The sequence below is a fragment of the Natator depressus genome, chromosome 3 (assembly GCF_965152275.1).
Source record: "Natator depressus isolate rNatDep1 chromosome 3, rNatDep2.hap1, whole genome shotgun sequence".
Lineage (NCBI taxonomy): Eukaryota > Metazoa > Chordata > Testudines > Cheloniidae > Natator > Natator depressus.
The window spans coordinates 117,590,076-117,878,433 of NC_134236.1; the positions used below are offsets into that span (position 1 = coordinate 117,590,076).

Consider the following 288,358-nt stretch of genomic DNA (forward strand, 5'->3'; position numbering starts at 1 on the left):
GCCAGCCTCGATTTAGGCAATCTCACCCCAGGCCCCCTTTCCCCATGTTCTCTCCCCCTGACTGCCTTTCCGGGTGAGCACCCCACGGAAAGTGGTTTACCGCCTGATGCCATGGCTGCCACGACCACCCCGGAGCCAGCATCTAGCATTACTCGGAGCCCCCTCCCTTGCCCCTTAACCCCCGACCCTGCTCAGGAGGCACCTTCTTTTTGCTGCTCGCCTCCTGAAGCCCAGGGCCTTACCTCTGCCCCTGCCCCCACCCCTGTCCCGGTTCAATTTCCCTCCTCCTGCAAGGCTACTGCCGCCCCTGGGGTTATTTCTTTTCCGCCTTTTGCAGATTCCCCCCAGGGAGCAGTCTTTACGTTTTCTAGTTGCGACTCATCAGGAGTTGCGCTTTTCCCCCTGCCATCCCCGTCCACCCCAAGGCACGAGATGGATTTAATAACCCCAGCCTGTCAGACGCCCCGTCGGCGGTCCGCACCCTGCCTACCCGCCTTAGCGGACCTCGAGGCTGTATTAAGAATCCCATCGGGGAGTACCCCGGAAACCGTAACCCCATCCCCCCATGAGCTGCGGCATGCACTACGGAAGTTCTTAGAGCACACCCGTGGTGCCCGCAATAGGGCACAGCTGGCTCTCCAGCGATGGGGGGACTTCGATCAACTCGTTCAGGCCGCAAGGGCCCTTATGAAGGAGGGCAGAGGGCAAGGGAGGCGCGGTGCCGCGGCCTACGAGCGGGCCCGCGGCTTCCGGAAAGATCTACTTACTTACGGGATGGGACACGGGTTGCTATGCGACCCGCCGGGGGCCATGAGCACCCCCACCAATGAGAACTCCCCACCCCCCCGGCCCTCCGCATGACACCTCTCATTATTGTAACCCTGAATACCAGGGGCTGTAGGATGGCTCTCCGCAGGTCCCAGGTGCTCTCCTACCTTCGGGAGGGGGGGTACTCTGTGGTTTTCCTGCAGGAGACCCACATGGACCCAACCGCCGAGGATAGGTGGCGGCTGGAGTGGGGGGACGGGGTATACTTCAGCCACTGCACGACTTGGCAAGCTGGAGTGGCGACCCTGTTCCCCCCCGCCCTGCGGCCCGAGGTGCTAGGGGTCACTGAGGTCGTACTGGGCCACTTGTTGCACCTCCGAGTTCGTCTGGAGGGGCTCGTGGTCAATCTTGTTAATATCTATGCCCCGCAAGTGAGTTCACAGCGGCCACAATTCTACCAGCAGGTGTCCGATTTTCTCGGCACCCTAGACTCGCACGAGTGCCTGATCCTGGGAGGGGACTTTAACACCACCCTCGAGGAGCGGGACCGCTCGGGGGCCGAGCCGAGCCCGGCCGCCGCGACCATTCTCCGAGACATAGTCGACTATCACTCCCTAGTGGACGTCTGGCGTGACCATCACCCAGATGACACTTCCACGTTTACTTTTGTCCGGGTGGAGGCCCATCGGTCACACCGCTCTCGGTTAGACCGTATTTACTTATCCCGTTTCCATCTTTCACAGGCCCACTCCTCCACCGTTCGGCCGGCCCCTTTTTCCGACCATCATTTAGTTACCGTCACGGTCTCCCTCCGTGCAGAGGGACCGGGGCCGGCTTACTGGCACTTTAATAACAGCCTGCTGGAGGACGAGAGCTTTGTGATGTCCTTCCGGGAGTTTTGGCTGGCCTGGCGGGAGCAGTGGCGTGCCTTTCCCTCGGTGCGGCGCTGGTGGGATCTAGGGAAGGTGCGCGCCAAGCTCTTCTGCCGCAACTACACTCGGGGCGCCAGCCGACGGAGAAATGCAGCGATAGAGCAGTTGGAACGGGAGGTCTTAGAGCTGGAGAGGCGCCTGGCCGCCAGCCCCGGGGACCCGTCCCTCTGCGGAGCGTGCCAGGAGAAGCGGGAGGAACTTCGAGCCCTCGAGGACCACCGGGCCCGAGGTGCCTTTGTCCGGTCCCGCATCCGCCTCCTTCGGGAGATGGATCGCGGCTCCCGCTTCTTCTATGCCCTGGAGAAAACGAGGGGGGCCAAAAAACACGTCACCTGCCTTCTAGCGGAAGACGGCACCCCCCTCACGGATCCGGAGGAGATGTGTGGGAGGGCCCGTGACTTCTACGCAAGCCTTTTCTCCCCGGATCCGACCGATCCTGGCGCTCGCGGGGTGCTCTGGGAGGAACTCCCCACGGTCAGCGTGGGCGACCGAGACCGGCTAGAGCTGCCTCTCACCCTGGCCGAGTTCTCGGAAGCCCTCCGCCGCATGCCCACCAATAAATCTCCGGGCATGGACGGGCTGACCGTGGAGTTTTACCGCGCGTTCTGGGACATCCTCGGCCCAGACCTAGTCACTGTCTGGGCTGAGTCTTTGCAGGGCGGGGTCCTCCCTCTGTCGTGCAGGCGAGCGGTGCTTGCCTTGCTGCCGAAGAAGGGGGACCTCCGCGACTTACGAAACTGGCGTCCCCTCTCACTCCTTAGCACGGATTACAAAATCGTAGCGAAAGCAATTTCGCTGCGGCTAGGGTCCGTGATGGCGGACGTGATCCACCCAGACCAGACCTATACTGTCCCGGGTCACAGCATTTTTGACAACCTCTTTCTAGTCCGAGACCTTTTGGAACTCGGGCGGAGAGACGGTCTGTCGTTCGCCCTCCTGTCTCTCGATCAGGAGAAGGCGTTCGATAGAGTGGATCATGGGTACCTCCTGAGCACCCTGCGGGCGTTTGGATTCGGACCTCAGTTTGTGAGTTTTCTCCGGGTGCTGTACGCCTCCGCGGAGTGTTTGGTTAGGCTCAACTGGACCCTGACCGAACCGGTCAGCTTTGGGCGAGGGGTGCGGCAGGGGTGCCCCCTCTCAGGCCAGCTGTACGCTCTGGCGATCGAGCCTTTCCTCTGTCTCCTCCGCAGGAGGTTGACGGGGTTGGTGCTGCGGGAGCCGGAGCTGCGGCTGGTCCTGTCGGCGTACGCCGATGACGTCCTCCTCGTGGTCCAGGACCCGGGCGACTTGGCGCGAGTGGAGGCATGCCAAGCCATCTATTCAGCAGCCTCCTCCGCCCGAGTCAACTGGGTCAAGAGCTCTGGCTTGGCGGTGGGGGGCTGGCGGCAGGTAAGCTCCCTCCCACCCGCGCTCCAGACCATCCGGTGGAGTGCCGGCCCTCTGCTCTATCTCGGCGTTTACCTTTCTGCCACGCACCCTTCTCCGCCGGAGAACTGGCAAAATTTGGAAGGCGGCGTGATTGAGCGGATCAGGAAATGGACGAGGCTACTCCGATGTCTCTCCCTTCGGGGGAGAGCACTGGTGCTTAACCAACTAGTCCTGTCCACGCTCTGGTACCGGCTCAACACCCTAGCCCCAGCCCCGGGTTTCCTGTCCCACCTCCGGAGATTGATTCTGGAGTTCTTTTGGTCAGGATTGCACTGGGCCCCTGTTGGAGTTCTTCATTTGCCCCTGAAGGAAGGAGGGCAGGGCCTGAAGTGTCTGTACACTCAGGTCCGCGTTTTCCGCCTCCAGGCCCTGCAGAGGCTCCTTTATAGTGCAGGTAGTTCGACGTGGAGCATATTGGCGCATGCCTTCCTACGCCGCTTCCATGGGCTCCGATATGACCGGCAGCTCTTTTATCTTTGTCCGAGAGGTTTTCCGCGAGACCTCTCCGGGCTGCCGGATTTCTACCAGGACCTCCTCCGGACCTGGAAACTGTTTTCAACCACCAGGTCCGTGGCGGCCATCGTGGGGGCAGATCTCCTCACGGAGCCCCTGCTACACAACCCCCAACTTCGTGTGCAGGCGGCGGAGTCCCGCACGGTGCGCCAGAGGTTGGTCCTGGCGGGAGTTATGAGGGTCGGGGACCTCCTGGACTACGACCGGGGAGACTGGCTGGATCCCCTGACGCTCGCTCGACGCATGGGGCTCTCCAGCCTTCGCACCCCCCGGCGCGTGCTTCAGGAGGTGGAGGCCGCTTTGACCCCCGCTGCTCGGGCTTATGTCAGCCGAGCCTTGCGCGAGGGCGCACCCCGCCCATCCTTTACCCCAGGCCCGCCGGACCTCTCCATCGGGCCCCTACCCTGCCGATCCCAACACACCCCTCATCCTTTCACTGCAAGCCGGCTGCATGAATTGCAACCGGTCGGTTTTCAAGTTGCACCACGGCAATATTTATATACACTCACGCTCCATACCCTTCACGCCCGCACCCTGGTGTCCCGCCCCGACACAAAGTGGCGAGATCTCCTACCACCCTTGGAGGGGGAGCAACCTCGGTGGGCCAGCCTGTACTCCACCTTGGTCCCGAGGCCCGTCGGGGACATCAGTTGGCGGCTCCTTCACGGGGCCGTGAGCACGGGCGTGTTTTTGACACGTTTCACCTCCGTTCCGGAGACTTGCCCCTTTTGTAATGTGAGGGAAACCCTGGCGCACGTCTATTTAGAGTGTGCCAGATTGCAGCCTCTTTTTCGGCTCCTCACAAATATTCTTTTGCGCTTTTGGCTTCATTTCTCCCCTCACCTCTTTATCTATACACTCCCCATCCGTGGCCCCACCAAGTCGCGGGATCTCCTGGTTAGCCTCCTCCTAGCCTTGGCTAAGACAGCCATTTATAAGACCAGAGAGCGGAGGTTGGCTCATGAGGCGTCCTGCGATTGTAGGGCCGTTTTCCGATCCTCAGTACATTCACGCATCCGGGCGGAGTTCCTCTGGGCGGCGTCCACCGACTCCCTTGACACCTTCGAGGAACGGTGGGCGCTGTCCGGGGTTCTCTGCTCGGTGACCCCGTCCGGTTCCCTCCGTCTGACCCTCTGATTGAGGGACAGAGCGAGAGACGCCAGCCACAGCCGTTAGCTGCTGTGAATACCATCATTATTGTCATTTAGGAGGGGTCTTATAATACATGGGTGTGCCCCCCTCCCTCCCAACCACCCACCCCGCAGCCGTGCCCATCTTGTCGGGCACTCTCAGGAGAGGGAGGGTCGGTGACCCTGGGCGCGGCACTAGGTAACTCGAGGGGGTGGAAGACCACGAGTGTCGAGGAAGCCCCCCCGCTCTAGGCCACCAGGTAACTCAGGAGGGTGGAAGACCGCGAGTGTCGAGGAAGCCCCCCCGCTCTGGGCCTGGGCTAGCCTGAACACCTCTCCCTCCTGAAAGCTGTTGTGTTATACCTTCTGATTGCGTTGTTTTGTTGCTAAGTTTTTCTTTATCTTTTTGTAATCTCTGTAACTGTTACAAATAAATTTCTTTTCTGTTTCAAAAAAAAAAAAAAAAAAAAAAAAACCTTCCCTGTTACCTTACCCAGGGAAAAGGGACCTACTTAGCCTGCTCTCCTGCTGCTACCCTCTGGCGTGGGCTTTCCTTGCTTTTTGCCCCTGCTTTCAGCTCCCCCTCCGCCCCCCGACCGGGCCAGACGCTTTCCCCCCTTTCTTTTCTTTTTGTTTTTTTTTTTCTTTCTCTGCTGTTGCTAGAGTGCTGGCTGGCCACCGGCCGGCTGTTAGCCCCCCCGCCCACCACTGCTACGCCAGCTGAAACCGCCCCCAAGAGAGGGAGGCCTGCCGGCCCACTTCCCCGGACGGGGGGGTGGAAGGACCCAGCCCCCAGACCCAGCCGCTTGCTGTTTGTCTGCGGACCCATCTCCAGTCAAGAGGGGGACTCTTATCACTTGCTCTGGCATTTCTGGAATGTTGCAGCTGCGGAGAAAGCCCGGAACAGAGAGAAAGAGAAACAGCCATCTACCGGAGGAACACCGCCCGGGGAATTTACAAATTGCCGTGGAGGGGGCCTAAGACTGAGTAACTTTCAAACTGTGCTCTCGTGTGGGGGGAGGCCTTGACTGTGTCTTGACTGTGTTTGTAGGGAGACAGGGGGTGTGGCACGGAGCTGCCCCCCGATCCATCTGTGTCCTCCTAACCCCCACACTACCATCTTCACCCCCTCCACTCCATCGTCATTGCTGGCTATTTAACATCTGCCTCTGGACTTAGCTGTTCGCCCTGATTCCACTGCGTGGGCCAGAAGCACCAGCCAACCAAACAGGACTCTCTGGACAAGCGTACGGTGGTTCATGTGCCCCCCCCCGGGAATTGTCCACCCCACAGCTTGTCCCTTTCTACCTGAACCCAACTCCAGTTAATCACCTGCCACCGCTCCCACTGGGGCATCGGCAATGGAGGGCACTGGGGTGACCTCCGCTGCTGCCATGCCCGTCGCCTCCCCAGACTCTAGGGAAGCCCCCCCAGCCGGCGGGAAAGGCCTGGGCAAGAAGAAGGGGAAGGGCCCCCCTAAAATCACGGGGCCCTCCATGGCAGGGGCCACCCCACTGCTGCAGCCCCACCACCGACCACGGCGTCCTCCCCTGCTGTCCCCTCCACCAGCTCTGCGGATGTCCCTCCCTCAGCCCCCAGGACGTATGCCTGGGTGGCGGCAGCCTCCCTGCCTGCCGCCTCATCATCTCTCCCGCCCACCACCTCCGCCACCATGAATAGCGGCCAGGGCCCCTTTCCCACCATGACAAGGAAGCACAGTGTCCGATGTCTCCTGGTGCCTGCCTCTCCCCACGTGGAGACCTATGTGCGGGCGTTGGCGAGGATGGTGGTGCCCTCGGCCATTGTGGCGGCCTCCAAAATGTATGGGAAGGTCGTTTTCTTCTTAGCATCAGAGGCTGCCGCCCAGGAAGCGGTGGAGAGGGGCCTGGCGGTGGGGGGGGGGTGTTTGTCCCCCTAGAGCCGCTAGAGGACCTGGGCGTTCACCTGGTCCTGACCTCTGTCCCTCCTTTTCTCCCCAGTGCTGTCCTGCTACCCACCCTTTCCACCCTGGGGAAACCTGTTTCTGTTATCAGCCCTCTCCCGTTGGGCTGCAAGGACCCCACCCTCCATCACATTTTTTCCTTCTGCCGGCAAGTGCAACTTTTACTGCCATCGGCAGCGCGTGACGGAGTGGTGCTCGAAGGGTCCTTCCTAGTCCCCCACCAGGGGGCCCGTTACCGGGTGTACTTTTCCACGGGGGAAGCCCGGTGCTACCTCTGCTGGGCATCGGGGCATGTCCAGTGGGACTGCCCCTTAGCCCGGCAAGGAGGGGCACCTGGGATCCCCAAGACCCAGCAGGACATTGGCCCCGTCATTGCCGACACCCCTTGCCACCCGGTACCCGAACCCGCCCCCCCTCTTTGGACCACCGCTACTCCCGCTCAGGCCCATGGGGCACCTCCCCTACAATGCCCAGATGAGCAGGAGAGCCCCACCCTTGCTGCTGACAATCTAGCGGGGCCTATGGAGGAGGGTGGCAGAGATACCACCAGGCATGGGAGAGCGCCTGCCCCAGGGAGAATCCTCCCTCCCTTATGCTGCCCCACTGTTCCCCCCCCCCAAGTCCCTGAGCCATTGCCTTTACCCCCTAACATGACCCCTGCTAACCAGCCCCCAGATGATGCCATGGAGGGCTCGGCCCTAGTCCAGGGGAAGCGAGGCAAGTGGAAGGCTCGAGCTCCGCCTCATCTACCCGAGGCGGAGGCCCCCCGGAAGACCAGGAAGGGGGGCACTGATGCCGAACCTTCTGCTTTGCCCACGAGTGCGTCCCATCCACCGGTGTCAGCCAGGAAAGACGTGGTAGCACCGGAAGGTAATGTCTCCCCTCCACGGGAGACCCTCCCCTCCGAGACCCTCGAGGAAGCCCCTTCTGTCCTGACGCTACCCGAAGCCCCCGTGCACCCTGAGGCAACCGTTGTGGCGGGTGCCAGCGGGGAGAACCCCGGGGTGGCTGAAAGTGTCTTCTCCTCCATGTTCAAGGAGATCGAGGCCTTAGATCTGACCCCGGTCGCCCAGGGGGAGGACGATCTTTTGCCAGCAAATCTCGATCTGGACGACCTCACTCCATCCCTCTTTTTCCCATGCTCCCTCCCCTTAATTGCTGCTTCCGTTCCCACCTCCGAGGAGCCCCTGGACTCCTCCACCGACCCAGCCGCTGATGGCACCCCACTGACGACCACCGAGCCTGCTCAGGTGACAGCCGACGCCACGCGGCTGGGGCACGAGTCGCCAGGGGGACCCCCCGTTGGTGCGGAGCAATCGACTTCCTTCCCGGGCGGAGGCCCTACAGAAGATAATCCACCTCCTGATGCTGTGGCCGCTAAATCCACCACAGAGCGCGCGCCCAGTGTCACTGAGAGCTCCCTCCCCACCCCCTTAACCCTTGAGCCTGATCGGGAGGTGCCACCATCCAGCTGCTTGCCTCCCGAAACCCAGAACCTCGCCTCTGCCCCTGCCCCTGCCCCTACCCCTATCCAATTTACCTCCTGCAATGTCATTGCCGCCCCCGGGGCTGTCTCCTTCCCTTTCCCAACTGATGACCCCCAGGGAGTGGCCTTTGTGTTCTCCTGCCCCGACCCATTAGGAGCTGCTATTTTCCCTCCACCGCCCCCTATCATCCCAGAGCTTGAGGCGGGCCTAGAAGCTCCAGCCCGTCAGGCACCCCATCGGGAGTCCGCACCCTGCTTGTCCGTTTTAGTGGACCACAGGGCTGCACCAAGGGCCCTGCCGGGGAACAACCAGGAAACCGTAACCCCACCCCACCCCCATGAGCTGCGAGGAGAGCTGCGGAAGTTTTTAGAGGATGTCCGTGGCTCCCGCAACAAGGTACAACTTGCTCTCCAGTGATGGGGGGACTTTTCTCAAATCCTCCGGGCCACAAGGGCCCTCATGGGGGAAGGTAAAGGGACGGGGAAGCAGCATGCTGCGGCCTACTGGCAGGTCCGCGTCTTCTGTGAACAATTACTCACCTACGGGATGGGTCACGGACTGCTGCGCGGCCCACTGGGAGATGCGAGCGTCCCTGCCAGTGAGGACCTCCCCGACCCTTCCCATGACACCTCTCACCATCGCAACGTTGAACACCCGGGGTTGTAGGATGGCTCTCTGCAGGTCCCAGGTGCTCTCCTTCCTTCGGGAGGGAGGGTACTATGTGGTTTTCCTGCAGGAGACCCATACGGACCCAACCGCCGAAGACAGTTGACGGCTGGAGTGGGGGGACAGGGTCTACTTTAGCCATGCCACAGTTTGACAGGCTGGAGTGGCAACCCTGTTCTCCCCTGACCTGCGGCCCGAGGTGCTAGGGGTCGCCGAGGCCGTGCCGGGTCACCTGCTGCATCTCCGGGTCCGTATGGAGGGGCTTGTGGTTAACCTCGTTAACGTCTATGCCCCGACATCGGGCCCGGAGCAGCTACAATTCTACCAGCAGGCATCCGCCTTCCTCAGCACCTTAGATTCTCACAAGTGCCTGGTCCTGGGAGGGGACTTTAATACCACCCTCGAGGAACAGGACTGCTCAGGGACCGAGCAGAGCCTGGCCGCTGCAGACACCCTCCGGGAGATAGTCGAACATCACTCCCTATTGGACATCTGGCGCAATCACCACCCGGATGACACTTCCACGTTCACCTTTGTCCGGGTGGAAGCCCATCGGTCGAGCCACTCCCGGTTGGACCGCATTTATCTATCACGCTTCCATCTCTAACAAGCCCACTCCTCCAGCATTCAGCTGGCCCCATTTTCTGACCATCATCTAGCCACCATGACAGCCTCCCTCTGTGCGGAGAGGACGGGGCTGGCCTACTAGCATTTTAACAATAGCCTGTTGGAGGATGAGGGCTTCGTGATGTCCTTCCGTGAATTCTGGCTGGCAAGGCGAGGGCAGTGGTGTGCCTTTCCCTTGGCGCGGCGATCGTGGGGCCTGGGGAAGGTGTGCGCCAGGCTTTTCTGCCGCGACTACATCCGGGGCACCAGCCTATGGAGAAATGCGGTGATAGAGCAGTTGGAACGGGGGGTCTTAGAGCTGGAGAGGTGTCTGGCCACCAGCCCCAAGGACCCACTCCTCTGCGGAGCGTGCCGGGAGAAGCGGGAGGAGCTCCGGGCCCTGGAGGACCATCAGGCCCGGGGCGCCTTTGTTCAATCCCGCATCCGCCTCCTTCGGGAGATGGATCGCGGCTCCCGCTTCTTCTATGCCCTGGAGAAAACGAGGGGGGCCAAGAAACACGTCACCTGCCTCCTGGCAGAAGACGGCACCCCCTCACGGAACCGATGGAGATGTGTGGGAGGGCCCAAGCCTTCTACGCAAGTCTTTTCTCCCCGGATCCAACCGACCCTGGCGCTTGCAGAGTGCTCTGGGAGGAGTTCCCTACGGTCAGCGCGAGCGACCGAGACCTCTGCCTCTCACTCTGGCCGAGTTCTCGGAAGCCTTCTGTCGTATGCCCACTATAAGTCTCCAGGCATGGACGGGCCGACGGTGGAGTTCTACCGTGTGTTTTGGGACGTCCTCGGCCCAGACCTAGTCACTATCTGGGCCAAGTCTCTGCAGAGCGGGGTCCTCCCTCTTTGTGCAGGTGAGCTGTGCTCGCCTTACTGCCGAAGAAGGGGGACCTCCGTGATTTACGAAATTGGCGTCCCGTCTCGCTCCTCAGCACGGACTACAAAATCGTAGTGAAAGCAATCTCGCTGTGACTAGGGTCTGTGCTGGCGGACGTGATCCACCCAGACCAGACCTACACCGTCCCAGACTGCAGTATCTTTGATAACCTATTTCTGGTTCGGGACCTTTTAGAATTCGGTCACAGAGACAGTCTGTCATTCGCCCTCCTGTCCCTAGATCAGGAGAAGGCGTCGATAGGGTGGACCATGGGTACGTCCTGAACACTATGAGAGCGTTTGGCTACAGACCCCAGTTTGTGGGTTTTCTCCGGGTGCTGTACACCTCTGCAGAGTGTCTGGTTAAGCTCAACTGGACCCTGACCGAACCGGTCAGCTTCGGGTGAGGAGTACAGCAGGGGTGCTCCCTCTCGGGCCAGCTGTACGCTCTGGCAAGCGAGCCCTTCCTCTGCCTCCTCCGCAGGAGGTTGACAGGGTTGGTGCTGCGGGAGCCGGAGCTGCGGCTGGTCCTGTCGGCGTACGCTGATGACGTGCTCCTCGTGGTCCAGGACTCGGGCGATTTGGCGCGGGTGGAGGCTTGCCAGGCCATCTATTCGGCAGCGAATACAGACTAACACAGCTGCTACTCTGAAACCTGAAATTAATCCTGAATGAAACTATGGCTTTCTCCAGCGATTTGAAATAAAAAAAATTAAGATTTTATTTGGCAAAGGGGAAAGTATCTGCAACACTTTTCAATGGCATAAAAAAGCCAGCTAATGAAATTCTATGCAAGTTTTTATCCAAGTTTAAAGGGTCCTGTTGACATCAGAAACCACAAAAGCACACTTAGGAGCCAAGGATCAGAGGAAGCTGAAGATTGAATTACACAAAGTTAGATTCACTTTTTTCTGGGCTATATTGTTTCTAGTGCAGAGTTGAGGAATCAAAGGATTGGGTGTGTGTGTGTGGAAGAGTCGTTTTTATAAATGGAGGCAGTGATATCTGAGAGTCTGAATTTCAAGTCAGCCCAATGGGAGAACAGAGAGAGACAAAAAGGAAAACAATTATCAAGAACAGTACCAAGGAAGGGAATGAGATAGATGTGAAAGATTAACATATGGATGAAGTGCAGAGGTGGGATGCAGAGCCTATCCCATGATCTCACAATGGGTTAGACATGGCATGTAGTTTCTTTTAATGACTCTAATGGAGGAACATTTGGAGCAAAGGGATACATAAAGCTAGGAGCGTGGCCCAGTTGATTTGCAGAAGCTTGTATTATTTGTATCGCAGATAATGGTGCAGATAATGGCACCAATCTTAATTGTTAAAACTACAGACTAGATTGTTACAGCAGTTACTGTGCGGCACAGGGGACCACAAAGAGCCCTGCTTAGCCACTCACATTGTTACGTTGGCCCTAGTAAAGACAGCAGGAGCCATTCACCCAATAAACTCCACACAGGGAGGAGGCAGAGACAGAGTCACTGCTCCTCCCACTCTCTGCCCCCCTTTCACATCAGACAGAATAGCTGGTCAGATGCACAGGGGAAGCAAGCAGCTCCACAAAGAGGGGTGAAGTAACTTGATTGCCATGCAAGCAAGGGGTGGGAGCAGGGAAGCAATTTGACTGAGTCACAATTTGCTCTCTGGCCTGCTCCTGGATGTTGCTGCCATGCCCTGCCTATTTCTCAGGGCAGACTGGAAAGTTACCATCTCACCCCATAGAACTGTTGCTACAGAAGGGTGGTTTAGGGCAGCATCCTACCCTTAGCTGTGTTCCTTTTCCATCTCCATAAAGGTGTAGTAGTTAGCACTAAAACATCACAGTTAGCACCCATTTGTGTATGTCTACACTTAAAATGCAACAGCAGCACAGCTGCAGCTGTGCCACTGTAGCACTTCTTTGTAAACTCTACAGCGACAGGAGGGGTTTTCCTGTCACTGTAATTAATCCACCTGCCTAAGAGGCGGTAGCTATCTCAACAGAAGAATTCCTGGTGGTTCTGTCAGCATAGCTATGTCTCTCTCAGGGGTATGAAAAATCCACACCCCGAGACACAGCTCTGCTGATGCAAGTTCCCAGCATAGACCAGCCCAAGTTACTGTACCTGTGTAACATATCTTGGAGGACTATTGGGTGTTTTACCAATACTAAAAGAAAGTGTGTCCATTTGAGCTAACTCCCCCCACCTCTTTAGCCCCACTGAGGCAGCAATCTCATACCCCAATATAGTCTTTTAATAGTAAAGGGGAGAAAAAGTAGATTTTTAAAAAAGTAGATTTTAAAATAATTCCAAAAGTGTTTCCCTTATTTTATCCTTCCTAATAGTGCATGCTAGTGGTCCTTATTTTAGAACCCATTAAACGGACATAGCATGTGTAACACTGACAGACCCTGGTCGTTGGCGGGTGGGATCGAACCTGGAACCTCTGGAGCTAAATGCATGAGCCAAAAGCCACATGGCCTTTAGCTAAGGCCATAGTAGAATCATTAATCTAAGGGTACATCTACACTACCCGCTGGATCGGTGGGTAGTGATCGATCTATCGGGGATCGATTTAGCGCGTCTAGTGTAGACGCGCTAAATCGATCCCTGATCACTCTGCCGTCGACTCCGGAACTCCCCGACAGTGAGAGGCAGAAGCGGAGTCGATGTGGGAACAGTGGCCGTTGATCCCGCGCCACGAGGACACAAAGTAAGTGATTCTAAGTCGATCTAAGATTCGTCGACTTAAGCTACGCTATTCTCGTAGCTGAAGTTGCGTATCTTAGATCGATCCCGCCCTCTAGTGTAGACCAGGCCTTAGTGGTCTCAGGGCCACTAAATGGGACAGAGCACCAGACCTAGGAGGTGTGTGCGTTACACATGCAATTAGGCTAATAAACTTACATCCTGTACTTTTAGGCTCTCAGCAGCACAAAAAGCAACCTATCCCATCACTCAACCGGCTCAAGTTTTGGGGGTTTTTGTTGTTGTTTTTAGAAAAAAACTAAACTTTAAAATTCTTAATTAGAGCACATTGTTTCTTCCCTTGGGAAAATAAATATGCAGAAAAAGCAAAGTAACATATTGTAATGTGTGAATGATCCATATGGTAAGAAATCAACAGACTATTTGGAGCCCAATCCTATTCCCACTGAAATAAATAGAGTTTTGCCACTGACTCTTATAAGAGTTGGGTTAAATGTGATAGAAGAAAAACACTCCTCTAAACAAAACTGGGAATCTACACCTGAACACAGAAGAGAACACATATCCCCTAAAGAAAGATTCTACAGCCAACATTTACAAATGTAGCTACTGATTTTGAGTTCCTCTGCTTCTGGGTACTCAATATGAAACACCTTTGTCTGGATTTTCAGAGATGCCCCACAGTTCCCATTAACCTCAGTTGGAGTTATAGGTGCTCAGCACCCCTAAAAAATCATGTTTTAGGTATCTCAGGTTGGGCACCCAAAAATTGATGTACCCCAAATTAATGGCCACTTTTGAGAAACTGGCTGTATGGGACTTATCCTGTTCCCACTGACAGCAATGGGGTAGGATCAGGCCCTAAAAAGAAGAGGCAAATAAATGAGGTCTGATAAACACAGAGAGGCTTGGTTTAGATCAGACAAGAACCTCCAGCCTAAAAATCAGAACTTAAGTAAGAGCAGGAACCTCTTTAGGTGTGTGCTTCTGTAACCCTTACTCCCATGAATAGTCCTTAGATAAGTAATCCTGTTTAAGTCAGGTGAATAAGGGCTACAGAACTGGGCCACTCCAGGAGCCCCAGAATTTTTATTTTTTTAAATTATTTTAGAGTTTGGGAGTATAAAATGTCAGATTTTATTATTACTTTATTTCATTCAGAAGTTCTGAAAACAATGTTTTTCTTTTAAAGTTCATAACATTTTAAGGGAAAACTAGAAGAATTTGGAAATGTTCTAAAATCATTTTATAATTTGGAAATTTGCTAGCTTTTCACACTGCTTACCTTTTTCCTCCTCCACCTGTTTAATCCACATGCTTTTTAAAAAAGTCACATTTTATGTTTCTTTGACATTTTTAAAGAGTATGGACATTGGTAATAGAACAGGCTGGCTGTGTTTACCAGAACCACACCACTCTGTTAGCAGATGTTTATTCTGCTGGGAAAGGTTTAAGTGGATTCTGCTGATTCACTGAGGCAGGTGCTTCATCACGTAAGCAGAGTGCAGGAGAGAGGATGTAGACTGATTAGTGTTGAGGTCAGAACCCTAGTAGCAGCCATACCTGAGGAGAAGTCGCAGGTGCTGAATTTTATGGCCTGATTCTAATTCACACTAAGGACAATTTACACAGTTTTAAAGGGACCTTAGTGTATCAATTTAAAGGGGCCTTAAAGGGAGCAAAAATTACATTTAAACTCAGTATACATTTACATGCCAGAGTGGTGTAAAGTGACTTTAATGTACATTAGAATCAGACCCTATGTTTTTCTATTGTTAATTTCTTTACTGCTTAAGTCAAGCACCAGGAAGGGAAGAGTTTTTGACTACATACAGCATGTAAGCTCTGTTTTAAAAGCAGAAGGGTAAAACCGTCCAATCACAGGTAATTAAAGAGTACTTCAACCTTATAAACAAAGCGCTCAACAGAAAACTACGAATGTTTGCAGCACTGTCAAAACAAAGAGAAATGTAAAAAACAACAACTAACTGGGAACAGATCTCGCTTTGTACAGAGATGATCAAAACATTAGTGCTTTCCTCACTGTCAAAGCCAATGACGATGATTCACCATTTTCATGTGTACATTGGGTCAGATGTGGTTAGTAGAGGCTGAAATGCAGAAGCTAAAGTTACCACTGTACATTTTATGACCTTTGATGTATTTACATAATACAGAAACCATCGTCTGGAAGACACACTTAGCTCTTTATGTTTGGGTTTTTTTATGAAGGGATATTATGGTGAAGATTCTGCTATTATTTCAAAACTGGACATGTGAGTCAATGATGGTTGTCGTATGATATAGTACGAGTACAAAGTTGGCATTTAACAAAGAAACAAATATAATAACAGACAAGAATGGCAAAGTACATACCTGTAGGTGACACTGAATAGGAAATTAATGTAAAAAAAGGCAAGAAAACAATGCTGCAGAAAATTGAACCAGCTTGAACCATTACAAAGTTATTTTGGAGCTCACATAATAATATGTTGTCATATTCTAGAATACTATTTCTTTAATATAATAGACTAATAACGTCATTTTAAAAATTTAATCTATTCACTGGAAGCCCATTTCATACTACCATCCCCTTTTCCGATGCAGAGGTCCCTCTGAGAAATTGCCTTCAGTAACACTAAGTTTTAATTTAATCATGGGAATGACACCATTGTAGGCATTGTGCCCACAAAACTCCTCGGATGCTGGCTGTAATTCAGGCTGCTGTGATGCAGGGGTATTTTCAAAAGTCATGAGGGGTCCCCTTACCATGAAAGTGTCAACATCTGGAATCTTGAGTCATAGCCATTAAATTCACAGTCTAGAATCCTGAGCATACTGAAGCAAGGTCAGAGAAAGGTTCCTGTATATTTTCATGTTGTTCCTCCCAACTTGTCATAGAGTTGGCATGATACCAGGAGGAAGGACATTACAACAATTCCTCTTCTACTCCACCTAATAAAACACTAGTGTATTTTAGTGCTATACCCAGTTAAAACTAGGGAAGGAGAAACTAATTTGGCAAAAGGAAAAAGCCCATCGCCCTCTCAAACCTTCTTTAATGAGGCTCAAAAAAGTTCTGCTGACTATTCCATCCACGCCACCCAATTACTTTTAATTTTATGTCCCTCTGCCTTACAAGAGCCTGATCCTGCCCCACTGAAGACAGTAAGAGCTCTGCTATTGACTTTAGTGGAGCACGATCAGGACTTTAGCCCTGGAAACAGAAGTGTTGTAATATCATCAGATAAGTTGCTCTCCTAGTATAGTCAGACTGAGGAAGCCCCAGAAATCTTAGGAGAAGGCCTGTTTTTCAAAAACATAAAGGCCAAAATTGAGATACAAGAGGTTCAGATGGGAGAAACCATGGATAAGCATTAAACCTTTGGGATGCTTTGCTGCCTAAACTTTTTGAGATTTGGCCATTACTAATAAATTACATCCTTGGTATAAAAATACCTCTTTATGAAGACCTCAAATACTTGCCTTCCCTCAAACTCAAATATTGTGCTTGTCAAAACTGCTCATAGACAAAAATATCCCAGAGACACTTTATTAAACTCCATAATCCATGTATCTGCACTGATTTAACAAGTAACTATTGAGAAAATACTCAAGAAAGCTACTTCAAGACTGTAAAGTCCCCAGCTTGGGGGAGGATGAGCAAAGGAGCTCACAGAACTACTGTAAATTAGCTTCCCCAGTTAGCAACTATTCCAAGCCTAGCTGAAAAACAAATAAACAAAGACTCAAGTGTTTGGTTTGCAGAAACTGCTAAAATAAGGCTTCACTGTGTTGTTGCAGGTATGTGGAAGGGGAAGGCTTTGGACCTGAGACCTCCTCCCATTAATAAAATATTAATAGGAGCCTACAGCTTTTTTATATTAATAAGATAAAAATATCCCCTAGTCAAAATATATATATTTTCAATATATGCAAAAATATTCACCATTGTATAAACTTTAATCAAATAGCTCAGTGGCCTCTATGCAATTGGAAACATCAGCCCCCCTTTTCCAAGCTGTTTGCGACAGCTCAGGAGGAACGTGGTTGTGTGCCTCCTTTGCAGTCCCCAGGATTTGGATGCTGGTGAGGGAATCCCTGATATAAACTGCAATGGTACCCATGGGGCTGTTGTGACAGCCAAGAATAGCTGAAGAATACAGTTGCTGTGGCCATGCCCCCTCTTTCCCAGTCATGCCTCCAACAACCCCAATTCCAAAAGCTGCCAGGATGGTGACATAGGCCTAGCTACGCCAGCTCGACACTACCCGGGGAATACCCCCCTGCAGGGGAATTCCCAGGTGACTGGTTCAGCCAGCTTTATGGCTCCTTTGCACTGGAAGAACCAGTATAAAGGGCCCACAGTGCCAGCGGAACCAAATCAGGGCCCAGCAATTTTAGTTTTCCACGTCTACTCTATTTCTACATATTATATGTTGTGATCTCATTCTGAATGCTGTAGAGATCATTTACTAGACTAATTCCACCAAATTTTATGTGGTAAGCATGTTTCATCATCACCTTTCACCTTCATAAATAAAGCAAGTCCAGTCTCTCAAAACTGTTGGCCTTCATTAGAATAAGGCACATATCAATATATTCCTTTATAATGCTTTATTTATCTAGAAGTCCTTTGGGAAACTGCCTTTGTGAGATCAGGTGCCTACTTATATATACTTCTAAGGGCCTGAATAAGGCCCCAGATAGATTTCCTGGCTTGGTTACTGACCTCCTGTGTGACCTTGAGCAAGTCACTTCAACTCTGTGCCTCTTTTTCCCCATCTCACCCATTGTCTGTCTCATCTTCTTAGACTGTAAACTGTTCAGGGCAGAGACTGTCTCTATTGTATGTTTACAATACCTAGCACAACGGGGCTCCAATTTCAGAAAAGGCCACTCACTAGCTAGTAATTTTAATTACTTATTATGATTATTGTTATTATTTCACTGGGGCTGCATTTTTGGTCAGGTATTTCAGAGTTCTGGTAAGGAATATGAAGGGTTTTTTTTCAGGACATCAATCTCCTGACCATCCACTCCAAAACATTTCTCCACCACTCCTTCACCAATACAGGACATCAAAAATGACTGGATTAAAGATTGCAAAACCAGAAGCTAGTTAATACAGAGGATTAATGCATTCCTCTTTCGTGTGTGGAGACTCCTGTTCAAATCCAGATAAGTCATAATAATAGGATAAATATGGTGATCTCAGGGCCACTTGGAACAAGGGCCATTTACAGGGGCAATTCTGCTGTTGACTTGTCTCCCAGGAAAATGTCCCTGTTTTCTTAGGTTCCTTTAAGTTTAAAACAGTTACTGCTTGCTTGTACCATGTGCCCAAACATGTAACCACAGAGAGGTACAGTTTCAGACTTTCTGAGATTGTGCAATGGTGACATTAATTATGCCACAGCCTTTTACAGAGACAAGAAGCTGTGTTTCAATTAGCTTATTTTCTTTGGTGCCTACAGCTTTCACTGTTCATGAAAATCCCTGTCAGAAATAAAAAACAATAAAATAAAAAAAACCTTTTCAATCTTTGATTTTCTGGTACTGTGTGGTACCATGTAAATTAGTCTTGTTATATAAGGCACTAGAAACCCATCCACCTACTCAGCATGGTGGACCACTTATCCACAGAAAAGGGCTGGGAACAGGAGGGATGTTGCAGGCCATGACTGAAGTTCATTGACAAAGCTGTGGGAAAGAAGCTGGCACACTTCCTGGCTTCTCTGTTGAGAGGCCATTCCATGCTCTGCTGGAGGAGTCACTGCACTCCGAGCTGCTTCCCTTTTGATTTCAGCTCACTATATTACATTCTAAGTGACCCCTGCTGCAATGGAAACAAGCAGAGAAAAGCTGTTTAGTCAGCACTAGGGCAACTTCTCGGAACCCCCTGATTATTACCCACAATGATCTAAGCTCTTAATAGAATCCACCTCGATTGTCTATGAAAATCAGAGAATTCTGTTAAACTTTCCGTTCACACAGAGAGCTCCCCTTAGAACTGTTTCAGATTGCTTTAAATTGGAGGGAAGTTGGACTGGGGAGGGGAAAATGGGGGTTGGAAAAGTATGGCAGATTTAGAGAGACAAGGATTTTAAACTGTTTTCTGCCTAGGCCCAGAATCCTTCTTGCAGCCATGTCTGTAATGTCTGCACCATCTCTGTCTTTTGAACAGGTTTCCAATTTAGTTATGGGATTTGAACCTTCTGAGCAGTCCCATCAATTCCACTCGGACACGGTTATAGGACACTTGAGATTCCCTCAAAGAGGAAACACTTCTCTATATCACATCATTCACACTGTAAATCTTTTTCATGCTTTCCTTCCTGGTAATTGTTTGCCACCTTCACTCCCAGAAGCATATGCATATCCCCCTGATAATCCAGGTTGTTCCTCTCACTAGCTACAATCAAGCATAATGAGGCTGTGTGTACAGTGAGGGGCTTCTGAAATTCCCCCACCAATGCTTTCGTATATGCACTCTCAACTTTAGGGTCACAAACAGGTGTCAAGGAGTCAGAGGGAATCCAGACAAGATCCTGGCTAGATGGAAGGAGGGTCCTAATCTGGAAAAAGTGGTTGAGATACAGAAAAGACTGAAGACCTGCTCTAGTACAAGTATGGCTATAGGACAACTGACAATGACTGGAGTTGTTGTGCAGACCCGCTGCCAGCACTTCTTTTATCATGCTGTCTAATTCTGCTTCTATCTCTTTTTACTACAGTGCTATGAAAATCTGCCAAATCTGCTCAGATGCGGGGCAGTCCCGTCATTTCTGGAAAACAGGTACAAAAAGTTTCCTAGTGTAGATGCACCCATTGTGGCAGATGTGCTTTGTTAACGTGGATATAAGGGATGTAGAATGGCATCCACCCTTCAGATGTAGTGAGGCTTATTGCAATGAGTAGCTTTTGGGGGGTAACATGGGAAAGAATGGGGGATGGGCTGGAAGTCTCAGAGCAACTCTCTATAGCTACATCCTGAAAAAAGGAGATATAGATTTGAGTAGTAATCAGTTACCCTATCAAAACAAACCCCTGCCATTCCCTAGTAGGACAAGTTTAGATCAGAAGACCTTTAAAGAAAAGAAAAGAAAAGAAAAGAAAAGAAAAGAAAAGAAAAGAAAAGAAAAGAAGTCTCTTCCAGGAAGACTGTGATCAAGGGTATGAAGTGGGCATTCTGTGTTTCTGTAAAAGAGAGCCTTGCAGGAGTCTAAAAAGCAAGGCATTCTCTCTCTGACCTGTATGTTCAAAGGAAAATATGATAGCCTAGGATCAAAAGCTTTATTCAACAGCAGCAGATAAGTGTGGGCTTTATGGCACCTACAGTTCTGTACATAAGGTCCCGAAGTCTTAAGAACACACCCTAGCTGTGGGACCATCCACCTCGGAGATAGCTGGACCAGAAAGACTCAGAGATTTGTGTCTCCTGTGCTAGTGAAACAGCAGAGATGAGACACTGTGAGATGCATAGGCAGCTGCGTGTGCAATGTATCCTAGTCACAGTGTCAGGAATCAGGGCTTGCAATAGAGCCACTCTGCAGACAACCCAATGAGCACAGCTGGCCTGCAGCAGGCTGCCTGACTGATTGGAACGCCTGACTTTTAAACCCAACAGCAACAGCAGCACTTCAGTGGCTACTCAAAGCACTTACCCATGACTGTGATCGCACCTACCTTGCCCCCAGACCTCTTCTACCTTCCCTCACTCCAGGTATCTTGGCTCTGACCCTCAGTTCTGATTTCTGACTCTGGCTCTAACCCTTGGCTCTGATCTCTGACCTCCAGTTCTGACCTGTGCTCCAACTCCTGGCTCTGGCTGTGACTTGGTTCTGGTATCTGGCCTCTGACTCCAGCTCTGACCCTGGGCCCTGGTTGTTGTTCTAACCCCTCGGCATGACCCCTGCTTCAACCACTAGTTTATTTAAGAAGCTGTGTTGGATTTATTGTATATTGAATAGATCAAATATGTTCTAAACATTCTAAACAATTCCATCTTGTTTCACTCACAAAGAATGATGCTGAATGCAGGTTAAGTTGAACAAGTGGAACTTCATTAAATCCTGCACAGTGCTCTGTCCATGTGGCTGAGTTGCTTCCAACCTTATTTGCCACCATGTCCATGTTCCACTGGTTTTCCTTCAGTGAACACAGGCCTTTTGGCTCCAGTTCCACTGATCAGGATACAAATATTTTAATATAAACATTAAGAACAAATAGTTGATGCCCACCTTGTGCCCCTTCAGCTAGATGTTGCTAGCCTATATCCAAGTTGGAATCTTATCTTGACCATGGGCTCAGCTGGCTATGTACGTTTTGAGATAGTTTGGTATCTTCAACAGTCTACCACACTGGGCGTGACTTATCTCTGTCTCCCTGTTACCTCTCTGAGTCTAACAAACTATCTCTCTGTGGAGTCTCCACCCTCCCTGCCAGGTTGGCCTCTGGATGGTTCTCCCTCTCTCCATTCTGTGATGATCTCTGTAGGCTTTCTCTGGGTGTTTTGGCTGCTGGCTCATAAATGTCTCTGGTTCCTTCAGATCACTTGTCTCTCCCGTGAGGTCATTTCATATGCACTGGGTGCCACTACACCCCTCATGACTCCTTTAGTCCTTCTGGTGTCTCTCTAATGGTGGGATCCTCACAGGAGTGCCTGTCTCCAGGGCCAGTAGGTGCTTGGCTGACCTATCACACTCTGCTGGCTGCTTTCTCTGATTGTTGGACAACTCCTCTTGGAGGCATCTCCATCTTGCTGGCTGCAACATATCTCTTCTCATTGCTAGTTTTGGTCCTTTGGTCCCACCAGTCCCTGCTTTGGACTGTTTTGGCACCCCTGTGATGGGGTATTCCTGTGAGCCAAAAATGCTAACAAGGAGTCTGAACTACAAGAAACAAGACTTCTGTAACAGTCTCTCATGACTTGTCTACACTTGGAACGCTGCAGTTGCACTGCTGTAGCACTTCAGTATAGACACTACCTATGCTAACAGGAGAGGTTCTCCCATCCGAGTAGGTAATCCATGTCCTGGAGAGGTGGTAGCTACGTCAATGGAAAAAATTTTCGGTCAACCTAGTGCTAACTCCATGGGGACTTAGGTCGGCTTAACTACGCCTCTCCAGGGTGTGAATTTTTAATTCTTGTTCAGTGAAAAAAATGAATTCACTAAAGACTGATTGACTTTAACAAATGCAAAGACTGACCCCCTAACTAAAGTCTAAACATAGAAGATATGTTCAAGACGATGTCAAAAGCAGATAAAGTGTCCAGCAAGAGAAAAATGGAAAGAACTTCCCAAAAGAAGTGTAAATGTACAAAAAAGCAGCCTCAGAGCCACAAGGTGACTAGATCAGACAATTAAATTTATTTTAAAAAATTGTAATTTTTGTAACTTTGTAATTGTTCAAAGACAGTGCTGAAGCTGGACCATTATTGCCCCTCTTCACCAGAGCAAGGAATGTTCAGAGTAGGGGTGAATATTAATTAAACTTTTTGGTTATAATAAATACACTTTTAATTATCAAGCATTTTCTTTAAACAGGATATGGTAGATGATCTTCAGCAAACAGATAGATTCACATCATTGGCAGTATCTGAGCCTCAGTAGCTCTCCAGTAAGTTACAAAACCACACACAATGAGAGGGTTCAGAGAGGAAGCTGTATGACACAACTGAATAACCATCTTACCCTCGTTGATATTGATTGAAGAATAAGCAAAAAGATAAATTGTGCATGGCAATGGAACAAAATAGAATCTAAGAAGGGTAATTTGCCATATAAAAAGAGCAACCATGTAGTTCAGTCCAAATGGATTAATGGAAAAGCATCAAAATAAGAGAACATGAGAAAGCATAATGTGTACCTCTCCACTAATGGACTGCATCTGAAATGGAATGCAAAATGGCAGCTGCCTCCAGCAGACAGCAGGCTGCTAGAAATTTGAAGTTGAAGTACACAGAAAAGACACTAATACTAGTTTCCACACATAACTACATGCATCAGACCTGGGGCATGGCCATGATATGGAAGTCAAGGGCCATGGCAGTCGCTTTGTGGTAACAGCCTTCATGGTCATGTGAGAGTCCTGGTATTGATTCACAGACTCTTTTCTTCTCTGTCCCAGCCAATGCTTAAAGTGTGCCAAGTAATAATGGGTTACAGATCCAGGAAATACAATTTCTAAATAGCAAGCCAGGTCACTGAGGAGGAGCATGGCTTGGGGGAAATCCGTTCTCATTGGCTGCTTTCCCCACCTGCCTGCCTCCTGGGGAAGAACGGACAATTAGAGCTACTGCAGGAACCAGGCAGAGCCCCCTCCCCTCTCACCATTTTCCCAGAAGGGGATGCGAGAGGAAGGGGCAGAAAGAGCGTAGCAGCCCAGGGCAACTCCACCTCCTCCTCCCTCCTGCGAGTAATGGGGACAGTTCGTGTGCTCTCCCCCTCTCCTCCCTACAACACCTAGTCTGGGAAGGAGGAGAAGGGCTCTCACTGCAGTCCCCCCACCAGGCCTGAAAGGGGGGTAAAGAACCCCAGAAGCTGCAGGAGGATCAGAGTGAGGCTAGGATGGGGGGAGGAGGGAGGAGAGAACTGATGGGGACTGGAGGGGGCAGAATTGATGGGAGCTGGGGGGACAGGATTGATCTGGAGGTTGGGGACATGATGATAGACCCCCGCTTACACTTTTTTCAGAGCACTTTAGGCATTGGTCCCTGCATAGGCAGCACACTCAAACCCACACTAGTCAATGTTTCAATATTTCAATATTTCAAGGAATCCTGTTGAGGTTACAGGGACAAACCATCCCGATGAGTCAAAAGAATAGTAAATATGGCAGGCGACCAGCTTGGCTTAACGGTGAAATCCTAGCGGATCTTAAACATAAAAAAGAAGCTTACAAGAAGTGGAAGGTTGGACATATGACCAGGGAAGAGTATAAAAATATTGCTCGGGCATGTAGGAATGAAATCAGCAGGGCCAAATCGCACCTGGAGCTGCAGCTAGCAAGAGATGTCAAGAGTAACAAGAAGGGTTTCTTCAGGTATGTTGGCAACAAGAAGAAAGCCAAGGAAAGTGTGGGCCCCTTACTGAATGAGGGAGGCAACCTAGTGACAGAGGATGTGGAAAAAGCTAATGTGCTCAATGCTTTTTTTGCCTCTGTCTTCACTAACAAGGACAGCTCCCAGACTGCTGCGCTGGGCATCACAACATGGGGAGTAGATGGCCAGCCCTCTGTGGAGAAAGAGGTGGTTAGGGACTATTTAGAAAAGCTGGACGTGCACAAGTCCATGGGGCCGGACGAGTTGCATCCGAGAGTGCTAAAGGAATTGGCGAATGTGATTGCAGAGCCATTGGCCATTATCTTTGAAAACTCGTGGCGAACGGGGGAAGTCCCAGATGACTGGAAAAAGGCTAATGTAGTGCCAATCTTTAAAAAAGGGAAGAAGGAGGATCCTGGGAACTACAGGCCAGTCAGCCTCACCTCAGTCCCCGGAAAAATCATGGAGCAGGTCCTCAAGGAATCAATCCTGAAGCACTTACACGAGAGGAAAGTGATCAGGAACAGTCAGCATGGATTCACCAAGGGTAGGTCATGCCTGACTAATCTAATCGCCTTCTATGATGAGATTACTGGTTCTGTGGATGAAGGGAAAGCAGTGGATGTATTGTTTCTTGACTTTAGCAAAGCTTTTGACACGGTCTCCCACAGTATTCTTGTCAGCAAGTTAAAGAAGTATGGGCTGGATGAATGTACTATAAGGTGGGTAGAAAGTTGGCTAGATTGTCGGGCTCAACGGGTAGTGATCAATGGCTCCATGTCTAGTTGGCAGCCGGTGTCAAGTGGAGTGCCCCAGGGGTCGGTCTTGGGGCCGGTTTTGTTCAATATCTTCATAAATGATCTGGAGGATGGTGTGGATTGCACTCTCAGCAAATTTGCGGATGATACTAAACTGGGAGGAGTGGTAGATACGCTGGAGGGCAGGGATAGGATACAGAGGGACCTAGACAAATTGGAGGATTGGGCCAAAAGAAACCTGATGAGGTTCAATAAGGATAAGTGCAGGGTCCTGCACTTAGGACGGAAGAACCCAATGCACAGTTACAGACTAGGGACCGAATGGCTAGGCAGCAGTTCAGCGGAAAAGGACCTAGGGGTTACAGTGGACGAGAAGCTGGATATGAGTCAGCAGTGTGCCCTTGTTGCCAAGAAGGCCAATGGCATTTTGGGATGTATAAGTAGGGGCATAGCGAGCAGATCGAGGGACGTGATCGTTCCCCTCTATTCGACATTGGTGAGGCCTCATCTGGAGTACTGTGTCCAGTTTTGGGCCCCACACTACAAGAAGGACGTGGATAAATTGGAGAGAGTCCAGCGAAGGGCAACAAAAATGATTAGGGGTGTGGAACACATGCCTTATGAGGAGAGGCTGAGGGAACTGGGATTGTTTAGTCTGCAGAAGAGAAGAATGAGGGGGGATTTGATAGCTGCTTTCAACTACCTGAGAGGTGGTTCCAGAGAGGATGGTTCTAAACTATTCTCAGTGGTAGAAGAAGACAGGACAAGGAGTAATGGTCTCAAGTTGCAGTGGGGGAGGTTTAGGTTGGATATTAGGAAAAACTTTTTCACTAGGAGGGTGGTGAAACACTGGAATGCGTTACCTAGGGAGGTGGTAGAATCTCCTTCCTTGGAAGTTTTTAAGGTCAGGCTTGACAAAGCTCTGGCTGGGATGATTTGATTGGGGATTGGTCTTGCTTTGAGCAGGGGGTTGGACTAGATGACCTCCTCAGGTCCCTTCCAACCCTGATATTCTATGATTCTATGAATGTGAGGAATGCAACTGACAGGCTTCAACAAATCCAAAATCAGCTTCTAGGGGAGGTTAGACCCTGCAAACATGAGATTATGAAAGGATGGTACAGTACTCTAACCATTCAGAACCATATTTCAACACTAAGCCAAGTGTTACTACATCATTAGGGCCATTAAAACACTGCTGTACTTCCGCTCCATACCCCGCCGTGTAATTAGAGCGTGTGAGGAGCAGAAACAAAAAGAAAAATAGGGTTTCCCATTAAAAAATGTATAAAGTATGTAAATGACTCACCGGGGCTGCATTTGTGTGCCCCTTAGTTGCAAGGAGCCAATTATCGTAAGCCCTCTCAAATTGTAAGGGCTGTTTCAGCAACAGAGCTTTTTTTTTCCCGTCAGAGGGAGTTAAGCTGGGTTGGTGTTTGGTGGTGTTGTGTGACGGTGCTGGTACTGCCACCCAGTGTCCAGGGCCGAGGGTGCTGAATGAGAACGAATAAACTGGTTGTAAACTCTTTCCTTGTGCAAACAGATTTGGCAACCCCACCCCTAATTTCACCTGGGAGCAGTTTTGAAATTATACCAGGGTCTATCAGGGATGAGCTTTGCCAGATTAAAACTGAGATGGAGGGTCTGATTGTTCACTGCCTCGCACCTTGAGTAATCATTTACACCAGTCCAGAGTGAGTGCAAAATCATTTCTATTCTAATCTGCTAGCATTTACATCCATTTTGCATTAGGTGTAAATGACTATCGAAAGCACAGGGCAGGGGAGAAGCAGGTCTATGATGGGATGTGAGACTATATGAATGACCCCAAGCACAGTCCCTGTGGAGATCATGTCAGAAAGCCCAAACTAAATGATGCTTTCTGAAGCCGGTCATATCTTTCCTGGAGATCATACTGTTGGAAATTCAGACTTATTTGGATAGATGAGTCAAATTCTTTCCTGTGGCTGAGCTCTGCTCAGCACAGGGGGCAAGGAAGGGGTAATAGCATTCTGATTCAGCCACAGCCCAACATGAGTTAGAGCAGCCCACGGGTTGCTGTAACTTTTATCAGTGAAGAGGTGGATGGTGGAGCAGAGCTTTGCACTGCCACACCGCATATCAAAATGCTCTCTCCCTACCTTGGCTTACTCCCTACACTGGGGTAGCTGGCCTAAGAGCCACCTCTACCGGCTTTACACAGCGAAGAGTAGCCTTCCACCAGGGAACTCTCTGTTGCTATTTGTGGTCAGAATCTGGTCCCAGAACTGGTGATTTGCTTTCATTGTTATTATAAATAACAAAATATAATCATCCTATGCTTTCTCCCCAAGTATGGCTGTTCCTAGATTTTCCCCTGCATGAGCTCCTCGGTCTCTGCCAGACTCTAGTTCCTTGTACCTCAGAGACTTCAATCTGTCACATCCCCTTGCTCGTATAAGCCAGTGGAAATTATTCTGCATCTTTATGTAGGGTTCTAGCACCTCTGCAGTATCCTCAATCCTACCTCCCCTTTTATAAAAAGATAAGGAAGTTAGTCAAAGGACCCTAAATTAAAAAGTGAATAAGTTAACATCATTTGATTCAGCGTGGAGTCTATTTAAGTATAACATAACAGAGTCACAGAAAGCATATATGCCCCTGAACAGCAAAGGAAGTTAGAAGTCAAGAAAAAAGACAGTATGGTTAAATTACCAGATACAAGAGATTATTCAAGCTCTTCAAAAAATGGGAATGCAGCCCCAAAAAAGTTAATAGAAAGATGGAGCTTCTTCATCAAGAGGGCAATCCTTTCTGTGAACAGACATGGAAAGGAGCTATTCATTGATTTAATTAGCAAAAATAGGCTACTTTGAACCCAATTTTAGGAACTTTTCAATGTGTGGGGGTTTTTAAAAACTGAATACATTAGTGAATGTAGTTTTATGTGTGATAGGTGCAGGGAGATACTGGCCACTGGCAAACACTAGACAGACAACTGGTCTGATCCAGTATGGCAATTCATATGTTCCTTGGTCATAAACTATTTATTTTATAACACACTTAGGCCAAGTCTGGGTTTTGCAGCAATCACACTTTTCTAGCAATAGTTATTTTTAAACCAGTTGCTAGTTTACAGGGCTTATATTCTAAAATGGACAGGTGCACAGACTGCCATATACTATCATTTAGCAGCTAATTGTATAGCATACACTTTAATTTTGAATGGGTTCTCAAGTCAGGAGCAGAGCATTCCGTTTCTTTCTACTTAATTCAGAGAAGGGTAAAAAAAAAAACCCGTGCTAATTGTGTATTGCCCAAATATAGCAAAAATATTTGCATAGCCATGTTAAGCATTTTACAGTATGCTGCACTCATTCAGAAACCATTTGTTAGCAAATGGAATGGAATCTCGTTGACAAAATTATATTCCTGTGTTCTGCTGGCTTTTTAACTTTGTTTCCATAATTTACAGCAGGACCACATAGAGCCTTGGATAGGTGTCCCTTTTGACAAATCTAAAGAAAGCTTCTTTTTAAAAAAACTTATCTAAATAAAATAAATTAAGGATTTTGTTTTGTGCTTATGTAGAACTGTGTTTAGATCATCCTAGAGGCTGTGACAGTTCTGCAGCAGGCCAAAATGACAGTAACTGAAGCCCACAAACTTTCTAAGACTAATTTTATAAATTATCTTGACATTCCAAATACAGCACTTTGTGTATTTAGTGGCTATCACAGCTGAGAGGCAGTTAATTCTTTTAGACTTCCCATTGTGCAGTTGGATTGGGTTATTTTAAATACTGACTGCGTGGAAAATGTATGACATTTGAAAAAAGGGAAAGATTTAAATACAAAACAAAGCTGGACCCCACCCTAATGTGAAGGCAGTTCGGGCTGTATAGAAATGGATGGATTGGCACCTGTGGATCCCTTTCCTGTGACTCCTGAATCATTCATTCCTATGTTATGGCAACAGGACTTCCTATCAGCAAGTCAATAGAACATTCAGGGTAGGGCGTAAAGGCCAGGTCCTATTCACCAGGAAGCCATGATTAGCCATGTGATGTCAGAGGACCTTTTTATATCTTTGATATAACACAGCAACACTGTGGCAGAATAAAGCATATCCAGTTTTGAAGGTAGGGGCTGGGATGGGGGATGGGGAGATGAAAGAAACTAGTGCACACCCACATACCAATCTCTACATCTGTTATAGATTTTCCAGCATATCAAGATTCAATCCTGTTCTTCCCCTTTTCTATCAGATAAGTGAGTGTTATTCAACAGACTTTTTATATAGGCATAGAGGGTGAGATTCATCCCTTCCCTCAGAAGGCCTGAGTAGTTGGAGTCCATCTAGGAAACTCCTTAGGGAGGAAATTTGGGATGAATTCACTTTTCAGTTTATGGGCAGGTCAAAGCTGTCCCCTCTGTGGAGCAATTGGGTGACTGGATCCATGTAGTTAAGGTCCAACAGACTCTTTCATACTGGCCTGTTCTGTGCTGGTGGTGTGGATCCCTCCATGGGGGGAAAGCATCCTTTCTGTGTGGCTGTTTTGCCTGTAGGTCTATAGAGATTCGTAAGTGATGTGGAGGGCATTAGGTTGGCCCTCTGCATTAAGGTGGATTTCACCCAGAGTTAGGAGTGGTAGAAGGGCTCAGTCACCAGTGTTGACTGCAGTGGTGTAGAAACCCTGGAGGTCCAACGTAAGAGTTAATTAGATAGAATGTGACCAGTCAATGGAAGCAGAGGATTATATATAGTGCTGGTCAGAAAAACAAGGAAAAAAATTCTACACACATCTTCGTTTGCTTTCAAAAATTTAGTCTGTCAAAATTTTCCAAACGAACTCAAATAATTAGTATCAAATATAATTGTTATTAAGTAACCCCCTGTAAATATCTTAACATTTCTATGTCCACGGATGGTGCTTAGCTTCTCCATCAAGATAGCAGTCTACCTTAGGCATAGTTAGATGGTAAGGAAGTTTTCCATTGATTTCACAAAGCAGTTCCCCATGTCCTCAAATAAGGGGGAGTAGCCCTCTAGGAACTGGGATGTCTGAGGCAACAGCAGCTTTAATCCTGGACGAGCCCTCTCTTATGTGACTGCTGCCATCTTGTCTGACACACTGTGTTTGAAATGGGGAACTCCAGTGCTAAAACCCCAATGAGATGTTATCGTTTGACCTAAAGCTTTGTAACTGGGTCTGTAAGAGATTCATATCCTGTGTGGATCAGGCACCGAGTGGGACCTGTAACATTCTGACCAGTACATTAAAAACACAGTACAGAGCTGCAGTCTGGGCACTGAAGCTCTTTGAGGAAGAGGCATTTCTCTCTCCTGATGCCTAGGATAGATAGGGAGGAGGATACTGAAGGAGTTAAAGAGGCCAGAACCTAAGAGGTGAAGACAGCATGGACCCACCAACAAAGGGAGAAAACTCCTGTTAGCAACCACCCTATTTCTCTTGAACACACAAGCATGTTTCAGCCTTTTCCTGACACCAGCATTCAGCACCTGCAATTCTGGTCCACCTTCTGCCTCCCTGACTTGGATGCACACAGGAGGGTTTTTTTTTTTAAATTTTCTTATCCTGTTGAGGTGTATGCCTTTCTGATGTTTTATTGTATTGGGGCTGAATGCCAAGACAATACTGAGAGAGACAAGGTAGGTGAAGTAATATCTTTTATTGGATCAACTTCTGTTCGTGAGAGAGAGAAGCTTTCAAGCCGCACAGAGCTCTTCTTCAGGTCTGGAAAACTTACTCAGGGCAAGTCTACATTACAAAATTAAGTCGACTTAAGTTACATCAATGTACAGCCACTGACATAATTAAACTGTTTTTTTATGTCCACACTAGTTCCTTCTGTTGGTGGTGCACATCCTCATCATGAGTGTTTGCACCAATTTAACTGTCCCTCTGGGGTATTGTGTGGCACTGACAGCTGGAGCCCCGCCGCCAGAGCCCTGCTGCCCGACTCCAGCTGTCAGCCCTGGGCAGTGGGGCTCTGAGTATCAGCCTGGTGGGGTTCCGGCTGTGAGTCCTGGATGGTGTGGTTCCAGCTGTCATACCTGGGCAGCAGGGCTCCAGCTGTCAGCCACCGGGGTGACACTTTGAGATGGTATGTCCTGGTCTGTGGGCAGCTTGCTTCTGACTGTGAACTTGGAGAGGCTGGAGGATTGGTTTAAAGCCAGAAAAGGGGGTTCAAGAAAGATTTCTTTCAGGACGGGGTCCCCATCAAGTATGCGTTCCAGTGTGGGGTGTTAGATGACAATTAGGGGTGTGCAGTTGGAGGAAGTTTTATTTCTGTATTCTCTCAGGGTATTTGGGTGAGCATTTTAGGAAATTCAGATTTACAATCCAAATAGATAAAGGAATAGAGAAGTGTTATTTACCCCTTCCCACAATACAAAAGCCAGGGTCACTCGATGAAACTTATAGGCAGCTGGTTTAGTACAAACAAGAGGAAATACTTTTTTCACACAATTCACAATTTAACCTGTAGAACTCATTGCCATGGGATATTTGGTGGCCAAAAATGTAACTGGATTAAAAAAAGAATAGATAATTTCATAAAGGATACGTCTCTCAATGACCATTAGCCAAGATGGTCAGGGATATAATCCCATGCTCAGAGAGACCCTAAACCTCTGACTGCCAGAAACTGGGAGGGGAAGAAAGGAGTGGTTCTGTCCAAAACTCCCCTTGAAGCTCTGCTACTGGCCATTGTTGGAGACAAGGTACTGGATTAGATTGGTCTGACTCAGTATGGCAGTTCTTATGTATTTATCTTATTAAGTGGGAAATCAAATTATGAACAGTGAAGTTTAACGCTCTCCTGCTGACCACAATAATTATGCTAAAGATTGAAATCAGCAGGAGTTATGCCTATCTTTTAAAACAGTTACTTCATGAAAGATAGAGATCTACACCCACGTTTACATGGTACAGGGAGGTATTTGGAAGTAAAAGATGTATTTTCTAATGAGGAAAAATTGAGACGGAAATAAGGACATAACAGGATTTCCTCTGGGGAACCTTTCAGGCTCAATGTATAAACTCATAAAAGACAAGGTGGGTCAGTGAAAAATATCAGTTTTGCCTTCATATCAGTGACTGACATGATGACCTATTGTAACATTTATTTGGTATGTTTACAGAGATACTGCAGAAGTGTCCAAAAGCATTGTTCAAAGCACTTTAATGTCTCACTAGGAGTTCAGTGCTGCAATTATTTAAATCCAGGGGAACGTTGCTACTGACTTCAGTGGTGCAGGATCAAGGTCTGTGCTCCATATTTCTCTCTGAACAACTAAGATACAGAGTTTTTAAATATATCATTCTTAATCTCTCTTCATGGCTGGAAGCTGAAGCTAGACAAATTCAGACAGGAAGTAAGGTAATTAACCATTGAAACATTTTACCAAAGGCCCTGGTTGATTCTCCATCACTGGCAATTTTAAAATCAAGATTGGTTGTTTTTCTAAAAGATATGCTCTAGTTCAAACAGGAATTAATTCAGGGAAGTCCTATGGCCTCACAGTAGTCCCTTCTGGCCTTGAAAATACATGAATCTAAGCACAGTTCAAAAATATAGATGTGAATTTGTAATACAAGCAAATAGATGTGTGTGTGTACATGTTTGTATGTGCTAGGTGGCTAACGTGCTTAGGTGCTTTTCAAAATCCCACTAGGCATCTTTAAGTGCCTAAATAATTTTGAAAATCTGGCCACTAGCTATTATTACAAATGGTGGCAATTGTTCATCATGTCACATGGTGCTGAATGCCAAAATGCTGCCTAACCATCCAGATTTCTAATGTTTGTATATAGCCATTGGTGGTACACATTATTGTGAGAGACCTACTGCAAGAGCCTTGAACCCTCTAAACAGTTTTGAAATATATTATATGCATAGATTTTTAAGGCCAAAAGGGACTATTATAATCATGAAGTCTGACTTCCTGCATAACACAGGCCATCAAACATCACCCAATGACTTCTACTTATAGCCACACTTGTAGTTGAACAAGAGCCTATCTTTCAGAAAGATATATAGTGTTAAAGCCTCCATGTGATGTTGAATTTGTTGCATCCCTCAGTAAGCTGCTCCAATGCTTAACTATCCTCACTGTTAAAAATGTACATATTATTTCCAGTTTTGTGTCCTAGAACAAAAGTTGTGCTTTCAGTTGGAGAGTCCCATGGAAAAAAAAAGTTTTTACTCTAGCTCAGGGGTGGTGAAGCCTTCCCAAAAGTGGAGGAGCCAGGGCTTCCCACCCCCAAGGCCCCACTCCTTCCCCCTGAGGCCCTTTCCCCAGCCACGCCAGAAGCCAGGGCAGGGCCAGGGAGCCTGCCCCTCACCCCCGATGTTCCGGTGCCCCTGCTCTAGCTTTGTTTTCTCCTGCTAGGCTTTCATCAGCTGGTGTATGAAGGCTGAATTTCCCTGTACAGAAAAGCTAAGTAATTGTAAAGGGTAAGACACTGATAACATTTCATGGTTAAAGGGGATATTGTTTATAAAATCTTCAATGAAAAGGAAGTAGGTTTTTGGAAATGTGTGCCATAAAATTCACATTTAATGAGGGTTTTGTACACAGGCAGACTAAGATTATAACTGTGGTCATATTTAATAAGAATTTCATTAAGACCAAAAATAAATGGTGCTTTTTCCTCTGTAGTCATCAAGTTGTCATTAAGGTTGTGGCTTGGTTTTTTTTTTAAACTCAGTTTTGACCGAGTCATTTGGTTTTGTTTAAACAAAATTAATCTAACAGAAATTTTTCATGTGTGTTCCTATGCTAAAGAATTTTTGGAGAAATATTAATAAATACTCTCCTTAATATTATTAGAGAACTAAATACTATTTGTGTCATAGTGAGAGACTTTAATACCCCAGACATAGACTAGAGAATAAACGGTACTAATACTGGTAGATCCCAATTGTTCCTGGTGTGATAGACAGTTTTTTTCATCAAAGTGCCCCTGAACCAACAAGACGTGATGCAATTTTAGGGTTGGTTTTGTTAAGTACTGAGGACGTTGTAGAAGAGCTGATCATAGGAAATAACCTTGGATCAAGTGATTGTGAATTGCTTCAGTTTAAATTAAATGGAAGGATAATCAAAACCAGATCATCAGTTATGGTTTTTTATTTCAAAAGGGCAGACTTTGGGAAATTAAGGGACTTAGTTAAAAAAAGTCAGCTGGACTGAAGAGCTCAAGGACCTAAATATGGAGAATGCTTGGAATTTCTTCAAATCAGCTATACACAAACTATCCGAAATTTGCATCCCAAGCAAGAGAAACAATTTGTAGGCAAAGGCTCCAGACCCAGCTGGATGAATAACCACCACAAAAAGGTTGTTAGAAGTAAGTAAAGATCCTATAGGTTGTGGAAAAAAGGGGTTGATCAGCAAAGAAATCATGGAGTTTAGAAAATGTAGTAATAAAGTGAAAATTGCTAAAAGTCAAGCTGAATTAGCTCTTCTGAAAGCAATTAAAATAATAAGAGGTTTTTTATTAAATAAAAAGTGAATAAGGAAAGATGAGGTTGGGGCCCCTATGCAGTATGGATGGGAAGGAGACTAAAGATAATCTGGGCATGGCACAAAAACTCAATGAATACTTTGCCTCAGATTTTAGTACAGATGATAATATGGAACATGGGCATGAAGGTAAGATGGCTGTTGGAAATGAGGGACTAGAAATGGAAATTACCATATCTGAGGTGGAAGAAAAATTTAAAGAGCTTAATGTGCTCAAATCAGGGGGCCTGGATAATTTCTATCCCAGACTACTGAAAGAACTGGCACATGAGATTGCTAGTCCAGTAGCAAGGATTCTTAATAATTCTATCCAGAAGTAGTACTGTATGACTGGAGAATAGCTAACACTGTACCTATATTTAAGAAAGGAAAAAAAAGTGATCCGGACAATTATAGACCTGTTAGTCTGACCTCAGTAGTATGAAAGGCTTTAGAACAAACTGTGAAGAAAAGAATAATTAAATTCATGGAGATAAATGGTAATGGGAATGTAATGCAACATGGGTTTACCAAAGGTAGATCATGCCAGACTAACTAACCTGGTTTCCTTCTTTAAGAAAATAACTGATTTTTTAGATAAGGGAAGTGCAGTATATCTAATATACAGGGGAAGATTTTGTGGGGTCCCTGGGCCAAAGTGTGGGCCCCTCCCCACCCCTTCTACCTGCAGTCCCTGCTGCCCCCCCCCCGCCAACTCGCCACCTCTCCTGCTGGAGCAACAAAGGAGGAGAGAGACCTGCGAGTGTGGGGTAGAAATTAGAAGACGTTTTCCAGTCTTCGGAGGAGTGAGGTTCTGGAACAGCCTCCCAGTAGGAGTAGTGGGAGCAAACAATGCAAGCAGTTTTAAGAGAGCTGGATAAATCTATGAATATGATTGTATGATGGGGTTGCTTGTGATGGTAGGGACCAGGGCTCAGCAGTGATGGAGCTCACTTCCAGTTTATGTCTTATGTTCCTAAAAGCTCATGCTTCAGGGCTTCAGCCAGTCACCTGCACAGGTCAGGAAGGGTTTTCCACCAACCCTATGTATTCTGTTGTTTGGTTGGTAGGTTGTTGGTTTTTTTCCGTGTTGTTGTTTTGGTGTCCTTCCTCTAAACCATCAGAGATGGCTGTAGCTGAAGATGGGATACTGGGTGGGGCGGGCCGGTGCTCTGAGGTGTCACCAAGCATTCTCTCTCAGGTACCTGGCAGGCTGATTCTTGCTCACATGATCAGGGTCTAACTGATCACAGTATGTGAGATCGGAAAGGAATTTTCCCACAGGTCAGATTGGAAGTTACCTGGGGGAAGAGAATTGCCTTCCTCTGCAGCATGTGGGTGCAGGGTCACTTGCTAGGATTATCTGGGTATATCTCACTTAGTTCCCTGCCATTGCAGGGGCCTTGGGCATTGATGCACCTCAGTCCCTCCTTCTCTCCCTATGGCATGTAATAGTCTAGTCTCCTGTGGTCTGTAATACTTTGGTCTAATTTCGGTTGTTGTGATTAGTGTGCGGGTGCTGGGTGGTGTTGGTGGCCTGTGAAATACCGGAGGTCAGACTACATGATCTGGTGGTCTCTTCTGGCCTTATACTTTATGACTCTGAATTCAAACTAATAGTACCTTCCATGATTTTCAAAGAGCTTTAGGAATGTTAATTAATTAAGCCCCACAACATGAAGTAGAGAAGTATTATCGCCATTTCACAGGTGGTCATACGGAAGCCCAGAGGGGTTAAGAGACTTGCCCAAGATCAAATAAAGTCTGTGGCTATGCTATGCTGCCCTGAGGTTCTGGGTTCATGCTATCAGGTCAAAGACAGTTTTGCATAGAAATGTAGACTTCAATAGTGGTTTTCTTCAATGAGAAACACAGTGTTTGATGATTTTTGTAAGATTTGGCATTAATTTTGAAGTCAATACATTCTTCCCCTCAAAGCTTCATGAACTCCAGGTTTCCATAACCCACAGGTGACAAAACTTAACATATCTAAAGGCACAGCTAAATACTTTCGATTTTCTACCCTAATAGGTAGGGTTTTGCCACAAGCCGGCTGGCCCTTTAAGGGAAGTCAGGCTTAGCCTTGCCTGTGAGGATCAGCTACCCTCTTGGCTGGATCCTAATTGGCTGGGGATCACGGGGCCTTGGATAATGATTGGACCTAACTTAGAGAGAGTTTGCACAAAAGGCTGAGAACTCAGGATGGGGAAAGAAGCTTGAAGAGGGAGTTAATACTTTGGGAGTGACCCTGATAGGAAAAGGTAGCATGGGTGAAGGAGACATTGCAAGTGGGCTTCAGAGATGTCTGCTCCACAGGCAGGTAGCCTTGGGAATAGACTGGAGTTGAGGATTCAGACTAAGCGAAGAGACCTAGGAGGATGGATACCCAGGAGAGATAGGGTGGAGGGTTCCCTCTTGCTGGAAAAGGAGCTAGCCCTATGGTGGGACCTGAAAAGGGACAAGGTTCCAAGAAGATAGTCTTGTGTGTCAGTGTTCAAGAAGAGGAGCAGAGAATTGGGGAGAACCCAGATGGACTAAAATCACAAGCCCAGGGTGGGCAGTAGTAGCTTTGGTTTTGTTTAGGGATGGGGGTTGAGTCCTGCTGGGGAGAAACCCAGGAACTTGCCCCTCTGAAAGAAGAGGGGGATTAAGGAATAGCTCAAAAGGGGTGGAAGACTGTATGAATGACTAGTATTGTGTTGGATATTAGTACCCTGCAAAGGGTGAAGCTGTGTGTGACCTGGCTGGAGGGTTGAATCACAGAGAGAAGTGGACCAGCAGCAGGGCCAGAGTGGCTATTATCAGGGAGTGCCCCTGGAAGAAAGCCTGCATGCTATGACCAGCCACAAGTGGACATGCTGGCTGATGAGTGACTCCTTTACAGGTACATAAAATATGCCCAAGAACAGACTAAAAGTATAGGGCTTCAAATGGTAGAATTTGGGGGTAGGCTGTAGATGAAAATGTAATTGGATTTTAGACCAAAAATGTATATTGTGTTACTAAACATAAAAACATGCTAATGAAATTTCAAGGCAATTTTTTCATGCTGAAATAAGATTGTGCCTTTGCATCTATAACACCAGAAAAAAATCCTAATAAGAACAAAGAAGTCACTAAAAACTTGAGAGAAGGAAACTGTAGGTTAAAGTTATACTTTAACAAACCCAACCATTTCAAATTACCACAGGGAAATACAGAATTAAGTTACCTGAAACAAACTTAGCTCTGTCTTTGTTTCCTTGCCCAAATTACCAACATAGCCTTACATCTACACACTGCAGAACTTCTGCATTGAGACCATGAACCATATATCCCCCTCATACCGTCTCCTATGCCAGTGGTCCTGACGGTTTTTATGTCTGTGCTCTACCAAAGCCAACAGATTTGGATCAGTGAAAAATCAAATGGGTGTCTGGTGTGAGCTGCTGCACGAGGGACTGACTATAGGTGCTGGTGCTTCTTTTCTCCACACTGGGCAGTACTGCTGCAAAAGTATCTAACAGCATTACTTCCCCTGGCTCCAGAGCTGGGTTTGGGACTGGAAAGGAGACAATCAGGCACAGGACAACAGGAGAGGTGGGGAGAGAGAGCCCTGTTGGGAGTAAGAGAGGGCAGCTATACTTCTTTCTGGAGAAACTGGGCCCAGTAATGAAAGTAGACTTGAAAAGAGAAGGAACTATCACAAAACAAGATAGGAGGAGTGGGAGTTCCCCCTCTGCTTTAGCAGAGGAAGGAGAGCTATGATTCACCCCACCATTTCCCCTACCTTCACCATCTGGTTGGACCTTATTATATTCATGAGGGGATATAAAAGATTTCTCACCTGTGGGATAGAAAATGGTGAAAAAGTGGGCATACATCGGCAAAGGTGCAAGTAAAGAATTGCTCTAGGAAGCTGTAAGCTTATTTTTTAAAGTTATTTGCTAAATCTCATTCTTTTATAGAGAGCTGTATAAGGGAGAATTATGGTTCAGTAATAATGTCTGAGTAACTTTAAAAAAAAACCCAAACCCAAAACTAAATAACTAGAATGATCAAAGAGGGATCTCACATCACAGAATGAGAGAATAGAATGGGAGAAAGCGACAAGAAAGGGAATCCAGTGCAGGTATCAAAAATAGGATACTTTAATTTAAATCCCAATAAAGTAACTACAATTCTGGTCAAAGCTTTACCTTCTCATATCGCCTTAAGGCCCAGTTTTACAGTTTAATAGCCCATTTGAGATTAAGTTGTTCTTCTTTGGACTATGCTCCACAGATGCTGGGAACTAACTTTATAGTCACATGGTTGCTCTGCTATTTTGATTCAGCCAATGAGTCCTCTCCACTTTTCCACCAGCTAATGGTGTTGCATTCCCACCACCTAGGGTGACCAGATGTCCCGATTTTATAGGGATAGTCCCGATTTTTGGGTCTTTTTCTTAAATAGGCTCCTATTAGCCCCCACCCCCAGTCCCGATTTTTCACACTTGCTGTTTGGTCAGCCTACCACCACCAGAAAGGGCTGTGTGAGGGTAGAACAGTAGCACTCATATGACCTAAAATGGAATCCAGCATTACTATCAAATGCAGCTAGTTTCACCTGGTTCCAAGAGGAAAATATTGTTCCCTAAGATAAGAGTACCCAGACCTCCACTTTTTATAGTGTAAGGCTGAAAGGAACAGGAGCAAGCAACCAGTTGTGTAATGAGCACCCTACAGTTGCATTCTCTTTTCTGCTTAGGATTTTATAGTATGAGGAGTATCTAACATGTGATGTTTACACACACACACACACACACACACACAGGCGATTAAGATGCCAGTCTCATCTCTTTTGGTGGATAAACTTTGCAGCACAAGGGCTGCATTGGCAACTTGCCAGGCGTTTGAGCACTGCATTTAATTTGCAATAAAGTACACAACAGTCTCTATTTGACTTGTATCTTCCTTGCTGGATGAACAGAATTCATTTGTTTTATGTTCAGCAACAATAAAAATATGTAGTTTAGCTTTGTCCTTAAGTGGCAATAATAGACTGTTTTTCTTGTGTACCTGGTCCATGTTCAATAGGCCTTCTGTATAACCAAGTTTGAGGCTAAGTGGTGGGGAATAATGAAATATCAGTATCACTGCAGCCACCTAGGGCCTGATCCTGCAGTTGGATCTACAAAGGTAGATGGCTGTTTGTGCTTACATGAAGCCTCATTGACATTACTGACTGGAGTAAAGCCAAGCAAATGTGTTAGTATTTGTAGAATCAGGCCCCCAGATATGATGGCGATGAATGTGGTATAAACCTTCAATACATTCAGTAATTTTTCTTCAGATGCTTCTCTATACCAAAAGTTTAGCAAAAATCCTAATACAGTAATTTGACACTAGACCTGGAAAAACTACCATAATGATTGTAAAATAACTTAAATACATAAGGAAAAGCCTTAATCCTGCTGAGCTACTTGCCTTTTGAAAAACAAATGTAAACAGCAAGCTTCACTCTGAAAATCATAGTATGACTGATTTTTTTCAAAGAAAAAGGTTTATTTCAGTTTCCTGAATGATGTGACTCTGAAACAAAAGAAAGTAAGAGTTTTGAGGTGAGTTTTGAGGTGAGTTACACTTGCCCTAAGAGCTTAGATCAACTTCACAAGTTTCTGAAACTGGCCTCTTACTAATTAACTCATGTATAGGTCTCATGCTACACATGTCAGATTTGGCTACCTTTATTGTCTTTTTTACTACTAGGGAAACTTGCTACTGTGAAACATCTGTGTGTTACACCATTTTTATTACAGTATTTGCTCATTGTTTTTTCATATTATTGTTTACTATCCTGTTTCTTACATTAATATACGTAGTCTTCTAGCTTTTTAACTCAGGCTTGATTTTTTTATTTTATTTTTTTTCAATATTCAGTATGTGTTGTGTGAGTTCCATTCTCTTTGGCTGTATTCAGTATATCATTTACTTTGAGATAGCATCAGTAGTAATGATTAGTGTCTGGGGTCCTTTAATTAAAGCTGGTGCCAGCAAACTGTCAGATGAAAGATCCCCCCCGCCCAAGCAGGCCTTACCAGCAAATGCTGTAGCTAGAACTGACAGATCTTATGCTTGGTTATTGTGTACTCTATCCATGTAGAAACTCAGTCATGTGGCATTAGGTTGAGCACAAAGTAGAGATGAGCACACCTCAAAAGGTTCAGTGATGTAAAGTGAAGCCTCAAGATTCACCACTAAGTCAGTTTCATTATTATGACTGTAGTAGCCTCCAGAGGCCTCAGTTGAGATCGGAGCCCTATTGTAAGTTTTCTGGGGTAGGGGATGTTTCTTATTAGACAACTCAGGCCTCCCCTTCTGGGGGGGCACAATCTAAAGGGGAGGACATGTGACTGCCCCATGTGTCTCCTCTGCCCAGTGACACCCCCCACACCCTGTGCCGCCATGCTCTCCCTGCCCCACATTACCTGTGGCCGGGGGGGGCGGAGGGGGGAGAGAGGAGAAGGGAGCTCTGTCCTTCTCCTCCTGAGCCTCCCATCTGGCATGTACGCTGCTTTCCCTGGCAGCCAGGTGGGAGCGGGATGGATCCGCTTCTGCCTGAGAGAGCTTGGCTGGGAGGCAGTGGCGGCCCACTCCCTGCCTGGGTTCAGCTTCTGGGGACAGAGGCCTTGCAAGCCGGAGCCTCCTCTGCTGCCTGCCATGTTTCCAGTTCGCTTGGCTCCTGTCCCCAGCAGCTGCAGTGGCAGCAGGCCACCCCCTGCCCGGGCCCTGCTCCTGGGGACAGGGACCAAGAGAGCTGGAGCCCCTCCTCAGCATGCTCGGCCCCTGTCCCTGGCAGCTGAGGCCCAGAAGGGAGCAGGCCATCGCTGCCTCCCAGCCAGGCTCTCTCGGGCAGAAGCGGCTTCGTCCGGCTCCCTGCCCTGCTGCCGGGGGGAGGGAAGACCTGTGGAAAGGCCCAAAGCCCATGTAGAGGCACAGTACCTTTTTGCAGGTGGTCCTGGCAGATCTCTGCAGCCCCTAAGGTCTGTCTGGATCTTACAGGGTCTGTAGGCTGCACCTCTGGCTTTCCCTGTGTACATGAATCTGATGAAGTGAGCTGTAGCTCACGAAAGCTCATGCTCAAATAAATTGGTTAGTCTCTAAGGTGCAAGTACTCCTTTTCTTCCTGTGTACAAAGATAGCAGTGCAACCCTCCCCTCCAGTGGAAAAAATGTGAAGAACCTCCAGGAGGGGACCTACATAGAATTTTCATGGCCCCTTTGTGGCTGCCTCTGAATAGGAACAAGATCTGATCCCATGTGTCCATTTTACATGAATACTGTTTCAATACTTTCTAAGAATATCCATTATTTTTCTTGTGGGTCTTGTAGCTTGCCCATGTACTGTCATTAAACATTGACTATTTCTGGTGTTAACAATGTCTGCAATTTAAATGAAAGTAAAAGGAGAAATTAAGCTTACATTACTTCTCTATTTTTATGTTTTGTATAAAGAAAACTTCCATAATTGAAACACTAGTAGGCTTATGATGAAATTCTGTCTAGGCATCTGCAACTCCCAGTAAAATAAGTGAGAGTCTCACGCAGCTACCAGAAGGCAACATTTGGTCTGCAATATGTCTAAAGTCTACATCAGTACATAGCTAATTGTAAGTTGGGGGTTAGAATCTTGAATTCTATCATTACTGGATTCTGTCTCTCAAGAAAGGAGACCTAAAATCTGGTAACAACTAAACAGCCTTTCCTTCTGTTCTGTCCTAGTCAGTAAACTGACATAAGTGGTATTCAAAGGTTTTATAAAAAGAAAAGGAGTACTTGTGGCACCTTAGAGACTAACCAATTTATTTGAGCATAAGTTTTCGTGAGCTACAGTTCACTTCGTCGGATGCATACTGTGGAAAGCATAGAAGATCTTTTTATACACACAAAGCATGAAAAAATGGGTGTTTACCACTACAAAAGGTTTTCTCTCCCCCCACCCCACTCTCCTGCTGGTAATACCTTATCTAAAGTGATCACCCTCCTTACAATGTGTATGATAATCAAGTTGGGCCATTTCCAGCACAAATCCAGGTCTCCCCCCCCCCCCCAGCCCCCAACTAAAACCCCTCCAACGCATTATTAAGGATCTACAATCTATCCTGAAGGATGACCCAACACTCTCACAAATCTTGGGAGACAGGCCAGTCCTTGCCTACAGAGAGCCCCCCAACCTGAAGCAAATACTCACCAGCAACCACATACCACACAACAGAACCACTAACCCAGGAACCTATCCTTGCAACAAAGCCCGTTGCCAACTGTGCCCACATATCTATTCAGGGGACACCATCACAGGGCCTAATAACATCAGCCACACTATCAGAGGCTCATTCACCTGCACATCCACCAATGTGATATATGCCATCATGTGCCAGCAATGCCCCTCTGCCATGTACATTGGTCAAACTGGACAGTCTCTACGTAAAAGAATAAATGGACACAAATCAGATGTCAAGAATTATAACATTCATAAACCAGTCGGAGAACACTTCAATCTCTCTGGTCACGCAATCACAGACATGAAGGTCGCTATCTTACAACAAAAAAACTTCAAATCCAGACTCCAGCGAGAAACTGTTGAATTGGAATTCATTTGCAAATTGGATACAATTAACTTAGGCTTGAATAGAGACTGGGAGTGGCTAAGTCATTATGCAAGGTAACCTATTTCCCTTTGTTTTTTCCTACTCCCCCACCCCCCCGACGTTCTTGTTAAACACTGGATTTGTGCTGGAAATGGCCCACCTTGATTATCATACACATTGTAAGGAGAGTGATCACTTTAGATAAGCTATTACCAACAGGAGAGTGGGTTTGTGGGGGGGGAGAAAGGGGGGAGAAAACCTGGATTTGTGCTGGAAATGGCCCAATTTGATTATCATACACATTGTAAGGAGAGTGATCACTTTAGATAAGGTATTACCAGCAGGAGAGTGGGGTGGGGGGAGAGAAAACCTTTTGTAGTGGTAAACACCCATTTTTTCATGCTTTGTGTGTATAAAAAGATCTTCTATACTTTCCACAGTATGCATCCGATGAAATGAGCTGTAGCTCACGAAAGCTTATGCTCAAATAAATTGGTTAGTCTCTAAGGTGCCACAAGTACTCCTTTTCTTTTTGCGAATACAGTCTAACACGGCTGTTACTCTGAAAGGTTTTATAAATTCAAATGACACAAGAACTCTCTTCTGTTCAGTATAGAATTATTCACTAGATGTCACTGTTGTCCTTCCCATGATAAACAGCCTAACCATTCATATATATCCTTAGCTACTGTTTTTCTCCTTATATGCAGTCTTGTTGTAGCTGTGTTGGTCCCAGGATATTGGCAAGACAAGGTGGGTGAGGTAATATCTTTATTGGACCAAATTTTGTTGGTGAGAGAGACAAGCTTTTGAGCTTACACAGAGCTGAAGAAGAGCTCTCTCACCAACAGAAGTTGGTCCAATAAAAGATATACCTTACATTATATGGGGGAAGGGGGAGTAACTTAATATTTACTCATAGGCTGCTCTAAATCATTCATTGTGCTGATGAAGGCATGCATAATGCTAGGAAGGAAGACCTGGGACTCAACCATTCCAGTGGTTGTCAGGACTATATTCCTTAGAGTAATTCCTTCAAGATACTGATCTCTAGCATTTTATATCTGTGTCACAGGAGCCATTGCTGTGTCCCTCTACTTGTTCCTCGTGTGTTATTCTGGAGGTTGGGTGGCTAGTCAAACCTCATTGAAGCTTTGGGGCATGTTAACCACCTTTCATTCAGAATAAATGAGGGAACAGTTAAATATTCCTTTGTTTAGTATTAGCTGAAACAACAAAAGCTATTTCTCAAATCACAGACCAGCCTGCAGTGCTGGTGTAGGAGCTGAATCATGGCATTTTCTTTGGGGAATGCATGCAAACGCAGGAGCTGGGTATTGTTAAGTGAAGCTTTGGATCTGTGAGCTAGAGAAGGCAGCAGGAATACCAAAGACACTGCAAGGGAATCACTGGTAAGTGTCCCTGAGAAAGCCAAGAGCCAAGGCTGGAAAGAGGCTTGGAACTGTGAGGAGATAAATTGCTTCCTGTTTGATTCCTACTGTGTTCAGTGACACAGGACTTAGTACATTCTTTGTCAATAAACAGGATTGCCTCAAAGGCAACAGGATTATCTGTTTGAATCCATCATCAATCTCTCCTTCAGAAAGTTAATATTCATGGCTTGCAGGTTGTTTCTAATCACTCAGGCTAACACGTTTACCTGGAGTTCCTAAGACTACTTAGAGCAGTTCTGGCTGTGGATTTGTGGGTAAGAGATGTTTCAATTTCTTAGTGGTATAGGAGCATATTATGTTGTCTAGGGTTTTGTAGTCTATTTCTCCTAGTATATGATATTGTGCTCATTTGTGTGGGGATGATACAGTGCTTTGGGAGCAATGCACTAATCCACATTTCTGCATAGAGGAGGAGGAGGATGGGATGGGAGTCATTTTAGCCAAAAAAGCAGCCTTCCATTTGCTAAAAGGATCCACTGACCTGTAGAACATACTACTAAAGTGATTTTAAATATGTAGCAACTCTAACTTATTTATCAACTTCAGTTTCTCATGTGGGTGAGAAGAAATTAAGGTGTTAATAAAACAGTTGCTCCAGAAAACTTGTATAATAGATAACTGTACCTCAGTATCTCTTAATACTCAGGGAAACAGCGGCAATAAAGTTCTCAGCACTTGCATTTAATCTTTTGTATAACAGATTATAAAATGTGTAAAGAACAAAACCAAGTTAAAATAAATAACGTGTGTTTTAGGAGTAACTTGGACTATTTTAGCTGGAAAATTTGTATAAATCTAGTTTGCTTATTTACCATTTATATTACATGTTTACTTTTTGCCCTTCATTTATCTTCTATTATATCAACATAGTACTTGTGTGCCTTACACAGTAAATATATGTATTGGATTGATAATACATACGGGACCAACAGTATAAAGCTGCAATATCTAGTATCCAAAAAGAAGTCTTCAGTGAATGTAAAACTGTTTCTGGTTTGTAAAAACCTTTTCACGTTTAAAAAATGAAACTTACATTTAAGGGCCTCAACAGCATTTTGGAAATGGAGGTGCTGTACATAATGGTACAGCAAACATAAACAGGCATACTGCATTAGCAGAATTGATTTACTTAGCAGGGTTAGGTATATCATAAATTCCTATATCAAAGGTAAACAAATAGAGGGTTTAGGATTATGCAATAAAGTGGATGCCAGCATTTAATAATAGAGACATTATGTTGTCTTATTCCAAGCAATATATTTAGTTATTACTATTTCCTCTATAGGCAGCCAATATGTTATTGCAACTATTTTCTAACATAGTCTGAATTAAAACTCAAAGGAGCATAGAGGCCAGTTCTGCCCAGATTTACACTCTGTATGCAATCCAAGGAGCTTGTCCAAACACCGCTCTTATACCATTTTAATTATATCAGTTTAAAATTAGTGTGGTCAAAGGGGTACAACCAGTGATGAGCTGCCAAAATCTTAACAACCAGTTCCCTATAAAAAGTTCTGATTTAAGGGATGTGCCCCAGTATGTATTTTTTGTACCAGCAGGGTTACCATACGTCTGTATTTTCCCAGACGGCGATTTAAGAACCAAAAAGCCTGACCTGTCCGGGAAAATACGAATGTATGTTAACCCTGCCTAAAGTTCTTTTTTAAAAAGATGGGCCTGAACTAGAAATGAGCTCCGTTTCACATGTGTGAGTCCCCGCCACTCCCTGGGGGTGTGCTAGGGTGACCAGTCCGAATTTTATAGGTTTCAGAGTAGCAGCCGTGTTAGTCTGTATTCGCAAAAAGAAAAGGAGTACTTGTGGCACCTTAGAGACTAACCAATTTATTTGAGCATGAGCTTTCGTGAGCTACAGCTCACTTCATTGGTTACATAAAGTGGAAAGTAGAGGACAGTCCCCATTTTGGGTTCTTTTTCTTATATAGGCTTCTATTACCCCCCAACCCCTGTCCTGATTTTTCACACTTGCTGTCTGGTCACCCTAGGGTGTGCACATGTGTGGGTCCCAGCTGCTCCGTGCCCCCCCCCTCATTGAAGCAGGTGTGCAGGGTTACTGCCCTGGGAACTGCAGGGCACCAGTGGACGTGGGGCCAGCTGCAGACAGGGGCGTGGGGCAGGGCTAGCTGGAGGCAGGGGGTGCAGGGCTGGCTGCAGGCAGGGCAGGGGGTGCAGAGCTGGCTGGAGACAGGAGGGTGCGGGGTTGTCTGGAGGCAAGGGGGTGCGGGGCTGGCTGGAGACAGGGGCAGGCTGCGGGCAGGGCAGGGGGTGCATGCGGCAGGGGTTGGCTGGATACAGGGCAGGGGGTGCGGCAGGGGCTGGCTGCAGGCAGGCGGTACAGGGTGGGCTGGAGACAGGGCAAGGAATCGTGCGGCAGGGGCTGGCTGCAGGCAGGGCAGGGGGTGCATGTGGTAGGGGCTGCTGCGGGCAGGGCAAGGGGTGTAGGGGGGGCTGGAGACAGGGGCTGGCTGCAGGCAGGGGATACAGCAGGGGCTAACTGGAGGTAGGGGCTGGCTATAGGCAGGGCAGAGGGGGTGCAGGGCTGGCTGGAGATGGGCTGGCTGCGGGCAGGGCAGGGGGTGCGTGCGGCAGGGGTTGGCTTGATACAGGGCAGGAGGTGAGGCAGGGGCTGGCTGCAGACAGGGGGTGCAGGGCTGGCTGGAGACAGGGTAGGGGGTGCATGCGGCAGGGGCTGGCTGTGGGCAGGGGCTGGCTGTGGGCAGGGCAGGGGGTGTGTGCGGCAGGGGCTGGCTGCGGGCAGGGAGTGCAGGGGTGGCTGGAGACGGGGGCTGGCTGCAGGCAGGGGGTGCGGGGGTGGCTGGAGGCAGGGCGGGGGGGCTGGAGGCAGCGGCTGGCTGCAGGCAGGGGGTGCGGGGGTGGCTGGAGGCAGGGGGTGGCTAGAGACGGGGGCTGGCTGCGGGCAGAGGGCACGGGGGAGGCTGGCTGTGGGCAGGGGGCGCTGGGGGGGCTGGAGGCAGGGGGTGGCTGCGGGCAGGGGGGTGCGGGGGTGGCTGGAGACGGGGGCTGGCTGCGGGCAGGGTGGTGGGTGCTCACGGGGAGAGCAGCATAACGCAGCCCAGGCCCAGCAGAGCAGCCGGGGACCCACCAGGCAGCAGCGGGAGCCCCAGGGCCGGGGAGCAGCAGCAGCAACAGGGCTCCTGCCCAGGGCCAGGCGGCAGCCCACATGGCTCCCGCAGCGCAGCGCCCCCGGCGGCTGGAGGAGGAATTACATCACTTCCCGGCCGGAGCCCATCAAAGCCTCAGCGCCCCCTGCAGGGAAGCGGGTTAACAACTGGTTCTAAAACTGCTTCAAAATTTAACAACCGGTTCCAGCTCACCACTGGGTACAACCCCATAATGTGCCTGCAGTTACACTGGTATAAAGCTACTTATATTGACATAGCTTACTCCCCAAAATGTAGAGGAATAAGCTATCCCAGTATAATGTATCTGGATAGCAGTATAACTGTGCCAACAGTATGAGAGGCTCTCTATTTTGGGTTTAAAAACAAACAAACCCCTAACTGAAAGTTAAATTGGTACAAAAACTGTGTGTCGGGAGGACCAGGCTGGAGCTAAACTAGCTTTTCAGTTGTGACTGAGTAGTGCTATTCATGGAATCACTCAGTAAATGGAAACTAGGCTCTGTGTGTTTGGTTCTCCATGCTTGCCACCTGCCAGACCTTTTGTAACCTAGGAAGTTGTTTTTAGGTTGACAGGCGGGGGAGAACTTTTTGATAAAGTGACATTAGTGTAGGCAAGACCCCTGCTTCCTGCAGGCGAGACTTCCTGCTACTATCCATGACTGTGACTCAAGAGTACTTGGGTTGTAAACTAGGGGAAATTCACCAGGAACTCAATGGTCAGTGCATGTTTCAAAACGTCACTCTGTAATTTTTTTGATTTGGTTACAGATCTTAAAAGAAATGTTAGTACTCTGAAACAACCCCGGCTATGGTAGACTGTTCCTTATTCTAGTATTCCTTTAAAAAAAAATTGAGGTACCACTAGCAAACAAAGTTAAAGTAGACATTATAAAGTGTGTGCTAAGACTGCAGCAGGAAGATGCTGCTGTTCTTTTTCAAAATCAGATCTCATTCATTTTATCGACTATCTACTTTCGTCTACAAATAAAAATAACTTGTAATATTTTTATGGTCATTGATCTTCAGTAAGTGCTTTAACCCTTCACCCTCATTAGTCACTTTGGTGTTTCATGAGGGGACACTCATACAAGGATTATGACAATTTCAGATTGTCAAAACATTGTAAACTCTATTGGGATGATGGGTAAAGCTGAGGGGATATTGTTATGCATGAAGATGTTAATGGCTGTCATCAACAGATTCTTTGATCTATAGATAACTTGACCTGGTTGAAGCTGATGAGCTGCTGATCAGATCCCAGGGGCTCTGTCTTCCCCATTTCCCCCTTCTGGTTTTCTGACGTTCCCCAAAATCCAGGAGGGTTCTGCCTTTTGATGCCTCACCAGCAACTACACACCACACAACAGAACCACTAACCCAGGAACCTATCCTTGCAACAAAGCCCGTTGCCAACTGTGTCCACATATCTATTCAGGGGTCACCATCATAGGGCCTAATCACATCAGCCACATTATCAGAGGCTCGTTCACCTGCACATCTACCAATGTGATATATGCCATCATGTGCCAGCAATGCTCCTCTGCCATGTACATTGGCCAAACTGGACAGTCTCTACATAAAAGAATAAATGGACACAAATCAGACGTCAAGAATTAGAACATTCAAAAACCAGTTGGAGAACACGTCAATCTCTCTGTTCACTCAATTACAGACCTAAAAGTGGCAATACTTCAACAAAAAAACTTCAAAAACAGACTCCAGCGAGAAACTGCTGAATTGGAATTAATTTGCAAACTGGACACCATTAAATTAGGCTTGAATAAAGACTGGGAGTGGATGGGTCATTACACAAAGTAAACTATTTCCCCATGCTAATTTTTCCCCCTACAGTTACTCACACCTTCTTGTCAACTGTTGGAAATGGGCCATCCTGATTATCACTACAAAAGGTTTTTTTTTCCTGCTGATAATAGCTCACCTTAATAGATTAGTCTCATTATAGTGGGTATGGCAACACCCATTTTTTCATGTTCTCTGTGTGCATGTGTGTGTGTGTGTGTGTGTGTATATATATATATATAATCTTCCAATGAAGTAGGTTTTAGCTTATGCTCAAATAAATTTGTTAGTCTCTAAGGTGCCACAAGTCCTCCTCGTTCGTTTTGCTGATACAGACTAACACGGCTACCACTCTGAAAGAAATTATATATTGTTTCCCATAGAATTAAGCAGATAAAGTTTCTGTACTTATAAATCCCAAACCATATCTAACTGCTGAATGTTACACAGTAACAGAGTCACTTCTTAACATTTTCTATAGTAACAGTCTAATCTTTCATATATATATATATCTTTCTTATATACATTATCTAATCTTTCTTATATATTGTACCTTCTCTCTGTCATTATCTTAAATGCCCTGATGTCCAGCTGCCTCTGAGCCATGGTGTTGTTGCTTTATCAAGTACTGCTACCACTAGGCCCTTCTGTCTGTTCCCAGTTGCTGTGGAGGCCTGAGCATGCCTGTGCAAATGTTTATTCCCCCTGCTATTTCAGAGAATTTCTCTCTCTACCATAAAGTATATAATGGGGCACCCCAACCATACCTTGTAATCTAGTGTTGGACATGACCCACTTCATTGAGGAAGTGAATGGTAGGAAGACATCAGATTGCATTGTATGTGGACCTGGGATCAGCAAGGGGCAAGGATAGGGTAACCAGATGACTTTTGGGAGATAGGAAATGGGAAAAGCTACCTGGCTAGTTCTAATGAAATTTGGACAGAATCCTGGCTTAGCTAGAATTGGCTTGGGGGCCGACAAAATCCTGGAGTGATTTTAGCTCTTGGCAGCAACTGGTGTGCAGCATATATTCTAACAAAATAAAGGGGATGGCAGGTGTAACAGGTGCATTCTGTTTGCATTTACCAAAATACAGAGCATCGATAAACAGTTAATTTGTAAATACAAACATTGTGAAGGGAATGTTCTGCAGTTAATGAGCACTCTGACTTTTGTATCATGCCAACTGTGATAGGTGAGTTTTAAACTGTATTTGTTGAACAAAACAAACCTCAGCCATTCCCTTATTCTTTGTCTTCTGCACTTTTGTAAAGATAGCTCTCATGGTGGAGCTACATTAAACCTGGTTGTGGACCAATGATGCTGCAAGAGATTTTGTTCATTTTTATATTCACCGGAGGTAAGACTAATCCATGGGATACATATACTTAATTCATTTTACTCAGTTTAGTGTGGGATGTTGTGCTCTGAGCTTTGATACAAAGGGTTATCTAGAGCCCCATCTGGCATTGATTTCATCGTTGTATATTTGTTTAAAAAACCTACAATGGATGTATGTTCTCCTAGGGCTCATTTGTTTACTTTAAAGGAATCAAAAATACTTGAATAAAACAATGGGAAAGGATTTCATCAACTACCCTTCTTAATTATCTGAGACAATGAAGAGAACAATGGATCAAATGAGGCTTTCATCTTTTCCGTTCACCTTTTGAGGCTTGAATGACTCTGTTGAGGTCAGTAGTGTCATATCTGTTTGTCTGATAGGATTGGCAAATGGACTCCTGTTTTTGCAGCCTCCGATATCAAATTTGTTATTCCACGCTAAACGTCTGAGATATACAAGAGAGTTGGAGCATATACTTTGTCCTGGCAAGCAAGAGAGAAGAGGTGGAGGTAAGCGGAAGACCAGGAGAGCCAAATCATCAAGTGTAAAGAACTGGCATGCCTGGCTGCCAACCAGTCTGTTTAAAAAACCAACAACAAAAAAAACAAAGTAATAAGCTGCATTTTCAGTCCAAGGTATCTCCAGCATTCTTATTTAAGGCTTTACTACTGTTTGTTTGCCTGCTGTTTTATAATCAACACAGTCCTGAATAGGTGTTTCTTTAAAATATGGGAGTTATAGCAGAAAGTACCACTGAATTCTCCACCAATTCTCCATAAAAATCCCCCCTAACTGAAATGTTTTTAACACTTGAACCCACTTAAAAAAGGTTTATTTTAATAAATGGAATTGAGTGATTAATCCCTCTTTTACTTTCATAAGTGTTTCTTCACTATACATATATTAATATAGTTACATTTAGTTCTTATTGCAGTTTGAGCACTTCTATAGAAAAAATGTTTCCACACGCTACCACCCAGAATCCTATGAATATTGACAAATATATCTAGAATTACTTAGAATCTGTCTGGATGCAGGTTCTCCTATCTTTATTTTATTTGCATGCTGAGATCATGAGGGTACTCTCAGTTACAGCTTTCATAATGCCTATATCTTGTTGCAATTAAACAGATGATTGCTATAGCAAACCTGCCTTCTGACCTGCAGTTCAGAGAGCTTTCTTGATAGAGAAGAGTAGAAGCAAATGTGGCATATGAAACAGTAACAAACAGTGTTTACTTACCTGGCTACTAAAGCTTAAAAGCAGTGCAGAGTTAAAAAACTTTGAGACTGGGGCTCTGTCTAAACTAAGACAGTTTTAGAAACACTGAACTAATGGAAGCAACGTTGGGAACTTTAGTGTGGGTATGGTTAGACTGCCAGAACAGTTGCCAGCATCATGTTTTCTAAACCTTCTGGGAGCAAGTTGAAATGACGTGGTGCTGAAAACACTTTCTAATTCCCTGTGACATAAACATGCAATTCCCTTTGAATTCATGGGAATCCCATGTGTACACATCTGAGGGCAGAATTTGGCCTCTAAGTTAAGGATGTTTCAAGTTTTGAATGTATTTTGGGGGGATCAAAGCCATCACAGTGTGACTTCAGCAATGTCATGACAGGAAGCCGGTGGGATGACAGCATCACACATTGCTGCAACATCAAGATGTTAAGATTGGATGAGGTTTGAGAGGGTGGGACGTGAAGACTAACTTTGCTAGCGGCTCTCAAAATACTAATGCCCATTAGACTAGCGTGGATGACTGTGGTCACAAGTACAAAAGAAAGATAGTCTTATTTATCCCTTCCCTCTCTAGAAGGGCAAACACCACATTTCTGTGCCTCCTGGTACGTTAAGGGAAGCTTTCTTACAGAAAGGCATATGTAAATATTACCCAATTTCCTCCAGAGAAGAATTGGGATGTCTGCAAAAAGCCAAGAAAAAGCTGCCCTTAGCCACTGGACTACAGTCCTATTTCTCTCCCTCTCTCTTGCCCGATGAGTGTTCCAATGTGGATAAATCATTAAATAGTCATTAGGCTAGAGAGAGAGAGTGGGAATGAGTCTGTAGCCAAGTGGTCAGGGCACCCACCTGGGAGATCCTGGATCCAGTTCCTCTGCTCCAAGCACTCTTTATCCACAGTAGAACAGCTTCAACAGGAGAGAGACAGAGAGCCCCGCATCAGAATATCCCATAGCCCAGCGGTTAGAGAACTCACCTAAGAGGTGGGACATCCCCAGTTGAATCCTTTCTTATCCTCTGGCAGAGATGGGGGAATTGAACCTGGGTCTATGCCAGGCAAGTGCTCTAACCACTGGGCTAAAAGTTATAAGGTAGCATCACCAACATCTCCTTCTCTGCTGGCCAGATTTTGAATGGGACCACCTGATCCAGTAGGCATGTTTAGAGGCCACCTATTGGATTGGCCCCTGCATGTGAAAGAGGTGGTCAAATGCCTATCTTTGCCCTGTTCATGATTCGCTCAGGGGGGAGAGAGAGAGGCAGCAGAGCATATACTCAGAGGTAGAAACTTAGGCACCGAGGGAACTTCTACTGTGAAGTTTAGGTGCTGAGTGAGTTTAGGCACCTACAGGGTTTGGCTGCAGTTTTGTGGATCGTAGTGGAGCCAAAACTGGGACTTAGGTGCCTAAGTCTGGGCTTTAGGCACCTAAGTATCTTTGTAGATCGCAAATTAAAATTGTCTGTCTAAATGTATTAGAGAGAACGTCATCCAGTAGGGTCGGGGGCATGGTCCATGTGTCTTGAAGTGGGTTTTTGCCTGTTCCTGTGCTCCCCTTTTATCCAATGTGCACTCACCTGTGCTGGAACTGCTCATAAGGATTCTGCAAAGGCAGCTATGTGGGAGTTTTGTGGTTACTTCAAGGCCAGATTCAATGCAATTGCAAAACTATGCTGCTTTTGTAGTGTGGTATTCTACCAATTTTGTGGGCAAAAGTTCAGAATTCCAGCCTAACTTTGTTTAAAAAACAAACTAGTATCCTATAACAGTAATATGTTTAGAATTACTTCAATATTAGTTTTAGAATGTTTTCCAAATTGGTATACTTATTAATGAAATAAGCTAATGATTTTATTAGCTATGACTGATATAACTAATCCAATTTAAAGTCTCAATAGCAATTCAAATTGATCTCTTGTTAAAACTATCGGATTTTCATAGGAAAAGAGAGAACAAAACTGAAGCAATGGTACTGTCTTGAACAGCATAGTAAGTTGCCTTCATATGTGAGAACAATGTTTGGAGAAGAGATCAAATTCTGTCATCGGATGCCAGCACATGACCAGAAGAGAAGAATTGGTACTTAGTCCACTGTTGGACACTATAGAAAATCCTTATATATATTTTACTTCAAGTGAACCTGCCTTTAGAAATACTTCAGTATGTTTCTATAATGAGGCTCTTAGAAGTGTGGTTTCACTCTGGATCTTTAAAAATGGCATTGCAAGATTTCATGTTTGTCTTAAGAATGTATATAATAATATTCTACGATTGTCACTCTGAAGCCTAAAATGTCTGAGTCAGTATGAAGTGATGGAAACAGCTACAAGCATGGTTGAGGGTTCTTTTTGTTCAGAATATCACCAGATTTAATCATCACTGGGATTTGGGGGTTGTTACTGTCCAAGTTTTAATTTGTCAGCTATTTTGACTTTACAGATTACAACTGTGCAGGGTACAGCTACAGTAAAGCATGTTTAATGTATTTATGCCACGCCAAGAGTCCTAGACTATTGTGGTATCACAGATAAGTCAATAAATCACTACCCTTATTCAACAGCGAATTTGCATGCAACAATTTAATGGTTGTATCAGGGAGATTGCACAGATGGTGGATTACTTGGCCCAGCTGCCACACCCAGCCCTGGTTTAGAAGCTACTAGTTTTATCTAACACTTACTTGGTTTACAATTAAAATCACTTTTTTTTTTCTGTCAGCCCTGCAGCCTTAAATTGGAATATGAAAGTCAAACAGAGTTCCGTCTGGCTCATATAATCCGTAATAAAGATTCTCTATGCTGAACTGTTGTACAGGTCTGAGGGCAATCCAAAGATGCGAGCAAAGTTTAAGTGGGTGTACCTGAGAACAGAGTCTGGACAATGGGCAGTGGGTATTAAAGGCCAGAGCAGGCTAAGCCTCCCCTGACCTAGGCTATGGCCCACTCATGTTCCCGCGGGAGCCCTGCCATCCCTCTCCCTTTACCCAGAAACCAGTGGGGGCTCAGCTTCAGCCAGCAACCTAGAGCTCAGGCCTGTTGGCAGCCAACAGTGGTGCTCAAGCTGGCAAGGGTGAGGGTCGGGCCAGTGGCCTGGCCCAGAGATGGCAGGGGGCCAGTCGACATGGCTGGGGCTGGTAGGCCAGGGCTCCTCTGGTCGCAAGGGGTGGGTTGGTCTCGGGGATCCTCTGGTAGCAGGGGGTAGGGCTTGGGGTGGAACAGGCAGGGCTGAAGGGTTAGCCTCCCCGAAGTGAGGAAGAGGGGGGTTTCACCTGTTGCCCATTGTCTGGACCTGCAGTTAAATCTTACTGAAAAATTCTAATACTGCACAGTTTATAACAGAATCTCGCTCACTCCCTAGTAAAAACTTCTGAGTTGTTAGCTATGAATCTGGAAGCAAATATGGAAGCTGTCTAAAATCCTACCTGCCACATGGGGCCACAACAGTGGTACCCCTAACTCACCCAGCAATATCGTTAATCTATCCAGCAACACACTCAGCCCAGCAGAAGAGTCTGTCCTATCTCGGGGACTCTCTTTTTGCCCCACCACCCCCACAAACATGATACAGTTCTGCGGTGATCTGGAAGCCTACTTTCGCCGTCTCCGACTCAAAGAATACTTTCAAGATAACATTGAACAGTGCACTGATACACAGATACCCTCCCACCAACAGCACAAGAAGAAGAACTCCACATGGACTCCTCCTGAGGGACGAAATGACAGTCTGGACCTATACATAGAATGCTTCCGCCGACATGCACAGGCAGAAATTGTGGAAAAACAACATTGCTTGCCTCATAACCTAAGTCGTGCAGAACACAATGCCATCCACAGCCTCAGAAACAACCCTGACATTATAATCAAAGAGGCTGATAAAGGAGGTGCTGTTGTCATCATGAACAGATCTGACTACCAAAAGGAGGCTGTCAGACAACTTTCCAATACCAAATTCTACAGGCCACTTTCCTCAGATCCCACTGAGGAATACACTAAGAAACTGCACCATCTACTCAGGACACTCCCTACACTAACACAGGAACAAATCAACATACCCTTAGAGTCCCGACCAGGGCTATTCTATCTACTACCCAAGATCCACAAACCCGGAAATCCTGGACGCCCCATCATCTCGGGCATTGGCACTCTCACTAAAGGACTGTCCGGATATGTGGACTCTCTACTCAGACCCTACGCTACCAGCACTCCCAGCTATCTCTGTGACACCACTGATTTCCTGAGAAAACTACAATGCATTGGTGATCTTCCAGAAAACACCATCCTAGCCACCATGGACGTAGAGGCTCTCTACACAAACATCCCACACACAGATGGAATACAAGCTGTCAGGAACAGTATCCCTGATGATGCCACAGCACAACTGGTTGCTGAGTTCTGTAACTTTATCCTCACACACAATTATTTCAAATTTGGTGACAATATATACCTCCAGACCAGTGGCACCGCTATGGGCACCCGCATGGCCGCACAATATGCCAACATTTTTATGGCTGACCTGGAACAATGCTTCCTCAGCTCTCGTCCACTCACGCCCCTTCTCTACCTACGCTACATTGATGACATCTTCATCATCTGGACCCATGGGAAGGAAACCCTGGAAGAATTCCGCCATGATTTCAACAGCTTCCACCCCACCATCAACCTCAGCCTGGACCAATCTACACGGGAGGTCCACTTCCTAGACACCATGGTGCAAATAAGTGACGGTCACGTTAACACCACCCTATACCAAAAATCCACTGACTGCTATGCCTACCTTCATGCCTCCAGCTTCCATCCCGGGCACACCACACGATCCATTGTCTACAGCCAAGCGCTGAGGTACAACCGCATTTGCTCCAACCCCTCAGACAGAGACCAACACCTACTAGATCTTCACCAAGCATTCTCAAAACTAGGATACCTGCATGAGGAAATAAGGAAACAGAGCCGACGTTTACCAAGAAGCCTACTGCTGCGAGACAAGCGCAAGAAAGAAACCAACAGAACTCCACTGGCCATCACATACAGTCCTCAGCTAAAACCTCTCCAACGCATCATCAGTGATCTACAACCCATCCTGGACAATGATCCCTCGCTTTCATAGGCCTTGGGAGGCAGGCCAGTCCTCGCCCACAGACAACTCACCAACCTGAAGCATAATCTCACCAGCAATGACATACCGCACCATAGTAACTCTAACTCAGGAGCCAATCCATGCAACAAACCTCGATGCCAACTCTGCCCACATATCTACACCAGCGACACCATCACAGGACCTAACCAGATCAGTCACACCATCACCGGTTCATTCACCTGCATGTCCACCAATGTAATATACGCAATTATGTGCCAGCAATGCCCCTCTGCTATGTACCTCAGCCAAACTGGACAGTCCCTACGTAAAAGGATAAATGGACACAAATCAGATATTCGGAATGGCAATATACAAAAACCGGTAGGAGAACACTTCAATCTCCCTGGACACACAATAGCAGATTTAAAGGTAGCCATCCTGCAGCAAAAAAATTTCAGGACCAGACTTCAAAGAGAAACTGCTGAGCTTCAGTTCATTTGCAAAGTTGACACCATCAGCTCAGGATTAAACAAAGACTGTGACTGGCTAGCCAACTACAAAAGTAGTTTCTCCTCCCTTGGCGTTCACACCTCAACTGCTAGAAGAGGGCCTCATCCTCCCTGATTGAACTAACCTTGTTATCCCTAGCCTGATTCTTGCTTGCATATTTATACCTGCCTCTGGAAATTTCCACTACATGCATCTGACGAAGTGGGTATTCACCCACGAAAGCTCATGCTCCAATACATCTGTTAGTCTATAAGGTACCACAGGACTCTTTGCTGCTTTTACAGATCCAGACTAACATGGCTACCCCTCTGATACTTGAAGCAAATATGCTGTGGAAAGGGCTACCATTTTTGCAGTCACTTTTCTGGAGTATAATGGCACTCTGAATTACAGCAATTGACAAATCTAAGGACTTTTTCCTTAATGGTGTTGAGCTCTCAGAAATCCCTCTGATTTAAATAGGCCACACCTTACCCCATGTGGTTCAGGGAATAAGCCTCTGGGCTTCAGTGGATACTGAAGCTGGGGCTCCTATATGATAAAGCAGAAACCCATGGGCTTGGCATGCTTATTTTCAGTGGCCATGAAAATTTCTTGAGTTATGCTTTGGCTAGCAAAAGCAGAACCAGAAAGAAGTATAGTATTTTGTGAAGCTGGAGTTAACTGGTATGACTAAGCTAGTATCAACTGAACTCTTTTCGGTACAGGAACTTAGTATTATGTAGTAATGTGAGTGCAGGGAATAATGTCCATGTGAGGATTATTGTAAATGTAGTATGTTATCAGTCTTGTGTATGTATTTAAAAACAAACTGTACATCCAAAGTTATTGTTTATTTGACATTTGAAAACATTTTTTCATATATGTAAAACTTGCTACTGTAGGTATTTTACTTAATGTCAGATTTTACTTACTTTACAAACATTATACAATTATATCTCCACTTTGGCTCTTAACATTTTTTTTAGCTGCCTGTCTCCTTCCATCTCCTCTGTTAACCCTACACAAACTATTCACTCCCGAATACCCTTTGGGAGTCTATTTCCCCCATCCCTCATCTCTCTGCATGCTCACTGGCTGCCTTCTCTGCACTTTCATGTCTCCTTTTTATATTTTAATTTAGCTTTTAGAGTATTTTGAACACAAAAAGTGATGTCTGTTGGTAAGTGCTAAATATTTTCTCTGTTCTTACTAGTTTTTCTTTTCTTTTTGTTTCGCCTTAGTGAGTGTTGCCCTCTTTATAATAGGTTTCCGTAGGGTTATCAAGTAGTAGTGCTTTACACATGGAAGGAAGGGAGAGGAAATTGACTAGAATTCTAGTCAGTATTCTTCTTCTGCAGTCCTTTCCACATATGCAAAGCTTTATCTACTTGATGCAAGGAAGAAACTTGAAGTTAAAGTACTAGGATTAGTCATCTTCCTTCTGCTGCTAGCTTTCTACTCAAGAAGCTGACCTCAAATTAAAATACTAATTAGTTTTAAAAAGCAGCTCAATAAGACCTACAAGTGACCTCAGCCTCCTCAGTTACCAAGTTGTATATTAAATAAAAAATTGACATTTTAATATCATTCATTAACAGTGTAAAACTTTTAGGGTTATAATTATAACCCTAATTTTTATCCACTAGCATACATTCTTAAAGGACTTGTAACAGAAACTGCTTTCAAGGAGCACAAATTTAAAAACCTGAACAATTTCTAACTGTTACCTGTAATCCTAGCTCTTGCTATAACTGACAAACGAAAGAGAAAATGCTGCTTTTTTCATTTGACATCACTTTAGGACTGATCTTGCCAGCACTTAGACTATATGAGTAGTCCCATTGACTCAAGGGGCCTTAGGCATGTGTATAGTAGTTTGTAGGGTCAGGGTCTCTGTGTATAGTCAGTTTCAATGTTGCCCCACTTTGTATGTGACTCTTTCATTGGGTATGTCTATACATGGAGGGATATGAAGAACTTTCTTAAACATTTAACAAAAATGGCAAGACTCAGACCAATGTTCCCTCTAATTTTTGACAGGCCGTGTGTGCCAAAAATTTCTTCTGTGCAAATTGTTGTGCTTCTGTGCAAAGTTTTGAGTGCACAGTGTTTCACCGTGTGCATGGGGTTTAGGATCTGTGTGCATGCACATGTGCACAGCTTAGAGGGAACAGTGACTCAGACCTAGCCAGGGCTTTTTTTTTTTTTAAAGGTTTACTTTATTATTTTGTATTGGAAAAGGGTCCTGTTCTACTAAAATGCTGTACCCAGACACTCTACACTGCAACTTTGTTCATCCGTTAATGATTTTTTCATGTTCTTTTTAGCTACTACTAGCATTGTTTCAAGGAAGGGCTGTCTGAAAAGGACACTATCTCTTTTTAAATGCATTCATGACATCATTGCTGCACTAGCAACTCAATTTCACTTTACAATCATTTTAGCTCAGCTTCTGCCTCAAAGTTCATCTTGATCTTTAACAATTCTCCTCTGCAGTTTTATAAAACATTTTTCTCCCTCCTTCCCCACTGACCACATTTCAGTCCTTAAGTACAGAATGAAATGCCCTGTTGTATCATTTACTAATACACATAAATCTAATTTGATGTGGTATAACAGAGGCTCTAAATGACTAGCAGTAATAGCCTCTAATCGCGAAAGCCAAAAAGTGGTGGTGGTGAAAACATTGTGGAAAAGCACTGGACTTTTTCCGCTTGGTCTCAGCAACTGGTGGGTGTGGTCCATTTGAGGGGAGGGATAGCTCAGTGGTTTGAGCATTGGCCTGCTAAACCCATGGTTGTGAGTTCAATCCTTGAGGGGGTTATAGGGGGCTATTTAGGGATCTGGGGCAAAAATTGCGGGATTGGTCGGGCTTTCAGCAGGGGGTTGGACTAGATGACTTCCTGAGGTCCCTTCCAACCCTGATAGTCTATGAAAGCACAGTGTGCCTGGTGCAGCCATCTACAATCCCAGGGCGTCAGCAGGCAGTTCTTGCTCGGTTGTTCTTGGCCAAAATTCCCCCTTCTCTCGGGGTTAGGTAGTTTGTTCCCCCCGGTGTTCCCCTCCCCGAGGAGCGTGCAGGGGCGTGGTGCGGAGAATGCAGCCGACGGATGGGGCGCCGCCATAGGAAATGTTAAAGGGTCGAGGGAGAAGTTAAGTTTCTCCTCACACGAAATAATCCGGGCTCTGTCTCCTTCCCTTTACCCCCAGCCCCCCGCTTTCCCATCACACCCGGGGGCTACAGAACGAATTGCCTGGGCAGCAACATGAGATGATGGACCCTCTTCTTTCTGGCCGCTGCCTGCAGTACTCAGCCTCCCCCTGCAGGAGGCGCACACCCCCAAGAGAGCAAGCGCTCTTGCCAGAGCGGACCCAGAGCGACGTTCTGGACGCCACCTCTATGGTCGCTGCTCTGCGAGGGCCGGGCTGGTGCGCGCGCGACCGCCAGGGGCCGCTCTGGCCGCCGCCTCCGCTGCTCTCAGCTCCCCCGAGCTGCGCTGCCTGGAGCCCGTGTGTCCGCCATATTGGTGCCCGCGCTGCTTGCCTCTGCAGCTGCTGCGCCGTGTCCCTCCATCTCGTCCCGGCCAGGTCGAGCCCGGGAAGCCGGCGGCGCAGGGGGGGAAGCGGCGCGAGGCGGCCGAGCGGAGCAGGGAGGAGACGGCAACGAGCGGGCCCCGGGTCCCGCGGCCCCTGCGCCACCCGCCATGGCGAGGAGGCCCGGCGGACCCTGAGAGACACCAGCCCCCTCCCCGGCCCAGCCCAGCCGCCATCAGCGGAGACGAGCCGCCCGGCCCCAGCCTCTGCCTCAACATGGAGGCCGTGAAAGCCTTTAACAGCGAGGTCAGTAGCCGCTGCCGGGGATGGGCGGGAGCGGGAGCGGGCGAGCGAGAGGCGCCCCTGGGCCTGGTCCCCTTCCCTGCGTGCGCGACTCGCCCGGCCGCCACCCCTGTGGGGCTGTGCCTGGGGGAGCGCGGGGAGGAATCGTCCTTTCCCGGTTTCGGGTGGGCTAAGGGCTTCCCGCTCGGTGGCGGCGGCGGGGGGGAATCTCTCTGCCTCGGGGGAGGAAGAACGGGGCTTCTCCCCCTGTTTGACGGCAGGGGCGTGCCACTGCCAGGGAGAGGGCGCAGCGCGGAAATCCCGTCCTTGCCTACGGGGCTTGGGGAGAGGGACGGGGAGGGTCTGTGTGCAGGTGGGATGGGGAGAATGGAAGGGAGATTTTTCCTGGGGATTTCTTTTCTATAGCTGGGGGGATGGTTGGCGGCGTCTAACAGCACACCACCACACGAAGTTAAGCGGGTTGTACTAAGAGGGAAGGGAATCCACTGGTTTTTCCAGGCCATGCAGGTCTCTCTTCTCCATTGAAGCTCTCATGTTTTCTGTCGCTCTTTCTTTCCGTTGTTACACACACATCCGCACACCTCAACACCTCTTAGATCAGGGGTAGTCAATTATTTTTTTTCCAGATCTAAATTTCAGGGTCAAGGTCCAGACTCCAGAGAAAATAATAAAAAAAACCTAACAGTAACGATAATAAGTAAATAAAAAGATTTCGTAGTCCATTCAAAAGCATCTGGTGGTCTGGATTTGGCCCACAGGCTACCTATCGACTACCCCTGCCTTAGACACTTTAATGGATTTAATTTTTAATCAGGGAATAATCTGAAGATTCAGAGGGTTTTCTTGGTAGCTGAAAGTGGTATTTCTACTGCAGTTAAACCAAGAACATATTTCCCCATCTTTGTTTCATAGCTCTTATGTGGGATATCAAGACATCATCTACATTGGAAATGGTAGAAAAGGTCTCTAAATTTGCACCTGCCAGTCAAGATGTTGAAGCAGTATCCCAGTTTTTCTTTGAGGCCAGTAACCAAATGTGCTGTTAAAGTGCAGGATCAGAGTCTGGGTCACCTTATTTTGCTCTTGGCCATTGCAGGAGTAGATAGTCAAGTTAAAAAGTTACATTTGTAATGAGGAGGGAAATTTGATTTCCTGTTGTGAGGCCAACAGGAGATTTGATTATTCATATTTGAAAGCTGATATGTGGTAAGTGAAAACTAGTAAAGGTAGTTAAACAGCTGTAATTTCCCATACCTGTTTATGTACATGTAAGAAAAAAATGTGTGTATGTAATGGTCTTTTAAATCAGTGGCTCTCAACCTTTCCAGACTATTGTACCTCTTTCAGGAGTCTGATCGATCTTGCCCCCCAAGTTTCACCTCACTTAAAAACTATTTACAAAATCAGATATAAAAATAAAGTCTCACCGCACACCATTATTGAAAAATTGCTTACTTTCTAATTTTTACCATATAATTATAAAATAGATTGGAATATAAATATTGTACTTACATTTCTGTGTATAGTATATAGAGCAGTATAAACAAGTCATTGTCTGTATGAAATTTTAGTTTGTACTGACTTCGTTAGTGCTTTTTATGTAGCCTGTTGTAAAATTAGGCAAATATTTAGGTGAGCTGATGTACTCTGTGGAAGACCTCTGTGTACCCCCAGAGGTACTCCTATCCGTGTTCAAGAACCACTATTTTAAATTGTTCAGAGTGGTGTGGTTTGCAATGAAAACTACATATTAGAGCAGGAATAGTCAACTTTTTTTGTGAAGGTCCAGACTGCAGAGAAAAATAAATAAATTAATTAATGATAATAAGTAAATAAAAAGATTTTGGGGTCCATTCAAATCACAGAATATCAGGGTTGGAAGGGACCTCAGGAGATCATCTAGTCCAACCCCCTGCTCAAAGCAGGACCAATCCCCATTTTTTGCCCCAGATCAACTAAACAGCACCCTCAAGGATTGAACTCACAACCCTGGGTTTAGCAGGCCAATGCTCAAACCACTGCTCTGGTGGTACAGATTTGGCCAGGATCTGCCTGTTGATTACCCTTGTATTAGAGCCTGGAGGCTGTCGTCGTCTTCTGGTGTATGGATAAGGTATGGGTTTATTTAGTGAAGTAATTTGATACTTTTTAAATACAAGTAACAATTAAGTTTGGTTTATAGTAGAGTGGAGTGCCCAGCAGATTATTGCTACCAACCAAAATTAGAATATAGATTTTTTGCAAAGTAGTTAGATCAGTGGTTTTCAACCAAGGGTATGTGTACCCCTGGGGGTGTGCAGAGGTCTTCCAGTGGGTACATCAGCTCATCTAGATATTTGCCTAGTTTTGTAACAGGCTACATAAAAAGCACAAGTGAAGTCACTACAAACTAAAATTTCGTACAGACAATGACTTGTTTATACTGCTCTATATACTGTACACTGAAATGTAAATGCAGTATTTATATTCCAGTTGATTTATTTTATAATTATATGGTAAAAATGTTAAAGTAAGCAATTTTTCAATAATAGTGTGCTGTGACACTTTTGTATTTTTATATCTGGTTTTTAAGCAAGGTGAAACTTGGGGGTACGCAAGACAAGTTAGATTCCTGAAAGGGGTACAGTAGTCTGGAAATGTTGAGACAACTGAGTTAGAGAATATGGGAAAAATAGTTAGAAACAGTCAAACAAAATACATCTGATCTATGAGTATATTACCCATTACATAATTTAATGAACCTTAAGTGGAGGAAATAGTAGTTTGACAATTAGGGTTGGGGAGAAATTTAAATCAGACACTAAAATTGATTTCTAACTCAATTTTTAGTCAGACTATGTGTGTGTTTTGTAGGATGGGGAAAAGAGCATTGTTGCCATAAGAACAGCATCATGTAAGAACACATTGATTTGGAATCTCTGCTCAAACACCCTTGGGACATATGAGCAAAAGTTTTCAGTTTCATATTGAAAAACACAGAAGCTCTACACAGCCAGCCAAATGAATACTCAAATATGGAGACTTTGCTTCACAAAGCTTCTGTCTATACTCATAAAGATTTAAATTGAGAACTCTTTTAGAAAAGAAAGGCATGGGACTCATGTGAGTTTTAAATTTAAAACCTTTGATGTAAAACGTAATTTTGGGTGGCCAAGAAATGAAGGATCAAGTCACAACATTTTAAATCAATTGCCCCCCTCTCTTGTGAGCAGATACTGGTGTTGGGGGGTTGCTCAGTGGTTTTTTCCTGTTACATTTTAAACTATGTTTTATAATTGAGTGTTGGGCAACACTGATGAGGGCATTTAAAAATGTATTAACCAAAGCTCTGAACCTTGGAATGAACTATAGATGGGTGCAGAGCACTTTGCATGATTGAGGCCTTGAACATAACCAATGCCAAAATCTCTGGCAATATCTGTGACTTCGGCCCCCCTCCCCTCTGCAGAATTTATCACTGACTTCCTATGCCTAAAGATCATACACTTTATAACTGGTTTTGAAGACACCTTTGGGAGGACTAATAAGGAATATCTAAAATACTTGAACTTTGAATCTGTAAGCAGTGCTGCATTTCTTTCAACACCTAACTCCTTAATATTTGTGTTAATATACTAGTTAAATTTATTATACTTCACATTTAAAAAGTGCATTTTACTTATGTTTATATTTTAAGGTCACATTTATTTATTTTCCAGTCATTCTGGTATGTATTTCTATTTTGGTCATATTGACTTAAAGTAGAGGCAAATTGGCAGCTGATAGTGTGGGCTAAATTTGTAGAAGGATCTCAGAAATGCTTTCAATCTGCAGTTTGGATTCAGTTAATAACTTTACATATGTTTATGTAACTTACTGGTTAAATTCAGGTGACAGCTCAGAAATAGCATTTAAACAAATGTAAAATATTAGGTCCACTGATCTAACACTTTTTAGTTGTGTGGTGGTTGTTTTTTTTTTTTCTCTCACAGAGGAGGGAGTTGTATTTGGGTCTCAAATCAAAACCAAAATGAAAAGTGTCTGTGCAAGCTTATAGTTTAACTTGACTTCACGTGAATGGAAGGTCAATACATACAGTGGGCAAGGTCTTATATTGCATGTATCTGTTTTTTCATTCAGCATTGAAGTGGTTAACAATGACATTTGATTTGATTCAAGAGAAATTTTTCTTTGGGTTTCTTTTGTTGTCCCTTTTGTTTGTTTTTAAGGGTGAAGGCCTTTTTCTGCAAACATTTCCTAGTGGGAGTAATTCCTACTACTGTGAGTAGTTGGATTATCATTAGAGGGGCTACTCATGATAGTAAGTGCACCATCTAGTAGTAAGTGTTCGCAGACTCTAAAATCCCAAATCTCCATTAGAATACATGTGTAGATTTAAATGAAGAGTACACTTTTGTATCACAGTTATTTAAAACAACTTTGCAAAATCCTAGAAGTTTACAGATTTACATAAAAAACATGCTCATCTACCCTTGATATTATGAAATAGCTAATGAGATTTTTACTTTCCAAAGTTAATTTTCATAGCTTATGTCAATGGAAAAATAACATTTTGCAAGGTTTTAGTTTAAAATCAGTTTGCCTCTCTTGCTGAGTTTCATATTTTCAATAATCTGTGTCCTCTACCTCATTTGACATCACTGCTGCTTAAAGGATTGTTCTCCTTTGGGTGTCAGTTGTGGCACTGATGTTTCTTCTGGGACACACAAGTCTCAGAGCCAGAACTTTTGGAAGAAAAAAAAGCTTTTAGTTTATTTTTAAAATATTGTCATTTATAATTTAAAGTTTAGGGAAGTATTTTGTTAGTCAAGATTTGAGATGTACTCGAGGCAAGCACACATACAAGGTTCCTGCACCAAAAGGGATAATAATCAGAAACTGATTTATACATTTATTTAAAAATATAATGTCAGTTCAACTTTAAAGGGACTCCATCAACTGAAATCCTAGTCACTCTCCAACTATTAGAGGAAAGTAGTTTCAGGTACTATACTTGATCCTGAGTTCCTTTGCAATTTTTGTGCTTTTACAATAACATACTCCTACTTTTAAAATGTCTTTCTCCTCTATTGTTCAGTAAAAAAATCTATAGGAATGTGGGGGAACAGACGGGGAACTGACTAAGCAAGCATGTGGTTAATTTTTCCCAAGTTAATAGTCCTAATAAGTCAGTAGGACTAACATTAATAAACTTCTGCATGTGTGTCTATATTTGCAGGATTGGGGTCTAACTTACATAGAAAAATAAAAATAGATATTCGTAAATTACTGTTAAATGTGAATATAAATAAACTGGAACAGTTTAATTTTTCCTTTTTTTTCGATAATACCTTAAGTATTATTTGTAAAAATAATTTCAGACAGAAGTATGATTTTTTTAAGTTGTGTTCCATTAAATATCAATTAACTTTAAAGCCTATATCCGCAAAACTCTAAAGAGGGTTCTGCCCCACTCTGCTTTGTTCTACAACCAAGCCTTGAATCTTTGTACTTAACATTTGTAAACATCTCTAACTTAGTATGCACACACAGAAACATGGCTATGACTTTATCTCTTTCTATTCCCCTTTCTAAAATCGCATGGTGTGTTTTGTTGGCTTGTTTGTTTTTCTTTATATTAAAAATAATCCCCAAAGCTTGTCTGTTTAAGGTGGGGAAATCATTAAAAGTTGCTTACCCTTTCTCAGCACTTTTTTTTTTAAAGGGTAAGTAATTTGAATTTACAAGCCCTCACCCTGCTCCTTTAGGATGGCTGTAGTATTGAAATTGTGTAAAAGGGTAGCTATAGCAAAACCGAAAACTATTGGTGTTGAATGTTTGATGCTTTGGAAGATTAATTCTAAAAACGTCTTGTCCTTCATGATAATTGGCCTTCCACTTGTTGCACTGGCAATTTGTGGAATGGTTAACTTCTAATCGTAAAGTGTGGTTGATTGTAACACTTGGTCTACTATCGTATTGTACTGATTATTGAAGGAGCTAATGTGAAAAGTACACTGTTAACTTAAAAACTACACTCGTTTGAATTGTTTTAAGTACTGGTACTACAAGTACACATAAGATTACGAAAACTGAAAAATATTAGATGTTTTTTCAGAACTGTTTTTTTCATTTGTCAATGCTTTATGTAGATAGTATCACTGTTTTCCCTGTTGTTTTGTGTTGTTTTTTTCCCCATACAGCTAACGGGGAGAAAAATGTACAACAGGAAACCATAAATATTGTCAAAGACTCAGTGGTAGGAATGAGACCTGAAGATAGTTCTGATTCATTTATCTTAAACGGTTTCAGGTTAATGGTGCATTTAAAGCAAAGTATAATGAGATTAAGGAATCCTAACATATAGTTTGGTTGCATCATGGCGTGGACTCTGTCCTGTCTTTTTGATTATCTTTACCTAAAAATATATTTTCAATAACAATTGATCCTACAGTCCCAAGTTTAGAAGTGTGTTTGACCCACACATGCTTTGGATAATTTAGATTCTGTGCATCTAAGTCCCTTCATATGTACCTCCAGGTCTCTGATAGAGCTTTTGGAAAAGAATCATGATTATGATCATGTAAAAGACCTCAATTTTGAGGGTCCAGTACTTATTAACAATAAAAATGATAGTCCTTATGTAGTTCATCATCTTAAGATGAAGTCTTGACCAGCCTTTGGTTTGGCCAAAGGGAGCACTAAGTAAGAATCTGGGGGATGGTGAAGGAAATGCAGTTATCACACCATAATGATTATTTTTCAAATTCATCAACAAAATTCACACAGTAAATTAATTGTTAATTACTTGCTAGTTAATCAGTTGCCTGTATATAGCATTTTTGGTTCAGTAACTGTTGATAAATCTCTGGGTATGTTTTTTTAAACATGTATTTTATTAGCTTTTTTGGTTTTTAGTGATGCAGTGCTTTCTCCATGCTTTAGTTGGAGATGTTAAGAACCCCTGCTTTTGCCATAAATTTTCTCACATAATGCAGTCTTTCTTCTGTCATCACCTCCACTGCCCCCTTGACTAGTCACATGTTTTCTGCAGTGCTAGTGTAATTAAAAAAAAAAAATCAGGCCCTCTCTCCTCCCCCTGCCAGAATTTTAGAAAGATAAAAATCACGTCCCAGCTTGACCTATGGAAGTAAGCAGCCGTCATATTATTTTTGGATGGTCTTTTAACTATAGTACACTAGAAAACTGAATGAATGCACATAAAACTATGGAAACTTAAATCATGAATTGAACTTTTCTGTACATTTAATGCTGAAGTCTAGAAAGCGCTGAAGTAGCTTGTTTACAAATGGAAGCCAAGTGATGGTGAAGAAACTTAAAAGTTAGAGCTTGAAAAATGCACTAAATAGGGAATGATACAGTGTATCGGGGAAGGGGAGCCAGTGGTGCCCATGTGCAGAGAGAAACCCAGAGCCTTTTGAGAACTGGTTTTATGTGTGGGGAGGGAACAGACTTGCTTCCCACCAAGACATTATCCTTAGACCCTCCTGGAGAGTTTCATCTTTTGACTTGCTGTATCAGGCACATCTGGAGAATGCTTCCTTGGCTGCTGAGAAAGTAAGGAGTTGCACATTTCTCCCCTCAGTCTGCCTACTGTGAAAAGATGAATTTACCACTCTTCTACATCCTCTGCTTTCTAGAAAGAGGAACTCCACTTTTTTCTCCGAACTTTAGTGTGTTTTGAGCTCTTTTTTATCTTTTCTTCCTTGCCTCCCTCCTTTTGCTTTCCTCTGATGCAGCTGCTCAGTTTTTTTGTAGCAAAATGAGATTAAAGCTTTTGATCATTTTAGCTACTGCTCCATAATCAGTAGGAAGAGTGAAACCAATTAAGTTCTTGTATATTTCATTGTTGAAAGATTGTGTGTATGTTGTCTAGAGTTTCATCGGTCTCAGTCCTCTGCTGGTTGTAGTGGGTGTGGAAAAGGAACATCTTTTATCTCTTTCACCCCATTGCAGAGTGCCCCTTCAGTAGGCCAGGACAGTCTATCTCTCTGCTGTCCATAACTTTCATCTGAGGTGAACTGAAATGTAAAGAGTCTGATCAGTTTCACTCTTGCTGCTCAGAATACTAGGGGTAGCAGTAGCTACACAGATCAGATTCTTGGAAATGTCATTATTCTGCTGCCTCCACAGCAGCAGCAGAGGTGCATTAGCACTTGACCACTTTCCAGATAAACTTCCCAGGTTGTCACGGGGGGATGGGAGAGGAAAGCTGTTTTTTCTTTAAGGTATAGTAAATGTTCAATTCTTCCACTCTCGGACCTGGTCTTGGTCTACCATCTCTTGGTACTACCCATGATTACCTCAGGAGGTCTGATTTGTGTTCAGGACCTGCTGTTTTTCTCTCTGAGAACAATGACAGTGGTATCACATCCAGTAATCAAAAAGCCTGTATAAAGCAAAGTATTGTGTATTTAGAACAAATGCATTTCAGAGAAAACAGATCCAAAAACACAGTGCATGAGTGTCACAGTCCTGAACTTCGATAGTAATTGTAGGTGTGTTCTCCTTTTGGTCTGTGTATTTCTTCCCCATTTCTTTCCCATACTCCTGAATTGCTTCTGTGCTGTTTTCTTCTGCATGCAATGCTTCCCCAGTAGCACATGCAGGACAGCAGAGTTAATCTGATATAATTCTACAGTTTTATTTAACAGCTTCTACTGCACCAGACAAAGTGTCCTGTGCATGAACAGTATGGGCCTCAGCTGCTGCTGAATTAGTTCTGATGTTCAGGAGAAGATATGTACTTGGTCCTTGCTAGTGCGGCTGACCAAGGAAGAAAAAGTTCTAATAGAAAAACTTATAAAATGTGGAGGAGATGAAAGGAGGAAAGAATTGCAGTATTCCCATGATACTACATCAGAATTAACACCCTGTAAAATGTTGCCCGTTACCTATCCACCTCATTGTGTTTGGTTTTCGTACTCTTTGTTTATTTTTAAATCTTTATGGACATAAATATCAACAAAATATTAGATATATTTGTTTTTTCCTAATTGGATATTTAATACATTCCTAATTTTAATAAAACTTGAGATAGTCACCATATCAAGATCTTAAGAAATCTGAACTTCACTTTTTTTTTCTGTTAAGTATTGTATTTGTGATGTCATTCACTCTAACAGAAACCAAGAAGTGTAAAATTCAGATTTCTGAGCCCCCAGGGAGGAGATGTTAAAAATGCATTATTAATTAGTTTTTAAAATAGCATCAATATATTATACCATTTCCTGTCTTGGAAACTAACAGCCATTTTTAACTAAAAGTTCAAAATGTGTAAATCTCTAACTTTGGCTTTTTTTGTGGCCTTTTAAAAAAAAAAATCTGTTTGCCATTTACTGGGTCATTCCATAAAGAGTATGTTTGTGATGCTAAATCAGAAGGAAGCAGTTTTGATGTTTGCTATTGTCAAGTAATTAAAAATAAGATATTTAACTGGCTTGGGCATTGTATGTACAGGATATTTCAGTCATTCATGACCATACAGTGGTGTAGCTGCACCAGTGAAAACTCTTACTGTAGACTGACAACACCACTGTAAATATTGCTTAAAATTAGTCTTTTAAATTGTTGATTTAAATCAGGATCCTCCATTTGTAATGAAATGAGGATGTCAAACTGCATCTAGAAGGGATAAACATTTTAAAATCAGCAGGCGTGGGTAACTTGAACCCAGGAGCCCTAAAAGAGTTGGGTGGGGGAGATATCTGGCCTGCTGATAATTTTTAATGAATCTTGGAATACAAAGTAAATTCCAGAAGATTAGAAGAGTGCTTAATATGCCAGTATTCAAAAAGGGCACATGGGATGACCCAGGCATTTATAGGGCAATTAGCTAGACATCAGTCCCATGCGAAATAATGGAAATGACGATATAGGATTCAATCTATAAAGAATGAAAAGATGAGAGTACAATTAATGCTAGCTAACATGATTTTTGGAAAGTAGATTTTGTCAAATAAACCTGACTTCATTTTTTGATGAGATTATCAGTTAGATGTAATATACTTAGAGTATTGTAAAGAGTTTGGCTTAGTACCACATAACTTTATGATTAAAAATGAACACTATATAATATCAAAGCACAAGTTCAAAGGATTGAGAACTAGCTAACAGAGATCTCAAAGAGAGTTATCAATGGGGGGATCATCAATGAATGGGGATGTTTCTAGTAAGAGTTCACAGGGATTAATAACAGGCCAGATGCTACTCAACATTTTTATCAATAGTATTTTTTTATTTTAATAAAAAAACTACGGATAATAAATTCTGTGGATGAATCAAAGATAGTGATACAAAATAATGAGGAAAAGGCAGTCGGAGTGATTTGGATCGCTTGATAAGCTTGGCTCATTCAAACAATGTTTTTTAACACAGACAAATACCAGGACAACATCTAGTACAGAACTGTCAAACTATTAAAAAAATTGCAATTGTGAGATTAAAAAAATTGCGATTAATCACAGTTTTAATTGCATTGTTAAACAATGATAAAATACCAGTTTAAATTTATTATAAGTATTTTGGATGTTTTTCAACGTTTTCAAATATATTGATTTCAATTACAGCACAGAATACAAAGTGGTATGTTGCTCACTATATTATGTTTAATTACAAATATTTGCACTGTAAAAAGAGTAAAAGAAATAGTATTTGTCAGTTCACCACATACACTTACCATAGTGGAATCTCTTTATTGTGAAAGTGCAACTTAGAAATGAAGAATTTTTTTTACATAATTGCACTCAAAAACTAAACTATATGAAACTTTAGAGCGTACAAGTCGAAGCATGAAGGAATATACGAATGTTGAGCATATTTGGAACATAAATACCTTGCAACGCTGGTTACAACAGTACCCTGCAAGCGCCTGTTCTCACTATCAGGTGACGTAAATAAGATGCAGGCAGCATTATCTCCCATAAATGTAAACAAACTAGTTTGCTTTAATGATTGGTTGAACAAAAAGTAGGACTAAGTGGAACTGTAGGTTCTAGAGTTTACTCCTGGGGGAATTCTGCGCACAATATTTTCAGATTCTGCATATTTTGTCAATATAATCACACCAGTTTCAATTATTTTTGGTCATTTATTTCAAAATACCTGTCAGCAAGTATGTCTGTAACAATACAGACAACAAAAAAGATTCAGGAAATATTTTTTGACAAACAGATTCCTTACTAGGCATATTAATACAGAACTCTGAGTAATAATACATTTAAACTATAATACAAAACTGTATTTCCCGCATACCTCAGAAGCAGTCCAAAGGTATGGAGGAGCTGTGGGAGAGAGAAGTAATTGCTGGGAAGGAGCCTGGGTGTGAACTTGGAGGGTTGTAGGGTTGGGTGGGAAAGGTATGGAAAAGGTTTTTTGGGGGAGGGAAGGGATTATTAGGGAGCTTTCCCCATGCAGACTGTGGCTGACCCCTAGCCTCTCACATTCAGTCAGGCACATCTGCCCCTGTCTCCATGTGTTCCTGCACCCTCATGTGTCCTTGCACCTCCTGTCCACATGTGTCCCTCACCCACTCCTCTGTCCCCGTGTGGCCCTGCACCCCTTCCCTCTGTCCCCATGTGTGTCTCTGCCCCCACTCAGCTACCCCCTATCCCTATGTAGCCCTGCACCTCCTCCCCTGTCCCAGTGTGACCCTGCACTTCCACTCCTATTCAGATCCTGTCCCAGTTTGTCCTTCCCCACTAGCCCTTATGAAACCTCTGTCTGACACCCCCCCAGCAGGCCCATGCTATCTGTCTCTTCCCTAGCTGGCCAGGAGCTGCTGCTCTGTTCTATCGCCACAGCGCCCTCTGGTGGGCAAAAGGCGGCACTGCAGCAACTTTCTGGCAGAAGCTTTTTTCCTGTGCAAAAAATTTAAGATATACACTCCTCATTAATTATGCAGGCACACAGTGGCACAGAATTCCCCTGGGAGTAAGAGTTTTACATTGTTTTGTTTTTGAGTGCAGTTATGAAAAAAATAATTCTACATTTGTAAGTTGAACTTTTAAAATAGAGATTGCACTATAGTACTTGTATGAGGTGAACTGAAAAATAGCATTTATTTTGTTTTTTTTCCAGTGCAAATATTTGTAATAAAAAATAATATAAAGTGAGCACCATACACTTTGTATTCTGTGTTGTAATTGAAATCAACATACCTGAAAATGCAAAAAAAAAATCTAAAAATATTTATAATAAATTTAAATTGGTATTCTGTTGTTGTTTCACAGTGCAATTAAAACTGCAATTAGTCATGACAATTTTTTAACCAAGTTAATTTGTTTTGCATTAATTGCTTGCGTTAACTGTGATTAATTGACAGCCCTAATCTAGGAACAAAGACTGTAGACTGTCCCTACAGAATGGGGGACCGTATCCTAGAAAACAGTAACTCTGAAAAAGATTTAGGAGTCATAGTGAGAAAGCAACTCATTTTGAGCATGATCTGAACATGAGTTCCCAGTGCAATGCTGTAGCAAAAAAGGTTTAGTGTGAGCCTTGGATGTATAAACAGCGGAGTAGGGAGATTATTTCCCACTATATATTGGTGAGACTGATGATAGACTACTGTACATAGTTCTCATGTCCACATTTTGAAATTTATGTTGAAAAATTGGAGAGGATGCAGAAATGAGCCACGAAAACTATTTGAGGGCTGAGATAAATGCCTTACAGCGAGAGAGTTGAGCTTAATCTATTTAGTTTATCAAAAAAGGAGATTGAGCGGGGACTTGATTACAGTGTGGGGAGAAAATACTGGTTACTAATATGGTCTGAAATCTAACAGAGAAAGGTATAACAAAAGCCAATGGCTGCAAATTGAAGCCAAGCAAATTCTAATTAGAAATCAGGCATTCATTTTCAACAGTGAGTTTGATTAACCATTGAACCAAACTACCAAGAAAATAGTGTGTTCTCCTGTGCCGTTTTGGAAAATATTCTTTAGCCAAACACAAGTTATTGAGCTCAATACAGAAGTAACTGGGTAAAAATCTGTGGCCTGTGAGATATAGGAGGTCAGATTAGATGATCTAATGGTCCTTTCTGTCCTTAAAAATCTATGAATGATTAAAATTGATCATTTAAATTGCCTTGATTTTGATCAGATCACCCTGAACTGTCCTGGTGCAGTTAATATGAACATGCAATCACTGCTTTGCACATTCAAATAAAAAATCCACACTCTTTGAAGCTGTGTGAACCATAGTTCATGCTACTTCTTTAAAAAATATGGCATTAGAAATGCATGGTCAAAAAGATGCAGCGGGGAAGCTGCCAAACCACCTTGATCTCTTCCTATGTTGCCTGAAAGGTTGGAGAGTGGCTTACAAGCACTATATCAGAGGTTCCCAAACTTTTCTTATTGGGTACCCCTTTGCAGATCTTCAGCTGCCTACGTACCCCTACCCTTCTCATCACTGATACATAGTGTGTTGTTCTTAACACTACCTGTCTTTAGTCATCAGTCCACATTTCACTGTTTATGTACAGACAACGTTATAGTAAGACATATACAACTGAAAAAAAACCCTTGACTAAGTTCTGAGCTCAGTTAGATTGGACAGTTACTGGGCAACTGAACCTGTGCTATACGGTGATTGGAGGTGAGGGCTCTGTATGTCAATGTATCTGTGGTCTTACTGGTACATCTTTAAGTAAATTATCTGCTGTATTTTATATAACAAATTCCCACAGAGTTCTAAAGCTTTGTCTGAGTAGCCTATTATGAAAATGCAATAAATAAAATAATTAATAAGCAAATCCACCGTTACACAATTTCTACCACGTATCCCTGAGAGATATCTCGCGTACCACTGTTTTGGAACCTCTGCTCTATATCTTATCTGTCCTATTCCACATCACACACACTCAGTTAAAATGTGGATTCTAATCTTACATTTAAAAAGAAAAGTATGAAATAAGATAAAAGCAGGGATGGGCTGAAATGCAAGGAATATATATAATGAGACATGTTTCTCAGTTTTTCAATGCATGTACTTTCAGATGGAATTAAACGCACAGCTAAAAAGGAAAACATCTACTTAATATTCAGTATATAGTGTTTGATATGGATTTTATATCAAATTATGAACATAATTTGCCATGTTTACGAAAGTATTTTTTTATTGAGGGTTACATATCTGCTGTGTTTGAAGGCAGCTGCTGGGAGGATAGACGGTGTTGGGGTGTAGTCCCTGGATGCTGTTCTCATGCCCTTTTTTTTGTTTTGTGTGGGTTTTTTTGTTGGTATCAGGCATTTACTAGCAGGCCTGTGGTACACTTGAAACTTCCCTTCCTTTGCCTCTCTATGGCTGATGGAAGAGTGTACCCCTTTCTCTCCATCCCAAACCCAGTACAGAAGAAACATGAGGGGAAGGGGCATCTGCTACATTACTCCCTTTCAGCCTCCTAACATGCAGATTTTTGTGGATCTGTACTTTAACATTTGAATGGTGCATACAGCAATGAGGTCCTGGTCCATGACTGGATTCCTTGGGGCCATCGCCACTGCAAATAAATAATTCCACCAGATTTTGTGCGGATGGGGAAATAGTTCTCATCTGCAAATGGCTTCAGTTTCTGGGTGTTGCTTATTATGTTCTCAAACAGCAGCAACAGAATGAAATTGACATGACTTAAAATTTCACTGCTGTGCGCACACAGATCCGAATAAAAACAGATAATTGGTGTCTTGTTAACTTCACTCTGCTGCTGATAGTAACAGAGGCACTGGTGCTGTCTGAAGATTTGAGAATACATCACTTCATTGTTTCATATTTAGAAGGTTATCTTTCCAGCCATAATGACTTGGCACTTCGATTTTTTTTTTTAAATGAAAGCTTTAATTCTTCAGGCATTAATGGTCTAAACCCCACCAATCACTGGGGCGTAGATGAGTGGACTTTTCAAGACATATGTTTGGCAACTTATTCTTCTCTAGGGGGGAAAAAAGAATCTCTGCACATATATGCAGTGTTACACTTAGTAGAAGTTTGCTAGAAAAATATTAAAAAGCACTGACTGACTATGAGGTTTCTTGGCTCCATTCATATTTCTTATCAACTACATGTGTGTTGAAACACCAGAGAAGAAGTGATTTTCATCTGTTCATAGAAATGGGTGTGATTTTTCCAGGAGTGTTGAAATATGCAAGAAATTAATCCTTTTAGCAGCCTAGTGCCATACAACATATGCCTAACAAGTGCTAATTTGGCCTTCTGCACATAGACTTTTTAAATATGATATGTAATTTAAAATAAGTTGTAGGAATTGCCATAGTGGATCAATGGTCAACACCAGATAACTTCAGAGGAATATGTAAGAACCGTGATGTAGGCAGATGTGGGATAATCTATGCCAGACGTGAGGTTTCATGCTTAAGCCCTGAAGCATATGCCTTCCAAAAATTTTATTCTTGTAAACTATAACTTTGGGTATTCTTGTTTTCCATATAAATGTCTAATCCTGTTTTGAATATTTCTAAATTCTTGGTATCAATGTCTTCCTGTGGAGGTGAGTTCTTCAGTCTAATTACACATTATGTGAATTCTTTGAATTAGTTTGAATTTGAAACTGTTATTTCTCCTCTTCAAGGCTACCACTCAAACTCTGTCCATTGTCATACGTCCCAACAAATGCATAAAAGAGTGTAAGGGCTGGGGCATGAGTATCCTGGCCTAGGGTTAAGTGTCAGGTGGGGGCTGAGATTCCAGGAGCCAATTACCAGGAATCCAGCTGGGTTGGTGATATATGGTGGGGGGGTTCCCATTATTCTACTCCTCCTTCATATTCCATTTTTAGTCCTACACAGTGAACGTGCTCATTGCTTTCCTGTGCTGCTTTCTCAAGAAACACCTAAACTAAAATTGATCCGATTCTTGTCAGTTTTGTGGAAGCCACAAAAATTGAAAAGTTTTTCGGCATGACATCTAAAAAGCTTGAGTCAAAATGGATAGGCCAATATTTTCACAAGTAGCCTCTATTTAGTATTCTCTGTTTTGACATGGAAAAGCTATGGTTTTAATGACACGTAAATATCATTACATAGAAAAATAAGATAATTTCTAAAATGGAAGATTGTTAACTTATTTGCCTATTAAGTAAAATACAACATAGAATAGGTAACAATTTATCTGTTGTCAGTAAAGTCAAAGGCAGTTGACCAGAGTTATGGGCAGGGTGGATTTGATTTAAATTTAAATTGATTTAAATCAGTAGTCAGGAAGACTCGATTTAGTCATGGATTTCTACATAAAAGTGCATTCTAATTGGTTGTTATAACCTTAATACATATTCTTCACAACTCAGAGACAGTGGTAGGTTTCATTTTTAGAAGGTAGACACTATACATTTTTGAAGTGATTTATTTTGAAAACTTTTCAGATTAGTTTTACAGCTATATCAGAAAATGAATGATTGTTTGGTTATTTATTTTACCAGAGGTAATTGAAGCGGATATTTATGAAGTCATTGGGAGGTGAACTGTCTCCAGTTCAACAGGTTAATCATTAATATTTGGAGGATTTTCTTGCCATTCTGTATTAGGAGGAGAACATCACCAGACAGACATTTAAATTGTTTTATTTAACTAAAACAACGTTATGTATTCTGGATTTTTTTCTTCAACAGCAAACATATAATATTTTAACAAAACAAGCATATGAATTTTTGAATTTAATTAAACATTCAAGTTTTTTAAAATCAGGTTTGTTTTTGTTAAAATTGTTTTTAACTAAAATAGTTAAATGAAATATTAAAAACAAAAATTAAATCAACTGTGTCAGCCAGGTCAACGTGAGAAACTTAAAATATTGGCTTCTGCCGCTAACTCAGTCTTCTTCACCTTCATTTTCCTGTGTGTTCATAATCTGGAAAAGAAAAACAAGCTTTCCTGCTTTTTCGGGTCCCAAACGATTTCTCAATTTGGGATGAATTGGTCCAAAGGAAGACAATATTCCTTCTACACCAGCAGAAGAAGCTACTGCTGTTAAAAGTGAGGTTATCACTTCAACAGTCTCTGAATCTAAGTGCTTAAGTGACTTGCACCAGTTCACTGGTGTGACTTTCTTTAAATTACATCATCATCAGCAAACATATATTTCTTGAATGGTTGACCCTTAGCTCTGAAGTTTATTAGAGTTGGCATTATGGAGGGATGATTGCTGCATGTCCATGTCATTGCCAGCTCCTCTTCTTCAGCAGTTAAGGTTTGACCCTGGTACCGAGTATTGAGAATATTTGCAAGAAAATGAGCTGGAGATAGTGCTTGTCACATTCAATTTTTTAATGCTTGTAATTTAACTCTGTCATTGCATATTTTTCTTTTTAAGATCTCACTCAGTTCCTTCCAAATTTCAACAGCATCAGCAATAAAACAGCTATTTCCCTGCGTTTTGTTCAAAGCTACAGAAATAGGCTTCAGGGTACTCAGCATGTGTTCAACATTTCTCTTAAGCCCAGTGTTGAGAACTTTGGCTGTGACAATGCCATCTATTTTTTCACGATTTTGTTCACAAACTCTCATCAGATTAGGCCAGTTCTTGATATTGTGCTCAAAACAGTCCACTACTGAGTTCCACTGCACAACTTGTGGGAGAGTTAGCTTGGTTCCTCCCACTTTTTTCAGAGCAGCTGCTGCAAAGTGGTTGTTACGGAAGTATTTTGCAATTTCAACAACATTAGCCCTTGTTTCTGGAACACTGAAGTCTTTGGCTAGGAGGTGCATGAAATGAGCACTGCAACTGTATATTGTTAGTTTGGGACTCTTTTCTGAATTTCTTCTCATCTTGGATACATTTGCAGTATTGTCTGTGACCAAGCTGTGTACTAGACATTTGAATTTTTATTCACAGTTTGTTATAGCTTTTTACTGCTACTTCCTGTAAGTATTCTGCTGTGTGTGCATTTCCTGATGTATCGATTGTTTCTGTAAGGAAGACATTCCCTTCTTCTGTTTTCTCACAAGCGCATACAACAGGATCATTGTGGACATTGCTTCACCCATCAAGACTCAGGTTAACAGTTTCACCCTCTGGATCTTTTGCACACTGCTCAGTTTCTCTTTCGTACACTTTATCCAGTAATTTACCTGCGACATCTGCTCTGTTGGGTGGACAGTATCCTGGTCTTAATGACTGAACCATGTTAATGAAGTTTGGGTTCTCAGTCATATGGAAAGGAGAGTTTGTTGCATAAACAAACCGGGCAATTTTTTCATCAGTTATCTCTTTTTGTAATCTGCTGGTTCTTATCACAAATGTATCTATGGTTGTTTCTGGATGATAGAGATTTTTTTTTCTTTTTGCAACAGGTGATATACTGTGGCTATATGACATACATGATGTGACTGAAACACTATCATTGGCAGGTTTCAGGGTGGTAGCCGTGTTAGAGTGTATCAGCAAAAAAAAAAAAGTAATTGTAGCACTTTAGAGACTAACAAATTTATTATGCCCAGATAAATTTGTTAGTCTCTAAGGTGCCACAAGTACTCCTCGTTTTTTTATCATTGGCAGATAACTCTAGAAACGATAGAAAATGATGGTGCCCTTGAAGGTGGATAGTCTTCAGAATCCTGTATGTTGAGGATGGATTCTCCTAAACAAAATAAGTCAGTGCAGTCATTTTAATTATTGTTACCATACTGCTCATTTAGTATTACTCATTGCATTCACTGACACTCGGTACTACTTTAAAGGTGAAATTGTAAAAGGAAGATCTGCCTATTTCAGCTATTTATTTTTTATCACAACTGCATCTAAAATGATAGTACCATAGAGTAACAACTATATTTTTTGCTCAAACATGAGAATTCAAGAATAGTCCAGAAGGAAGACAGGCAGTCCTTAAGAAAGAAGTATGAAATAAAAAAGTTTACCAACCTGAAGATCCTGCATGTTCAGACATGTTCCTTTCATCATCTTCAATGCAGCTTCCTCCTGAGAAGGAACACTTCTCATGATGTTGTTTCATTCAGGCAACCCAGACCTTGCATTTCTTTGTTGCACTGTTTACATTTTGCACATATGCCTGTCTTACCCACAGGTAGAGGAACTTCATTAAAATATTCCCAAACTGGGTCTCTCTTAACGGCCTGCTGCCATTATAGGTTTTCCTTTCTAGTGAGAGAATAGTATGGTAGATCTCAAATCAGTGAAGGCTACACTCAGAAAGACCTCAAGACTTCTGGCATATGCCATAGATGGTAATAGAATATCAGGGTTGGAAGGGACCTCAGGAGGTCATCTAGTCCAACCCCCTGCTCAAAGCAAGGCCAATCCCCAATTTTTGCCCCACATCCCTAAATGGCCCCCTCAAGGATGGAACTCACAACCCTGGGTTTAGCAGGCCAATGCTCAAACCACTGAGCTATCCCTCCCCCCAAATATTTATCATTTATCTCCAGACTTCTTCTCCTTTTCCAGATCTATTCTGCCCCCAACAATCTTCTGTTCATCGAACTTTTTTGAAACTTTGCACTTTTAGAGGGAGGTAAGGGTTTGACTCTGTGTACACAAATTTGCAGAGGGACAATAGGGTTGAGGTCTGTTATTTCTCACCTCTATATTTTATTTATTTATTTATAAACATTTTTGCTGTTAATGAGTATGTTATCTTTGGAGACACAAATCCACAGTTTGAGAACTTCAAAACTAAGCTTCTCTGATGGTATCTTCTAAACTGAGCACTGAATCCCATTGGGTAGCTAGAAAGATTAACCTAAATCTATATAGAAGCCCCTGGAACCCCATAAGATTGGGTCCTTAATCTGTGAACTGTTGGAACTCATTTACAAAACTTTCCTTAAACTTTACTTGAATATATTGTCTCATACTATAGAATTATAATTTATAATCCCTATTCCATTATGAGATACATTATAGCTCAAAGATATCTTAAAACTATTTTTAGATCGGTTTTTCCTCAAAAAGCATTTTATTAAAAAAAATCTGATTTTAAATTTAAAAAAATCCATTTTTTTAAACAAAAATCATTGATATTTTTATCCACCCTGGTTATGGGTATGTATTCAAGAGAGAGAAGTTGTAAAATGTATTGTTTCTAAGGAAAAGACTGATTCTCAGAGGTTATCAGAGTAGAAGACATCCACAAGACTTGGAAGTAAAGCTATCGAATAACAATTTTTTTCTATTAAGATAATTATTTTTCCTTCTAATAATACTGTAGTTCAGTAGACTATAATTTGTTGGCAGCCAGATATTTGACATGAATGCATTTTAACCTTTTAGCCAAGAACAACTAAACTTTGACCAATGAAGTACCACACTGGAGACTTGCCAAGAGTCTTAGGACTGAACCTGCATCCAAGCAGGGCAGTTAGAGCAACATAACAGAGAACTGTGCTGTCGAGTAGAACAGTTGGAGCAGCATTTCCAGTTGTGTGTTGATGGCATAATATCTCAGCGTGGCATAAATATAACTAAGATCACACATGCTGCCAACAACCATTTAGGAAGGCTGCTATGTAAATTAGGACACCTCTGTAGTAAAGATTAAAGTGGCCGCTGGTTACATTATCCCTCTTTTATTTGAATAATACTGGGCTGCTGACTGTTATGAAGTACTCCTAGTTGAATGGAATATAAAGCTTAGTTTTCAATTCACTTATAAAGAATAGAACAGAGCATATTAAAAAACAAACAATTGTTACCTTAATTAATCTTGGTAAAATTGTATCATGGGGCTGTGTGCATCCCTTGTGCTGAACTACACTGAGAGGAAAATAATTTTCTTGCTCCAGAAGACTTGCAATCTGTTAGACAGTACATTGGAGACATAATACACCAGTTGTCTAAATTATAGTCTGTTATCTAAACAAAGTGTGTTTTAATGTGCAGACTTAAACTTTATATAAATATTTAAGGAAAAATAGTTCAAAATACTTTTTTCCTTATCTGGAAAGAATTGAGTTCAGGATTTGTGTTTTTTTGTGTGGAACAGCTGGTGTTAATAATGGCTAGAACAGCATAACAAATGCAGCTGCAGATACATTTGTTGACAATGCACCCAACTATCGCAAGAGAGATACAACTTTTAATTTGGCTGTTGGCATGAGAGAAGTACCTTTCAGGTCACCTTTTCATTTCTCTGATGTTACATAATCTAAAACAGAAAATATTAACTGTATCAAACTTTGGGTGTAATTGTATGAATTTATGACTTTAGTGAATTGAGTGGGGGGTTCTACCAGTAGGGTGGGATGGGCAGGAGTTGAGTGAGAACAGAAGGGGACAGGGAGAGGCATGAGGGAGACAGGGACACAAGGGTCTAACCACTAGAGAACTCTCTTCCCTTTAGAACCTTGAGTTGAATCCAAGATTCTTGAGTCTCTAAATTCCTTTGCTGTCCAGTAAATAGCTATGAAACCTACCAGCAAAGTGTGTCTCTGTTCCTTTCTAGTGGTAGGGCCACATAGAGACTCTTCCTGTTATTACTCCTACTTTTTCTCCAGTAGCTCCAGGGGGAGAGGACTTTTCTTGGGTCTAAAGATTCCGGTCTTTCTGATGACCTCTGTGGGGGAATCGGTATGATTCCACATGATGGAATTTTTGTTTTTGAATTTTAAAGTTATTAAAGAAACTTAGGAAGTTAGATCCAAAAGAAATAAGAAATGATCATGCAATTGAAGACCACAATGCATATGTACAAAGGGAACAAATTAAGTTTGCACAGGCAACTTTGATGCAGCCATTTCCTGGCTTTTGAGTGCTAGACTTTGCAACCTTAACATTCTTTAAAATAGTTTTTTCATATAAAACGTTGAGGCAGACTGACTAACTGTAAATAGATGTGTAAATTGAAAGAAGAGCTGACATATTGTAGATTGATTCTAGGTCACAGTTTAAGCCAGTTGTAAAGCATTCTGGTTTGGCACTCTATTTCTGGCTTGGCTCCGGATCTGCTAGTACAAGTATAAAAAACATCACAATATCTGACTAGCTTACATCTGGTAGCACAGAGAGTATGGGAGAAAGAAGAAAAGAAAATGAATGTAGAGACAATTAACTATGAATAGCTTGAGGCTTTCACAGCAAGTAAATGGCTTTGGAGTACGGATGTCCAACTTGTTCAGGGGAGAGGGATGAATTATATTTTTAATTATGGTCCATCAGTCAGGACTACAAAATTAGGATTACATACTGACCTCAGTCCACAGCAAACCTCTGATGAGCCCTGTTTTGTTGGATCACTGCTGACAATGTTCTAGTTATTAAAGTTACTATTGAATATAGTATCACTCAGTGAAGCATGATTCACTATATATGCAGTTACCTGATTAAATTGCATAACTGCATGCTCAAATGAGGCATACAATTGCATGCCTAAATTATTTGAAATTTAACTATATGATAAGATAAGATAAGGGGCTTTAACTGGATGCTTTACTCACTGCTGTGTGGCACGTCCTTCTGGCTGCTCTGGGGATTAGCTCTTTCAGCCTGCTGCCCCCTTCTTGTGGTTCCTCTCTTCCTCCTCAGGAGCTGTCTTGCCTCATCTTCCTGGTTTAGCCCTCCAGCCAAGTCACAGTAGTCCTCCCCTTACAGTGTACTATCAGCATCTTCCTCACAGTCCCAGGTGGTCCTTAAATTGTCTGTCCTGGCTGGGCCACTCCCTCCATGGGTAGAATGCATGGTCCCAGACAGCCTCCAAGTTCTCTGCCCAGATCGTACCAATCACTGAGTGAGTGGCACAAAGTGAACCCAGGCCTGCCCTCTACTCAGGGTTCCCATCCAGGGCTCTGTATCCAGCAGCGAGGATCTGGACAACCACAAACCTTCCTGCCGCTCCCCCGGACTAGTTTCTACCTTGCCTATCCCAGGCTCACATTATCCATTCTTCTAGCCAAAGCCCTCTTTTTGGTTCCAAATCCCTTTCTCTCCCTCCTCCCAGAGAAAGTGACTTTCTGCTACCAGCTCCCTCACTTTATAGATGAGCTGTCTGCTCCTGCACAGGTGAGCCTCCCTTGATTAGGTCTTTCCTTTCAGCCTAAATGTCTCCCTCTCCCCCCATCCCTTTGCAGCCTAATAGGTTAATTGGCCTATCTGGCCTATGTTAACCCCTTCAGGGTGAGTGTGGAATGCACACAGGCATAAATGTTCAACATTAACTTCCCACTAAGATTGGTGAAATCTTTCCTTTCTTCTTACAAAGCTCTTGCCTTTTTTTCCCCCAGTTGTACTCGCTAAATGAATACAAACCACCTATTTCTAAGGCTAAAATGACACAGATCACTAAGGCAGCAATCAAGGCTATAAAGGTAAGGAATTGACTGTTTTTTATTTCCCTTCAGTTACTGCTATTTTTACTTCTTAAATAACCTGATAAAATGCAGAATTTGCTAATAACTTTTTTTCGTTCTGTATGTCTTCTCCAAGATATGGGCAGGTATGATAAGTAATGGGGATTTTACAGGTTTAGCTGACAGTTTTGGCTTAAAATTTTTTGTTACTGGTGGTGATATGTGAGAAAGAAAGACCTTAGCTTGACTCTTCGGGCAGGTCTACACTACGGGGCTAAATCAACCTAAGTTATGCAACTCCAGCTATGAGAATAACTTAGCTGGAGTTGACGTACCTTAGTTCAATTTACTGCGGTGTCTACACTGTGCTGGGTCGACTTACCTTATGCTTGTTGGTCCGGAGGAGTACCGGAGTTGATGGGAGAGTGATCGGTGGTGGATTTAGTGGGTCTTCACTGGACCTGCTAATTTGATCCCTGGTGGATCGATCGCTGCAGTGTCGATCCATGGTAACTGGAGACAAGCCCTTAGAGCCTAACATGAGTGTGCAGGTCTAGAAGTTAAAGATTTTTTTTCTATTTTTTTAACTGTAAATTTGCTCTGGAATGAGTGAAATACAATAAAGATCAAAACCCACAAAGCCATCTTTATATTTTCAGAATAGAAGCCTAGGTGCTGCACCAACTGGCTTGAAGTAGTTTCCATTATATAAAAAGTTTACAGTTTAGTTCAATGGATCTCAGCACCTCCACTATATAAATTGTTCCAGCACCCCTGAATAGAAGTGCACTTTAAGGTTGTGTAATAGTCACAATTATACCCTCTCTTTTTATGGTCATAGAACTCTAAAATACTTTGTGGTGTGGCACAGTATTCAGCATTTGTGGGGTTTTATTTTTCATGTTCATTGAATTCAAATTATAGAACTGTTAGTATATGAATAAGATTTTACATTCCTAAATGAAAAAAAAATTAGAAAACAGCGTTGAAAAATGGAGGAAAAGACGCAGGTTATGCAGTTGAAAGAATGGAAAATAGGAGAAAAAAATATATGAGAGAGTATAAAAGCAAGGGAGACATTAAGCCTTGGAACCTAAATTTTTACTCTGAGTATTCTGAGGTGTTTTGGTGTCAGGGAAATTACTGGCACCTGAACTAGGGAGTTAGGCAATCAGAGGGAGGTAGTGGCATGACAGCAGGGGAATGGAACGAACAGGTGGAGATTGAGGAATAAGTAAGAGCGCTATATAAAGTATGGTTTGCAGTGTACCAGAATTGCTGCAAAATTTGATCAAACAGCAGTTTGTGTGATGCACCACATAATAGCTGCTGAACTAAGTGGTTAGTAATAATAATACTTGAGGGACCTGGTGGGTTAGGTAGCATCTTTTTTTGGACCAACTTGTATTGGTGAGAGAGAGAAGCTTTCCAGCTTACACAGAGCTCTTCTTCAGGTCTGGGAAATATGTCTTTTCTCTGAGTGCATTTCCTACACCTGAAGAAGAGAACATAATTAATGCCAAATGATATAATAAAAAGTAATGTTATAGTTAAAAAACAACAACACAACAATAGCAACCCACTGTTGGTGTTTGTGTTATACCACATGGAAATCCATATTTTGTAATGGACTTAGAACTCTCTTATAACTCTAAGTATGAGCAGAGGGGGAATCTCTGTCACACACTGAGCATTACAGAGTTCTTGGTTGCTCCGGGCTGCAGAGCTGCCTGTGTACGAAAGTCAGGAGGCAGCCATAAATTAGAGAAGCTGCCACCTTTGCCGCCCCCCCGCCCCCCCGAGCGGTGCATTCTGGATTGCAACCCCTGGAGGTGTAACACAGAAACTCACCATGTGTTTCCGAATTTGCAATGTGATTTGGATAGATATGTTCACTGGTATAGGATGTTCCAACAAGTGCAATGAACTAGGGCAGCTTTTTCTGAATAACTTATTTTGAAGAAAATGGAGACTTGATAAGATCCTCGTTTACTCGTTTTCTCTTTTAGATTGGGAAATGCAAATTTTAAAGTGTTGGTAAAATATAGATCAATGGCATGATATTAGTATGTTGAATTATATGCAATAGGTCTAACTTTTCCTTTAGCTCCTTAAAACAAAATAACAGTAGCTTTTCAGGAATTTTGCCTTTCTCCTACTTCTGTAGCAATAAACATTTACGGTAGAAATTAAAGTCAAGTTGACAGAACTGTACGTTCAAATAATATTGGAGGTCAGATATGTATAAGCATTTTTGTTGGTTCCCTACTCTAAAAACATCTCTTATTTTTTAGTTCTACAAACACGTTGTACAGAGTGTTGAGAAATTCATTCAAAAGGTAGGTAACTTGAGCATATTGTATTAACATACAGATATAAACCAGGACTTAATATTCTACTATTTGAAATATAAATGAGAAGAGATTTTTTTGTCGTGTGTGAGTATATATACAGATAAATATTTTGTGTGCATATAAAATTATAAAATTCAGTGGAATATCAGTCATGCAAAAATTCTGCATAAATAAGATAGTTCTCTTGATTGGAAAATAAGTTGGTGGTATATGTAAGATGAAATTGTTTCCTGAATGAGTACAGAGATAAGGTTATTAAAGTATTACTATTCTTTTTTAGATCAGTTATCTTCAGAATTGGGATTAATTTTGTTTGTGTGTTCATGTAGAGTTAAAGGGATGCTGTCAACTTGAAAATTAGTCAGTTTAAACAAAGAAGAGTTTCATGTATTACAGCTTTCCTTGATTTCCTGCTAATATTTTCCATAGATTATAAAGTTTAGAAGGGGACAACTGTCATCATCTAGTTTGGCTTGTATAACACAGGCCATAGAACTTCACTCAGTGATTCCTGCGTTGAACTCAGTAATTTATGTTTGAACTGGAGCTTTTAGAAAGACATACAATATTGATTTAAAGATTCCAAGTGCTGGAGAATTTACTACATCAGTTGGTAAACTTTTCCAATGGTTAATTACCCTACTGTTAAAAATTTTCATCTTAGTCCCAGGTTGAATTTTTCTGTATTCAGGTTTCTCTTGTTGGATCATCTTGTTATGCCTTTGTCTAAATCATGAGAACTTCGTAGTATAAGATATCTTCTGCCTGATAGATATGCATTGTGATCAAATTACCTCTTAACCTTCTCTAATAAGTATATTAAGCTCATAAAGTCTCTCATTATAAGGCATGTTTTCCAGAGCACAAGTCGTTCTTGTGGACTATACTAAATTTAACAACGGTACTCTGTGTAGTATTAGAGCAGGGGGAGGCAACCTATGGCACGCTTGCCAAAGGTGACACGCGAGCTGATTTTCAGTGGCACTCCCACTGCCCGGGTCCTGACCACCGGTCCGGTGGGCTCTGCATTTTAATTTAATTTTAAATGAAGCTTCTTAAACATTTTAAAAACCTTATTTACTTTACATACAACAATAATTTAGTTATCTATTAAAGACTTATAGAAAGAGACCTTCTAAAAATGTTAAAATGTATTACTGGCACACGAAACCTTAAATTAGAGTGAATAAATAAAGACTCGGCACACCGCTTCTGAAAGATTGCAGACCCCTGTATTAGAGCATCATGTGTGGAGTTAGTGTGGTATAGCTATTGGGCTTTAAATTCAAAGTCCACCTCATACTGCACTCATGTCCTCATGTAGACACTCCCTTAGATGCATAAGACCTTACATTGGCTGTGTTAAAATGTTTATTTTTTCATTACGTTCAGTTTACAAAGCAATCCATTTCTCTCCTTATATCAGTGACATGTCCTTGTCATTCCTTACAACCCTACCTTATATGCCATTTGCAGACTTTATCAGTGCTGATTTAATATTTTCTTCCAGATCATTAGCAGGTTATTGAATAACGTTGCACTGAGAACCACCACTGCCAGGATTACAATTGAAATAACTCCCTTGATGATTCCCCATTAACAATTGCATTTTGAGCTCCATCTCTGTTTTTATTTAATTTCGTATGTGCCATATTGATTTTGCATAGTACTAAATTTTAAATCAGAATATTATGCACTACTAAGTCATACATCTTATAGAAGTTTAAAGCATATCACATCAGCAGTTACCAGATGTGTAATCTTATCAACAAATTATATTAAATTAATTTGAGGAGACTTATTTTGATTAAAGTCATCAGCCATTCCATTATTTTGCCTGAAATCCATGTCAGGCTAATTGTCCTATATTACCCAGGAGATTCAGTTTACCTTTATTTAAATACTGGCACAGCTTTGGCTTTCTTCCAGTTCTTTGACTCTTCTCTACTTTTCCAAGATTTAATAAAAATGTACTCAAATGTTCCAAAAGGTGCTCAGCCAACTCTTTTAAAATTCTTGGCTACAAGTTACCCAGACCTGATAACTTAAAAAAAAAAATGTTTTTTTTTTTTTTAAATGGATGCTTTTTAGCATCCTCCTTAGTTACTGTTTGAAAAGAGACTCTCTTGTCATTGTATGACATGAATTATTATTAGTAGTAATTTATTTATGGCAGTAGCCGCTATATGCCAGGTACTTTCCAAGTATAAGGGTGGTCTCTTCTCCAGGGAACTCAGAGTCTAATGCATGTAATAGATACACTGTCCAGCTTTATTTCAGATACATAAATATTTATTGAACACTTCTGCCTCTACTGCATCATTATTAAAAATGTTACAGTCTTCATCTAATAATGGTCATATACCATTTCTAGGACTCCTTTTGTTCCTGATATATTTAAAAATTCCTTCTTATTGTCCTTAACCCTATTAGTCATAGGTATTTTTTGGATACCTTAGTTTCCTTTACTAATTGCTTGCATTTCTTAATTTCTAATTCGCTGTTATGAGTTAAATTTATTTTAGGGGTTTGCAGCAATAATTTCATTCAGTTAAAATGTTTACTTTCTTGTTCATTTATAAAAGAGGTGGAGTTGGCTTTAAACATGGTGTTGTTCAGTGTGTCTGTTAACATACGGATTAGAAACAGGACCAGAAGGCGAGAAGCAACAGAGACTGGGATTGAGTGTGGGCAACAGGAGTTAAGGCTTATTCTACTCAAATCCTGAACAACTGATATACAGCCTCAGACGGGTAAACATAATACACCAATGTGCACACATGTCAATTTCAAATCTGTAATTCTTATAAAGTAATTAATTAAAAAAACTGATGAAAGTTTTCATAAACGTTATAGAAAAACCTCTCATAGCCATAGTTAACAGTGTGACACTAAATGTCACTTGAATACACACAGTATTATAAAACCACAAACAGAACTATGCATAGTATAATTTATGAAAGCGATACTAACCTTGTATCAAGTGCAGAAACATGTACTTATTGGTAAACGTAGTTGGAAGTTAAGGATGCCTGATGATAGTTCAGGATAAGGATGGAAATGTGTGGGATCTAGGTAGTGGAAGAGAGGTATTTGAGGTGAGAAGCGGGAATTAATGGATGTAGTGTACATTGGATGTTTGGATGACTTGTATCTTATTTCCTTGCTTTTTATGATTTGCATTGGTGATAGGTACACCTATTTATTCACCTGAATGCTAAGCTAATGATATTTTAATGGGAATATTTTGAAATACACATGGTGCTTCTTTGAATGATAGCACATGTGCATTCCATTTCAGTTGTGCGCACACGCCCAGTGAACTGTTGCTGGAGAATTTTACCTCAGCGGTACCCATCAAGGCAGTGTATGTGTTCTCTGCTGCCTCATGCTGCTGTGCGATGGTGTATAGGGCAGAGCCTCCCCTTCGACCCTTTCTCTGTTTCTTCTTACCGCCCACAATGGTTGTTGGAACATTCTTCCTTGCTTCTGCAAGTTCTTCTTTGAATAGATGCAGATGTGTATTCCAATTAGGTGTGTGCACACTGGAGCTGGAAATTTTGCCAAGCAGTGCACGTAGAGAGGCAGCACTCCCCCCTCGTGGCTGTGGCTCCTCTGCTGGCTATGTGAGGCAGCGCCACCCAAATCCCTCTCAGTTCCATCTTTTTGCCCATGGCTGGAGTCAGAGATCTGTGTGGTTGTCACCTCACAAATAGTCTTAGTCTAGTTCTTGTTGTATGTAGTTAGTAGTTAATGTTAGTTGTAGGGCTGTCAAGCTATTAAAAAAATTAATCGCGCAATTAATCGCACTGTTAAACAATACTAGAATACCATTTATTTAAATATTTTTGGATGTTTTCTACTTTTTCAAATATATTGATTTCAGTTATAACAGAGTACAAAGTGTACAGTACTCACTGTATATTTATTTTTTATTACAAATATTTGCACTGTAAAAAACAATGAAATAGTATTTTTCAATTCACCTAATACATACTGTAGTGCAATTCTTTATTATGAAAGTTGAACTTACAAATGTAGAATTATGTACCAAAAAAAACTGCATTCAAAAATAAAACAATGTAAAACTTTAGAGCCTACAAGTGCACTCAGTCCTACTTCTTGTTCAGATAGTTGCTCAGGCAAACAAGTTTGTTTACATTTGCAGGAGATAATGCTGCCTGCTTCTTGTTTACAGTGTCACCTGCAAGCGAGAACAGGCATTTGCATGCCATTGTTGTAGCTGGGGTCGCAAGATATTTACGTGCGAGATGCGCTAAAGATTCATATGTCCCTTCATGCTTCAACCACCATTCCAGAGGACATGCATCCATGCTGATGATGGATTCTGCTTGATAACAATCCAAAGTAGTGTGGTTCATGATGCATGTTCATTTTTGTCATCTGAGTCAGATGCCACCAACAGAAGTTGATTTTCTTTTTTGGTGGCTCGGGTTCTATAGTTTCTGTGTCAGAGTGTTGCTCTTTTAAGACTTCTGAAAGCATTCTCCACACCCTGTCCCTCTCAGATTTTGGAGGGCACCTCAGATTCTTAAACCTTGGGCCTAATGTTGCGACTATCTTTAGAAATATGATATTGGAACCTTCTTTGTGTTTTGTCATATCTGCAGTGAAAGTGTTCTTAAATCAAACAATATATGTGAGGTTGTCATTTGAGACTACCATAACACAAAATATATGGCAGAATGCAGGTAAAACCATGGAGCAGGAGACATACAATTCTTTTCCAAGGAGTTCAGTCACAAATTTAATTAACGCAATTTTTTTAATGAACATTATCAGCATGGAAGCATGTCCTCTGGAATGCTGGTTGAAGCATGAAGCGGCATACGAATGTTGAGCATATCTGGCACGTAAATACCTTGCAACGCCAGCTACAAAAGTGCCATGCAAATGTCTGTTCTCACTTTCAGGTGACATTGTAAATAAGCAGGCAGCATTATCTTCCATAAATGTAAACAAACTTGTTTCTCTTACTGATTGGCTGCACAAGAAGTAGGACAGAATGAAGTAGTAGGCTCTAAAGTTTTACATTTTGTTTTTGAGTGCAGTTATGTAACAACAACAAAAATCAACATTTTTATGTTGCACTTTTAGATAAAGAGATTACACAACAGTGCTAATATGAGGTGAATTGAAAAATACTGTTTCTTTTGTTATATTTACAGTGCAAATATTTGGAATCAAAAGTAATATAAAGTGAGCACTGTACACTTTGTATTCTGTGTTGTAATTGAAATCAATAAATTTGAAAATGTAGAAAAACATCCAAAATATTTAATAAATTTCAGTTGGTATTCTGTTTAACAATGCGATTAAAACTGCGATTAATAGTGATTAATTTTTTTGAATTAATTGCATGGGTTAATTGTGATTAATCGACAGCCCTAGTTAGTTGTAGTGGTCTGTTCCCCTGGTGGTGCCCTCACTGGGGTTTAAACATTGTCCTCTGTGCGGAGAAGCAATCCCTATACGCTGTACCTTCTTTGTCATAGCAAGAGCCACCTCAAAAAGCATTGTTCAATCTGCAGATTGCTCAAGAAAAGAACACTGGTGGTTTAGGACCTTCGCCTTAAGCAGCACCTGCTTGAACAGTCCATGTGGCCTGGTCTGGTACTGAGGCCCTCATCATGTCGAAGATCACGCTTGGGCTCTCTCAGGAGTCGTGTCACTCCTCCCCTTCTCTTCAGCTGGTTCTACTGATGTATGAGAAGGAAGAACCAGAACCAGTTCGGACAGGAGCTTCCTCATCATCCCCAGACCACCACCAATAGAAGGAGTTGTTGCAGGGGGTTGCTGTTGATTTATAAATCTTGCTAGAGGAGGTCCAGGACCCTTAGCATCAACTCCTGGGCATTTTACAACCACAGGGACTGGTCAGCGTGGCCCTCCCAATCACCTAGGCCATATTAGAACTAGTCAGAGCAGTTTGTGTCCCTACACCAAAAAGAGCCAACAGATGCTATTTTGTGCTGGCCAAGGGTGTGGACTTCTTGTTTTCCCATCCTGCCCCCAATTAGTTAGTGGTACAAGTGGCTATGGAGAGAGCTTGGTCACACTACCAAAAATTTACTGCAGCAGTTAAAGAATCAGGGAGAATAGACCTCATGGGTAGGAAGGTTTTCTCCTCTGCAGACCTCAAATTTCATATTGCTAATTACCAGGCCTTTATTTTAACCATTTTAACATCTGTGCTAGGCTTGTGACATTTAAAGATAAGCTACCTATGGAAGACTCAGTCCAGTTCCAGTCCTCTCTAGATGAGGGGAGTTTGGTAGCAAAGGTGGCTCTCCAGGCTGCGGTAGATACCGCAGATACAGCATCCAGATCTTTAGCCACAGGACTGGACATGCGAAGGAGCTTGTGGCTTCAATCATTGGGCTTCCCTAGAAAGGTTCAAAATACTATCCAAGACCTCCCCTTCAATGAGTCCAGCCTTTTTAATGAAAAGACAGACACGTCTCTCTGTTCTCTAAAGGACTCAAGATCCACCCTGCAATCCCTGGGAATTTACACTTCAGCCCCGTTCCCATTCATGCTTCTTTTCTTAAGAGTGAACATGCCAAGTTTTTTTAACTGTTCTTCATAGGTCGGGTTTTCTAAACCTTTAATCATTTTTGTTGCGCTTCTCTGGATATACCCACATATTTCCTAAAGTGTAGTGCTAAATTTGGACACAGCACTCCAGCTGATACCTCACTTGTATAGAGTAGAGCAGGACAATTACCTCCTGACTCTTTGGACTTGTCTACACTTAAAATGCTGCAGCGGCACTGCTTCAGTGAAGACACTACCTATGCTAATGGGAGTGCTTTTTATGTCAGCATAGGTAATCCACCTCCCCAGGAGGCAGTAGCTAGGTCGGTAGGAGAATTCTCCCGTTGACTTATCACTTTCTACACCAGGGTTAGGTCAGTTTAATTGCATTATTCAGGGGTGTGGATTTTTCAGGTCCCCGAGCAACATAGTTATACCGATCTAATTTTCTAGTGTAGACGAGCCCTTATATACAACACTCCTGTGACTACATTCCAGAATGACTCATCCTTTTTTGCAACTGCATCACATTATTGACCCATTCAATTTGTGATCCTCTATAACCCGCCAGATCCTTTTTAGCAGTGCTGCCACTTAGCTAGTTATCCCCCATGTTGTAGTTATGCATTTAATTTTTACTTCCTAAGTATAGTCCTTTGCTTGTCTTTACTGAATTTCGTCTTGTTGATTTCAGTCCAGTTCTCTTAGTTTATGAAGGTCATTGTGAATTCTAATCCTGTCCTCCGAAGTGCTTGCAACCCCTCCCAGCTTGCTGTCATCCGCAGGCTTTATAATCTTACTCTCCACTCCATTATCCAAGTCATTAATGAAAATATTGAATACTGGACCCAGGACTGACCCCAGCGGGATTCCACTACATATATCCTCCCAATTTGAAAGCAAACCATTCATAGATTGATAACTACTATTTCAGTTCAGTCTTTAACCAGTTGTGCACCCATCTTGTAGTAATTTCATCTAGATCATGTTTTCCTACTTTGCTTGTGAGAATGTTATGTGGGACTATGTCAAAAGCCTTACTAAAATCAAGATATATCACTTCTGCTTCCTCCCCTATCCACTAGGCTAGTAACCCTGTCAGAGAAGGAAATTAGGTTGGTTTGGCATGATTTGTTCTTGACCAATACATGCTGATTATTCATTGTAACCCTATTATCCTCTAGGTGTTTACAAATTAATTGTTTTTAATGATTTGTTCCAGTATCTTTTCAGGTGTTGAAGTTAGGCTGATTGGTTTATAATTCCCTGGGTCCTCTCTGTTCCCCTTTCAAAAGACAGGTACTGTGATTGTCCCTTTTCCAATTTTCTGGGACCTCACCAGCGCTTCTTGAGTTCTCAAAGATAATTGCTCACGGTTCTGAGATGACTTCAACTAGTCTCTTAAGTACCCTCGGATGAATTTTACTCACTTAAATACATCTAACTTACCAAAATATTCTTTAATCTGTTCTTTCCATGTTTTGGCTTGTGGTCCTTCCCCCTTGTTAATTAATTGTGTTGAGTATCTGGTTACTATTAATGTTTTTTAGTGAAGATTGAAGAAAAACAGGCATTAAACATCTCAGCCTTCTTGATGTCATCAGTTTAGTGCTCTTTCCCCACTAACTATACCTACACTTTCCTCCTTCTTTATCATACTCCTAACATACTTATAGAACCTGTTCTTATTGCCTTTTATGTCCCTTGCTAAGTGTAACTCATTTCATGCCTTAGCTTTTCTGATTTTGTCCCTACATGCTTGTGCGTGCTGTTCTTTTATACTCCTCCTTAGCAATTCGTCCATGTTTCTGTTTTTCGTAGGATTCCATTTTGTTTTTCAGGTCACTAAGAGCTCATGATGAAGCCATGTTGACTTATTACTCTTTCTATCTTTCCGTCGCATTGGGATAATTTGCAGTATTGCCTTTAATATTGTCTCCTTGAGAAACTGCCAGCTCTCCTGAACTCCTTTATCCCTTAGATAATTAGTACAAGTGAGAAACCAGGTAAGAGATAATGCTGAAAGACTTAGCGCTGACACTGGGCAGCATATTAGACACATGAGTTTACAATGTGCTATACATATGTTTATGGACTGCATGAGCCAAGAAGGTAACCACACCTATCCATACAGCTTCTGTGCAAACACTCCTGAAATATTGCTTATGGCATCATGTTGCTGACAGTTTAGAGGGATTCCAGAGAAGAACTACAAAAGTGATAGGCTGCAGGGGTTGAGATTTAAGGAAAGATTAGAAAATCTAAATACATAGAGCTGGTTTAAGCAATGACTGAAGAACAAAACAAAGATGTTGGTATTCAAGATAAGTATTCAAGGTTGTAAACACCAAGGAGAGGAAGGAATTAATTATATGATGTTATATACTGGGTTACAAATGGGAGAAAACAAATGGAAAAATTAAGGTGAATATCCAGAAAAACGTCTTGATAATGAGTACTATTAGGTTGTGGACCACTTTTCCTGGGGAAATAGTGGGATCAGCAATAACTTGGGACTTTTAAAACTGGACTGTTCAAATTGCTAGGAAATATAGAGATACAGACTAGAAGATGTTTTCTGTCTCTTATTTCTGTGACTCTAATGATAGGAAAGTTGCACTATTGTGTTTAAGATTCTAATTGCAACCAATACAAAATATAATTGAGAATATTTTATGAACTGTCTTAGGTTTCATTTATTTCTTAGGCTTGGTCTGTGCACATAGTTGCACAAGTTTAAAGTTGTGTGTTTAAACTGATTTAGCTAAACAAGCATAAATGCCTGTGAGACTCTCTTAAATCAAGTTAAAACCTGTTTTTAGGTTGGATCAGTAAATGTACAGATGCAAGATGTACTGATATAAGAGTGGCTGCACAAAGGTTTGCACCAGTTTAACTAAATCTGTCTTTAAACTGATTTTAGTTACAGTGGTTCAGCTTTGTGCATTCACAAGACCTTGGGAGTAATTTCTCCTGTGTAAAGTTTCCTTTGTAACTAGGATTGTATTTTATGCATTAGTGATCTTATAGGTACTACACCATTTGTATATAATATAAGTTTCAAATTTTCCCAGAGTTTTAAAATGTTTACAATTGGTGTCATCTCAAGTAAATAAGCGTATGAGTGTTTAGAGACAGAAATAGTTAATAATTTGCTATTTCGGATGAAGGTTTGTCATATTGCTTACAGGGACTTCCAGTGAGCCAGTGTTTTGAGTGAGCGATTGATAAAAAGAAAAAAATATAGAGAAGCTTACTAACACCCAGCTCCCTTTGTTGACATTCTTTCTTTCTCCCTGGTCATTAGTGCAGTGCTTTTTATTTGACCAAGGTACAGGAGCATTACATTTCTAAACTTGTTTTAGTTTGATTATAAGTCCAGTTTTTTTGGAATGATGTGAAATTTGATATTCATCATGCTGCATATAAGTACTATGAGCTGAAAATTTGAACAAGGCTATAATAATTGAGATGGCTTCACATTTATCATGTATATATACAGTGCAGACTTAGATATAAAATACCTTTTTAAAAAATAGTATATGTATTTAAAGTCTAATTGTTATGAGATTGATATCCATAGAACTTTGACTAATTAAAAATTATTGTGCACCATCACAAGCATTTACTTGTACTGGTAAGTCAATTTATAAAATGTAAGGAGTGGAAAAATCTAGTCATTTGAGATTTTGTTGATATTTTCTGTCCTTGGGCTCTTAACTGTGTGATTTTTGTTCTTTTTCAATTATACATTATTTTTAAACTATCTTCTTTGTGTAGTGCAAACCAGAATACAAGGTGCCTGGTCTCTATGTCATTGACTCTATTGTGCGACAGTCCCGGCATCAGTTTGGGCAAGAGAAGGATGTGTTTGCTCCTAGATTCAGCAATAATATCATCAGCACTTTCCAGAATTTATACCGTTGTCCTGGGGATGACAAGGTATGTCTTGTTTCTTCTAAAGCTAACACAATTATTAGAATTTCATTTTTTCAAAGAAAATTAAAAAGGTTTGACGACATTAGTGTTTTATTTTAACAGACCTAATTGTAACCCGTATAACTCTTCTTAAGGAAAATTTTAAAAAAATCTGAAAGTATATGTAGTCTGAGGGAGAGCGGTCTCCAATTAGATCCAGGGGCACTTCTACCTAAGGTGCTTGTGAAGAGAGACAATTGGTTGAAATGAGGTGTCTATATGAGAAGAGAGAGCAAGATCTATGTAGAAGTGTACTGCAAAGGAATGTCGCCCCCCGCCTATTGTGAGGACAGTAGATGGGAAGTTTCTACAAGGTGTATCGGAGGAGGTGATTGGATATGTATTCTCAGGATGGGCCAACACATTTTGGTTCAGAATTGGAAGAGAGAGCAGCAGCAATGCAGAACACTTTCCAAATGATGGTATCCAGTATGAAAAAATTGTATTGGTAAAATTAGTATAGTCTTGAATTGTGAATTATATGAAATACCTTGGAAAGAAAGTACAACTTTTATTTGTGGCTAAATCCTTATGCCGATTTTATGTTTGGCAGAGCTGACGGGGAGATGGTAAAGTTGTTTTAAGCTACCTTTCCACTCCTTTGATTGTGAGGATAGCCAGGGACTGAACAGTTCTAACTTTCACTATATGGAACAGTTCTTTTGGGGCCTTTCCAGCGAGCCAGGGTCACTGCCAGAACGTCCCTACGCAGGTGGAAGGTAGGGAAGACTAACAGGAGGCACAGCCAGCTCTACCCCAGAAAAGGAATCTTCCACTCTTATGTAGGTGTTGATTAAAAATACACTTTTTGTGTATGCTCAATAGAATGTTGACAAATCAAAAGCAGTTTTCCCGGGAACACACAAAAGCATTCAAGGAAGGCTATTTCTGTACCATATTCAACTTTCTATCTCCTGAAATTTCTGTGCTAGAGTTGTTCATTAGAAGGCTGTGAGAACATGGTTTTATAACATGGAAAATGACTCTTTTCTCCTCTTTCCTTGCTCCCAACTCCAAGTCACTTTGTTTTTTAAAAATTGCTAAATGTAGTTTTGTTCAAACTTTCAAAAATAAATCACCTTTGGGCAGAGTTAAAACACAGAAGATTTCAGCATGATAATTGAAGGTTTTGGAGAGCTAAGAGCAACTCAAAACAGGTTTAGGATGGAAGCACCTTTTGTAAGCTTAAGTTGATTTAAAATGAGCTAGTTAAATTGACATCACAATTCTCTTTATGAAATTGCTGAGACTATTTTCACAGTTTCTTGCAGAGTGTTAAAGGAAACTGACATCTAAGTCCAAAGTTCATCTATATTATTGCAATACTGTCTAATTATTGTAATTCGGTGTGAAAGCTCTTCCAGATTAATACTTTAAAATACACTACTTCATCGACAAAATTACATTTTAAAAATAGCCTCTAGCATGACTTACACACACAGTTTTGGGCTCCTTCTGCTGTCTCAGCAGCAGTAGGTAACTGTAATTATTCTGAGTTGTGCACATTTCAGTGGACAAAAATGATGCTGGTGCTCAGAGGTAGGTACATGTGAGCCATGTTTAATATGTGCTTGTATTAAAATGATAGGAGGGGAGGAAAGATTTCTTGTTTTTAAGTGTCAGTAACTCTTAAATTATTCCCTTAAGATTATTTTCTAGTGTTATCCCCCAAGAATAATAGTACAGAATTTGGAGAAGCCAAACTAATACTTTTCTAGTATGCTTCCAAATATGCAAGACTTTCTACCTTCATAAATTGACAGTATCATACATGATAGTCATCATATAGTTTTCTAGCTTTAATCCTTTTGTTGTCCTATTTTTCCTTTAGAGTAAAATTGTTAGAGTGCTAAATTTGTGGCAGAAGAATAATGTATTCAAGAGTGAAATTATTCAGCCTCTCCTGGATATGGCAGCAGGAATTCCTCCTCCAGTTGTGACTCCAGTTTTGCCCAGTACAACAGCTGCTATGAGCAACAATACACCAGGTAAAGGAAAATGGGATATAAGTCTCTCAGTGAATTAGAAAGCTTGCTTCAACATTTGGAACAGAATTTTCTATTCGGCTATCAACATTTGCCAACTTGACATGCTTGAAATTGGACCAAAATTTTCACTAGCCTTCAGGAAAGTATTAAAGCTAAATTGAATGGTTTGAAAGATGAAAGTTGATCTACTAATAACTAACCAGCATGTAGGTCAGGGAAGTACCATAAATAGAAAGTGGTCATGCCAGTTACATTTACTTCCCAAATACACATGCTTTCTTTAATTGTAATATGCAGTTTGTCCAAGGGTGCATTGGTTTAAATCAGAGAAATTTAAATTACTGATTTTAGTCGTGATTTAAATAATCAATTTCAATCTTGTTTTGCATTTGTACTTCTAAGTTATTTTCCTAGAGAAGAGTAGATTCTCATTAAAATGTTGAATTGCAATATAATATAGACCAGGGATCGGTAACCTTTGGCACATGGCCCTCCAGGGACAGTTTGTTTACCTGCATATTTGCAGGTTCAGCTGATTGCAGCTCCCAGTGGCCGCGGTTCGCCGTCCCAGGCCAATGGGGGCTGCGCGAAGCAGCGCGGGCCGAGGGATGTTTCTGTTCATAGATTGGAAGAGGAAAGCAAGCTTTCCTGTTTTTTCAGCTACCATTCAGTTTCTTAACTTTGAATGAACTAGTCATTGAACTGAACTAGTTGAATAAACTGAAATGAAGAAAATATTCTCTCTCCACCTGCAAAAGAGGCTTCTGCTGTCAAAATTTGGTTTAGCACTTCTTCAAACTCTAGTTGCAGGTACTTAGCCAGGGACTTCCACTTCAGTATTTGACTTTCTTAAAAACTTTGGCAACAAACATGTACTGTTTAGTATTAATTTTGATTTAAATCATTGTAATAGATTATTGTAAATTTAGGTTTTATCACGTTGTCATTTCAAATTTAATTTTAAATAGGTTTATTGAAAAAATCTATTAAAATTTAAGAAATCCAATTTAAATTAAAAAAAAATACATTTTTTTCCTAACAAACTTCCATTTTTTTTATCCACCCTGTTTTATCCAATAAAAAAGGGTTTTATGGTTGCAAATGCAAATGATGGGTCAGTGAACAATCATGGGGGGGGACCTTGTTAAATATTGGTGCCATAAGTGTGTGAGAATCTCTTATCGAGGACCATTGTCTTGCATTTACTTCAAGCAAAATTTGTATTTCTATTTGCTGTACATATGATCATACTTAACTGATAATCTAAGGACTTGCCCTGACATTGCCTATTGTCAGGGAGTTTGATTTCTTCTGTTTGTGTAGACTTAATCAGATTAATATACATGAAATAATTTAAACGTGCACTATTTATGTAGAAAATCCAAAATATAAACTTGTTTATACACATGAAACGGTTGTATTTTTCATTTGTGTGTGTATGTATATAGTTTATCATGTGAACTAGGTAAGCACTTTGCTTGAGCTTCATGTCTCTTGTGTGCATTTTTTTATATTTGTACTCTTTTTACTGTATTAAACTGCTGGTATCATCACTTTTTTACCATACTAACACTTTTTGAAATCTGATGTGAATTATTTTCTAAGACATTATTGCAGTAGTTTGGATTTGGCATTGTTCAGCACTTGCCTTCACTTCTGAGTTACAGAAAGGAGGGGATGTTGCTCTGACATCTGGAGCAGCATTCATCAGACCTACAGCATGGAACTAATCAGCAAAATCCCAGCCTGGGAGCTCTTTTGACTCAGAAATATTCATCTCCAAAGGAATTTGGATGGGAGAAAGACAAAACAGAGGAGACTATCACCCCTGAATCTGACAGCTGTGGGTGGAAATTTATAAGTAAAGTAGACAGGCCCAGCCTGGTGATGAGCTGGGAGAGTGCAGCAAGGTTGCAGGTTATTGGACATCTTTATTATAGTTACCTGTGGAGCAAGTGTATCTCTTCCCTGAAGTTTTATCTTGTAGCAGGCCAGGAGCTAACATCTATCCAAAGCTAGAGTTGTTCACCTGTTTCCTCTTCTAGCATTTGTTCTACAGTAATTCCTCACTTAAAGTCGTACCGGTTAACGTTGTTATGTTGCTGCTCAATTAGAGAACGTGCTCGTTTAAAGTTGTGGAATGCTCCCTTATAACGTTGTTTGGCAGCTGCCTGCTTTCGTCCACTGCTTGCAGAAAGAGCAGCTGGTGGGGGCTTGGAACCAGCGTGGACTGGCAGCCCCACTGTCAGCTCCCCTAAGTTCCCTGTGCGGCAGCTGCCCAGCAGGCTATCAATTGCTAGGCAGTTCAGCTGTCCCTCCCCCCACTGCCGTGTGCTGCTCCTGCCCTCTGCCTTGGAGCTGATCCCGGGAGCCTCCTGCTTGCTGTGTGGGGGGAGGGGGAGAGGGGTGTTAATGTCTCAGGGTGTCCCCCTCCCATCGCTCCTGACCCTTTACCCCATCTCCATAGAGCTGCGGGGGCGGGGGAACATAACAGGGCTCAGGATGGAGGGAGCTTGCTGGCAGCAGCTGCTGTCTCAACTTGCTGATTAACTTAAAAAGGCAGTGTACTTAGAGTGGGGTCAGTGTACTTAAAGGGGCAATGCGCGTCTCTTTCACACACACGATGTGTGTCTCTGTCTCTGTCTCTCTCTGCCATGCCGTCTCTCCTCCCTCCATTCCTGCTACCTTGTAGAGTGTGAGAGTGCATTAACAACAATGTGTTAACCCTTGAGGGCTCAGCGGAGTGCTAGTTCATCATTTAGCAGTAAGGCATTCCCTGGGAAATATCCCACCCTCTTCCACCCTCTGACTTCACCATCTCAACCAAGCTTCACAATCATCATTGCTGTGTACAGTATTAAATTGTTTGTTTAAAACTTCTACTGTGTATGTGTGTGTGCATGTGTGTATATATTCTTTTGTCTGGCGAAAAAAATTTCCCTGGAACTTAACCCCCCCATTTACATTAATTCTTATGGGGAAATTGGATTCGCTTAACATCGTTTCGCTTAAAGTAGCATTTTTTCAGGACCATAACTGCAACGTTAAGCGAGGAGTTACTGTATTTTTATGAATATTTTAAATATTTTTAAGCTTATCTACAATGAAGATTACTGAGTCTTTTGGGTAGCTGAATACTTGCCCAAGTGTGAAACCTACCTCTTTCGTGATGTCACAGATCACTATCTTATGATATTGGTTTGGCCAATAGTGACGTGTGATTTCTACTTTTCTGGTTAACTTTTTTATTTTATTGCTGTCTTATCCCCTCAACCTACCCTTACCCCATTTGTCTGTTTTTGTTCACTTGCTGTGTCTTGTCTGAAATGTTGATTGTGAGCTCTCTTTCTTAGGTTGGGATTTTCTGTTTTATTATGTGTCTGCTCAGCACCTAGAAAAATGGGGCTTTTGATCTTTGATAACACAAATAAGAGCATTTCTGTAGAAAAAACATTTAAAACTACAGTTTTATAATTTATACTACGTCTTTAAAATGACTTAGCCCAAGGCAGTTTGTAACTTCAAAATTGACTGTGTTCCTCATCTTTCCTGATTACATCCATCTTGTAATGCTGCTAAGTTTAAAATAATATTAAGGATTGTTCATTGGTCCAATAGTATTTTGGGACATGATAGTGATTATTGAACATTTTCATCTGTATTTTCAAACATGGCCATCTCTGTAGTTACCAGAAGTCATTACCATCTGATGACTAAAAATGAATTTTAAACCAGTTCAGATCTCCCTCAGTTCCCCTAAAACACAAGAGAAGTTATCCGTAATAGGGGAGACTCCCTCCAAATTTCAGCTCGCAATGAACACTACTACATTTTGCATTCAGTAGCATTCTTGTTGGCAATTCCAGCAGACAGGCCAAGAGTAGAATTTGTCATGAGACTCACTTACAAGTAGTTCCACCAATTGAGGCACATTGGTGGGGAAATTTGCGTTACTACTGCCATGCTGTGCTGTTCTGTGCATAAAGGAATTGATGGTTTCTATGGATGTCTATGTGGCACTTATCCAGAGCACTACATTTAGTAGAAAAACTTTTTTTTTTTTTTTTTTAAGTTACAGACCCATCTTTCATTTCAGACATTTAAAAATCGCTACATAGGTGTGTAACCTTTGTGGCTTCTTACAGTTCAAAAACTGTTTTTATGCAATTTGTCCATAATGTAAAATAAACTGCCATATTCAGTGTGACTCTGAATTTCAGTTTTAATTTTTACTGCTGTACTTTGTATATGAAAAATGGTATGTTAACAACACTTAGCTTAACGTTGCTTCCCCTCTTTCAGGAACTCCTGTGACACCTGTTACTCCAGCCAATGTGGTACAAAGTTTACCTGATCCTTGGGTGTCTCAAATTGCTAATACAGACACACTTGCTGCTGTTGCACAAATCTTACAGAGTCCCCAAGGCCAACAGGTAAATACTTTTTGTAGGTAATTAGACTTTTGTACTGTATGTAGTCCACAATGTTTGTGTATGAACGATACACGTGAGAGTATTTATCAGTGTTGTTAATTTATTTTTAAAAATTTGTCCTCAGTATAACCAGTTCATAGAGATGGTTCTCCAGAGATAAGTTTGAAACAACATTTAACAATTCTTTTTATCCTTTTGAAATTCTCTTGGTTCACTGAATGTATCCAAGAAGGTGACGTCAGAAACCAGAAAAAGATTCATTGCAGCCCATACAATGCATGGTATTTACAATGTTACAGAGGGAGCCTTCTAGGATATCTTCAGTGAATCAGGAAGTAACAAAATATTTTCAATGTGGGGGGTGAAGGGTGCTTTAAATGATAGTTAAAACTTATTTCTATGCTGAATACATCCTGTATGTTAAAACGCGTCTCTTGGTGTAGTGGGGGATATCAACATAGAAGTCTGTGATTAACTCAATTCTAATTTTTCTTTTGCAGTTCACCTTAAATATTCCATTTATTTTCATTCTCAGGATATTCAGGAAGTTATCAGTATCCTTAATATGACTCTTGGCCTACATTTTCAAAAGTGACTGAATTTGGATACCTCAGTGTATGAATGCCCAGCTTGATACATCTTAGATACCTGATGCTGAGAAAATGCTGAGCGTCTGTTCTCTGAAAATCAGGCCATGTCAATATTCCATAAGATGGACACTGAAAATCAGTAGCCCTTTTGAAAATGTAGGCCCTCGTCTTCAAGTAATAATGGCATATACTGCTACTCTGGCAGTCCCTACTATCCCAATTTGAGTGGGCTGCAGTGGTGGCCCTGGATGAAAGAGATGTTCAATGGCTGCTGTGTTGGGGCACTAAAAATATCCCACCCAAATTAGTGAGTAGGGACTACCACAGTATCAAGCACCAGTCCTGATGCTGCCATCTCAAGGGCTAAAAGTGCAACAGTTTTGCTGTGTTCAGATAAGCAGTGCCATCTGTAACTGGCCAGAAGCCTGAGGCAGGAAGATTTTTAGTCTGGTCATGACTCAGGGAAATTGACAATGGGAACTTGAGTGAGAGGGTACCAGAGTGAGGTGGAGAGCCTGACAGGAGAGGTGGGGTAAAAAGGTAACATGGAATAGGGGACGGTAGGATTTGGTGGGGGTGGTGTCTTACAGAAGGAGAGATGTAAAATGAGAATGGGGAGATGTGGGGTAGGAATTGTATGAGAGCGTGAAGATTGCTGGCCAGAGGATATTTTTAAAAGAAAAAGAAACAACAACAAAGGAGAAAAGCTAAAGACTGTGTGGACCAGAAGGGAGTTACAGAGTCTTTAAAAGATGGCAGAAGGTACAGAAATAGCTTGTGGATCAAAAGATAAGAGAAAGGAAAGATGGGACGCAGTAGGAGTATGGCAATATATATTGAAGATAACATTAATATATAAAGGAAGAGAAAATGAGGTCTTTGATAGTTAGATGATTCCCTCCTTCACATTTTAGGACTATATTTTGTGGGTGAGAGAGAAGAATCTGTGACTCAGTTTGTGGTGGTACGTATGGGTAAGATGAGAGTGTAGCGATAGTAAAAGGAGAGAGAGAAGGGACCCAGCAGGAGTATAGAGACAGGCAGGATGGTGACCAATCATCCAAGATTTTCCCATTCTAGGGCTTCCTCCTCAGCTTCTTCAGTTTGATTCCTGCCTCACTCAGAGCAACATACAAAGAGGTGACTTCTAATGGTGGCTAGACATGACCATAGTCTCTTAAGAACACACATGTAGAAAAGAGAATTCCTCAGGAGTAAGATCTTTGACAAAAACCTTTTGAAAGAAGTCTAAGATAGTTGGAATTCCAGTTCATCCAGCTGGAAAAAAAAACTGTCCTGCATTATGTAGAAAAAAATTCCCGCATCAGAATTAAGGTGAGAGAAATGGAAAAGGGGTACTCTGGCCTCCTGAGGGCAGCATGGGCTGGACCACCTAAACAGAGATGCCCAACCCCATCAACAGTGCAGAACAAGGTCCAGAGACTTAGGGTAGTGGGGTCTTATCTCATGAAAGTATTGAAGCACCTACTCCTTCTAGTCTGAGGTTACCTTGGGGAGAGCCTCTTTCCATATGGGTGAGCTTCTTTCCCCTTTGCACTAGCAAGTTTGGTAGTATCTGAGGGGAGCTTCTTCACTTGGTAGATTTGTAGTTCTTTGCCGTGAAGGCACTTTTCAGGTAGTAATAATTTTATTTCGGAAGACTCTTCACATTTTCCTGTAGTCCTCCATATTTAGAATTCCATAGTGGTACATCTATCATAGATTTTTTTCAAAAGTCAGAGCTTCTTTTCACCTAAATAGGACACCTCCCTTTAGAGTTTGTCCCAATCTTAAACCAGGAACAGAAATTTTTGACACACCTTGGATCTCAGGAAGGTCCTCATAGTGTACTTGGCCTAGAAACCTTCAGAGAAACAGAACCCCATGTATCATTCTCTTTTACAGCTCAAGATATCTTGTTATGTTATGGCCAAATGATTCAAGTCCAGTTTCCCGGAGATTTATAAGACTGTAAAAGTTCCTTGTACATTGAGATTTGTACCCATCCCAGCAGTCATGGACATCTGGGCTGCAGAGGGAAGGCATCAATAGAAAAGATTTGCAAATTTTCCTGTACTACTTGTTTTTTAAACTGCTCATTATCTGCTTAATGTGCAGATGCCGCCCTTAGCTGCTGAGTGCTTGGACCAGTCCATTCAGGAGAGTTGATGGAGGCCTTTGGGGTTCTTGTTCCTCTTATTACCCATCTTCTGCCTTCAGGCTCTCTCTTCTGATTCAACCATGAGTCTTCTGTTGTCCCTTCCTAGAGTGTTTTCTCATAAAATACTGCTGTACAGAACCCAGTATCTGTTCTGTCGCAAGATGAGCCACAAAAAGGCAAATTACATTCCCATTTATTGGCTAATTTGCTTTTTCTGGCTTGGTTGAGACAGTGCAAACTCCCACTGTTACACTTGCAAAGCCCAAGCTTCAATATGAGACTTGCCTTGTAGGCAATATAGATACACAAGTGCAAAGCCTTGATGTAGACATGCTGCACCAGCATAAAATGGAGCTTGTACCAGTGTAAGTACGCTGGTACAACTTTTCCTAATCTAGATGGGCTGTTAAGAGGGTAGAGCAGGCTAACAGATTATTTTACAGATCAGAAGGAATCAAACTGGAGAAGCAGAAGAGGGAGCCCTAGAAAGCAGAAAAATCCTGGATTGTGATTGGTCGTCATCTACCTGTCAGCGAATTAGGAGGTGGAACCTCATGTCTACAGTATCTTGTCTGAGCTGCAGAAAGCAAATTAGCCAGTAAGTGGGAATATAATTTGCTGTAACTACCAACAGACTAAACTGAAATTATAACCCTGAGATAGATATACTGCACTGGTGAGATCTTTATTCATGAGAAGGGCAAAAAGCTAGGTGAGTTTTATTTTTTTGTTAATGTAGTTATCGCTCTCTTTCTTCCAGCTTCAGCAGTTAATACAGACACTGCAAATACAACAACAGAAGCCACAGCCTTCACTACTTCAAGCGCTGGATGCTGGTCTTGTCGTTCAGTTACAGGCCCTCACAGCACAACTTACAGCTGCAGCTGCTGCTGCCAACACACTTAATCCACTGGAACAGAATGTCTCTTTTAACAAGGTAGAAGTTGGAGGACCAAGTTTGAAGAAATGCATTTACTATTTATATTTAAAGTCTTCATATGGGTTGTGTCTCTATCTTTAGTGACTTGTTAAGAAGTGCATGACTAAGCTACAGAAAAGGTTTTTGCACACAGGCTTTTCCAAATACAAAAAATATTTTCTTTGAGTTATACAAATACACAAATGATATATTTAATATAATTTAAGGGTTAAAGACGTTTTTCAGAAGGCTAGAGTTAATTTCCATTAGTAAAACAAAGTCGTTGTATTTCCTTCTATAATTGTGTAGAAGGAGGATCTGAATTAACAAATTTGACGATTATCTGCACAAGAAGGAAGGTTGGGCTTGTATCTTTTTGCCTTCTCACCTCACCCTTCCTTTATGGCATACAAAGGAAGTCTGAAAGGTTTTCTCAGGGGAAAAAATACTCTAGAAATTCAGGTCTTATGTACCCTAGTTTTCCGGTAAGACTATAGATGACTGGAGAATCAGTAGGTTTGTTACATCATAAATACCCAAGGAAATAACTGTACTAGAACTTCAAAGTAATAGTGACCACAAATATAATAAAGTTTACATTCTTAGCAGGAGGATCATATGAAAGCTAGACTTCAGAGAGGGATTTTGTTTTTAAAGGGACAAACCTAATCAAAAAGACCCCAAAAGTGAGGAAATTAAAATTCTTAGACATAGTATGGAGGTTATGTAAGTATGCTTAATAGAGCACAGAAAACATGCATACCTTTTTTATTTTTTTTAAGGGAAGAGAGAAGCCAAGAAGAAAACAGATAGAGTTGAATGGCAAGGTAGATGAGCGTACCGTAAACTATGGCAATGGTAAAATATAATGTTAGGAAGGTTTGGAGGAAATTTGAAGACGAAATAACCAAAGACATAAAAACAAGTTATTTCAGTATATAAAAAACAGGAAGTCTGTGAGTGGGTAGTCTCTACTCTATTATTAGGGAGGATAAGGATGTTGTAGAGAAGCTAAATTATCTTTTCATCAGTCTTCACTACCGAGGATGTTGGGAGCTATCTATCCCAGACCATTTCTTTTCAAATAATTAGCAGAAGGAATTCCCAGACAAGTGTGAAGCGTTTGTAATATCTTACAAGTCTGTGGTAGTTAGTGTGGAGTAGGGTAAGCGTTTGAGTGTAAGCAGCTATGACCTAAACCAGACTTGACTATGGCTGACCTAAACCAGAGTTTTGCCTTAGCAAAGAGGTGTTAGGCTTTGTCAGCCATTGCTCTAGGGCTCTGTTCCCAGAGTATCTATAGAATCTGTAAGAATAGAATGGTAGTAGGTGTGGTGTTGGGACTTCGGAGTTTAGTTTGCATTGCAGAGATGGTGTATACCTTAACTCTGTAATTCCTGTTTTCTGAAGTGGGTTGTGTTACCTTAACTCTTCATTTCCTAATTTTCAGAGGTTTGAGTCTAGCTGACATACATTCGGGACAGGCATGAGACACCACTGGCAACCTTAAATTTGTGTATCATTTAAACCCTTGAGCAGATGACCAAAATGGTTGAGTATGAGTCATGCCCTAACTGCTTACTAGAGTCTTTTAATCTTCCCTCTAATTACCGTTAATTTCCTTGACAATACTTTAAAAGTGAAATTAGTCTGACTCTAAATTCTTAGAGGTAAGGACTACCTTTTTGTTCTGTGTTGGTAAAGTACCTAGCACAGTGTGGACCTGGTCCATGACTGGGGTTCTTAGGTGCTACAATAATACAATTAATTAGTAAATCCCAAATGGCTGAGATTAGTTTGGGAAGGATTAGATCGCACCAAAATGTCATAAGAAAGGGTGATTTTTGTAAACAGATTATTTGTGTATGGGGAGGGAGCTGTATCTCTGGAACAGCTTGCTCAAGTGACCCAAATGTAGACCACCCTCCCTGCATCCCCAAGAGGTGCATCAAATTTCAAGACAAAACTGAATTTGTGCATTTTAAAGCACACCTAGAATAATGGTCTTTTAATAGTAAGTGATTTTCAACCTTAACCAAGATGAGGCACTGTCAGAAATCTTTGTGTCAAAAAAGTAGGTACTGGAACAAAAACATTAAATTAAACAGTGACAAATCACCATCACCAGATGGTATTCTTCCAAAAGTTGTTAATAAAATATTCAATCTCTTACCCTCCAATCCTCTGCAGAGACTAACATATTGTTATATCTGTCTTTAAAAAAAGTTGCCTAATGGTAATTATAGCAATTATAGACCCGTGATCTTTAGTTTAACAAGAAAAATAAAAAATTAAGGGGAATGTAAGATAGGATCAAACTACACAGCTTCTGTGTAGTAAACTGTGCTGGCAGAATTTTTTTGAGTGTCAACAAAACAGTGATGAAGGAGAACCACATGAAATATCTATCTGGACGTTCAGAAAACCTACTGCTATTACTTTGAGTAGCATCCCTGTGGGTACTCCACTTTAGGTGCGCATGCGCCTTTGATCAGAGAATTTTGGTGGTCGTGCCCGTTAATCCTGCACATGTGCCCTATCCATCCTTTTGCCCCATAAGGGCTATATATAGGGCTGCATGGGTGAACCACCCTCAGTTCCTTCTCAGCCGCCTTCAGTCTGAGATGCCTGTTTGCTCCATACTTGTTTGCCTCTTTTATTAATCTTTAGCTGTATAGTTAGCTAGTAGAGTACAATTTAGTGCCTTATATTTGGAATGTTTGTTCCTTTTTTTCCTTTTCTGGATGAAAATTTGTTTGTTTGTTTTTTTCTTTTTCTTTTTCTTTTCTTTCAGGATTTGAATAATGTTTTTCTTCTGTCAGAGTTGCAGGGCTCCCTGAGTTTTTAAAGGTGCCTCTTGTGTCGAAGAGCAGTCCCAGTTAGTACAGATATTCCCACTGCATTCGTTGTTTGGGAGACTCTCACATTCCTAGCAAGTATAAAATCTGCTCATCTTTGAAGGAAGAGCCTATAAAAACAGGGAAATGAAGTATAGACTTTTAATGATGGAGCAAGTCTTTAGACCGGCTTCAGACCCCTGCTCAGGGAAACCCCCTGTACGGGGACCTTCCATGTCTGTCAGTGCCCTGTCATCATTGAGACCATGGTCACTAAAAGCTTCCAAGGGGGAGGATGACACTGACACCCATGTCTCCAGCATTCTCCATGATTGAGATACCGATAACTGTTCCACTGGTATGGAGAGCTTCGCACTCTTAAGTATAAGGAAGGGGATAAGAGGAGCAAAACATCAGAGTGTTCTTCTTCAAAGAAAATACGCTCACCGGAAACATCAGTCCCTGAGAGGAGTGCTAGTGAGGCTCTGGGTACTTCGAGTACAGTGAAGCACACTAAGACTTCATCATACCTCAGCGATAAAAGAGTTCGGTACTGAAGATCACTATTTCTTAGAGATCAGCTTCAGTGCAGCCCTTGACACCCTCAGTACCAGCGGCAGTGCCTCACAATGCCTCTGCAATGTCATCGGCACTGGTAGTGAGTTCTCTTGTATTTCCAATACCGCAGGAATTCTTGTACCCAAGGAAGCTAGCGGTACCAGATGAGCCTGAGTCTCCGCTCCTTGCAACGTCTGGATGCCTCTCAGTACCAAGGTCTGCTGGGCCACCAACTGTTCATGTTTCTGGGAGACCTTCTTCTTCTCCTTCTTCAACTATCCACTGGGTTGGGGGAAGGGGATCACCTCCTTTACCATATATGAGGATCATTCCAACTCAGATCTGAACTTTTGATTCAAGTATCTCCAGGTTATTCTAGCAGAAGTTGTTCTCTGTTGCAGATGCAAGAAAGAGAGTGCACCAGACGATTGCTTTCTTTGGGAGGACCGGTGCTGGATTTCCTGCCCCTGCATCCACTCCCATCCCCACGCATTTTTGTCTCCCCCATTGGCCTGATTGGGATCCATGGGCAATATATCAGCAACAATTTTGAGGGTCCTCGACTCAGTCCCACAGGGAACACACAAGACTTAATTCCCTGGTACCTTCCATCCCTCCTCCCCATTCTGTGAGCCCCAGGGGACCTTTGAGGAGAAAGAGGCAAGATCTAACAAGGAGGTTACCCCCTTAAAAACAGCTTACAAACACCTGATGAGGCAGTAATGCCACCACTGCCATCATTAGCTGATGACTTTAGGCACTTCCAGGACTTGATGAAGTGGGTTGCTGATGTCTTGCAGACTCCCCTATATGTAGTCCAGGATTCCTATCACAAGCTCCTGGACATATTTCCTATCTCTACCTCAGCATGGGTGACACTGCCAATTAATGAAGCCCTCCTTGAGCAAACCGAGTCTATCTGGTAAACTCCAGAAAGAACCCCGCATGCAAGAGAGCTGATTTAAAAAAAAACAAAAAAACCCGTAAGTCCCAGTTAAGGATTCTGAGTTTTTATTCCTTCACCCAGCACCAAACTCTCTGGTCATGGACAGTGGATTAGGCTGTGCACCAAGACATATGTTATACCTTACCTAGGATGTCAGTTGCTCGGGGTCTTAGGCCTGGTCTACACTTGGGGGGAGGGGCGGGGGGGGCAGAATAACGTAGCTGAAATCGACATACTTAGATCTACCTACCGCGGTGTCTTCACTGCGGTAGGTTGACTGCTGACGCTCCCCCATTGACTCCGCCTATGCTTCTCACTCTGGTGGAGTAGTACCGGAATCATCGGGAGAACGCGTGATGGTTGATTTATTGTGTCTTCACTAGACACAATAAATTGACCCCCGCTGGATCGATCGCTCCGGAGGTAAGTGTAAACATGACCTTAGAGTGCGCTCTACCATGGCTAAGGTGTCATCAGTGGCCTTCCTCTATAATGTTTTCTTCACTGAAATCTACAGAGTTGCTTCTTGGAGTTCTGTACACACGTTTGCACAGCACCACTCTTTTTACTTCTAGATCTGATGCTCACTTTTGTCATCATCATGAATAGGTTGGAATATGAACAAGAGGCTGCTAGGCAGCTCTCCAACACCACTTTCTACAAGCCATTACCCTCTGATCCCACTGAGGGTTACCAAAAGAAACTACAGCATTTGCTCAAGAAACTCCCTGAAAAAGCACAAGAACAAATTCTCAGACACACCCCTGGAATACCTGGGGTATTCTGTCTGCTACCCGAGATCCATAAACCTGGAAATCCTGGACGCCCCATCATCTCAGGCATTGGCACCCTGACAGCAGGATTGTCTGGCTATGTAGACTCCCTCCTCAGGCCCTATGCTACAAGCACTCCCAGCTATCTTTGAGACACCACTGACTTCCTGAGGAAACTACAATCCATCGGTGATCTTCCTGAAAACACCATCCTGGCCACTCTGGATGTAGAAGCCCTCTACACCAACATTCCACGCAAAGATGGACTACAAGCCGTCAAGAACAGTATCCCCGATAATGTCACGGCAAACCTGGTGGCTGAACTTTGACTTTGTCCTCACCCATAACTATTTCACATTTGGGGATAATGTATACCTTAAAATCAGTGGCACTGCTATGGGTACCCGCAAGGCTCCACAATATGCCAACATTTTTATGGCTGACTTAGAACAACGCTTCCTCCGCTCTCGTCCCCTAATGCCCCTACTCTACTTGCGCTACATTGATGACATCTTCATCATCTGGACCCATGGAAAAGAAGCCCTTGAGGAATTCCACCATGATTTCAACAATTTCCATCCCACCATCAACCTCAGCCTGGACCAGTCCACACAAGAGATCCACTTCCTGGACACTGTGGTGCTAATAAGCAGTGGTCACATAAACACCACCCTCTACCGGAAACCTGCTGACCGCTATTCCTACCTACATGCCTCCATCTTTCATCCAGACCACACCACACGATCCATTGTCTACAGCCAAGCTCTACGATACAACCGCATTTGCTCCAACCCCTCAGACAGAGACAAACACCTACAAGATCTCTATCAAGCGTTCTTACAGCTACAATACCCACCTGCTGAAGTGAAGAAACAGGTTGACAGAGCCAGAAGAGTACCCAGAAGTCACCTACTACAGGACAGGCCCAACAAAGAAAATAACAGAACGCCACTAGCCATCACCTTCAGCCCCCAACTAAAACCTCTCCAGCACATCATCAAGGATCTACAACCTATCCTGAAGGATGATCCCATCACTCTCACAGATCTTGGGAGACAGGCCAGTCCTTGCTTACAGACAGCCTCCCAACCTGAAGCAAATACTCACCAGCAACCACACACCACACAGCAAAAACACTAACCCAGGAACCTATCCTTGCAACAAAGCCCGTTGCCAACTGTGTCCACATATCTATTCAGGGGACACCATCATAGGAGCAGGTTTCAGAGTAACAGCCGTGTTAGTCTGTATTCGCAAAAAGAAAAGGAGTACTTGTGGCACCTTAGAGACTAACCAGTTTATTTGAGCATGAGCTTTCGTGAGCTACAGCTCACTTCATCGGCTAATCACATCAGCCACACTATCAGAGGCTCGTTCACCTGAACATCTACCAATGTGATATATGCCATCATGTGCCAGCAATGCCCCTCTGCCATGTACATTGGTCAAACTAGACAGTCTCTACGTAAAAGAATAAATGGACCCAAATCAGACGTCAAGAATTATAACATTCAAAAACCAGTTGGGAAACACTTCAGTCTCTCTGGTCACTCGATTGGTCACTTTTAGGTCAGACCTAAAAGTGGCAATATGTCAGCAAAAAAACTTCAAAAACGGACTCCAACGAGAAACTGCTGAATTGGAATTAATTTGCAAACTGGATACAGTTAACTTAGGCTTGAATAGAGACTGGGAGTGGATGGGTCATTACACAAAGTAAAACTGTTTCTCCATGGTTTTCCCCCCCTCCCCCCCCCAGGTGTTCTTGTCAACTGCTGGAAAGGGTCCACCTTGATTATCACTACAAAAGGTGTGTGTCCCCCGTCCCCCCCCCCCCCGCTCTCCTGCTGGTAATAGCTCACCTTGAGTGATCACTCTTGTTACAGTGTATATGGTTAACACCCATTGTTTCATGTTCTCTATGTATATAAATCTCCCCACTGTATTTTCCACAGTATGCATCCGATGAAGTGAGCTGTCGCTCACAAAAGCTTATGCTCAAATAAATGTTAGTCTCTAAGGTGGCACAAGTCCTCCTTTTCTTTTTGGGAAAGTAGTTCAGCAGAATCCTTGCTTAATACAAGCCCCTTAGCCAGCCTTTTTTAGAGGTTTGTATTGTTTGCTAGACTCCCATAATTTACAATTAGCAGAGGCCACCCTGAAGAAGGAAAAAAGCTATTTATTCATGTTAACTAGTTATTTAAGATTACATTCTCTGTGTACCTCCTTACCTTCTCCCCTCTCTCTAAATTCTGGTTTCATAAGACTGGTGTTTAGCAGAAGGAATTGAGGTGGTTGGTGATATAACTGTTGCTGAATGTTCAGTGCTGAGAGAGGGCACTTGTGAGGCACTGCAAGTGCAGAGACAACACTCTTGAAGAACTACCACAGTTTCCATGGCAAATAACTTGTGTTTCTTAATCTATATAGTTTGTTTGTGTCTTTGATTTTTTTCCCTTCAAATTAAATCATTGACAGAAAACTATGTCCTAATTCCTTGGACATCCACAAGCAGTATATAACAGGTAATTCTTCTTCAATGCCATGTTTGATGTTGGCGTTGGCCATAATAATTGGCCGACTGCTAAAGGAACAAGAACACACACACACAGATTATATATAATGCTTTGCCCCAGGAGAGTAGTCATTTCTTTACTATTGGGCAACACTTGTTCTTCTTGGATTATCAGGCAGAAGTCAAGAATGATGCAGCTAAGGGTTTTCTATTTAAAAGAATGGTCAGCTTTCCTACATTAAGTCATTGCAGAAACAGAAACTTCCTGTTTCTAGATTACTACGTATTTTGTATGGCTTGGTAGGAAACGTTATAAAATATACTCTTTCTAATGCTTGATTTGTTTTCTCCTAGAAGCTGATGGACAGGTTTGATTTTGGGGAAGAACCTGAACTCAGTGAAGAGCCTAAAAAGGAAACTCCCACTTCCCAACTGTAAGATCAGGTTGCATTCCTTTTAAGTTAGATTAATTTGATCATTTTTCCTATTAAACATGATGATGATTGAACATTCAGTGTGAAAAGTAGACCAGCTGTCTGATCCTTCAGTATATGTAAACTACTATACTGGAGCAGTGGTAACAGAGAACAATTTACATGAATTTGAATGATGGACATGTATATGTTTTAAATGTTTAACACAACATCTCTACCATTGCATGAGAACCCTTCAGCTGGATGCCTACCATTTTAGAACAGAGAGAATGAGAGTTTGGTCTGAAGATAGCACTCAACTTAGATACTCCTGGGGGATTCTGTGCCAAAAAATTCAAAATTCTGCAAATTTTATTTGTCAAAATAATGCAATATAATCACGCCAGTTTCAGTTGTTTTGGTAAGTTATTTAAACTACAATACAAAAAAAAGTCATTGACTGTTCAGCATTTCCTAGACACATGAAAGTTAAGTTACAAATACTTGGTAACTAATACCCTGCATTTCAGTTACAGTCCTGGATTTTCATTTAAATTCCATTACAGAGCACCAAATGGGAGAAAAAAAAAAGGAGAATGTCATTTTAAATAGCTCAGACTTTCACACATGAAAGTCATACAGTTTTGCTGATCATTGTTCTGGACCTAGTTGGGTACTTTGAGAGGTGCTTGGTTCTGATTGTCCTGACATTTTATTGACTGCTTGGTAAATGTTTTATTTGCCCTCAAAAGTCTTTTTTTATTTTTTTTAAATGGGTAAGTAAAAATCTAACCCCATTGTGCCACTTTGGCACAGGAAAAAAATGAGTGCATAGATCTTCCTAGCTGATTGCCTTACTGGAATTTATAAGGCTTTACATCACTCTGGCGATGTAGGGGCCTTAAAACTTTTACAGGTTTTTATGCTCCTGGGGGAATTGACAGAGCATGGGAACAGTTAACTAACAATCGTAATTAACAATGTTACTATTCAGACAGGTTGCTACATTTCTGCCTCAGAGAATGAGATCAATTAACCATCAAAAGCAACATTAACAAAATGTGGTGGTTTTTTTTACAAAAGCTATTTTCTTGAACTTAAAAACAAACCATTTTCAGTAACATGATTTTAATTTAAGTATTTTTTTCAATTCTCAAGAAGTTACATTTTACTAGGCAGGCAGGCTGCTACACTTCTGCCTCAGGGACAGAGCCTTCCTCCTGCATAACAAAAAGACCTACTCTCCTCCATGCCCCTTGAGCTGCAGTATCAAGAGAGAGGGACAGAGCCTCTCTTGCTTGTTGGCCAGCCCCGCCCCTGATTATGATCAGCGTCGCCCCCAGCAGGCACGCACACTGAGCCCCCCTCCCCACGCAATGATTTGTGTCTCTGAAGCTGCTCCAGGCACTGTGGAACAGATGCGCTGCCGGGAAAAAGACGTGTGCCCCCTTGCAGATTTTTTTTGCGTTTTTCTTCCTGGGGGGCAAAGAAATATGCGGGCCATATGAATTCTGTGCCCCCACATGGGCGCAGAATTCTGTCAGGAGTAACTTAGAGTAACAATCTTGTAATTCACTCGGAGGAATAATAATTGCAACTAAGTATGTTTAACTAAGTTCATTTGTTTGAAAATGTATGTGTAGCTTGCTGCTTTTTAAACTATGAAATTTTGTTTGTTAGGTTATTTAGTCTCGAGAAAAACTTTGATGTTAAGGGTTTTTCAATTATTTTATTTTAGGCCTCTCGTATCAGAGTCTGTGAACAACTCACTTTTTCATCAGCTAGCTGAACAACTGCAGCAACAAAATTTAGAACATCTCCGACAGCAGCTCCTGGAACAACAGCAGCCTCAGAAGGTAACTACTCCATCTTGTGGTTATCATAGTGAATGATTCTAGTGTCTTCTTCCTCATACTCTTACTCATAATAATGAAACTCTGTCACTGGCTAATCACCTGGGCTAGGCTTGCAAAGTGATGACTTGGAGCAAGTGAAGGCAAAAAGCATAAAACAAAAAAACCCACAAAACAAATGTGAGCTATACATTTTGTATTTTGTACTTAAATTAGGAGAGACTAGTATTCAGCTGAGCTGGAGACATGCTTCACTTTCAGTTATCCTGTCCACTTCTTAACTAAGATTTTTTTTTTTAAATGGTTTCCCTTCTTTCATGGAGGGCTGAAAGATGGCTTGCTGCTCTGACTTGTAAGAAAAAAAGGGATAATTAGGTACATTTCATTTACTGTTTGTATCACATTTAGTCATGCACAGATCCAGAAAAGTCCCAATTTAGAGAAGGACCTAAACTTTGAGCGGATGCGCTCCTCTCTGATTGGGAAGAGGATAGAGTAGGTTGTATGCTGCTGCAGCAGGTGGAAGGGGCTTCTTTCAACTCCTCCCTAAGATCATTCTGTGCCCTAGTGACTGAGTGATTTTGTTCTCTTCTCAGCCTGTGTGCGCAACTCAGCAGGCACCATCCATTGCCCCAGTGAGGACTCATGCTCCAGACAGCCCATGCTCATTTTCTAGCTGACTCTCTCTCTGCAATGTAGTAAAGCTCTGATTGCATCTTCCACAAAGCAATGAAAGCTTGCGCTACTTAGCCAGTACTACTACAGCCACATATCCCTGTGAAGGCGTAATAGAGTTTTTGGTAGCTGTTGATGTACATTATCTAGAAATAACTATTAAAATTCCAGAATAAATATATTGAATAGATTAGGTACCTTCCAGTGAAATGTGGTGTTCTTGAGTGAGTGAAATCGGTTGAGTTTAGGAATGAACTAATTTTGGGGACTGTGAATTTAGCATTTCTAATTCATTCAAGAGTAGGGTGACATGTCTCACCACTGGGGATTACCACCTGACTCCCCCATTCCCGATGTGCTCCTGTGTGTGCTTCCAGCAGGTGCCTCTCAGCTGATCAGCATGGGAGAGGGAGTTACATCTAGTCCTGGTTGCAGCTGAGAGGCTCAGGCTTCAGCTGGAACACACAGCAGTTACTCTCAGCGTGCAGCACGCGATGAAGAGGACCTTTGGTTTTGTGTCCGGGCCCTGGTGAGAGAGAGAAAGTGAGAAAGAAAGCAAGAATAAAATACAAAGGTTCGGGAGGAGTAGGAGGGCAAAAAAACAGACAGAAGGAGCAAGAAATAAAGTAGAAATCGGAAGCAGGGAGCACAGGAGATATTCAAAGGACAGTTGTGTTTTCTTGATCTTGTTTTCCGTAAAACCAAAATGGTGGGTTCAGGAAAAATAATGGTGGTGTTGAGAGGCAAATACATGAAGCAGGAAGGTAATGGGACAATGACATGCTTCAGAAAAACAGGAAGGTAATGTAGAAGAATCTGGGTACTGTTCAACATTCTGCCACTTGATGTCACTAAATAACGTAAGGTACAGAGTTTTTAAGCAGAGTGGAAGTATAATGAGAAACAGCTGTATATTTAAAAGAATGCTTAAACACCAGAATTCAGTGTCCTTTACTTCTGTTCTATCTCTTTGGGTATTTAAGACACACACATCTTCCTAAAGGATACATTTGGTTAGCAGTCTAGAAATTGACTTCTAATAATTGACGTGACATTTTAAAATAGTCATTACAAGAATCCTAAATTAAGAATCCACATTTTCCAAGTTTAAGTTTGTTTTATTTGGAGCTATCCTTTGGACAATTTTTAGTTTAGTTTTCATTCATTTTATGAATAGCCAGTACCGTTAGTACTGGCAGACTCCATCATGGTGCCCTGGCAGTTTTTTGGATGCAGTGCACTACTGTTATTAAATGATGGTAATAATAATAGCTTCTTCCCAGTCGGTCAAGATGAGAAGTAATATTCTATTGCACGTGTCCTGTGCGAAAAAATTATTATAAAGACAGTGTTTTAGAAAATTGTCTTTCTCTGAATTGAATTTAAAACTATAAAAGTCATATTTTTTCTTCATGTAGAAAGCCATCTGCCTTCTTCAATGAAATTCACATAATCTCACTTCTGTTGTAGTTAAATTGGAGAGCTGTTTCCTTCATTTTTCTAAAATGTGTTAATTCAGTAAAAGGATGTTTTGGGAGAGAATTTTTTTTCCAAACAATATCTACGTTTCAGATAGGAAGCTTGTTATCCAAACCCTCCAGCTTGTACATCCAGTGTACACATTGTTTATTGTAAGCATTCACTTTAACAAGCCTAAGCTCTAAAGCTAAAATGCAGTAAGTGTGACTGTTAATTTTTTGTTAATTATTAACTATTTTATAGTTTTCATTCTAAAATTAGTGTGATTTGTGACATTTTTCAGATGTAGTTGCACTGATAGATTTCTTTCTTGTAACTAACATCCTGGCATAAAATACTACAGTTTCATGATTTGTTTTGTCGTACTTGTTTTATCTTAAATCTCATACTGGTCCAAAAGGTTGGAATTAAATGAAGATTTTAAAATTAAATTTAAATTGGTATTGCATTTACATCACACAAAATAATTAGTCATGAAAATGTGTGGTTCTCGATGGAACTGATACAATAAGTTATCAATGACTTACGTACCAACAATATTTATAAATTTAAAATAATATGACTATTTTGATATATGCTTCTTAGTATTGTACAAGATTACTATAGTCCCTCAGGGTATGTATTTGTTTTCTTGTTTGAGTTTTTTTTCTAATTAACCAGAATTGTGAAAAGAGAGTCATCCTCTATGAACATTATCTGACTCATTAACTTGATGATGGTATTTTAGGTGGGAACTGAAAACGCACTGGCTCTGTTAAACTCTGTTTGTTTGTGTATTGGAGTACAGAGTGGAATAGAGGGAAATCAAGTTCAACTCAAAGTTCTCTTAGCAGGTTATTACTGCATATTAACTTGATGTGCATTTACAAAAAACAAAGTGGTAAAAAAAATCCCAGACACTTGCAAATAAACTCTTTTCAAAAATGTTCTAACAGTCATGTTTGTATGTCCTGTGTTGTATCGCTCAGTGACATAACATACAATCTGGCTTCCAGCCTTTTAAAATGTAATATTAATTTCCTGTGCAGGCAAGCCCTGAGGAAAATCAAGAGGGAAATTTTGGATCAGAGCACTCTGCATCACCATCACAAGGGAGTAGCCAACAGCAGTTTTTAGAAGTGGAAACAAACCTAGATGATTCAATGGATATTCAACAACAGGTGAAATGTACCATTTCTGATTAAATTACTGAGATTTGAAGAAAAAAACTAAACTTCAGAAATTATGTTGTATCTCTTTGTATGCCAATGTATGTTTTGTATATTTTTGCTTATATTTCTCATTGTTTCCATACTTAGGACATGGATATAGATGAAGGGCAAGATGTAGTTGAGGAAGAGATCTTTGAACAAGAAGAAAAGAAATCAGCTGTTCGTTCAAGATCAAGAACACACTCGAGATCTCGTTCAAGGTTTCATAATAAACTTATTACTCAAGTATAAGCAACTTTATTTTATTCTAAAATACAGAGGCAGTGTTGTTATATTTGTTGTAGCTATATCATCATTCTGGATTTCTTGGCTTCCAGCATGGTTATGTGTTCCATTGGAATAGAACAAATAGTTTACATAGTTAAACATAGGATTAAGTTATATAGTAACTTAAGACTTTTTTTTGATGTGGCAACTTATTTTGTTTAGATTTGGATTCCTTAAATTTTCAAGTACCTTCCAAGTAATACAAATAAGTAGCTAAAAAAATTGTTGACTTTGGGATGGACTTTTCCTCTGTAATGCTTATTTTTCTGCTGTAAACTTTGCAGTTCTTTTTTGTTGAGGTCAGACTAATGCCCTTTTTCTCCTCCACCACACTAATGGTAGTACATTTCTTTTCTCTATACAATAGTAAAATAAAATGTGACTAATTTTTCTAAACTTTTAAACAAACACTAAGAAAAGTCCATATTACCGTACTGAGTTGTGATTTTTAGTAGGGCTGTCAAGCAATTAAAAAAATTAATCCCGATTGATCACATGATTAAAAAATTAATCATGATTAATCACGCTCTTAAACAATAAGAGAATACCATTTGTATGAATATTTTTGGATGTTTTCCACATATTCAAATATATTTATTTCAGTTACAACACAGAATACAAAGTGTACAGTGCTCGCTTTATATTTATTTTTATTATAAATATTTGCATTATAAAAATAAGATAGTATTTTTCAATTCACTTAATACAAGTACTGAAGTGCAACATTGTTATCATGAAAGTTGAACTTACAAATGTAGATAGTTATGTACAAAAAATAACTGCTTTCAAAAATAAAACAATGTAAAATTTTAGAGCTTACAAGTCCGCTCAGTCCTACTTCTTTTCAGCCAATCGCTCAGACAAACAAGTTTGTTTACATTTGCTGGAGATAATGCTGTTTACAATGTTCTTGTTTACAATGTCACCTGAAAGTGAGAATGGGTGTTCACATGACACTATTGTAGCCAGCATTGCAAGGTATTTGCATGCCAGATACACTAAAGATTCATATGTCCCTTCATGCTTCATCCACCATTTCAGAGGACATGCGTCCTTGCTGATGATGGTTTCTGCTAGATAATGATCCAAAGCAGTGCAGACCAACGCATGTTCATTTTCATCATCTGAGTCACATGTCATCAGCAGAAGGTTGATTTTCTTCTTTGGTCGTTGGGGATCTGTAGTTTCCGTATTGGAGTGTTGCTCTTTTTTAAGATGTCTGAAAGCATGCTCCACACCCTGTCCCTCTCAGATTTTGAAAGGCACTTCAGATTCTTAAATCTTGGGTCAAGTGTTTTAGCTATCTCTCGAAATCTGATATTGGAACCTTCTTTGTGTTTTGTCAAATCTGCAGTGAAAGTGGTCTTAAATCAAACAGTATATGCTGTGTTGTCATCTGAAACTACCACAACACAAAATATATGGCCGAATGCGGGTAAAACCATGGAGCAGGAGACGAATAATTCTCCTCCAAGGAGTTCAGTCAGAAATTTAATTAACACACATTTTTTTAAACAAGCATCATAAGCATGTCCTCTGGAACGATGGCCAAAGCATGAAGGGGCGTACAAATGTTTAGCACATCTGGCACGTAAATACCTTGCAATGCCGGCTACAAAAGTGCCATGCGAACGTCTGTGCTCGCTTTCAAGTGACACTGCACAAGAGAAGCAGGCAGCATTATCTCCCATAAACGTAAACAAACTTATTTCTCTTAGCGATTGGCTGGACAAGAAGTAGGACTGAGTGGAGTTGTAGGCTCTAAAGTTTTACATTGTTTTGTTTTTGAGTGCAGTTATGTAACACACAAAAAAATCTACATTTGTAGATTGCACTTTCACGATAAAGAGATTACACTACAGTACTTGTATGGGGTGAATTGAAAAATACTGTTTTTTTATCATTTTTACAGTGAAAATATTTGTAATCAAAAGTAATATAAAGTGAGAACTGTACACGTATTCTGTTTTGCAATTGAAATCAATATATTTGAAAATGTAGAAAAATATCCAAAACATTTAATAAATTTTAATTCCTATTCTGTTAACAGTGCGATTAATCGCAATTAATTTTTTAAATCGCAATTATTATTTTTTGAGTTAATCACGTGAATTAACTGTGATTAATCGACAGCCCTAATTTTTAGTGAAACAAAAATAAAAGTGGAGTAAGTCTCTCTCCTGACACCTGTTCAAGGTATTAAAAATAAATGTTTTGTAGGTCACCAAGAAAACGGAGGTCCAGGTCACGGTCTGGTTCCCGAAAACGTAAACACAGAAAACGTTCACGCTCAAGATCAAGAGAAAGGAAGAGAAAATCATCTCGGTCATACTCCAGTGAAAGAAGAGCTAGGGAAAGGGAAAAAGAACGCCAGAAAAAGGGATTGCCTCCTATTCGGTCTAAAACACTAAGTGGTAGGTAATGCTTATTTTACGTTTTAATATCTTAGTATTCAAGAGAGAGGGAAAAAAAGTAGCCCTTTACATTTCTCTGGCAAGGAAACAAAATTTATATTAAGTACCATTATGACTAATTTTAGTCTAGTAACTGAAATCTCAAAAGTGAGATTGTTAATAAGTAATTTTATAATTAATCTATAAATATGTCAGTCATTTAATCATGAAGAAAGTAGGATTTTGTTCCTTCAAAGATTTTATTCTTGTAAAAATTAGGAGCAGTGGTACCTGCCCCATAGACAAAACTACAACGTAGATTCTGTTTAATGTTGAATTTTGCATTCCTTCTAAAATATACATAGTTAGAGTGACTTGAAAATTGATGTTCCAGTTCAGGGGACAGGATAGAGTTTGTGATGCAGATTTGAGGTCATTTGATCAATGGGTTCCTGAGAAATGTTCCCCCTTCCACCCTATTCTGAAATTACCTGTTTCTAAAATGTCAGCATTCTTATCATACTTTTTTTGTTGTATATAGGGACTAAATTGGGGTGTGTTGGGCTGGATCCGCAAGAAACTTACATCACTGGGATGTCCCTGTTAAATTTGTATGTAGAACACCAAGAGCAGTATACAAATCCCAGTTAATTCAAAGTTGTTCATCTTTAGTTCTGGTTCTTTGGAGTGCTGCTCGAGACAGCTGTGATCCCTTCAGGGAACACTAGCATCCTGAAGATGGAGGAAAAAAGGGAGGAGGGGAGAAAGAACCTCCCCCATAAAATATCCTTTAGCCTAGAAGAATGTGTACTGGGGTGGGTGCCAGAAGCCATGAATTTGTCTTTGTCCACTGAGAGTCTGGATCACTTTACAACCATTGTAATTAGTGTTGTGCATATTCTGCTGCTGCATAATTTACAACAGATTTCTAGTAATAGGAGGTGTATGTTCCAGAGTCTTAGCTTTCTTTTTTATAAATTGTCTCTAGATCCTAATGTTTGCAAAGATGATCTTGAAAACATTGATTTAGTGTAAACCAATGCAGAGTCATCTATCTCAGCCTTCAGACAATTTGAAACGTACCCCAAGAGGTGTAAACTGCCTTATCCATTTCAGTCAGGGCCCACTGCACTTATGTTTTCCCAGGATGCTTTGGAATTCAGCATTTTGCTGCAGCCGGACGCCTTACAGTTTGTTTTTGTATTCCTGACCTACTTATAGGTATCTCTTGTGTTATGGCTTCTCCACAAAGAAGAGTTAATTAGATTTATAGTGTACATTTCCTGCACTGTTGAGCTAGGCAGCAGGGAGCTAGAGCTGGTGTTCTAGCTCCTGCTAAAGCTTTGCTGGCTGAAAGCTGAAGTGTAGGCTGGTGAGCTGAGTAGCCTGGAGTTCATTGCAGAAATTGAAGCCTGGGGAGATGCCGACAAAAGAATTGTAACTGGGCAGGTTATTGGAAAGACGTGGGAGGTCTGGAACTTTCTCAAGTGGGGAAAAAGTGCAAGGAACCTGACCTATTATGGGGGTTCAGGAATGGTGGGAGTATTGGAGCTCTGCCAGCAGTAGGAGTAAGTGTGGATGAGGGCCGGGGATCTCTTCTTTGCTTACTGGGGAGATAAGATGGATAGGAACCAAAGGACACCAGGAGCTATGGAAAAATTGGCTGAGAAGGCACAGACCAAGTCTCTTCTTCTCTGGTATATGTAGAAATATCTTTTGGTAAATGTCAGGAGGAAAGATGCTCTTGTGGTTAAGAGCCCGAGGGATTGTCTACATCTATAACTTCTGTTGACCTGGCTACATTGCTCAGGGGTGTGAAAAATTCACATTCCTGAGCGACATAATTAAGTCAGTCTAAGCCCCAGTGTAGATAGCACTAGGTTGATGGAAGAAATCAACCTTGCTAGTGCCTCTCAGAGGGGTAGATTTACTACAGCGATGGAAAAAACCCTTTTGTCGCTGTGGTAAGTGTATACACCTACAGGAGCACAGCTGCAACTGTGCCACTGTAGTGTTTGTTTCTAGTGTGTAGACATACCCTCAGGAGACAAAGAGTTTTGGGGGCGGGGGTAGAGAGACTGTACCCATTTTAGCACTTCATTGTGCTAAGATATTAAAGAATACTTCCTAAACAAAGAATAGAAAATATTGCTAAATTTCATGGCTGGCTTAAAGTACCACAGCACAGTAAGCATTAAATGTTTTTAAATTAACACTAACGTAATTCATCAGGGCTCAAAGTGAAGTAAAATTTCAATCCCTAATCTCACTCTGTTTAAGGATGAGAAGTTCTTGTAAAAAAAAAAAAAAAAAAAAATCCATTTTTCAAATTTTAGAATAGTCACACTCTCTTTTCAAGCTGATTTTCCCCTGGGTTTCTTGGTTTCCATCTGAGAATGTTATTTTCTTTAAACCACATTTTAGGAGTTTGAAGTTTAATTGTTTGTTGGCAAATAATTTTTGATAGTCTTCAGTTTAATACCTGCAACTTGATATGCCATTAATGTTCAGTGAGGGCAAACAGCCTTGCCTACTTAGCAGAAAAGATATATTTTTAAAGTGATGAAGGTATTCATCAAAACATTAACCAAATATAACATTCACAAGAAGGTTAATATCAAAATGGATATCAAACATGAGTTAGCTTTCAGGTGAATGACCTTTTATATGAAATATCTTTCTTTGCAGTTTTACATTCAGGAGAGGAAGGAAACTGACCCAATGATTACTACTTTAAATACCAGTTCCAATAATGCTCCTTAACTTTCATTTTTTCATGTATTCATCTGTTCTATAAATTGTTCTGTAAGTCTTCAGATTTACATGTGAGATTGCATGCTCAGTAGAAATGTTGCTTGTTAAAAATACTTGTTTCTTTAATGGCTACATTAGCGGATGATCTACAGTATGCTTTCATTTTCCTACCTCTGATGAAGTGTTTGTTTTGAGTTAAGAAAGATCAAGAACCTTTTACCAAGGCTAGTTTATCTGAATGGAATGTTGTGTTTTTTATTTATTAGAGCTGTGAGCAGGGAGTCAAGACTTCTTGATTCTGTTCTCAGCTTCATCACTAATGCATCTTGTGAACTTGGGCATATCACTTAATTTCTGTGCCTCAGTTTACTTAACCTCTGTTATCTGGGTAAAATATTATAATTCCTGCCTGAGATTGGTGGTTTATACTTAATTGTTTGTAAAGCACTTTCAAATTATTGGATGCAGAATGCAATGTCTTGCAAGGTATTGTCATTTTAAATTTATATCATCTCTCTCTCGACAGTCTGCAGTACTACTCTTTGGGTTGGTCAAGTAGACAAGAAGGCCACACAGCAAGATTTAACTAATTTGTTCGAAGAATTTGGACAAATAGAATCTATTAACGTAAGTGAGCACAGTGTCCTAAATTTTAAAACTCTTTTTTGCATATTACCAATTTAGGAAAGTTTATGCTGTATGATACATTTGCCAAATCCACAATAATGTGTACATAATATATAGGAAACCATGACAGATGTGATGCATGTTGCATTTAAGAAAATAAGATGTGTGAGCTGAATTGTCTGTTAGAAAAAGAAGTTTTTTTGTAGTTTATTATTATAGGCCAAATTTTTCAAAAATGAGTGCCTCTGGTTAGATTCATAAGTCTTATTTAACCATCTAAATATATAGTTAGGAACTTACCTTTAGGGATCCATTTTTACAAACCTTGGCCATAATCCTTACCTGTGTATTTCTATTGTATTACAGTTGGCATTTGAACAACTAAGGAAAGGCACTCTACGTAGTCAAATGGGTGTGCTTCTTCCCTCAGATTATTCATGGGAACTGTTGTTTTGATTGTTACAGTGAAATATGCTATAAGAGAGGAATTTGTTTTGTTTTTTTTAAAGAATCACAAATATTAGTTACAATACACACATTATAGTACAATATTAGGAAAAATTAATGACGAACACACCTGGACTGCTACTCCAGTAACTGCTTCAAACCATAACATTTTCAATTGCCTGTCAGACACATGCTATTTCTTAACGTAACAAAATAATTTATCTCATAAAAAATAAAATGTTCCATTTTGTCACTCACTTTAAAATGTAGTTCTTTTTCGAGTCATTGTTTACAGAGATTCCACTCTTGATATGCATACTCCCCAGGCCCATGAGATTGAATTATTTGAATAGCAGTGTGCATTGGTGCTGTGCCTGTGCGCACCTCCAGGTGAATGGGCAACTGCTTGTTTGTCACTGAGAATGGAATCTGTGGATAAGTACTAAAAGAAGAAAGGATGCTTACTTCCCCCACAGTAACTGTGGTTCTTTGAGATGTGTTGTCCACACATATTCCATGGCCTGTCCTCCTTCCCTCCCAATCAGTCCCATTCTCATGTGGTTCTTACTGGCAAATGAACTGAGTTTGGGTTACAGCTGCTCTGCCCCTTATACCTTCAGCTATGGGAAGAGGGAGGTGGCCAGAATGGTGGCATGGCCTCAGTACACACAGCTATTCAGAAGATTCCAGTCTTGTGCAGGTGGGGCACATACACACCAAGAGTGGTTTTTCAAGATGTGGTGTTCACACAGATTCCACAGTTAATGTAGGGTATGTAACCATTTTTTGTACTCTGAAAAGTCTCTGTAAAATCAACATCTTATTTAACACATCTGCTTCCTGTGAGTATTCAGTCAGATCAGATTACTTTAGTGCTGACAGTAAGTTTGGTTTTTAGTTCTGCCAGTCTTGCAGAACCAACACCATTCCAGGAGAGCAAACTGGGTTCTTTCTGGCTTCAAGAAAAGAATTGTTTAAAAAGCTCCAGTTTCAGGACCACGTGTACTAGCCCATTCTTTACAGGTAATTTCCTTATTTGCACCTGAATGCAGTAGAGTGACACAGGAGTAGCTGAGGGTAGCATTTGCCCTGCAGAATCTTAAATACAGGTGCAGAAACAAAAGGAGCACTGTTTGTATTTCAGATCCCAGGTTTAGTTAGCAGTTAAGAAAAATATCTTCTAAGCTGAGTGAATTTGAGATGGAAATAATGACAGCAATAACCATGGAATCCCACAGTGCCATTTTTATAAAGTTACCTTTCAGAGTAGAACTACACTTGAAGTAGTTCGTGCAAAGCAATTTCAGCCATTTCCCCACCCCCTTCTTCCAAATTGGAGCACCGACACTCTTACATCTTATAAAAATTAATCTTTTAAAACAGCAGAATTCAAGTCAGCCATTTAAAAAATATTTTGTTGCTTTGTGTAGTACTATTTAGTTGTTAAACAACATCCAAAAACTTTTTATATTTATAACTTATGACCAAAACTTTTGGCCACAACTATATAATAAATTATCACTGAGATGCCATCCCTCCAGCATCATAGTGAAAGCTATAATTAATATGGCAAAACAGATTATTTTGCAACTCCCTAAGTTTGGGTGCTCAGAAGTCTAAAATGTTTTTCTTTTTGACTATCAACTTCTGTGCTTAGCCTGTATGGGGAAAAATAATTGTATGGGAATCTTAAGAAAATTTAATTCAGTTGTTTGAATTTGGTGAGTATATAACAGTACTTTTGCCATTTAAAAAGATAGATTAACCACACTTTTGAAACATTGATTATAGCACAAAATTAAATATACAAATTTCCATGTTTGTATTGTAAATAATGGTTAATGAATAGTGCTTTTCATTGGATTAGGGTAAATAATAAACGATCGAAAAATTGCTTTTGAACATGCTCAGTATGAGTGAGAGAACTGTTCAGACTTTGTCTCCCATCTTGAGAAATGCAGGAATGCTGTTTTTCAGGCAGCGCTGCTGGGACATTTTCCAAGATGGAAATACTTCTTTCTTGATGAGAAGTAACTTGGAATTGTATTACAAATACATCTTCATGACAGTTCTTCTGCTCCTGTACCTCTTAAAGTACAGAGCTATCACCCATTACACTGGTTTTAAGAAATGTTAACTTGAGTGTTTTACAAAAAATTAGAATTCATGACACATGAAGACATTGTCTAAACAAGCGTTAGTTGCTATAATAAGATATATTTCTTTTTCATAGATGATTCCTCCAAGAGGTTGTGCATATGTCTGCATGGTTCATAGACAAGATGCATATCGTGCTCTTCAGAAACTTAGTTCTGGATCCTACAAAATTGGATCTAAAATTATTAAGGTAAGCCATATTTTGTTCAGTAACATAGCCCAACTTAAAGTACAGCAGTATTTTTATTATGATGGTTTAATTGTGTACTTTGAAAAATAATGTCAAGTATCAGGGGTAGCCTTGTTAGTCTGTATCCACAAAAACAACAAGGAGTCCTGTGGCACCTTAAAGACTAACAGATTTATTTGAGCATAAGCGTTCGTGGGTAAAAACCCCACTTCTCCATGCATCTGAAGGAGAGGGGTTTTTACCCACGAACGCTTATGCTCAAATAAATCTGTTAGTTTTTAAAGTGCCACCAGACTCCTTGAAAAACAATGAATTTTCTATACTATGAGTCTGATCAAGGTGTACAATATAGAGCACGAGAAGGAGGCAAAATAACTTCTGTTTGTAAGAGGTAGAGTGAGAAATTTTCTTATAAAGTGTGTATTTGGGCAGGAAGTGAGGAAGACCTTAAAAATAAAATAATAAACCTGCTGCTTAGGGAATACTTTGAGTTCTTAAACACAAACATAATTTCAAGCTTGTATGTAGTCCTATTGACTTCACTGAGGACTGTGTGTTGAAAGTTAAGCTTGTGCTTAAGTGTTTGGCTTGTTTGAGGTGTCTGTCACTAGTTTACTCCGAGACCCTTGGGTAAGTCTTTTCAGCTCTGAGGTGCTATTTCCCCATTTGTAAATTAGAAATAATATTTAACACACTTCTTAAAGTTCACTGTAACCAAAGAGCTAAAAGATCTTCCAAGTGGCTGCTGCTATTAGATGCTGAGTACGTGCCCTAGTGCTTGGTACATACAATAAATGTACAGTCGAGATCAATCCTGCACTGACGAGGTGAAGTGGATAACTGAAGTGTTTTAATTCAGCTACATCATCTGATTGGATTTTATTTTCAGATTGCTTGGGCTTTAAATAAAGGTGTGAAAACAGAGTACAAGCAATTTTGGGATGTGGATCTTGGAGTTTCATATATACCTTGGGAAAAAGTAAAATTGGATGATTTGGATGGCTTTGCTGAAGGAGGCATGATTGACCAGGAGACTGTAAATACAGGTATGGATACTTACGTGTGACTTTTATTAAGTAAAAATTATGTTTATTTTCTTTATTCCTTAAATTAATTTTCAAAAGTTGCGTATTTATGGTATACATGTTCTTTTTTGCATTTGTTAGTATTAATTTCCTGCGTACAGTTCAGATGGCACTGAGATCAGAAATCCAGAAATTTGGAGTGCCTCTATAGTATGTTTGAGTCAACATCTGATGATAACACTGCAAGTCAACATTAACACTATGTCAGCATTCAGATCAATGGAGTTAAGCGAGACAATAAATATTAATATTTTAAAAAGTGGCTTCTGATTTTCTACATTCAGTCACTAAATACATGTGCAAATATTTAGTGCATGCAAAATCTGAGACCTGGTTGTGCTCCTTTTGAAAAATCAAGTCTTTAGATTGTCGTATGTAAAAGTAAAATGATGGAAGAGACTGATCTGGATATTCCTTTATTGTTTAAAACTTTTTGTTGAGACTGTCAGTATTATTGAGCTTCCTCTTTCCAACCTCCAGAGATTGGTTTATAATCTGTTTTGTATCACAGGGCTTGTCTACACGGTCCCACAGTTCAGACTGTGGGAGTATGAATTGCACACTTCTCCCCTGTGTGCACGCTGCAGGAGCTAACTAAAAGGCATCTAATTCATGCAATGTGAACTAGGTATCTTTTAGTTGACACTGGCACCATCCACCCAGGGGAGTTGCAATTCACACCCCATAGTCCAGATTGTGGAGCTGTGTAGACATAGCCTTAGATATTGACAAGGGATGTTTAAGTATATAAATGCCAGTCCTTTTAACTCTGTCAGCAAAATTTAAATCAATATTGAAAATTAAATCCAACACCTTGTGTTTAGAATGCCAACTTCATTTTCTCTTCGGCTGGTGGAGGTGGGATTTTTTTTGTTAAGCACCCTATGTGACCATGTGTCAGACTAGTCACTCAGTAATATAGACATATTGTAAATATAAATGACAATACATAAGGGGCTGCTATATTCTTTACAGATCATGAATCATTTATAAAGTGACAGTCAACTTAAATTTTTTAAATCAGCATTTAAAAAAATCAGTTTCTGATATAGTAACATTCAAATTGCATACCTAGAATTTTTGTTTTTCCTTTTCCATTCACTCTAAAAAAAAAAAAGTTATGGGATTTCTGTGTTCTCTTGCTGATGTTTGACGGTCTTTCTGCCAAGAGGGGAACTCTGTGTGCCTGTATCTATATAATTTTATTTTTCACCCCTCAGCTTCTTTCAGTTACAGTAAGCTTGGCTGTTACTTGTAACTTTCTGACCAAAATGTGATTTTTCAAGTTGATGATGGTTTTTGTAAATGTGGAAATGGAAATAGAACATTTAAACTCATTTTCTACAAAATAAGTATATATATATTTTTTATTTAGAATGGGAAACTGTGAGGAGCTCAGAGGCTGTTAAAGAAAATATCCAAACTACTCAGAGTACAACTGTCGATAAGAATACAGCTGTTACAACACAGACAGAAGCTTATACTCAGTCTGTAACTATGCTACAGGTTGGTACTGAGTGTGGTTTCTGGAGAGAGAGATCTAATTTTTGGTTAATATGGATATATTCAAATGCTAAATTAGAATAAATAGCAGAGATAAATATAGAACAAGGAGGATTGATATATTTTATTTTATCTTTAAAATAAGAAAGCTAATTATCTTATTCAGCAAAGCTCTTAAACTTCTTCTTGACTCTAAGATCATGCCTGTTTTGCTGAATCCAGGATTAAATATTGGTGATAGAATAAATGTTATAAAACTGAAATGGCAATCAATTGTTTAAAAGAAGAAGATTGAAATGTGGGAGCTACTAAAGCATCCTTTTTTAGGAGCACCAGCACAATGACCCTTTTTTGCCTGGAACCACTTCTGCTTGACTTTAGTTACTTTTTACATTTGTTTCCCCTTTCTTTCATATTAATCTGAGAATAAATGAGTTATTTTTTTCCTGCACTTTTGGTCAGTCTTAGTATTGATTTAAGGCCTTGTTGAACATTTTTGTTAAATGGAATTTGGTAGGGACAATCTAAGGCAGTTAGAATTATTCTGCCTCTAAAAAGGATTTTCTCTGCTTTAATAAACAGATGAATAAGGTTCGTTGTTCCTTTTTTGAAAGCTGGAGGTACTGTATTATAACTTTTTTTTAGTCTTTCAGGGGTGTGCAATACCAAAGATGTTGGTCAAGAATTGATTGAAATGCTCACAGTCAAAATTATTTAGTGTTCAGATTATTTTTACTAAGTTTTGTTTATAATGACACCACAGAAAAGTAAATTTTAAACTTGTTGCTGATTTTTTTTTTTTTCTTTCTTGCATTGATGCAAGGTTGCTAATTTACATGGCTGCTCCTGAGGATTGAGCTTTTGGCATTAATAATTTTTTTTAATGTTAAAGTAGTTTATTGGAGCCTCAGAATGAAGTTTAACTTTTTTAGTCTATTTCCAGGACTAACGTCCCTTCAACACAATTTGTGTATTGTCTTCCATTTTCTGTCACAAGAATTACGCTTAGTTTCTTATTTCAACCACCTTGCGCTATATTGTATTCTGTTGTATTTCTAATACATTTCTGCCTTCCTTACTGTTGTTTTACATTTCCCATTGAATCAAGAAGGCAGACATACTGTTAATACTTGAGCATGCTCTTCCTGTTTTGAGGTAATTATATTCTCAGCTAATAAATTCAGGCCTGAGAGCCAAGTTTTTCTTCGAGTAGTGTCCCTATGGGTGCTCCATTCTAGGTGCACTTGCGCCCCATGTGCCTTAGATCAGATATTTTAGGTAGCCGTGTCTTTTCAGCCTGCACATGCACCCCCTGGAGCCTTATGCGGTGCACCGAGGCTATATAGCCTTAGTTTGTTCTCAACCACCTCAGCCTGCAATGGAGCCTCAGCAGCATCCAAATAGATCTTACCTCAATTGTATTTTTCTCTTGTTCTTATTAGTTCGTTTTAGTTCTTAGTTTCTTTTGTGTGAGGTAGCTGTAGTAATTTTATAGATTTCAGACAAATAATCTTTAAAAAAAAAAAAAAAAAACTTGACTTTATACTTTTAGGATAAGGACTGTTGTCCTTTACCTATTTTTCTTTGTTTCTCCCCCTTAGGGGAACTTATGCCCAGTTCTCCCGGGTCTCTCTGGATGCTGGTTTTCAGAGGGAAGTTCAAAATACAGTTGAGGACCTTCCTTTTGATGGATCAAAGTTGTTTGTGGAAAAAAATGATGAATCTCTGCATCCCTTAAAAGACGCTAGAGCCACCTTGCACTCTCTGGGAATTTGTGCCCCTGCACGTAAAAGAAAGTTCAGTAAGTCCCAGTCAACACAGAGATCTCGTCCTACCTAGTTTCCCACCTCCCAGAGATATTACAAACCCCAGCATAAGAGACAACAGCTTCAGAAGAAGAGACCAGCTACTTCTCAAGCATTGACCTCCCAACCCACAACTTCAAAATATCAGTTTTGATGGGCTGGTCAAGGTGCTGAGTTACCATCTCCACTCTTACTGCTGCAACAATCTGCATGCCTCCCTCACTTCAGCCATCGCCTTTCTCATTTCCATCAGAACTGGGAACATACCACTATGGATAAGTGGGTGTTGGAGATCATGTCTCCATCCACTTTACCTCCCTCCCCCCACCCTACATCCCACCTTCAGGAATCCCTCTCATGAGCACCTTTTGCAACAGGAAATTGACTCTCTTCTGAATCTGGGTGCTGTAGAACCGGTTCCTGTGCAACACAGGAATGGGATTTTATTCCAGGCATCTCCTGATTCCAAAAAAAGAACAGCAGTTGGAGACCTAGTCTAGATCTAAGTTTATTCAATATATTCATAAAGATTCAGACGTTCAAAATGGTAACTCTTGCAGCAATAATTCCATCATTGGACCAAGGGGATTGGGACTTGAGATTGGCAGAACTGTTTGTTTGCCAAGCAAACACAGTTAAAGAAAATTATTCTCCATGCCTCCAGTAGTTTTTAAAAAAACAGCAAACCCTGAGATGCCGCTCTCCTTTGGTGGAGTCCAGACCTTCTGTATGCATTTATCCCAACTCCCTTGATATCCAAGGTGCTATGCAAGATAAGGAAAACCAAAACAAAGTTATTCTTATAGTTCTGAGGTGGCTGAGACAAACATGGTTTCCTTACCTCACGCAGCTGGCTCTTTGTCAATCGATCGCTCTCCGGACCATCTGTTCTCTCAGGATGCCAATCAAATCCATCACCCCAAACTCAGGGTTCTTTGGCTTAAGGCATGGCTGATAGATGGTTTGCAGGGTTAGAAACAGTGTATTCTGAGGACTTAAAGAGAGTGCTATTACATAGCAGGAAACAATGTACTTGTGGCAAACATGCCAAAAAATTGGTGAGATTCAAAGACTGGTGTGACCTAAAACATCTTTCACCTAAGTCCTCTCAGTTATCATTTGTACTAGATTACATTTTAGAGCTAAAAATGAAAGGGTTATTTTTAAGCTCCATAAAAGTGTATTTGGCAGTTTTTACAGCCTTCCATCATATGGTAGAGGGTTTTTTCATCTTTGCTTATACTACAACAAGGAGGTTTCTCAGAGGACTGGACAACCTCTTCCCACTAATAAGATGCCTTACGCTGTCATGGAACCTCAACTTGGTACTCAGATGTCAAACGAGGCCTCCCTTTGAAACTATGGACATCTGCTCCTTTCAATACCTGTCTATGAAAACTGCATTTCTAGTAGCCATTGTGTCTGCTCGAACAGTAAGTGAGATGGGGCATACTTCACAGCCTTCTTTAAGACTAAGGCCACGCTTCGACTACATTCCTGCCAAAGGTATCTCTATGGACTTCCACATAAATCAGCCTCTACATCTTTTAGTTTTCTTCCCTAAACCACACCAGGATATCGGATATGTGACATTACATACACGCGAGGTCTGGAGGACATTAGCCTTTTACTGAGACAGGACTATGCCCTTTAGGAAATCTCCCAGATTATTTCTCTGCTTTGCAGACAGAACTAAGGAATCTCCAGTTTCCAAGTAAAGATTCTCTAGATGGATATTTGGCTGCATTACCTACTGCTGTCAGTCTCATGATGTTCAGCCTGTAGAGTACTAACTCACTCCCATGAGATGCCTCTCTACTTCAGTAGGCTTTAAGAATGTTCCTGTCGTGGAAATATGTAGAGCCATGATTTGAGAGCTTATTCTTATATTTTCTGAACACTACGCAGTCACTCATACTTCAGCGTCTGATGCCATATTTGGGTCTACTGTTTTATCTTCAATCTTAGACTTTTCTCCTAAACCCCACCCCTCTGTAGAGGTTACTGCTCGATAGTCATCTAGAGTGGAGCACCTATAGGGATACTACTTGCAGAAGAAGAGATTACTCACCCTGTGCAGTAACCGTGTGGTTCTTCAACATGTGTTTCCCCTACATGTTCCCCTGTGGGTGGTCCACTATCCACCCTCTTCCCCTCTGTTTCAGAGTTCTTTATGGCATTCTCTGCGGTAGAGAAGGAACTGAGTGCGGTTCGCCCATGCAGCTCTATATAGTCTCAGTGCAGGGCACAAGGCTGTGGGGGACTCATGAGCAGGCCAAATGGACACTGCTACCTAAAATCTCTGATCTGAGGCACATTGGGTGCAAGCGCGTCTAGAGTAGAGCACCCATAGGGGCACATCTTGAAGAACCACAGTACCTGCACAGGATTATTAGCCCACTAAATCATTTTCTTTTTTGAAGCACTGTCAAGTTATCGCAAAAAGAAAAGGAGTACTTGTGGCACCTTATCATTATCAAGTTATCATTATTCTACTGAAATATTTAAATACTTTAATTTTTAAACGAAAGGTGATGGGGTTGTAAAACAAAAACCAAAATAGGTTCTCACTTGCTGAAAGACACAGCATTAGAAAAAAAATAATGAAACTCCTTTTAAATCCTTCCTTCTCCACACAACCTATCATCTGTTCTTTCCTTTCTCCCTTCCCTCTCTGTCCTTTCCCCACTGTCTTCCTTTCCTACAAGTTATCAAAGCTCTAGTTCCTAAATTAAGTACAATATATAAATATGTATTTTTATACCGTTTCTTTAAAGCAGAATAAGAAGGGATACGATGGCATTCTCCCAGTGTGCATTCAAATGTCTTAGATATTCGTGCTGACCTGTAGTGAGGCCTGGGGCCTAAATGTTAATTTTAGGGCTAAATTCTGCATTTAGCTATGTTTGCAGGGTTCTATCAATGTAATTTGGACAGAATTTAGCAATACAGAATCTTTTGCAGATAATGTTAGATCAGGGATCTCACACTCAAATCACCACGAGGGCCACATGAGGACTAGCACATGGGGCCGCATCACTGACACCTTTTCATATAAAGGTACAAAAGCGTTCCCCCCCCCCCCCCCAAGTGATAAAGTGCTGGCAGTGGGAAGTGCCTGGAGGTAGGCAGAGGAGCGGGGACGCGGCACGCTGTGGGGGAGAGGGGGCAGCGGGTGAGGAGAGCTTGGTGGCCGCAGGAAATAACTTCGGGGGGGGGGGAGCTTGGCGGGCTGCAGCAAATAACTCGGGCTGCGTGTTTGAGACCGCTGTGTTAGATGAAACCAGTTAGTGTGACTTTCAGTTACTGAGCTGAATTTGCAGGGATAGCAGTTAGAAAAACAATTTTATTTGTAAATGGGACAAATTTGATATGAAAATCAAAACATAATAAACTTTAGTGCTATTATGCTATTTTTAGTCGCCTTTCAGAGGAAAACTGCCTTCATCCCAGCTTTATCTGGCAACTTCTATAATACAGTTTAGTTTTTGATATAAAATTCTATAGGATATTAGAGAAATTAGGTATAATATAAAATTTAAATTTAAGATTTTAGTTAAAACACAAATAATGCCTTACTGTGAATACATTATTTTCCATATTAAATTTATAAAACCCTCAATTTTTTATTTACCTGCAGCTGCTGCAGAAATTCCAGTGTACTACCCCAAAGTGCCATGTAATTCATCATGCTTGCGACAGCATAAGTAGAACCTTGATTATAATTACTGCTTTCAGTTAACATGAATTGCAATCAAATCATTTTATTCCTTTTTCAGAGTCATTGAATAATGTAAAAGTTGAAGGTTTTGTTTTGTTTTTCCTTCCCATCAAAAAAAGATTCCGGTAGCTCCAGCTGTGCCTGCTGTTAGTTTAGTTCCACCAGCATTTCCTGTCACAATGTCTGTCCCACCTCCTGGCTATAGTTCAATTCCACCACCTCCCTTCTTGCGGGCAAGTTTCAACCCTTCACAACCACCTCCTGGTAAGTTACCATTTTAATTGATTGTATAATAAGGATATCCATGCTAACTGAGTGTCTTAAACATATGTTATGTGCTAGGTCTATTTCTGACTCTAAGATTCAGGGCAGAAGACTTAGTTAGAACTTCACATTTTCAGTCTAGTTTTAAAAATCAGATTCTTTATTTTGTTGTTTCATTTTACCATGTTTCTTCAACTGGAAAATTTGATTGTTAGGTGAAACTTTAATTGTTCCTTTGAGTATTGCTGGTATAAATGACAACTTAAAGAGGTACATCCTCTGTGTTAAAGTTGGAGCCCTCTGGAAAGCAGTAACCATTGCTGCTGATCTTCCTACACCGCTAATACTTGCCGGTTTGCAGTGGGACATTCTTCTCCTGCTTAGTGCAGATTAGTGAGGTTTTACGGTTCTTATTGCTGAGGTTTTATTAGAGTTGGCCATATTATTAAATTATTTCTGATTGTTCATACAGGTTTTATGCCTCCCCCGGTTCCACCAGTCCCACCACCTGTTGTCCCACCACCTGTTGTTCCAGCGGTAGTCCCAGCATGTGAGTTGGCGTGCCGTTTCCCCTAAAAGAATGCTAATTCGGGGTTAATGAAAGTCTAGCTATTTGATGTACTAATTCTTACTCAAGGTGGATTGATACAAATCAGCAAGCAGGAAACTTTGATTTAAATAATCACTATTAATCTTGTTTTGCATTTGTACTTTTTAGTTACTTTCTTAAAGAAAAGTTGATTCTCATTGGTTGATAACCATTAAAACATGTTGATTTGCAACTAAATATAGCCTTTATATTAAATTTGGTTCTTTTTGTTAACCAGGAAGATACACTAGATCAGTACACATTTATTGAAGCAATTACATAGCTTAATTTGCATTTATTTAGGTTCTTAATCTTTACATTTTTTATTATGTTAGAAAATGGTGACTGATGCATTTCTTACTTACTAAATTAATTTTTTATTTGTGATTTGTGTCATGCTCTATTTGGAAATGCAAATTCAATTAAAAATGTACAAAACCAACATTTTAAAATCATTTTTTTAGTAAATAAAGTCACCTAAAATATGCTGGGCACATAAGAAAAAAAAGTTTATCACAAAATATATCAGAACGTGTTTTAAATTTAAAACAAGCTGATTTATGAAACCAAGTATTATGTCTAGTTAGTGAATTGAACTGATTGTTTCTGGTCACCATTGTACTTCAGAATTATAGAACAAGTAGATCTCATCCTCTCACACCTAGTTTTTATTTATAGATTGGAAGAAGAAAACAAGCTTTCCTGCATTTTCAACTCCCAGGTGGTTTCTTAAGTTTGAATGAACTAGTCATTGAATTGAACTAGTGGAATAAACTGAAATGAAGAAAATATTCTCTCTGCATCTGCAGAGGAGGATACTGCCATGAAAAACTGGTGTAGCACTTCAGCAAACTGTGGTTCCAGATGCATAGCCAGTAGTGACTTCCCATAAATTCAGTGGTTCAACTTCCTTTAACCCTCCACAGCAAACATGTACTGTTCAGTATTATTGTTTTAATTTACTATAATGATTTTAATAGAGTATGGTAAGTTTAGGCCTCAACATAGATTGTCATGATTTCAAATGCAATTTTAAATAGGTTTATTTTAAAAAACCCTGTATTTAAGTCAAAAAATCTAATTTTTAAATTTAAAAATAAAAATCATTGATTTTTATCTACCCTGTTCTTAATTAAGTAATAGTATGCAAATTATGGTAGATACCGTGTTCTAGGGGGTATTCATATGCTGTTTTCATCAATGTATTGAGAACTAGTTTATAGTGCACTTTATAGTTTATAGTGCATAGTTTAGTTGGTCTAATAATATTCACAAACAGTATATTTAATATTTTCTCAGGAGTCATTGAAAAAATTATTTGCAAATTGATGTTTAATCGGGAGTTGTATAGGTGATCAAATAATATTCATTAAGCAATTTATTTCTGTATTTTTCTTTCAATCATTGAATTTATTTATTATTTATTATTTTCATTATTCAGTCTTTTCAAGTTGGCTCCATTCAATGGTTCGAACATTAAAGCCCGTTGAAACCAGTGTTGTTTGCTTCTGTATTTATTCATAATCCACTACTTAAGAGTGAAGCATTGGGAAGCCTATATTTAAGGATTACAAATGTTTTTTGAAAAACAGTTTATTCCAAAGTGAACAATATTGTTGTTTTTGATGACCATATTTGATTATATGCTCTAACAATAAAGCATCTGCCAAACTAAATTGGCAAGAAATACTGAGATGTGTTTTTTGTTTTGTGTTTTTTCCCTTACAGCTCTAGTGCAGCCTCCTCTTTCCATTACTCAAGAGACAATGAAAGATGTTCCTTTTGGTAGCCTTGTTTTACCAGCTGGCACTGTTTCTAGCAGTCTAGCCACTCCAACATTATCAGCGGGAAGTGTTTTTAACCCTCTTCCAAGCAACAAACCAGAGTCGGAAGAAAAAGGATCACATCTTGCAGACGTTCAGATTTCTTCCAGTGAAAACAACAGATCTGGTAAGAAATGTCTGTACCCTACATATTTTGCCACATATAAATTGACTTCATAAATACAAGTTTTTAAGTTAACCCATGTGTATTGTGTTAACTCATCCTAATGTAGGATGTTTTAGGTTAAATATGGTCCTGGATTTGGGATTTAATCTGTGACAAAGTGTGCTGATAATGAGCTCTTTTAGCATCTCTTGGTCACTGTTTTCCAGTAGGTCATGTCTTCAGTGGACAAGAAATTTCTCTCACACATCTGTGTGCATATAGGCTAGAGAAGTAAAGCTGGGCCAGGGGATGTAGTTAAGAGTATTTAAAATAAATCCTTTAAATTTTACTGAAAGTGGAATGGGACAGGAACTTGTAGTTAAGTTAAGTACATGGTTTTAAGCATTCAAACATGTTCACGTTTTTCTTGTGAAGGCTTGGCGAGCATGTAGTTTTTCCTACCCTTTAAAAGCTTCTGCTCAATCTTTACTATGTAAAGACATCGGTTTCAGTGACTTAATGCCCAGTCATCACCATTGTGACTAATAAATCTGTGTTCATAACTCAAAACTATTACAAATATTTAAATAAGTAAATATTCCAACTATGTATATATTAACTGAAATAATGGATTAAAATATTATTTGTATTGTAAACTGTTTAGTGTTATGTTGACTTTCCAGACTACTAAATATTTTTATTGTGTTTCAGTTCAAAATGATGTCTCAAGCAGCTCCGGGCTTGCGGGAGGAGTGCAGCCACCCGGTGTCTCAAGCAGCTCCGGACGTGCGGGAGGAGTGCAGCCACCCGGTGTCTCAAGCAGCTCCGGACGTGCGGGAGGAGTGCAGCCACCCAGTGTCTCAAGCAGCTCCGCACTTGCAGGAGGAGTGCAGCCACCCGGTGTCTCAAGCAGCTCCTCACTTGCGGGAGGAGTGCACCCACCTGGTGTCTCAAGCAGCTCCACACTTGCGGGAGGAGTGCAGCCACCTGGTGTCTCAAGCAGCTGTGGACTTATGGCGGGAGTGCCGCCACCGAACGTCTCAAGCAGCTCTGGACTTATGGCGGGAGTGCCGCCACCGAACGTCTCAAGTAGCTCTGGACTTATGGCGGGAATGCCGCCACCGAACGTCTCAAGCAGCTCTGGACTATTGGCGGGAATGCCGCCACCGAACGTCTCAAGCAGCTCTGGACTTTTGGCGGGAATGCCGCCACCGAACGTCTCAAGCAGCTCTGGGCTTTTGGCGGGTGTGCCGCCACCCAATGTCTCAAGCAGCTCTGGGCTTCTAATAGTGCCACCACCCAATGTCTCAAGTAGTTCTGGACTTCTGGGGATGCAGCATCCGGTGGGGGTTCAAAACATACCCCATTTAAATATTAGTAGTCAAAGGATGCCTGGAATGCCTCTCTTAGATCTCCGTCCAGGACTAATACCCCAGTCACCTGGACCAAGATTTCCATTATTACAGCCTGGAATGCCACCACAGCGTAATATCCCTCCTCCAACACTCCTTGACCCATCCCTTCATCCACCACCGAGAGGTCCTTTTCCTCCTCCAGGAGATCTTTTTAACCAAACAGAGAGACATTTTGGAACACCTGGAAGACAAAACGTTGATAGCATTTCTAATCCAGAAAAAAGGTTACCACTTGGAGGTGATAGCATTCAACAGGAAGGAGACCGAGACTATCGCTTTCCACCAGTGGAAAACAGAGAGACTCTTAATAGGCCATCCCCAGTCGATGTCAGGGATTCTATTGGACGGCCACCAGTAGATCCAAGAGAGGGTCTAGGAAGACCTCCAATAGATGGAAGAGAACATTTTGCAAGGCCACATATAGATATGAGAGAGAATTTTGGAAGACCGGGTGTGGATAATATTGGTCGAAGAGAGCATTTTGGTTTCAATTCAGAAAAGCATTGGGGACAGAGAGGAGATTATGATGAAAGAGAACACAATGTTTTTCCTATCTATGGTGGTCCTAAAAGCTTCCATGAAGATAGAGAGAGGTTTCGGCATGTAAATTACAGATTTGAAACTAGAAGTGGTCCCAGCTGGAACAGAGGATTTGAACAAGATGCTCACAGAGATTTTGATGACCGTAGAAGACCCTGGGAAAGACAGAGGGATAGGGATGACAGAGATTTTAATTTTTGCAGAGAAATAAATGGAAACAGATTTGGAAGAGACAGAATGCAGAACAACTGGATCCCTCCTCCACATCCAAGGGTTTTTGAATATTTTGAAGGGGCCACTTCACAGCGCAAAGCTGATAATATACCCCAGGTAAATGGTGAAAATACAGAGACAGAAAGTCAGCCACCAAATGTGCAAGTGCAGAATGATCCAGAACTTTATGAAAAACTAGCATCTTCAAGTGAGATAAACAAAGAGAAGAGTGACACAGAAGCTGAAATAGAAAGTGAACCAGTGGTAGAAAGCACAGAAACTGAGGGGACATAATCATCACTCAGTAGGTAAAAGATACCTTTTGTAAAGTTGTCATCTCTCTGTAATAGATAAATGGCTGACTGGACCTTAGCAGTTCACTTTTTTCTGCCAGAATTAAGTTAATCTGATGTTCATGTTCATCTTTCACTTAAATAACTGTACAACTGACTTGTATAGAACATTGTTCTTAATTTGAACATGGTAGGTAAACATTTTTTATTTCTCTGATAAAACACAGACTTGCCCCCAGTTGCTTTTAATGTCACAATGATAAATAACAGCTTGTCAAACAAAGACTTCCTATGGAAGAAAATGGAATTTTTTTAGATACTACCATTAGGTTGGCTGTGGAAATTGTTATACTTGAAAGCAGGTGCTGGTGTATCTTGTCCATGTTTTTAGGCTGCTGCAGAATTTTAAACATAGACAAAGCTGTGATATTTTATGTTCCTGAAATTTGGCAAGAAAAAAAAAAAGAGAGAGAGAGAGAGAAAGAAAGAAAAAGAAATAGCCCTGGTCATTTAAGGAGCATAATACAGAGATTAAAAGTGATTTTGTAAAATCCGCACTATAGTCTCTGTTTCCTCTAAAGTAAGTGTCTGTGATTTGTTCCTCGTACTGCAGTGGGTTAAAAAAAAAAGTACATTTTAATGTTGGGTGCATTTTGTTTTTAGATGCCAATAAAGCATATTTGTTTGATAACAGTGTTCTAGGTATTGTATTTTTTTTTTTAAAAAAAACCTACAGGCTATGAAAACCTGGATCAGCTATGGTATATGCTTTAGCTAGTTGTTGCAAAAGGTTTATATTACTCTTGTAAGACCAATGCAACAATTATATGTGCTAGAAAGAAGCATATGCTTTTATATTGAAAATCATGCAGTCACATTAGTTTATGTATATAACATGTATGTAAATATTTGTGTAAACTGTAAGTAGATATCGCTATTTCTGTGCGTGCCTGTGTGTGCGCACAGAACAATGAAGACAGATTAATAAAACTGAAATGAAATTAGGGTATAAAAATAAGTCTTTCACCTTCTTGAGGTAGCAAGATATTTAGAGGTGTTAATTTGATTAAATAAATCAAATTTACATTTATTTACTCACTCATAGTTAGGTACTGTTCTTACTACTTTTAGAAGGTGGAATGGACATGATATACTGTAAAGATATACAGTAGGATTTTAGCTTACTTTTTAAAAAATGTAGATATGCATGAAGCCAAAATTGAAGCAAATGTTTACCTTGTCTTATTTTGTAATATATTTGGTGTTCTGGATAGATAGTGGTAGTATTAAAGTACTTTGTGGTTATTTGTTTGCAGTGAATCTCTGAAGTCCAGAATTGTTGCATGAAAAGTATAAAGCTATTGTTGGTTTTTCTTTAAAAAAAAAAAAAAAAAATCTATATGTGAATAGAAATGAAGTGGGCTTTGTGCTTTGGAGGCTTAATACTGAAATAGAACTTCTGAGTAAAATGTTGAGATGAATTGGCCTCCTAAGTAATACAGTAGCACTACTCTCTTCTGTTTCACCTGTTTTGCTTCTTGCGTTTTTTTTTTTTTTTGTTTTTTTTTTTGACCAGAGGTGGAAGATTTGGTGATATAGTAATGGAAGATTTTCAGCTTGTCCCACTTGCAGTACAATTATTCCTCTCCCCTTCCAAAAAATCTGTTGTTAAAATTCACTGAGTCCAAAAGCATCCTCTGATTAAGTTTTGAGAGAGAATTTTCTCTCTCAGTAAGTTCTGAGAGTCGATAATGATATTTCTGTAGAATGGAAAATATTTAATTCAGGGAAATCTGAGTTGAACTTTACTATTAAAGAATACTAATGTATCGGTAGTTTGTATTGTGTTAAAAAAATTTCCCCAAGGATATGAAATGTGAGAATGTCACTTGGGAGTTTGGCTGTAGTGCATAAGGATACATCTGGACTTACAGAGAAGTTATATGTGATCCTTTTTTGTGGTGACCTGGTTCTGTTTCTTAATTATTAGGGTTTTTTATTTTAAAAGCCCCCAAAATTGCTTTCATAAATGAAAATACCGCTTTTAAAAGCTTTGATATGAATCATTTTGCACCTACAGTGCAAGTAGTAATAATATTTAGTCCTAGGAAGCAGTGAGATTCAGGTGCATTAAATAAGCAATAGCATGTAACAGGACCATGCTGATATACTGGATTCCAGACAGGTTTTACAACGTTTAGGGCAAAAATACTTTCAAATGCAGACTGTGCAGGTCAAGGAACTTGATCAGTGTTGTGCCTATCAGCCTGCCAATAATTTGCTAATCAGGCATGCATGACTTAGGATGACTAAACATAAAATAGGTGTATAGTATTTTTTTAAGTTACTCCTTTCCTTTCTTTCAGTTTGATAGCGTTTTGACATTTTTAAGTTAATAGTTGTACATGAAAAAGCTTATTCTCATTGACTTTCCAAATGTTCATAACAAAATGCAAATATTTCCAGTAGCTTTGCTTTCACCATTGTGTTTTACACAATGAAACAAAAAACAAGATAGAAAAGTTAATCTTGCTTGTTTTTTCTTAAATTGAGGTTTGCAGTATGTTTATTGTTTGCAATAGGATGGTGCAGGAAAATCATCACATGGTGAGAGAGATTAAATAATTCAGCTGGCAATGCTGTAAACCAGATCACATTGCCATTTCCTTGTGCATGTTTGTTGGGTCAGGAAAACATTTTGACTCTCTGCAATGTATATTCATTAGATGAAGAGCACTGTGTTAATATTTTAATCTGTTGTGTAAATGTCTTTTAAATTTTAATAAATTGGCTACTGTATTTAGTGTAGTTGTACACTGTACTATTACAGTTTCCAACAGTTATTCAATTCTTGTGTAGAATAAAACTTTATTGTACAGAAAAGTAGTCTTTAGCTGCATCATGTTTCCAGCTAGAACTTTTTTTTCAGACCTTCTAATTTTAGTAGTCCCTAAGCATAGAAAAATAGCCCCAGGAGGAAAGCATTCAGAAACAGGGAAAGGGTCTGAATCCCATATTTATTAGCAATTAAAGATAGCGAGTTGTAGCTGTTTAATGTTGTCCCTGAAAAATTTTGTCTTTGAACGTTCTCAAGAAAAAGGTTATCCTCTTACAAGAAGAGAATATTCTACCCTTCTGAGCTGTTTTTGACAGTGAAGATATTTGCCACATTCCAACAATTAAAGAACCTGACGCATGAGTCTGTTTACATTTTTATTTGCATAAATAACACAGAAATATGCATGTTTTATAGTTTGAAAAAAGTCAGACAGTTTTAATGGACAGGAAAGATTAAAATTTACATATACACATTTAGTTGAAAACCGTACTCATATCAGTTCAGACATGCAAAATGTTACCTTTTTGGACATTCTGTGTCACTCCATCCTGCATTGTGATCTGTGTGAGTAGACTGCTGTGACCATGTCATTCACAGTGTAGGATCATGGCCTTTATTTGTTATGGTGAGGTCATGTCTATACTGAGACTATTTTCTGCAAGCCTTAACATGCAGTTATATTAAGCTTTTATCTGTGCTGTGGGACTTATTAGACAAATTAAATGTATAAGACCAGATTCTGATATCCTTCAGTAAATCTGCAAAAAAAACCTATTAATTCAAATGGTTCTGTTCATGAAGTCAGGTATTATTTGGTAGGAGTATTGGTCCCATAATTTTGTCTATAATGCATAGGGTGGGCATCCCATGTAAGTATCTTTAAAAGATTTTGAGATAGCCTGTAGAGGAAATTCACAACATAATGCTTCTGATAGACGTCACAGTAAGTTGATCTATCCCCTTAGATGATCAAATTTGAAAGTATACGGAGGTTCCAAATGTCTGTAAAGATTTTAATTCATTTTCTGGATTCTAATTCCACTGGGCCTCATGTATTTTACTCACTTCATCTTTAGAGCTGCAAAAATTAGATGCTAAATTTCCTACATTCACATTTCGATTAACATATTTAGAAATAAATAGTGATAGTAACCTTTTTTCCTTGCTATAATAATTAAAGCTAGAAATGAATGTATTTCATTTAGTAAACCTGATCAGTTTTTAAAATGAGGCAGTGTGCATCTTTTGATTTTTTTTAATATAGATAATAATGGGCAAGGATTTTTGCTTTCCTGGTTAAAATTGTCATAGTTGATTTTTTTAGTTGTACATCAATTGCTTTTTTCAAGCACATACAAGGAGTTCTCTGGACTTATGCAAATAGGAATATACCAAAATGTAATCTGTTTCGTGCATGCTGATTATTTTCAGACTTGTGTTAAGCATACCATTATTGAAGAGTGACACACCTTGCCTTTATGACCTTTCTGTTTTTAAATCCATCTCTTGATGATTCAATACCTATGACATATCCTGTTTTAGATTTTTTGCTTTGCTTTAAAATATGAAAATGTTTAACCAAACAGGAGTGTCAACAGCATCTTTCTGTTTAGTATTCTAGAACTACATTCTGTTCCATCTCCAGTAGAATAATAGAAGCCTGTTACTGGGAACTGAATGGTGGCTGAGAAAATACCTGATTGACAGAATTGTCTTAATCATAACCATTTGCTCCTCTATCTAAAGGGAAAAAGGAAGTTTGATCCAGAAGGTGTTCATTTTTTATAGGTTTAGCTATATGCTGTACAAATTATGCAGTGCTTTTGACACTTGATAACAAATTTTGTTATTCATTTTAAAGTTTAGCCATGAAGTTTTACAGTGAAGAAAATGTCCAGTAGAGCTTCTAAAAAGTTGAAGAAAACTCGTAACATCTTTTTAAACAACTGACCTCCAATAAAAGAGAATCTGCTTTGAGTTGGGTTTTTAGGTGATGACGGGCAGGCTTGTTCAGATTTTTTAAAGCAGTTATTTTGAGGTCAGTAGACTATAAAATTTGATTTGCCTTAAAATTGTACCCTTTTGTACTCTACATGTGTAAGTTGGCCTGTTGAAGAAAAGTTACTAAGCTGAAAAATCGCACTCTTACCATCTTTTAGAGGCAATAGTGTCAAAGATTAGAAGGGGGGAGGTTTGATATATGCACTAATTAAACAGATATTAATTTGTTACGCAACTTAAGGTTTCTTCAGTTTGCTTTAAAGTAGTTAAAATACATACTTTACTGATATAATTGACATTATAAAAATCTTCATTGGTTTGCTAACTTTCATGGTTTACAGAATAAATTTTAAAAATTGGGAGATTAATTTAACTTTCCAACTTTTTTTCTCATTATACTATCAGATAAAATCATATTTGTGTACTCAGTTATATAGGAAGAAATTTGTAGATAATCTCAGTTAAACACTTCTTTTGTACTTGTTCTGTCAATATTGCTTTTTTCTTCTATACTTATTTTTTCCTGTACCTATGTCTACAGCATAACACATATAATGAGGGTTAACACTACTGTATATCTGATGTTTTACCAATTTTTCCACATGCTGCTACTCAGAGGAATTTAACCTCTTTATGAAACTAGAGCAAGTCATGCAGGTGCAAGACTGCCTAATCTGGATGCAGCACATCTGCATTGGGGTTGCAACAGTGTAGTTATATTGATATAGCTACACCAGTGCAAAAATTTCTAATGTGGACAAGTCCTTAACTGGTGAAGGAGTGTCAGCAAAAACAGATTTATTAATTCAGGGCTGGATTAGTAAGACTTGAAAGCATGGAAGCAGCAGACTTTGTGTCTGAGTATAGTTTCCCAGTTGAAAGTGAGATTTTGGTTTATAATATGATCTAGAAAATTGAGAACTGAGCCCAGCTATCATATTGAACACAATGTTAAAAATACCTATCAGCTAAGTAAATGATTCGAAAATACTTACCGGTAATCGTTTTTTCCACTGCTCCCCTTCCTTCCAATCAAAGTAACCCTACCATGACTCTCAAAATTGATCAAAGTACTGTATTTTATCACACATGTTACTCTAGTTATGCTATTATTGAGGTAATTAGGGCTTTAGTGCTTTGCTGAATGAGTACCTTAGTTACCTTCCTTTAAAGGCATATAAAGTAAATAGTTTAAGTTAGCAGTATGGTCAAAAGAACACATTACTAGCTCTGGGAATTGGGAGGGAGGAATCTTGTGACCTTCATAGTACTTTTTAAAAAAAAAAATGATGAGCTGTTGGGCATTGGTCCAGTGACTGAATTTTTCTCTTGGAATATACAAGGAGCTTTATTATAACTATTCCATTACTACAAAAATGTATTAGAAGTTTTACTAGGGATACCGAATCTTTTATTGCTTGTTAATGTTTCAAGTAGTTGGAAATATAAGGCTACCCATAAACCCTACCCTGAAACTCATGGGATTACTCCTTACTCATGGGATTACTGTTGTAAGAATTGCAGTATTGGGCCCTTTATTGATAGCTATCAAAAGAATCAGTTCCCACAAATTACTTAGCACATCTTGGAATGTGCGGTGTCCTCATATAATCCTGTTATATCTGCTGCCGTAATTTATTCCTTTCAAGTATTGCAAAAATGCTAGTTTTCATCATTTAAATTATAAATTTCCATTATTGGGGCTTATAACTTAAACTAAGCATTAATTTTCAGGGTCTCAGGAAAGAATTTTCATGCTCATTGAGATACTGTTTTTCCGTCTTATAATGAGTGAATTAGTTTAAGATTTTGTATTCCTATATTAAAAAAAAAAGTTTTTACTTGAAAACTTAAGGATTTAAGGTTTCTAACAGTGGAAATTAAACTAACTCAAAAGACTATTGAAAGTTAGTGAGCCGTAGGCGCCGAAAGGCCTGCCTCTTTTGAAACTGGGATTAGGCTCCTAAACCACTTAGGTTTTTGGGAAATTTTACCACATGCTGTGTTCCACATACTAACTTGACTTTTTTTTTTTGCATGTTAAGTAGATTTCTACTTTTGCTTCTGATTTTTAGTATTTATTAAAGGACCAGGAAGATGGTGTATTCTCAGATGTCTTTGTTGATAAATTTTGACACATTTTAAAAATGAATATTTGACCACATCAGCTGGTGGGTTCTTGTTTGACCCTCTAGTAGCTGTTCCTGAACAGTCACTGATTAATTCAGTTACTTTGTTTTTATTAAATATATGCTCAGTAAATTCAAAACAGCCCCATATTATTTTATTGTTAAGGGTGAGATTTCAATTGCACAAAATTTTATGAAATTCAGAGTTAAGTTTCTGATGCATCCTAAATTCTGCTATTATAATTTGCAATTCTGCTCCATTACATTGTATGCATAACAACTGAGACCTTTATTACATGACCGCAAAATATTTTATGAAGTAATACAAAAAGAGATACAGATTACATATGAGGCTTTCTTCAGATAAAATATTTTTTAAAATGCACTATTCAGTTTATTTATATGGTCATTTATATATGAACAGTGGGGCAGAGTTAAAGATGTGGAAACTAACTTCTGGGGCAAATAAAATCTTGACCTATTACTTTAATGTATTTATTGTATTTTTTGTGTTTAAAGAAAAATTAAAACAGCTGTTTTGACAAAATACTTACTGAAATACATTTTTTCAGTGTCCAGTTTTTAAATGTCTGAACAGATTTGTCTGAAACATTTTTTTGAAAACAAATTGCTATGCTGAAAACAAATTTCAGATCAAAATGTAATTCTTTGGTTAACTTATAAATTTCTGAGAATAAGTATTTAAGATACAATGCCATCTCATCTATTTCTGCAACAAAAATTGAAATAATACACTCATTTTGGCAAGAATAAATAACTTTTAATGCCTGACACATGGATACACTGCAGAACTCAGAAAAGGTCCCAAGTAAGGAAGTGAAGAGGAAAACCTTGTTTGTGATAAATCTGTTGAACTGAAGAATGTGTGCAGAAATTTTTTTTTCTCTCTTACTCAGTCCCCAGATCAGTCTCAGGGTTCTAATCCAAGTACTGACCAGAGGATAGTCTGATCTGTTACCTTTATTCATTTATTATATCACTAGCTTCAAATTTATATAAGCCACTGTCCAGATAACAAGTTGGGAGTGTTTTTACTCAGAGAAAAAAATTTCTTAAGAGGTGGACAATCGGTTTTTATTAAATCACAAACTACCAGTCTGAATTTTAATTGCTGTGTTAAGTACACCTAATACAGAGACAACTCCACTGAATTTTTGGTGCCTTAGCATTTAAATTGTACGATACTTTACACATAGCTTCTAAGTTTAGCAAGCTCTAGCAATAGTATAGCTTACTGTTTTCTGTTCTGCAGAAATTTAACTGCCTTCACCAAATATAACTTCTTTTCATTGGCCTTACATTTCTAGAGAATTACAGTGCTGTTTTATTAGCTTTAATTTAAGAACAATGTGTGAAATCCTTTTAAGTCAATGGGAGTTTTGCCCTTGACTTTAGTGGGGCCGGAGTTTCACCCAGTTTGTTTTGTGACTCAGTTTCTTCTCCAAAACTTGCAGAAATACTGTTGGAGAATTAGTTCTACTTTCATTGAGTGACTTCTGCCTCTTTTTATGCACAGGAGGCAATCAAAAAAAAATTTCCCCAGATACTTTCATGATGTTATGTGCAGCCAACCCTGCCTTTTAGGGACTATATCAAGATTGATAGTAGGCCAAAGCAGTCCAGTTTTACCAAGAATGTCTGGAAAAATTACCAGTATAAGATTTCTTCATCCAGTTGTACTTTTGCAGAGCCACATAGAAAGATCCCATAGCTGGACTTCTACTTCTCCTGAAATTTTGGAAGGTCATGCTCAAGCCCTACCATGCCTACGGAGCACATTTCTGCAGGAGCAGCCCTGAAACTTCCAGTTCTCAGTTCTTTCTTCAGGGTACTAGATGTAAATTCTATTTTCTCCTGTGGCTTGCTGATATACTGGTTAATCTCTACCTCCAAAACAGTTGTTGTGTATTTAAACAGCCTTTTTTCCTCATGTGGCTCACCGCTGAGATTAGTGAATGACACCTCCCCACGCAGGATTTTAGAATGCCTGCCCATTTCCTTTTGTCATTTTCCTTGTCCCCCCTCTGCCTATGAAAAGTTAGCAACAACCTTGAATGAACTAAAATAAAAGATGTAAATTTGTGATCTATAAAGTTTTCCTTGTCCAAAAAATAATCTTTCATCTTCATAGTTTGATTCCAATTCTGGACAGCATTTTTAAGAGTATAACTACACTGGCACTCTTCCAATCCCCTAGCATGCTGGGCATCCTGTACTCGTGGCTGTTCTCTGCTTCTCACAGTCTCCTCTGCAGCCATGCAAAGCCAAGCATAAATTACAGCATCCTGTAGGTGCCCCAACTTCCAGTTGAGGCTGGTCACAGAATGTGGGGAAGGCACAGGTGCCATGTTTCCCTCCTCCATCCTCTCATTCCTTTCCTTGGTAACAGATAACCAGCCCTTCTTATTCCAAGCCAGAAACATATATTAAAGATCTATTCGGGCTGACAAAGTTGACTTCAAGTTTGAAGTGCTCAGCACCTCTGAAAATCAGACCACCTATTTTAGAAGTCTATAGGTTAAGCTGTCTTTAGGTTTGGCACTCACAGCTTAAAGTTTTGTCCTAGATCTTTATTTCTTGTGATTGAAATACTTAACACTGATACACACATTTTAAAACTGAAGTTTAAAATATCAGCTTCTCATTGTTTTAGGAATAAACAAATGTTGAAGACTATTACAAGAAAGTAGTTAAAAAAGTGAAATAAGCCAAATATTGCTCTTAGTCTGATGTAAATCTGCAGTAACTACTGAAGTCAGTGGAATTGCTGCAGATTTACACCACTGTAACTGAGAAGAATTTGGCCAAAAACTTTTACTGCTCATTTTAATAAGTACAGTTTGTACTAGGAATATGTTTCTCTACAAGGAATGTAATAGGTTATTGATACGCACAAAATTTTCTGTTTTTTGGTGGCTGGGCCCATTGGCTTTTTATGCAGCTAAGCAAAATTAGCAAGTGGTCTAAGTCCAGTCTGTTCCCTCCTCTCCCTTTTTCCCCTTCCAACAAGTACAAGTCTACTTTGCCACCACTAGAAGCTGGGGACTGTTCCCACACAGCACGTCTAACCCCAGAGGAGACTTTAAAGAACTGCTCCTGAGTAAATATATCTATCACATTATAATAGTCTGCCCCTTCACTTTTTATCCATTTTCTTAAATAATCCCCTTATTTTATTAACATGTTCCCTATGACTCATTCTATCAAGTTTTGAGATTTCTAAATTTGAGGCAATATGCCTTGAGTAATTTGAAACCTTTTTAACGTAGATGTCTTAAACTGAACATGTGACAATCTCTCTTACAGCCATTTAATTAAACACTGCAAAGCTTTACCAGTCAGTTAGGGGAGTAAGACTAACATTCTGTGTTTTTAAGGGATTCTGCGTACATGGCAAATCCTTTGAAAGGTGTTCAAATATTCTTCAATGCAGTCGGTCTCTCTGTCAGGCACAGCTTGTCTCAGTTGTGTGATCCCTGGTAAGCATTACCTGTGGTCTCAGGGATCAGTTTTTGTGAGTCCAGTATTCTCAGGGCGTGCTGCCTCTCCTCTTTTTCTTGCCTCTCCTTCTCGGGCTTCTGTTTCTCGGTCTTTGTTCTTTTTGTTCTCTGGCTCCACTGCTCTTTGGGCCACTTCTAGTGTTGCTTTTCTGCCTCTAGTTTTTGCTCTGCCTGTTTGCAACTCACTTTCGTAGGCCTCCTACTCCTTTTCACTATTTCCTGTCTATTGGCCTTCTCTACTAGCTCCAGCTTTTGGATCCCAAACATGATCAGTTCAAGCTTTATGGCTGCCTCACTGGGATTGGTGCCCAGCTGGCTTCCTAAGTCTGGACCTCCCTCCATCTCAGGCCCTGTGGCTGTATCATTTTTGATCTTCCTGCTGTTTCTCGAGATCCATAACTAGAGATCTCTTCCAATCCACATTTCTCCTTCCAGCATTCAAGCCACAATCTGAACACAGTCTTTCCAAATACTGTCTGTTAAGTTTAGCATATGTCTCTGGATTACTCATGCTGGCCTACTTTTGTTCTGATTCCCTTACCAAAATAAACAAATGGAAAACAACAAACTGTAAACCTTTTCTTTTATTTCCATCTCTTTGTATCTCTATTATCTGGTATGGATGTGCCTGGAACGTGATCCTTAATTAACCAGAAAACTGGGTGAAGATGCTGTTCCCTATGCCACAGTGATGCTTCCCTGGGTAGCCAGGGTTGTGAGCCATCTTACTACCACCAGCTCTTAGCCCAAGGGAGCCTTCTCTGTGCCTGCCAGGCATCATCTCCCTGACGACCCCAGCCACAGGCAGCACAAGTACTCTCCTCTCAGCCTATGCAGGCTCTGTTGTGACTTATGCAAGTTAGCTATAGGCAAACTCCAGCCCGCAAGCCTTCTGAGCATCTCCTTGGAGGGTCCACCTTTATTTCTCTGGACACTCACAGTATTCAGAGATTTGCTAATCCCAAAGGAATAGTACATTCCAGTCTATCAATTTCACCTCAGGACACAGCTCAAATAAACACACAGCGCTGGCAAGTACGATTAATGGAAACAAAGGTTACATATTTTAAAAAATCATGCGTTCTAGAGCTTACACATACTATCAAGATGCCCTCTTGTCTAATATGGTACTGCTTACCTAAAGTCGTCCTCACTGCGCTTTTCAATCAGGATGACTGAGACCTTCCTTTCCTGAGAACATGCCTGCAGGCAGCTTGTCTCTCTAGTTAAAGTGCCAGTGTCTCTTTCTGCACCTCTAGATATCTTAGACTAGTCCTTTGTTTTTTACCTGTAAACATGTTCCTTCCCCTGCTTTCAGCTGTTCCTCTTAATTTCTTCTCTTGAAGTTCCAGCAAACTCTTCATTAGCATTTGACTCAGAATGCAAATACGCTTCCATCGTTTCAGAGTAGCAGCCGTGTTAGTCTGTATCCACAAAAAGAAAAGGAGTACTTGTGGCACCTTAGAGACTAACCAATTTATTTGAGCATAAGCTTTCGTGAAATACAGCTCACTTCATCGGATGTATCCGATGAAGTGAGCTGTAGCTCACGAAAGTTTATGCTCAGATAAATTTGTTAGTCTCTAAGATAATACACAAAGACACACAAAGTGGGTGAGGTAATGTCTTTTATTGGACCAACTTCTGTTGGTGAAAAAGACAAGCTTTTGAGCTATGTGGGACCTGAAGAAGAGCTCTGTGTAGCTCTAAAGCTCTCACCAACAGAATTTGGTCCAATAAAAGATATTACCTCACCTACCTTGTCTTTCTAATATCCTGGGACCAACATGGCTACAATAATACTGCAAACAATACATAATAGCTAGGGAGATAAGTGTCTCCCACATTCTCTCTGATGGAAACTGTTTTATGGCATGCTACCTCAGGGGACCTGCTATTAATTATTAGTTCCTAAGAACATAATTTCCAATATGTGTGTACACTTATCTCCTTACATTTTATCTGCACTTACATTTTGCAAAGATGATGTTGACCAGTGTGACACAGGCTTTCACTAGAAACCTAACATGACATTTTTTGGTAACCTTAAGTCTAGTATTTACATACTAGTTTTTGTTGTAATCCTAATGCATCCTTGTGTCCTTTGCCAGTTGGCATCAAGAGGTCTTTGGATGTCACTATTTCACAAAAGTGGTTCATCCTTTACTCCCACAGAATTGTACTCTAACTTCTGAGCTTTTGTTTAAAAAATAATTCTTTCTAGCCTTCATGGTTTCAAAGACAACCTCAAAAACCTGGGCCTAGTGTAACCAATGTCGTGCTGTCCACCAGAGTTTGAAGACCACCTGAAACAACAGCTATGTAAGGTGTGAACTGTCGCATTTATCTCATTGGCATGTTAAGGTTGGAATGTAAAAACAAGAGTTTATATGTCCACATTAGCTGATGTTTATCCTTCAGTCTCACACTGTTTCCCCACATGCCAAAATTTCAATCATCCCCTAACAAGAGGCCAACCCCATTGGCTTTCCTTACACAGATAATTTCTATGATATAAATAGTTCTATGATGCATCAATCTGGGATGTATTATCAGGGGTGTTGTCAGCAAGATGCAAGAAATAATTATTCCACCTTATTCAGCACTGATAAATGCCTCACCTGGAGTACTGTGACCAGTTCTAAACGCCACACTTTGGGAAAGATGTGATTAAATTGGAGAAAGTCCAGAGCAGAGTAACAAAAATTATTAAAGATCTAGAAACATGACCTACAAGGAAGGACTGAAAGAAACTGGGCTTGTTTAGTCTGGAGAAGACTGAGGGGAAAACATGGTAACAGTCTTCAAGTACGTAAAAGGTTGTTATAAAGAAGAAAGGATAAATTGTTGTCCTTACACACTGAGGACAGGACAAGAAACAATGGGATTAAATTGCAGCAAAGGAGATTTAGGTTGGACATTAGGAAAAATGTCAACTGTAGGGGTAGTTAAGTGCTGGAACAATTACCAAGGAAGCTGTGGAATCTCTGTCATTGGAGATTTTTAAGAACAGGTTAGACCAACACCTGTCAGGGATGGTCTAGATAACTTAGTCCTGCCTTAGTGCAGGGGACTGGACTATATGACCTGTTAAGGTCCCTTACTGCCCTACATTTCTATGATTATTCACACCAAAATCTGGAGCACACTGAAAACTAAAAATGTGGGGATAGCATAAAAATTTAATTCAATATCAAAATAAATCATACAAGAGTTAGTATGCTAATTAATATTTACTTTAATGTTTAATTAAAAACCTCAATTTACATTTTTTCTGTAGCTGCCACAGATTTTCTATTAGCATGCTGCAAAAGCTGGAGGCTTTGCCACACAATTTAGGAATAGGTTGCCACAGAGTACACAGCACAGTGTGAAAGTACTGCTTAAAATATATTTGAAGTCACTCTGCTTGGGCATTCTGGGCTGAAGTTACTTACCCAGTAGAGCAGCATATAGAATATTACATGACCTGGATGTAATACTTCATTGTTGTCCTGTGTACAGCTTGTTAATTATAAATGCAAATAATATGTACTAAAAATAGGAAAAAAGACTTGAGGTTCCAATTTCATCACAGTTTAGCATTTAAAAAAAAAGTTTGATATACCATTCTTAATAGTGCAGGAGTCCCTGATTTTATAACCAGCTTCATTGTGCTTTTTTTTTTAGTCTTCCCCCCGGCCCTCCCGAATATTTAAATCAGACCAAGAATAGACAGACTATCATCCCACAGGGTGAAAATGTGTACAAGTATGACCTGAAGATCTTAAGAGCAGATTTTAGAATCCAAACTGTCCATAGAAATAGAAAAGTGCTATATAATGCACCATTAATTGCCTTTTATATTGTCATGAAATACTCTTTCCTATTAATGGAAATAGTATTTGTATTTTATATCACAATTGCAAGTGAAGAGCAGAACAAAGTTAAGTGAAAATCATGGAACAAAGTTGAGGACCCAAGAGGTATTAAAGATAAATATAATCATTGTAAAATTTTTAAATTGAGATGTCTGCTGTTCTGACCCTTAATTAGTTTCCTTTGTACAGAAACGCTGTGCTTCATAAAAGATGAGTTTCTTCTCTCCCCTCTGAAAAGCTTATGCTAGCTATAAGCCCCTTCCCCTGGCAAGGTAATAGACTTTCATAGATGAGAATTTTATTTTTTTTTAAATTCCTCAGAGCTCCACCTTTAGTTTTAGTGTTGGCATAGCTTTAAAATATCTGAGGTCTTCAAGACCTAGAGATTGTAAGTGGACTCTTTTGGTCTTTTATTTTCAATATAGGAAATCAAAATGAGGAATAAATGAAAAAAACTTAATGCAGCATGACTGAGAGAGACTCCATTATCGTCCAGTCTGTAAAGAGATTGGTGTCAGATCTGGGAAGATGTCAAGAATTTTTTTTTTATCCTTAAATCTACACTTATATTTGAAATTCTGGGCAACATAAAAAACATACAATTTATTATTTCAGTAAAAGTGGAACTTCAGCTCTCGAAGGAGTAACAGCCTCAAATAATTTAATTGCTGGGGGTTTAAAGAATCCATCTTCTGGTTAAAGCTTAGAACTGGAGTCAGACATGAGTACTGTTACTGGCAATGCCACAGCATTCCCGTGTGCTCTGACGCATGTCACTTAAGGGCCAAACTTTCAAAGGTGATCTCTAATTTTGGTAATCTCCATTTTTGGGTGCCCAAATTTAGACACATATGGCCTTATCAGCATAGGAGTTGTAGGTGGCCAGTGCCTCTAAAAGTCAGGCCTGGGTATTTCAAAGTTGGGCACCCAAAAACAGAAGCATTCAGTTGGAGATCACTTTTGAAAATTGGGTCCAACTCTCTCAAGCTCAGTTTCCCTATCTGTAAAAGAGGGATTACCTTCTTCACAGGAGTCTTGCTAGGCATTAGTGTTTGTGTTTTGAGATCCTTCCATGGAAAGAGCTATAGAAATGCTAAGAATTACCACACACATTTGTATCAGTTTTTTTATTTAATTGGTCTTTAAAATGCATTTATAAATGTTGCTCAAAAATTGCATTAAGGGGTTCCATGTTTGTTGAGCCTTACTGAGCCTTTAGGTTACATGTAAAACAATGGGGAGGAGTGTTTTCAAGCACATGTCCTGCATATACTCATTCTAGTATCTCAAAGTCTAGCTGTGTCTTTGCTCAGGCATCACCACCACCAAAGATTCTTCAATTTGTGATTAGTTTAATCTGAAGTGGAAAGCATCTAATTTTTCCAAAGCTATGCTAGTTCTGCAGCACAAACCAGAAGGAAAAAGTAGTAACATTTTATTTTGTGTGTCTAATATATAAACGACATGGAATTCACAAGGTGCAGTTCTTCAAGTGCTTGTTCATATCCATTCCATGCTAGGTGTGTGCGCACCACGTGCACAGCTGCAGGAGATTTTTCCCTTAGTGGTATCCATAGGGCCAGCTCTAGCATCCTCTGGAGTCGCGCACATATGCATTGGTATAAGGGGCGCCGCCGGCCCCGTGGCCTCTCAGTTCATACTGTCTATGACAGTTGCTGGAACGATCCTTCTTGTTGTGGCAAGTCTTCTTTCCCAGTGGTTTGGACTCTGTTCATATTTTGTGCAGTTATTGTAGTTAGTGTATATAGTTCTTAGTTAGTGGTAGCGTATATAGCAGTGTAAATAGTTGTCCTTGTCTACAATGGACTTTTCGCCCTAAGGACTGGGCATATCCTGGTCACCGTGCTTCAAGCTGTGTGCCTCCTGTGGCAAGCTGATGCCACTGAGTTACCTGCACTATAGCTGTCTAAATTGTCTGGGGGAAACTCATGTTAAGGATAAGTACCAGATCTGCAGAGACTTCAGACCTCACACTAAGAAGAACAGGGACATTCAGCTGAAGGCCATTCTCATGGAGGCAGCCATCAGACCAGTCTCAGAGCTGAGCCACTCCAAATTGGCGTCGAGCACTTTGACATTCATGCAGAGTGCTCCCCCAGCACTGTGCTCTTCCCGGCACCGTTCTCCATCACTGGTGCCAAGGAAGAAGCATAAGAAACAGCTCACCAAGAAAGGGCACTCTCAGGTGCAGAAGAGGGACAGTGGTGCTGCTGACTGCACCTAGAGCGCTGAGTCCAGTTCGGAACTCACTGCCGACCCCCAGAAGCGGTCGAGGTGCCAGCGTCTGCTGGTTCCTTCGACCCCAGAGGCCTTTCAAGCAGCAAAGGACCTGCTGTCCTGATCCTGCCGGCCCAGTCAACCACAGTAATCAGAGAAAGGAGAGAGCAGGGAGCATCAAGCTCCTTCCCTTCACTGGCTCCCTTGGTACCTTTCTGGCATTCTTGTTCCTGGTTAGTTTCTAATAAGATGGAAATGTTAACTTTTTTGGACACACTGCCCCCAGGAGAAAGATAAAGGACTTTTTTTTTGGACCCAGCTGACGTTGGTATTGGCTGTCCCGCACTTCAGCATAACTCCTTATATTGTGTCTGTCAAAGATCAGGGCACTAAAGTGTTTCATACAACTGATCACTAGAAGGTGGTTCCTATGTTTTCAGCCTAAATGTACGTGCATTTTGTTTTTCAGAAGACACACAAAACTGAAAAACTGCCTTAAAATATTTGCATCATTCTACTCCTTTATCTTCAGGCTATACCATTTCGAGAGAATATGGGCAATGCTCAGTCATCCATTCTGAAATCTGTCAGGTTTCCTCAGGTTTAGTTGACCAATATCACAGCAATACTCCTTTGGCTAGAGAGCCAAGCTTAGAACCATTCTCAACCACAGACTCAACATTTGGAATCATCATGCAACATTAGATCTGTTTGCAACATAGAATGAAAAAATGCTTTGAATGCTAAAGCAACTTTTTCCAGCTTGTCTTTAAAAAAAACATTTATGTACTGTCTGTCACAGTAACCACCTTTCCCCATAGTCCCAAATCGAAAATAGAACCAGTTGCGGGGGGGTGAACACACATGTTCAGTATAGGTTATTGAAATTTAGCATGACAAGAATCCTTTCTGAATGCAAATTCCATAAAATTTGTCATTTATTTCAGTTGGTATTATATTATATACTACAGTATACAAATATTAGTATTCATAGACTGTTGGAATCTACCAGAAAGATAGATTGGTCTTGGGTTAAGTCACTGGACTGGGACTCAGGAAACCCAGATTCAATTCCTGACTCTGTACCACTAACTTACTGTGTGAATTTGGGCACATCATTTAATCTCTGTGTGCCTCAACTCTCCATCTGTAAAATAGAGATATTATTTTATTTCTCCTGCCCTATGTCTTGTGTGTTTAGACTATGAGCCCTTCAGGGTAAGTATTGTCTTACTACATGTTTGAACAGTATCTAGCACAAGGGGCCCCATTCTTGGTTGGGACTTCTAGCCGCTATTGTATTACAAATAGTAAATAATAACAATGTTGGAGTCTTTAGCAATTCAGTCATTTAATAGTTAAAACAAATATTATTTTAATCTCTAAATTTTAACAATTGTGTGTAAGTTTATATAGAGACATTAAACATTCAAAACAAAATCCCATTATATTGTGGTTCTGTTCTCAAGTGACTGTAAAAATGGCATTGTGAGCTTTCCTGTATGTTGTTTCTCAGTGACCTACATGTAAAATGTGTTCAGATTACCAATAAAAAGATACTTTTTTAAACTGTCAGCCTTACAAATTCAACCAGAGATATGTACATTGAGCTGGGTTCTTTTTTTCTTCGTGAATCACCATCAGTAATAAAGGTTCTGCAGGCCAAATTAGGCCCTCTCTGACGCCTCAAGGGTCACTAGTTACACCACTTAAACAAATCTGCTGATGTACAGAAAAGAATAGACTCCAGAGCACTTCCCCATATCAGTTTACTATCAGTCCTAACATGAATATAGAGCAGTAATAAAACAAAACAAAAGCCCTCTTATTGTCACGTCAGCAAATATTACTCTGAATACACACAGTGAGCAGATCTGTGAAGAACGTGCCATTTTTATTGTCACTTTGCAGAGTAAAACCACATTTTAATCACCTAGCAAGAGGGCTGGGGGACAGTATATAAAGGAAAGGTGAAGCACGGCATGTTCCTCCTGATATTACATAGCCTTCAACAGTCCACTGCCTCCAGGGCCGGCTCTAGGTTTTTGCCGCCCTAGCAAAAAAAAATTTGCCCCCCGTCCCCCTTTTTGGTCTTTTACACATGTTTGCACTTTGCAATGTTTTTTTGTTTTGACTGTTTAAAATTTTTTAAAAAATGAAAACAGAATTTGTAGTTAGTGAAATAAAATAATTTCCTACTACTGTACTCATTTAATTTTAACAATCACAATTACAAACAATTTGGGTTCAACTATACACTGTAATGAAAAATGTTAGTGTCTTCCGGTGTGCCCAGTTTCTCATAAATTAAAAGAACTATAATTGAGTAATATTTGACATGTTTCAAATCTGATAAAATTTCATTACGCACTCCATTAGAAATTGATTGTATTATCTCATTTTGTGTATTTTTACCCAAATAATGGGTGTGAATCTCTCCATCTTTCACTCTTCGTACATGCTCAGCCATAACACTATCAAATTTTGCCAATAACTCAACCAATTTCAAGAAATTTCCATTGTTATTCTCATATAAAATATCCGAGGATCCATGGAATGCGAGGCACTGTTCAGCTAGGAAATTAATTATTTCCAGTAAATGTTTCAACACAGCTTGCCAATGTAGAATTTCTGAATTTAGTAGACGTTGCTGTACCACATCGATTGTTGTATCGGAATGTAATCTGTTTGACAGCGCAATCTAATTTGTCAAGGAGCGTAAATGATTTTTTGATGTTTCATGTTCTTTCAAATGCTGATGTAAATTTCGCCAGTCATTAAAACCTGCACTTGCCAGAAGAATGTCCGAGTTACAGAACAGTTTGCAGCAAAAACAAAAAACTACATCTTTGGTCTGTGAATACACTAACCACGATCTATTAATTTGTTCCCCATTTTTCATTTTTTTCTTCATACTGGATGGCATAAATCGACAATTCGACTCATTAAATGGATATTCAAATGTAGGATCTAGTTTTGAAGGACCTTTTTTCACAATCATTAGCATTGCATCAGTAATTATTGTTGGCCAGGTACTTGGATCCGATCCTATGTCAGTCTCTCCACCTTCCAATAATTGTTCTTCAGTTTTAGATTTGGATAACAGTTCTTCGTTTCTGGACTCTTCAGCTGAAGAAGTAAATCTTTGGATGGATTGTGATTGTTCGTCTTTATCAGTTAGCAAAGATAATCTTTGGTTGGATTGTTTGTTCATCTTTATCAGTTGATAAAGATAATCTTTGGTTCGATTGGTCTTCATCAGTTGATGAATAATCACTTTCAACGCATTGCTTAGAGCTTTCTCCTTGATTGTCTACTTTTAAAAATGCTTATTTGAAGTACGAAATAGTTTATCTAATTTTTTGCCGTTTCTCTCTTTGTTGCCGGTAGGCAGCATCGGAAAGTCATTTTCGTTTTTGTCCCAGCATTTTAGCCCTGTAACCACTGGCACCAACACGACATGGAAATTGGCACGAATGGCACCGATAGGGCGGCACAGTACACACAATTGTGATTCCTGATTTAATAACCGTTAACGCTTATACATTTACACACGTTCACATTGAGTGACCGTCTCACGACATGACACCATATTTTTCTCGTCACGCTCCTATCGCACTACTGGAGATTTTTTTGATCTTCATGGGGTTTTTTTTTCCATACATTGGTGGATTTAAAAAAAAAAAAAAGGCTGGCTGGAAATGTGCCGCCCCAAGCATGTGCTTGCTTTACTGGTGCCTAGAGCCGGTCCTGACTGCCTCCATGGCGCAATTAAAGCTTCATGTGAAATTGGGGTGAGGCCTAGCCAAATGAAGGTGGAGTTGAGTTGTATCTACTATTATACTCAACATGCCCCCCAGAAGAAAGGACCTTAATGTATGCTGTACATTGCTACTAAGTTAATGCAAAAGTATTTTCTGAATTTTCTGCCCTTTGTGACTTCTAAAAACTGATGGAATGAGACGAGTAAGCCATCAGTAAGAATCCAACCAATGGCAGCACAACAAGGAAAATTAGGAAAACCACTTGATTTCCATTAAGGAAAGCCAGTCTGCTAGAACTAGGGATTGAGATATTCATGGAAGTAGAAGAGATCTCTGGGTCTCAGCCATGTTTCCTGCAAATTACTAAATTTTATTTTGATTTATAGCATTAACTGTGAGCAGATAGGAGTGGAGGAGCTTTGTCACTGCCCTAAATGCTAGAGGCGTAATAGGAACATGATGATGATAGCATTTTCACCATTAAAATATGTTGACTAGTATCAAACTATCTTCTAGTGAAGCTGCATGTGATTGTTCTATTGAGAGATCAATTTTGTGGCCCAAACAGACGTTTAGTGTCCCTTTAATCTGTTAGCAGAACCTCCTCTCCCACATATCCAAAAGGGTTTATGTATGTTAAACTTTTCCTAAGAAAACTAGCTCCCTTCTTTGGTTAGAAAATCATATCATTATGAATTTGAGACCTAACTTTATAGTCACCCTTTATTTGTATTATCATTTTAGAACTTATGACCATTTCAGAGTAGAATACACAGTTTAAACAAAATAGGTGTTTAGCTAATGAAGCAATAGGCCACTACAGCACTAGAAATTTTTGGAGCATACTTTTGCAATTTAGTAACTGTGAAATTAAAGGATTTATGAAGGACAAAAGAGTGTCATGTTGTTTCACTACTGTTTTATCGGGTTATGGTGCAAAATTTTAGTTGGTAAAAGGCTATTGGTACTTCACAATACCATTGAGGGTAGTATAAGTGCACTTAAGGATTGTCAGATTTACTTTAATGTTTGGTAGTTTTGAAGACTGATAAAGTTTCGGACGTATTGCTGTTATGCAGCACAGAGGTTTATAATGTGTACACCTTGAATCATTAGTGTTTCAGGGGAAGAACTATTGTGAGATGGGAACAAAAGTAAATGCAAATTAAATTTGTCAGTTGCAAAAAATATTCAAAAGTAGAAGAGTTCTTGGAGAAAGTAGTAAGGGCTCAGTCATGATTGCCTTACTGATGTGAGTAGAATGTTTCTACAATTTGTAGTAGAAGCTGCAATCAAAAATGAAAATAGTTTTCAGATTAGTGCAAGGTTTTGCGAGAATCAGCTGGTAGTTCCTCTTTTCTCCCCTGTTAGTAACAGAGGTATTCACTGCTTTGGTTTCTTTGATAATCAAGTTGTTCATTAAGATGAGTTTAGCTGATTAAAAAATAACAAAATGGTAACATCCAAATCTAATAAGATATACACTTTAACATAAATATTCATTGGCTATACAGCCAAAAAATTGTATTATGTATGTAATGCAACCTCCAAGAATTACCTTTTAAAAAAGAAACCACGGCCTTATTGTTTTTTAAACCAGCAAATATTTATTATATTCCTTTAGAAACTTGAAAATAAAGTGTTTCTCTAAACATTTACTCCTTTCACTTATGGCAGTGTTTTTTATTTGTATTCTCAATAGAGCTTGCAATTAACATTACTTTAATTTCCTAGTTTTTGCATCAGCTTTATTAACATTGTTCCACATATAAGGGAAACTTGATTACTTGCTCCTGTGGAACCAGCAGAGGGAGCACAAACTATTTTTAGCCTAGGGACCACATCAGTAGTGGCTATACTTTGATACACAGAATTCAGATAACATCTGCCATATTAAAATTAGTTCAAACTGTAGACCCAACAGTACTTGAATGTGATCTTACATAATTGCATTACTGGACTCCCCTTTATTTCTATATGCTGTTTTAAGCCCAGTTGTGCTGGTACCTGCTCTACAAAGTAATAATAATTTTCTTTTCTCCTGTTTACTATATATAGGATAAAGTGTAAAGCTCCAGTCACACAAAGACTCACTGAAGTCAATAGTGACTTCTCATGCATAAGTCTTGCAGGATCAGGGCCTAGTTTCTTTAAAGAATAAAATCTTAATAAAGTTTACTTTAGACATTTGATTGGGATGTAGTGTTACGGGCACTTGTTAAATGTTTAGTTATTTCCATATAGTGATTCTGATCGGATTAAACAATCTAACTCCATTGATAATACTTTCAATCTCTCCCCCTTCCTGCATTTTTTAAAAATTTTCATCACAAAGCAAGCAAGAATTTCTTCCTGTGGACACCTGGTCATAATACTTACACTTCTCCTCTTCAAACACTGCTCATTTTATAAATTAGAACAAGTGTGATTAAAAATGATCAAATGTAATACAATCAAGTAAGGAATTCTGTTTTTCAGTATCTTTGGAAGGTTTGTTTTACAATCGAAGAACTCTGAATTTAACTATTGTTTAGCACAATTGTGCTATGCTTCTTTTGAGAACATTCTATAATGTATATGAAACATGTCTGAAGGGGCAGTGCGTGTTTCATCTCTGAAGAAAATTGAAAAGAAACTTAATTAAAACATATCAAATACTTCAATTTCTAGGAGGTATACATTTGCTACACTTTTAACAGCATGGGCTTCTCCACATGAGGATTCCCCTGTGCCTGTTCAATCCAACAGTTTCAATGGGGCTCCAGGCAGGTTCAGGAACACATGGCTTATTGTAGGATCAGGTCCATGGTCTGTATATAATTAGTTTAATATTTAGAATAGATAATTAGAATTAATTCTTTCAGAATACTCATGTTGTTAAGGCATTGAGTCTAATCTCATGTGCGCAAAGTTAGCATTATCTTGACACAGGAGTCCAAGTATATTCTGATTTCCTTTCAAAGATTTAATCATCCTCCGCTCTGAATAGCTGCATCTAGTAAAACAGTACTTACTATTCCATAGCCAATAGTAACAATTCAGAAACTAGAAAGTAAGTATCTTTTTAAACTAGGGCTGTCGATTAATCACAGTTAACTCATGCAATTAACTCAAATTAATCGCAGGTCTAATCGCACTGTTAAACGGTAGACTACCAGTTGAACTGTATTAAATGTTTTGGATGTTTTTCTACATTTTCAAATATATTGTAGTCTGTATTGTAATTGAAATCAAAGTATATATTTTTATTACAAATATTTGTACTGTAAAAATAATAGTATTTTTCAATTCACCTCATACAAGTACTATAGTGCAATCTCCATCATAAAAGTGCAACTTACAAATATAGATTTGTTTGTTGTATAACTGCCCTCAAAAACAAAACATGTAAAACTTCAGAGTCTACAAGTCCACTCAGTCCTACTTCTTGTTCAGCCAATCACTAAGACAAACAAGTTTGTTTACATTTACAGGAGATAATGCTGCCCGCTTCTTATTGACAATGTCACTAGAAAGTGAGAACAGGCATTTGTATGGCACTTTTGTAGCTGGCATTGCAAGGTATTTACGTGCCAGATATGCTAAACAGTCTTATGCCCCTTCATGCTTCGTCCACCATTCCAGAGGACATGCTTCCATGCTGATGACACTTGTTAAAAAAAATGTGTTAATTAAATCTGTGACTGAACTCCTTGGGGGAGAATTGTATGTCCCCTGCTGTTTTATCTGCATTTTGCCGTATATTTCATGTTATAGCAGTCTCAGATGATGACCCAACACATATTCATTTTAAGAACACTTTCACTGCAGATTTGACAAAATGCAAAGAAAGTACCATTGTGAGATTTCTAAAGACAGCTACAGCACTTGACCCAAGGTTTAAGAATCTGAGGTGCCTTCCAAAATCTGAAAGGGACGAGGTGTGGAGCAGAGAATCAGAGAATATTAGGGCTGGAAGAGACCTCAGGAGGTCATCTAGTTCAACCCCCTGCTCAAAGCAGGACCAACACCAACTAAATCATCCCAGCCAGGGCTTTGTCAAGCTGGGCCTTAAAAACCTCTCAGAATGGAGATTCTGCCACCTCCCTAGGTAACCCATTCCAGTGCTTCACCACCCTCCAAGTGAAGTTTCCTAATATCCAACCTAAACCTCCACCACTTCAACTTGAGACCATTCCTTTTTGTTCTGCTATCTGCCACCACTGAGAACAGCCTAGCTCCATCCTCTTTGGAACCCCCCTTCAGGTAGTTGAAGGCTGCTATCAAATCCCCCCTCACTCTTCTCTTCTGCAGATTAAATAACCCCAGTTCCCTCAGCCTCTTCTTATAAGTCATGTGCCCCAGCCCCCTAATCATTTTCATTGCCCTCCGCTGGACTCTCTCCAATTTGTCCACATCCCTTCTGTAGTGGGGGGGACCAAAACTGGACACAATACTCCAGGTGTGGCCTCACCAGCGCCAAATAGAGGGGAATAATCACTTCCCTCGATCTGCTAGCTAATACAGCCCAATATGCCATTGGCCTTCTTGGCAACAAGGGCACACTGCTGACTCATATCCAGCTTCTCATCCCCTGTAATCCCCAGGTCCTTTTCTGCAGAACTGCTGCCGAGCCATTCGGTCCCTAGTCTGTAGCAGTGCATGGGATTCTTCTGTCCTAAGTTCAGGACTTTGCACTTGTCCTTGTTGAACCTCATCAGATTTCTTTTGGCCCAATCCTCCAATTTGTCTAGGTCTCTCTGGACCCTATCCCTACCCTCCAGCATATCTACCTCTCCCCCCAGTTTAGTGTCATCTGCAAATTTGCTGAGGGTGCAATTAATCCCATCATCCAGATCATTAATAAAGATGTTGAACAAAACCGGCCCCAGGACCAACCCCTGGGGCACTCCGCTTGATACCTGTTTTGATACATGTTTTTATCATTCATGTTGATTCATGTCTTCAGAAGTCTTAAAAGAGCAACACTGATGCAGAAACTACAGAACCCGAACCACTAAAAAAGAAAATCAACCTTCTGCTGGTGACATCTGACTCAGATAATGAAAATTAACATGTGTTGGTCCACGCTGCTTTGGATTGTTATCGAGCAGAACTCGTCATCAGCATGGACACATGTCCCCTGGAATGGTGGTTGAAGCATGAAGGGACATATGAATCTTTAGCACATCTGGCTTGTAAATATCTTTCGATGCCAGCTACAGCAGTGCCATCAGAACACCTGTTCTCACTTTCAGGTGACATTGTAAACAAGAAGCGGGCAGCATTATCTCCTGAAAATACAAACAAGTTTGTTTATCTGAGCTACTAGCTGAACAAGAAGTCAGACTAAGTGGACTTACAGGATCTAAAATTTTACATTGTTTTATTTTTGAATGCAGTTTTTTGTACGTAATTCTACATTTGTAAGTTCAACTTCCATGACAAAGAGATTGCACTATAATACTTGTATTCGGTGAACTGAAAAATACTATTTCTTTTGTTTTTTACAGTGCAAATACTTGTAATCAAAAAAATATAAAGTGAGCATGGTACACTTTTCTGTGTTGTAATTGAAATCAATAGATTTGAAAATGTAGAAAACATCCAAAAATATTTAAATAAATGGTATTCTCTTATTGTTTAACAGTGCGATTAATCCAGATTAATTTTTTTAAACGCTTGACAGCCCTATTTTAAACACATCTTACATTTCCAATAGGAATTAACTTCTCCCACATTAAACCTCCATGAAAGAACATTTGTAAAACTTTAATTATTGGCTAATATGTGATGGTCAAACAGATGATTTAGTGTAAGGAATAAAGGGTACCCTTTTGGCTTCAGAAACATGAGTGTGATCAAGAACGTATGGTACTGTCAGTTTAAGCGTTATGCTGTGCACATCGCCTTTGTATACTGAAATTATCTTCCCCCTTTTCCTGAAGTCATTGCCTTTGTTCTCTAATTCAATAATGGCACCAAATGTTCAGATTTCTACTTTGTTTTCCCTGCTTAAATTGGCAAATGTTCTGCATTTTAATTTCTTCATACTGTCGTGACTTATTTTCATAGATTAACCATGTTGCTCTATTTTTAATCTTCTGAACTATAGTTTTGAGGTGCACAGAAACTTGTTTTGCACTATAATATTTTTCAAACAGGATTAGAGAAAACTTAGGGCTTGGATTCCTGTAGCTATTTTAACAACCATGATGGCAATTCTGTGACCAACTGCTTTGAATCAAATAAGAAAAAATATAAATGTGGGACCACTTTTTGTAGATCTGTTTTTTACGTTGTTTATACAAGATTTGGGCTATAATGGTTAAGACAGCACTCAGGAAATTCTAGGACTATCATATGAGTTGGGCATAGGGTGACCAGATGTCCTGATTTTATAGGGACAGTCCCAATATTTGGGGCTGTCTCTTATATAGGCACCTATTACCCCTCACCTCTTGTCCTGATTTTTCACGCTTGCTGTCTGGTCACCATAGTTGGGCATAGTTAGGTGTATATAGGTCAATCATAATGAATATAAAGTTTGGACAAGGCATTGTTTCCAGAAAAAAATTTTTTCAGAAAAAAACTGCACACACATGGAGTTAAGGTTGAGACTAATTGTTAGTAATTTAGTGTAAAATACATTACCAGATGGTATAAAAACAAGCATTATAAGTCCAGAAAATTCAGAATTAATGTTAAAATAAATTTAAATAAGTTTAAGGTATGGAAATACACAGGGTACCCAAGCAATCTTAGCTTAACTCCTATAATTGACACCATGAGGAAAGGAATAACGTATCTGAAAATCAGTTTAATCTAATCTGAGACTGAACACTAAAATGCCTAAATCATAAATATATAGTTAACTCTACCCTGTAGTGATACAATTAAGTTAAGGTGTGTGCTCTCGCTGTTCATTTTCATGCCTTAATATATTTGGATTTCTTCTGTAATCTTAACTCTGAATTTCTGGGGTTATAATGCCTGTGTTTGGAATCATTATACCATCACTGGAATGTACTTTCTTCTTAGAGTGCTTGCTCATGTCTATTCTGTTCTAGGTGCGCACGCACCCACGTGCGCACCCACAGCTTTTTGCCTTAGCAGTATCCGTAGGGTCAGCTGTAGCGCCCCTCCCCCACGTCCTCCACTCTCCCCTGCATATCGCCACATTCCCCTGTACACATACCCCAGTTCTAACTTCTCCCCACTACCCCACATTTCCTTGCTCTCTCTCTCTCTGCAGGTTTCCCCTTCTTGTTCTCCACCTTCTTCATGAACACACAGACACATACATTCTCCTTGTTTCACCTTCTCCCCGACTTCCCTGTTGAGTAGATCTGGTGCAGCAGGTAGTTTTTTAAGCAATATATTTGGGATTAATGACCTTTTTTTCCATTATTCTTCATAACTGAAAAATTCTCTTTTAGAAGAGATAGAAGAAAGATGTTCAATTTCAGTGAATTTCTTGAAGAACTGCCCTGTTTCAAAATGGCCTGTTCCAAAATGGCCTGGTAGCAGTTGGACGGAGGCCTCAAGTTCCCTTAGGGCTTGTACCTACACTGGAACTTTACAGTGCTGCAACTTTCTCGCTCAGGGGTGTGAAAAAACATCCCCCCACACCCCCCCGAGTGCAGCAAGTTTCAGCGCTGTAAAGCGCCAGTACAGACAGTGCACCAGTGCTGGAAGCCATGCTTCCAGTGCTAGTAGCTACGCCCCTCGGAGGTAGGTTTTGGGTTTTTTTTAGAGCGTTGGGAGAGCTCTCTCCCAGCGCTCTGCCGTGACTACACAAGTCACATTGCCAGTGTAGACTAGCCCTTAGTTAAGATGCCTTCTTTCAAAGTTGCTGTGACTTCCCATTGTTTCCAACAGGAGTAAATCCAAGCTATGTTCAAAGAATATGATAGCTACTATGCTGTCAGATGAGGAGCACTTTGAGGAGCAGCTTAATTGAAGCAGTGGCCATCTTTACTATGGGCAGCAACTTACAGTTGAGAATAAGAGATGGTGGCCATTTTGAGAAGGACATCTTAACTGAGGGCATCCCATGGCATTAGTCCCACTGAGGCTAGTAAATAACTTGCCTTAGTTCAAAATGGCAGTTTTCATGGAATTCTCTGTATCAAAATCTGCTGAAGGAGAGAGGTTCAGTTATGAAGATTAATAGCAAAAAAAAGCATTTTCCTAAAAAAATTTTTTTTTGAACGATTTAAATGAGTTTTGGGAAGTTATAGGAAGTTTTAAGAGTCTGTGTTAAGATATGTAGGACCAAAAATGTCTGAAACCAGGTTCCAACTCATTTTTTTAAAACTATTTTTAACTCAGTGGATTTACTTGTAAATTTTCAGAAAATGTATCTGCATAATAGAGTAAATGCCATAACTTTGGAGAGGATGTGCTATATATTTAGTATTTAGAGTCTTTGAATCCCTGCTTTATGTAACTGTGGAGTTACAACTGGTACCTCTGTTACATTTACATTTTCCTTCTGCCTTCTAATTGAATTTGGCAGACGTGGCTTTTCTGGTGATGTCATTAGTAGTCTTGTAGGTACGCACTTGAAGGTGTAAACCCCGTGACCAGTTAAATGGCTATTTTCACTTCCAGAATCCTCTTCTACAAGGGAAGACTTTACTTCCCATTTCACAACTTCATCTGTACTGAAAAGGCCAAAGTCACCCGACACCTGGATTATCTTGCTTATTTAAGAGGGCTAGACGGTTTCGTATTTTTGAAGTGCTGACAGTGTTGTAATACTTTTCAAAGGGATATGAAGACAAACTTCTTACCTCCAAGACTTTTTTGATGTCTACAGGGTAATTATGCATGTAACCTGTCTGTCTTATTAGAGGGCAAGTCTAATGAAGGTGAGTCTTCCTACAGAATTACATGAATTCTGCAGTGAGGTGCAATAACTAGTTTAATGTGTTATATTTCTGGAGCCAGAAACAAATGAGAGAGACATGTAACCAGCAGAGGGAGCTGATGGACACACAACTGTCTGCTGTGCTGGCTTTGTTGTTCTGGCTGCAAAACTGAAACTGACATGGAAAGTGAGGCTTTACATTGAGGAGGGGGAGTGCACAGAGCCCCCTCCTCATTTAAAGGGACAGAACATCACATTCCTCCACCTTACTTTAAAAAACTTTCCAAACACATATATATCATCATCATTTACATGGCTAACATGAAATACTATATACTAAAAGTTGCGGGTGGACTAGCGTAGACTCTTAAATTGCAAGGGATCATTCTGCCCTGGAATAGCAACTCACTAACTAAACAGCTTATAAATTCAGGGGCACAACTGGTTTTTGCACTCTCTCGGGGGTAATGTGATGGTGGTGCCGCAGTGTCCTGAACAACAGGAACAGTCTCATAAGGAATCAACTGGATCTGGTATGGAAGCAGCTGGATCTTGTACAAAAGATTCTTCCACCAAGTTGTTAAAATTAGGAGTTGTAATGAAAGAAGGATTGGAGGAACAGAAAGTCCTACTGGACTAGTCCCAGACTCTCTACTAGTTGAGGCTGCAACTGGTCCATATATCATTTCCATAAAATACCGTCAGTTTTACCACAAACAAAAGGGTCCTTTTACAAGATCTCCAGGTACCCATTTCACTCCACACCATAGTTACAAATCCACGCTAAGTCTCCAACTTGAAAAGAATGATGACACGTCTCTCAATCAATCAATTTGCATAGCTTGGGATTTGGCTACACCTGAGGCAATATCAGGATGTAGCAGGTCCCAATTAGTACTGAAAGACTGCTTCAATGAAAGAATTGCAGGTGACTCCTGGGTAGTAGCATGTGGTGCATTCCTACAGACAAGTAAGAAATGGTCCAATTTTTGATTGACTCAATAGACTTGTTAGCTTCTAAGGCATGCTTATGTGTTTGTACAAAGCATGGCGCTAGTCCATTTGTAGCAGGATGGTGAGCTTAGTGTATGTGCTGAATTCCAGATGAAGCTGGGAACCTCTGAAATTCTTCAGAAGGGATTTGAGATCCATTGTCACTCACCAACTATAATGGTAAACCGAACTGGCTAAACAAGGTACAAGGATGTCCAATGGTCTTGGTAACTGTCCAGCAAAATCCCCATGAATACGTGTTCAGGGAGTCTGAGGCCCCGACCAAGGATGTCGACGAGCTGAGACAGAATCATGCTGAATTTGCTGACATGTAGTACAGCATTTTGCCTTCCTCTCAATGTCTCTCAATCCTGGCCACCAGACATGATTCCAGGCTATGGCCTTCATCCTTACAGTGCCAAAATTACCTTTGTGAAGAGTTTCCAAAACCTGAGATTGACGTTATTTCAGAATGATCACTTGTATTCCCCATAAGACGTCACCATGCTTCACAGATAATTCACGTTCATGTTACATGAATTGTTGAAACTGGGGATTCTTTTGATCCAACACTGTACCTTGTAGTACCACCCCCTTCACAAGAAAAGGCACATCCTTAGCTGTTTTTTTGTTGATGTCTGTACTAGTGATGGGTAACTTATCAGATTTAGATATAAAACACTTCGAAGTTTCTTTGGGTTGATGAGAACTCGGGCCTGGCAGGTGCAACAGCCTATCAACATTGCCTTGCTGAGTCCTTTTACAGAATTGAATAGTATAAGAATGAGCTGAAACTAGCAATGCCCATCATTAGCTGCTGCTAATATGCAATGGAATGCCCTGTTTCAGTCCAAAACTTGAAAGTAATGGGCAATCATCCGTCAACAAGGTAAAATGCCTACCATACTGATAGGTATGGAACTTCCAGATTCCAAAGATAATGCTGAAAACTTCTTGCTTTATTTGCATGTAGTTCTTCTCAGGAGTGGTGAGTGTCTGTGGTCAAGACAGTTGGTATCTCCATTCCATTAGGAAAAACATGGGAAAGAACTGCATCCATTCCACAAGGTGAAGTATCACAAGCCAATTTGCAATGGTAGCAAAGCATCAAAATGTGTAAGAACTTTGGGTGGATTTCTTTGCTTCCTTAAATGCACACTCACTCTTTAGTCCATTTCCATTCTTTTCTTTGCTTGTATGAGGTCATGAAAAGGTGCAATACTGTTGCCATATTAAGCAAAAATTTACCATACTAGTTAAGGAGTCCTAAGAATTAATGTAACTAACTGACATGTTCTGTGGCAGTGGCACTTGAACTGCCTTCTCTTTCTCTGGCGATTTCCTTTAGTTGGTGGCATCAGTTATATGTCCAAAGTATTCAACATTTGTCTCAAAAATCTCTCAGTCCATGGTCTTCCAAATGTTGCAAGACAACATCCAAGTTTTGAAGATGATCCTCTTGATCCTTTCCTGTAACAAAGATGTTATCCAAATATCATTGAACTCCAGTCAGTCCCTTCAGAATCTCATACATAACTTTCTGGGACAGGGCAGGTGCCAGTGTGATACCGAAAGGCAGCCTGTTGAAATGAAATAAGCCTTTTTGTGTTGTGATTGATCCAGCATCTTGCAAATATCTTACAATCTCCATTTGTAGGTATGCGTTGAGCAAATCTAATTTACTGAAACACTGTTCACCACTAAGAGTAGCAAATACATCTTCAACACGACATGGTGTATACTGGTCTGCAGATAAAATTGGATTCAGTGTCACTTTGAAATCTCCACAGATTTGGACTGAGCCATCCTTCTTGATCACTGTTATGGTAGGTGTAGCCCCTCGCTGTGTGAAACAGGTGACAAGACTCCAGTGTTCAATCAGTTTCTACTAGAAGCTTCAGAGCATATGGCACAATTTTGGGCTTGCAGTATTGTGGTTGGCTGTCAGACTTAACAGTGAGCTTCACTAACATTGCTCATCTATCCAAGTTCTTTTTTAAAAACCTTGGAGAGTCTGTCCAGTATTTCTTGAAGATTTTGAGGTGCTTTCATGATCGCCTTGATCTCAGTCAGTTCACCTTGAGCTTCTCAAGCCAAGAACTGCCAAATAATGGTGGACACTTTCCTTCAATCACATACAAGAGTAAAATGACTGTCCTTCTAGTTCAGTGATACTCAGACTGAGGCTCACGAGCTGCAAGTGGCTGTCTATTATGTCTCCTGTGGCTCTTTGCAGCACATTAAAACACCAATTTAATTATTAACAAATCAAGATGCTTTTACTATTAACCAATTGTAGTTGATAAAATAATATTTGGTCAGTCATTTTTCTGTTAGAATTATATAAACTAAATATTTCCCATCATACTGTTTAAATATGAATATATAGTACTACAGTAAATGAAACACTGAATTCACACTACTGTGGCTTTTTTGGGTAATGATCACTAATTGGGCCCCTTAATCATTGTGGTCTGAATATCACTGATGTAGTTGAACTTTCACCTGGAGTATCCCTTGTGAGACTAAGTTTTTTCCAGTATAATTCTTCAAAACCATGGAGGTTTCTTTCAGTGGAACTTGTGACAAAGTCTGGTTACTGGTAGATCCAGAAATCAGTGAAACAGCAGCTCCATTCTTGTAGGAACTCCTTTAATCAAGGGTGTAACCCAGATGCCATCTTTGACTCCAGCTTCTGATAACATGTAGTGCTAGGTCTTGGTCAGTGTCACTAGAGCTCTTGTTTTTTTGCCACATTATGAATTCCTGACTTCAATCCTTTCTTAGGTGTCTTCTTGGATGTACGGTTACTCTGTTGTTGGTCGTTGAACTGTGCAACAGGTCATGACAATGTGTCCTTTTCTTCTGGCACTTTCTGCAAATAACCTGATGTACCCAGCAATCCTTCTTAGCATGCCTAGTCTGCACACAATGGCTACATGGCAATTCTTTCCATTACATGGTTGCCTGTCTCACCGATGCAGGAGATGAACTTCTTGGTTCCCACTAGATTCCAGATAGTCCTTCTCTGTGGTCTCCTTTGCAACTGCCACTTCAACAGCCTTCTTGAATGTAAGTGCTGTTACAGTCAATAACTTCCTCTGGACCTGGTCATTGCATTTTCCGAGACTAATTGGTCACTGAGGGCATCACTTAATGTCTGTCCAAATTGACAATGCTCTGACAACTTCCTTAAAGCAGCAAGAAACTGTGCTTCTGACTCTCCTGTTCCCTGATGTCACTGATCAAACATCATTCTGCTACCATTGATGGAGTAGGAGAAAAATGTTCCTGAATTGCTGCAGTAATTTCGGCATCTGTGGCAGTTCCAAGTGCAGTTGGAGACAGTAAGTCACACAACAGTCTGTATGCTTTCGTACCCATCAGTGCCAACAAGGCTGAAATTCGTCCATTTGGAATGGTGTTGCAAGCTACATGTTGCTCAAAAACATTCAAGGGTCATCACTCATGGTTTAAACTCTCGAACATTGTCCACAAAAGGTGCCACTTCTCTGTTCTGCTGTTAGACTTCATGCCTCCTGGACTCCTTTTTCACAGGGAATTCCCACTGCCCCTTTTTCTTTTACTGTGTACTGTACTATCTGTGTCCGCAAAAAGAAAAGGAGTACTTGTGGCACCTTAGAGACTAACAAATTTATTTGAGCATAAGCTTTCGTGAGCTACAGCTCACTTCATCTGTGTCTGCACTCTGCTGGCTGTGTGCTACACACTTCTTTAGCTGTACTTGGGCTCCCTCTGCTGGCAAAAGACCCTCAGTTCAGGCTAATGCTGTTTATCTGCTGGCTTGCACGAGGTCATTCAACATGGCTGCTTGCTTGCATTTCACTGCTCCTTTGTTTGCACCAGCTCAGGCAGTAATTGCAGAACTTTTATCCATGTTCTATCGTTATTTGCCTACTTCCCCTCCCTAGCTCGCTGGTTCACCCTGTGCTTCTATGTGGACTTATCCCCCTTTTTTCATAGTACCATTTGCTTATTATTTCTTCTTTGTCAGGCACAGGCAGCACTGGACCTGAGTGGGGTAGAAATTCCTTGTTATCAGTGTTATATTTCTGGAGCCAGCAGAGAAGGAGATAGACACAGAGGCAGACAGAGTTGATGGACACCCCACTGTCTGCTGTGCTGGCTTTATTGTTCTGGCTTCACCACTGAAAACTAACACAAGTGAGGCTTTGCACTGGGAGAGGGAAGGGGCACAAAGCCCCCTGACCATTTAAAGGAACATGACATCGCAATATGGTAGAGTCCAAGGCCAAAATTATCTGTTCCTGTTCATGGGAAAGCTAATTATCATCTTGAAATGTCTGCAGATTTCTCAAGGCAAGGAAAAGGATGAGTGCTTCTGTGAGTTTGCTATATAAGGGACCTGATCCTGTCCCTATTGCCATCAGTGGGAACAAGATCAAACCTATACTGTTGCGATTCATGACAATATGCTAGTTACAAAGCTGTCCTTAGTCCTATGTTATCTTCAACACCCTGGAACTTGCAATTTAATTTTAATAATACAAAATCAAAATTTCAAAGTCATTATTCCTTCTAGATGCACCACATACTCCACACAACTACTAGCTTTTAATACTCTAAAAGTAAGGTCAGAAAATTACTAGGACTTTCATGCTAATGCTTACCTTAATTTTATTGTAAGTACCCAATTTCTCACTGATTGCTATTTAAAAAAAAAAAAGAAAGAAGCAAAAAAAAACAACCAGCACCTTATAGATTACTAAAAGTAAATTGCAGGTCTTTGTGTTCTTTTCAAAACCTGAACTAAGAACCCAAATCATGTATAAAGTGTGTAATTTAAAAATTACAAATATGTTTTACAATTTGAAACAATCCAGTTGAAAAGCAGGGCTCTCTCTTACCTAACAAATTCTCTGTTCAGGGCCCTATGTTTTTCCACCCAACAACTGATATTCTCTCTCTGCAAGAAGTGCCAATAACGTGGTTGTCATATTTTCAGCTGTTGGACGGCAACGAAACAAATCTCAAACTCTGGTCATGGGAGATGAAGAAAAATATTTTTAAAGATTTAGGGTTTTTTTAAATGTAAATATATTTTCATTTTAATTGTACATACACACTCCTGATTATTTTGAATCATGGTCAGTTAATTTTTAAAGCTTTACAGTTCACCTGTAAAAGTCAGAATTGTAGTAGAAAGTCTTGCCTGTTTAGTCTACTAGACACTGAAGGACTAAGATCTACAATGAACTTCTACAGTACTTCACAACTGGAATCCAGCCACTCTGAATGTGTAGTAAAACCAATATGTTTCAACGTCCCAAAAAGTAGACTTGAGATAAACCAGTAAGGCATACATTAAACTTGTGAGTGTCACAACTAAAGAAGAGCTCTGCATAAGCTCAAAAGCTTCTCTCTCTCCTCAACAGAAGTTTGTCCAATAAAAATTACCTCACCCACCTTGCGTCTCTAATATCCTGGGACTGACATGGCTACAGCAACACTGCATACAACAAACTGTTTAGTTGGAAGTTGAGCTTTTAACATAGTGAAATGTCCAAAGTAAATCTTTAATTGTGGCTAACAAATAGAATTATAAGGTACTCTCTAGCTCAGACAAAAGACACTGGGATGGTATGATCTATAGAGGGAAGAGTGACTACTACTGACAATCTTTATAAAGCATTTTGAGGTTGTCTAAGTAACATTACGGTAAAAATACAAAGTATTTATTATCTGAATTATTTTAAGTATTCACAGGCACAACTAATAATATTATTTGTATTACTTGAAGCTCCAACTAAGATCAGTGCCCCATTGTGCTAGGTGCTGTGGGTACACATAGTAAAAGCTCACAATCTAAATAGACAAGACACACAATGTGGTAGGGGAAAAAATGATTTGCCCAGGCTCACACAGCGGAGTTGGAATTAGCATGTAGATATCCTGGGTCTCAGTCCTTTGCCCTATCCACTGGATCATACTGCCTCTCAGTGTTGAATACTGGTCTTAAGATGCCACAAGGAAAAATTTACTTACTGTTTTTCTGATTATTAAAGTCATTAGTATAAAATCTGTTATGTAGTAGAATAACCTGCCACGTGGATTTATAGTTGTGTTCACATGAGATATTAAAGATTAGACAAGACACCCCTCTATTAAACATGGTTTGAAAATTTTTAATTCAGTCCTTGCCATAATACAGGAGGATGAACTAAATGACGCATGAGAAGTCCCTTCCAGACAAAATTATGTAGTAATGATGGAATATTGCTTTCCCCCTCCCCCTCCCCCGCTTTTTTTTTTTTTTTGGCCAGTTGCTGGTGGGTTTGGGGTCATCTCCATTGTGTAGCTCTATAAACATTTACAAATATCTGTTTGCAAAGCAAACCACTAAAGGTAAAGAAGGAAGTACAACTATCCAGCAAGTATAAAAAGACTACAAAAGGAAAACAACTTCCTTTGCATTCTTTCCAGTGAGAGGTATGGCCCAGTGCTTGTGCGAATATAGTAAAGTATGGCAGAATTTCCTGAGTTTTAATTTGGACTCTGTTGCTGATTTTTTGCCTGGAAAATCAGTGAAACTCCCTGTCTTAATTTCCTGTCTATAAAACAGGGATAATAATCTGTAGTTACCAACTTCACAGATGCTCTGTGAGGATTAATTCAGTACTCAACATCTGAAAAGCACTAAGACAACAAAGAGCTCTAAATATTTGCCAAGTGTCTGATTTAATGTTTAAGGTCTTTCTTCCATTCCCTCTATTATCTTCTCAACCCAGTGGTCTTCCTGATTTGTCTGATTTTTTTTTTTTTTTGGTCCAACAAGAGGATTTAGCCTATTTCCCTTAAACCCAGGTTAAAAATCCACTTCAATTTTTACATCAACTCATATTTGACTATCAACACTTAGATTGTCACACCTGTTCTTAATTTCCTCATATGCTTTCATTTTATATTAACTTTGAAACTGTATTGAATGCTGTAAAAAAAAAAACTTGGTACAATTTGTATGAAAGATGATATACAAAATAAAGTTGTATTGTAGTTGCATCCACAAATCTGTCATCACAATAAAAAAAGACTACTCATGCTGTTATCAATAATAATTGTTTTTGCAGTATATAAAGATGCCATCTTATCCTTTGCACTTGAGAAATTCTGGTTTCAGTATAGGACACAAATATTTTGCCTGGTTTTGGTTTCAAATAGGTTTATTGGTTTATAATTTAGAGAATATAAACAGTTATATAAACAGACCTCTGGCATTCCAATACATTTGTACTGAAAATAAAGCTATAGATTTCAATTTTTCATCATACACGTATTCTTTGTTCCCCTCCTTTGCTTTAATCTCTTCATCCTCAATTTGGATAAGGAGTGGAAGGCTAAGCATAGGTTTTTAAAGGGCCAAATTCTGCTCCTTGACTACGAGTGCAAACCCAATGGAAGATGCACCTATCCCACTGAAAGGTACTGTTATTCAGAATCAAAGTATATCTATGTAGTTATTTTCTCTATCATGATCTTCCATGTTGTTTTCCCTCAGAGAGTACGTATAGCTATTATGTCTCAAGGACAGATTGAATTGAATACACACGAGAAACTCCTGATTCCTGCCAACCTCATACAGTTACATTCTGTGGTCCTTGCTTATCAAAGCACTTAAATCCCAAGTTAGGTATGGGCTTAAGCATGTGCTTAAATGCTTACTGAATACTTCCCCCTCCCCCCCCCCAAATTAGTAGCTGTTAGAATATTCTAGGAAAATGTAGTCAAAGTAAATTCCAACCTCTATTTTTCCTCTTCCTCCCTCAAGTTAAGGCAAGAGCAATTTTTTTTTTTACAAAATATAAAACGTTGCATGTGTTAGGAGCTTTGCTGGAAATAGCAGGAGCAACTGTGTCCTTTGGAAGAAATTTCTGCAAATTTGTACCATCCCATCTGTGTTTTGTAGGAGCTGGTCAGAGGGAAGTACCATTCTAACTCCCAGAAACAATTTCTCTTTGGAACTTGTTTTCATCCCTCTTGCTGTTTCTAAGTAACTCAGTGTTTTGATCAGTATGCCTTCATGTCTATGCATTTCCTACCTTAGATGAGGAGCATCCAGTTTTATTTCTTTCTGAAATGGGGTTTCGCTCTCACATTCAAGTAAGTCATCAATAAGTCAGTTGAATCCACCATTTCTATTCCTGATGGCACACTTTGTGTATAAGTATTGCTAGATCTAGAACCATATCATCCCCTACATGGGCTACTCTTGTATAGAAGTCAGAATGGATGGTCTAATGATTGAGGCAGGGGGTTAGAGGAGATTTAGGTTCAAGCCTTGTCTCTGCCATAGGCTTTCACTGTGACCTTCAGCAACTGAATCTCTCCGTGTCTCAGTTCTCCCATCTGCAAATTAGGGATAATACTTCCTTTCTCCAACTCTCGTCTATTTAGAGTGTAAGCTGTTCAGGGCAGGGGCTGTCTTGGACTATGTGTTTGTACAGTACTCAGCACAGCAATGCCCCAAACTCATTTGGCACCTACAGGCAATAATGCAACACAAGTAATAGGAAACTGTGAAGTTTTCCTCAGTCTCGTACACATTCTTTGAGAATTTTCATCCCTGAGCCTCCTACAGAAAAAGGGATGTGGCCCCAAAACCAGCAGCAGCAGCCTAGGTCTGGAAAGGTACAGGCCATTCTTGCAGAGACTCTACCTAATCTTATCAGCTTATAGTTCCTTTCTGCCTCCCCGGGGCCCCCCATCAGCAGAGCTCCTCAAGGGCCAACAGAAGCTCCTGCAACAGCTGCTGGGCCTGTAACCCCTAAAGAGGGCATTTCACAGCACAATGGGAACATTTAACACGTTCAGAGTAACTAGTTGAGAGTCAAATGTGTAGTGGAGAGCCTCGCGTAGTAGATTTTAACTAGAAACCTTACAAGGCTAGGGAAAGCCTGAGTCTGGCATGTAATGAGTTGATACAAGGAACGTGGTGGTGGTGGTGACTGAAATTTTTTAAGAATGCTCAGTTTAAAAAAAGCTTGTTTTGCAAACTTAAATTATGGTTTCTTTCTACTTTTAGACACAGTCCTAACAGATCTAAAGGGAGTTAATGTAGAAGAAAAGGAACCAGCACCATTCATGCATGAGTGCTCCTGCTGTGGCCATGTCTAAATTATGCAAGTGTGCCCCTCAAAATAGCTTACAATGTAAGGACATTTTTTTCATTTGTAAAATTAAAAGATATTTTAAAGAATATTAGGCAACCAATTACTTATCATTGCTCACTGCATTTGAAGAAAAAAATATGAAAGTTAGTGACATTTTACATGTGAAACATAGTCACTCAGTACTAGATTAGCTATAAGGTTTACTCTACCTGCTTAGTGCATACAGCATGCAAACATACAGAGACACCAAAATCAGACATCCTAAATTTTACATTTGCCCAGGTAAATACTTAATGTCCCAATTGCCTGTTTATCATACGTAAGTGCTGAGTCGGACATCACTACATAGGCTTTTCACATCCTATTAGTGGCCTATATTTTTATATTGGGTATAACATAGTTACATGTCAAAGTAATCAAATCCAATGGAAATTCTAACGGAAAATTGTTTTATTCTCATTTCATAAAGATTAACTTATTACATTAAAAAATATAAACTATCGAAGTGGTCAGATCACACTAAAGTTCTAGGTCTGTATATTCTGCTCACCAACCACTTGCACAATAGTTTAGCAGGTGCACCCACAACTATAGACTATGAAGGAAAGTAGTGGATTCGCCACCTGTTGCGGTCTTCAAGTGAAGACTCTGCCTTTCTGAAAGATATATTTTAGCCACACAAGTTATTGGGCACAATACAGTGGTCACTGGGTGAAGTTCTGTAGCCTGTAATATACAGGATGTCAAATAAGATTATCTAATGTTCTCTTCTGGCTTTAAAAATCTGTGAATCACTACACACTCATTGCCAGCTGACACATACAGATAAACATTAATTTTGAAAAACGCAAATGTACGTCAGTTGAATTCTGCATGTTTAAACAAAAAGACCTGAGGCTACAGGAAAACCCTTCAGTCTACAGGTAAAACCATTCTAATTGGCTGACCTCTGTGTTCCACCCATCTCCTTGGGAAAATGCAGCCAGTCAGAGCTTTCTGCATGTGCTGTATCAAGATAAAGCTGCTAGTTAGTTTTGACTTCCTGATCCCTCAACATGCGTAGATGCACCAGACAAACACATATCATAGCCACCAAAGAGCTAGCCCTGGAAACAGCTGAGAATTCCTGGTCACAGAGCAGCCCTATTTCAGCCTTAACTGGGGCCAACTGTGGGAGGCAGGTGCCTCAAGCAAGCATGGGGCAAGTAGCTCCCATCCTTATTTGCCTCCATCCAATCTGGGCTTTCGTTTGAGGCAGGAGTATCAGAAGAACGAGGTACAGGGAGGAAAGGCCAGATCCTTGTCCCCATGCCTTCCTGTATTTGAGAGCAATCCCTGAGGCCCCAGACTCCTACTTCTTCTGACCAAAAACCACTGTTCCTCCCCCTCCCAGCCCTATTTTCCCTACTCTAACCCCTCAAAGGCTCATACACATAACCAGACCCGAATTCCCCTTTCCCAACTCCCCAAAGGGCCTGGATAACCACACTTCTCCTCACAGAGCTCTATGCTACTAGGGCCAGCTCTCCTCAGCCCCCTTTTCCTCCTGGTCAGAAAAACCCCTCACTACCACACATACCCAACACCCTTTATTCCCCACACCATAGGCTGTGGCTTACCCTCCCACAACACTCAGTTCCATGACCCTTGGCCAATGCCTCCAACACTCAAATTCCTGGATACACACACCATTCTAATTCCTCCACACGCCCTTGTTTTCCTCTGGCTTAATTTTCAAACCAGGTCCCTGGCTTCCTGCCCACCGACTCCCACTTTTACGTCTGGTCATCTCCCGTTCTTCTCTTCAAAGTTATTGGTTATCCTCTCCCAAGTTCCTGAGTAGTCTTACCAGCTACCCTAGTTCATGGCTCACCCAGCCCCAGTGAACCAATGTCAGGGAGTGAAGTTGTTGTGACTGGATTTGGGTGTGTGGGAGAGAGAGTGTGAGTGTTGAGTGAATAAGTGAAAGAATGGACAGTATAGTTGGAATGACTTCCTGGAGTATGAGAGAGGATGTAGGGGAAGACCGAGTGTGGAGTTTTGTCCTTTGTGCTAGACTCGAGGTCTTCATAAATCTAATCACCCCTAGCTCCTTTAGTCTTAGTTTACTTCTCTCTCTCTCTCTGCATTCCCTGTGTTCTCTGATTTCCTGGAGATATCAAGTGCCCTTCAGAGGGAACCATTTTCCCATGGAAAGTTGTGGCCTGAGCTCCAGATATGGGAGAAAGCTACAGTGTTTGATAAAGAAACACAGTTTCCCTTGAAAACTGGCAGGTACCATAAGGCACCTACACCTTACCTTGCTCTAATTAGTCTCAAGTATAATTAATTTCCATCAGTTTAAACAGGAATTAGTTTCATGGTCATGAACTGAATTTGATACAACTGTAAGTGGTACCAGATACAGACCCCTCCCCCCACTCTAGCTGTATCTGTTACCATGCTCTAATCCAGGGGTTCTCAAAGTGGGTGTCAGGACCCCTCCAGGGGTCATGAGGTTATTACATGGAGGGTCGCGAGCTGTCAGCCTCCACCGCAAGCCCCACTTTGCCTCCAGCATTTATAATGGTGATAAATATATTTTAAAAGTGTTTTTAATTCATGGGGGGGGGGGTGTCACACTCAGGCTTGCTATGTGAAAGGGGTCACCGGTAAAAAAGTGTGAGAACCACTGCTCTAATCTCTGCTGGGATATATTTTGTACTCTCATGTAATAGTCCAAAATAATCTAAAAAGCAGAGAACAACAGTATAATAGCAATCCTGACTTCAAAATATTCAGTATAACTTCATTAATGCAATAGTATCCTAAAGGTATTGTGCTGTATTTGTGTTTTAACAACCACTGTATATTCACTTGACTTTCATTCTAAGTTGTTGTTGTTTTTTTCTTTTGTGTACTTCCTCCTGCTTCCTAATATACTTGTTTAGACTCAGACTCATAGGTGTGAGATATTCTTCAGTTTTACTACTCTGACTGACTACGGTTAGAGAGAACTGTTCTTCTATCAAAATGTAAGAACATTAATGGGATGAGAGGAGAGATTTGACAAGTGCGCATTGGACCATCTTGTCATTCTAAAAAACTGATTTTTGCAAGATTTTAACTCCCCTCTCTCCCCACTTTCATGGCAGAATTCCTCTGGCTAGAATGGGCAGATGGAAAGCATTCTCTGAGGGTGATATCAGTTGTATGCAATGGAGTGGGTAGGGGCTTTGTAATTGCTGTTAAACTAGATCCCTTCCAGAGAGCATCCAGAAAACCATGTCTCCATTGGTTCTGTGAGTGGCAATCCTGAAGTTATTTGAAAACTAGGCCTGTGCCTTTTCAAAACATCTTTTAAGAAACTTGTCTGAGTTCCATGTCTCCCTCAGTATAATAGTGATGCCGAACATGAGCAGAGAATATATATGACCAGAACACGCAAAAAGATCTATTGCCCAGCCCTGTACCCTTCTGCCAACTTGTTGTTACAATAAAGCCTTCTCAAACCTAAGAATGAAGCAGAGCAACACAGATAGCGATATTACTCCAGGGTTTCTGAATGTCAAAATGTAAAGAAGAGATGAATGAGACCAAAGAGTAATATCATAAGTACTTATTTAACCAGAGAACACAAGTATAAAATACTACACACGTGCAGGGTGGTTGAGTTGACATGGCTTTGGACCTTTGATTCTGCATTTCCTGATTTTGTGTTCTTTAACTATGAAATCTTAAAATGTACTTTGGCACCACAAGTGACTCAGTAAAAAATTATATTGTGAGCTCTATATTTATTGTATCTCAATAATTTCCATATCAAAGGTGTTCAGTTTGCAACTAATAAAGAACATTTTTTCTAACTGATATCTTTGCCTCCTGGACTCAGAGAGACAAGCTAACATCCCTAGCATCATAAGTGATAGAGGTTCACTTATGCCCCATTGTCTTTTAATCATGGTACTTTGACAACAGTGCAGTTGCACTGTTTTCCATGGGTCAGTTCATTCAATCTTAGTTGTGTCGGCTCTGCAGTTCTAATGGAAGTAAGAAGCATTAAAACTTACTTTTGAAATTAACAGATATGTTTCTGAATACACATAGAGCGTCTGTGGGGTGAGGGGGCTAGACGTAGAACCAAATTTCATAGTAAATCCTTCTCTCTATAATGGGCCAAACCAAAGAAACCCTGTTTCTACATTCTCTATGACTTTAGAAAAGGATGGATCTCATTCTGAACTTCACTGTTAAGGATCATCTCTACTTTTTTAAAAACTTTGTTTAAAATAATCCCATAATGATTGATCTCTCTCTCAATGGATGTCAACTATACACATTTTCTTTAAACTTAGAAAAATTTTGCGGAGGAGAGACTTTTGTTCGGCTGTTGGTGGAAATTGCCAGTGCCTCTCTTTAAGAGGCATCTCCAAGCAAATGATTGTTAGAGCTCACGCTCAGAAAGTCATCTTTTCTTCTTGACAATCTCACAAATGATCTTTCTTTAATCTCTCTTTGTTTAGGATGATTATATCTGAAGTGCAGAAGACTTTTCATATTTCAGGTTTCAGCCAACTTCTATTATAAAACCCTATTTCAGTACCTCTTGGCCTAGAATACTGCAAGTAACCAGATTTACTCTGAAGGCAAATGAGAGTATTTCCTTTATGTGTGAGGCAAAATCTTCAGACTGTTTCTGAGTTGTGTTACTGACATGTAAATCTGATTTGAAACGTTGACTATTGTCTAATATTTCTTCAACTCCCTCTAGCTCAAATTATACTTGTTACTATCTATTCCATCTTTCCCTAATGTTAAATCTCTTTGAAGACTCCTGTGCCAGCTACTTTTGAAGAAGATAGATTGTAATTAAGCAAAGTTGTTAAAGATTTTTGTGCTGGATAGTTTGAAGCCAAATCTTGTTCCCACTGATGTCAATGGGAGTCCTTTGAAGTATTGGCTCCACAGCGTCAAGTGTTGCAAGTGTCTAATGTTTCTTTTTATCCCTCTGTCGGACTAACAAAAATCATATTACATCACATTATTTGAAATTTCAGTAGATTTTGACACTGTCTTATTCAAGGGCAGCTATCTTTAAAAAATTAAGAGCTTGCCATTACTGAAAACTAGATCCAATTCTCTGTTGGCATAGCCAACAGAGAAAAAAATGCTGGTGGAGATTACATTTGATGTTGACCTCCTAACTGACCTGGTCTATATTTCAAAAGAGAAATATGAGTCAAGAGTATGTTTTAAAAAATGGCTCCTCTTGTCTTCCCCACCAAAATGTTTCTTTGGTCATGGAGTGATGTTCCAGAGTTTATTTTCTAGAAGGAGTAACTGATTAATTGAATTTAAGTAACCTACCAAAAGTTACATAGAACGTTTGTGGCAGAATGAGAAACAGAAACCTTTGTCATATTTTTTTTTATTAATGCAGAACCTATTATTAGGAGGGATAACAGATTATTCTTCCCTCTTAAAACATGCCTAAAGTCTTCTAGGAATGAATTTAAACCAATGATTTTCTGTGGTTATTGTAGTTATCACTATAAGTCTGACAGACAGTCACTATGGGACCCTATGCTAGAACATCTGTTGGCCTTGTCTTCAACAGGTGTAAAAGCATAGCAAAACCACTGCTTGGAACACCTTGTCTTCCCATAAGAACCGTCCCAGGCAATTTTACATGCATTAATTGAACCTTTGCATTTTGCAACAAATGAGATGAGGCCTTTAGCTCAGGTCTAGCTGAACCAACAGAGGCTACAACAGTTTCTTCAGAGTGTGGAGAAGTCAACAGGTTGTCTGGAAAAATGGAGCTCAGGATCCAAAGATAATCTGCATAGAGATTATCCTCTGTTTATTAAACTCTGGACAGGTTTACTGTAGAAACAAAAATCTCTAAAGGTTCAAGAATGGGACTCAGGCACTTCCCACATCAAAATCATAAACTTGAAATAAAGTCCTGTGTAAACCTTAAATGAACAGCGGAAAGATGCCAAAACATTTGTCATTGCCAGGCCTGAAAGACTAAATCAGAAGTTAAACAATTGGTTTCCTCAAAGGTCACAGACAAATCTAAACTCATGGCAGATCTCAAAATATATCTAAAATAAGCCAATTAAAGACTTTAATCAAAGCTGTTTCTGTTGAATAATCAGATCTCAATCCAGACTCTCATCTGTGAAGAATTTAAATTATTTTAAGGAAAATCTGTAGGGTGTAAAGTTCAATTTTCATGACTATTTCTGCACAGCTAGGCCACCAGGGAGGCAATTTCTGCCCTGCAGCCACAGGAAATGGATTTCCACTGTTGAATAGTGTAACAGGGTGCATGCTACTCACCACTCAGCAGCGCCTCCTCATGGCTCAGCTAGGGAATCCATGCCCTATCCAGCAGATACTCAGCCCATTGTCTTAGTCACTTGCTCTGTAGCCCCTCTCTTGCTGGTCAGGACCCACAGTGCCTCTTGTTCATGGCTTAGCCCTCCAGCCAAGTCACCATAGAATTGTAGGACTGAAAGGGACCTCAAGAGGTCTTCTAGTGCAGTCCCCTGCACTCAAGTCAGGACTAAGTATTATCTATACCATCCCCAACAGGTGTTTATCATTGGAGGCTTTTAAGAACAGGTTAGACAGAGATTCCACAACCTCCCTAGACAATTTATTCCAGTGGTTAACTACCCTGACAGTTCAGAAGTTTGTCCTAATGTCCAGTCTAAACCTCCCTTGCTGCAACTTAAGCCCATTGCTTCTTGTCCTATCCTCAGGGGTTAACTAGAACAATTTTTCTCCCTCTTTCTTGTCACAACCTTTTATGTACTTGAAAACTGTTATCATGTCCCCGCTCAGTCTTCTCTTCTCCAGAGATGATCACCCTCCTCTTCCAGGGTCTCATCCCACAAAGTCTCAGGCAGTCTCCATATCCACTATGCTGACTGCACCACTCCCACAGTGGCTAGTAAGGGAGCTTGGGCCCACCCTCTACTCCAGGGACCCTCAAACCAGCAGTTCAGGTCTTTCCATTTCAGACCTTACTGCTCCCTTCCAGGACAACTTCCCACCCTACATTTCTGAGACATCTGCTCTCCCCCTTGCATCAGGGAGTGTGACTGCAGGCTCACCTCCCAGCCTCAACTCCTAGGCTTTTTAGAAGCTCCACCTGTTCCTGCCCAGATGAGCGTCATTCTCAATCAGTATTACTGCCCCTTAGCTCCCTAGCAGCTACAGCTTAAGGCTAATTGGCCTCTCTTGCTGGTGTGGGGTGAATGCCCCATCACAAATGGGAAAGTTGGAAGAATTTCTGGTAAGTGACACAGAGTACTCTTTCTCCTGGTGATTAAGTGTACTGCCTTTATATCCCTCTTAGTCCAGGTAGCAAGAGAACAAGGCTAACAGATGAACTCTGGTCTGCTTCAAAAAGCAGTGCTCAGCACTATCACTGCTTCAGTATGCAAGTATTATTGACTTCATTGGTTGTTTCCAGTGTTTCCAACCCCCAATAATCAATCATCTTGGCCCCCAAAATCATGAGACTGACTTAAAAATCATGAGATGTTTTTTAAAATAATACTTTTAGAGTTTGTTTAATTTGCCGTCCATTGTTGAGTCTTTAGGGTGCACTCAAATCATATTTTCTAGCTTTTTTCAGCACTGTGAGGACTAGAAATTTACTTTTTTAAAAAATGGAAACTGAGATTCTCATATAAGCACTTGTCACCAGGAGATGGGACTTTACATAAAAAATCAAATAACTTGTGAGACTTGTGATAAAATCACAAGGTTGGCAACACTGTCCTCCACATAACTGAGGGAAGAATTTGGCCTAATGAGCTTACATAGGTGTAATTTGGGTTTCAGAGCCAGAGCCCTTATTATGGGTGAAGATGCACAAGAAGGAAAAAGGCCACCTTGATTCTGCAATCCCAGGCTGAGTTTGCAGGACTGGCAATTAGAAAATCCTTCTGGTTGTAAATTAAGAAAATTTGAATTCAAAATTGTTAAGAAACAGTAGATATAGACCCTTCCTCTGCAATGCAACTTGCAGAGCCATATTTAAGAGGAGAAAAAACTTCATGTTAAGCAAAGCAATTTTTTAAATGTAGCACATACTGTTCCTTATAACAACTTTGAACCTCTTTGATTTTCAGTAGCTTTTAATGGGTCCTGAATTTTCTCAATCTTAATAAGTCTGACTCAACTCTAATTGACAGCTTCTTGTTTGTTTTTTAAATATTCTCCTGTAATGTATTTTAGATATTTTAAAAATGCATAGCGATTTTACAGTCCTTTGTTATTGAGTGTTGTGATTAGAATTTCATATTACACTGCAGCTTCCCTTTAAGATGTGAATTTACTTAATGGCATGCCATAACTTCTATTTCATGTTTGGATAGCAATCTTTCATAATACTTTAAATATCAGAATTTTAAAAGAGAAGTGGAGTGGAGCACAAATGTTTCAGAGTTCCAAACCCCAGACTTTGCTACTCACAAATACGATTCCCTCCCCAGAAAACACAAGGCTCATAGGCTTACTGGGCTAATAGATTGTCAGCATTTTTGAACTTCTCGGTGACTACAAATTATACATTAAAGTGGAACGTCACAAAGTTCCTTGCATTATCCTGGTTGATTCCTAGAAATACCTCTTAGTGTGATGCACTCGTGTAAAATGTATCAGCAGTTACAGTAGCAGTTAGGGCTTTGGACTTCTAGGAACAAAATAGTTCAGGAAATTCCGTTGTCAGTAGTAAGAAAAGGAGTCTTTGTTGCACCTTAGAGACTAACAAATTTATCTGAGCATAAGCTTTCGTGAGCTACAGCTCAATGCCACATGAACTTTCACTGGATGTATGTTTTAAGTCACTCAATGGGTTAAAATACTTATAAGCATTAAGATGATTACTACTGTTGCAACGTCAGGAGAACTTATGCGTTGGAGTTGATGTCTACAATTTGTTACTTCAGACTTTCGTATTATGTTGGGTTTTTTAATCAAAATGCTGATGTCACATTCCAGTATATAAATTGGCTTTATTTTTGCCTTTAGTTGTTGAGTTCTAGAAACTCGCTCTTGAATATGACTGGGATGGCAACCTTGCAAATAGTCTAAGAGCTTCAGGAGAGATTTGCATGCATTAGAACTGCATAACTGAGTTTTGTATATAGCAACAGCCACCACAGAAATGCAGACTATCTCTGGGGTGAAATATGACAGGTGTTTTAATACTACACAACAGTTTTGGAACAAGAAGTGAAAGTATCAAGAGTTTCAGAGTAACAGCCGTGTTAGTCTGTATTCGCCAAAAGAAAAGGACTACTTGTGGCACCTTAGAGACTAACCAATTTATTTGAGCATGAGCTTTCGTGAGCTACAGCTCACTTCATCGGATGCATACTGTGGAAAGTGTAGAAGATCTTATTATATATACACAAAGCATGAAAAAATACCTCCTCCCACCCCACTCTCCCGCTGGTAATAGCTTATCTAAAGTGATCACTCTCCTTACAATGTGTATGATAATCAAGTTGGGCCATTTCCAGCACAAATCCAGGTTTTCTCACCCCCACCCCCCCACACACACACAAACCCACTCTCCTGCTGGTAATAGCTTATCCAAAGTGACCACTCTCCTTACATTGTGTATGATAATCAAGGTGGGCCATTTCCAGCACAAATCCAGGGTTTAACAAGAACGTCTGAGGAAGGGCGGGGGTAGGAAAAAACAAGGGGAAATAGGCTACCTTGCATAATGACTAAGCCACTCCCAGTCTCTATTCAAGCCTAAGTTAATTGTATCCAATTTGCAAATGAATTCCAATTCAGCAGTTTCTCGCTGGAGTCTGGATTTGAAGTTTTTTTGTTGTAAAATAGCAACTTTCATGTCTGTAATCGCGTGATCAGAGAGATTGAAGTGTTCTCCGACTGGTTTATGAATGTTATAATTCTTGACATCTGATTTGTGTCCATTTACTCTTTTACGTAGAGACTGTCCAGTTTGACCAATGTACATGGCAGAGGGGCATTGCTGGCACACGATGACATATATCACATTGGTGGATGTGCAGGTGAACGAGCCTCTGATAGTGTGGCTGATGTGATTAGGCCCTGTGATGGTGTCCCCTGAATAGATATGTGGGCACAGCTGGCAACGGGCTTTGTTGCAAGGATAGGTTCCTGGGTTAGTGGTTCTGTTGTGTGGTATGTGGTTGCTGGTGAGTATTTGCTTCAGGTTGGGGGGCTGTCTGTAGGCAAGGACTGGCCTGTCTCCCAAGATTTGTGAGAGTGTTGGGTCATCCTTCAGGATAGGTTGTAGATCCTTAATAATGCGTTGGAGGGGTTTTATTTGGGGGCTGAAGGTGACGGCTAGTGGCGTTCTGTTATTTTCTTTGTTAGGCCTGTCAAGTATCAAGAGTGTTTATGTAAGCATGACATACTTACCCAAGTTGGAATTTGGCCACAATGTTTTGGCTTACGCATGAACTGTTGCGCATCTCAGGAATCCATTTGAGCTACAGTACTATCTCGAAACAGGCTCTTTGCACCAGTTCTAGGGTCCCTTTTGACTTTCCTGTATTGCTGGGCCACTCCGACTTAAGAAGCCATGGGAACCTTCCTTAATGGGCAATGTTCCTCAGTTTGATGAGGGTTCTACAAGAGATTTAATTTAGTTGCTGACCGTCCCAGGCTGTGTTAACTTTCCTGCTGAGTTTTCACAGGATGCCAGGAATGATGATGTGTAAGACAATTCTTCATTCCGTTCTCCCGTCCTGCCCCTTTCTACATGTGGATTCCTAGTGGACTGTCCTTGCTCCACTTATGGTCTATAATGAACTATTTGCCCATGAAGTAGAATTTTACTCAGCCCCTGTCTTCCTGCCCTTTTTATAATTGCAGAGAGACTATGTAGTTGAAAACAACCTGATGTTTCTTTCCTAGTTCCTTATTGTTAGGATTTTCACTGAAGAAAGCAGGAAGTATATATCTCCTCATGCTGTAACATCTGTGTACTTCTGTACATTACAAGTTTCTTCTCGCTGTGAATGTAGTGCAGTACAACTCCTACTTCCAAGTTAAATGAAACTCCTGGTTAACTGAAGGTTGGCAATGTCCCCTGGTTTTCTATGGCAGTTTCCACTGGCCTCCAGGCCTCCCCCCCGCCCCCGATCCAAAGCACAGAGACTACAATGTTATATATCTTTGTCAGGATAATGTGCAGCGCCATCTCCAGCTCAAGAAAAGACAGAGGAGTTCTGTGGAATTATTCCACTTTTGTGACTTACTCAAATAACACAAAAACAATATATCACAGGATTAAATGTTGGACAGATATCTGTTAAGTACTCTGAATTAAGTAGAGAGATTGATCTGTGTCTGTGTTGTTTGTGAGACTGTCCCAAAATACCACAGTCTACTACCACAGAAGTTTCCTTGAAAGGAGATGTTTAGTAGACTCTGTTGGCTTTTAGCAGTCAGATTTCAGTGCTTTCACAATGGAGGCCTGATTCATGAGTGGAGGCTCTCAGCGCTGGTGCAATGCAAATAATACATAATAATTATAATAGTGGGAAATTATATAGAGCTAAGTTTTGCAAGGGTTTATATATCTGATTTATGGTAGTACCATTTCTTTTTCTTTTTTTTGGTTTTGGTATGGTTTTTTATGTGGAGGTTTCTATTGAACAATACTCTGTTTTAGGAGGCAATGGATAGATGTACATTTAGCCCACATTATTAGCATTATGCAATTATGCACACCTTGCATGCATCATAAAAGTAGTTATAAAATTGTAAACCTGATTAAATTATGGTAAATTCATGTGGTCCTACAAAACATGCCTCCTCTGTGATGCTTTACTTTTCAAAAATATTTTAAAAGGGACTTATAGATATGAACTGGTTTATTTAAACAAAACAGTCCGGCAAAAACATTTGAATTGCTCTTATGGCACTCTAGTAAAGATGTATTAGGTGAAAACGATAAAGGCAATAATTAAATCAATCAAAGTCCATTTGGGTAGCTGCAGTGACGTTACAGGAGTGTTCAGAAAAACAACAGATATCAGTTCTGCAATTTCATTGCGTAACTGCTGTATATAAAATATATTTAAGAATTTGTCCTTTTTCTAATCTTGCCCAGGTCAATAATGACTGAGAGTCATGACCTTCTGATCACTCTATAATAGCCTTTGTGAAATAAGTAGGTGGGCTCGGTTAGGATCCCAGCACACACTTTCACAGTTGTCACAGTAACCCCCTGGCTAGCATTCTCAATGGAGGCCAATAACCGAGTGGAGATGAAGACTGATCTACCCCCTTCACTTGCATAGGTTGCCCTTCCATTATAAAGCAGAAGCTCATTGGCAGGATAGGGGAAACTTTCATTCCCCCTGCTCATTTTACACCTATTCTGTGGATAAAAAGAAAGGGTCACGCTTTATAGTAAGAGTATGTTTATAAAGGGATAATCAGTCAGTATGTTACAGACATGAGTAGTATGTTTTAGAGATGATTATAAGTTGCTTGACCTGCTGGACTCTTCAAAATCTAGAACAGCTGATTAGTCATTTATTAAACCATCTATTTATGATTATGAACCCTGTATATACTATTTAAACTGTACCTTTAATAAAAAGTGTGACCTAAGAAAAATTACAGCATTGTCAATCCAACCTCTTTCACCAGCAGTGAATTCACTGTAAAAATAGCAGTTGTTCTTTACCTAAAGAACATTTTATAAGTATTTTTTAAATATTATAATTTGTTGAACAAAATAAGAGAATAGAAAAAAAGAAGAGTTGCTATTGGATTCAGTCCTGGGTAGTGCTTTAGGAAATATATAGTATAGAATACATTTCTTCTTTATTAGTATGCTAAGGATAAGAGAGAGATTGAAAACTGCATCACAGATCCCTGATATTTATGAAACAGTTGCTATTGAGTGATATCATCTCTCTTTTTCAGGGTTTGTTTTTTTTTAATTGGAAACACTCCAATGACCAGTGATGACTAGTTATTGTTCCTTTTGTCAACAGGCAAGATGATGGAGGAAGTTCTGGCAGCTTACCAGGTCCCGGGCCCTGCAGAGTTAAATGAGAAGTGCTTCAATGTTCTAATGTGCATCACATCGGATCTTGTTTCTGAAGTGTTAGAAGGAACCCAGCATTACATGTTGTGCACCAGTACACTGTTTCTGATAGAACCCAGGGATGGCAAATTTATATATTAGTATTACCTGTCTGGAGCAGGTTTAATTTTATAAATTAAAACCATAAACTCTATGAGTTTCTAGATGTTATTTATGCTTTTGAGGATGAACTCCTCAGATGAAGAGACAGGCTCTTCTGCAGGACCAGAAGATCACATTGGACTGTAAATTGTAACTAACTCCATTTGTAGCATATTCCTGTGCAAGGAATTGAAGGACAGGTTGCAAGAAGATCCTTCAGTGAATGGGACTTGTTTTGCTTTGATCTGCAAATTTTAAGAAAAGGTTTTTTTAGAAGTAATCACTTTTACTTAACACTACATGTGCAGCCTTTGTGCAGCTCTTGACTGGTGACTATACCCCAGAGATGTTGGATTCCTGAACATACTTAGGTTTGGGATGAACCTTTAAATTGTCAAAGTTCCATGAAAATTAGAAAGGGAAAGTTCCAGGGCCAATGTTTGACTAGACCTGTCCTGTCATTTCCTTTTAGTGTCCGAAGGGGTTGGAAAAAGGGCAGGAAGTGGTAATGAAATACAAAATTACATTGTACTCATTTTTGATAAATGCACTTACCAGAAAAGTGCTTTCTGTCTCATAATCAAAGGGAAGGGGTATACTTGCCCTCTCTAAGCCCTCAAATGAAAGATCTGCATTTAGGGTCAGACATGTTGAGTTAATCTGCTAACTAGCTATAGAAAAGAAGAAACATGTATATGCCCCACTGTATGTGAAAAGGACATTTTGTCATTCCTCTATTTATTTTTGCTCTATCAAAATTAAAGTGCCAGTTATTTGGAATGCTGTGTTCTGTGGTCTCTTGAAATTTGATTAGTGAGAACCTTTTGGCAAGATCATTCCCATTATGGTGTAACTGCATGGTGACCACAGCAATGGACCTGTATAATAAAGATCTACATTCAAAGTTCTGTTTCTGATCATTTTCTCTGTCTTCTACAATATGTCCTTAAAAACTTCCAGTATATCCTCTTTGGGCCTCCCATCACACATACACGGCTCAATGCCCAGGAGCACAAGTAACACATTTTGGTGGCTTACCATTACTGTGGATGTTGATATTAGAAATAGCATTGTGTATTTTAAGAACCACTTTGTTACATAAACTGAGACTAGGCATTTAGGCCTAGATCCTCCCAAGTATTGGGAATTAGGTCCCTAAATACCTTGGAGGATATGGGCCTTAGCACCTGTTTCCATGAAGAGTGACCTTGCTCCCAGTAGGCCTATCCCTATACAATTCAGTACACCCAAGCGGCAAGATTGAGATTTTTCTCAATGAATGAGAGACAGCTCAAGGGCTCCAGGGGACCTTTCATTATCTGTACATGGTTGTAACCGTGGTTAATGCTAACTGGGCTTTTCTAAAAAGAATGTTAGAGAGAGCATGTGAGAGGAAAATACGTGCACATTTTGGACCTGATTTTCCCTTGTGTCATCACTAGCCACAGAACCAAGTAAGAGCAAAATGTTTCCAGATCAGTTTAGTAGCATGTTGCATCCACTTTGCTTTGCTCTAAGTGACTGTGCAGGCCCAAAGCCCTAGAGAATCAGGCCCTTCAAATCGAAGAGCTTTGTTTCTACTGAAACATTTGACTAGCATAAAAATCCAGTCTCCATTGATTTCCCAACCGGAAACTACATGTCAGACTTTCTGTGGGGGTGGTTATGGTAGAAATGGAGGGGCCAAATGCAAGGTCGCAGCATAACTCACTCAGGTTTGGCCCACTTAATGTTGACAGAGCAGTCTCAACCTTTGGGATCTCCTAGATCTGCTCCTCTATTGTTTTTTCCTTGTGTAGTCATTCACACCAGAATGGTAGTGTTTAACATCCCTACTGCATTCACTTTGCACTAGTGTGAATGTCTACACTTGGTGCCGTGTAAGGGAGACTTAGGGTATGTCTGCATTACCCACCAGATTGGCCTCCGAGCACTCTCCCGTCGACTCCTGTACTCCAGCGCTGTGAGAGGCGCAGGCAGAGTCGACGGGGGAGCGGCAGCAGTCGACTCACCGTAGTGAAGACACCGCAGTAAGTAGGTCTAAGTACGTCGACTTCAGCTACATTATTCACGTAGCTGAAGTTGCGTAACTTAGATCAATCCCCCCACCCCACCCCCACCCCGCCACCCTCCAGTGTAGACCAGGCCTCAGCCTCTCTGACTTTCAAGTGCCTGGTCTCTCAACCTTCACATTGCATTACGGCTGGCTTTTTGCATTTATTTCATAAGCAGTAAACTTCACCATGTCACAAGGAGAGAGAAAGATCCAAAAAGAAATTCAATCAGTGGAAATTAATCCAACACCTTCCCCCCTTAAATTTATCGTTGCAGCTACAGTAGCTGTGGCCCTTTGAGTGTAAGAAAAAAGTATTCTGCTGTTAAAAGATCTTGCTCTTTCTGTTTGCATTGTTACCAGACTTTAATGGACAGGTGCAGAAATGGAAGATCATTACACAGATAAGATTTAGGTCTTGTCCGCACACAGATTTTGAACCTGTATAACTATGTGGGTTAAAGGTGTGCTTTTTTTTTAACCAGTATAGTTATACCAGTGAAGCTCCTAGTGTGTGTGCAGTGATGCCCGTATAAAAGTGCCATATATTGGCATAGCTGTGATGATTCTTGGAGCACCCAGGACTGTGAGTCACCTTGTTGCCCCCTACTGCCCACACGAAGGACTCTTTTGAGTGGTAGCTGAGTGTCAGCTCCCTAACACCAGCACCCTTTCAGCCACTCAGGCACTCTTGTCTGGGCTATAACTCATCCTAACTTCACCTTGCAGATTAAGAATAGGTGCACCCCAGTCACCACGTCCCTTTGAAATATTCCCCTATGGTATCCAGCTCCTGACACTGGCTACTCATAGAAATCTCAGATCCTCTGCACCCAAAGGCGCAGCATACCTACAGTTTACCAGTTTTACCTTAAACTCCTGCTCCTGTAACCACACAGCACTTGTAGTAAAACAAAAGTAGGTTTATTAAAGAATAAGGGTTTAACTAGAAGTGAGGAAAAATGATGGAAATAACTGGGTACAACACAAAACAAAATCATAAAATGCCAATCTGGGTCTACACTTAGTGTTACTTTTCTGATCTAATAAAGTAGGCTTTCCTCCCAAAGTTCAGTCCATTGCACAGATGGCTGGTTTCACAAGAGCCAGGATCCAAACGTACATGAAAGTCCCCCCGCTCTTTAAGCGGTTTTCCTCAATGAATGGATCCAGAGTACCTTTCCCTATACTCTTGTTATAATGAAACAGTCTTTTGTATTTCTTCATTTCTCCTGCCTGCTGTAATGATCCTTTTCGCCTCTAAGTGGTTTGGATTGTTTGCCATTGTCTTTGATTTCCATTGACTGCTCTGTGATGTGGCAAGAGTACACAATAGGAACTTGCATTACCTTGCTGGCTGACTAGGGACAGGTGACAATTACCTCTTGCTTGAATGGGTCATCACTGAAGCCTCGTATACACTAGAAAATTAGGTCAGTTTAACATGTCGGTTAGGGGTGTGAAACATCCACATGCAGCAGCACAGTTAAGCTGACCTAAGACTCCATGAAGACAGCTCTAGGTCAGTGGAAGAATTCTTCCATCAACCTAGCTATCGCCTCTTGGGGAGGTGGATTACCTACGCCAACGGGAGAACCCCTCCCTTCAGTGTAGGTAATGTCTACTCTGAAGTGCTACAGCACTGCATGCTGCCCTGCTGTAGTGTTTTAAGTGTGGACGTACCCTGAGACACGTTATCGCCTGTTGACTAATTTCTACTGTGAGCCCATAAAGTGTACTTTCAATATAAATATATTATTTCTTAAATATGGCCTGTGCCTGCATCTCAAAGTGCTTATGACTCTTAACAAGTTACAGGTTTTCTGTAGATACCTTTCATGTTTTTCGTTATGGATAAATATCCTGTTAGACATGGCTTTGGTGCAGTGAGTTTGTCAAGTCTGAGGTGAGCGTGGTTTGCAAAGAACAGGGGACCCTTTGCCAAGAGTGTCTCTCAGTCACAATAGCTTGTTCCCCGTCCCACAAGGGAATAAGCTACACCACTATAAGCAATTTTATAGCAGTATATACTACACTGGGGGGTTGCACCACTTTAACAGCACCAGTATAGTTAAGGCAATGCAACTGTTGAGGGAAGAGAAGGCCTTCGCTATAACTGTGGCATAAAAGGCCTAAATGTGTGAGCAACTGAAGCCATCAGAATTGTAGGACTGTTGTTGAATGTGATCATGGCATAACTCGTATTCAAGGGTCAAAACATAAATGCTGCAGAAGTACGGCCTACCTCAGAAAAGCTGTCAAAGCACTTTTGTCCGTGCTGTAGCGTGCTCTGCCATATGCCTGGGTGTTATATTAGAAGTCGTTTTCTGAAAAGAAGATGCCTAACTGTGGCCCCATCTGTTGAAGGAATGAATTAAAAAACCAAGAAAATCCCATGGCACTCTAATAAGGGCAGAGGTTGGAGCTTTTTGTTCCCTGGCTGAATCTCCTTTTCAGAGGTGTCTACACCCTTCGCCTCAGCAGCTGCACAGGGACCTCTTTGTCAATGGGCATGAATATTTAAAGGCCCGCTGCCTTCCTCTCTTCAATCAGGTTCAAAGGAAAGTTTCAAAACTCATTGTTCTCTGATGACTTTAAACATTGTAATGCATGATAGAGGTAGCTTTATACACGGTATTAGCTGCCTTTGACAAGTTGAATTAATTCAATATTTGCACAATTAGAACAAATACTTAATGTGGATTTGTGTGGTTTAGCCGGCAAAACGCTGGCTTCTCAGACTGAATCCCTCTATGAAGTGCACATTAAATAAGTTAATCTTAAGTAAATTCCTTAGCAGACAATAATGCATCTCAAGAAGAAGAACATCAGTTTTGGCATAATTTTACCCCAGACCTGAAATAGTAGGTACACAGACAGCTCTTTTATCCAGTGTTGTTTGGGTATTTGACTTTTTGTTCTCATACAAAGAGTGATCCCCCTTGGTGTCACAGCAGGGGTTTTGGTGGTAAAATATGAGGATGTTTCCATTGCAACTAACTACACCAAACCGAATGTTTGGATGGAGTTCTGTTCCTATTGCCCATCTCCAAAACGTGAAAAATACCACGTAGTTCCACAATTACATGGCGCGCTTTAGATTGTTAAAGGCTTTAAATTGACTTTCTTTTGAAATATACATTTGAGCAAACAGTATTGCCGATCCATGTAATTAACATAGGGAAAAACCTCAACAGTTGATCCATAATGTGGTGGCTAAATTGTTGTTTATTTGCTGCTTGTCACACAAAGAAGGAAGCCAAAGGTTATGAGAAACAGATTATCAAGGTTATGTACAATTTCATATTTTTACATTTAAAAATTACTATTGCAACTTTCATCCAAGAATCTCAAACTGCTTTACAAATATTAAATAATGGAGTCTCACAAAATCCCCATGAGGTAGGTATCATTATCCCCAATGTGTAGATAGGCAAACTGAGTCAAAGGAGAGCAAAGTGATTTCTCTAATATCCCACAATAAAACAGGGGGTGAGGTGGCATCCAGGACACCTACACCTATGTTCAAAAAATCCATAGACAATAGACATTTGATAAATAAAACATAATAATATCAAACAGGACGCATGTAAAAATACCCACTTCCAATGAGGTTTTCTTCACACTGTATCATTCTCACCATTGTACTTTTTCTTTTAAATAAAGGAATCTTCTCCATCGAGTTTAGCTCCACCCCGCCAAGACTATCCCTTCCCCACCTCCCAAATAATAGGTTCTGCTAGCCCACAGAATCATAGAAATGCACGTCGGGAAGTGACCTCAGTAGGTCATCTAGTCCAGTCCCCTGCACTGAGGCAGGACCAAGATCATCTCTGGCAGGTGTTTGTCTAACTGTTCTTAAAATCCTCCAAAGACAGAGATTCCAACACTTACCTAGGTAATTTGATCCAGTGTTTAACTACCCTTACAGTTAGGAATACTTTATATTTACCATGTGGTAACTATAACTCCCTCCCAGAAACATCTGGGAGCTATAGTTTTCATTCCTTGCTATTTGGCAGCTCCTGGCCAATTACTATACATTTATCAGATCCTTTTCCTTTTTGGCATGTTCAGAACAACCCCTCCTTAACCAATAAATGAGGTTGTTGTGACCATGGCCCCTTTTAAACCAGTCATTGCTGGTGAAGGGGAAAGGAGAAAGCACTTTCAAGCTACAGGATGGAAGGAAAAAGAATGTTCCCGATGCAGCATTGGAATTTGCACAAGTAGCTCCATGCATTCCCTAAATGTGTATATGCAGTGACTCCAGCCCACAGGTGCCTGAGTGGAGCATAAAGAGAATTTTAACATTACCTGTACATCATCAATTAATTCCCAAGCTCTTGTTACTCCTCTTTCCCACCCCAGTTGAGAAGTAAAAGCACAACTGAAACAAGGCCTGAGAGATGGACATAATGGTTTTTGTGGGAAGGAGACTGAAGAGCCTATGGTAAAAATGATTGGGATAATTCCACCTTCTGTGAAGAATTTCCCAAAGTGACTATTTAACTGAAAAGAAGAAAGGTGGCCTGGCACTAACCCAAACCTACATTTAAACAACCAGTTACTTACTCTAGGTCCACTTTTCAAAGGGTGCTGTTTATGGCCAGAAGAGCAGTATTTTCTATTTCTTTCTATTAACATTTTTATTGTAATTTAGCAGCTGCAGTAGAATAAGCAAAAATTAGTCCTTGCAATCTAACAGTGACAAGAACAACAACAAAGCAGTGTTCTCAGCTTCTAGTCCATGGGAAACAGTAACTTTGGCAGCTCAGTGCTAACGTTTAATGACTGTAATTGAATGCAAAGATACAGGGAAATTGTTCTTGCTGACCATCAGTTCTACACTCTTCATAATGGTAAATCAATTATCTGCTGAGATAGCGTCTGAGAGAAGGGATGCAATGGTTAGTTCATGACCCTCTACAACTCATTTAATATTAAATGTTCTTCCAAGCACGGTAAGGAAACAAAACTTTTCCTGTCTGTTCGTTAGACACAGCTATAGGGCACCCATCACAATAATAACAAGCTCCAATGGATGGAAGGTGAAGCTAGACATATTTAAACCAGAAATATGATACAAATTTTGAATAGTAAGGGTAATTAACCACTGGAAAAACTTATCTAGGAATGTGATAGATTCTCTATCACTTGAAGTCTTTAAAATCAAGATTGTATGCTTATCTAGAAGATATGTTCTAACAGTCAGAAGTTATGGGATTGATACAGGAGTTAGTTAGTGAAATCCTATGAAGGAGATCAGACTAGATTATCATAATGATCCCATCTGGCCTAAAAATCTATTAATTTAATACCAGAACCCTTTACAATGGCCACTATTAAAATTTTGTCAATTACTGCTTACAAGTAACAATGTTTTGTATTTATATAGGTGAGGGGTATGGCAGGTATAGGTATATATACAAATACCATAGTAATGTTATTTGAAATGGCACAGTGATAAAGGCTTTAATTGCATCTATTGTGTATCATTACAATGATAACAATTTCCCTTGAAATAGGAGACATATGATCCACATCACCCACATCATCAAGTAAAATCCACCAAAAAAAAAAACCCAGCCTGGGAAATATCACCAAAACCAGGTTGGATTGGAAAGAGGCCCATCTTTAGATAGTTCAGTTGCTCAGTTCTGCAAGATATGTTTTATTTAATACAATATCCAAGGCATGAAACTAGTCTCATTCCAGCTGGGCCAGGAAGCCAGTGGAGTGGATCTGCAGGCACAGTATTGTTTACTGGGTGCATAGGCAGGCTTCCAGGTTGTGGGCCTTAGTGGTGAAGCAGGCCTGAGGTGGCATGGCAGCAGGAGCATGTTATAAGACTAGCTGATGCCTCTTCTGAATACCATAGTATTGCCCAGGAGCAGGCATTATATATGACCTCAGGGAAATGATTTGGGAATGAGTAAAGGGGTGCACTTAATGCAGAAAGCTAAGAGGGACTTGGGGCAGATCCTGGAACTCTTCCCAGGAGAAAAATTATTTGGTATATGTTGCAATGCAGGGTGTGGTGAAGAGCTGTGCAGCCCTCATGGGGCTGCAAGGTTAGGAGGTGTGCGAATAGGGAGGTGGCCAAATACATAGGTGGCATGGGGGGCTGGTAAACTCTTATACGGACATAGCATATGGGGCACCAGAGTTATTCAGGCAGTATGGAGTCCACCTATCAGAGCTGATAATGATATTAAATAAGACGTCAATAGATGTCTGGGAGCCCAGCTAAGTGGGGTGTGGAGGGGGGCAGCCAGGCTAATCTCTGGCCCCTCCTTGTGGCAGATGTCTCATGCAGGTAGTCTGTAGGGAATGAGTATGGTGACCAGATAAAATGGATTGGGAAAGGAGTTAAAGGCGGTATTCTTTAAAGGAGCAGAAATGGGTGGGCCTGAGGCTCCGAAGACTGGAATGGCAAGGAGTCAAATCTCCCCACCCCAGCTTTATAACTCCTTTTAACCTTCATCCGAGTAGGTAGGTGGCAAGGTCCCAGCAGCAGTTTGGCTGGGGAGCAGGATGGGTAAGGGGGAGGGCTGCCAGCAGCCCCCCAGATATATGTAAATGATTATGGAATTACCTGCACTGTACTATTTTATCTGCCGGGTTCCCAGATAGTTAGAAATAAAGTTGCATCCTAATTAAACCACATCCAATGTCTCCTGCCCTTCTTCTGGCATAGCTGAACAATATTAGCCTTTTTCGCAGCTGCATCACATTGTTGATTCATATTCAATTTGTGACCCACAATAGCCCCCAGATTCTTTTCAGCAGCACTGTACTGCTACCTAGCCAGTTATTCCCCATTTTGTAGTTGTGCATGTGATTTTTCCTTCCTAAGTGAAGTACTTTGCTTTTTACTAATTTCATCTTGTTGAATTCAGATCAGTTCTCCAATTTGTGAAGGTCATTTTGTATTTGAATCCTGTCCTCCAAAGTGCTTGCAATGCCTCACAGCTTGGTGCCATCTGCAAATTTTATAAGCATATTCTTTACTACATTATCCAAGTTGTTAATGAAAATATTGAACAGTGCCAGACTCAGGACTGAGGGACCCCACTAGATACACCCTCCCAGTTTGATAGCAAACCACTGATAACTACTTTTTGAGTACAATCTTTCAACCAGTTGTGCAACCACCTTATAGTAATTTCATCTAGACACAGTTTGCTTGTGAGAATGTCAGACTGTGTCAAAAGCCTTACTAAAATCAAGATATATCATATCTACTGTTTTCCCCCTCCCCACATCCACTAGGCCAATAACCCTATCAAAGAAGGAAATGAGGTTGGTTTGGCATGATTTGTTTTGGACAAATCCATGCTGCCTATTTGTTATAACCCAATAATCGTCCAGGTGATTACAAATTAATTGTTTAATAATTTATGCTAGTATCTTTCCAGGTATTGAAATTAGGCTGATTTATCTATAATTCCCTGGGTCCTTTTTGTTCCCCGTTTCAAAGATAGGTTCTATGTTTGGCCTTCTCCAGTCTTCTGGGATCTCACTCATCCTCCAGGAGTTCTCCAAAGATATTGCTAACAGTGCTGAGATTGCTTCAGCTTGTTTCTTAAGTACCCTAGGGTGAATTTCATCAGGCCCTGCTGACTTGAATACATCTAACAAATCTAAATACTCTTTAACCTTATTTTCTCAATATTGGCTTGTGTGCCTTCCCCCTTGTAGTTAATATTAATTGTGTTGAGTATCTGGTCACCATTAGTCTTTTTAGTGAAGACTGATGCAAAATAGATATTAAACACTTCAGCCTTTATGCAGTTTTCAAGTCCCATGTGGTCTGTCATGGTGCTAATACCTCCTGTAAGACATTAAACACCTCAATTTCCATTAACTTGGCTAGGCATTGGGACACAGAACCTTGTAGAAATGAGCCCTCTGTAGAACCTAATCACAAACTTAGATATACAGGACCTGATTGTCATTAACATCCGGTTTAAGACCCTCTTTACCTGGCCAGAATAATGTAAAGAGACCTGAGGATATATGAGACTCAACCCCACAGGTTTTAAAAGAGTACCATGAACTGTAAGTGAAAGAGATTATACGGACGATGTGTTTCTCTAGTTTTTTTAGTGTGTTTATTTTGCATGTTTGGCAGTGCTCCTTGTATGGACAGTTTCTCCATTTGCCCTGTACATTCAGTCAGTTTCCCCTTTTGTTTGTGTGTATCTTTTCTACTGTAACAGGGGTGAGAAAAACATTTTTAATATTATGACAATATTATTGTAGGAGATCTGCAAAATATTTGGCAGGAGGACTCAGGAGCAGGGGTAGCAGCTGAATTTAGATTTAATTCATTTTTCTAAAGTGACAACATTTCAAATTTGATGTCACTTAAAGTTGTGATGTTCTGTTTCCTTAATTTGTATAGCACTTAACTCATTACTTATTCTCTTTTACCAAGGACAGAGCTATATTTAGTCAGCTGTTAAATTAATGAATCTCGGAGCAAAGACTCATTCATTCATACTGCAGGGCCATTTCTTAGGCAATTTTACAAAGATCTTCTACAGTGAGCCTAGTAGCAAAGAATTTACCTTGGCCCACCCTCACATCAGAATATTAATTCTCATTTACTAAACACTACAACTTATTATAGTCAGTTATATCATTTTGCTGGTATATAGTTCCAACTGTTGAGTTCTAGTAGCGATGACATTTCTCTTTATCCACAGGCAGACTGGTCAGGAGGAAGAGAGAAAGTAATAGATGTTAGTCACATCGCTTAACACACTATTGGAAGGTAGTCAGATACTATGGGGATGAGGGCCGTATAATAACCTGCATAGAATAAAAGGATGAACTGCATTTCAGCACCTGGCTATCACTGTACAGAACATACAGAATGACCTGGTTCCTCTACTAACAAGCTGGTACATAAAGGGCCTAAGAATCCAAACCTGGACAACAATTTAAGCCAAAAGCACCATGTAACAACAGTGTGGAAATGCAGGGTTGTGTACAATAGCTTTTCTTGAAATGTTGTTGTGTTTCTTGCATTTCATGAATCCCTAGGAGAAAATGTAGTTGAAAATTCTCAGCTGGTTCCTATTGGTTCAAGATGGTAGACTAAATTTTGGAACAGAACAAGAGATCTCTTTGGCTACTGGTTATTTGGGTTTACTTCCAATAAAAACCAGCAGAGACCAGTAAAAAACAATAAAGACCCAGCTGAAGAATGGAACCTATTTGGACCACATGAGGAATCATAGCACCTAGACAGAGTTACTGCCTTTCAGCTTTCGGAGAAAGACCTTGCAGAGTAGTCAAAGCCCAAAATGACATGTTTGCATGGGTTGACTCAATATTGATCTTCCCTTCCACCCATGTTCTGATTCTATCTGTGCATAGGTGAGGGTCAAACTGTGCTCTGAGTCAGAGCAGGCAATGGAGTAGACGTGACTATACAGTTGTGTTCCATTAAAACTCTCATGAGTATTGCTGATCCTGGGAAGTCTGATTAGCAGAGCCCTCGCCTCCATTGTCTCGTAACCCTGTATAAATCCCTTGAGGGCAATCAAACATAGTAGTGTCAGTCTGAGGTTGAGAGCCCCCCTGTGTGTGGTAATCTTTGATCTTTGCCATATACTCAGGTTAGTTCTTAATAACCATTTGTCTTCATCTTCCAGCAGTCTGGGGAGGAATAGTTGAGGTTTGAGCTCCAGGAGTGAACCAAAGAAATTATTTCAGCCCTTGAATAAAATCTTGCTTTGACAGCTGCTGAACTGTGGAACTTGAGGAGCCTGGACTATTCAACTTTGGATTTATGCTGAATAGAGCCTTATAATGAAGTTTTACTTCCCTATTAGGTTTCAGATATTTCCTGTAATAATTGGGAGGTTTAGAAATATGCCTAAAATCAAATGTAGTTTCCTTTCCATACCCAATCCCATTGCTTCCAAATTCACCATTCTCTATACTCCTGATAATTCAGAGTCTTTCCAACCCAGCTGTATTCTGCAGGGTATACAGCCTGGTAAACACAGTTTCAATTTTGCTTCGGAACATTATTTTTTAAATATCACACTCAGACTCAAAATCTGTTGTTCAGCTGCATGTCGTTTTTGGATGGGAACCTCCATTGTGTTTGGTTCAAAAGATAATACTTGGACATTATGTAGCACCTTTCATCTGCACTTCCTAGAAGACTTTACAAGGTCACTTGTGCCTATCCTGTCTATGCGGGGAGAGAGGGAAAGGTGCAAGAGGACTTCCCTTCCTAATTACAACCCCTATGCAAGCATCAGTCCTTGCTGTCACAATTCCTGCACATAGGGTAACAATCCTACTTAGCACCACAGGGTGTGCAAGACACCCCAAAGAGGGGTGCATGCTATGCCTTCCTAAGGGTCTTGTAAAGAGTCAAGGGGGTAATGCAGCATATAAAAACTCTTTGCCATTCCTGCTGAGAATTCCAGCCATGCAGTTTCTTAGGAAGCATTAATGAGTTGCCCTGATGAAGACGAAGATGAAGGGTTGCCTTCATCACCATCCAATTACTTGTGGCCAAGCAAACTTATATAGTCAAAATATTAGTTTAGGTTTAGTCAAGACTGAATAATGTATTGTACTCTTTGGGAGTCCTGGATGAAAAATATCTCTCAAGAGAGTTTGCCTGCAATGCAAAAGCTATACATAAACCTAAATCTTTTTCTTTTCCTTTAAAGAAACATGACATCTTTCTCTTGGCTCATGCAACGATGGCGCATTTCCCCTCCCACTGTCAAGAACTTTTTAGTTCTTTCAGCACCAAATTTGCTTAGGACTTGTTTGGTTTCCCTACATTTTTCCATGTTTTTCTTCAGTGGTGGTGTTCTGTGGGTGTTAATAAAATTAAGGGGTGTGTGTTGGGGGGGGTGTGGCCCAGCAGCGTTCAGTAATGGTTCACTGTTATAGCTTAGCTGTACGCTTTCTGAATTCATTTTGTCTGTGACTCCTGCAGCTGATTGTTGCTACCTCATAGCCCTGGTCTACACCAGGGGGGGTGGGGAATTGATCTAAGTTACGCAACTTCAGCTATGTGAATAATGTAACTGAAGTCGACGTACTCAGACCTATTCACCGCGGTGTGTTCGCTATGGTGAGTCGACTGCTGCCGCTCCCCCGTCGACTCTGCCTGTGCCTCTCGTGGCACTGGAGTACAGGAGTCAATGGGAGAGCACTCGGGGGTTGATTTATCGCATCTAGACTAGACACGATAAATCGACCCCCGCTGGATCGATCGCTGCCCGTCGATCCGGCGGGTAGTGTAGACATACCCCAAGATTCTGCACTCCAGTCAGCCAGACAACTAACCAGTTTCTACATTGTGTGAAGTTGTGATTTCTTTGCACTAGAGGGAGCTCTTTTCAAATCTTACCATTTGCTCAGTTAATTTAGTCCTAACAGACGTCTATTTTAAAATACATTCTGGTAGAACTTTTTTCACCAGGATTATCATTCACTATTCATAAATGTACTAGAGTATGATATATGGACTATGTAAAAAAAAAACCTGTTAATCCAACATTGTGTTAGTAAAGGGAAATGTCATCAGGCTTTTTAGATATTTAACGTATTTGTCACTTTTTTCAGTCATTTCTGTCTTTCCAAACACTTTGAAGAGTCAGATTATTTTCTGAATTTATTTGATGATAGAAATTTGAATAGTTAAAAATTCAAGAGAGAGTTTTAAATTCACACTTAAAACTATGCTTCCAAAAAATAAAACCACCCCACGCACAAATACACCCACAAACACAAATACACCCCACAGAAATCCAAAGAAAAGATTTACTCCTTTAAAGGGACATCAGAAATTTAAAACTTGGTGCATTTGATAACACTTTATGTACAATCATTTTAACTGTATATTCAAGCAGTCACTTTCCTCTGTTGTTCGTGTGGGCCTTTCACGCATGAATAGGGGAACTACAACTTGGGTTTTTTTTACATAGAAAGACAATGGTATATCTGCCCCTACAGTATATAGCATAGTCTATCACTATTTTCCTGAGACATTACAGATTTTGCTTCAATTATTATTGTTTGTTTTACTACACAAACTTCCTCAAGCCTTATCCTCAGTTCTGCCCATTTCTTGGCCTGCCTATCTCTTTCTCTGCTGAAAGCAAACGCCTATTTCAACCAATTTGCTTGGTACTGAAGTTAAGCTTACTGGCCTGTAATTGCCAGGATCGCCTCTGAAGCCTTTTTTAGAAATTGGCCTCACATTAGCTATCCTCCAGTTATCTGGTACAGGAGCTGATTTAAGTGATAGTTATGTACCACAGTTAGTAGTTCTGCCATTTCAGATTTGAGTTCCTCCAGAACTCTGGGGTGAATACCATCTGGTCCTGGTGACTTATTACTGTTTATTTATCAATTGGTTCAAAAATCCACCTCAGTCTGGGACAGTTCTTTAGATCTGTCACCTAAAAAGAATGGTTCAGTTGTGGGAATCTCCCTTACATCCTCTGCATTAAAGATCGATGCAAAGAATTCATTTAGCTTCTCCGCAAAGGCCTTGTCTTCATTGAGTGCTCCTTTACCACTTTGATCGTCTAGTGCCCCACTGATTGTTTGGCAGGCTTCCTGCTCAGGATGTACTTAAAAACAATTTTGCTGTTGGTTTTTGAGTCTTTTGCTAGTTCCGCTTCAAATTCTTTTTGGCCTGCCTAATTATGCTTTTACATTTGACTTTCTAGACTTTATGCTCCTTTCTATTTTCCTCAGTAGGATTTGACTTCTAATTTTTCAAGGATGTCTTTTTGCCTCTAACCACCTCTTTTACTCTGTTGTTTAGCCACGGTAACATTTTTTTGGTCCTTTAACTATTTTTTTACATTTGGGATATATATTTAATTCGATACAGTTTCCATACAGCTTTCAGGCATTTCAGTCTCGTGACTGTTCCTTTTAATTGCTATGTAATTAGCGTCCTCATTTTTGTGTAGTTCCCCTTTCTGAAGTTAAATGCTAGTGTGGTGGGGTTCTTCCCCACACAAGGATGTTAAATTTCATTATATTATGGTCCCTATTACTGAGCGATTCAGCTATATTCACCTCTTGGACCAGATCTTCAAGTCTCTGGAGGACTAAATCAAGAGTTGTCTCTCCCCTTGGGGGTTCCAGGACTAGTTGCTCCAAGAAGCAGTCATTAATGATGTCTAGAAATGTTATTTCTGCATCTGGTAAGGGCCCATGGACTAAAACCTGTATCTTCAGTGCCTGCACCAGCTGGTGTTCCCACGGGGCCGCCAGGAGACCCTGGTAAGCTATATCCAGGAAACACTGTGGCGAATAGGTGCCACAGGAGGTACCCAGTGGAGCCAAAGACTGTACCCTGCAGCCCTCTGATTGGCCAAGCGCCCTATTTAACCCCAGGGGATGGCCTGTGAAGTTATCTGGGCAACTAAACAGAGTTTGGCTTGCTGTGAGTCCAAACTTAGTCTTGTCTTCTGTTCTCTGATACCAGCCTGACCCTGAATCTAGCCTCCTGACTCTGACTTGGTACTACCTCTGATCCCCAATTTTCTACTCCAGCATGACTCTGGCCCTGATTTCTGCCTCCTGATTCCAGTCTGGTACTACCTCTGACCTCCAGTCTCTGACCCTTGCCTGACTCTGACCCTGACTCTTGCTTACTGAACCTGGCTCTTGCGATTCCTCAGACTCCTGCTCAGGAACTATTGTCCCTGATGTGCAGACTTCAGCCCAGCTGTGACTTCTAGACAAGATTGCCTATGCCATGGTCCCTTAGGTGACATATCCCCCATCCTGAAGTGACATATACCCAGTCAATAAGGGGATAGTTGAAATTCCCCATTATTATTGAGTTTTCTGTTTTTACAGCCCCCTATCATCTTCCCTGAGCATTTCACCATCATCATGTTGGTCAGGTGGTTCTACAGCTATACTCTTATCATTCAAGCATGGAATTTCTATGCATAGATTCTATGGTACAATTTGATTCATGTAAAGTTATGTACTATTTTTGACTCTTTGCTTTCTTTCACATATAGTGCTACTCCCCCATCAGCATGACTTAATCTGTCATTCCTATATATTTTGTACCCTGGTATTACTGTCCCATTGATTGTCATCGTTCCACCAAGTTTCTGTGATGCCTAGTATATCAATATCCTCATTTAATATGCGGCACCCAAGTTTGCCCATCTTAGTATTTAGACTTCTAGTGTTTGTATACAAGCACTTATAAAATTTGTCACTTTTTAGTTGTCTGACTTCATGGGGTGTAATTGAATTGGACTCTATTTCATTTCACAGTTTTTCTTCAGTTCTTACCTGTACTTTATCAACTTCTATACTCTCCTCTTTACTAGAATATAGAGAATCCCTGTTAATAGATCGCCCACCCCCATGGGATGTCTCTGTCTGAACCATGTGCTCCTTTTTTGCCCCAATAGAGATATTCTGCATGCAAGGTCTACCCTGAGTGACTCAGAAACATCAAGCTTCTCATGTAAGTGAAACGAGAGATAAAAAATCTAGTTAGAGCATAAGTGGCAATCAGTATAATGTTCATCACTGCTCTGCCAGTTTTTCTAATAAGACAACTCTGCCTTCTTGGTACTGAACAAGAGTTGAGCATGCACCTTTCATGCTCTCAGTGCAACATTGTGTAAAGATCCACAAGTCCTCAACCCAGGCCATGGGCCACTGCTGCATTCACAACAACACCCAACAGGTCTACTACTGACTGGAGTATTGGGAGCCCTAAGGCCTTACACATCACTAAAGGTACTGCCCACAGGGACCTGACTGGAGGAGCTCCAGAGCACCTGACTGGGCCAAGTGCACTATCTGAGCCAAAGAGAACCACAGGAAGTTGTCTGTGTAACAAGGCGGATCCTGGCCTGCTGCTGCTACAGACCCTCCTAGCTGAAACCCAACTCCCAGCCTTGTCTCCAGTTCCTAACTTCAGCCCTACCCTGTTCCTGGTCCCTGCGCCTGTTCTCTGACTGCCTACAGTGCCGACCCTTTGCTTGACTCTCTGACGCTGATTCCTGGCTCTGACTCTGGCCTCTGACTCTGGTTCTGACCCACATTTCCATTTCCTGATGCCTGATCCCTGCTCTGACCATGAGGCATGACCGCTCATGTCCCAGTCCCTGACTGAGAGAACATCCTCTCTTCTGTCCACTCCTTAGGTCATCCTCCTTTACACTCCTTCCTACTCATCCTCCTCCACATTATTAAGGAATGTACATGAGCATATTGTTCTAATTTAAGTTGGTTTCCCCTCTCTCCAAAATGCCTTCTCTCTAACCCGTTAAGTATGCAGCATAGTGATTTTTCTTCCTGAATGGCCAATAATGAGATGACTGGAACCCAGACCTTTTTCAACTTCTGGGCCTGTGGACTATGTCAGTGGAGTTACATTAGTGTAAAATCACTGCAAATAAGGTCATGATCATATCCCAAGAGTGTGAACTCTTCAGCTGTCTTCACTGCAAAAACCATCAAGATAGCTAACCTGATGTAAAAAACACACCTCTTTTAGCAGTGAAGACATAGGCTTTGTGTGCTGCAGAGCCAGCTCTGAGGGGTTTCCTATGTACATGTTGGAGGGAGCGGCTGTGAACAGGCAGGGGTGGGGGCAGGCCCCATGGATCCACAATTATCTAGAGTCACTAACCACCGCCACAAAGGTAGGGTACAATAGGCTATTGCAGCCATGGTGCAACTTTCCTGCCTCGGGACAAGACCTCACAGATCTCGCCAGCACACAGCCTTGTTACTTGGGAGCAGTTTGAGAGCAGGATTTGCCATTTATTGACTATAAAATTTGTCTACATACTGCTGCCTTTTTTCTGTATCTAGGCAAGCATGCCATAGTATTGCAGTAAATTCTTCACCCTAGTTGGGCTTTTTCAAAAGCCCTTTTGTTGCCAGAAAATGTTTTCAGGTTTTATTTTTTCTCCATTCTCTCCATATAAATTGCAATGCAAGAGGGGCCAATGCAAGAAGGAAAGGGTTAAATGTGTCATGGAGAGTCGTAGTTTTTACAGAAAAACAAAATGCTTCAAAGAGCGTTACGTATGCACAAAGTCAGGCCAATTTTTTTCTCAAATGCAGCCATAGAGCTCCATGGATGCCAAATTCTACAGATAATAAATTGTATACATATGCCAAAACTTTTCATACCATTCAACATTTGCTCAATATGACTTTAATTATGTACAGTTTGGATAGCTGGAAAAATAAACTACAATTAGATATTACAAAGACAAAGGCAAACCCTCGGATGGTTGTTGCTGCTTGGGGTTAAAACATATGCAAGTGACAGTGAAACCTCTCTCCATTAATCACTTCTGGAATGTGTTGATTTCTTTAACTCATCTGGAGTCGTGACATGAGTCATCTCCAACCCAGAGACCAGACTGATTGCTTGAATGGAAAATGTCAGCTGAAACAGGCTCTTGGAAGAACAGCAAGGGCTGTTTTTATTCTCGACTTGAAGTCTGATTCACCATTGCTTTGCAAAGTGACTGCAAATCACAATAATTCTAACTGGGTAACATTATGCACTCACCTTGCACGGGTGTAAATGACGACATAAGATGCAAGGCAATGGTGAATTGGACCTTTAGTTTTGTCATTTACACCTATTTTTTAAATAGCTTGTCCTTTCTGCTTATATTATTTATATAGTATCTACAGTTGACTTTTGAAATCAATATAATTAATTTACTGATGGGACTTAGGCTCCTAAGTCAGTTAGGTGTTAAAAATGTTATTCAAAAGGCATGTTCATTCTTGTTCAGTTAAGATTCTTCAAGCTTTACTTCTGATTCACATTGGAAGAGACTCCATATCGGTTGTTCCAGCATTTGGATACTTAACAAAATGTATGGAGTGATTGGATGCATGACTAACGCATTTGTGTATTTAAGCATCGGTTGATGCTAATGGAAGTTACTCCAGGAAGAGTCTTTAGAGTATACTGATTCAGTAACTGTTGTTGTTTTCTAGATAATGCTTTAGTTTTTTTTTAAAGTCCACTACAGTAAGACTTTATTAAAACAACCCTATGTTGTAAAATTAACTATGTTTAATTATGACCACAGTTAGTTATAACTACACTCTACTTGATTAGCAGAGATCTTGCTCTCTTGTAATTTCCTTGGCTATAACCCTGCTCCTGGAGAGAGCTATTTGAACTGTTCAATATCAAATAAATTCATTACAAACATAGCCCCTCTTTTTTGTTAGCTAGTCAATTGTGAACTGATCTCTATTCTTCAAATGCATTCGTTATTCCTACATCATTACCAAATAACCTGAACACATTTTCACACAATATGCTGTCCATTTTAGCTATTTACTATTTGTTGTGTGGACACCTTGACAGAGTACAGGGAGTAAACAGGTGAGCCTGCACTCTGATCACTTTGACACCCATTAGTTCCCTGGAGAAAGATGACTGGGACAATTAAAAGTAATTAGCTTATCAGGCTGGTGGGCTGGGTGAACTAATTAGCCCAACAGCTCAAGACTGGTAAATGGGCACAGGAAGGAAGTGCTGAGGGACAGAGCATGAATTTTCATCTTAAAAATTATTTATATTAAAATTAGTGCAAATTTTGAGAGTTATGACTATTTTCACTAATACCCAGTCAGGCTCTGAATACTCATGGATAATGATAACTCATGGATCATGTGAAAAAGTAGGGAGTGTTTGGGGGTGTTTCTAGAGGAGTTCTGCAGGGATTGGTACTAGGCCCAATACTAGTCAATATTTTCATCAATGATCTTGAAGTAAATATAAAAATCAATGTTGATAAGATTTGCAGATGACACAAAGATTGGTGAAGTGGTAAATAATGGTGAGGACAGGGCAGTCATACAGAGTGATTGGGACCACTTGGTAAGCTGGACCCATTCAAACAAAATGTGTTTTAAAGAAGCCAAATGCAGAGTTATACATCTAGCTACAAGGAATGCAGGCCCTACCTACATAAGGGAGGCTGTATCTTGGAAATCAGTGACCCTGAAATGGATCTAGGGGTCATAGTAGACAAACAACCCAATATCAGTCTCCAGTGTGATTGGGGATTGGTCCTGCTTTGAGCAGGGGGTTAGACTAGATGACCTCCTGAGGTCCCTTCCAACCCTGATATTCTATGATTTTATGAACATTTTATGCAATGATTATCATGGTGTGTGAATGTCTATGGCATTATCCATGGCTGTTATAATTAGTCGTGGGAACAAAATAGATCAGATCTGAAGCCTGAACTCGGGATTCAAATGCTGTAGGACCATCTCTAATTATAATATCAATGCTATATTTTTTCATTCTCCCACTCTGTTAGTGTCAAGCATTGTTGCAATATGGTATTCAGCATGAAGGAGCTAGTGTAAGAGTGTTGTCAGCAACCATCATGTTGAAAAACAGCCGAGCAATGCAAGCAAAAATATTTCTTCACTCTCTTTCAAGGCGAATATATTATCACCTGGATAGTATTTTGATTTTAGAACAGGCCCCAAAGTGATGTTAGCATGAATTTTTACTGTACTTAATTCTACCCAGTGACTTTCAGAGCAATGACATGGAAAAGAACATTTCCAAGGGTTGGATTATTCCCTGGGATTCAACGGTGAATGATAGAGCCTTTCACTTCAGTGTCACCAATCCATTCCAGGATGGTAGTGATATAAAGCAGCTATCATCAGACAGCTGTTTGGGGGCCTATGCCAAATAAGTCAATGGTCTCAGTCAAGTTTGCAATCGACAGGTGTCCATGTCACAAAAACGATCTTCACAACTGATACTGATATCCTTCTAAGAAGCTTCAGGCGAAGGCCAGTGATGATCATAGAATCATAGAACTGGAAGGGACCTCGAGAGGGTACTGTTTCTAAGCATATTAGATAAGTTCTATGAATAAAGGGAAAGCTTCAATCTCAAATGCTATCTGACACTTTTCACTGGCACTGAACTCTTCTCTGCATGGGGGAAAGAAACCCCTTTCCTTCTAAACTTTGTGCTTATCAATGTTCAGCTTCAATGGAGCAAAGATGGATCCATGTCTGTCTGCTGTCAGCTTGCAGTGAAAATATATTCTGGTTGTCTTTGGAAGTGTATTGTGCACTGCCCTACTGTACATCATTCGAAAATTGTATTAATGGACATAATATAAAAGGTTGGGTAAAGTGCATTATCTTATTTCTCAGGAACAGTATGAATGTCTAATACAGAATGGCAAATGTACTTGCCATACATTGGCTGCTGTTGTATAGAAGATGGTATATACTGTACAATGCCTGTGGATTGTACTGTATTCTGCCTTAATGCAGCGCAGGTATCAAACACCAATTTCAGATTTATTGTAGAGTTCACCCTCTTAGGTGATATTCCACTATTCCGCAACAGCTAGGATTACTAAACTACCTCTGTTGTTGCTAGCAACCACGCAGATTAGGACATCATAATGCTGCTGAGTTCCACAGAGTAGACCAGAGTGCACTGTCTCTCTCTACGGACTGCACTGGGATGAGGTATCACAATGGGATGTCAAACTGCTGAACCTAACTGGAAGGAAGATGTGTTGATTTAGCAGCAGTTCAGGCAGCCTTGCATGTTAAAGGAGTTCCACGATGGTTAGTCCTTGGGGAGCCAGCTGTGAAACTGCTCTGGATTGAGGCCTTGGACTGCAGACACTGTACTGGGAGAGGTTTCTTCCATGCTAGTACATGTAGTGGAAACCCATCTGTTTACCTCTGGTAAGAAATGGCAGGTTTTTTTTATTTTTTAGAAATACTCTGGTTCAAGGCAAATACCCACACGTATGCTTGTCCTGGCTTTCTACAAACCATTACTATTCCAGATGGTGTTTTTTGTTTTCTCCACCTAAAGTAATTCTTGAAGAAAATAAAGAAAAGAGACTGGAAGCTTGTATTCTGAGGAGGATGAGGCGAAATAGTGACAAGCTTAGTGAAGTGCTGAAGCCTGTCTGACATGACTGCTGTCTTTTGCTTCTCCACTTCATGTTAACTGAGAAAATGCAATAATACTTGATAAGGGGGAGAGAGTTCTGTGCAAATCCTAGCTATGAGCCTGTGATCAGGCATTTTATGGTAACAAGGTTCTTTGCACCTAATGTTTGACACAAGTAGCCAGGTGTTGTGGGGAAGTTGCAGGCTGCTGTCTGTTCCATTTCTGATTTTAAAATATAGGAAGGCAGCTTTATTGATAATCTTTGACCATTGTTGGGGGAAATTCAGTGCTTTATGAAAATCCTGGATTGAGACCCCTGGGAGCTGAAGGCCTCTCTCCCCACAACAGTAATTCAATCTTCCCCAGACTGCCTCACCCTTGGTCTGTAGCGACCACCTCAAGAGCTGAGAAGGCAATTCATTGTATATGCCCATTCATTCCATGGTGTTTGCTGAGACTACCAGCCGGGGGGCCTATTAATGTCAGTTGTGAATGTGGTATATGGGAAACTGTGGTAAAATTACATGCTGTCCCTTTAATCTGTAAGGAGTTTCCTTGTCCTGCTTGCATGTTAGGGGACTCTGTAGGAAAGCATGTAGTCAGACAGAGTAAGTTTGCAGCCAGACAGTCTATAGTAAGGTGGGCTAGGTTGTGCCTCACTATGTTAGGGAGCAGCCTGCTTTGTCTCTCTCTGGTTTGGATTGGTTTTTTAGACTGGGTTCTTGTGTGCTATTATTCAGAATTCTAAGAAATAAGGTAGTGTTATGTTGCAACCTTCCACAAAAGAATTTAAGTTTTTATCTAACTTGTCTGTTTGGGTGCTGTGAAACATAACTAGGATGCTATTACTTTGTGAACTATCTTTGGTATTTATGAGTTGCCTGTTACCTTGGTGTTATGGATGCTCTCCCAGCAGGATCTGGACTGAAAGCACCACCCTCACTTCACATAGGCAACTCGAGCAGTCATAATATAGCGACCATCAGTGACCTGAGCTGGATTTCAAACAGCAACCTAGATGTGATGACTTTTTTTATTTCCCACATAGAAATGAATGGGAAATGTTTTGAGATTTCAAATTTTTTCCCATTGCACACTGGGAGGAAACTGAGACCTTTGTGTGAAAACGAGAGTCAGTCAGTCAGGAATAGCCAATAGCCCAGTGGTTAGGGCATTCACCTGGGATGTGGGAGACTCAAGGACTTGAATCTAATTAACCAGGCTGTAAAGACTCTCTCTCTCTCTCTTTCTGTGATTTTGAGCAGAAATACCATTCTGGACTTGAGAAACCTTCCCAATTAAAGTTTTGTCAAAACCAATCCTTTCCCCCAATAAAACTTTCAGTTTTGACAGATCAGCATTATAACCTGTTTTGTTGAAAAATTCCTGACCAGTTCTTCTCCCACTTATATATTGGAAACCTGGACTATGTTTTATCCAGCCTGTGCTGATAAGTTGTTAACATTTCTCTATCGATCATGTAAAGCCATTTTAGGAAGTCCAGCCATCCTGCTTTGGGTTGATGGCCAGGTGGGAGTGTTTCCTTTACAAATAGCCCTGAAATATGTCTGCTGCATATAGTTTAGGTTTTTCCTCACCTCCTTAGGTGTATTACTCAGGATTGTAAATTTATGAATCTAGAAAAAAAACTGTTTTTCTTTTTGGACTTTGGTATAGGACTCATTCATTGTGCCTGAGAGTCAGCTCCTTTAGCAGAGAGTGGGTGCACCAGAGGTTAATGGAAGAATAGCCCTTTACATTTTCTAGGTTTAAGATGCAGGGTGAAAATGTGCTGCCAAAGCTGAGAAATTATATATGTATCATTATGCTGGTGTGCTGGCACATCAGTGCTGGATCATGTGGAATACCAGTGTGACAGCTTTCACAAAGTAATACATCAACACTGACACACTCAAGGGCCTTTGAAACCTGGCACATAAATATGCTGCTCATTTGCTCCTATCTGTGTTTATAAATTATTTGAAAGAATCGTTATGGCTTTCAGAAAATAAAAATATTGAAAAAGCACTGCCCTATATACTAACTGTCATGCTCTTGCACTGGTAGGGTGAGCAGATTAAAAGCATTTTCCAGAGAAAGGGTGAGCTGTCTAAGAACCTATTTGTGTAGTGGTGTTTGTTATGGGGAGTAGGCCCTGCCTACCTAAAACGTAGAGCATCAGTTTGCTGTGATGTCATAAAAACAGGGACAAGCCAGCTGCATACGTGTCACTTGTTATCTGTGACTTAAATATTGAAATGTGGCATAAATATTCATGATAACGATATTTACCTCCTTTGTCATGAACTTTGAGATCTACTGCTGAAATTATTAACAATTTCTATTAATACAGTATTAATAATGATTAAACCACAATTCTCAAGGCCAGATTCTGTTGATCTGTCCAATTTCTTGCACATTCCTGTGTAAGGGCCATATCCTTCCAGTGATCCAAACTTCAATGAAGGAACACTAATGACCCATAAAGTAAAATAGTTAAAACCTGACTGTCAGCATATGTAAAGTTTCTGAATCAGAATCATTGCATAATTAGTTTTCTATAGTTCTAGTAAGTAACAATTGCTATGCACCAAGATATCTGGTCTAATTGTTACATTAGTGCACATTGTAGTCTCTTCCTCTTAGTGCAGATTTGTAGGAAGATTTGTTGTCAGTAGTACCAGATTGTCTTTACATTCATACTTGCTATGATAGTATTTTAAAAAGTCAATACTTTGTTATGCTTCAAATGTGGAAGTGATAAATCGCAGAAGCATGGGATAAATCATATTTATCATGTACTTTTGATGGCCTCATATACCCTCTTCCTATTAATTTACCTCTACTGGGACTATTCATAACATCCCAAGCCCCTGAGATGCCTCAAATAACCACCATGTAAAAATAAGATGCAAGAGAATTTTTTTTCTTTTTCACTTCATCCCTAATCCCCTGAATGTGGAATTTCTCCATTCATGAGCATGCTCACCATTCCAAAATCATGCTGACAAAATGTGCATGCCACCCCCTCAGCTATTCCTTCCTGATTATGGCACAGGTAATGGAGTATTAAGCAGAATACAGCACCTTTCAGATCTGGGTCATGAGTGTGAATATAAGTAGGTTGGCAATGACTGAAAGTAGGTTATTTGACTGCTATGTGAAATGAGTTGGATGATGTCAGTCTACTTACTGTTGGACAGGTTTCCACAGCATAATAAAATAGCATCACAAGTGGCACTAACTGGTGTCCCCCTTGGCAATCTTCACAGAGATATGAAAGGTTGAATGGACATGAAGACAAACCGCCCTGTCAACACTAGAGATGTATCCAGGTCAGGGTTGAGGCATATTGGTGGCGCATCATGCAGCATGCTTGGCGAAGCTTGCACTGCTGCTACCTGGTTAATGGAGAGAAAGAGGACTTCAGTTTCCAGGGCTTTCAGTCTGACACATTTCATCAGCACTACAATTTGTAAGTAAAAATTGAACAAATAGTTTCATCCTGTAATGTCAGGTTCTGATTCTCCACTCTATTACACTGGTTTTACGCTGGTGTAAGTCCATTAATTTCAAGTGAGTTACAACAGCATAAACCTGGTGCGACAGCGTGGAGAAACAGGGCCTACATCCCTTAAAGATCTCTTTTTTAAAAATCAGGTCCTTGCTACGTTATTAGAAGTGTTCCTGATTGCAGGCTGGCCTTGAACAATTCAGAGCCAATGCTGCTAGGTCATTCCTATTGAGAGGAATGGAAGATGAAGTCATTGTTCTCACATGGAATTGTTCTGTTCTATCAGGTAATGTTTCTCCTCTTCTGCCGTGCTTTCAGCTTAAGGTCAAAAAAGGTTGCGAATGGAGTTGCTGACTAAATCTCACAGCTGTGTGAGTGGAGTTAATTAGCCTGATGGTAGTTTAAAATGTTGCCTATTAGCATTGGTTTTCTTTGACTGGCACCCAGGTGTGGAACCCTTGACTACATTTCAGTAGTGTGAGAAAAACATCATTACACGGCATCTCCCTCCTGTTTCACCATGAAATGGTCGCTTTGCCAAATCAAGGCCCCTGAGAGAGTGAGAGATGAAGCAACAGAAAACAAAAGCAGACACAATGCAATGCTTTGCACAATTGTACCAGGGCTTTTTGTCAGGGGTACCTGAAGAGTAGGCATGTCTTGATTTTCAGGGCTTCAGGTCTCTGCTGGTTTTACAAAAAGCAGTTGTTTGTCCTAGGTTTCTAAATCCCTGAAAACTGGCCAGCTGAGCTAGTAAAATGTGATCACAAGCTGGCTGAGTGAATAGGAACCTCACAGATCACTTCCCACCAGGCTTGTCTCTGCCCTCCCTGCCTTCTCTCCTGCCCTCCTCCTTCCACAAAAACCATCTCTCTGTCCAAGTCAGTTTGTTTGAATAAAGTGAAGCTCATGGTAGGTGAACCCAGATCAGTCCAAATAGCAAATCCAGACAAGATAAAATGTTCATGTTCCCTTTGCCCATCTGGACCAGAAAATAGGTCCTGTTTAGCAACACATTTTAACTAATCCATTTCTAAACACAAGCGTGCACACTGTTTAACATCTTTCAAAATGTGGTTGTAATCTACCCAAGAGTGCCTCATAGGGTCCAGCATGACCATCTGAGAACTGGAATAGCCAGGTTCTAAAAAAACTCAAGCCTGAAGTGAAAATGGCAAAGACCATGTTAAGCAATGGCAGGAAGAGTCTACTAAAAAATAAGCTGCTGGAGTGAATCTAGTGACTCCTAGCGAAGAAATGCTAAAAGGAAACTAGAGCACTGTTACCCTGGGAATTGCTATATTGTTCATCGCTGTGGTATTTCACCACCCAGGATAATCCCTGGCTCTTCTATAGTGCTTCCTAGAACTTCAAACCTCTTTATGCACATTAAGTTAGCCTCACAACGCTTCTGTGAGTTTGGGAACTATTATTATCCCCAATTTATTGGGTACAGTACAGTATCTGATCCAAGAGCTTCCTTCCTCCCTTAAAGAACAGGTGCCTGCCCTGAGGTGGAATGATGGATGCTCAGCATTTCTGAAAATCAGCCTCTCTACTTCCATGGGAAATGGAGAGCAAGCCTCAATCCCTGGCATGCATAGCTTAATCTTAGTTGGATTCTATTATTGTTTTATGAATTAGTGATTGGCCTTGTTGTGCATAACACTGGCATGGTCAAAAATAGGAGTGCATGATAACACATCCAAATTTATTGTACCATATTGAAGAGATCCAGCATATCTGGCTGGCAATGTCTTGATTTGTATCCTGGAGAAAACTATTCCCAGAGACCTTAACTGAAAAGTGTGTGTGTCTTTAAGGGTTTCCATTTTCAGTGCCAGTATATATTAGACTTCCTGTACAAGCGATCCTCTGTGCATTTACAATTGCCCTTTACTTTCAATGAAGGATCTCAAAGCACTTTACAAACTGATGAGTGTAGTTTCACAACATGTGAGGGAAGTATTATTAACCTCATTGTATAGATAAGGAGGATGAGGAATAAAGATGTTAATGACTGATTCAAGGACACCTAGACAGTCTGTGTAAACTGAGGAACAGAGCCCAGATTTCCTGACTCTCAGTTCTGTGCTTCAGTCATCCTTCCACTCTCTGTGAACTCAGGTCTAATGTAGACATCATCATCTGTATATAGTATACATACATCTTCATTTTAAAGATTATCACAGTTATTAGATCATAACCAAATCCAGGAATAGAAAATCTGAAATCAACAGTATTTCTTTTAACTAAACCAAGCGATAGTTCTGTAGACTCCACTGGAGATGTGCAATGCATTGGCTATGAACCAAGACATTCTCACACTTAAATTGCTGACTATACAGCTACTGATGGTGAATATAAAGAGTATTTGGGTGATATGTTTGGAACATAAGTATCTCACGGGAAAAGTGCAAGTGTGACTCTGAGTCACATCACACTAACACTAGTGTTTCTATGTCTACTTTTCTCAACCTAAGATAATGCTCTAGGCAGAACATCCTATAATTAGTCACCCATATCAAACTAATTACCATGCGAGAGTCAAGATGACTTTTTTAAATACTTTCAGTGAAAGGAGGAACATTCTCCATAAAAGGGTTTCAAGAGAACTAGAAGAACATTCGGAAAAGAGTGAATAGGAATAGATGGGCAGAAATGGAAAGTAGGAAAAAACATTCAGATTATAAACAAAGTTGGTTTGTCAAAATTGTTTTTATTCTAGCACAATGCTGTTTACTTTCCATTTGTTTTTGTACATGGGATATTTGGTACCAAAATTACTATGAATAATGCTTCCCAGTAGAAAATGCTGTGTCTGTGGCCCATGCACTTATTGAAGAACATCCACAATGCATACATTAAATCTGCTAAACCAGTACTTTCAGGAAGGCACCAAGAGCTATAGTGGCATCTTTATGTGTGAGGCACTCACACGCTTAACTCCCATTCATGCTAAGACAGTTATGCCTGGGAATCCCCTGTGCTGTGGGAAGAAGATATATTCTTAGTGTGCACTGAGGGGGAGGAAGGGCAGGAAGCTGAAAGTCAGTAGAGAGGAACTTTAGAAGAAACATGCAAGAGACCTTGCACTGCCTGGCTAAATATGCGGAATTCCAGACAGTGCTATCAAAGGTACAGAATTTGGCCAGACCCTATGCAGTTTTGCAAGGAGAGGGAGAATGTAATGAGTTTTCTATACACACACACACACATTCCTGCACCACTGCACAGTGATTAGTCAGAAATCCATCAATGGGCAGCACAGTATCCTGTCCAGCCTCTATATCTTTCCACATTAAAGTGACTTGGATTCCTTTTTCTGCAGATAAAAGACAAACTTGCCAAATTTATACATCTATTCAACTTACTCCAACCCACCCAGAACTCAGACATGATAAACACAATTTGATAATATAGTTCAGGTACTTATCATCTGGTTGTCTTAGGCCTTGTCTATACTACTGGGGTAAGTCGACCTAGGTTACGCTACTACAGCTACATGAATAACGTTGCTGGAGTCGACGTAGCTTAGGTTGACTTACTGTGGTGTCTACACCATGCTGTGTTGACAGGAAATGCTGTCCTGTCGACTTACCTTACTCCTCTCATTCCGGTGGAGTATCAGAGTTGACTGGATGGACCTTTCTGCCTGGGAGCTCAGGGTACAAGGAAGGGAGCAGTGCTGGGCAGCTCAGGCCTGATAGAAAGGCCAAAGCAGGTACTGGGCTGCAGGGAAAGGCAGCAGGTTCAAACCCCCCCTTGCCAGTGGTGAGTGGATTACAGACTGCAGTCTGCCCCGGTGAGCGGGGGCTAGATGATGACTGACAGTAGCCAATGAGGCAGGGTGGGGATAGAGGGTTGGGGGTTCCCCTGGGAGGGGAGACCCAGAGAGTGGTGAAACTGCTGGGGCAGAGCCCCAAGATAAAGGGACACTGGGGTCTGGGAGGGACTCGGGGGCCAGCGGCAGGTGAGACGCTGGCCTGCAGAGGGCGTTCTGGGCTGGAAGAGCTAATTCCCAAGACAACCAGCAGGAGGCGCCGCACCGGTGAGTTGTCGCCTCACTACACTCCTACATGGAGTATTCCCAATGTGTGGAACACACACACATAAAACAAAGACTGGAAAGAAAAGAGAGCATTGATTCATCTAGATGAAAACTGAATTCTTGTTGAACCATCCAAATTCAGGGCTGAATTTGTCCTAAGAAGTTCCACAAAATCTTTATTTTCCTGGTGGTTTGGTACTGAATGCCTGTTTGTCTGCAGCTAGAGTGCTAAACACCATGCAGTGCCAAAATTTTTGCTGCTTGACTACAGCCAATCTGGACCAATCTGACTGGGCGCTGACCTGAAGGCTAAGCAGTATCACAGCTAGTATGTGGGTTTTTTTATTATTTTTAATTAACTGCTATATAATAGCACTAATGAATTGAATTTAAACACACATCTGGGTCATATGAAAATCAGACTTTGGAGCAGATCAACATTTATGAGAACATTGGCCAGATGCAGGCCTGTACTTCAAGATACTCCAAGTTTCCATCTCTCTATTGTCTTCAGTGTAATAGCTTCAAATTCACACCCATCTAAATGAGAGCAGAATTTGACTCTATGGGTTTTACATCTGTCCCCAGAGGGTGTGGTCCATTTTAGGAAGAAATCGAAAAAGCTCTCAACAAGCAGAAACAGATAAAGGGTATTCAAGTTAATTTCTTACTTTGTGGCACCTGCTGTCACGTGTGTTTTATTTCTAGAAGAATGAAGAAGCTTGGAAGAGTCTTCTGAAGGCAAAGATCATCAATCTTTATGAGTCTCAGTTCAGAGACTCTCACAGCCCAAGATAAAGCAATTACTATTGCTAAATTTGCTGCAAGCTGTCTAACATTGCACTAAACATTGTTAATTTGTGGCAACAGTTCAGAAATGCAAACTCATCCTGAAACTCTAGGCTTCAGGGTTTTAATCAAAAAAGCATGTCTCAATATTTGATTTTAAGAACTGACGAGGAGGGAATTTGGATGCTGATAATGCAAAAGCATATATTTTGATTGCTGAGGTAGATAATCATCTATTAAGCTTGTGTAACAGGATGTTTGTTATCAGAGATGAGACTGAACAAAAACCCTTGAGCAATGGGAAAGTTTGAATCTGGACCATAACTTTGCAGATCAGACCCAGTTATAGTATTAAAGTTTTGATCTGTTGCTTCTCAGTTGGGCCCAAGAGAGAAATCTGAATATACAAATTTTTGTGTAGTCAATGCTTGATATATCTGTACAATAAAGCAAACTACTCGGCTCACAGGTGGTGGGGCTGTGACCCAGAGGGAGGCTTGGTTTGCTATAGTTCTGGAAGAGAATGAGTTTGAAACAAAGGGAACAGAGCAATGATCAGACTTAATGGGTATCTCTCTAGGTCACTCTGCTAACTTTTACCAAACTCAGTTGTGAATGCTGATTCCAAAATCTGAAAATGAAATAGGAAATAAAATATTGCTCTCCAGGCTTTGTGATTTGCAGCCCTTAATCTTTATATTACTGTAGATGGCTGTGATAATGTACTGTGAAATAGGGTGGTACCAAGTAGTACTACCAAGAATTTATATACTAAAGTGAGCAGTTGTCTAGAAATGCCTAAGATAGATACTGTGACAGGTTGCCCCTTTAAGGTGCCACTGATATACTGGGATACTATTGAGCCCACCTGTTCTGCCAGCCTGGGCCCCCTTCACCCTGTCAGCACACCCTGCTGCAGAAAGACACAGACACTGAGATCAGCTCTGGGAAGACTCCACGTAAGGGACTTGCCACAGCACTCAGGTGTCCACCTCCCTTGGAGTGCAGACCCAAAGGTATATTGTTTTGCACTGTATAGAAAGATCTGCACAGTGAAAACTCATAAAAATCCATCCTCTCCCTAAATGTGAAGAGAGATATGCACAGCTTCTTGCCCCCCCCCACCCCCCAGTTAGAAATAGCACAAACTGGGTTTAATAATAAACAAAACAAATTCATTAACTATAAAAGGCAGATTTTGAGTGATTATAAGGGATAGCAAACAGAACAAAGCAGATTACCAAGCAAATAAAACAAAACACTCATACTAAGCTTAAGATCTTAAAGAGACTGGTGTCCATGATTTTTAGTGTCTAGCAGAGTACTGAATTAAAATGCTTTGCTCATCTTTTGAAAGTGTTGTGCAGGTTTCCTTTGAGGATGAGGACTGAGAAGTCAGATATAGAGTGATTGCTTTGTGAAAATGATCACCCCCTGGTGACAGGGTGTTTTTGTCTTTTATCATTTTCCTGAGTGAGTTCATTCGAGAGCAGTGATTGTCTGGTTTCACCCACATAGTAGTTGTTAGGGGCATTTAGTGCACGGGATGAAGTACACCACATGATGTGACAGGCATGTGTATGACCCATGGATCTTGAAAGGTCTGCTGCAAGTGGTGTTGATCATTGTAGCAGTGGAATTATGTCTGTAGGTTTTGTATCTGTTGTTCTGGCTGGGTTGGGTGCCACTTTGTGTTGGTAATCAACATTTTTATTTAAAAGTCCTTTCTGCTGTCCAGCCAGCTGTTGGGTGGGGCACATGTACATGTTCAGTCCTCCTCCAGGCAGTTTGGCCATGTAGTCGGCATGCTGACTCAGTCATGTGACAGAGCTGCTGGCACATATGATGCGACTGTGGCCATGTGTAACCTCTTTGGGTCAAACTGCAAGATGTACCTTCTTTGCACTGTTGACTATGAAAGGGTGGAAGAAAACTTGACAGTTCTTACAAGGAAGGGAAATTAATTTAAAATCTCTATTTATGGCTTCTAAGCAATGGTGGCCAATCCAAACAGTCATTTCCCATAACTTTTTGTTCTGTTCCCTACACTTGTGGATGATGCCTCACTACCACAGGGACTGACACTTTCAAAATACCTACCTATGAGGACTGCCCAGCTGTTGCAGACTGCTCCTCTCTTCCTCAGTTCATTCACTGGTCTCAACATTGTGCTGTAACAAGAGAGGTTAAGAGACAGCGTCCTTGTCCATGGTGGCTTTTCTACTTTGGTCATATCAGCTCCTGCTCTTGACTTCTCTGCTGGAAGATGCAGCTGGCTGGCAGGAACCAGGTGTAAGACATCTATGTACAGCTCTTCCCCCTGGTCACCATCTTACTGAACATGAATGTTCAAGGCTGCGGCATGTAAATGGCATTTCTGTTTTCTTCTCTTGGGCCCTAATTCTTGTTTCCCAGCAGTAATCAGCTATACCTCTCCTGTAACCATCAATGGTAACTGCTGCCCTGCCCTGCTGTGTCTGGCTGGATCTTGGTCTCTCTCTAAAATCTGAACGTGGAGTTACTCTCCGTCCTGCTCTGCTGTTACACCTCTTCCTCTGGTCTTGTACCAAGGACTGGAAGCAAGTCTATCACTACCAGCACTCATACACAGCTTTGTCCACATCACCACGTCTTGCCTTGGGAATCAAAAAGGTGTACACACTCAGATTCTGTGGTGATGAGAACCTCAGGGGAAGAGAGCGATAACTGTTGAGCCAGCTGTAAGTCATCTGCAATGTTAAAAATAGAATTTTAGTCTAAACTCTGGAGAGCCTGTTTTAGACAAGCAAGGATGAGTTTACACTGCAATGTAAGCCTGGGCTCAGACTTGAGCTGAAACCCCTCTTCCACCTACACCCAATTCTGTCTGATTTGGGACATGACCCTGCAGGGGTGGGGGTGGATTTGAACCCAAGTCCCCTGGATGAGGTCCAATCTCCATTGTTTTGCAATGTGAATGCACCTGGGCCCAGGGCAGGTAGAGGGTCCGGGGCTCCTCACAGCAGCCTGGGTTCCCTGGGCAACTCTTACCATGGCCCAACTCCAGCTTCCAGCCTGGCCAGGGGGCTGGGCCTCAGGGGGAATATGAGAAGCAGGGGATGGGTCCTTGTGGTGAGGCTGCTAAGGCTCACCTCAGCCGCCACCCCACACCGGGAAGAGGCTGATACCAACCCTAAGCCTCAGGCAGGTGTGGAGCAGCACCGCAGCGAATCTGGGACAAATGCTGTCCTGGAGTCATTTATCTGGGACTGGAACTTGAACTCTGTGTTTCAGGACTGTCCTGCCCAATTCAGGATGGGTGATCACCCCAGGTACTTCCATAATGCTCTTTGAGCCTGATCCAAAGTTTATCAAAATCAACAGAAAGCTCCATTGATTTTGATGGGCTTTGGACCAGGGCTTTTGAGGGCAATTTAAGATCCAGGAAAGGGTTCTGGCATATGATTTTAGCCTTCCATTGAATAAGCTGCTTGCTTGCTTGAGCCTTTAGTGAAGGGAGGTTTTCCATGAGTGGACTTATAGACATTAAAGAGGGATGAAGAGAGGAGGAACTGACAGGCTTGACAGGCTTCTATTGCGCCTGAGGGAGGGAAAGCCAGCTAAGTACTTTCTCTACATAAGGATCTTTAAAGGCTCCATGCATGCTTCAGTGTGTGCTTCTTCTGACAGCCCTGACTGGTGCGGTTGTTGAGTCAAAGAAAATAAAAATGTTTTTGTTGTATTGTTTGCATAACATAATATCCTAAGAATCTGAAAAACAAGTTTAGTGGCAAGCTAGAACATGTGTGCCAATATTACAGGAGTGGGAAGGAAGGATCCTGACTAAAATGACAGACATTTTGGATAAAAGTTCAGCTGAAATTAGTTACTTGAGAGAGCAAAATACTGTAATTGTGAGAGACAAGCTTACCCTTCATAGGAGACACTGCTTTGAACTTTAATGGTATGCTGGAATACCTGGTAATATGGAAACATACACTGGGGATAATTACTCCTGGGTGAATTCTGTGCCAAAAAATTAAAAATTCTGTGCACAATATTTAAAAATTCTGCAAAATTCTGCATATTTTATTTGACAAAACTACACAATATAATCACACCAGTTTCAATTATTTGGGGAATTTATTTCAAATACTTGTCAGCAAATATGTCTTTAACAATACAGACAACACAAATATTCTCCCAGGAGTAGAAAGTTAAAGAAACTCCTACAACAACCCAGTTCCTGTTTCTCTGTTTTGCTTTCGTTGGGCATCTCAGTGTGGGTGTGTCACACATGCCAGCTGGGCACATGTTGGGGGGAAACTCTGCCCTTCCAGTCTCAGACACCCATGCCCTTCCCCAGCAAAACCAGCCATGGGACACCCTCCCAGGCCAGATACCCACACCTGCTACCCCCAGAGTCCAGGGATCCAGAGAGAGAAACAGCATGATGCTGGGTCCCGGGCTTCTATGGAATTTCCTGCATGCCACCTCCTTCCTTCAAGATGTGTTGGGAACTGCAGCTGCCCGGAACCCTTCAGCTCCCCTGTCAAGGTTCCTTCCCCACTCTGAACTCTAGGGTACAGATGTGGGGACCTGCATGAAAACTCCCCAAGCTTATTTTTACCAGCTTAGGTTAAAACTTCCCCAAGGTACAAACTATTTTACCTTTTGTCCTGGACTTTATTGCTGCCACCACCAAGCATCTAACAAATATATAACAGGGAAAGAGCCCGCTTGGAAACGTCTTTCCCCCCAAAATCCTCCCAAACCCTACACCCCCTTTCCTGGGGAAGGCTTGATAAAAATCCTCACCACTTTGCATAGGTGAACACAGACCCAAACCCTTGGATCTTAAGAACAATGAAAAAGCAATCAGGTTCTTAAAAGAAGAATTTTAATTGAAAAAAAGTAAAGGAATCACCTCTGTAAAATCAGGATGGTAAATACCTTACAGGGTAATTAGATTCAAAACATAGAGAATCCCTCTAGGCTAAACCTTAAGTTACAAAAAGACACAAAAACAGAAATATACATTCCATTCAGCACAACTTATTTTATCAGCCATTTAAACAAAACAGAATCGAACGCATATCTAACTAGATTGCTTATTAGCCCTTTATAGGAGTTCTGACCTGCATTCCTGCTCTGGTCCTGGCAAGAGCAACACACAGACAGAGAGAACCTTTTTTTCTACCCCCCTCCAGCTTTGAAAGTATCTTGTCTCCTCATTGGTCATTTTGGTCAGTGTCAGCGAGGTTATCCTAGCTTCTTAACCCTTTACTGGTGAAAGGGTTTTTCCTCTGGCCAGGAGGGATTTAAAGGTGTTTACCCTTCCCTTTATATTATGACATCCCCCTACTTCTCCCTCTGGCAGTGTCCTGTTTTTGCAAGCTGGAGAGTCAGGTTCTGATGGGTCCAGCAGCCCCTTGTGGTGGCCAGCAGCTCTGCAGCACCAATTCTGCAGGGAAAATGAAATTCTGCACAAATCATTAATTCCGTGCAAATTCTGCATTGTGCAGTGGTGCAGAATTCCTCCAGGAGTAGATAATGTCATGAAGGGAGGAAACACCCACTTGTCTGACACCAGGCTTAAGTGCATGAACAAGAAGGGTTTACAAAGCCTGAATCTTTATTGAAGCTTCTATCTTCAACCTCCAGGTTTCCTATTTCCATTCTATCTGACTCTGTTGTTTTTAAAGTAATAATACCTTAAAGCGATAGAACTGTTTCCTGACATCACACCTCTTTGAAGCTAAATAACTTCTGTTTTAAACATAAATAACCTTTTGAGTTAAGCTGAACTTGGACTAACTAAATAGTAAGTAACCTCCATTTTAGTAACCTCTGAAGAACACCTGGGGTTCCCTACTTGGATCTTGATCAATGACTTTGTTCATCTTAACCTGCTACAGCTTACCTGGCAAATCAACCATTATGATATCTATTAATGTACCTCAGTTCACTGGATATGTCTTATGTGGTTTTCTTGCCATAGCTGTTTCTGCAATGGAACTTCTGGATTCTCTAGGGGTTGGACATTCCATGACTAGCTTTGCCTTCCTCCTGAAGGCCTCTATTCAGCACAACACTTAAGCATATGCTTACCTTTAAACATGTGCTTAAATCCTACTGAAACCAATAGGACTTAAGTGCTTGATTTAACAGAATCTGTGGCATTATCCATGAAACTGATCCTGTGAATTGGTGATGTAAGTGCTCTGTCTTAGTCTGTTTTCCCAAATATGTAATTAACTTTGCATCTTAGTTTTCATTTTAAACTTCTGTTTTCACTCATAATTTATTCTAAAAGTTTCCCTTTAAGATGAAAGTTTCCAGGCATAGTCTCAACCAAAAGTATAATTTTTTGGAAAGTTTGAATGAAATCTTCCAGGTTTTTTTTTTATTTGAGAGGAGGGAAAAAAATCTATATATCAACTTTCAGTCTTTTAAAATTACTTTTAGTACATGGCCAACTTAAATGGCTGAACTTTGAAACTTCCAGCTTCACAGGTGTCTAGACCTCAATGAGGAATAGTTTTTGGTGCACATTTTTAAAAGAATTTTAAAAAGTAGTTATAAGTGACTAAAGGTTTAGTTGTGTACTGTTTAGTCACATGGTGAGTTGTTACATGAGTACAGTACTCCCATTGTAGTCAATGGGTCTCTCTGGTATCTCAATTAGATTTCAATGGGACTTCTTGTGTGAGTGATTCTCCATCCAATCTGAGTAAGGGCTCACAGTCTGGCCCTAAATATTTGTTTTACACATGTGCAGTTCAGGATTTCTTATTGTCTGTTCAGTAATTGCTTATGACCCTAAGGAGTTTGCTTCTACTGTACAACTCCATAGTGCCCCACAACTAGAGTTTTTGCATATTTACGGTTTGGTACAGTTTAAAACATATGGAGCCAGGCAATACACAATTACACAACTGTACTAACACTGTCAGGATCTTCTCTTTTTCTTTGTACTTTTCAAAAAGGCAATTAAATATCAAAACCTATGTGAATGCAGAATCATGGTTGCAAATTTGAACAAAAAACACCAGAAAATGCAAATATAAAGATTCCAATAATAATAATAAAATCGATCATGTGTTACATAGTGGGCCAGATCTTCTGATAAATCACTGAAGTCAGCAAAGCAATGCCAAGGATTTGGCCAGTATATTGTAAATTATAAATGCAGTATTCTAAACAAAAACTATATTATAACATGCCAACATAGGAATGCTAGCGGCATGGTCAGTAGTACATAGGGTAAAGAGGAAGGAGGAAACTGAACTTCTGTCATATCTGAATAATAATAATAAACAATGGTTAAATCCTGGAATCCTTGCACACTCAAAACTTTCACTGAAGTCACTTGGCGTTTTCTTTGTGTATGGAGGGCAGGATTGTGCTCCTAATCTGGGAGTGTAATGATAAAACAGAGCGAATGTTAACACTGTTTTTCATTGTTCAGAAGTCATTACTACTGATTGTGACAATTCCAAAGCATATGAATTAAACAGAGATTTATGATGAAGTAACAGACTCCTAAGCAATATATATTTACTAATGATTTGTTGAATATATATATATACAGTATGGACTTCAAATAGGTGTGAATATATAGCTATTATTATAATTGAATCACTTAGACAGAAAAATCATAGAAGTGAAGAAGGTTTCATTTCAAGAGAATGGAAAATATGGAAGAAGTCAATAAAATATCCCCGCCCACCCTCCACATATTTTGTCTTAAAGATAAAGGTTTTGCAGATGATCTCTGGCATCAAAATATTTATAGTACTTTACTTCAGGTTTTTGGACAGCTGATGTTCCAGTACTTCTAAATGTATTATAGTCTGCATACACTACATATCTTGGAGCAAACAACTCTTGAGCTGTGATCTTATCTTTGATACAGACTCTGTGATCTCAGGCAAGTCACTTAACCTCTCAGTTTTCTCATCTGTACAAAAAGGTTTAACAACATTTATTTACCAGTTACCATAGTGATGAATTTGGTATAAAGACCTAGATAGACCTACCTACGGGGTCATGAGGTATAGGAAGGATCAGGTAATGGGTCTAAATTATTTTAAAATGAAAAGTGCTAAGGATTATTATTAATAGTAATTATAAAATGAAAGGAATGGTAACTGTCTGATATGGTCTTATTTAGAGAGGGACCAGAACCAGGACTCCAAATCAGAACATCCATAAACATTAAAGGAGGAAATTGCTCCAGATGTGAACCTGGACTCAAATTTTGCAGTTCAGGCTCCTGCCCTGGTTTTATTAAAATATGTCTCCAGTTACAAACAGATCCACAATGGTTCTTGAATATAATAAGCAGTTCTCAGCTTCTTCAACATATGAGGAAAGGGTATTCTCTGATATACCCATGAAATCCAGAGAGGTTTCCCAGGGGTCTGAGAGAAAGATTTGCCCTGTAGGGTATAAAATAACTATAAAACATTTTGAAATTACATTTATACATACATGCTAAGTATTATAAACATTATACATATATAATTTTCTGCTTTCCATTGTTTGTCAGACTCTTCTGGAAGATTGAAACAAAATCTCTTTTCCTCTTAATTTTGCCTTTCTTTTCTGGCAAATCTTATTTTTATCTTTCCCATTTATCTTCTCCATCTTCCCCCAAGAATTCCTAACAGATTTTTGAATCAACATGGCTGGTTTTGTTAAAGCACCAAAATCATCAGTAAAACTAGTACACCTTTTGTTAGCTAACAGTTGCAGTAAAGCCAGCAGAGGGTGCATCGAAGCACAAAACTCTGTTTTGGGTAAGTCCCCCAAATACGGATTATTCTTAAAGTGTGTGTAGAGGGGATTGGAGGGAGAGAGTCATTTTCACACACTGTTATTTACTTTTAGTAAAAAACAGTGTTCAATCTTCATAACAGACCAAGACTCTAGGAGCCCATGCCTCATTAAATATATAAATACAAAAATTAGGAAAAAAAGTTTTCCACTGATAATATCAGGAGACTGGGGAAAGAAAGGAAAAAAGTGTTTCCAAAAATTGTTTATACGTTTCAATGCTGTGTTGAAAGAAAGCGCAGGAGAAATAAAGTGAATCCCAGGTTCAGTTCTCCTGACCTGACACACCCACTAAAGTCAGTGGAAATCATGCCTAAGTAAGGACTTCAAGATAAGCCCCAGAAGCTTGACTTCTGCCCAGATCACAGAAGACTAAAGAAGCATGTTTCTCTTTCTCCAGTGCCCAGAAGTGTCTCAAAATGCAGTGCAGCATCAGTTCTCAAGCTTTTTGTACACTAATACTAATGGGTCTTGCACAATTTCACACATAAAACGAGGTTCAACAGGTAGAGACTGGTCCATCTGAAACCATGAACAATGGTGAACAATAAATAAAAATATTTTTTTAGTACAAAGAAACTGAGTTGATGAGCCTATACTGACTGGTGATTTCAAACAAACAAAACAAACAAACAGTAACTGCATGCTAGCAATAATGAGTGATCTAATGCAGTGAAAAACACCTGTAAAGGTCAATGGGCCTGAATCAGTCCCCGCTGAAGTAAACGGCAAACTCCCATTGACTATAGTGCCATAGGATCAATTCCTGTATTATGACTAGGGGTAAATCTAATAAAAAGAAAACAGTTTGGACTCTTTTCTTTTGTTTTCTAATACAGACACCAGAGCTGCATATCTTCAGGGCCCAGGTGCCATTGAAACAGAGACAAGGGTATGTCTACACTGCAATTAAACACCCACAGCTGGGCTCTGTCAGCTGACTTGAGCTTGCAGGGCACAGGCTGCGGGGCTGTAAAACTGAAGTGTACACATTTGGGCTTGGACTGGAGCCTGAGCTCTGGGATCCTACAAAGAGGGAAAGTCCTACAGCCTGGGCTCCTGTCCAACCTTGAATGTCTACACAGCAATATTAGAGCCTGTGCCCTGCAAGACCAAGTCAGCTGACAGAGCCCAGCAGCAGGTGTTTAAATGCCGTGTAGACATACTCCTAGAGACCCAAAAGATTGCCAGCCATAAACACAGAATCAGCATGGGATGGGACAACAAACAGCTGCTGAAGGTCAGAAATTAAGAGTAAAGCAGCCTGTAAGAAGTCAGACATGCAAGGAGGTCAGGAAGGGACAGATAAGGGATTCTCCCTCTGAAAAAAGAGAGACTAGCAGAGGAAGCAGCCATAGAGCAGAAATCCCCCAAAGCAGGCAATCAGTTAGAGTCATTGTTCCACAGCAAACCAAGGAGAAGAGAATTTCTGTGGGTAAGATTGTATGAACAGCTAACAAACAAGTTACCCAGGAGGGCAATTCAAGGAGGTGAGGGATATGGGCGAGGAAGAAACAATGCTTTTTATAATAGTAGCATTTTATTGTATATCTTGAAAACCCAATAAGCACAAGCAACAGACACAGATGGGTTTAATTAAAATACAGTAAAGCTGGCCACAATCATATAAAGGGAAAGGAATCCTCAAATCCTTTCTTAATCTTACTTGAGAAACAAATTTTGAGAAGCAAAACAGATCAAAACTCCCCCATTGGTTAGGGGCGTTTTTATCCACATTTTCATTTTGGCCAGTCTCTCTGTTTGATCTTGATAAAACTCCCATTGGCTTCAAGAGGCGTTTTGCTTGAGTAAGTTGTGAATAAGGACTTTGGAACTGCTCCCAAAGAATGCAGAATAGAATAATATTTGATTTTCCAAGGGAGAGATTATTTCATCTTGTTAACAAGGCCTATAATTTACACATAAATGTAAAGCTATCACATGTAGCATTTTATAGACATATTAGAACTGAATATTAGAGAAAGCAGATGAACATTTTTGAAACTTCTCATTTTTGTGTCTTCCTGGCAGACAACTTGTTCAGTACTCCGCAACTCAAACGATTTTTCTTCCTAGAATACAGTATAAACTAGCCTATCAATTTTCCATACCAAAATGAAGGTTCAGAGACTAAGTGGAATATCAGTGATCTCCATTACAATTGCAGTGTTGCCAACTTTTGAGTCTTGTGAGATTTTGAACACCAGCTCCTGGAGACATATGAATATGTGCAAACTTCATCTTTAACTTTTTTTAAAGTAAGTTTCCAGTCCTTATGAGTGTGGAATAAAGCTTGAAAATATAACTCAAGTGTAACCTAAAGATACAAAAGCCAGAAGTTAAATAAACAGAACTCTCATTTTAAAAAAAGTTCATTATTGTAAAGCCAGTTTTAGGATTTTTCAGGTCCTGGCTCATGATTATTCCACACTTGGGGATAGCAGTCTTTGACTGGTCTCTGTTTACCTCTACTGGTTTCTGTGGCTCTTTTCCAAAATCTAGGGTGGGGCTGCAAACACACAAAACAATATCCTTTTTTTTAATGTCTAAAAAATAAAAAGACCAAACGGAGTCCAAAGAGAAGAATTGGCACGTGTGGCGAAGTGTATATCATAACTAAAAGCAGAAGATAGTTTACTAACTACATATAACTATGATGTCTTCTTCACCAGGTTCTAGAAAGACCACCATATGTGATAGACAGGTAGAACTTTTGACTCTAACCCATCCAACAAAGTAGACTATTTCCCTCTCATAGTAGATAACATAATTTTTTTTATTCACTGATTACCTTAAATGCAGTAAAAATAATATCTATTTGCTTACTAACTTTGTTCTCACCCATTTGGTAAAACTTGATTCTTCTCCAGTGGTTTTGGTGGAGTACATTCATTGCTGCCTTTTTTATACATCAGCATCCTTAATGACATCAGGTATCTACATTGTTCTGTGGACAATGCTCAGTTAAGTTATACTGCAGGGTCTTCTCCTTTACTTATGTCATTTGATTTTCCCCTCTTGCTATTATTAATTATATAACTATGTAACTATATTACTTACAGTCAATTCATAAAGTAGTTTGAGATATTATTCAAATACAAATGGCACTTTTCAGCATGGCATCTTTTAGACAAATAAAGAAGGAAACCCTGCCCTAAATAGCTTGCATTCCAAGACCCCAATCCTGCAGTTGGCTGGCTGTGTCTATGTGGAGTAATACTGAACTCTATGGGGATTGATGTGGGTGAAATCAGTGCAATCACAGGATTGGAGCCTTCTAACCTAAACCTGCAAACACATATACAATGAGTAACTTTACTCATGTGAGTAGTACCATCAAAGTCAATGGGATTGCTCTTGGGAGTAAAGTTACCTGTATATTTGCAAGATTGGACTCTATATTAAGACCAAAAACATCAGGAGGCTATCAAAAGCCCTAGCCCATATCAAGCCCATATCATGCCACATTTATGAAGAACCCCTAATTGATGTCTATGGGAATTTTTGCTTGAAACCTGATGGTCTAACATAACCCACTGGGATGCAGGATAACAGCAAGGGAACTGGGAGTGATCACAGTACAACCCTGACCGTGCACTGAGTTCTGTGTGTGGGGACTTGTAGAGATGTTGTGGAATTTTACTGATTTCAGTGAGGCTCCATTTGGACACAGACATCTGCTCACACAGCTCAATGCAAGATCTGGGCCTATGATGTCTTAGGTGAATAATGTACACAATGTGAGGGTAACACCATTTTTAAAATTTATTTTTAGTTTGTATGAAGCATGTTACAGAAAATATGGCCCAGATCTTGCAAATACTTATTCCAAGTCAGTAACTTTGCTCACATGTGTAGAATTATTGATGTGCATAAGAGTTTGCAGGACTGAGCCCTCTGATTGGGTTAGGAGAACTTGAGTTAGCAGACCCTTGGGTTTGTTAACCTAGGCCTTGAGCATCAACACTTATTTGTAACCCCAAATTATGAATTTTTGAACCCTGGGTACCAACCTGGGCTCCAGTGTCTACATTGCATTACACAGGACCAAGTCCCACCGCCCACATTCCAGACTTCTTAGTGCCCTCCTCAAAAGTGGTAGCTTGGTGTGATTGTTCACCAAACTTGACTGTTCACAGGACAAAGAAAGTCAGCCTATAGAACTGTGTATGCTTTTGGCAGACTCCTAAAGCATTAGCCTAAGTGGGCCGTGTCTACACTGCAAAGCAATAGGGCTTGAAACCTTGGTCCACCTTGACTCAGGCTCAGACCCTCCAGCCCCATGAGGTCCTGGGGCTGAGAGCCCTTGGTTAGTGCGAGCTGTGAGGAGATGGAAGGGAAGCCTGAGCTGGAACCCTCTGTGCTTACAGGGTGATAAAATACCCACAGCAACAGTCTCAGAGCCTGGGTCAGCTGAGTTGGGCTGGCAGGGCTATAAAACTGCAGTGCAGACAGCGGGGCTGGGCTGAGCCGAGCCCACCCACCCTCCCTCCAGGCAGGGGCTGACCCCGAAGGCTAAGACCGCAATCTTCCAGCCCCACAGGCCAACTCAGCTCATGGAGGCACCCCGGCCAGGCCACCTGTGGCCCTGCTGCCGGGCTTTCAGCGCAGGGTAGACGCACCCGCAGGAGGAGCGCGAGCCGGCGGGACTCCTGCTCCCAGGGCAGCACGAGCGTTACCCTCGCCCCTCCCCCACAGCTGCCGGCGGAAAGCCGCTTCAGCCGCGGGGAAGGCGAGAAGCAGCCGCCGCCGCCGCGGGGTGAAACAGCCCGGAGCTCCCGCACGGCTCCGTCTCCCGGGCGGAGGCAGGAGGAAAAGCCGCCGCCCGGGGCTGCCCGCGGCGTCAGACCCGAGTCTAGGCAGCAACTTCCTCGCCCCCGCCGCGGGGAGCCACCCGCAGGGCGCCGCAGCCAGGCCGAGGCAGCCCCGCCAGGGCTGGCTCCGGGCGGCAGCAGGCGCGGGGGGGATACAGTCCCCGCGAGCAGCCCGGCGAGGCGAGGTAAGGGGCCGAGAGCGGGCAGCGGCGCGGCTGGGCTGGGCTGGGCTGGGCATCCCCGCGTGGGGCGGGCGGACCCTCCGGGCGCTGTGCCGGGCGGCGCTTTTCACCGGGTGCCCCTGCCTCCGCTCCAGCGTGCAGGGGCAGCGGCTGGGGCTGCGGCTGCCCGGCGCCTGTGGCCGGCGTTTGTCCCCGCTACAGAGCGGCCGCCTCCCGGGTGTGTGTGTATGTGGGGGGAGACCCTGTTCTTTCTTTGTACCCCAGCGGCAGCCCCCCCGCCTGAACTGGTCCCAGGCGATACCAGAACCCAGCATGGGAACTGGAGGAAAATGTTTGCAAACTTCTCGCCGTTCGTGGGGCAGGCGCTGGGGGATGTGTGAGTTGCTCCTGAACTCCTCCGGGAAACCTGGGCTGCTGAAGTGGTGCAAATCGGCGCTCGTGGCAGAGCCATTAGTCCAAGGGGAACCTTTCGCTGGCTGCGATGTTTTGGAGCTGCATTGTGTGTGTGTGGACGGGGCGCTGGCCATAGGGGAGCTGAAGGGGCTCCAGCTGTTCTTAATACAAAGCGCTGGCGAATTTCTGAGAGGTACAAACTAAACAACTGAGGAAAAGGCAGATTAATCTAAACACAACGGACTAGGAAGGGATCAGGGGTTTGAAGTGTAGAGGTGGACACGTGTTGTTGCCCTAGGAAGTAAATTTTGGGAAACCCGAGTAGTCAACTACCATCAAGAGTGACTTTTTGTTTCTACCGCTGAGGCGGAACAATAAAGCTGGAGTTTTGATCTTCAGAAATGCATGGAAGTGGGGCTTGAAAGCAAAGCATAAATGCATAAATAAATACTGGAGGACCTTCGTGTTCGGTGTCCGAAGCACCTTTTTCTTTTTCTTTTTCTTCTTTTTTTTTTTAAGTGTTTCATTCAGCAAATTTGGCTAAAGCTTGCTGTTTGCCTTCGTGCAACTTTTTAATGGAAATAGGTCTTTATTTGAAGAAGCTGTGCAGCCCTGCACTAAACCCTGTCCAGCTGGAGCCATTCCTGAGCTTAGTTCCAATAGGCTCAGGGACTTGCTGCCTGATGGTGACACTTGTAATGATTAAAGCATCTGAGTGTTGTGATAAGGATACTATTCACATATAAGATGTGGCTGCAGCCACCAATCTCCCCTATTATGGACGGTGTTCCATCCTTGGGTTGTTACAACTGGTGACCTACTTATTAAAACAGGGGGCACCTGCTTCTTTTAATTTTCTTTTAAATGGCTTTAAACCAGTCATATACTTGTTTGTTTAATAAAACTGAACTTGAAAAAGAAAACCTTGTCACAGGTACTGACCATCTTCTATGACAAACATTTTGCAGAACAAGGCTTTATAAAAGTCAAACATGTATAACATTACTATTTTAGTTAGAGATGCATGTAAGCTCTTCCTCATATAAAATGAAAAGAAAATTAGCTAAAAAGGAAATAAAAACCATTTTGCCATGACAATAAAAAAGCCAAATAGATCTATTTAGTGATTTTGAAATTGCAAGGAAAATTGTGTAAAGACAGCATTTTTCTATCAGTTTAAACATTGTGAAGCAGAATTATGTGCTTCTATAGGTTTCAAAGGGATGTGTGCATGTGAATCCAAGGGTATAATCTGGCTTTATGTGGGCCCCATGCTGCATTCCTTGCACACCCAAACTTCCCCTGAAACCAAGTTATGCCTTTTTTCCTTCTTCTGGAAGTTAAGATTTATGGCCACACTCTTTAGTCAATTTTCTGAATAAACCTATGATTTCAGTAGGATGCTTCGATAATGAGAATTTTGGGTGGTGCAAGGTATGTAGGAAGGAACCCATATTTTGTAGCAGGGTTTCTCTGAGGGTTACCTCCTGAACTCTGCCTTCATTAATATAGGTTTTTTTTTTTTTTTTTTTTTAGCAAATGAGCCCCTTGATCTTGCATATACTCCTGTGCATGTTTAACTTGATGGGGGAGGGAGGATAGCTCAGTGGTTTGAGCATTGGTTTGCTAAACACAGGGTTGTGAGTTCAATCCTTGATGGGGCCATTTAGGGATGGGGCAAAAATTGGGGATTGATCCTGCTCTGAGCAGGGGTTTGGACTAGATGGCCTCTTGAGGTCCCTTCCAACCCTGATATTCTATGATGTCTCCTGATGGTAAAGTTAAAAACATGCATGTGTCTGTAGAAATGTGGTTTACTGGTATCCAAAGCCCCACAGTTTAAGTGACAGATTATGCAGTATTTTTATGAAGGCTGTATTAGATCTTAAGCTTTTCAGGGCAGGGGCTGTTTCTTAGGGTATGTCTACGCTACGAAATTAGCTCGAATTTATAGAAGTCGGTTTTTTAGAAATCTGTTTTATATATTCGAGAGTGTGTGTCCCCACAGAAAATGCTCTAAGTGCATTAACTCGGCAGAGTGCTTCCACAGTACCGAGGCTAGAGTCGACTTCCGGAGTGTTGCACTGTGGGTAGCTATCCCGCTCAGCTCACGGTCACCATATGTCTCCTGGGTGCTGGCAGACGTGGTACTGCATTGCTACACAGTAGCAGCAACCCATTGCCTTGTGGCAGCAGACGGTGCAATAGGACTGGTAGCCGTCATCGTCATGTCCGAGGTGCTCCTGGTCGCCTCTGTGAGGTCGATCAGGAGCGCCTGGGCAGACATGGGCGCAAAGACTAAATTTGGAGTGACTTGATCAGGGCGTTCTCTTTAGTCCTGCAGTCAGTCCTATTGAACCATCTTATGGTGAGCAGGCAGGTGATACGGATTGCTAGCAGTCCTATTGCATCATCTTCTGCCGGGCAGGCAAGAGATGAGGATGGCTAGCAGTCCTATTGTACCATCTTCTGCCGAGCAGCCATGAGATGTGGATGGCATGCAGTCCTTCTGCACTGTCTGCTGCCAGCCAAAGATGTAAAAGATAGATGGAGCGTATCAAAACAAGAAATAGACCAGATTTGTTTTGTACTCATTTGCAACCCCGCCCCCCCGTCTAGGGGACTCATTCCTCTAGGTCACACTGTAGTTACTCACAAAGAAGGTGCAGCAAGGTAAATCTAGCCATGTATCAATCAGAGGCCAGACTAACCTCCTTGTTCCAATAAGAACAATAACTTAGGTGCACCATTTCTTATTGGAACCCTCCGTGAAGTCCTGCCTGAAATACTCCTTGATGTAAAGCCACCCCCTTTGTTGATTTTAACTCCCTGTAAGCCAACCCCGTAAGCCGTGTCGTCAGTCGCTCCTCCCTGCGTCAGAGCAACGGCAAACAATCGTGCATCTGAGTTGAGAGTGCTGTCCAGAGCAATCACAATGGAGCACTCTGGGATAGCTCCCGGAGGCCAATACCGTCGAATTGTGTACACAGTACCCCAAATTTGACCCAGCAAGGCCGATTTAAGCACTGATCCACTTGTCAGGGGTGGAGTAAGGAAATCGATTTTAAGAGCCCTTTACATCGAAATAAAGGGCTTCATCGTGTGGACGGGTGCAGGTTTACATCAATTTAACGCTGCTAAATTCGACCTAAAGTCCTAGTGTAGACCAGGGCTTACTGTGTATTTGTGTAATGCCCAACACACTGAGGTCCTGATTCTATTTGAGATCTCATTATGCTACCATAGTACTAACTACTACTAATAATTATCACATGGGATAAACACGGTACTGAGCTCAATACCATAGCATGCAGCAGTAATGGATGCTGCTGCATAGAACAAAAGGTTGTATGTGTTTCTCATTTCTTAAGCTGGTAACAAGTTGAAAACAGCGCTTAGCAGAATAGGAACCTCATGCATAAGTAGGTGCTATGGTAATAGTACTGTTATTGAAATTTCCATGAAAAGGGTTTAAAAAAAAAAAAGAATTACAGAACTGTTGACGCTTAATTAACTGGATTTTTAATTTTATACTTTTTTTCATTTTTGAATTTAAAAAAAAAACTTTTTTAAATTTCAGAATTTCTTAATCCTGAAAAAAATCACACCACCTGACTAGGCTGATCAATCATAAAAAGCAATGCAAAGAAACCTCCAGACAAACCCACCACCATCCACAACAAAATATACCCTGAAAAAGGAATCTCTCTGGAGAAAAAATTTTTTTAGAAGAACAACAAATGGAGTAAGTTGTGTTTTTAATTAAAAAAATAAAAAGAAAACCAAAATATTTTGCAAAAAAAGTGTTGTGACTTTCTGCATCACAGTTGTTTTCTGTGAGCTTCATGGGGACTGACTGACCTCCCTGCACACTGCAGGAGCTATCTCTCTGTAGCTGCCCCTTGGGGGAAAAGGTCAGGGCTCTCATGTAGGTCAGTCCCATGTTCCTCCGAACTGGTCATATATGCCTCATGAGGAGGGGTTTTTGGCCTATAGCCAGCTGGAGGTTAAACCAAATCATATAATTTACTCTGAAGTAAATTTATTTTCATAAATTAAATAGAAATGAAATTATACTTTTTCTCCACAATGTATTTATTTTTATTCTGAGTTTAGTTTTTACAAAAATAACAAAAACAGCAACATTAATAAGTCTCTGAATGTATATCTAGAAAAACCACAAATAATAAATTGCAGAGTCTTGGGAGCAGCGACCTCCATCTTTGTATGGTTTTTTACAGCACCTCACACAATGGGGAACCCAATCTGATCAGGACTTATGGGTTTTACTGTAATATATGAAAAAATGTCCTTCATACAGTTGGGGATTGCACTGTGTGGATAATAGACTGCAGGTTTATTACAAGAAGTGTCTTGGGTTTTATTCAGTGCATTATAACTAGTATATCCAGTAAAGGATGGTGTGTGAATGCCGTAAGTCCAAGGTGGTGACCTTTAACATAGGGACAAGAGAGGTCAGGAGCATATGCATGGCTACAATGACTGTACTCTATTGAAAAGTTCACAAAAGGTATCCAACTGGTGTAGCAGTCCTGACAACTTCCTTATAGTTTGGCAACCTTGTATATTCCCTTTATGATTACAGTTACAAAGGAGCCCAGATCCTGTAATTGTTCATCATTGGAGAAGTAAATAGGGACTACATATGCTAAAGTTGAGCATGTGCTTAAATGTTTGTTGCATTGGGACCTTACTTTTTAAAGATGAGAGCCAGATTGTTTGCTTGGGGGTAAATTGATAGCTTCATTGACTTCAGCCAAAGTGTCATTGAAAGTTGTTAGGATCCTTTAGTCACTAAGAAAATCTTGAAATTTTTACACATAGTAAGTAATTTTGTGCTGTTTTAATTTAAAATATTTACAAACAAGTCTGTAACAATGACTTTAAAACTATGAAAGGAAAAATACCCATTTTAATAGATCTGCATTCAGCGTCTTTATGGACTACTGGATGAACAATACTTGCTACCAAATATGCCTGCCTTCCTTGTTCATGTTGCTTAGCACTTCAATTCCATGAGTATACCATTTACAACGAGGACCTATTACACCCTATTGTGTCAACTTGTTTATCTAACCGATAAACAGCCAAATCACAACAACAAACAGTTAAATATTGGAGAAGCTCAGACAGATCGTAGCAATGAGATTATATAATACAATAGCTAAAGAATTTATTAAGAAGCTTGTTCCTAATTCAAAGACTAAAGGATGCTTCTGGTGGATTGTATATATTTTCTAGCTCCCTCCCCACAGCTTTTGTATCACACTGTGTACTGCAGAAGCCGTATGCTTGCTGCCCCTTAGAAAATGGTTTGTGAGGCCTTTATTAGCAATTGCCCTACTTGTAGTTACTGCTTAAGATAGCACAGCTGAAAATAGGTTTATTATTAGCACTGATTCAGACCAGTGTTTACTTTTTTTCTTTCTTCTCTCTCATTTATTTTAGGCTGTGGTGCACTAGAGCCCATATTTGCATTCAGTGGAAGGTATCTGGGTTTAAAGATGCTGCTTCAGTGAAGAAGACTACCTTAAACCTTAAGATAATTTTTTTGAACATTGTTTCCCCTTCTGTCACCTTAGGTTTTCATTTCTTTATGCTGCTTTCTACCTCTCCTTCTACCTCCCCAACTCCTTCTGTGCTTATTGATTTTCAAAAAGCAATACAAGTAATTAGAATGATTCAGTGATATTCGGGTAATAACTAAATTGTAGTATATACAGTTTGTAGTATATTCAATTTGGAGGACTTGGGGAAAATTGGGAGGCTAAGAAATAAATGACTTAAGAAAAGGAAATGCTAGTTGCTTTGTATTAAATCTTCTTCTTCTTTTTTTTTAATCCCCGTTACCATTTTTATTTAGATCGATGTACATTTATGATCTGTATCCTAATTTTCGGCCAATTCCTAGACCAGAGTTCAAAGCCTAAGTAGAAGTATTTTGTTCTGCATGCAAATCTGGCCCACTGGCACAGTGCTGAGGGTTGAGGTGTGGGAGGGGGTCAGGGCTTTGGATGCAGGCTCTGGGGTGTGGCTGGGGATGTGTGGTTTGGGGTGCAGGAAGGGGCTCTGGCTTTGGGGGGGAGGGGCTCAGGGCTGGGGCACGGGCTTACCTCCAGCAGCTCCCGTTCAGCGGCGCAACTGGGGTGCAGAGGCAGGCTTCCCACCTGTCCTGGCACTGTAGACCATGCTGCTTCCCTAAAGTGCCCAGCAGTTCCGGGTCCTAAGCAGAGGCGCACAAGCAGCTCCATGCAGCTCTTTCCCGCAGGCACTGTCTCCACCCATCAGCTCCCATTGGCTGGGAACCGGCCAATGGGAGTGTGGAGCCAGTGGGGTGGGGGCAGCACATGGAGCCCTGTGGCCACTCTGCTTAGGAGCCAGACTTGCTGCTGACCACTTCCGGGGCACAGCGCAGTGTCAGAACAAGTAGGGACTACTAGTTTTTACTGTCCGGCTGCCAGGGTCCCTGGGTGCTGAGCAAGGCGACCCAGTGCCTTGCGTTCCACAACCAAGTACTGTGTCACGACCTGAAGTTTGAAAACCATTGGGTTACAACATGACAAGCTAACACAGCTTTAGATGTGTTAGCCTGAATCTTAATGGATTTTTTTTTTTAATCATGTTAACTCGATTGCGCTAACATGACTTTTTCCCTTCAAGACAGGAACTTACTATGTCTGAGTAAACCCTAGCTTTGTGGTGTTTATCATTACCTGTTTTAATCAATGCTTTCTACTCTGAGAATAGAAAGAGGTGGGTGCATACATGTTAACAATACCCAGTCTCCATTCATGCATTGTTTTTTTTTGTTTTTTGTTTTGCCTCGAGGAAAATTCTTTATCAAAGGTTTGAGGTGTGAATTTAAAAAGTAGAATACTTTGTTCAGTTCAAAAAGTATAGGCAAACATGCATTTAGAGGAGTATTGTCAACTTAAAAACCCAAGCCTCTTTGAAATTCATGGGACTTTTGCCCTTGACTTCAATGGACCCAGGACTTAACCCTGTATTCTGTAAACAAACACATTTCTTTATCTGTTATTAACAATACCGTAGACTAGTAAAGTAAGAATTCTAAAAAGGCAATAAACAAGTCACTACCTAGGGCTTGTCTGCACCGGCACTTTACAGCGCTGCAACTTTCTCGCTCGGGGTGTAAAAAAAACACCCCCCTGAGCACAGCAAGTTTCAGTGCTGTAAAGCGCCAGTGTAGACAGTGTACCAGCGCCGGGAGCTATGTCCCTCATGGAGGTGGGGTTTTTCACAGCACTGGGATAGCTCTCTCCCAGTGCTCTGCCACGACTACACAAGCCACGTTAAAGCACTGCGTTGCCAGTGTAGACTAGCCCCTAGTCTCTGTTTGTTTTTTGAATTTCTCTCAGCTTGGACAATGAAAGTCAATTAAGTCATTTTCAGCTTTCAACTTTCAAATATTTGTCCTTCAAGTACTGCAGGAAAATGTTTGCATAAAAATAACAATATTTAGTGGAACTAAAAAAGAATGGCAGAAACATTTCTATTGGTCTTAGGTTTTAAAGAAGCTTATCTTAACAAAATATAAATTTTTGAGCCAAATTTAAGTTGACAGTGTCTTTACTCTTCTTCTGGAGCTATCATTACAAAACTTAGTCAGATTTTAAAGCTTTTTTCTCTTTCATTTAAGAGGTTGAACTGACTTTTGCATAAGTTTTTTGTATTTGATCGTGTAAGGAATCAAAATATTATGAATGATCGCTCTGTGATTATCTTTATAGTCAGATTTCGAACTACAGTGTTAATTGCACTTCAGTAACATTACTTCTGTTTTCCCATGTTTTTTCTTTTTTCTTTTTTAAAAAAAAAAAAAGAAGCAGGATTTTTAGAGAGGAAACACATCAAGAAGTTAGCAGGCCCTTTTAGTCTGTTGCAGGAATAGGAAATAAGACTACACTCATTGGAGCTAGAAAGAGCAAAACATCTTAGTGTGTGCACGGTGCCTGCCCAAAGGAAATTCCTACTTTGCAGAGAAACATTGGTCTTTGACCATTCTATGTTGTGCTAATTAAATCCGTTAGCATCACCAAGATGCTAAAGGGAACTTGCATTTTATCTTAAAAAATGAAATTATAGATTTTGCAAGTGTGTTGTATAATTGTTTAGATACATAAATGCCACAGTGTTTCATCATATTATTTGTTATATATTTTGTTGATTTGTTTTGATGTTGGCGACTTGGAAACTTATGCTACAAAGATTTTGATCATAATTATCTTCTGCTAGAAGGCACTTGTATTTGCATCTACCACACTGACAGCTACTATTTCTTTAATCAGAGACTGAAATTCATGAACAACTTTTAAATGTCAAAAGAAAAGAGAACATTTTTTTCCCCTTTGCCCCATTTTTTACAATACTGAACTTAACAGCTCATATTTTCGGTTGGTGAAACAGACCATCACAGACAGAACACAGACTTTAGTGCTTAACTAGGGTGATTGTGCTAAGATTGTGAAGCATTTGGTTTATGCTTTTTGGTGCTACATTTAGATAGATTGGAGCTGCTGTAATTGCAAAGTGATCAGGCCATAACATGGTAGTGGTACCAGTAGTTAATGTATAATTGCCATGGTTTCTAATGGAGTTTTTGCACTATCTATTCTATGTAATTAACTTGTGTTATCGTATGTATAATAGCAGAGACTACAGAAACTTGAACCATTGAGAGACCATTGTTTGGAATACAAAGCTTGTTAAGTAATTATACACTTCCAAGCTGAGCTGTAGGCATTTTGTCTGAAGAATTTTGAGCAATTGTTAAAATCCATTTAATTCTCCCCGCTAATTTTTACAGCTTGTCATTTACACAAACATTTGTTTTGGGTTGACATAATCTCTGCATAATCTCAGTTTTTATGAAAGTTTGAAAATATCCAACAAGCCATATTATCAAAAAGAAAAGGAGTACTTGTGGCACCTTAGAGACTAACCAATTTATTTGAGCATAAGCTTTCGTGGGCTACAGCTCACTTCACGAGAGCTTATGCTCAAATAAATTGGTTAGTCTCTAAGGTGCCACAAGTACTCCTTGTCTTTTTGCAAATACAGACTAACACGGCTGCTACTCTGAAACAAGCCATATTATGTAGCTGCTAAAAATGTAAATGATTCAAGGTTGTAACACTTGTGTCGACCTCCCTTTGTAGTGGGTAAGTTAAAACAGCTGTAACTTGACAACTGCAAAGTTGTCATGCCTGTACTCTTCGATGTATACACATGCCTATGGCAGGTTTGAATTGTTCAGAACGAAGAAAGTGATTTGAAGTTGTAGCGTTTTTTTTTTTTTTTTTCTTTTTTGGTCTCTAAATAATGGGAACTCATGCATCACACATCTCCTAATATTCAAGGATGCATATGTCCTAATAATCACCTCCATTCTGCTACTCAGCTGAAGCCATAATGTGATGATGTCTGAAAGGGTTCTCCAGCAACCTGTCTGTACTCACCTAAACCCAGTAATATGTCACCTGACTGTATCTCCTTCTTCAGTTGTTTATAGTTTACCACTGGCTACTGGAAGTAGCATGCTGTTCAATCTTCACCCTCCTTTTATCTTTCCATATCATCCTGAATTCCTCAGCTTCTCTGGAGGAGAAGGGAAAGTATGCTCCTGGGTGCAATTTGTAGAGGATGACAAAAGGAGGTGACCTTCCCAGATTTTTCCCCCCCCCCCCACTCATTTACAAAGCCCCAGATTCTCCAAGGTATATATGCACTTAATTTCCATGAAAATCAATGTGACCTATGTGCTTAAACACGTTTTGAGGATCTGGGCCAAGTAATTACCAGTCTCAAAGTCCAGAGCACTTTGTGGCAATGTAGGTACCATGGGAAACCTGACATTTTAACATTTAAATTGTCAACTCTAACACTAGTTATTTTTGAAGGAAGAATAAATTTCAGTTTTAACTGTGAAGTCACACATTTTTCGTGTGTGTGGGGATTCAAGCTCCCTTCCTGATATTATTCCTATTGCAGTTCAGGAGGCTGATGGTGAAATAAATGAATATCAAAATAGGACCGTTTTCTTTAGCGGAAAGCTGGTTGTTTAATGATTAGTATTAAATTCAGTCTTAAAATATAAATTAAAGTGATACTTAACAATAGTGACTTCAGTGTGATTAATCATGGGTGCAAGTGCTCATCCTTATAACCATCGTCCCCATCTGGCCAACAGTGCCTGTAAAGTGCTTTGAATAAGGGAGAAGTGCTACATAAGTACTAAGCATTATTATATTCTTTCTTCAATATTATCACAAAACCAAGAATACAAAATCACACACACAAAGTTTTAAATACCAAACAAAAAGTCCAGTGTCAATGCTGAAGTTCTGACTTTCTCACTCTTTGGCTTGGTCTTCATCGCCAGAAAAAGGTATGTTTTTACCACAGGCTTACTAACTGTGTTAGCTATCCTACTGTAAAATCCTATTGACATGGCATGAATTAAACTAGGTGATGTCAGCCACAGGCAGAGGTATAGTGTTGACTTGCCTAGCTACCTCACGGTAAAACCTACAGCTGTCTTGTCTCTACTAGCATTTTACAGTGGGAAAGCTAATGCACATTAGTTCTCCTGTGGTAAATCCCTCCCCACACACTTTTGTTATAATGAAGACCGCCTTTGTCACCTTAAGATGGTGGTTCAGCCTCCCTTGATTGAATTAGCTGGTCTTTTGTGGAGTTCTGGTAAGTACACATGAGGCACACAGCTAGCTGTTTATATTATGGTGAAATTAGATGCCCAGTAATTATCAGCAATCAAGGGAGTTATGCATCTAATTATCAATGCAGCATTCAGAATATCTGCCCTCTTATCATTATTTACATAGTACCAACAGTGAGTTAGGCACTTAATAGATATGTAGAAAGACAGGGTCCCTGTCCCAAAGCATTTACAGTAACTAACAGCAAAGGAAGGGTGAGAGTATAGTTTGTAATTAAAAACAGTGACTGATGAGCAAGGTTTGGCACATGTCAATTCCATGACTTCTAATCAGTACTCCAGCATAGGGTTTTGTTTGTGTAGTTTGCATATATACTGTTCGTTTGGACTCTCTGCTCTTATGAAGAAATGATTCACCTCATGTCAGGTCAAACAGCATATAGTAACCCATCTTTGTTGGTTGTTTTAATGATGGAGAAATAAAAATGATGGCTAAGCAAGAATACCATTTTGAACTCAACATTGTATTGACATTTCCAGTGCACTAAATGATATGAACTTTGATTCCACAACAGATTGTATATGACTAACAAGCGTTGATAGTCTCTTCCTGGTAAACAAGCAATTGTGATTTGCTTGTTACAGTCTGTAGATTACTTATAACCATCAAATCGCATAATATGAACTCTGTCCTGAGAGAGCTTATTGAGGGCAGCTCCTACTCTGGCACTAGTAGAGAAATTTGGAGGCAAATGACAAACAGTTCAGTCTGCCACATGAGTAGAAATGTAACTGTTTGTCATACCTGCTTGTAGCTCACATTAATACCATTGGGCGATATCTGTACATATGGAGAGGAGCCTTTCAATCTAGTCAAGGTTGCCCAGTGTTCACAGTTTATTCACTCTTATTCTCACTGGAAGAGTCCGAGTGTCTCTATTATAACTACATCAAACAGAGTCTTGTGGATTTATGCAATATTCTTGATAGGCTTAAACTAGTGATGTAACTAATCAATCAGAAATTGCTTCACTTTGGCCCTCCTGGTACTACTGACATCTGAATATATGGAGTCTGTTATGGACCAGGTCAGGTCAGATTCTGAAGTATGTCTGCTTTCAGATCATGAAATACCCATTTCCCCCATCCAGCCTGGCAAGAAGTAGAAGAAAGCATGGAGGAGCTATCATCTCCATACTCAAGAGTACTTTAAACAAATCAGTTGAGGAAGTAGTTTTAATCTCTCTCGAAAGGTATATAATCCGTCTAGGAGAGTCATGATCCAAAGGGTCCCTTCTGACCTTAAAAATGTTCTTATAATCAAAATTAAATCTTGTATTGGAAGACGCTTAAGGCAGGGGTTCTCAAACTGGGGGTTGGGACACATCGGGGGGTCACGAGGTTATTACGTAGGGGGTCATGAGCTGTCGGCCTCCAACCCAAACCTCGTTTTACATCCAGCATTTATAATGGTGTTAAATATATTAAAAAATGTTTTTGATTTATAAGGGGGGTTGCACTCAGAGGCTTGCTAGTTGAAAGGGGTCACCAGTACAAAAGTTTGAGAACCACGGGCTTAAGGTATTACCACTTTAAAGAAATGACAAAGGGAGTGGAGTAAGAACAGGAGACTAGGAGTCAGAGCTCCTGAATTGTGACTTTTTTTTTTTTTTGGGCTGTGCTGTAACTCGTGATCTACTGTGCGGTACTTCAGCTCATGCTGCCTAGGTTTGCCCATTGGTAAAATGAGTACAGTAACTTTGCCTACCTCATGAAAGTGATGAAGCTTTATTCATAGCTGAAATGGCCTCAGAGGAAAGATGCTATTTCAGTGCAAATATTTTAATTTATTCTTTCCAATAAAGCTCACACAACATTTTAGGTGATAGTGTCTTATTAAGAAAGCACTCCTTTTGTAACAGGCAATTCATTGGACACTTGCTGGAGCTCTTGACAGATAGCATCTTTGCAGTATTTTTTTCTAAACACTCTGTAATAAATTTTTATGTTACATAAACTTGATTGTGGAAAAACCTTGTTCTTTCACCTTTTGCTGCTAAAAAATGTCCCTAGCCATCACCTTTCCCCCTTCTTCTTTTTTTTTTTTTTTTTTTAAATTGGGACAGCTGGTATATTTGGCTGTAGAGACAGTTACTTCCCAAAGCAGAGCACTATATTTAAAACAAAAACAAAAAACCCACCCAAATCAAACAACAAATACAAATTGCCGAACAGTTGTGGTTCTCTTGTTTGACATTTTATGGAGCAAACGCTGGCTGTGCACCGTTTGGCATTCTGCAAGACAAAGTCCCCTCAGTGTTGCCAATTTAATTATGCAGTTACACCAGTTACTTTTAAAACTTGGTCCTGTTTACATAGGATTTGAGTTTTACTAGCAAACCCATCAAAAGGTTATTGTCTGCACAAAAAAAGTCACTGTTTTTAGTGATTGTGCCTATAAATCAAAATCACCAGTAATTAAATGGAATTTTGAGTGCCAGACAGGAATAAAACTAAGGGTCTCCCCTCTCCCTAAGGGATATGAAATTATGGTTAGCATGTGTTTATTTTACATACCAGTTGGTTTAAAAATAGTGTAAATCATCATCAGGGCATGACTTTCCTTGAAACCTAATGCTAAATACAAATGAAATAATAGAAATGGCTCTCATGAACAAAAATGTTCAACATGAAGCAGTAAGCTTTGTTACAACAAAAGCTAGCTGGAAGTAGCATTGCTTTTACAATTCAAAACACAAATTGATGTAAAAGCTGGATGTCTGGGAATGGGATTGAACATATTTTTCAGAAGCCTTGAATGGTTGCTTTCCCTGTTAAAATATAACCCACGCACAAATACCCCATTTTTATATCTTTCCCACACCCATTTTATTGGCCTGCATTGCATAGTAGGGAATCAGCAGGTTGAGAAGTATGATACTCTCTGGACGTATAATTTATGTATACAGTATGTGAACTATGTAACTGGCTGTGCCAGAATCTGTTCATGGCCAGCATATAATGTATAGCAACACTTTTTTTTAATAATGAGGAATATATATCTGTTTATATGGTTAGTAGAGAATATTTCTTGAGCAGAGTGTTAAGAAAATACAAAATCATTTTTAGGGTTCTGTATTATATCTCTCCATCTATCTTCAGAGATACAGTCTTTATGTCAGAGTCCATACTGTGGAGCTACACAACTTATGTTTTAAATTTTGTTGGAAGTCTGAGAGCAATGTCTCCAGCAAATCATATTTGCTTGTTACGCTACTATCTTGCAAAATACACTGATCATGAGAGCGGTATGTCTTTTGTGCTTATGCTGGCTGGTTTAAGGAAAAATGAGATGGTTTGGTTTTTTTTTTTTTTTTTTTTTTTTTTTTGTTCTGCAAAAAAAATACCAAAACATTATTGTTAGCACTGGTTGAAATATTTCTATTAGAAAACGCTGTTTCATCAAAATAGAAATCTTTTGCTGGAATGTCTTTTGATTTGAGGCATTTTTTTTTCATAATTTTCAACTGGAAAAGTTTTGAAATCCAACAGTAATTCAAAATTGAAATGGTGTTTAGTTTAGATTTGGTTTGTTTCAACTTCCTTGTTTCATTTTGACTTGATGTGAAAAGATTTCATTTCAGTAGAGCGTGTAGTGTGACTGCTCAGTCTCAACAAGTTACGCTGTGTATTCTTTCACTGGGTAAGTGCATGTTGGTTCAGATTTGTGATAGCACATGGGTAAACTGAACCGGCGTGTCTGTTAGTGGCCAGACTCAGTTTTTGGGATTGAGGGTGAGGCTGGGATTTTGTAACGGTGAACCTGCATCTTTGGTGAAATGGAGTCGGGATCACCGGCTACTGTGCATCACCATGATTTCCCCCCAGCTGATCAGCTGGATCAAATATTCAGTTTATCCCATGAAGCCCGCCAACCCGCTACCACCCTGTTTAAAAGAGGATATGAAAGCCGTTCAAGTCACAGGTTACACTACAGAGCCTTTGCCCCTACTGTAAACATAGCATACACCAACAGAAGCAGTTCTTCTGACACAAATCCCTATTCAGGCAGAATAGCCATTTTGGTTAGGAGTGTGGTTTCTTCACACCTCTGACCAACGTGTGTAAGTCGGTATGTTTTAAGTGTAGAGTAAGCCTCAGCAGTTGTCTGACTCTCAAACACAAAAACGGTATTTGTGATGGATTCCGCCTGGGGTGCCACCTGGACCTGGGGTACAGCTGAGCCCTCTGACTCATGAGGCTGGGCTCCCTCTTGCACTGTACTGCTGTGACAAGCTGCAGACCCACTCCCAGTCCTACGCTTGTCTTTCATCATAATTCACACAGGTAAGGACACATCCAGCTGCAGTTACATGTAGGCTTTCTGACCAGCCACTGCATGAACCAAGAATAGAAAGACTACAGCCAAGATAACCCCCAGCTCCCCAGGCAGGTATCCCCTCCCTCCAAAATTATACTGTTTTGCGCTGCACAGGGAACTGCACAGTGTAAGCTCATAGTTTGCCCCTCCCTCAATGTGGAGAGGAAATGCAACAGCTTTTCCCCTTGAGCTAAGATTTCCAAGCACTTCATTCAAACTCAATGGTTTAGATAAAGCAAAAACAAGTTTAACTACAAAAGATAGATTTTAAGGGATAGCAAGCAGATTACCTAGCAAATAAAAACACAAACTAAGTTTAACTTACTAAATAGATTGACCTGAATTAGCAGTCTCTCACCCTGACTGATGACGATGGTACAAACAGACCTGCAGATTCTTAAGGGACAAGCTGCATTTGCGGTGCAGCTTGAGATCCCTACCCCCATTCCAAGTCCTTTTCCTTAGGAGCTTTTTTTAGGTGTTCAGTTGTGGGGGAAGTGAGGAACCACAGATGATGTCACTCCCTGCCTGATATAGCACTAGCAAATGGTGGGAACGCTTTGTATGAAACTTGGTTCCCAGACAGGTTTGTGGAAAAAAATACAGACATCCCAAGATGGAATCCAGAGTCATGTGGTCTGGTCACATGCCCTTACATACCTTGCTGAGTAATAGCAGCCATTACTTACAGGCTGTCTGGAACATTTACAGGAGGGTCAAGTTCTTTCAGGGTCCATTGTCTTTGCTGATGGGCTATCAGCACTGTCTGGCTTCTTCATTATTGTACCTGAAAGGCTAGTTGTGGGTGTTACCCAGAGTAAGCTCATTTGCAATACAGACACATAGTTGATATTCATAACTTTAGATAAACAAATGATACATGTATACAAATAGGATAATCATATTCAGCAAATTATAACTTTTCCAGTGATCTCACATGACCCGTCTTGTACAAAAGCATCATAATTACGCCATAATCATATCATGATAATATCACTGTGAAGTGTCACGTTATTTTTCTGACACTGCCCTCACTAGAAGCAGCACTGCACCATCTCTTACAGAACCCCAGTCTGAGGGCCGAGTAAGTGGAACTGTCAGACTCCAGCACAAGGCTGCTCAGAAGCAGTGCTCTTCTGTAGAGTAGGTTAGGATAAGGAAAAACCTGTCAAAGCTTGGTCTTCCTCAGTGGAGATGATGTTGTGGAAGCTGTGAACCATGAACCCCAGGAAGTGAAGGGAGGGAAACCAGACTGCCAGGAGGTGGAGGACCCACAGTGTCTACTTTGCCTGAGGGAGACAGCTCCTCTGGAGTAAAATATTTCCAGGGCTATAGTTGACCAGTCGATGTGTGGTGATAGAATAATAAGGCGGCTATTGCAGGTTCAGTTAGTCCAGCACCACATGAGGTTGCTTCTCTTCTAGAGGTTGGACCCCAGCAGGCCAATGCCCAGGGACCATCAGTTCTTCAAGTGGTGGTCTCTGTTTGTATTCCACATACGAGTGTGCATGTGTGCCACGCACCTGAGTCCGGAAGCATTTCTTAGCAGTGTCTGACGTGCATGTGCGTAGTGCATCAACTCATGCTCCCAGGTCATTTGGGTCAAGGCCTCTCCAATTCACTCCTGCTGCTGCGTGGCCTGAGTCGTAACCCACTGTTCCTTCGCACTCTTAGTTTTCTAAGAGAGTGACTCACTTCTACTTTGTAGATAGGTGTACATCAGTTTTTTTTTTTCTTTAGTGTTTAGTTAAACTAACATATTTAGTATAGTTCTTCTTTCCCTGTTTGAGGATTGTGATCCTGGGCTATGCTTCAGATTCTGGGCTTCAAAAGCCTGTCTTTTCTGCTGCACTCCTTCTCTGTGAGCAACAATCCCCAGCAGTGCCGCTATTGTCTCAGCGATGAACACATTGTGGCTTGATGCACTCTTGCTAACTCCTTCCTGCCCGGGAGCTCTGTCTTCATAATACCTCCCTCCCTCCCACTTGTAAAGTGGTCATCATTGCACCCCTCCGAGCACCGCACGTGTTCTGGAACTGCCGGTACCAAAGGCCAAAGATAAGTCCAGGCATGAGAGCAAAAACCACTCTCACGGGCATGAGAGCCGATTGCTGCTGTGGACTGCTCTCAAGCACAGCGTTTCATCCCCGAGCTATGCCATGTTGCGTGCAAAGTCATGCTCGGAGCCAGCCAGAATGGTGCCCAAGATTCCATGCATGGAGGGTCAGGCGCAAATGGGATCTGACGGTACCAATGGTGACCTTGGTACCCAAGCATTTGGAAAGCTTACTGGCATGTGCACCACCTGTTCCACTGGTAACATATGCCTCCTAGACAGGCAGGCTCTACAGACACCTCCAGGCCCTTCTGGCATCTCCACAGGTATGCTATGGACCCCTGGGTGCTTGGAAGCCTTACTGTCTGTGGAAGAGTTGATCTTTCCCTCCCCACAGTCTCCTCTTATATCCATCACCCTTCTTCCCCTTGCTCACCCACAACATCCTGACCCCAGAGGACAAGCCTCTTCTACTGCTGCTGGAGAAGCCTGTTCCCTGTTGCACTGCAGCCCTACAGTACCCCTTGCCAGAACCATCTTAAGAGTCCAAGGAGTTCTTGGAGCTGGAACTCTTTCTCACTGGTGTCATGCTGGAGTCTGGATGTACACCCCAGGCTGCTCTAGCTTTTGCATACAACCCGACAACAGAGGCCTGGTACTGCTTCCCTTGGGGCCCACCACATCCAAGGGACCATTCCTTTAGTCCATACTGGGGACCCTGGCACCATCTCACCACACTAGGCACCATCTCAGGTGTCGTACCACCTATCCCCTGCACATCCACCAGCACCGTCACTATATGAAGAAGAGGGAGACATCGAACTGGTACTGTTGGCTCTGCTGGTCCCGACTGGAGCATCCTCCTTGCCGGACAAGGCGATCATCCCTCTCCCACTCTCTCTGCTAGATGACCACTGCCAGCATCAGGACTTGTTACATAGGGTAGTGGCAGACCTGAGCATCCCATTGGAGGAGGTTCAGGACCCACAACATCGGCTCCTGGATGTCCTCCAACCTCAGGGGCCATCTAGGTTAGCCTTATCCATCATTGAGGCCAGCCTCCAACTGGCGTGGGCAGTATGGCACACCCCTGCATCCTGTGCCCCCACACCTAAGAGGGTGAAGAGGAGGTATTTTGTGCCTGCTAAAGAGGTGAATTTTCTTTTCTCCTATCCACCCCCCAGCTCCCTGGTTGTCCAAGTGGCCATGGAATGGGCACAGCATCAACCACAAAAGTCATCTTTTACAGTAACCATTAAGAAAACGTCTAGACACCAAGCTCACAATAACAAAAATACATCAAAGTAAAATCCAACAATCCATGGATCTATTTTTCTGTAGAACTCCGCAGAGCTACCAGGCTCTGCTAGCCAGGTGTTTTCTTTTTTTTTTTTTTCTTTTTTTTTTTTTTATAAACAGCTACAGGCTAGTAGAATTCAAGGACAAGCTGCCACCGGAGCAGCAATCCACGGCGCTGCTAGATGAAGAGTGACCAGTCACCAAAGTGGGCCTTCAGGTAGCGGTGGATGCAGCAGACACGTCCTCTTGATCTCTACTGATCAAGGTCGTTATGCGAAGAAGCTCATCTCTACAATCATCGGTCTTCCCCAGGGAGGTCCAAAATACAATTTTGAGGACCTCCCTTATGTCAAGAACCAGCTGTTCCATGATAAGATGGACAAATCGCTAAAGGACTCCAAAGCCAGACTATGGTCCTTTGGTATACATACCCCATCCCTGAGACAGCAGCAGAAACAACCTTTCCACCTGCACCCTCACGTGCCCTACCCACACTACTACCAGAAGGAACCAAGACACCAATCACAGCAGCCTCGCTTCCCCACCACTGTTACATCCATCTCCTCAACCCTCTCTCAGCAGCAGACCAAATCGCAGAACCTCCATGGTGTCACCCTCAGCACTCCATTCACCCACTATTGGGGCAAGATCACCATGGACAGTTGGGTACTGGAGATCATCTACCACAGCTAGATACTCTCTCAAATTCCTCTCATTCCCACCGATCCACCCTTCCCACTCACCCCCTCCTCCCTAGGGGTGGTGAATCCATTAAGCATTGGAATGACTTCCATGATGAGAAACTGGATTGGATTGGATGGTTTCCACTTAAGCAGACATGGGATTATGCTTCTAGGTTCAAAGTTGTCAGGATTTGTTAGGCAGGCTTTAAACTAGATAGGAAAGAGGGAGAAGGCGTGTGTTTTGATTACTTCAAATGATCTAATATGCCTTTAAAGAAAATATGGGTTTCTGAAAAGTAATGAACGAGGAGAGTATTAATCTACTAAAATCTGTAAACCATGCACGGTGTGTGGGGAAACAAGATGAGCTAAGAGTATTCTCAAATGATGGAGTCTTTAATCTAGGGGACATAACTGAAACTTGAAATAACTGGAGTGTCAATATAGATACATAGACGGAAGAAGAGGATAGCTGTTATAACAGTAGTATTAGAAATAGCAACTTAGACATAGGTTTGTAACGCGATATGGCAGCATAAAGAGGCCAGTGGAATTTTGAGCTTCATAACAGAGGGAGCCTTTATAGCTAAAGCATGACTGCATCTGGAATATTACATTCAGTTCTGGGCACCACATTACTAGAAAGTTACATATACATCAGAGGTAGTTCAGAGAAGAGCACCAAAAATGATTAAGGGATTAAATCTGAGCAATAAAAGAGAATTAGAGGAACTAACAATGGATAGCTTAGAGATGGACGGGGAGAGCGTAATGGTCTGAGTAACTGAGGTATATAAACCTCATGCAAAGAGCATTATTACATAAAGTGCCACAAGGGATTATAAATAGGAAGAATTGGAAGAAGATAAGTAAACTTAGACTGAATATCAGGAAAAACATTTTTATAGTAAGATCTATTAAGCTGTAGAATAGTTTGCAAGTGAAGTGATGGGAGCCCCATTCCAGGAAACACTTAAAACTAGACTAGACAGAACATTAGAAAATGATCAGTAGGGAACAGACTTTCATTGGCAGGATTCGGATTGGATGACATTTTGTCAGCAATATTTGGTTGTCACTTGTCAGCTATTTTTTTCTTTGATGAAATGTTGACCCTAGTGGTGTGTGTGGGTCTTAGGGCTGTAAATCATAAATTCAAGTCCCCGTTGCCATACTGCTGGGGATGAAATATTTGTGGCTAAATGTCACTGACAAAACTTTGTGCCAAAAATTTAGTGTAACGAAATTGTCTTTTCAAGAAGATCTCGCCATGCACAATTATCCTTGTGAAAAACCTGTAACCAGTGGTCAACATTGACAGAGCATTCGCTTAACCCTTTGCCATAAATGCCAGAGAGGACATCCATGGCTAAAAACAAGTTTGAATGATGCTGTGAGTATCCTTGTAGTGCTGCTTCCAAATTTGCTCTCCTTCCAGTAGTTAAGGTGGTGTTTAACCTTTTTATTCTCTGTATCACTATATAGCATGGTATAAGCTTCAGAATACAGTGGTACAGAAGACAAAAATCCTTAATTATCACTTTATTGACTTAAGAATTGTTCAATTCTCAACCAGTTTTTTGTATAAAAATAACAGAGAAAATAGAATATTTACTGTACAGGTTATAAAAAGCAGCAGATATGACACAAATAGCGTTGAGACATTATTTGTATCTTCCATCACAAAAATGTCTGCTTTATTAAAAAGACTGAATAATCTTTTCCTACTTCATTCCATTACAAATTAATAATATTAATTTAAACAGTTTTTGCACTTAGTTGTACTTGACCAATAAGCACAATTAAACATATTCTGTTTCTTTTGGAAGAATTTACTTTCTGTTCCTGAACAGCACTTATTTTCCTCTGATTCACACATTGACGTCATTGTTATTTCTTCCAGTTTTTACTCCAGTGTCAGTGGGAGGGCTGTATTATGGAGAAGATGGGTCTCTTACAAATAGAGCACATTTGATTAAATACTACGGAGAGCTGTGTGGAACCCAGTGCTCTTGGTTTATAGGATGAGATGTTGGCAAACTTTTGTTGTTCATTTGTGTTCTTTGTACCATCATGAGGTTTGCCTTGAGGTGTTTTTTAAATCTGAAAGAAGTTTCTATATTTCAGCAGTGCAGGGAAGAACCTCACTAGTCTGCATATTCCATACTTTGCTAGTCTGCCAATCTCTCCACTTCTCAGCTGAGCTGATGATAGAATTGCTATAGATGAAGTGTCCTATTACTAAGATTTTATTCTTGCCAAACATACTACATTACACTTACAGTATATTATAAAAATATCAAGAATTAAAAATAAACCATAACAATCAAAACTATAACCATCTGCTGTGCTCAGATATAGTACAGAGTGGTGCCCGTAGGGAGCCATTTGTGGCTGGAGGCTGAGCCATAGAGCAGGTCTGTAGCAGAGCTGGGAATGGAGCCCAGAACTCCCAAGCCTTGAGTAAACAACGGATGTTTTTGTCATGGAACAAACATTTGTGGAATGTCCAGACTAGCCTTTACAAACATGGTGACCATTTCTAGTTCATTGGCAATCAGTTAATTTGAAGGGGGGAAAAAAATCTCTTGTGTGGACAAGATCAGAAATTAATACCCAGATTTTTAAAGGTGTATAGGCATTGCTCCATTCAGCATTGCAAGGCCCTAGTGACTTAAATAGCTAATTCCCATTTTCAAAAGTGACTTTCAATTAGACTTAGGTATGTCTACACTTACATTTTATAGCGCTCTAACTTGCTGCCTCAGGGTAGTGAAAAATCATCCCCCTGAACGCAGCAAGTCTGAGCGCTTTAAAGCGCTAGTGTAGACAGGCTCCGAGGGCTGGGAGCTCATCCCATCATGGAGGTGGATTACCAGGAGCACTGGGAGAGCTCTCTCCCAGTGCTCTTGTGCGACCACACTCGCACTTCAAAGCGCTGCTGTGGGAGCATTCCTGCGGCAGCGCTTTGAAGTTTCCAGTGTACACATGTCCTAAGAGCCTTGTCTACGCTTAAAACGTGTGAAGGTAGGTTGACTTCACTCAGGGATGTCACTCAAGAGTCACACATAGTTAAGCTGATGTACACCCCGGTATAGACACTTCTAGGTCAATGGAAGAATTCTTCCATCAACTCAACTACCGCCTCCTGAGGGGGTAAATTTACTTCAGCAACAGAACATCTCTTTTCTGTCATTCTAGCAAGTGTCTACACTGCAGCACTCCAGTGGTACAGCTGCAGTGTTGCACAGGGCCCCTGCAGTGTAGACATACCCATAGGTTCCTAAAGTACTTTTGAGAATGGGATTTATCCATCTAAGGATGTGTCTATGCTGCAAAGAAAAACTGATCCCAATCAGTTGGGGTGCTGAGTCTCAGAGCCTGAGTCTATTGACTTGGCCTTGCAGGTCTGGGGCCAGGGGCTAAAAATAGTAGTGTAAATGTTTTGGCTCACCTGAGCCCAGCCTCTAAAACCCAGCGACGGGGGAGGCTGTCAGAGCCTGGATCAATACACTGCTATTTTTAACCCAAGGCCCAGTCAGTTGACCCAAGCTCTGAGTCTCTGTTCCGTGGGTTTTTCTTTGCAGCAGAGACATACCCAAAGTTACTTGGACCTTGCAATGCTGAGAGCTGGGCCTAAGTGACTTGCCTAAGTCACACAGGAAGTCTGTGGCAGAACGAATAGTTGAACCCAGATCTTCTGAGTCCCAGTCCAGTGCCTTAGCCACAAGGGCATCTTTTCTCTTTTTATTGGTTTGTTAGTTTAGTTTAATTTCTACTAAGATATTTGTAAGCTAGGTAGCTCAATTGAATATAGTCAACTATTGTAGACGTAAGAGCACCATAGAGTTTCATATAATTTCCACCTAAAAACCACAAACTGGGACCCCTCCCCAAACTCATGTTAAAAAATGGTAAAAGGGAGCATGAACCTCATAGGTGGGGGGAAGAAGTGGTGGCCCAAAACTGGGCTAAATTTGGGCTTAGTAACAAAATTAATTTGAGTTGGTAAAGAAATTTGAAATCAAGTGAATTTCAGTTGGTTTCATTTTCTTTTCTGAAAAGTTATCAAAGCTCTGGTAAACATATATTTAATTTTAAAAGGTGTTTGGGATCAGTGACATTCAGTATTTTAAAAGAAACTGATACTGGTAAAAATCTGAGTTTCAGTTACAGATTCACCCTCCAGTAAATTCTTGGGTGAGCTGCTTTTTCTGGTATGTTTAAATGTAATTAACTGTGAAGATACAGCAAAAGTGCTTCCTTTCCCTCCTTCTCCTGATAATTGTTATACCTTCTGGGGTTTATTTCCCGCAGTGTAGGAGCCAGTATCCTGTAGTTTCTTAGGATACTCTCAGTTGGTGGTTAGCCATGTGAGATCTCTGTTGTCACATGGATAACAGTCATCCCATTTTGCCTTCTGCTAATACAAGTTATACTTTCTGAAGGCAACTGTTAGCATGTTTGCTCCTGGCCATATCAGAGTTAGCCTTTCATGCTTTGGATTAAGAACACATATTGGCCCCTTTTAAGAGTAATTAATTTAAAAGGTTAAAATTCCCTTTTCGTTCAGACATTCATCCTTCCTTCTCTCCAATTTCTCTTCAATAAAACTTAATATGTCACTTTATCTGAGTAAAATAGTTTCCTCAACTGTATACATTTTCAGACTTTTGGATAAGGTAGATAGATACCACTGAAAACATGCTTGTAGAATAAAAATTAGCTGCTCCTGGAAGTGGCTATATTTAAGTTTATGACAAGGCAGGGAGCATTGCCTTCAAGAGAATAATTCTACAAGAAAAATATAAGCTTTTAGTGATCCAGGGTCACAGAGAAGATACATGAAATGAATAACACAAAGATTCTATAAACCGAGCTGCATCTCATTCCAATATTTACCACCTAATAATGATAAATTTAAGATAGATATTTGGATACCATGGTGACCACAAAACTACTACTGCTACTTTTTTTTGTTTGGCTTTCAGATCTGTACTTCTCAACAGAACAAAAAACAAATGTATCAGGAACAGTGGTGCAAGCAGAATTCATTTCTTACCTGTACACTGCACTCATGGGAGGGACACAAAGGGAGGGCACGTGACTTCCTCATGTGACTCCTCCCCGCCCTGCCTCCAGCCAGGGGGCCCTGTGTGCTCCCTCCCCGTGATCCATCCCATGTTATCTGGGGGGGCCTCTGTCCTCTTCCTGCTGCGCCAGAGACTTCTGAACTGCAGGGCTCTCTGAAACCGCAGTGGCAAAAGGAGCAGAACGTGGGGCCCCACCTCTGGTATGGCTGTATTGCCAGCCCTGTCCTCTGGCAGGGCTGCTGTACAGACCCCAGACGAGATGCAGCTGTGTGGCACGGCTGGGGGTGGTGCAGCTGCGCCAGAGGAGCTGCCAGGGTGGGGCCCCACATTCTGCTCCTTTTGCCACTGCGGTTCTGAAGAGCACTGTGTCTTTCTGGTATGGCGTACCGGCTATAAATATCTTAGTGGTCCGGAACACCGGACCGGACCACTGTACTTACACCACTCATCAGGAAGCCTGTTGTAGTGTGGTATACTATGAATGAGTTAATTTGGTTTTGTTCGGCTACGTTTATGGTTCACAAAAATTGTTAACACTTGAATTTTTAAAAAATTCTGTGCTACTCTTTTTTTATTTTCAGTTGGATGTTGGGGTTATTTATATTGTTGTTGACTTACAGCACAATCATTTAAATATACCATATGACAGACGCAGTATAAGAACCTGAGTAGACTAGAACAGAATCCTCTAAAATAACAAATATCTAAAAAGATTTGTAGTACATATTTGGAATGTTTTTTCAAATGGGAGAGGACTGGATGACTTTGAGGATTAGTAGTAAAATATGGTACCTTCACTTCTAGGTCATTGGTTTGAATGCAAGCTGCTCATTACTAGAAGTTGTTACTCTTTGGTGATTTATGTGAAAGAAAGATCATGTAGCAGGGCATATATGAATAGGTAAATAGCAACATTTTATGCTTTTGTAGGTGCTGAAATCATCCCTTCTGTTTCTTTTTTTTTTTTTTAAAGTCACATTCATAGCTTCCGTTAAATAAATTGGCAGATTACCACAACATGTCAATCACTCTCGCCTCAACTCAGCAAATCGCCTAAGCATGTGCATACATTTCAGCACATGAATATTTTAAGTGGCTTCACTGTGGCTACTTGTGTTCCTGAAGTTATGCACATGCTTAAATGCCTTGCTGGATTAGTGTGCTTGTGTCTGCAAAAGCCTCTCTTGGTATCTAGTTAAACTCAATCCCTTTTTGTTTTGTGTTGACTGTGTGAAGAGAACAGGGCATTACTTGTCCCTTTATATATTTCACTTGAATATCATAATTGCAGTGAACCCCTCATAGCCTTCTGTTTTCCAGGCCTAACATATTAAGCTTCCAAAGCTGTTCCTCCATCTCTAAATAATTCTTTTTGCATCCTCTGGAGTATTGGATGGATGCATTTTTTTTCATCTTTGTTGCCAAAATTGTGCACAACATTTTGTTCTTAGATGCCAAGGAGATATATATGCTAAAGATGATATTTCAAGTAAGGACTGAGAAGGATCTACAATGGACTTGCTATTTCCCTAGTATTGCAACCAATTCCTAATGTGGCCTGTATTTTTCCTTCACTGTGGCACAGAAAACTCCCTGGATGACTTGGGAAATTCTTAAGTGTCATGTTCCCATTGCTCCTTACATGACAATAAGGTAAGAATACAAGACATCAACAGAAGTTTTACCCAACTAGGGCCATGAACATGTTTTGGTTTTTTCCTCATGAACTTACGAATATTTCTCCCAATTTGAATTGAACTAGAAATGAGCCAAAATATGAGTTAGAAATGTTGGCTTGTTTCTAATAAAATGTGTTTATGTATCTATTATATGAATTACTGTACATAAGAAGAATCCATTGGTAAGCATCTGCTTAATGATTCTACAGGAAAAAATTGCCCTGTAAGAACAGTAATTCTGAACATTTATAGTGATTTAATATTTACAACATCTCTGAGTGAGAGGAAGTATTAAGTGACTGGCCTAAGCCATTCATCAAGAAAGTTGCAAATACTTTTTTTTTAAGTGAACTAAATATTTTTATTTCAAATAGCAAGGGCAAGACAGGCAATGTTTAAACTTTTTTTTTTTTTTTGCTTGCTTGTTTGCTTGCTGTCCCTCTGTCAAGGCTGAATCCCCACTCTGGCACTTTGAGTACCAAAGGTGGGGCCCGCAAGGATTTTAAAAATTAATTCTTGCCACTTCAGGCTTGTATTAAACTCCCGAGGTTACAGCTTTTCTCTGACTTTGGCTTGGTAAACTCTGCCACCACCCAAATGCAAAAAACCCCTTTTGAACCCAGGAAGGAGCACTTGGGAATTCCTCCCTGTGGAGTACCCTCAAGCCCTTTCACCCCTTTCCAGCGAAGAGCTGAGAAAGAAAACAAAAGAAATTAGCTGTGGCTACCAGCTAATCAAACAACATTCACGAACCTCTTAGGACACCAAAAATCCAATCCTGTTCTTAAAAAAGGGTAAATTTTATTAGAAACAAAAAGGAAGAAAATACGTCTGGAACTTAGGCTTTTGCTAGATTTTAAAAGAGCAATTCCAAAAATTGAGTACCAAAAATAGCTTTCTTGGGATCCAGCTTAAAAGTTACAAGCAAACAAAAGTATCTGGGGTTAGCACAGAGGAGATCCACAAGCCAAAATAAACGGGATTGTGTCTATTTAAGCATTCTTAATTTACTTACTTATTTGGGGGGGTTTAAACAAGTAATTCTAGGTATGATCTGATGATTTCTCATACCTGGCTTAAAGCTTTACACAGCATTTTTGCTGCTCTCTGTTCCCCCCTTTCCCAGAGAGAGAGACAGACCAAAGAGAGCTTCTTTCCCAATTTTAAAAAGTTTTAGCCTTTCCCATTGGCTCTTTTGGTTAGATGCCCACTCCTTTTCTTTTACCTGTGGGCTTGTTAACCCTTTACAGGTAAAGCAAGCAGAGAACAGACACCAAGAGGGATTTTACAGCTAACTGGCTGGCTGGGTGCTTATAAAAGGAAACTACCTCCCACTTCATTTATCATACCCTCTTATTCCGGAATTGTTGGGTTGTGATGAACCAGATGAATTGCAGGCAGTGGTGAACCAGCATGACCAATGAACCCCGCTGGAGCATGAAACCAGACCTTGGAGAGTACAGAACATTCTAATAAATACTTTTCTTGGTTTTGTTCTTTTGTGGGGAAAGACGCTTTTAATAACTCAGGAGACTATGAAGTCACTTGTCTGATCCTCTGTGATTGGCTGCAAACTCCTGAAAGAGTCCTTGGTAGCGATGACATTACTTCCTGGTGCATGCTGTGTGTCACTACAGAACCATACTGTGGAGTTCAGGAAACCTGTAACAAACAAACAGGTATTATTGTAAATTTACTGTTTTGTATGGTGCTGATTGCACCTTTCATCCTTGCTGTTTGCGGTAGCCAGCACGTTTTGGTTTAAAAAAAATCCAACAACAACATAAGAGCCTCTTTTATTATTGAGTTGGTTAAAGGGGTTTGGTGAAGCAGTCAATGCATTAGACTAAAATTACACTTTAGTTTTTTTTTTTTTTTTTTTACTTGAAAATACAGGGTGCTGTCTATTTCCTGTTCAGGTGTGGCAGATCATATTGCATTCTCATGCATTTAGGGATATTATAAACAGGAAAAATGTGCATATAATAGGAAAGCTTTACACATCTGGAAATTTGATACTATCATCTGATACTTCTTTCTTAAATGTAAAGACAGCACTGGGATTATAATAATCAGATTAGATTTTTTTTCTTGTCTTTTTCCTCTCGGGTGTTTGATTTTTGTAAGAAGCTGCTTGCTTAGTACTGCCGTATAAGGCCTGTAAATTGGACTTCAGTGATTTTTCTGTTACATTTTAAAATAATGAATTGTTTTCCTACCTGCCTTCCCTGCCCAAGGAGGAGATGTCTTTGTTGATTTCTTGATAGTATTAAAATAGATTACAAAATAAACAACTGATTACTACAACAGGTCATTCTGAGACTGGTTCATGGACTTCAGAGTCCTGTGAAGAATTTTTTTACATCAGTCATATTCAGTCATATGCTCTTGTTTCTCCCCCACTGTTTGACCCCTCACTGTCAACTAACTGGTTCTAAGAAGCAGAATAAGAGACTTTCTTTCCCCTGCCATCTCCACCAGTGATTCCTCTGTCTCTCAGAGGGAATCCTGAAAATCCCTTACAAGTCTACTTTTTTTTTTTAACCCCTCTCCCATCTGGCTCTGTTATATCCTCTAGTCACTTGCTGATATGAATGAATGGGAATCTGCAGGGCCAGTCAGTGATGATCTTGAAATCTTTCAGAGTACCAGCCGTGTTAGTCTGTATTTGCAAAAAGAAAAGGAGTACTTGTGGCACCTTAGAGACTAACCAATTTATTTGAGCATAAGCTTTCGTGAGCTACAGCTCACTTCATCAGATGCAATCTTGAAATCAGTAGTTAGGAGAAAAAGACATGCAGGACTTGTAATGCTCCTGGTTCTCCCCTTCTAGTTCCTATCTGCTAGGAAAGAGCACATAATGTCCACACAAATCCTAGCTCATTGCACTATGTTGAACATCAAGCAAGAAGCTAAGAACATTGGCCATTATGTTTGTATTTGTAAATAAGTTTTTTTTCAAGAATGAAAGGAGAAATATATGTTAAAATGTCAAGTCACTGACTGGGGCAAAGCATGGTAGCTTTTATATGGAGCGATTTAGTGAGCGAGTTATAGTAACCCCCAGTTATTTCTTGATCATCTGAAAGAGAGGGGGGAAAAAGGTGAGCGTGGGATAAAGGTTGGAGAATCATATTAAAATGGCCGTGGCAGCCCAAGGCATTCATGAAGTGAAAGGAACTTGGAGAAAATTGGCAAGGGCTGGTGAGATTCCTGTATACATGGTTCATTAATCTTTGCTGCTTTCAACATTGTTAAATTAAGATGTTGGGTTATACGTGTCACGATTATAAACTGGTGTTTAGTTACAAATAGTTAAAAGAAATGCAGCCAATTAAACAGAAGAACAAATGGGTCAGTGATAGTTTAGTAAGTGAATGCAGAAAACTTTGATGATGCAACACTACAGGCTTGTATTTTTTTTTTCTTACCATGTTTTATTGCCAAGTATAAGATTGCTTTCATAAGTTTCACATCTAACATTCTGCAGCAGACTGTCTATAACAGAGACCTCTGATTTCCATCCTGACCTTTTAATTAGTGTCTGGTTCAAAGCACATTGATGGCTTTGTCTACACTGCACACCTTTTAGCAACATGACTGTGCTGCTACAGCCGTGCCACTGAAAGGCGCGCAATGTAGCCGCTGTTTGCTGGCAGGAGAGAGCTCTCCCGCTGCCAAGAAACTTCCACCCCTAATGAGCAGTGGTAGCTTTGTCAGCAGGAGAGCACTCCTGCCAACAAAGCACGGTTCACACCGGCACTTTTCATCTGCAAAACTTTTGTTGTTTGGGGGTGTGTGGGGTTTTTTTCACACCCCTGAACAACAAAAGTTTTGTCGTTCAGTTTCCAGTGTAGACAAAGCCTTAGTGAGTAACATTTATCTCTAGTGGAGTGACTATATGCAATACATAGGAAAAGTTTATAAATATTTTATTTTATTGCCCAGCACGGATAACCTCTACATAACAAGCAGTGTTTTAAAATGACAAAGGTCAGTAGAAGAAGTCATGTGCCTATGCCCTGCTGGCTGTGTGCTATCTCACTTGTGATCAGCCTGGAGAATGTACGGAACTAATGACAGATAGTTTTCTGGCTCTGCTAGCAATCAGGCTTACAACCTTCTCCCGTTCCTCCTCCTCTGTTGATGTACTTGCTGTTAACAGTCCATCTGGAACTGTAAGTTTTCTAGTAAGAATATCAAACACACAGGCTTACCAGAGTAAGGTAAAGTGCAGGGGGCATTCAGGAATGAAACTGGGACAGTTCAATTTGTAATTTAAGTCACTTTTTATATACTACTCAGATTCTGTATGTGGTTTAGAGGGATGAAAGAGTTAAAGTTCCTGGTGCACTGAGCCTGATTTATAAAATGTATAGCTCTTGCTTTATATAGTGGTCATTCAATGTTTTTTGAAAAGTTAATTTATATGATCATCTATGTTCTTGAATATTAAGAAGAGACTAAGAATTAATGGTATTGGCTGAGTTGCTTTAGCACATTTTTCACCTTATATGGAAAATTGCCTACTGCTTATCAGGCAGAAGAAATAGAGTATTTGCTGCTATTGTCACATTCCTTAAAGTTGGAGGAAATCACTTTTATCTGACTAAAAATTCATTTTGCCTTTTAAATATTGGTTTTAATTCAATAACTGTTAGAATGGGCAGTGCTTCTTCAGCAGAATAGTGCCTCGGCATGTTTTCATTGCCATGTAGCAGAGTTCTTTCCTCAGTTGGGTTAGAGAATCTTTGATGTACTAAAGTAAATGTACATTTCTGTTTGGAACCATCTTTGGTTTCCCTGTGTGTGTGTAACTATATATAAAGAGCAATACAAATGGCTATTAACTTTCTGTATTGCCTTTTTTACTGTTTGAAGAGGCTTGGTTTTGAATGGTCTCTTTAATTCACAAGCTTTTGCCTGTGTTAACCTACTCTGAAGGTTTGTTTAATCATTATGCTGCTGTGGGAAGTTATGTCACAAGTTCATCATTTTGACTATAAAGATTTAAAAGGTAAAAAAATATGGGCCTGGAGGAAGAACCACTTGTTTTAAGCATCAATATTTCTGATTAGCAAAACAGCAAGGACAAAGGAGAAAAACACATTGATGTTTGAGGAGGTGTTTAATTGAGTCTAATCTGATCTATTAAAAAAATTCTGATCTCATATTGGTGTAAATGTACAGCGTGTAAATGCCAATGAAGTCAGTGTGCTGTGGAATGTTAGAAGCTCTGGAGGTATGAGATCAGAATCCGGTCTGATCTGTATGTTTCTCCCTAATGTTTGTTTTTCGTTCAGTTAAAATATTGCAACTTCATGAGACTATGATGTTCCATGTGGCAGAAAGTCATACAATGTGTGTATTCGAATGTGAATATATTTCTTGTAGCATATTACTGTCTGCATATGAACAGAGACTCAGTCTTTGCAGTGTATAGCTCACTGTAACTTTAGGGACCAGATTCTGCCACCCTAACTACTAATTATAACTACCTTACTCTGCAGATCTTGTATATTTCAATTGGTGAGTAAGACTATTTAATGGGTGTAAGGATAACAAAATCTGGCCCTAAATTATTTTGCTGTTTTAAATGCACAATTATGCAGTTCAAAAATAGTTAAATGGATAGCAAAAGTCAATACTTTCCTTGCTCCTTAAAACTAATGCTTGGATATTGAATTTTTTTAAATAATATGTAGCAAGAAATCATGAGTCCACAGACAGCTTGAGCCAACAGACACAAAAGGATAGGGTTATATGGCTAAATACTTTATAAACCACATATTGGTTTATAAAGTGGTTGCATTGAACTATCCATGCAACTATCCTTTTTGTGGAGGTGGGGCAAGGAATATGGTGGGTTGTTTTGTGGTTTTCCCGATCTTGGTGTTTTATGGTTCATATGAAAAGAACAAAATTTCTTATCATACATATTATAAAAGGTCTTAAACTATCCATATTTATTTTTAGGTCTCCACCCTTGGGCTTTGGATCTTGCAAACTGCTATTTTAGTAAATTGAAGTCTATATATAGGGGAAACTGGCAAATTAAATATTGTGTAAATCTGTATAATAAAAATAGCAATTACTATGTTTTGAAAATCTAGCTATAAAAAGTAAATGATACAAGAAAGCCAAGTTAAAAAGGAGTTCATTTTAGTTTGTTACTAAAATGACCAATGTTTCCTGCTGGCTCTTACACCCTGCAATTGGAGGATCTGGCATGCAAATGTTTTAAATAATGCTAGGTTTTGTTGCTGTTTGGCGCTGCATAATACTGAGGGTGGAATGACTTAAATATACAGGGCATGGGCCAAATCCGAGAGTCCTTTCTTAGGCAGAACTCATACTGACGGCACATTAAAGTGTCTACAGTGGGAGTTTTGACTGAGAAATTGCTAGAGATTTTGTCCCAAACTACTTATTACTAGGTTTTGCAAGTAGTATTTTCGTGATTATTTTTCTTCAAAAATGGAACACACCCATGAACACTGGAATTTAGCAGAAATCCTCATTTTGATCATGGTAACATTGTTTCCCATTAAGGGACTGATACAAAGTTGTCACTGAAAATAGTTGATCTGTTCTTAACCTTTTTTTAAAATTACTTTGGTAATTGGAAGGACAATCAGTAAATCCAAAAATTCTGTGTTTTAGGTTGCTAATGAATTTACTGAGCTTCTGAACATCGGAGACTGGCATATAAATTGCTCAGTAATCTGTTTTCAGGAGGCAATAGGTTGTTTATCTGTTTTTTCTTTCTTCAAGGAGGTCTTTGGTGTCCCTGTTAGACCCATGATGATGACAGTTTCTCTTTTACACAGAAATATGAGATTCTAATCCTTTGTATTGCTCTTTGAAAATCACAGTACTGCTGGCTTCTCTCATGGGGGCACTAATGCAAAAAGGAGCATGTTTACCTTGAACGAGGTGGGCATTTTGGGCTTGTCACTGACCATTCTGTATTTTAGAGCAATATGTGCATTATAGGTGGAGCTGGAACTGCTAGTTGCCTAACATTTTCCATTATTAGTCCGTTTTCAGTTGCTTTTAACTTTGCCAAACTTCATCCATTCAAGTTAACATTTTCCATGCGTGCTGTCTGCCACAGGCAGAACTCTTTTTTTGGAAAGTTTCAGCAAAAGTGGTTCAGCTGTTTCCAAGAACGCAGTTAAGGAAAATTGGGTAGGTTTGCCAATGTAAATTTTCTTCTTCTTTTTTTTTTTTTTTAAACAACCATTTCTTTGAGGACCGTCTAAAATGCCTCTAGGATCTGGACATGAATTTGAAATTTTGACCAGGGGATCATCTTGGGCTCGGGAATGGTGCCTTATGCTGTCCTCCATTAAAATCAACCTTGATTTGTACAAGTTACAAGACTCTGAAAATAACCATTTGCACAGTCAGTAGAGTAGGTTAAAAGAGGCTTGCTGCTAAAATCTCTGAACTGCATTAATTCTGCTCCAGCCTCACAGAGCACAGCATTGTTCATTCATCCAGGCACTGAGCTCTGAATGGGGCAATGGTGCATCAGCAGCTACTGCTTCCCCTACAGGGGTTCTCAAACTTCATTGCACCATGACCCCCTTCTGAGAACAAAAATTATTACATGACCCCAGAAGTGGGGACTGAAGCCTGAGCCTGCCCAAGCCCTGCCACCCTAGGCAGGGGGCCAAAGCTGAAGCCTGAGCCCCACTGTCCTGGGCAGGGGGCCATAGCCTAAGCCCAAGGGCTTCAGCCCCGGGTGGGGGGCCTGTAGCCTGACATCCACCACCCAAGCTGAAGCCCTTGGGCTTCAGCTCCAGGCAGTGGGGCTCAGGCTTCAGTCCTGGGCCCCAGCAAGTCTAATGCCATTCGTGGTGACCCCACTAAAATGGGGTTGCGACCCACAGTTTGAGAACTGCTGGCTTAGGGGAAGACCTATTGGGAGCCCAGAGGAGACTCTGAGGTCCCTTGTCTCAGCTCTTCCAGTGATTAGTGTTAATAACTATGTGCATTTCACATCCCTTATTATTCAGTAAGACCTTTATGCCTTGGTATGGTACTCGAGAGGCAAGTGTAATTGTTCCCATTTTAAGGATGCAGTAATGGACAGGTCACTTCTGGTGGTGCTGGAAGTAGAACTCTGGAGCTAGCTTCCAAATACTGCTCTGCCCAGGAGGCGCACAGCACAATAGGTGCAGCTCAGGGTAGGGGGCAAAAGTGTTGTGGTGTTAAGCCACTTTTATGTCTACCAGATTCTGGGTTGAAGTGTTGCCAGCTCTCATAATTTTAGTGAGAGTCTCATATTTTTCTTAAAGCCCCAGCTCCCAGAGTCAAACAAATACATGAGAATCTCAGTTTTCATTTTTTTAAAAAAGTTTATTTCTAGTCCTTGTGGTTGCAGAGAAAAGTTTGAAGATGTGACCTGAGTGTATACTCCAATATTTTTTTCAAAAAGGTAAATTAAACTAATCCAAAATGTTTTGTTTTTATAAAATCCCATGGAATTTTAAGCTGGTGTAATGGTTTTGAGGGGCCTAACTAATGATTGAGTGGTTGACATTAGCAATACTGGGGTTACTCTGGGGGCCTTAGAAGGGTATCATCTGCCTCCTTGGGGCTACTATTCAGATGGTGCAGCATATACACCACTTAAGACAGTGCTTAAAGGCACAGTTTAGCTTTCTGGATCCTACTCCCACCATATTCTCTGTGCCTTGCTCTGTGAAGTTTTCTAAACCCTTCCTATTTTTACCCTCTCCTAGTTTAAGTCCTTCCTTAAAAGGCACTTTTTCTAAAAGGCCTAAAAGCAGTTCCCTTCACTGACAAGTGCTTAGTAATCTCAGCCGCAGGGGTAGGAACATTTTAGAAAGCTATGTTTTTGAGGTTCTTGAATTATTGTAATTGTGACCAATATATGCACTATGTGTGGTTTCTGGAGGGGGAAAAAAATCCACAACTTGATCTCTTGCACCTACAGAATTAATGTGATTCATCTGTATTGAAAAGTTATTAGTGTGTAAGAAGTACCCTAGGATCACAAGAAATAGCAAATTGCCTTTTAAGCATGAATGACTAGGTTACGTTTACAGTCTTACTAGTCATCTGCTGTACTAACCATAATTAAGAATGATGTTTTGTATACCTCCAGGCTCACATTTCATACCTAAGTGAATGTTACCATGGATTTCCTAACATGTGCAGTAGTCATGGCACACCTTTTAGTATTTACAGCATTTCCAAGCCATTAGCACTGTTCTGAAAAGCTTTTGTTCAAATGCACTAAGCAAGCATATTTTAAACCAGAACATTCGCACACGAAAAAAAGTAATTAATTAAGCTATGGGGATGAAAACATTGTTGTCCATGTCAGCTGTCTGTTCTTTAATTGGTAAAAGCATAAGGACTGTAAAGTGAAGTAAAACAATTATCCGGTACAGGTCCATTTGATTTTCCAAGTTTTGCCCTTTTTAGATTGTAGGTCCAACCCAATGCACATTGAAGTCAGTGGTAGATTTTTTTCCCCAATGAGTTCAGTGAATTTTGGAAAAGGCTCTGTGGTGGGCAGGAACAATTTGAATGTTTCTCTTCGACAGTGGTCTTAGCACAATTTACAAGTCTAGTATTTCATAAACTCTAAGTGAAAAGATGGCATTTTGATGCATTCTCCTCATGATCTAAAAAACATTTAGAAATATTAAAGCAGACAAATAATTAATGTCCTTACTTAAAATGTAGTATAAAATATATGAAAAATATGTTATTCAGTGCAATAATATAAAGCACCACAAAAAGTGTGTGAGACATGTTAGGTAGAATAGAGGACTTGCATCTAATTTCTTTCTCTCCCTTTTTTTCTCTGTGTTGATGGATTTCTTAACACTATAAAGAAATAACTGTAAAAATTTGTCTTCAAGGGATTTTGGATTTTTTTTTAAATTTAATTTGGGAGATGGACAGTATAATTTTGGCATGTCTCTACCATTAGATCTTAAAAGTTGAAGGAATTCCCTATTAGATGTTCTTCTCATACAAGTTTTCAGTGCTAGTAACACAGATGCTTTCCACATCTGCAGTTCCCCTGCTTAATAGTAGTGCTATGTGTTGCTGTCTCTTGGGACACACCCCTCTCCCCACATTTGAGTTCTGATGCAGTGACCAGATTAACAGCCCTGCTGTGGCAGTGGTTGCTTTATGGGCATAGATGATGCTTATATAATGTAATTACTGTATTGTTTACAACGTTGCTTTAAGTAAAAAAGGAAGACAGTTTGTCTCCATTTCCAAAAAACGTTTTTGTGGGGAGAAACTTTTAGTTTGTTCCACTGCAAAAAAGTTTGAAAATAACAGTTTGCTCAAAATTGGCAATGAGGCTCCCATTTTTCTATAGGCCTAATTCTGCACTATTGAAGTAACCGGGAGTTTGACCATTGACTTTAATGAGCACAGGACTAATTCCTGTATTTCTGTTTCCCCTATTCAGCCATTGTTGGCTGTCCTCCATTCTATTCCCCGTCTGGCCCGCCTCATTGAACAGCTATAGTAACACTCCTTCCCCCTGAGGTGACCGCATCATGAGCACTGCTATATTAGCTCTGTGATAATAGATGCAGCCAAACAAGATCACGGGAACAAAACTTCTTTCCTTCCTTTTCTCTTTATTTTTCATAGTACCTTGAAATAAGAGATATGTAGAATAAATGTATCATCCATGGGGAGGCAAAGCTACAGAAAAGTGACCCAAGAATGACTGACTTCTGCACATTTCTGCTTTTAATAGCATACCGATGCAGGAGCAGCTTTCCCTCTTGACTCTTTATGACATGACGGGACAATGATCATGCATTGTGTTTTCTGATGTCAATGGGGAAGTCTGTCATGAGCATCTTTGGTTTTGTGTGCTGTGTAGTGTCTACTGCTTAAATGGTACTGAACAAAGAATAAACATTAATTAGCAGCAGCACTGCAGAGCAATGAATATGGGGATATGTAGTCCCACCCTTAGACATTTTATATCTGAGGTGTGGAGAACTGGAGGGCAGTGCTGGGCTCTGTGGGCTATCCTTTGGTAGGCTACATGGAGTAAGAGAACATAATTCTACAGGATGATGTAAATAAGGTTTCAGTAGAAACATAGTAACATTGCAAGAGGGAAGAAGGTTATGGTGTCCCATCCCCCACTCTGCCTAGCATTGGTATCCAGTCCTTTTCCTGTCTGTTTTTTAATTTGTTTTTATTTGGAACTAATCTGCAGCCAGTTTCAGTTTTTCTGAACATGGGCTTCCATGTCTAGGTTAAAGCTCCAACTAAGCATTTCTATTCTTTGAGGGAACATGGTGCCTCACAGAACTGGGCCCATAGTTTTGAAGACCAGAATTGGGAAACAGAACCTTCTTTAAGATTTTATTTTAAAGTACGAAGGAAGCAATGCTGAAAGCTTTTTTTATTTGGATAAAGAAATGAGCCATGGGTCCCAAGCAGGCTTGAATTCAGGAGGCTACCCTGTGCTGCTGCCATGGCTTCTCTGCTACATATTGGTACTAAGTTACCTCAGGTTGACTTACTCATGCTGCAATCCCACTTCCCTCACTAGTGCCTCCACCATCCAGATGAGTCTATACTGGTGTAGAACGTGCTCCCACACTCTGACCAGCAAGCAGAGCTGGTTGTGTGAATGGAGGGAGGGGAGAGGATTCTGTGCCTGTTGCAAGGGTGATGAAGTTGACATTGCACCCTGCATGCCTCTGGAGGGATTCTGGATGACTCCACAATGATTCCTCTTGACGCTCTTGCTGCAGGTTGGCCCTCTCTGCATAGACAGTTTGCCATATGCCTCTGGCTTTCAAAGCCATTTGCAATAGGTGCATCTGAATTTCCCCCACACAACGTGCATGTGTCTGTACAAAATAAACGGCTAATGCTATCCAGCTACTTTCTGTTGTATATGTACCAGTGTGTTTTGAATGTGAAACCTTTTTAGAAATTTAACTGCAGGGGTCCAAAAATAAGTCACCTTTAACGCAATTTGATGCTTACAAATGTTCAAATATTTTTATTTTCCAGACTGACAGTTCTACTAAAATATAGACTAATAGCGCAAGTGTTCCTCAACTCAGGGAGCAGCAGAGGCAGTGTTAAGCACAAGAAATACTCCTTGCCCTGGGTGCTTCTAATTCAGGAGGCAGTGGGTAGCAAAGGAGCCAGGTAGCAAATAAATGATGCAAGGTTTGTTTGTTTGTATTTAATTTTCAATTTATAGACCTGATTACAAAATAGTTCGACTAACGCCCCTAGTCTTCACCTAGCCCTGATCCAACTCTTATTAAAGTCAATGGGAGTGTTTCATTTGACTCCAAACAGAGTTGCATTTGACCAATGTTTTGTAAACTGATTCGTAACATAGATAAATCCTGTCTATACTTGCTCATAATAAAATGTCCTCTGGGTTTTACTTTCCCTGCTACTAACAGCCTCATGTGGTGGCAAATGACCCTCTGTCCAAGGAGGGATAGATGCAGTATTTTGGTGTCCATCTAAACCAGGGTTGGCCAACTTGTGGCTTCGGAGCCACATGCGGCTCTTCAGAAGTTAATATGCGGCTCCTTGTATAGGCACCGACTCCGGGGCTGGAGCTACAGGTGCCAACTTTCGTGCTGGGGAGTGCTCACTGCTCAACCCCTGGCTCTGCCACAGGCCCCGTGCACTCACTCCTCCCCTCTACCCCCCAGAGCCTCCTGTACGCCATGAAACAGCTGATTGGGAGGGGGAGGCACTGATCGGCAGAGCTGCCAGTGGGTGGGAGGCCCTGGGAGTAGTGGGGGCGGGGGGAGCTGATGGGGGGACTGCTGACATATTACTGTGGCTCTTTGGTAAATTCTGGCTCCTTCTCAGGCTCAGGTTGGCCACCCTGACCTACACTGTCCCTGAATCCAAGACAAAAGTCACTTTCAAAAGATGCAAGGCATAGTCCCCATCTCCTCCTGCCCCAAAGGAAATTATACTAGTCTCAACCTGTCCAGACTACTGTAGCCCTTTCAGGGGTCTTATTTGTCTTGCATACCCCAAGTTTCACCTCACTTAATAACTACTTGCTTACAAAATCAGACCTAAAAATACAAAAGTATCACTGCACACTAGTAGTGAAAAATGGGTTACGTTCTCATTTTTACCATTCAATTATAAAATAAATCAAATGGAGTACAATATTTATATTCCAGTGTACAGTATATAGAGCAGTATAAACAATATAAAATTTTAGTTTGTACTGACTTCACTAGTGCTGTTGTAAAACTAGGCAAATACCTAGATGAGTTGATGTACCTCTGGAAGACCTTTGGTACCCCCAGAGGTATGCATTCCCCTTGTTGAGAACCACTGTACTATACTCTAGTTCTAACGATGCATATTATATCATTCTGCCTTAGGGTCAGTGTGGCATTTGAAAGATATTGGTGTCTGTGGTGCATTGCAAAGAGTTCATGCAGATTTTGTGTGTTGTTCTTTGTTTTTGTTTCCTGCTGTGGTTTTATGAAGAAACAATGTTGTGGGAGTCGAGTTGTTTCTTGGCATTTTAAAGATGTTGTGATACATGGGCGGGGGGGAGTAGCTCCCTTTGATGGACACCCAGCCAGCCTGTTAGCTGTAAAATCCCTCTTGGTCTGTTCTCTGCTTGTTAACCTTTTACAGGTAAAGCAATCGGAGAACAGACCAAGAGGGATTTTGATGCACTTTCCCGGGAAGGTTTCCCAGAATCAGCTGGGTAAAAATGTCCCTGCATTCTAAGTCATTGCCGTCCTTGAAATGTAAAAAGTACAGTCTAGTTCTTCATGTAATTATTAGTAAAATTAGAGGTGCATGTATCTTATTAATTCTGTTCCCTAAACCTCTAGGAAGAAATCCCAGCCGGTGTGGACCCGACCTGAACCAGGCTTTGATTTGGGGCGGAGGTGGGAGGGGGGGATAGCTCCCTCCTCCCTTCACGTATCACAGATGTTTACCCAGGGTATTTTATAAAGGAGTGATGGTAGGCTGTTTTGTTCACATTTCTGATTCTTTTGAATTGCTCCACAGTTCTGTTTTACTGACATAATTATATAATTTAAATGTTATGTGGAGCTGCTGTTATGTGGAGCCTTGAGCTAAAGTGTCAGGGCCATAATGAGGCTGTCTGACCTAATGGTGAGAGCCAGGGGTGGGTCAGGGTCACAGTTGTGAATCATGCCAAACTTTAAAGTCTGAGTCAGAAGTCATGCCAAGGGTCAGAGCCAAGTCAGAGTCCGAACCACACCAAGGATTTAGCCAGTGTTGGAGTCAGAAATTATGCCAAGGGTCAAAGATGGAGTCAGCAGCAGGGATTAGGGCATGGTAGCAGGAGCGGGGACAAGACCTGGTAACAAGAACAAGGAGTAGGAGCAGAGTCTTCTGCTTCTGAAGAATTAGTTGCTCAGACAAAGGGTGGGACAGGAACAGGAAACTTCATACACCTTGGTGTCCAATCAGCAGTCAGCTCCTAATCACTGGATGCTGCTGAGTCAGCAGGTGTAGCTTCTGTCGATGGGGTGTTAGCTGAGTTTTCCTCTGTGGACTCTGCAATGTGGTGACACAGAGGAGAAAGTTCATGCTCAAAGTGGGTTGCCAAGCATTTGAGTTCTGCAGTGCCTGGCAATTAGCAAAAGAAATAGCTATGTAGAGACTGTGTGCAGGAGGAGCCCCATGACAATAAAGCGGCTTCTGTCGAGCCTCTTTAAGGCTCAATCCTGTGAATACTTGCGCACATCTTGCTGACATGGAGGTGGATTGTCCAGAGCCCTCATTCGTCTGTGCAGAGAATAAAGGCCCTTCTTTTTCAACCTTGCTCATTCTATCGTAGTCCCATTGCATACCCATTTATGCTTCTGTACAGTGAGTGTAAAAAGCAACAGTGGAGAATTCAGATTTGATAGCATTTTACATCTGCTTTGCACAGATGTAAATGATTACACAAGATGCAGGATCAAGGAGAACTAGGCCCCTGGTCTTTATATTCCTACTGTTGTCACAAATAATGCCTAAGATTAGTAGAACTGTAAGAAACAAAAGGCAGTAACTGTTACAAAACATGAAATTCTATTGTAATATCCTAAATACTGGCAGATGGATACAGGCAACTACTTCCAACTTTTTTTTTTAATAAAATTTAATCAATTTCAAATTGGTGTCCCTTTTAAAATCCTAAAATTGGATTGCTTTTCCACACTGGCAAATCACTTTGGGCCAGATTGTGGCCCAGCTAGCATGGAGTGGTGCAGTGGGCATAGGGTCTCTTTGAATCACAGCCTTCATTCCAGGAGCAGCAGAACTGTGCACTGCACCCTGCTCAGGGTAGACTGTTGTCTGGGGACTTAACTCTTTAGGTGACTGGCATCAAATTAAACAATCTGCTGGGGTTGTTCCTTTATTTTCCTTTCTGGTTGTCCTGATTTTTTTAATTTTTTTTTTTTTTAAACTAAGAAAAGACTATACTGGGCCCAATCCTGAAGTTGGTGGGAGTTTTGCCTGCTGAAGAATTGCAGGATTGGGTCCGGTGTAGCACACTGTGTTTTTAACTCTTTGGGGGCATAGATACTATTTATCATTTTGTAAGTAAAGTTCATTTGAATTGTTAGAATCCTTAACAGCTACCAACATTTTTTTGTTTAATTTTGACTCTAGCTGACTTTCTTGTGTTCTTCCAAAAGACCATGGAAACCTGAAATAAACCGTCACATGCAGGAAGTAAAACTGACTGTTGTAGCCTGAGGACAATAAAGATGTGAAAGGAATACAGAATGTTCATGATGGATAAATATAACAAAAATGTTCTAAAATTCTTAAGCCTCATGATGAACTAATGCATTAATTTGGTGTTTGGCTATGGCACAGCTACATCTTCAGAATATCCCATTAATACCAGGCTGTTTACCTGCTAACCATTTCCTAAGACTGAAGCAGCAGGCACAATTCCCAACAGATGAAAACACAGCACTTCCTTGACACATTAGTCTCTACCGACCAAGGGAATGGGATTTCCAAGGTTGTTTTTAAACCTGGGGGTCTGTGCATGTTCTGCAAGCAGACAAGCTTGAACAGGAACCTAATTAAAAGAAGTCCAAGATATTGAATAAAGCCCACAAGCTCCATCTGTTCAGTTTTACAACCAGAAATTAACCAGTGAAGCATAGAAATGCACTTGATTGTTTTGGCGATTTCTCTGGTATTGTTTAATTGCTACAACTGCCAGTCCACATCACAAGAGTTATACAGAACCTATTAGGAGTAATAACCAGTTTGACCTTATTAATTATGCCATCACATTATGTTCGGGAGATAAAACAAGTGGTTTAAAGTCTAATCCCATGAGTGCGGCACTGATATCCCTGTGGGTCCTGTCCTGAATAATTGTCTTCATACTGCCTGTAGCTTGTTTGCATCTTAAGGAGGGGCATGACTACCAAGTTACTGATGATCAGTCATGAGCATGACTTGATACTAAAGGGCCTGATCCTGTAAGGTGCCTGCATGGTCTTAGCTCCCACTGAAATGAGGGGAAAGCACTGTGCAACTCTCAGGACACATTCAGCACCTTGTGGCCTTCTCCCTCTTCTCCATATGCAGTTTTGAACATGTAAGATTCAGAAAACTGAACTAAGCAGAAGAGAACATTCATTTGAGAGAGATGGGGATGACAATAGTAAAATTCTTGCAATTTTTGTTGACATCCGGTACTTCCAGAAAAGGTGCCCTAGCACCAGGGAATCCGCATCTTCTGATTTTTGTTATGGGTTCTTTATAAAGCACGATTTAGGGATGGTTTATACGTATGTTTAACATGCCAAAGAATGTTAGGCATGCATGTTTAATTTAACAGTGTGAACTGTGGCTCAATGTAGTTGGCATATGCAGTAAGGTAGCAGTCTCAGGACTGAGGATTTAAGACCTGGTGACAAATCCATCTGTGGACCCTTACAACAATTGTACCTAGGTTAAAAGTCCAAGAAAAGCAAAATACAACCTAGGATTAGTTCTTTACTACTTTTCCAAGTGAAAATCTGTCATATTATTCAGTCAAATGGGAGAACACCCTAAAGCAGATGCCAACTCAGAAAAGACTCAACTGATTTGCAAATTCATATTGGGAGACTGGTCTGGGAAATAGAGATAAAGAGAAAAATATACACGAATGTCCTCATGTAAATGGTGGGCTAGCTATATTCAACCTGAGGAATCTTCCTGTTGGTAACCAACAGCACTGCAGTCATAGCTTATGTAAACCAACATGGGGATGTGAAAAGTAAAACCTGACTGAAAAACTCTGCCTATTTTGGTGGGCCAAAAGGAAACCTTTATGAATAACACCTCTACATATTATGGAAGAAGAGAATCTTAGGACAGGCTTGCTAAGCAGAAGAAAACTTCATCCTGCTGAGTGGAGTGTTAAGGAGAACTTCTTAAAACTCATTGTGGAAAAATTTGAGCAAATACACTTTTTGTGACAAGCAACAATTATGCACCCAGTTAATTACGAGATCAACCAATCATATACGTATTCTTGATTTCCTGGAAATTCACTCTGGCTTATGTATCCTCTCCAGTATATTTCATGTGGAGGGTGCGAAAGTCTTAAAGTAATGATAGAAGAACAAAGCAAAAATAATACTTATAGTTTCAAGGCTGGCTGGATGACCCCATTTTGCAAACCTCCAGTATTATAGATGGCTGAGTGCCTACATTTTAACTCCCCATCCCCAGTGTAGCTTGAGATCGTTCTCATGACCCATTCTTCCACCACAATACAGCTCATCTCTACTGTCTGCCTGGACCATGAGCAGGGAAAGCTTAACTAAAGACCAATTAAAAGTTGGGCATGCCAGATACAGTTCTAATGCTACAAGCCTCCAGGTAAAGAAAAGAGTCCTCTCTTCTCTGTTACGTATTTGGTCTGATAATGCGCACTAGTGCTCCTTGAAAAGTATTGTAGTAAAAATTCCAGACTGGAACCCTTCCTTCTGGAATTCTCAAAAAGCAGCCCTCTGCCCATAGAGGAAGTATAAGAGGAATACTCATGTGTGTGGTTCTCAGGACAGTGTTTTATTTTAACACACTGGTTAGATGGTTGGCTTCCCGCTTGAGTTTTAACCTTATCAACAAGATATGAAAATCCCTGTTTGAAACCCTGAGAGTTGCCCCTTTGTATCTGCTCACACAGAAGATAACTTTCCTTGTTGTAATGTAAGGCAATAGCAGGTCTCTCATTTCCACTGCCTTCCTGCAACTTGATCAGGGCCTTAGGATTCCAGATATCTCTTTTACTAAAGCATGTTCTCCTGTCCAGCTAGGTCTAGATATGTCCCTTCCCAGCTTTTGCTCCAACCTTATGATAAACAATAAATATGGATTGCCCTCAATGTGCACAGAATCCTACTTCACCTTTAGAAAACTGGAATCTTTATTTTCTCTTTGTAGGGACATAAACAAATTCATAATGCTAACTTTGTAAAATACAGGCAATTCTGTATTGCCAAGGCGCATAAGCAGACAGGACTGGTAAAGATTGATTTAATTACACATTCCATTTAATCTGTATCTTCATGGGCAGAAAGAGATGATTCCTCAGTCAGGGCATAATGTGAGGTAGTGACCTGAGGTCAGCCCCCAACTTCTCTAAGCGCTGAAGTCTGCTATTGCTTTAGCTTCTGCATTCTTTGGCCTTTAGGGCCTCCTATGCAAAGTGCAGTAGGTCCCGCCTCATCCTCTCAGGCACCCTGCCCTGCTTATGATACTTTGGATGCATAATCTTAGTTACGCAGCAGGAGGATGCCGATGGGAGACATTAATCAAATGGGACTGTATAGCTGTGGCATTTAATTTCCCTCCCCTTTCTATTATTATTCTTTAATGTGGCCCATGTTTTAAGAATTGGAGAGTGCGGAGGTGTTGTAGCAGTGATTAAGTGAAATTTTTTCAGATTCTTGAAAACATGAACAACTGATTTAGAAACTAGGTGGTGTAATATTGGTAGATAAGCTTTACTGAATACAGCTGAAATTTCCCTGTGGAAATCTAGAAGGATTTTAAAAGATCCTTTAAACAAAACAAAAAACAAAAAAAACCCTACAATATTCAAGACACACCTTCTCTGTATTTAGCCTCTGGTCGATTTTGTGTGTATGTGTTTTTTCTAACTTTCAGTTGTGCAACAGATTATAAAGTTAAAGTACGCAGTGATGTGATCTTGGACATGAATGACCCAAACAAATAAACAGGTTTGTGGATGCTGAGTATATCACTTCACAATGGATTGAGTGTACCAGTGAAGAATATGCAAAGGGTCTCCAAAGAGTTTCTTTCTGAAGTAGTATTAAAAACTCCATGGACATTAATTCCAAAAAGGCGCATGATTGTGTCTCATTCTCTATGATTGATTGCTATTTTTTGTGCCTTTAAAAATATTTTTTTTTGTTGTGAATGAATGTAGTGCTCACTGTTCAGATTTGAATGCTCCTTGGGGCTGGGGCTATACTTGCTTTTGTCCTATACTGCCCGAAACATGTTGTTGGCACTTACCAAGTAAGAATGAGTGAGGGACTAACAGCTGTTAGTGGAGTCAGGCATACTGTGGTCAGGCAATCAGCCCTCTTTCTTACGTGGTTTTACCAAATCTCACCACATTTCTACCCATTAATCCAGACCTATGATATAGATTCATACATTCCAAGGCCAGAAGGGACCACTGTGATCATCTAGTCTAATCTCCTGTATAATGCAGGCCATAGGACTTCCCTAAATTAATGTTTGGACTAGAACATATCTCTTAGGAAAAACATCAATCTTGATTTTAAAATTTCCAGTGACGAAGAATCCACTGCAACCTTTAGTAAGTTGTTTCAATGGTTAATTACCTTCACTTTTAAAAGTTTGCACCTTAAATTGAAAATGTTAAAATTCTGTACCTATCTTGGCGTTTTGTGATATGCACAATTAGGGGACTTGGATAAAATTGGCAACTAACTTTATTTTGTGACCAGTACCAGAATTTGAACTCAGATCTCTAATTGTGGAAAACCAAATGAAATAATTTTCTGCAGTAGTTGCCTTCCCTCTCCTGCCATAAATTGCTCTCTCCCTGATTGCAAAAAAAACAACCAATTCCTCCCCCCCCCCCCCAAACAACAACCCTGAACCCCCCACAAAACAAAAACACAACAGTGACCTAAAAGAAGCAGAGTTAACTTCAGGCTGACATTTGGGAAAGCAGTTTAGTGTTCAAACTGGTTGCATAAAGCTCTGATTCATCATTGTACGTGGGATGAGTCATTGCAAAGCTGGACTTTAATGTTAAACAATAAATGATCATTTAACTATAATAGTAAATTGCAAGTGAATTAGTTCTGCTGAGTTCTGTTTAGTTGGGACTCCAGCCATTTAAAAGGGGCAGGGGGAGAGGGGAAGGGTGTGGTCCCAAAATGACTGAGGTGTAAGGAAATCTAAGATGACTGATTTGATTTAGTACTGAACCTTCAGTTTATGATGATCTTTTGGGAGAGGGCAGGAACTGGATAAAAGATTAAGGAAATGGTAAAAGGTGACTAAAAATAACCCTAGTTATTCTATATTAAAAGCTTATCTACCCTTCTCTGACAGATGAGTTGGCACAATGGGTGAAATCCTGGCTACACTGAATGGGAGGTTTGCCATTGACTTCAGTAGAGCCAGGATTTCACGCATAGTATTTTAAGATTGGTAAGAGTTTTTGTGAGTGAGAGAGAGAGAGAGAGATTTCTAGGTAATCAGGCAAGGGTTAAATGTCTCAACTCTCTATCCTCCACCTGAAGAAAATTATGCTTATTTTTACAGTGTGACATTTTGCAAAACTTCCATTTTTTTTCCAAACGAAAAGGAGTTTTTTGCCGGCAGACTCTGTCCTTTGCTTATGACAAAATCTCTCACAACTGTGCTGGTGAAAGTATTTTATGTTTTTTTCCCCTGTAAAACTGTCCAACAGCCAAAACTTGACAGTTTCATTTTACATCTGAATTTTTTCTTATTCTCTATTGGCTTTAAAGGAAGCTGGGGTTTAAACGCTGACAAAATTACTATTTTTAGGAATAGTTTATTATATAGGCCTTGCTTCACCACTGTAGTACTTTTGCTATTTAGATGAAATAATATTTGAGGATTACACAACCACTGTAACATGTTATGTCTCTTTTTTTAATAAAGGCTCAGTCCTGCTTCCACTGAAGTCCACGGTACAACTTCAAATGACTTTAGTAGGCACAGATTTGGGCCCAAAAGAGGAACAGGCACAGTATAGATATTAATGCTGTCCCAAACAATTGTGGATGTTACAATGTATTACTCTATTCTTAAACACAAAAAATTCATTACAAAATTGTTAAGGTATAAAGTGTATATACACTGAATCTATCCAATGCCCAGCAATTGCATTATAATTTTCATAGAGAAGTGTCAAATTTTGAAAATAAGTTAAAGGATGCATTCACTTCACTCATGTCACGTATCACTTTTTTACTTATTATCACTCTATGTAACATCAAATGACAGATTGCTCTGAGGTTATTTGAAAAATTATCCTTTGAATAAGGAACTGGATTCTATAATCTCCTAACTCTTTACATGGTATATTTTTGAATGTAATAGGAGGCAACATTAAGGTTGGATGGATAATACTGAGTGATTAGCGAGTATGCAGCTGTGGGGAAATTGGTTGGGTATCCTAACCTGTCACTTCTACATATTCTAGCACTTTTTAAAGCGTGAAATTTTTGTAAATAAAGTGTAATGCTTTTTGGAAGACCCCACTGAAATGGATGCAACATTTATTATTATTATTTTTTTTTAAATGCATGCTGAAAGTTTGTCAGGTTGATTTACTAGTTCTGCAGGAGTGAGGAGCCCTGCTCAGAGAGAGCTTATGATGCTTACTCATCTGCTAGATATTAGCAAGTCTAGCTGAGACTTCATTATCTCCACACATCTATTGTATTTTGTCATAACTAGGATCTCAGACTCATAGGCTTTAAGGTCAGAAGGGACCATCATGATCATCTAGTTTGACCTCCCACACATTGCAGGCCACAGAACTTCACCCACTCCTCACATAGACTCTAACCTCTGACTGAGTTACTGAAGTCCTCAGATCACGGTTTAAAGACTTCAAGTTACAGAGAAGTCACC

At 40.9% G+C, this 288,358-nt stretch overlaps 1 protein-coding gene across 3 annotated transcripts; it reads left to right on the plus strand.

Annotated features, from left to right (window-relative positions):
- Positions 1–61,081: 61,081 nt before the first annotated feature.
- SCAF8 (SR-related CTD associated factor 8) lies at positions 61,082–196,532 on the plus strand. 3 transcript variants are annotated; one of them, XM_074948654.1, is made up of 21 exons: positions 61,082–61,393; positions 84,585–84,668; positions 86,945–86,989; positions 97,343–97,504; positions 99,372–99,528; positions 103,831–103,961; positions 107,473–107,649; positions 115,615–115,694; positions 117,412–117,529; positions 120,709–120,840; positions 120,979–121,091; positions 123,379–123,572; positions 126,832–126,932; positions 129,613–129,726; positions 130,616–130,772; positions 132,187–132,317; positions 137,960–138,104; positions 138,577–138,654; positions 140,422–140,643; positions 141,334–143,098; positions 195,451–196,532. In XM_074948654.1, the coding sequence occupies exons 1-20, from the start codon at positions 61,364–61,366 to the stop codon at positions 143,082–143,084; spliced, it is 4,122 nt and encodes a 1,373-aa protein (XP_074804755.1). In that variant the 5' UTR covers positions 61,082–61,363; the 3' UTR covers positions 143,085–143,098; positions 195,451–196,532. The 3 variants fall into 3 exon arrangements, with proteins under 3 accessions (XP_074804755.1, XP_074804757.1, XP_074804756.1); XM_074948656.1 differs by having other exon boundaries at positions 115,618–115,694; XM_074948655.1 differs by lacking the exon at positions 195,451–196,532 and having other exon boundaries at positions 141,334–144,653.
- Positions 196,533–288,358: the final 91,826 nt, after the last annotated feature.

Coding starts and splice junctions, on each gene's coding strand:
- SCAF8 (XM_074948654.1), top strand. CDS start 61,364: ATGGAGGCCGTGAAAGCCTTTAACAGCGAG. Junction 97,505..99,371: donor GTTGTCCTGGGGATGACAAG/GTATGTCTTGTT, acceptor TTTTTCCTTTAG/AGTAAAATTGTTAGAGTGCT. Junction 130,773..132,186: donor CCAGGAGACTGTAAATACAG/GTATGGATACTT, acceptor TTTTTTATTTAG/AATGGGAAACTGTGAGGAGC.